At 41.1% G+C, this 288,358-nt stretch overlaps 1 protein-coding gene across 4 annotated transcripts; it reads left to right on the forward strand.

Annotated features, from left to right (window-relative positions):
• The first annotated feature begins 1,079 nt into the window (after positions 1-1,079).
• Positions 1,080-231,323, forward strand: GRIK1 (glutamate ionotropic receptor kainate type subunit 1). Of its 4 annotated transcripts, XM_084617633.1 has the most exons (17): positions 1,081-1,768; positions 111,885-112,052; positions 115,348-115,605; positions 129,540-129,721; positions 146,917-146,970; positions 149,293-149,466; positions 154,166-154,309; positions 176,611-176,718; positions 187,860-187,973; positions 189,166-189,369; positions 190,202-190,425; positions 195,227-195,345; positions 200,737-200,954; positions 212,265-212,490; positions 219,721-219,971; positions 221,851-222,015; positions 230,877-230,982. In XM_084617633.1, exons 1-16 carry the CDS (start codon positions 1,645-1,647, stop codon positions 221,998-222,000), a joined length of 2,718 nt encoding a protein of 905 aa, XP_084473759.1. In that variant the 5' UTR covers positions 1,081-1,644; the 3' UTR covers positions 222,001-222,015; positions 230,877-230,982. The 4 variants fall into 4 exon arrangements, 3 of the variants coding, with proteins under 3 accessions (XP_084473759.1, XP_084473758.1, XP_084473760.1); XM_084617632.1 differs by lacking the exon at positions 221,851-222,015 and having other exon boundaries at positions 1,083-1,768; positions 230,877-231,323; XM_084617634.1 differs by lacking the exon at positions 221,851-222,015 and having other exon boundaries at positions 1,083-1,768; positions 149,380-149,466; positions 230,877-231,323.
• The last annotated feature ends 57,035 nt before the right edge of the window (positions 231,324-288,358 follow it).

The raw sequence follows: 288,358 nt of genomic DNA on the forward strand, positions 1-288,358 counted from the left end.
GTCTAGATGCAGTTTAATATAGAAATACCCCATGTTGGGTGCAGAACTTTTTGAGTTAGAAAATTGTCATCTATCATTTTTAGAAATCCCAGGAACATTTTAGTACTGGCTACATGAGATCTCCAGCATATGCCACTCAATTTGAAGTCCCCCTCATGCTAACACAGTTTTTTCTTCCTCAACATTATAGATAGGTGCTTAAGGAGCTGGTCATCCTGCTCCTAAATGTGATTTGGTGGTTTGTTGCAGACACCAACTAGTACTCCCAATAAAAGGTAGAAGGAGAGGGTTCAGAGCAGAGCTCTGAAGAAGAACCACAGAACCCATGACCTATCTCACCCCACCAGAAGCAGGAGAAGGCACGCTGGGTGACAGCCTATTTCTGCCTCTCTGGGAGCCTGGCACAGACTAGCCAGGCAAGGAAGCAGAAGGTACTCCCTACACAGTTACCCCATTGCCTATCACTCTTGGTGGAGCCAGGTGATCTAGGAGAACAGGAAGGGGGCTTGCCTCTGTATCCTCTGCCAAACTGGGCATGAGATCAGGTGCCAAGAAGGGGGCAGGAGGTGGCCCCCACTCTCTCTAGCTTCTTTGCAGAATTAGCAGCAGACTGGCAGTCAAGTTGAAGGAAAAGCAGCCAGAAGTGGGGACTGGGAGGTGGAGAGAGAACCCCCCATCCCACTCCCAAAAGCTCCTCTGTCAAGCTTGATAGGAGATAGCAGGGGTTGGCACTTAGCTTCAGTTGCTCCCAGAAATGTGTGCACAGCAAGGAGAACTGAAGTCTCATACTCCAAAAGACCCCTGCTGTGTCACACCCACTGATGTGCTGGGTTTGTGGGTCTTTCACACAGTAAGGGGGGGGGGAAGGAAAAACATTTAAAACAGAGCAGGACAAGATGGTCCAAAAAACCAGAGTATTTTGCAAGGCAGAATTCAGGGGCAGGTGGACACCAGAAAAGAGATTTTATTTCACTTTGGTCAAATTGACCAGTTTCAAGTTGACAGTGCTGCTTTAATCATATCCAGGAACAGCATCAGTGCCAGCCAATACGGAGATTAGATTTGCTTGTATCATCAGGATGCAAGCAAAGATTCAATCAGCTCTAGAGCAGCAGCATAAAGTACTTCTGTGTGTGTGAGAGCGAGGGATAGAGGTGGCTGAGATCCCAGTTAATCTGCTGGAGATCAGACTAGTGCTGGAACCTCTGCAACAACTCCCTTCTCCCCCTCTCTCCCTGCCCTTCCTTTCTTTTCTTTTCTACCTTTGTACTTGACTATAGGACGAATGAGCAAGACACACTAGCCATTTCGAGCGGCAACTTTCCACTGCCTGGAGCTCAACACAGAACAGAAGCATCGATTCATAATCTCTGGGAAGACCCTTTTGCAACGTGCAACTAACTGATGGAGGGGGAATGATGGGCTAAGAGAAAGAGACAGAGAGAGAGAAGTGTAACAGGACCCAAAAGAGCAGCAACAGCTATTCATGTCTAAATACCTCATAGGAAACATACACTTCTAACACTTTGCACAACAAACAAGAAACACAGAGAGAATGAGGTGGAAATATAGCCTAACTCGGAGCAGCTTGTGAGCGCAAGGAACTGGCAGAGGCTCAGCATGAATTAAAAAGGAGTGAAGAAGATGGAGAGCACCCTTCGCTGTGAGCCCCAGCTCTCTGCTATGGATACCAGCAGGGGACTCTTATTTCTCCTTCTCTACATTTTAATAGGCATCCCTCAGACTTTCCAGCAAGTGCTAAGGATCGGTAAGTGCCGATGGGGGGGGGGGGGGGAAGAAGAGGGTAAAGAAGGGCTCAGTGTTTCCCTCCCTCTGGTAACTCTTAGGGTGAGGGGTGGTGAGAAATGTGTATGCGGTTTATTGATTGTATCAATATTAACACACACACATTTGGATCGAACACACGGACTGTGTACAGTACATTCAAATGACAATATGGCCCTAACCCCCTTCAAATATTATGTATACAAGAAGCAGATCAATTTATTTTATAAACCCCATAAATCATATTTATTTATTTCTTATACACACTAATTGAAAGGGCTTCGGATTATCATGCTGTAACTTGAACTACTTAACAAGCATCATTCTTAGGTGACAGGGCACATACTGCTCGGAGCTGAAGGCTGGCTGCAGTGCACACACTGTGGCTTGTGCCCTGCCTTGCTGGTGCATTTGTTTGGAGTGCCCCAGGGTGCTTCTCACTCAGTCTCTCTCCTTCTACCTGTCTTTTGCCTTGGATCAGCACTTGCCAGCCTCTCCCTCCTTCCTGCCACAGCTGCCATCATACCAGGAGCTCTCAAATGCCAGTGAGGTGTCCCAGAAAGAGGGAGGGTGGCTGTGCCCAGAGTACTGAGGGTGGGGGGTTGCGATGAGTTTCACCGCTAAAAAGTTCCACTTAGAAAGTCTCAAAGCCAGTCAAGTTTGCTTTCAAATTCAGCTCCTGGTCAGAGGCTTTAATAGGCAGACTAGCATCCCTACACAGTGTTGTCTGTTAACCTTTGAACTGGCTTTTTCATTTATAAACCACTTGGAAGACAGGAACTCTAATGCTGTAGAATTAATTGAAGTCCTAAATGACTTAAACCAAAGTGGCTAAAGTGAGGCCCTGTGGGCTGGAAGTTGCCCCCCTCCCCCCACTGACAGCAAGTGAGATCTCTAGCCATGGGAACAAGAAGACAAAACCTACCAAACAACCGGGTAGAACGAACAGGCATCAGGGTGTTTAAAATGGTAAAATACACAATGACAGAGGATTTAATATGAACAAAAAACCAATCAAACACAACAGTTTTTAAGTCTAGTCATTCATTACAATGCCAAGGAGACAACAAAAAATGATTCAGTGACCTTAAAATGCATGCCAAAAAGTAAAGAGATTTTCTTGCTCAGAATCAAAGAGCTGAAAGCTAAAACATGCAGAATGTAAATGTTATGGGGTGTGTGTATGTGAGAAAGAGTGGGGTGGGGAAGGAGTGGGGGAGAAATCCTTATCTTCCTCTGCCCCCATGTAACCTTTGCTTGGCGTGAATACACCACAAGCACTGTACATACATGTAGCCCCAGAAAACAGGAATTTATTTTTAAATAGAAAACTCTGCACCATGGAAACAAGGCTTAGTTCACAGGAAGCTCCTCTTCCTACAGTGGGTTTCTTGTGTCACTCAAGTCAGACAGTGAATACAAAGTATCAAAAGAGTTAGGGACTGGCAGAAACTGTGGGGAAAAAATAAAGGTGGAATCCCCCACCTCCATTTCCTTGCACTCTCTCTCTTCTATTTGATTTATGTCTAGCATGAAGAGGGGGGAAGGTGTGTGGAACAAGGGACAGACACATTCACAAAGGAATATTCCTGCCATTAGTCAGCTGTCTGAGGGCTTGATCCTGCAAACACTTAACCTGCTTCATACTACTCACATGAGTAGTTACCTTAAAGTCAAGGGGACTATTCATACTCATATAGAGAAAAGGAGTTTAACTTTGATAAACTTGAATAAAACAAAAATGGCAAAATACACACACATGGGGTCCAATCTGGCCACATATGGGGTCCAATCTGGCAAAATACTGAGCAGTTCCTGCAAGGCAAACGGGAGTTGAGTGTAATGTCCAAAGAGTGTAACTCTTTGTATTCCATACGTACTCAGTTATTTTGTGCATAAACTGAAAGTGAAATGGACTATTTTTGCTGTATAAACACTAACCATTGTAATGCAATGAAGCTGTGTAATACTGGCATAACAAACTGCAGTGTGTGCAGAAAATATGTGTGCAGAATTTAGAAGAAATAACAATCATCACACTTACATATGCTGGTAAATTCAAGACATGGTTCTGCAGTTTTCAATGGGAAATGGGCCTGAATAAAGAGAGAAAGATATTTTAATGTGTTAAATTAATATGCTAAACAGCATCATTATGCTTCAGAAGTATATTAACTTTGGCCCTGATCCTGCATATGCTTAATTTACTTACTTTAAAATGAATAGCAATTGAAGTAAATAGGACTACTCACAAGCTTAAAGTTAAGCATATGCTCAAGTGCTTTGCTGGATAGGGCCACAGTGTTCAGCTCCTTGCAAGATCAAGCCATGTTTCCTATGCATTTGTACAACAGCCAGAACAATGGGATCCTAATCCTGACTGGGCCCTTTGAATGCTACCACCATATAAATAAACAACAAGTACTGTATACACTTAGTAAACTTTAAATCCCAGCAACAAGTACACATACAAATACACACAATAGGAGAAAAACTATTCTTATATTGTTTTTAAATGCAGATATTCAATTTTATACAAGTGTAAATTTTGATTAGTATAGTTAGTCTGCCTATACAGAAATGGCATAATAAATATTAATCCTTCACATCCATGTACCATAACAAGTTTCTCTGTAGAATGTATCACTTTTACAGGTGACAAATGGAAATGATGTGGATGACTCCTCAATTCCATTTTGAGATAAAATACTTTCTAACAGTGAAAAACATGCTATTAAGCCATCATACTTTCTGATTCATGTTCTAGTTAATGAAGGAAAGGAAGACAGTGGTATACCATGGTGCAGTATTTTGTATCTGAATGAATACATTGGTGGCTTAATTGCATTTTTCACTGCTGGAGTGCTTTTGGATTATTTGATTTTGTTGGCTTATATAACAAATTAGTGTACTTTACTGCTTACATTTAATTACTAGAGAAAGCAGCTCATGAAGGAACATGTGACATTTAGAAATTCTAGATATTTCTCACTATCTAGGTAATTATTGCTTTTCAAATGTTGCCTAACACTTTTAACAAGAAAAGACAAATAATGGATTTCAATACAACCAATAAAACTAAATAATTACATATAAATAATTTAATAATTAAATTTTGATTTATTCTCTCTCCATAAACAAGAGATTTTGAAATACAGTACTCCACTCAGTTTCAAACAATACAGCATTCAGATTCTAGTGCATTTCTGGGCTATTCCTGTCAGGTACATTTTTAAAAGCTTTTTCTTTTGTGCAAGTTCATACGTCAAAGTCCCAGGCAATAACATCTATATCTACACGCATACACTGAACTGCATTATATAAAGGTACAGTTAAATTTAATGAATCCAATACTTCTGGTTTAAAAGCAAAGGATTTCTACTTTTTCACTGTCAACCTAACCTTTGTACCCCATTCAGTCTATCCTATGCTACTTGTATAAAATAAATGAGCATGCCCAATGTAAAGCTCAAATGAGAAAAGGAAGAAATAACAAAATTAAAAAACAAGCATGCACTAAACTGTGTCGGAACAGCTCCCAAAACAGTGGAATCCAAGAGTGAAACAGAATTATTTGTTCATTACGAGTGGACTCACAGCTTTACCATTTCATAGCAATACTTAATTGATACCATTCATAAATCCAAGTTATAAGAATATCCTTTAATGCTATGTTGAACTCTCACATGACAAATTACAAAAATATATTAATTTAACTCATTTTCCTGATTAAAATTAAACAATGGCTGAGAAACTTCAAAAGTCACTAATATAGCAATGAAGTTTGTTAAAAAGGAAGTATGTCAAATTTTCAAAAAATACTTTTAAAATGTATACTTGTCTGAAACATGGAATTAATCTCTAAAATTAATACCTCTTCAGAAGTAAATGAATAATATTTTAGGTTTCATATGAAACATTTTAGGTGCTGAAACAGACAAATTGCAATTTTCATGTAACTTTTGTATGGACTATTGTAGTGGTATCGTAATTTCTGAAACATAGGGTCAAATCCCACAAATAACTTGTTCCCTAACTGGGCAAAACACCTATTGATTCAATGCATAAGAAGAACAGATTTTGTTCCATTCTATTTAACAGAGACAGACAGACAGACAGACAGAGAGATTTAATCTCGCATATACACACAAATCAACCGAATTTACGAAATACGTTTTAAATAAAAAGTTAAAATTTTCAATGTTGATTTGAAAACATCTTCCTTTTTTATATTTATTTTCTTACTTAGTGCCACAGATAAGGTCTTTCTAATGTGATATTACTGTACTGGCACCATGGAAGGAGTAAAGGAAACTTGGCAAAAGACTACTATCACAAATATGCCTTTTTTGTAATTTGCTTGATTAGAGGCTTTGCTTGTAACATCAATGAGATGAATATAACATTGATTATTCAATAGGACTGTGTCTTCCTGTGTATTTTGAAAGTCCCTATCATATTTTTGGGCACTGCTGCAACATAAATATTAAATCATATCTACCTCTCTGCTTTGAGATGGACTTTAGTAACAAAATTATGAAACTTGATAAAGTAGTATAAATTCGTAGGATTGTATTGTACATCTATACAGAAATCAGACATCAGTTTCTTTTTGGTCCTCAGAATCCAGATGCTCAACAGTTCAGTATTTAACCTTACCATAATTCCCTGTAATCTATTAACACACTTAACAGTAAACTCTTTGTAACAAATAATTTCTTAAAGATTATTGCTTGAAAACACAATGCTGAATTATATGGCAATGAAACCCAGGTCCCCCCCACTGAAATTGGTAGAGTTCCACAACATGTAAGTCAGTGAAACATTTGGTCTACAAGCTTTGAAGGGATACTGTTTGTTAAAAATACATTTAAAAGATAAATGAGAGACCATTAAGGAAATCTAACGTCTGAGGAACACAGTCCTGCAAACCTTTACTCACACAAATAAAAGCAATGAGGTCCCCTGAGGTTAATGCATGTGCTGACCTCAGTGAAAGCACTTGTAACGAGTAAAGGTTTGCATGATTGGGTCCAAATAATTAAAGCAGAAATATGTTAAAGCTCATTGGCCATTCACTTTTTGTTCTTTATTTATGTTGGACAATGAAAACAGACCAGCCAGTTTTACTCTGATTTCTAGACTTTCATTTTCTGGTTCTTATGTCTTAGAAGAATCTTGCAATATTGGGTTGCAGATGCTGCAGGGGAATATTTAAAAACCCTGTACCAGAGCCTTCGCTGATGTAAATCAGCATCTCTGTGTTGAAGTCAATGGAGCTATGCTGATTCAACCAGCTAAAGGTCTGACCCTAAGTATTTAATGTATGAAAACAAGGGAAATCTTTCATAATTCCAGTCATCGGGCACCCTTACTCAGACTGAATAGTACCTGGCAAAAATCAAGCCCTACATTTATTTTTGCCTTAGTTTTACATCAGTTACTTGGAAATACTGTATTTCTGGAATTCATTGCTAGGGTTGAGCAACGATGATCACTCAGCACACTAACTCTATATTTGTGTGAGGACTGATATCTCAATAAATATGCTGAATGACTGCGTACAGTTGCTAGAATTTCATTATGGCTGAAAATGTGTAAACATCAGCTTGACATTTGAAGAAAATGTAAAGAGGGGAAATTTGTGTCTTTGTTGTAGTAAGAATACACTTAGGCTTTAAATGTCTGCTCCAGCATAAAAGAAATTAGCCATAGAGTAAAGACACAGGATAGTTCTCAAATGGTCTATAGCACTGTGGCATTTAGGCATTTCTGAGCTGGTCAGATTATGCAACAGGCAGCCAACCACTTAGGACCCAATTAATAGCATAAGATTGATGATAAATTGCTCTTGTAACTGGAGCAGTTGTCAAAAAAGTCAGTGGAGAACAAGAAAGCGAAGATGCTGAGACTAGAACATGGCAATTAAATTACTAGAGGCTACAAATGAATTTGCCTAAATTACACCAAAACTAGAACTTTTCCAGCAGTGTAGAAATTAAGGGAAATAAAGTATGTAGAAGATATGAGATGAAGATACTGTTAATCAGACAGATATTGTACATAGGAACAGAGTTCTATCTGGAGACTTCTTACTATTACTTTCATTTAGCCTCACGTAGGTATCTTTTCCAACATTCAAAGAAACAATATGGGTAAACAATATGGAAATACCACCAAGGAATTCTATCAGGACCCTGAAAAAAATTTAACCCTTTCCTCTTCATTTCTGGCCACATTTCTAATGTGATTTTGTTCTAAACCATGTGATGATTTCAAACATATGTAGGTCCCAATCCTGCAACAAACTCCATGCAGACAGACCCATGCACTAGCATGGAGCCCCATTCAAGTGAGGTGGGCTTTAAACAGGTTTATGGGTCTACCAATGTGCATCAGCTTACAGACTTTAGAAAAGACCCAGGGTAAACACCCAGTCCCAGTGAAATCAATGGGAGTTTTGCCGGGACGGGGAGGCGTGTCAGGATTTCACCCTATATGCTTTGTTTAAACAAAATAATTATACCGAGTTGTGGCAGAGAGAAGATTTGCATCTCTAGTTCTTGCCAATTATTATCTGGAATGCACAGTGGTAAGGCTATTGCATAAGGAATAACTCATATGAATAAATGTTAAGTTTCTCTGAATAAGCCTTTTATGCTTACAGCCCTATTTATAGCCTTTTAATGTAGCCAATTTTTCCTACTTTCTGCATATATCTCATAACAAACTTACAGTTCCTAATTTCACATACTTAGAGGACATTTGCCTCATCATCAGTCCTTGCTGTTAACTGTAAGCTGCTCCATATGGCCCTGTCTTCAGTTAACGTTTTCTATTCACTCAGCGAGTACAACCCCAATATTTTTTTTTCATTACAAACTATTTTGTACATCCTGGTCAGTAATAAAGCTTAAATCTCCCCCCACCCCTCCAAGTATTTTAAACAACTGCCTCTAATCTTCTTTTCTCAGAAAGGCTTGATTTGACTGACTGGACCATAGATTGTACTGCAGTAAAAAAAAAAAAATCCTATCCAAGAACTGATTAGTTTTACTCCAGAGCTTTGGATCTGTGACCTGCAAGCCCAGTTTGTCCTAGTTTTCTGTTGACTTTAGGTTTTAGATTACAATAATGAGTTTATGATTTTGGGAGAGGTTTAAAATGGGAATGTTGCTATTACCACTCTCTGTGCTGAAGCCAATAAAACTTTACATTCAAAAACTTATTTTCAAAACTATATTATATGCTTTTATTGAATCAAGTCACAATTCAGAGTTAAAATCACACTGTTCCAATTGTGCACATTTGTCATCAGAATCCCAGGTGCCAGAGATTGAAAGGTTTCAGAGTTACAGCCGTGTTAGTCTGTATCCGCAAAAAGAACGGGAGTACTTGTGGCACCTTAGAGACTAACAAATTTATTTCAGCATAAGCTTTCGTGGGCTACAGCCCACGAAAGCTTATTCTCAAATAAATGTGTTAGAGATTGAAAAGCACTATTAGGATGTCTTGACGTCTTACCTGCCAACCAGTGCACAATTGCTCTCTACAGTATCTTTAAGGCACCTCCTACACCTAGATATTGAATTAGTGTGTCAAAACAGTGAGAAAACCTGAATCACTTATGTTCCACTGCAATACAGGCAGGTGAGTTAATAACAGAGTGAGAACCTTAATTCACAAAAGCTTATGCTCAAATAAATTCGTTAGTCTCTAAGGTGCCACAAGTACTCCTAACCTTAATTCTGAGTTTCCTTCCTTGTTTGGTTTACATCAGGATTTTAAAATTATTTGTACAAGTTATATGTTTTATGTCCCTTAGCGTTAAAATTACCCCCAAAATCAAAACAATAAGTATTAAACATTATCTTAACATTGTAACTGTGTCCAAATTCTGCTGTCAGATAGGCACAGGCAAATTCTATTTACTTCAAGGGGAGCAGCTGTGCATATGTCACAGTGCCTGGGTTCTGAAAATGGAAGTCGCAACCAACCTCTCCTTCTCACATTTATAAAAGTTTCAGTTAGATCCTGACTAGAGAGAGTGGCGGTCCCAAAATGGAACAGATTGAAAAACACTGGAGCAGAATTTGGCCCTAGTTGTATAGATGGGTATATGAGAATGTGCATAAAACTCACAATTCCACTGAAGTAAACCTAAATGGAAGCAAAACTCCACACATCCACCATGCTCAAGAAGCTGTTCTGATACAAATATTACTATTTATCTTAGGGGCTCTGTTCCTGCTCCCCTTCAAATCAGTGTCAAAACTCCCACTGACTGCAATGGTGCACTGTCAAGCCCTTAAAATCAGTGTGATTTTGCCAGCCTTCCATATACAATATACTATTTGGTTTTTGAAACCAAAAACATTTTTTTGTCCAGTTTTCCAATTTGTTTTTCTCCCCTTTTCTCCCATAAGACCCCTCCCCCCACCCCCGTGACACATTAGCTCAGCTATATTGGGTTCTTTTTCTGATAGCTTCTGCAGTGCGTGGTTATCTAGCAGTGACTTGGGGCATTTACAGTCTCTTCAGCTGATATTTCCTCACTTCATTAATGCTTACATATCTCATGTCTGAGCTTTGACCCTCACGATCAGGGATCAAGGCACACAGAGGCCAGGAAATAGTCTCATTGGGGACATCAAAGGGACAATCAGTATCACTGGTGTTAAACATTTGTAGACAGAGAAATCAGCCCAAATTCTTTGCCAGTTTACACCCAGTGCAGTTGTGTTGACTTCACACCAACAAAGGCTTCCAATAATGTGGGTTAGGAGAAGGTACTAGTAAGATCTCAGCCACTGCAAAGTGAATCAAAGAATACCAGGGATGGATGAGGGTAATTTGTCACTGCAGAGACAGGTTTGGATTTTTATTCAAAATAGCGACCCAGCATCTCCAATGAAAATATTAACAAAATGTTAACTACAGTGTAATTTGGTGTCACTGCTAAAGGCCTGCATATTGTACAACAGAAACATTAGGCAGTGAACAGCATAATATGAATCATGATAACCTTGGAAGAAGGTAGATTCTTTGAAATCCAGGTTTGGTATAACAGCACAAGGCTTTATAAGTAGATAGCCCTGCATACCTTATGCTCATAACTTGTAAGAAGTAGAAGTCCATGGAATATGGTGATTAAGGAAGAACTGTGATTAATAATAGTAATACCTAGCTCTCATGTAGCACTTTACAACAGTGCATCTCAAAGCATAGGCATCAACTCTGTGGGTGCTCTGTGGAGCTTTCACGGAAAAAAAAGTGGGTGCTCAGCACCCCCTGGCGGCCCCACCAGTCAGCTCTTCCCCCTCCACCCCAGCACCTCCTGCTCACCGGCAAGACCACCAGCTTCTCCCCCTCTCTCCCAGCACCTCCAGCCTGCCACAGATTAGCTGTTCAGCGGTGTGCAGGAGGCCTTGGAGGTAGGGGGCAGAGCAAGGGCAGGGCACAGTCAGGGGAGGGGGTGGAACAGGGTGGGAAGAGGCGAGGCAGGGGTGGGGCCTTGGGGGAAGGGGTTGACTGGGGGTGAGGTCTGGGGCAGAGCAGGGTTCAAGCACCCCTGGGGAAATGAGGAAGGTGGCACTATGTCTCAAAGCACTTTACAAGGGAAGTATCATTATCCCCATTTTAGAGATGGGGATACTGAGGTACAAAGCGGTAAAGTGACTTGCCCAAGGTCATTCAGCAGGCCAGTGACAGCTGGGAATAGAAGTCATGTCTCCAGGGTCTGAATCCAGTGCTCTATCCACTATGTCACAACTTTGACACTTTACTGAACTATTTATAACAGATGAATATTTGTACAGCTCCCTAAAACCTGTGAAAGCGCTAAGTGTTAATTATCATTGCTACAAAAGGTCAGACATATTATTTGTCTAATGAAACAATTTAAAGACAGAAATGTGAGCTTTTGTTTTAGAACCAAAATTACTCCCAGATCCTGGTGCTAAATTGGCTGAAGATCTGGATTACTAACAGTGGGCTCATTCCTCAGCCTCCAATGTTAACAGCACAAAAGCACTGAAAAAAACCCAACGCCTACCTTACAGTGGCAGTTGAGGATTCCCCCTAACACTAGGGAGCCTGGGGAGGTGCTGAGCCAATATACTTTCAAGTAAAAAAAAAACAAAAACAAAAAAACAAAAAAAAAGAACCAAAAGTAATTTTTTTAACGCCAACCACCCTCCACTACACTGAAAAGTCTTAAGGGCTTCAAGCCAAATCGGTCATTTCTATAAAAGTTATGAATGGAAATCTCAGATTTGATGGAACATGGAAAGTAGTTTACATGAAGTAATCACTTTATATTAGTGGAAGTGCAACTTAATCTGTATTTCTCTGAATGATCTCAAGACATTCCTCATTTGAGTATGTCATGCCAAAAAACTTCATAGTAGCAGGCCATAGGGAGCAGGCAAGGATGCTGCAGCAACCGTGTAACCTAGGTATAACTCTATTTGATGTTCATGTCCAATAGGAACGTATTTAAAAGATAGGTCAGCTTTTTTTTTTTTAAAGACTACAATACTATTCTCTAGATTGACAACCATGGTCAGGTTGACCCACGAGTGAAAACACATCATGAACAAATTTAGACATCTTACATGTACAGCAAGTTAGCACTTTCTTAAAAAAAAAAGTTTGAAGCAATAAACCACTGGGGAATTCTTCCCTGTAATCTGGAGGGGGGTGGGAGGCTGGAGGTATATAATTATATTGTATGAATAAAATAATTTTGCTTTTTTGCTGGTGAATACTAGCCTTCATTTTGGAAGACTTCAGATAAGCATAACAAATTATAAATAATAATAATCTTAGATAGCTGATTAGAACTCAGGTATAGAATATCTAACACTTGACACACAAAAGGAACACTAAATGACTAAATCACAACTGCACTATTTTCTCTTGCTATTGTATAGTACTCATAGTGTTTAAAAATCAGTGATCATGCTAAGCAGGCTTACTTTGTTCATACATTTCTATAACACCACATTATTTATTTTAATATTAAATTAAACCCCCAAACACAAGCCTACACTTTATATTACACAGACAAAACTACAGTAAAAGAATGTGCTCACTAAGGCAGAAATGTCCTATGGAGAAAGTAGTATGTGATCATGTCATTAAAGACTGTAACATAACGCATATGCACTAGAGGGCTGAATTAAGGTTGCAGATGCAAACTTAACTCTGGCACTTCCTAACTTTTGAGTGCTTGACTTTCCAAACTTAACATTATTTTAATGTAGGGGGTTTTATATGTAATTTTCTAGGTTTTTAAAAAAGCAAATTGAAAAAACCCAGAAATCCCATCATGGGGCATCATGTTGACACCTAGATGGATCATCAGCAAGGTTGGAATTGTTAGGTACACTGCATAGACCTTTGCCACTTGAGCTGTTAGCAATAGTAGATTGTCATCCCCTGTGTGGGCTAACCTAGGGGAAGGGAGAGATATTTTGCCAGTGGATTTCATAGATATTTGCTGACAGTAGAGGAATAATGAGACTCAGGAAACTTGGGTTCCATTAGAGGTTCTGAAGAGGAGTATCTCTAGTGGTCACAGACCCTTCTGCCTCCCTCCCACAGCTTGATCCCTTCTTCTGTCCTATCCCCTCAAGCCTATCCTTGTCTCAGTCCTGTCCCTTCCACACTCCTGGCTTCTCATCCCAGCTCCTCATCACTGATTTACTGGCCCAGTCTTACCCACCCACCCACTCTGCCAGCTCCTATTCCCAGTCTCCAGCCCAGGTCCAGTTCTTGTCCCTTCTGTATTTAGGCTGTTTCCTCTATCACATTGCCTGGACACCAACTGGGAGACCACTGAAAGCACAGAAGAAATAGTCTCCCTGCTCTCAATGCTACAGCAGGCAGGAGTAGCAGTTTCAGGGAACATCCTGCTCAGCTCCTTCAACACTGAGCTGGAGCATGCTCAGTGCGAATGGAATTGTGAGAGAATTTAGCTGCCAAACACTAACAAGTGAGCATATAGAAACTATGATTTTTGAAGGCTTATAACTTGGCTAAACTTGAGCAGATATTCAGAGAGACAGCAAAAGGAGCATCCTGGACGCAAAGGCCACCACCCTGCCTAAATACAAGCTTCTGCTCCAAAGCATGGAGGTGTTAGAGTTCCTTAACAAAACAGTTGCAAGAACTTCTTTTTCACCCCGAACATGGGAAAAACCTGATTCTTGGTAATGGCTGGACTGTTTTGGGTCAATCTTTAAAAAAAACAAAAACAAAAAAACCAAAACCATGCCCAAGCAGGGAAAATTTCAGTTTGACAAAGTTATGAGGAACTGAAAACAGGGATCTTGGAATGGGAAATGTTGGGCAACCTTACTTATAGGCAGCTCTACCTTTGCTAGTGCAAAGCATTTGCAGATCATATATGATCAGCCAGTATGGACTTTTTTTTGAGTGAGGCTATAAAAATTTGCATTTGTTTTTTTCTTGTACAAGTTCCAGCTGTTTGGCTGCTAATGGCCAAGAAGCAATGGAAGGAAAAGTAGAAGGTTTTTTTGTTTTAACTTATCTTCCATTTGGAAATACTTCAACGCTCATCTCTCTCAGGATGAAATTCACCTGGGGTGTGGAGAGCACATGTAATGCTCTCCAGGGCTGTTTAACCCCCTGCTACAGGAGTGATCAAATAAGCGTGAGAGGTTGTTGTGGGTTCCAGACTAGCCAGCATGGGGCGGGGAGGGGGGGAGGGAGCATTGGATTTATGACTATGCTGGAAGACTTGAAACAGGCTGGAGTAGCAACTGAAGAGGGGCTGAGTTTCAGTCCTCTGACTACCTATGAGTTGGGAAAGGTGGTGCTTAATTCCACCCCTTCCCTCCTCCTCACACATAATGCCCCATGTGAAGCCCAGTGACATTGGCTTTGAGCAGGAATGTGAATTACCCTCTTTGTACTCATCTGACTAAGGCCCTGGGCTGAGATTTTCCTAGGAGCCAAAGGGAGTTAGGAACCCAAATCCCAATATAATTCAATTAGAGTTGCACACCTAAATACCTCAGACTCATTTGCAAATCCCATGCTTGGCTCCTCTGCTCCACTCTCTCTTCTACTCTGAACATGGAGTTGTTCAGCTCAACCTACCTATGCTCACTGGCACCTGACTCAGGCAAGCCCACTTCCCAAAACTTCCCTTTAAAATGATGTCTTTCTTCTCATTATCTCTACTCCAACAACTGGTATACAAAAGCTTTTAATTCTTCCATAGTTGCTTTCTTTTTCCTGTGCCAAACAACCCAAAAAAACACATCAGTGGGGCAATGCAGCTAACATTAAATGTGAGCTGATGCCTTTCCAACCATAGCTATCTTTAAAGTGTCCATATCAAGTCCAAATTGTTTACTTATCTGCTACATACATATGTTAAGGGAAGTTAAGGTTCTGTTGCTCAAGGTGCATTTTAATATACAGAGAAGAACTGCTTCAGCTATTTCATATTACATCTTCTAGCTTTATCTGGTGCTGTGAATTATATAATTGTTCCATTGAACTGACTGAAGATTATATTTTTGAATACTAGCTCCTAAAGAATGCATATTGTTCACTTTGAAATGGACAATCTGTCCTGCACCAGAGTGGCTCATTGCATCCTTTGTTGCCCAAACATTTCTGCCTAATTTAAGGTGCTAGATTACTCATGTGGGGCCATGACTGGCTGCCATTAACCCATGCACTGTCATCAGTGAGAGCTCCAAACACAGAATGAATGTGTGACGTGCCCTAGCATCTATGTGCAGAAACAACTCCAATGAATGAATATCAGCACAGATCTCCTGTATACTGTATATTGAATTATTACTAAATTATGCTGTTCCTATATGCAAACATATATTAAAAATGATTGCCATGCCATTTAACAAGAGAAATGTTTGTGAGTTGCTATGCTGTACAAACATTACGCACACACACACACACACACACACAAATATACACTGGAGATCATTCCAAACACATATTAACAAGTGGCTGGAATTGGTTCTAATTCCCCATGCCTTGTTTACAAAAAGAGGCTCTGAAAAAAGGTGTGACTGAAGTACAAACTCCGTGCAAGAAAATTCTGATGCAAGCTTCACTATGGTCTCGCTTCTGCAAGACCATTATTGAAGCCAAACCTAGCACACTTCAGGTTGTGTGTCAATTAACCTGGCCTCAGGTGCCTTTTTTAGCACTATCTGGGAGGGAAATACCAACTCCTTTGTCTGTGGCCAAATGCTGAAGCCCATTCCCTCCACTTTTGACTCACTCAGGCTCTTTGAGCATGATGTTCAGGTTTGTTCTTTTCAAAGCACCCCCACAGCAAGTACCCCAGTGTATTTGTTTCCATCTCTTGTCCCAGAAGTCTAAATGTGTCATTCACTGCAAATAGCAGCACTGCATTTATCTAAAGGAACGAATTTAGCCTTTCCCCCTGGTTTATGAACTGTCTGCAAAAAGATTATGGATTACTACACGTATTGCTTGTTTGAAATTATAAAATGGATATTTTATGTGGATACATTTTAGCCAGGGCCAGATTTAGGACAATTTGAGATCCAAGGCATGCCACAACACATGCCCCTCCCTTCATGGATACACACTTATGCCATGGCCCCACACCCACACGGAGTGGCAGCAGAACCCCCCTTCTCTCTCGAATAGGCAGGAGAAGTGGCCCTTTCTCACCCCCAGTGGCAGCAGAGCTCCCTTCTCTTAGGAGACGCATGGGGAGCAGCAGGAGTCTCCCCTTTACCCCCAAGAGATAGGAGTGGGTGCCAGCCACCCGCCCACCCCTGCCAGTACACCCTGGTTGCTGGAGGAAGTGTCTGCTCAGATTGGTGGGCTGAGCCCACTGCACTCTTCTACTGCCACACACAGAGTCCTTTGCTGGAGTGGTGTTGGTGGGCCCCTAAAAGCAGGGCATTGTGGCATTGGTACCCGACTGAGATGCATGGGGCATTTCACATCTCTCAGAGCTATTGCTCCAGACGCTACAGACTCAGCCAGGCATCATTGCATCAGTTATACTCAGGTCACATTTTCAATGTTTTCTTCCCCAACATGAGGGCTAGAAACGTACTTAAAAACAACAATTGAGAATCTGCTAGAATCACATGATTCCAGGAGCTGGGGCCGCAACTTTAATCCAACCCTGATTTCCAGCACATGGCCCTCCTCCTCACTAAAAGTCCACACAGGGGCAATGAAAGGAGTCAGCCAGATGAGCAGTTATGCAGGGATGTCCACATCCTCCTTCATGCCATGGCATTGGGCTTACATAGGCCAGCATGGAAGGTCGCAGTGCAGATTGGCGGGGGACAGGCCAGAGGAAGGACCAGGAAGCTGTAATTGCATGGAGCCAGGCAACCTGCCAGAGGGGCAGTGGCTGCTATTCAGACCCAGAGATACCCTGGTCATAAGTCTGGACTGGTGAACTTCACCTACTCAACTTCTCTGCACTCCACCTCCATAAAGTAGGGATATTGAAGGCCTGATTCTCCTTTCACTTACCCCGGTGTAAATCAGAAATAACTCCACTGAAGCCAACAACGTTTCACCTGTGTAAAACTGCTGTAAACAACAGGAGAAGCAGGCCCTCAGGCTTTTATCTAGGAGTTATTAACTCAAGTATTCAAAATTCACCATTTGAAATTCAAGCTGTGCTGACAACACATAGGGAACAGAAGCATAGCAAGTGACCAGGTGAGGTGAGTGCAACTCTTTGAATAATGTTTCTTGTCTGAATACTTGTGATGTGAATTTGAAACTGGCTTTTGAAAATCTGGCCACTTAATTGGGGGTCTAACTGGGAGCTGAGCTCTTTTGAAAATCTGACCCATCGTAACTAAGGCACTCGGAAACAATACAATTGTTTAGGTAGCTCAAAAGCAACATTTCTAAAATTGGTTTCAGAGTAGCAGCCGTGTTAGTCTGTATCCGCAAAAAGAAAAGGAGGGCTTGTGGCACCTTAGAGACTAACAAATTTATTTGAGCATCAGCTTTCGTGAGCTAAAGCTGACTTCATTGGAAGTATTTCATCAAAATACTTTTTGTCACATGTGCTATGTACAGAATACATGATGGAATGGTATGGCATTCAGGTTTTACTGGTGTCTCCTTGGGATGGCCTGCATGGCTCACCCACAATGATAAAACCTTTATACCCCTCCATCAGATTCTCTATCTATACCTGCAGTCACTCACATTCCAAGATATTTGCAAGAATATCCCTTTTAAAAGGGTTGAAATTAGCATGAAATAAGATGAAAAAGGAAACATGAATTTGTTAATAATAAGATCACTGAACCACTGCATGCATTATGCCCTGTAGCTGTGTTCTTTAAATGGGAATGTTCCGTGTATTACTTAATTAAAAAAGATTACCTCTTTAGTACTGTTCAGGGCGTTTCATAGAATTTTTTATATAGGCAGAAATGAATCCAGTTTTTCTTATTTCATTGAGACTCCTTTCACAGGGAGATAAATATGGGGAGAGAACAAAAGGAAAATTGTTCTTTATATTTTAAAGTATTTAATATGACAACCACCTATTTGAGGTCATTTATATGCCTAATTTAGTGCTAAAAGTCAATAATCAAAGTTGTTCTTATGCACTGTAAAACATGCATACCTTATTTTTGAGCAGCTAGATTTTGTGCCCAACCTTTCTCCCATTGTTGTCAATGGTCCCACTGATGCCAATCTTGCTCAGGTTTTTCTGTTGCAGACTCAACAAGAGTAAAATATAACTACAATTAATTAATTATTTAAAACAGCCCATGGAAACACTGATTTTGTGTCATCAATCCTACCCCCACCATGGTTACAAAAACGTGATCTAAACAACGAGTAAGAAAACAATCAGGTAAATATTCTTTCCTTTAAAAATTACATTGGGATATCTAATTTTTAGGGATTTCTATGACAATTGTGAGGAGCTCTTTCTCTCTCCTCTGGTTTTAAATTGCTGTTGTAAAGGTTGGAGTTTTTTAGGTGGAATATTGAGCTGATGCATGGTTCATGTGCTACCATATATTTGCAGAGCAAAAAGGAGGATTTCTTCTAGTCAGAGCAGTGGCATTCTCCAGAGGAATATTTATTTTGGGCTAATGTTTTTACAGAAAATTTCAATCCATTTTGTGGCCAAAGAGGCCCTAGGGTTGCTACAAAGTTGAAGACAGACTCTTCTATAGTACCAGAAGATCATAGTAATGATCCCTAATGACTAGACACACCAAATTCTGTTATCATTAAGGCCTTACTTAATTCATGATATTGTAGAAACTGCGGATCCCACAATGTTAGGCTTCCACCGCAATTTTGACAGTGGGAGCCCTGCCGTGCACGGGGCTGACAGTGGAAGCCCCAACCACCCCTGGCAGCTGTCAGTGCAACCCCCCACTGTCAGCACTGGGCTCCTGCTGTCAGCCTTGGGCAACCACCAGCAGGACCCCATCAGCTTTTCCAAATTACCACAAATAATAAAGGTCCATTATTACTTTTCCATGATTTTCCACATCTTGTCTGCAACTCAGCCACAATTATTTGACAATCATCCCACGATTCAAGTAGGGCTTTAGTTATCATGTATTGGCCAAACCCTGCAGGCCCTATTCATTGACATCACTGGAGATATATATGGGATGAATTTGGCCTCTTGGTTTTGCTAATGCTAGAATTTCTTGCTTTTGTGGTTTTGAGATAGATATTTACAACGAGAGTACTGTTTTTATTGCAATCCATAAAGAATGCACTCATGATGACTGATGACATTTCATGTTGAAATACCATATGTATTTAAAATATTATCTGTTCATTGTAAATTTGACCCATAATTGTAAGAGCACGGAAGAAAGTCTAATGAAAAGTGCTCATGCAAAGTTGCTGCTTTTTTATATCGTGGCATCTCAGTTGAGCTAGGCCATATTGTAAAATTACTGAGCAACAAAATTTCATTTAAAAATATCCAACATGTTTTTAAGATGCCAAACTGTAAAATATCCATAGCCACAACTGTCTATTTCTGTTCTGCACTCTTGGACGTTAAAAAGAGCCAAAATGTAAAAAAGATGACTGTCAGTCTTGCATGCCATGAAGCTCCCTAAAAACAGAGGCTTATATTTGACTCATTGACAGGTTTTAAGTGCAGAAATGCTGGCAAGCACCTCCATACTACATCATATCTAAAATCACTTTTGTCATTTTGGGCATGGGCTAGCTTGGAGAGAAGCAGGCTCACCGCCCTGGAAAGATTTAGAACCCGATTCTGCTCCACTGCAATCAAATGGAAATTTGTCATTGACTTCATTGGAAGCACGTTCAGACCAATAAAGAGCATACAGCTACTTAAAGCACATTACATCCTTTACTACCTACAGCATTCAAAACCAAATCAAACCTCCCCAACTTATAAACAATGCAATAATAAAATAAGGTGCAGTTCTTATGTTCGTTATCAGTAATTTAAGAGAGCACTACCAGTCAGTCACAGTTTGGGCATATCCATCATTAGCAGAGAGTATGGCAAGATATCTTCTGAGCCCTGTTAAAAAAAAGGAAATAGAAACATCACGTACTTTACTCTTGCCCTTTAACCTTTACCATGCATCCCCAGTAAGGTAGTTCTGGCACTAGACTTCACTAGCTATTCACAGCATGTATAACTGCAGGAATCATTCTTTGAAATGAGGTCTTCAATCATTTGTGTAAGGTCTCACAGTAAGGGAGTACAGAACCAGAAGTTTTGATTCTCCATCTTTCTCTTTAACTAATAGACCATGTTCCCTCTGGAAAAGTCATGCCAAAGCTTTTCTAATGCTGTCAAAGTGGGCACGTACATATTGCCTCACATATCAGAACACTTGCAGTGGTGAACACCCATCTCTGAAAATCAGTCCCTTAAGCCTCTCCGTGGCCACATCCTCGATCTATAAATAAGGGGGAATTTTGAATCATCTCACAGCCATGTTGTGAAAATGAATTAACCACTGTAAAGTGCTTTGGCATCTTTGGATAATAAGGGCTATAAGAACAGAAAAGGCCAGATCCTCCGCTGGTGTAAATCTGGCACAGCGCTGTTAACTTTAATGGAACGATACAGATTTACACCAGCGGAGGACCTGGCCAGTGTATTATTCTGACTGAAGACAACAGCCAGTTAATTTAATACCATTCATCCAAATTATTAAAGACCATTAAAATTCTAGATTTGTTAGCTGGAGGAAATTAATGAGGAAAGCCTCCTCCTAGCTCCCGCTTTCTCAGGCTTCTGATTTTCTACAAATAAAATGGGCTTGCTAGGTTTTTTTTTTTTTTAAAAAAAACAAGCTATATGCATAAAACACTGCCATAAATTCCCTGGTTTATAATAAGAACAGATGCTGACAGATTCAAATCACTTCAGCTACTGATGCTGCTGCAAACAGACTTTAATAATAAAAAGGATAGGATTTCTCCCTCCACCCACAAGTTCTAGAAATAGCATTATTGTATACTTATGTACGCATTACTAATGCTATCATTCAAAATAGTGGCACAGGCCGGTAATGATATAGGAAGAATATCCTGTTAGGAAAGATCTTCTTTCCCCCACTTTTGTGGGGCTTAGCACTGACCCTTAGATTCAGCAAGGGAATACCTTAAATTAAGTTAAATATAATACAGTTAAATGTCATTTTAAATTCTTCTTATCCTGTTGTGACTGGCATAAACCTATGACATTTTCAATAGGATGATTCATGAAAGATATAAAAGAATCAATAGGGATAAAAATAGGGAACACAATAACACTATCTTATCATAACTTTGCTTTTATTATATTAAACAACTTGAAAAGGAGATAGTGTTTAAACATATTCTGTCATGATACTTTTAAATTGTAAAATGAAAATCAGACAAAAGGAACCCAAATAAGGTAAGCTTTTGGGATACCATACTACCTTCTACCAGTACACAGAACTCCTGCTGCCATGAATGGATGCAGAGAGCCCATAGTTTGCCAAATATATATGACCCCAGATTTCTGTGGGACTGAACTGCCAGCTTCTGTGCAGGTGTAGGAGAATTGTGTGCCAGCTTTTTATCAGATTTGTGGCATTTATATTGTGTGCCTGCTAAATCCACTGTTCATTGGAGAGATACAGACAGCCTGAAAACTTTCTACTCTTTGAATTGAAAGCCAAAGAGGAGGTCATTCTTTGCAAGGACATGTATATTAAAAGGTTGAAATTATCTACTGTGGCCACAACTAAGATCTCTTGTTGGCTCCCAGTGCTGTGGAGCCTGATTATACAGGACTTAGGATACTGCATGTTTGAACATGTAATGGGATAGGAGTTCAGTCCATCACTGCCCTACCTGATATGGGGAAGGGACTGCAGTGGAGGAAGTATCCTCAGCACCAATTCTGGAGTAAGCACCTCTGGCTGACATACTGGAGTGGCATTGATGGGCTACGGCACGAAGCACTCTCTGCCCTGCTGAAATGGGAGTGTGTGTGAAATATGGGGACTTTGAGAATGGTATATATTGGAGGAGGTGGAGAAAGTATAAGAGAAAAACATTAGAGGGAGCTGTAGAAGAAGAAGAATGGAAGTAAAGCGATGGAGACGTTCAAATATATTTCTCCATCTTAATGATGACTTTTTAAAAACATAAGTGGATTGTTGATCTTTAAATACAGACAGCTACTGTGAGCCAGATCATGAGCTAATGTAAATCAGCACAGCTTCTCTGACTTCAGTAGAACCACTCTGACTTACTCCAGCAGAGATCTGGTCCCTTATGTTTTGTTTTATCCAATATGGAAAACCTACAAAATTAATTGAACTGCTAGATCCCTTTTTCTGGATAAACTGATCCTGAATTTATTCTGAGAGATACTGGAATTTACTGTAAAAAAAAAAATCAAGAGCAAAGGTGCAAAGAGAGAAAAGGTAAATGAAAAAAGGGACTTGAGAATTTTAGTTTATGAAGGTCAATGTGTCTGAAGTGACAATATGTCTGTCGGTCCACAAGCTGGCTTACATCAGAGGTAGACAAAATGCCAGGTTCTCCCCAATGCTCAATGAAGATGTGCAATCAAAATTGAACTGTAGCTGCCCTCACAGTACAGCACTGGCTTTCTGGAGAGATTGGATCTGAAGAGATATATGTTCCTTGTGGGGCAAGAGAGGATTAAGACTTCATGCTAGTTCTCTTCTAGTCATATTGCTAGCGCCATCAATATCTTTCTGCCTGTCTAGCCTAGGAGAGAATACAATCTGGACACAGGCAAATGTCAACGGAAAAAGCTTTGATACCAATTTCTGGAATGTTAGGTCCATTGCTGTAACAGTTTTTGCTCCATTTTACAAGCAAACATTTTAAGATTTCAAGCAGCACAGGAAATTTTGAAGCAAAATGGTATATTATTATAAAAATAGTGTAATCTGTATCTTGCACTCCTATTTCAAAATGTACCATATTGCTGATAATAAGCAAAGCCCAAAAATCAAAGAGGCCCATTTTCACCCCACTAAAAGAGATTCCTTTGAATATTCCACATTTATCTTCATAAACATCTAGCTTTTGAATCTAAAAAAAGAATGGAAGGAAAAACAGAAAGAATTGTAAGGGAGACTCTGTGATCCATTATAAGGCTTGGAAGGATTGATTTTTACCCATAAATGTTGGTAAACATTGATTTCACTGTACACACATGAACTGGTGAAAAATATTTCCATTAATAATACTCAAAATTTACAGATAGGCAAAGTAAAGAAAATGCTGCTTGAGAACTTAAGAGTTTTATTTACGGATATTTACTTTGTGTATTTTGAGACACAGATGTTGACAATTTGTGCTTTAATGGTTACAAAGCTTTCGCTTTTTGAAATCGACATCTACTGTCATTGAATAATTATTGTCTGACTTGCTCTGCTGTCTGCATAATTTTGTGAAACTGTGAAAATTTAACTAGATAAAAATAGAAAAAAATGCTTATAAAGAAACATTATCCATTGAAATTATAAAAAATAAAAATTGAATTTTGCCAAGTCTATCTACTGTTTAAAGCAGGAGACTGGGAGTCAACACGTGTGTGTATTTTTCTCAGCACTGCTCTGACTCTGTGAACTTAAAGTCAGTCATCTAGAAAATGGGTATAGCAATGCTTACCCACCTTACCAGTGTTGTAAGGCTTAATGAAGTAATATTTGCAAAGTGCTTTGATCTTGTTAGATTGATCAGTGCTATACATTATGTAGTTGTTAGCTCTGATGCTGTATAATTGCAAAGCATTATCACTGAAGGTTCCTTATACCTTTTTGTCTTTTTTGAGGGAAAGGGTATAGCGGGGGGCTCCCATCCTCAGAGTCTCAAGAATTCCTGCCCTTGTCCATTTCACATTTACTTGCCTCCCTCTCACTCTTGAAACTCTCCTTGTCACAATGTTCATCCTTTTGGGCTGGATGTTGTACCTGAAGCAAGCAGCCTTGCCCTATAAAGCTGATCACTGTGAGATGATTCAGTGACAAAGGTTCTGCTACAGGAGCTCTTTGCTACACTCTTCCCATCCCCTGTCATTGTGCTCACATGCACTGGTACACAAAGAGGATAAAGAGAGAGAAATGGGATAAAAGAGTAAAAATGTAATGCCCCACCCCCATCTAGATAAGAGTGAAGTGGCAGGTTGATGTTAATCTGTGAACTGTATTTATGCATGTTTTCTGTACAAGCTGAAGTACTTTTCACTACGCGACATGTTTAACTGCTTACAGAATTCATTGTGAAAACTGTAATTTAAGTCAAAAATATATTTCCCACACCTTGGCATATTAATGCATGCCCTAAGCCATGTACAGGTTTTGGACTGTGAACTCAAACTGCAGGTCACGCTAGCATGTTGACAAAGTAATTGAAACAACATTTCATAACAGAGTGTATTAGCAGCTAATAGGGGGTTTATCATTGATCTTTCACTATGGTTTGCTTTTGATTTTAGTTAAGACTGTAAGATGGACAATAGTTCTGACAGGAAAAAAAAAGACCAAGTGAAAGAAAGGCAGCAGGTTTCCTGTTTATAAGTTTAAAATTTCAAATAACTGGCAGTGATATAACAAATGACAGCTCTGACTGCTACTGACAGTCTGTTACTTTTGCAGTCACCTTCTAGAGCTTTATTATTTAGCACCAGATAGCACAGTTGGCCCCAATGGAAAAGACAGGTTGCTTCGGATGACAGGATCTTTACAATGGGCAATCACGATGGCCATTAGTGTTTATCCAGTGCAATAAGTGTATAAATCACAGGAAATGGCTTTCCTTTGGAGTCAGGATCTATTGTTTTATTCCTTCCCAGGAGCAAGTATTTATCCACCAAATCATCAGAGTGCCAGACAAGCTTTATGCCTAGTCCAGTGAGCCGTTACGTCTCACTGCTGAATCTCTGCAGACCACAGATAATATTTGTATTCCACACAGAGAATTGATCATCAAATGAGATACAACAGTTTGTGTGTTTAAAAAATAATTCTTCCGTACTGTCTATGAGCTGGTGGTTAGGATTATGACTGATCATTTATCAATGGGTATGAATTGAAGGCTTTTAACATTTCTTGATCCACCTGTTATGCATCATTTTGGTGGGGGAAAGGGAGAAATTATATCATTAGGATTAGGGGCTATATAGTAGCCTTGATCCTTGCATGAAACTCCCATTGATGTCAGTGGGAATTCAGAAACAAACTAAAAATAATTAGTCTTGTAGAAGTAAATCCACAGAGTCACAGCAGGTATTACCGTGTAACTGGGAGCTTCCCAGAAAATGAAGTAAGGGAGTCACTAAAATCATTTACGCTTCATTGGCACATGGGAATTGCCAATGGATTGGTGTAGTGACCCACTAAGTCCAGTCTCCAATGGCCAGGATCAGAAGCTTCACAGGAAGGTGCAAGAAACACCACAGAAGTTAATTATGGAAAGACTGCTTATATAGGAAGTTACTTCCTAACCTCTTATCAGCTAGTGATTAGCTTATCTCTGAAGGATGAGGGTTTGAAGCCCTTAGAATATATTTATTCTTATTCAATGTAATTGTAGATGTTCTCATTATCTATATAAATGTTTCATCCTCTTTTCAATCCCACAGAGCTCTTATATCATCATGGCAATGAGTTCCACAGGTTAATTATTTCTTGTATTAAACAGTATTTGCTTTCATCAGTTTCAAGTTTGGTTCCTTTCAATTTCACTGAATATCTCCTTTTTCCTGTATGATGAGAAAGGATAAACAGGACTGCACAACCAGCTCTACTCCACTCATTTTCTTTAGCTCCGTTATGTCTTGGTTCAATTCTACCTCTTAGCAATTCCTTCCCCAATGGGAGAGCCTGGGCAGCAAGTCAGCCCTTGTTCCCCTTAGCATTGTCAGATTCAGATTTTGTTGCAGTTAAACAATATGTAATTTTCCTTCAAGGAAGACAGGTGAGAAACAACTCAAAGAAAGTGAATTTATTTCCTTTTGTGTGGACTCAACAGTTGGAAGCTATCGTTCTATCCTGTCTCTCCTTTCTAACCTAGGGACTGCTCCACATAGCAAAGCTCTTTTCGTTGACACCCTGCTGTGGTATTCTGTTATTTGTAGCCAGTGTTCTTTCTAGCACCCTTCTCCATTTCCCTTGGTGAATCTTCTTGTAGAGAATACAGCATAGCATTTCTCATATAATAAGCCTGTAATGTCTTTCTACAGTAGTAAACATCAACTTCCATGAGGATAAAAATATAACATTCAGGTACAGCCATCCATCTTACTTAAAAAACAATCTTATTTGAAATTGGGCTATGTCCCCAGGTACATCAGTTACACTGAAAACTCCAACTCCCCCTTTTATCCAAAACCCTGTTTATCTGAGAAAATTCTATATCCTTTGTTCCATTCAGTAGAAAGCTTTTGGTCATATAATAAGAAATACAAGTTATAAGCCAAAGAAAGATGTTTAACAATTTAAAGCAAGGACTCAATTAAGGATGTTAGAGGATTAAAAAAAAAGATTTAAGAGTGGCCAAGGGTAAAGTGAAGGTGTTGAAACACCATTAGAAAGACAGAAAGAAAGATCAGGTGTAGGATTTTCTCATGGAATCTCTTATTTTGTTTCCCCCTCTCCCCATCTTAAAACTGCCTTACTTTATTAAGTTTAATGGTTTTATAAAATGGCAGTTTTATAAAACCATTCATGTTCCACTGTCTATTCTGCACAAAGTCATAATAGTCACAGTGATGTGCTCTCTGGCCTTGTGTGGAAAAGCTGTTTCCCCGTGGCCATATTTGGGTTTTGAAGTAAAAGATGCAGTGATTTAAACCATCCTATGGGGGTTTAGAGAGAGGCATAAAGAGGGAGAATGTAGAATTACTTAAGTGCTCTTTGAGTTCACGGACTGGTTATGTGCTTAAGTCACAGATACTTGTGTGTAATTACACAGGAGTAGAATCTGGCCCTATGTATGACATGAGGAAGAGGGCTATCTCTGGAATGTAGAGTGGTCAGGTCTGCACTTAAAAATTAGATTGACCCAGCTACGTCGCCCAGGGCTGTGAAAAAATGTTCTGATCTAGAATAGGGACTCTGGGCACTATTGTAAAAAAAAATAATATCCCCAATTTGTAGGACAATCACATAGTCACATATTTAGGGTGGGATTTTCAAAAAAGTCTTCACTGTTGATGTAACTGCTCCTACTGAAGTCAATGGGAAAATCTCCCACTGACTTCAATGGGGACAGAGTTAGGCCCATGTTAAGCACTTCTGAAAACTATAGATCTATTTTAGCATTTGAATCTACATGTTTTGTGCACTCAATATACGGGATAGATACAAAGGTGGAGTCTGCTTTTGAAAATATGTCAAGGTGTGTTTTATTGCAGGGGAACGAAATATTCATAATGACCTGCGCCAACCCACTGATTAAAGTAAGTTGCCACTGGCACTGAAATTGCATCTGTGGGCTTTACAGGTGGCCAAGAGGTTCCATCCCTATCTATGGATCCAGGAACACTGGCAATTGTCCCATGGTTCTTCCTCACCAGTGAAGAGTTCAGGGCAACTGCAGCATTGTTGAGAACACAGTTTGCAGGGAGAGAAGAACAGTTATTTAAAAAACAATATTGAAAGCTGCTTCAGGAAAAGCTAGTTGGATTTGCTTTTTTTGTTCAGCAAGGGGATAGGGGGAATGGTTTATACTGATGAACAACAGTTCTCCTGGGATCTTGACAATGGATTACATGCCTACTCCCAAAGGATTGAGCAGCCTCATCAGAGAGGAAGTGCCTTTTAAAAAGTTATTTATTTTACAGACTCAGTGAACCTGCTAAGTCGCCTTTGTTGTTGTTGTTGTTGTTTTTAAATCATAGTTCAGTACTGGGAGCTGAGCAGCTGATAATTTCCTTTTCTCCCTAGAGCAAGGACTTGCACATCTTACTGAAGAAGCAACCTTGAGGAATATAAACATACTGGAAAAATCCACTACTGCATATCCATTAAAATAAGCCATGCAATTCATTTTTACCTTTTCCACTCAGGGGATGAGGGGGAAGTCATCTTTTAAGAAATCAGGACCAGAAGAAAGTGAACTTGAACAAAAAATAATAATAATTTAATATTTACATTGCTGTAACACCAAGAGGGGGCTTACAAAATCTGGGCCCTGCTGTGCTAGGTGCTATACAAACTGGTGTGTTTCCCTAACAGCTTACAATCAAAACTGACATGTGAAGAGATATAGCATCAACTCTATTCATTTTCATGTTTTGTATTATAAGCAGGTAAAATGTCCACTATCCCCATCTGTTCTTTCCCCTAGCCGTCATTAACTGGCTAATTTCTTATAATTCCATCACCATGAAATTAATTATAATATTTACTGAATAAAAATGGCCTCTGACTAGATAGGACATATTTCATTTTGCATGGAAAATAACCCAATCCTCATGTTATTGCTATACCGAGCATCTTCTCTGTCCTTTTATTAACAAAAACATGTGAAAAAGCTACAGGCTTGACAACACCATTTTTGGTTCTAAGCTGCTTTTCCATTCTGTGGTCATTCAGCAACATTCCAGAATGAGAGACTTTTCACTCCATGGGCAACAGAAATTGTAATGCCCTTGTTGTCAAACAACCCACAATTCAGTAGAGCCCTAGGAAATTCTGGAAGAAGCCCCCATAGGATTGCATGCTTCACCATTCCCTTTCCTTTCCCCACACTGGATTTTTGGCTCTCATTATGTTTGCATACCAAATGCTTCATTTGGCATTTACCCTTCTGTGAAAGCCCAATAAATACCAGCTGTACCAATACCCAAACAAGAAACACTGAATTATGACATTTTACAATATGCAGCCTCATTCATGACTTTCATGTCTTTACACAATGTCCCATAAATGAACATGATGTATATAACGAAAAGGGCAAAACTTTGTTTTCTGTACTTTTAAAAACAGATTTAGTTGTGAATCTATATTTAGATATGAACACATATCCACAGAAGACAGGGCACCATGGGGGGATATTATGAAGGTTTTATTGTCATGAGCATGGAATGATTGCATTACTCACAAATGAGTGAGGTACGTCATCCAAAACAAATGACTGATAAATTAAGTTAGAATCACACATATGCATAGAGAGACACACCTAGGGTGACCAGACAGCAAGTGTGAAAAATCAGGACACGGGGTGGGGCTAATAGGCTTCTATATAAGAAAAAGCCCCAAATGTTGGGACTGTCCCTATGAAATCGGGACATCTGGTCACCCTAGACACACCACACCACAATGGTACCTTCAGCTGGAGTGCTCAGCTCTGAATGTACAGCCTACAAAAACCATTAGTTTAAAGATGTGTGTGAGAAGGAAATAAAATAGTTTAAAATTCTTCAGTGTGCTGGATAAAAGCACTCCAAGAAGTAACATTGAAAGCTTTTAGTTTATAAGATTGCAAAGCAGGGGCCTGTTCTTCTCCCTCTGAAGTTAACAGGAGTTTAGCCATGGATTTCAATGGCAGCAGGATCAAGCCCTAGAGTTGGACACAACTAACTTTCTACAAGGTTGTTTTCAAACTTGTAAAATTAAAAAAAACTCTAGAACTGCTCACATATACCATGCTTCAGGCCGGATGAAATTTTATGGAGATGTTTTCACCTCCTATAAACAAATACTTTCTAATGGAAGTACAGACAAACTTTGGGTAGAAGTACAACCATCAACAATACTATCCCAACAACTGATCCTCTCAAAGATGTTATGTGAATATAAAATGAAACACTGACAAAAGCAGTGGAAAAGGAAGGAGGAAAAAAGAATGAAAAATCGCAAACTGGCTGTGTTAAAGTTAGATAAAAAAAGCTAGCAACTGGAAAAGCAAACATACAGGGAGGAGGGTCACGATGAACAGAGTGAAGAACAGCAGAGAGGAATGAGCAGGAAGTACAGCTGGTATAAAACACTGATGGGCTGAAGTCCCAAGAAAAGGATCCTCCAGAGACTCAAGACTAATTTAGTAGATAAGATTGAGACTTTGTTCAGCTTTGCAAGTTATAATGGGAACTTGTAACAACAGACCACAATTTCTCAGAAGCTTTTGTCCTGAAGGAGGTAAATGAGGGTCAAAGAAAAGAAAGAATGTATTAAAAAAATCTTGGGTTAATTAGAATACTATAAGGTAGAATAACAATGAATTGAAGAGAAATGACTCTAGATCTAAAATAACCCTCTTCCCTTTAAAAAAAAAATACCAGGAGACTTATTGTAAATGTAAGGTGAGGAAGAAATATGTAACAGTCTCAGAACAGATTTGATTTGATTCTTAAAATGGTCACTAAATAATCGGATTTAAAAATTAACTGATATAAGCAATAGTGAGATTAATGGTTAAGAATCGGACAGGAAATGTGAATTTAATTACAGGGTAGAATATATTGTTTACAATACTTTAGTCTTCAAATTTCCAGCATACACCCTTAAGGAAGCCACTAACTATGCCAGGCCCACTCCATACCCTTTACACTATGGGCTAATAGGGGGTGGGGTTGGAAATATTGTAAAGCAGTTGCAGCCACTGCATGCTGCTTGGGGAGTACACCGGGTGCCAGGGTGGTGTGGAGCTTTTGCAATGGTTCTTCATCATCCTCCTGCCCCAGCCCTGGAGTAAAGGGTGTGCCAGGAGTAAGTAACAGGAGAGAAGGAATATGTGGCTGGAGTGAACTGTACGCTAGCTATTATTGGCTGTGATGTTGGTCCCTTAGGGGTGACTGCTGCAGTAGAGCATAAATTAGATCAACCTCTGAGGGTGTAAGGCACAAAGCTGCCTTTGCCTCCCACTCCATTCCTGCAGTGAGCACTGGAATGGACAAACAGAAAATTTGACCCATTGTGGCTTGCCCCATTCAGCCTATAGGAGCCCTCGAGATTTTTACTTGGGCCTTCCATGTGGAGGATGCATCTCATTCCTTCGGTAAAGTGACCCTTTCCCTCTCTGACAGCTGTGGGATGCCGTTTTAGGCATTCTATAGCTCCTTGCCCCAGGTACTTCTAGGTTTGGATTCTGAAATTCACCTCTGTGCAGAGGTGCCACAGAAGACCTAAGTGCAACTTAAGCCCTATTTTGAAGACTTAAGAGGTGCATAGTCTCTTGTGTATGACCTGTGCACAAAGGATGAATTTCACCCATATGTGATGTACCTGGCTGTGCATTGGCATGAACTTCACATTAATTGATTTGAAGAGGATGACTTAAATGAGTTTGGCAACCAGGATTTAATCTCTGAATAAGCATTAAATTCAATAGGATTTGAACCCGTATATGTGAATTAATTGTTTTGATCAAGCATGAGAATTTTGGAATGCCCATAAAATGACATCAGGGGTTTTTTTATTATTATTATTTTAACATCCAGATATTTCTCATATCATGGGCTTGATTCAATACTCATAAAAGGAATCTTTCCATTGACTTCAACTGGCATTGAATCAGACCTTGAAAAGTTTAAACTTCCTTAAGGACTGATTTATTATTGTCATGTTGCATGGCAGCACAGGATGGCCTGTCGACATTTATTTGTTTATTTATTTAAAGGAAAACTCATTGAAATGTTCGGATCACTAAAAGTCAAATACAAAGAGTTAAAATAGATTTTGCATATAAGATATTAAGGGGAGAAAGCCAGGTCATACCAGTCTTGAGCGTGTTTGTTACAACAGTTTTAGAAGCAAATAAAATAATTTGGCAGCTCTGTCCCCATGTGAACAGGGCTATAAAGATTAAGAAAGCGTGCAAAGCAAACTACTCTTGCATTACACTATTTGTTAAATATTTTAACAAAGCTCCATACAGTAGCCATAAATAAGTATTTATGCCTGTTTTAGAGAGTGTGTGTGGGGGGGTGGCAAGTGGTGATTTTTGCTGAAAAATGGCAACCGAGGTGAGTCAATAATTGACACATTGCCAAGCTGCCTAAATGTTAAAGACTGTGTGGTTATAAAAATTCACTTGCTATGTGAATATTTTTCATTTTTATGTGCTTGGGAGTTGATCATAAAACCCATGCCATTCTAACATATTGGACAGTTTTTTCATAAATTCAAAACGCCTGTCTACAGGGGAATTTATCTGATCTTCATACAAGAGCAGGGGGTTTGTTAAATGCTTGATTTACACAAGAATGAATTGTACTTTGAATAGTTATGTTGTCATAACACAAAAACTATCTTCTTCCTCTTGAACCAAACAAACTAAGAAAATAAGTCCTAGTATCTGTGGGAAGCCCTGATCTGAGCAGGTGTTTTCATAGAGACTAAATCAACTTCAGGAGTTGAAGTGATACCAAAGGAAGTCTGTAGGAAAACCCAATTTGACAGGGTTCATTTGTCAAGCTCTATAGTGTGGAACCCTTATGAAGGAGTAGGTACCGCATATCCTCAGTAACTATTTTAGTCATTATTCCCCCTATTCTAATAAAAATATGAAAAATGCCACAAGCACCAAGCTGAGAGCTACTATAAGGGGCAATTACAGGTTAATTCTTTGAAGGCAGGCGTGTTGTTTGCTTGTATTTGTCTTAATGACAGAACAAAATGGGAAATGAACAAAAATTGTGTTACGTATTTAATTCCCCCTTCCTGTCGTTCCCCCCCCCCCCCTTAAACAGACACAGAGCTCAGGCAGCTTGGAACAAAAGTTAGTTTAAAAAAAAAGTCATTCTTCTCCTCTCTGGGTATGAAATTGGAAGCCCACCAATTCTGCTGGGATGAGGAGATAGATATTATTGGCTAGATCCTCAGGGGCTGTAACTTAATGTCACATCACTGAAGACAGTGGAGTTGCACTAGCTAAGGATTTGACCCCATTTCTTCCTGAAACATACCAAGGGAGAAATTTGGGTACAGACAAAGGGGAGCATATAGCATGTGTATCCAGATCCCTTCCCCACAAGAAGCCCAATGGCACCTCAGTCCCCTATGTAAGAGCTTTTCCAGCACTTTTTCAGCTCAGTGACTAGAACAGCAGTTGTGCAGCACTCTTCCTACAGATCACAACCCCTACAAAATCTCCACATACACAAAATCTTTTTATTAGGGGCTCATTATTAGCCCATTCAGTCAGTTTCCCCATCTGTAAAATGGGGATAATGATACTTAACCCCTGTGTAAAGAACTTCAAAAATCTATGCATGCAAAGCTAGATTTTTAAATGCTACGTATTAATTATTACTACTACTACTGGCTTCATGTAACGAGTGGAGGAAGGTGAATGTTATCCATTGAGGGAACCTGCATGTTAAAATTCAGCCTGGATTTATTTTCTAATATTCTCCTTACAAAAAGCAACTGTATGCGATCAGTTTAGATTACCTTTATTTTTCGATAAGGGAAAACAAAAACAAAAATCCAAGAAAGAACAAAAGTAAAGGCTCAGAGAGAACACAGTGTGCTTCTCCTCTGTAACAAACTTCACATGGCCAGAATAGAAAATGGCTGCTATCTCCTGTAGATGGCAGATTCCTAGTTATTAAATAGGTGCAGTGCACAGAAAATAACCACCTATATTGTCACTAATACCATAATTTTGCTTGTTTTTGTCATTTGGTAAAATACTTTATCATGAAAATGCTGAGAATTCTGCAACTGTATTTTTTTTCAGCCTAATTATATCCAAATACCGTAAAACTAAGCTTTCCCTTTCTGCGCCTGGCTATGAGACTAAGTAGCATTATTCGTCACTAAAAGCTCACAGTAATGTATTATTGTGCTTTCCCTCTCTTCCTTACACACAAAACCTGTATCACCATTTCATGAGAGTCTGGAATTTTTCTGAGCAGATGTAACTTCTTTTCAGACACAGAATGAACTAGAGTGATTCATCAAATGAACCTCACAATGGACTCAACCAGGTGAGAAGCTCTCCTGTCATGAGGTCTTCCCTATGCTTTTTGAGTGAGGTGAATTTCCCATAAGAAGGCGTGAGGTGAATTAGCTATTTTCTGAGACTTCTAAAATCAAAAGGGCCAAATCCTGGGCATAGGCATGAATTTGGTCCTGATGGGTCCCATCATCCCCAGCTGACAGCACTGATTCAAAGCTGTCAGCTGGATCACATGCATTTCTGCAGGTTGCTGTGCTCCATCACCCTTTCCAGAGAGGCTACATACCAAGACATCAAAGGAGGAATGATTCCTTTAAAATGATTCTCCAGCAAAAGCACCAGAGTAATCAGCCAGCACACTGCAGTAGCAGTGCAGTGTTATTGGGATATATACATGTATGTGTGCGTGCACAAACACCCACACCCACACAGTGTGTTCCTACAAAACACTTGACAACAGTTTGGCTGCTGGTGCGCACTGCCTATCATGCTGAACAATACCGTCTTATTGTTTAACGTGTACTTCATCTGTGTATAATCATCTTTTGTCTCTTGTTTTATACTTAGTTTGTAAGCCCCAAGGGGGCAGGACTCATCTTTTTGTTCTGTATTTGTACAGCACCTAGTATGGTGGGGCTCTAGGTGCTACAATAATAAACGACAATACACATAAGGCATATAGCAGTTGGTGACAGAGTCATGGATTCTTTCTATGGGGGAAGGGTATGCTGGTGGCTGCATTTGAAGCTGCACAGCGTCTGCTGCTGTGGGATGTGGGGGTTCCCCCAGCCAGGATTTCAATTCACCTGCATCATGATGAAATTTGTGAGAAAACTGGTCTTCAGCTGGGCTAGGACTGGTCTTCTGGATTATGAAAATAGCCTTACTTGTGAAAGCAATTACATAAGACATGTCACACCCAACTGGTTTGAATGTACATAGAATGCGGTCTTATAACCAATAATCTATTTGTTGTTTTCTTGCTCCAAAATATTAATGCATTTTATAAATGAAACATTCCTTAATGCACTTTTAACCAATGACTGTAGATCAGTGTTTCTCAATATTTTGATACCAGGGACCGGCTTGCTGCCTTCCTAAACTGTGTCAGGGAGATCTCAGGAACTGGCGCCGGTCCATGGACCGGTGGTTGAGAAACACTGCTGTAGACCCTGGTGTACTGCTGTTTGTCTCAAAGAACAAGGTACTAAGTTTGGCAATTTTTTCCTTGTCCTGGTTCTTTATCAGTCACAAACTCAGAAAGAAGAAAACTCAGAAAGAGCTCTCAGAAACTGACAGCTTACTCAGCTAGAAACCAGGATAATGGCACAGTTGGCACATCCTATATTTTAGGTGACAACGTGTCCAGTTTTGTTCTAAAGGTACAGCCCATTTTAAGGAATTAATTTTCCTTTGGGACATCCAGCCACTTTTACAACATAATTACACTCATTCACCCATTACCCCCTCATGATATAAGGTTGTCCTTTCATGGCAAGAAGTTTTGTGGAAGAGTTTGAAAGGAAGAGTTTACATCTCTTTCCTTCCTCCTACTTTGTATTCTGCTCTCCTTTCATCCTATTTTTGTTGTCTCTCTCTCCTTTCCCTACCTAAGCATGTTCTTATACTTTATGCAGACTCTCTCTTGCTCTGATATCTATTTGCCCATCTCTCATATTTTGGCCCCATTTCACACACCTGCCTGATATTTGTAGGTTTCAGAGTAACAGCCGTGTTAGTCTGTATTCGCAAAAAGAAAAGGAGTACTTGTGGCACCTTAGAGACTAACCAATTTATTAGAGCATAAGCTTTCGTGAGCTACAGCTCACTTCATCAGATGCATATCGTGGAAACTGCAGCAGACTTTATATATACAGAGAGAATATGAACCAATACCTCCTCCCACCCCACTGTCCTGCTGGTCCTGATATTTGTGTTACTTTCCCCTTCACCATGTTGCTATCCATTCCACTGTGTTCAGTCTGTTGGTATCCAAGTGACATTTAATAAAGTTCTAATCACTGAACTAAGTACTCAAGATATTAATACATTTCCTTTAGCTGACAGAATAGTGCATGAAAAGCAGAGTGATGTGGATGAAACAAAAGACACTGGGACTTGTTCTCCACTGTCTTGCATCTTATATAGTCACCTGGGCAAAATGGGTCCAAACCACTACCACTGCAGTCAGAAGTGCTATTGCAGCAGATGAAGATGTACCCAAGTTACCTTTGGTCTAGCTAGCCAGTAGCAGTGAAGCCATGGCATTGCGGGCTTTGGTGCAGGCTGAACAAGCCTGCGGGTACTTACTTGGGCAGCTAGCCTGCACGGATGCTAATGCTGCCCCAGCTTCACTGCTATTAGTAACTGAGCTAGCTAGATTAAAGCTAGCTTGGGTGTGTCTACATGTGCTGCAATCACTCTTCCAATTGCACTGTGGACATACCCTTACTGATTACACAAGTGCAAGGCAGAGGAGAATCAGGCACAGGAAGTGCTCCACTAACATCTCTTGTCCTATAACAAAAAGCAACGAAGTCCAAGCTTATTGGAGCTGGGATTTCTCTGGATGCTGGAGTGAGCAAAGCAAATAGCAAAGATATTTTGCATCATTCATCAAAATCAGTTTGGAATAAAAAAGGAGTTTGTGAATTAGTGGAAGAAAGTTTGAATTTAGAATATAATTTTGGAAAGAAATATTGCAGGAATTCAAACTGACCCTTTTCAATACGGACATGCATGCAAAAAACCCATGAAAATTAGACACAAGGGCACTTGGATACATAAGAGCATCTTGTATTTTTATTCCTGAAGACAGATGTAATTCTATTCAATCCAGAGAAATTTGGGATGATAAAAATAATCAAGAAACAAAGAAATTAAAGAGTAACTAACATACATCTCATTGTAAAACTCCCTCCTCAGTCCTCTGTATTTCATGGACTTTTCAGAACAGGCTCTTCCTTCTCCCATTCCTGACCCCCTTTAAAGCCCCAATTCAGGAAAGGATCTTTATTTCAGAAAGCACCTAAGCATGTATTTAAATCCTATTGAAGCCAATGAGGCTTAATTGCTGTCCAGAATTGGGGTCTTAGGGTGTAACTCACTTGGCCTGAGTCAGTAATGCAGTTCCACCTTCAGACTTGCTAGAGGAAACAGCTCCCCACTCACCATGCATCTTTCTAGAGTTCAGGTTCTGGGGATACACAGGACCCTTATAGATTCTAGGAATCCATAATCATCTTTAAGCCTTCTTTAAATGCTCTAGTTCATTTTTGCTCTGGGGTTGAAATGATGATTGTGGCCCTGGAGGATACCCTCTTTACACCCATTTGTAAAGGTGCTTTTACACTGCCAGAAAGCAGCTCAGACAGCATGGAGAATCAAGGGCTTAATGTTCAGTATAGTCAGTGTATTACCCCTTCCCATCAAATTCTTTCTTGTACACATACTATAGCGTTTTCTGATTGGTTCAGGTCACTACCATAACTCTTGGTAAATACTGGACTGCAGTGTGGTTGGACATCTCTGCTTTGGATTGTAGTTATCATGGAACCCCTCTCTTTGTTGCATTACAGCAAGAGAGGTTGGTGGGAGCAAAGACAAACGAGGCTGGGTTCAGTACAGTTTGAGCAGGAGTAACTGATGGACCAGAAAAATTTAATAAATCAATTGTAGCATGTAAGTTTAAAGATATACATGTAAATAGAGCTAAGTGGGAACCAAAATTGCTGATTTGTCAGAAATTCTGCAATATTGAAATTTGTTTTGTTCCAGATCAGAAGAAAAGCAAATAATTTTGAAATTTACCACAAAACAAAATTTCAAAATTCTGTTTCAATAGAACTGAAACATTTATTTTTCAAATTTTGACATTTGACATTATAATAATTATAATGTATAACATTACTTTCACAAAGTCATTTCAAAATGAAACATCAAAACATTCCATTCTGAAAATGTCAAAACAGAACATTTCATCCTTATCAAAATGCTCCTTTTAATTTTTTCTTATATGAGAGTTCATCAAAATTGACACATTGCAATGGGAAGTTTACCATTCAAGCTGATCCAAAACCTACTGAAGTCTTTCCATCTTTATAACTCAAAAATGGTTTTGACCACCTTGAAAAAAACCCTACTCCTGTCCAGAGACTAAACATTACAATTGTTAGATGAAAAGTAGCTATTCTGATATAGAAGAGGAACCAAAAAGGGCCTGGGTACGAGTCTAAGTCATTATCATGATTCCATTAAAAATACTCCAGGAATACAATTTAATCTTTCTTTTTCTCATATTTGTTCTCTGTGACAATGAACACTCCTACAGACAGATATACAGAATATTATTAATTCCATCTCAAGAGTCAGTTTGTTTCCTCCCAGCAACAGAATGAATGGGCAAAAGTAAGGCTCACAGAAGAGACGGGATTGCTGTTCAGACTAACGAATGATTTCTCATACAATGATGGATTGGCCTCTTAATAAAGAAACTGCTAGTTTTTCCCTTAGGTAGGAAGAAGATAGCAATGGATGTTTTCCAATCCACGCTTCTTTGTTACATTATCTATATTTTCAGATCAAGCTGCATTTATGTAAAAAACTGGTGATTAATTCTTGCTTAAAATCACATGCAGATGATATGTGTATCTGAGAAACAACTTGGACCCCTTCTTCTGTGAGGATGGGAAGGAGGTTGAGAAATGCACTCGTCTTCAGTCAAAAAATGAGCATGTTATTTTTCAGAAAAGAATAGGTGCTGTAAAATAAAATACTATACTACAGCCTTATAATGTCATTCCTGATATTCAACATTTCTGTTCTGATTTTTACTGCATAGTTGAGGCAATTCTTTATTGCAAGAAGTCTAAAATGATACTCATGAACAGCTCATACAGCTGTCATAGAACACTGTTCTGGAAAGCAGGATATTCAGTATTCATGAAGTGCTTTCTCACTCTTGCTAGACTGTATGCATGTAGATGTTTTGCATCAGGCCCCCAGTACATGCTTTTTGAATTACTCCCTAAACAGGGAATATTTTGATAAAAGCAAAAGGCTTTTTGGAAGACATTTCATGCCCCATTAGGAACTATGGGGCCAACCACTAATAAGGTTATACTGAAAGCATGCTTATTCGTGTTTTTTCTCACTGAGAAAATGTTTCTAGCCTTTCCCCATTATAAATGTTACAGTGTATGATGTGTGAATCAATTCTATCTGTGCAGACACAGCAGAATGAAAGGTATAATGCTGTGGGAGTGAAGCGTCAATGCATAATTCATATCTGACAGTGCACTGTATTGAGTTCTATCAGGCAGCATTCCATGGCAGAGAGGTCCTCAAAGGCTGTTGAAATTCATCTGCATCAGCTCATTGTGTTTCTGCTTGGGTGGCAGAATCGATAATTTAGACAGAGTGAAATGCCGTTCAGTCACGCTGTTGAAGCAGAGAGTGAGAAAGGCACAGCTCTGTTACTTGCTCAAGAAATTACCATCCAAGAAAATCTTTTGGGATATTTTCTTCTGTATCAGGGTTGTTTGTTTTGTTTTGGGTTTTTTTTGGACAAAACATGGCATTGATAGTAGTAAATGAATTATGAGCGTGAAACTGCGAGGTCTTGAGCACTCTGGCCCACTGATCAAAAGCACTACATATGCTTAAGCAATTTGCTGGATCAGGGCCTGAATGTTCAGTACCTTGCAGCAAAACAATAAAATTCTAAATTCACCTGAGTGTGTTTATAAATTGTAGCATGTAAAGCCAGATTATCAGATGATGTAAATCAATGTAGTTCAAGTGAAGTCAATAAAGCTGTTATTGTAGAATTCTGTATTTATTGTGCCTTACCAATTCCATATCAGATTTACTCAGATGAAAATAAAACATTTTTTCTAACGTCCAACCCCACTAATTCATCCCAGGTTCTGATAGTCAACAGGAGAACTTTCTTATTGTTCATGAATCACCAGTAATAATTTGGTAGGCCAGATTATGCCCTACAATTACACCTCTGCAACCCTATTATTTCCAGTGACATATGTATAACCTCATTACCCAAAAGTGGGTCTGCACCCTTATCTGAGGGCATATTCTGAAAACAAACAATGTAGTTGCAGGACATCATGTTTCCAAACTGAATACATGTGATATAGAACCAGAGGCTCAAAATAAATATGGAACCTACAGTGCCATTTTTATGAAGCCTGTTTAAAGTAGAGCCACATTTTAAAGCAATTCAGGTATTTCTGTCAATTGGAGATTCCAGTAAAATGAATCTCTTACTTACTGGCACTTTTAGCTTTCTAGTGATTTCTTTTATGCTTCTGTTCTAAAGAAATGTGATGCATCCTGCAGCAAACCATGCCAAATTATTCAGAGGCTGAATTAAAGAGCTATTCAGTAGTGCTAAGTAAAAGTAAACACCAGAAATTACTTGTCACAGTTGGAGGGAAATTAAGGGTAATTTAGACATCTTACTTTTTAAAATGAGTTATTTTTTCTTACATTATGTTGACATTCCCATAGCAAACTGAATGTCACATCACTTTCAGTGTCCTTTGAAAAAGTGCACTTCTTGCTTTGTCTTTGGAATGTAAATGCTCACTAAATCCTTCAGACTGCTGGAGCTGTAATCATATACCAATGCAGAATTAGGAGAGTCAGTTTTTAAAACGTCTGAATATGCTTCTGTGACATGAGAGACAGCCTAGTCCAATGAATAAGACACTGCTCTGGGACCCAGGACACCTAGGTTCTATTCCAGGCCCTGTTACTGACTGCTCTTTGACTTTAGGAAAAATCTCTTCACCTGGCTGTCCCTCTGCACGCCCTCTCATGCGATCTCTGTCGTCTGTTTAGATTGTAAGCTCTTTACTACAGGACAGTTGCTCACACAGTGTTTATGTAACACCTAAACACAACATTAGCTGGGATCTTTAAACACTATTGTAATACAAATCAATATGATCATACTTTTGTTATTAAAATTAGAGATGAGTCCAAAGCTGGATCTGAACACTGATAAAATTTGAATTCAAAGTTCAGCAATGTATGGACATAGGATTTTGTTAAGACTCATCTCTAACTTCATCTGCTCTAATTTATTGGAATACTGTAAGATCCATTACTAAGAGCTGGTAAGTGATGGGTCTTTATTTCCTGGCCCTACTCACTGTGTAACCTGAGTCAGGTTATACCCTTTCAGTGTGACTGGAGTTAGTACTCACCTACTCCTGTTACAAAAAGTGATACTTATCTGTAAGCACATTGACCTAGTTTTAAGAAAAGGCTCTGTCAATTAAGATATACAATCTTGAATATGAGGGCATGGGGGGGGGGGGAGACTATAGCACATTCACCACTGAAAAATCAACTGGCTTAACTTGAAAAAAAGGAAACATCACTGTTTCCATTCACTAATCATATTCAATTGGTCAGCCTCACCTGAGCTAAAACACATTTGTTCTTATATATAATGAAAGTTCCTTTCATTTTACTGCTTTCCATTTGCAACTATCTTTCTGTTAACAAATGCATGAAAGGGAAACTTCTCATAATGATAAAGATAATTATCCTAATTTGTCAAATGTAAGAAATGTCTCTGAAAAAGTAAGTCCTTTAAGTATGAACATTTTCAGTTCCAAATGGTTTACTGATGGTCCTCCATGCAATCCATGAGATGGAAGGACTTATGCCTTTCTGTCTGCTATGAATACATTCAATTTTCCATTTAATTTTAACAAGTAATCATGCATGTTGCGGGAATAGGTAATCTGCATTATAGAATACATAAATTAAAGGATAAGGATAACTCCAAATTTGACTAACTCAGAAAAAATCAACATTAAAATGACATGTAATGAGAACAATATGAAAACAACAGTGCAGTGCAAAAGTATAATTCCCTTTAGTAGCTGTGGAGACATCAAAAGAACCGGAGTACTAAATGTTTTTTCTTTGTATTCTGCCGTATTAAGATGACCCATTACATACTGTGTCATAAAAGGGACATTTTATGTTGTCTGCTGTTCTGCAGAATCTTTTAGAAACTATACACTATTTGTTAGCAGAAAAGGTAAAGAGTTCACTTGCTGGAACTTGCCAATTCTTATTTCTTCTTTAGCCACTAATTGTGAGAGTAGAATAACTGAATTCACCACAGCTCTACTTGCACAACAGATGCCAGAATATAGACTGAAACCTTCAAAATAATTTCAAATCAGTCACCAATCAGCTGTTGGTAACAACTTTTAGTCACTATTGACTTAGGATGGATTTGAACTGGTGAGTTAGAAGTGAAATATTTAGAGGTTTTTAAGGTCAGGCTTGACAAAGCTCTGGCTGGGATGATTTAGCTGGGGATTGGTCCTGCTTTGAGCAGGGGGTTGGACTAGATGACCTCCTGAGGTCCCTTCCAACACTGATATTCTATGATTCTATGAAAGGCTATATCCCATTCAAATACCCTGTCATCTAGGTCCCCTGTGTAAACCCTACCTTCTTGCCACTTGAAGGTAAACTTGCTCAGACTTTTGAATGAACTTGTGAATAGCTAATTCAATCCACCTTTTATAAATAAATTTAAATTAAAAATCCCAATATGAGATGGGAGGAAATCAGTATCCTGATAGGTCATCATCCTGCCTGCTCATATGAACCAGAATGAGTGACTGACCCAAGTTCCAATGCACAAGCCATAGTCTCTGTCAACCCGAATGACAACTACACTGCGGCTTTGAAAAATAAGGATGTGTTTTCCAGAGGCACTTGACTAAAAAGGATTATAATCATGGGTGTGGCCATATGAAACAAATGGGACATGTGGTTTCATATGATTCTTTGGATAGAAAGACTCTGGGAGAAATTAAAGGCAAAGCCAGGCATCTGTGCATACAGTCTCTGAGTTTTGACGATTATGCCAAAATCAGGCATGAGATTTGGTGTAGAAGATATTTAAACAACTGGATCATTATTAATCACAATCTGTGAGAAAAAGCAATAATTAATACTCTTGTAGGTAACTCTGGAGTGCTCATTGAGCATTCTGAAAAATACTAAATTTTAAAAAACCCACTAAGTCTAGATGGATAGAGGAGATACTAGTGTGTTTTCCATAGAAGACCACTTAAAATCAAGTACTAGAGCTGACTGCCAAATCAGTATCTGGAATGAGGCACTACAATATCTTTGTAAGTATATCTAGGAAGGGATGGCTTTCCTCAGGAGATGGCTAATGGGATATGGAGCCATTCAGTTCTGTCATTGGTTGCATTGAAATGAAACCCAGGCCAGCCATGATTGAAAGCAGTTACCATCTGATAAGTGGTTCAACAGTCTGTGTAAAGCCATTTTGGTGGTGTCCATGAATTTTACCTAAGGGAGAAGAGTCCACATCACAAATTCCCCATGCACAAGAGCTGGCGTTAACTGGCACTCTTGTGACGGCAGTCTCAGACAACATGGATTTGTTCACCTTCAGCTTGCATGCTCCTTTGGGCAGAATAGATATAGTAGTGCAAGTGCAAGCTTCACCCTGCATTAATGTCCCTCAAACTTTACTTGAGGAGACCGCCTATGAACTATACCACCATTGTGGAATAAGCTAAACCAGAAAGAGACACTTATTCTGGAATAAAAATGCCCACCACACAGGATGCCAAGATAGCTCCTATCACAAGCACTGCATATTTTTTATTTTATATATTAAAATGGTTATTGTCTTACCTTACATAGCACAAGAATGATCACTGAAGGCTGAATATTTCAAGAATATTTCAGACATTCTGGTACATATTTTAGGTGTAAACTATTTTAAATAATAGTTTTCTGTATTTAAGTAATGAGGGTCACAGACATATTAACAAAAACAACGAGGAGTCCGGTGGCACCTTAAAGACTAACAGATTTATTTGGGCATAAGTTTTGGTGGGTAAAAACCCCACTTCTTCAGATGCATGGAGAAGAAGTGGGTTTTTTACCCACCAAAGCTTACTCCCGGGGGAATTCTGTGCCACTGCGCATGCACAGAATTCATGTCCCCCCCAGAAAAATGACTTTCTGACAGGGAAGCAAAGGGAAGCCACAAGAGCGGTCATGCACCGCTCCCCAGCAGTGTGGCTGTATTGTTTCAGGCACCCAGAACAGCCAGCAGAGTGGTAAATCACTGGTGGGCAGGGGAGGGGCTGGGGACACCTCAACCAGTGGCTCCTACCCTGTGCCAGGCTCAGCGACTAGTCCTGGCTGGACTGACTTCCTCTTTCCATGCAAGGAGTGGCCAGGGCTGGGTCAGACCCACCCCCAGAGACCTCTCTGGCTGCAGGAAGTGCCTTGCCCTCCCTCCCCTGCTTCCTGCCCCCATCGCTTCTCAACCATGAAGAGGAGGGGTCACTGTACAGGGAGCTGCTCCCCCATCTGCCAACCCTCATTCATCCAGACTCACCTCATACCTAGATTGCCCCGCCAAGCCCCACCCCTACACCCAGAACCCCCCCACTGACTCCCCTGAACCCAAACCCACACCCTGACAAGCCTCACTCTCTGCATGCAGAGCCCCCCTGCACCCAGACCCAGTCGAGCCCCATATCCCTGCACCCAGACCGCCCTTGCACCCAGACCACCACCCCACACTCAAACCCCCACCCCGCTGCACCTGGACCACCCTGACTAGCCCCCGCACCCAGACTCCCACCCCACTGAACCCCACCAAGCCAGCACCTGGACCTCCCCTGCTGAGCCCCAACCACCTTCATACCCAGACCCCCGCTTCTGAGTCCCAACCACCTTCACCTGGACCCCCCTGGAGAGTCCCATTGTATCTGCACCCAAACCCCAACCTCAACGAGCCCTTGTTCATCCAGATCTCCCTCACACCCAGACCCCCCACCAAGCCACCTGCACTCTGATTGCCCCACACAGAACCCTATCACACCACACCTGGATCTCCCTACACTAAGCCCCTCCATACTTGGATCCTGCTGGGCTGAGCCTGCCTGCCTGCCTATATTTAGTGTGCCTGGAACAGAGGGGCAGGACCCCGTGGTGTTTTTGGGACAGTCCTGGTCCTTGCACTTGCAAGGTCAGGGGTAACTTTACCACCGAGTCCATGTCTGGGGCGAGAGGGGGCACAAGGTGATCTCCTACCTCTGTGCCGTCAGTGGCCTGTGCTCCCCACTGTCATGACAAATAAAATTTGCAGAATTTTGCAGAATTTTAAATTTTTTGGTGCAGAATTCTCTCAGGAGTAACAGATGAAGGATTTGGACTGGCTCATTCTCCTTAGAGCAGTATGTCACAGGTAGCTGTCCTTCTGAGTGGGTCAGGGACCCAGCCTACCTGTGACAGCATCCCAATAGCAATTCATATTTAAATTCTATCAAACATACCTATTCTCAGAATTTGAATTTTTTTTAAAACACAGTTATCAACAGAAGACAGAAGAGCTCAGAAATCATTGCCTGTAATTTTCTATTGACTAATGACAATTTATAAATGCAACATACCTTCCTCTGAAGAATACCTAAGGATTTTGCATAAATGTTCATTTTTGTTACGGCTCTCCTCCCACCCCCCACCTTGTCTGTCTCATTCACCCGTTATGTCTTGTCTTTTAGCTTGTATGCATTTGGAGGCAGGGACAGTCACTTTCTACATGTGCATACAGTGCCTAGCAAAATGGTGCACAAATCTGGTTGGCTTCTAGGTGTTACTGCAATATAAATGTTTACATAAATAATAACGTACAGCAAGTAGGACAAAAATTGCTTATGCAGCCACTGCACCTCTTAAGATTACTGACAGCGAGAGGTTGCTTCATATTTCAAGAGGGATGTACCCCCTCAGTAGGGTCTGTGGAAGGTGAATATCTTCTTCCCAGAGGCAAATCAGGCTACTTGTTATCTGAACACTATATGGCAATTGATCGCATACAAACAGAATCAGAGGATCATTTTATCTGAGCTCTTCGGACCAGCACTATAAAAGCTTTTTTAAATTTTATTTTTCCTCCATCATGGAGCCAGTATTAGTAGCCTTTTGAGACTGGAACAATCAGCAAAGACAAGGATACAATTCCTGCTATACCTGGCAAATTGTATTTAAATGCAACTCATATAAGTGAAACTCCTGTGGACATTGTTATGGAATAACACATTTAAAAATACCAACTATAAAAATACATACCTCACATGGGTTTGAATTACAAACGGAAGTCAGATTAATTGTCACAACTTTGGCAGATAAGACTTTGCACACTTGCAAGAAGAGTAGATAAAAATTAAATCAAAATAATTGAATTTTAACTTGAAATACTGCATTGTAAAGCAGTCTCATAACACATTGCAGGGTGAAATGCACATTCAGTATTTACAACTACTACTTTATTTTGGTGCCTTAATTAGCAAGGTTTAATGAATTGTAATATCTACTGGTATTGTCTGTTTTGATCAGTGCAATGGAACATAAATGATCAAATTAAATAGATGTGATTTCACTGGATATTACTATGATAGAAATAGAAGTTACAGTAATTATAGCCAAGAGAAACAAAACAAGAAATGCAATTTCTTTCTTTACAGAGTTACCAAAAAAGATACCCATAAATAACCCAAACTTTACAAAGTACTACTGAATCACTCCTAACCATCATACCTTACATTTATAAGGCACTCTTTATCCCAAAGCATTTCCTAAAAAGAAATGTCTGTGCAATGCTGAGCTACAGCAAAAAGTGTGGTAGAATATGACAGCTCTAACAACACACACCACCACTAAACAGCAGCTTAGGACAGGAAGTGAGCTCGAAGCGGAACTCCGGGGGATTTAGAAATTAGAACAAATTAGAACATGGCCATGATCCTGGGGCTAGCTTTCCTGTGCGTAGGAAAAAGTGACCTGGGGTTTTTAAATTACCTTGAATGGACAGAAGAACCTCTTGTCTCATTGAAAAACTAGCATTATGGGTAAGTGGTTCAGTACTGATTCAGAGGAAAAAGTACCATTTACTGAATCATCACATGCTTGCTTTCCCTGAAAGAACTTCCATCCAAAAGGTGGCCAGAACTTAACCTCTATAGCTTTAGAGATGTGATGAGATCATACCATAAAGCAGCATGACTGCAAGTGACAAAGGCACAGTACCATTGGGTTAGAAGGGACCGCAAGAGTCTAGCCCCTCCCCTGCCAAGATGCAGGATTTATTGTGTCTAAATCATCCAAGACAGATGGCTATCCAACCTCTTTTTTGAAAAGCTCCAGTGAAGGAGCATCCACGACTTCCCTAGTTTGTTCCATTGTCCTACTGTTCTTACAGTTAGGAAGTTTTTCCTGAGATTTAATCTAAATCTGCCTTGCTGTACTTTGAATCCATTGCCTCCTGTCCTACCCTCTGTGGCAAAAGAGAAAAATTTTTCTCCATCTTTCTTACGGCAGCCTTTTAAATATCTGAAGACCATTATCATATCCCCACTTAATATCCTCTTTTCCAAACTAAATATACGCAGTTCTTTCAGCCTTTGTTCATATGGCTTGCATTCCATCCCTTTCAGGGCTGACCTTACCACGAGGCAAACTGAGGGGGCTGCCTCAGGTGCCAGACTGTGGGGGAGCGCCACTAGGACCCAGAGTGTAGAAAATTGTGTCTGCTGCTGGTGCATATGTATTCTCTCTGCTCTAGATGCACAGAGATGGTGGAGTGCTGTGCTGGAGGAAGGAGGGCACAAGAGACATAACAGGCAGGCAGAAGAAAAGGTGAGAGGGAATAACAGAAAGCAGCAGGAGCTGCAGGGAGAGAGAGGAGGAGGAGCCTCTTATATACCTCTCTAGCACCCGCAGGAGCCTAGACTGATTAACACCAGCTTCTCAGGGAGCTTCCTGTTTCCTGCTGCTTCTCTGAACCCACTTGAGGAGAACAGGCAGTCAACTGAAGTATTAGGTGCCAGTTAGGCCTTTAAGATGCTGATATCTTCCCTCACTCAGGCCCTGCTACCAGCCTGCTTATTTGTCCCCTTCAACTGAGTGTTGAGAGCCACTATAGCTGGCACAGAACAGCACTCATAAGTGAAAGAAGAAAACGCCCCTCTGGGGCAGCATTCAGAAAAAGAAAGAAAGCAAAAGAAGCTTTTCTACCTAAGCAGGAAGGAGCTCTCCTGAGATACATAGACACAAATGTTCACAGTGAGCCTTCCGGCCCCAGTGAAGATGTGAATGGTGAGGAGATGCCTGATCTTCCAGTTAGTCAGAGTGCAGGTGACCTGGCAGCTACTGCAGCATCCATATCTCCATCTCAAATGGATGTAACCATGCTCATTCCTGAAGAAAAGTGTAGATCAGAGAAGAGTGTGGCGGAGCTGCAAGAAACAGCTGCTGCTGAGTTTAGTTCCTTAAGTCTAGATGATCCAGGACTGTGGACCCACTTGAGCAGTAGCCTGAGGGACTTTCTTGTACAGCATGGGCCATAGCAAGTGAAAAAGACAATGTTTCCCAAAGACAATGAAAATAGAAGTTTCCATCCAACACATTACTGGCATGAAATCTCTAATGATGACAAGGGAGAGGCCAAGGCTTATGTACTCAGAAAAACAGAATGCTGCATACTGTTTTTGTTGCAAACTCTTCCAGTCTAATGTTCCAGCCACACTGGGTTTTACAGGAACAAAGGGCTGGAAAAACCTGGCTAGAAATCTGGCATGCCATGAGAAGGCAGCAAATCACCAGAGAGCATTCCATAGGTGGAAAGAGCTTGAGATGAGACTAAGGTTAAAGGCCACCATAGATGATCAGCATGAAGGGAAGATTGCATCAGAGTCTCTTTACTGGCAAAATGTTCTGAAAAGGCTCTTTGCCATTGTGAGAATGCTTGCTACCCAAAACCTAGCACTGCGTGGCACTTCAGATCAGCTGTATGCACCAAACAGTGGAAACTTCCTTAAAATTGTGGAGCTGATGGCTGAGTTTGATGCTGTACTCCAGGAACATCTAAGAAGAGTCATCACCCAAGAAATGTACACACACCACTACCTTGGAAAAACAATTCAAAATAAGATCATACAGTTACTGGCAATAAAAGTCAAGCAGAAGATTGTGGCAGATCTGAAGTCAGCAAAATATTACTCTGTTATTCTGGACTGTACACCTGACATCAGCCATACGGAACAAATGACTTTAATGGTGCATTTTGTAACAACAACACAACCTAGTGAAAATGTCCCTGCAATGGTGACTGTCAGAGAGCATTTTCTAGAATTTATTGACATTGATGGTACTACAGGAGCTGGTATGACAAATGTGCTTCCTAAAAAGCTGGAAGATACGGGAATTGCGATAGCTGACATGAGAGGTCAGAGTTATGATAACAGTGCCAACATGAGAGGAAAGAACAGAGGAATGCAGACACGGATCCAAGTTAAACCCTCAAGCTTTTTTTGTTCCATGCAGCTCTTATTCATTGGACTTGGTGGTCAGTGATGCAGCATCAGTTTCTAGTGAGGCTTTGAACAAGGCATTTTAAGTTGTTAGTTCTCCTTTATTGGGGTAGGTAGCAGAGCAGTACCATGAGAGGAGTAGAACAGGAAGAAGGCAGAATTGAGGCCTTTCAAAGTTTTGGCCCAAGCAAGGAGACATGGGGGCATCATTTGAACTCCCCTCCTCAGGTGACAAAATGTTGTGGGCCGGCCCTGATCCCTTTGATCATCTTTGTCGCTCATCTCTGGATCCTTTCCAGTTTCTCTACATCTTTTCTATACAGCAGTGACCAAAACTGGACACAGTACTCCAGCTGAGGCCTAACCAGCACCGAGTAGAGTGGTACTATCATCTCCCATGACCTGCATTCTATGCCACTGTTAATGCAACCTAAAATTGCATTTGCTTTGTTTGCAACGGCATTGCATTGCTGACTCATTTTGAGATTGTGATCTACCACAACTCCCAGATCCTTCTCAGCAGTGCTGCTGTCAAGCCAGTTTTTGCCCATTCTGTTATTCTTCCCTAAGTGTAGCACCTTACATTTATCTTTGTTGAATTTCATTTTTTCAAGAAATCTGATGAGGTGCAACAAGGACAAGTGTAGAGTCCTGCACTTAGGACGGAAGAATCCCATGCACCACGACAGGCTAGGGACCGACCGGCTAAGCAGCAGGTCTGCAGAAAAGGACCTGGGGATTACAGTGGATGAGAAACTGGATATGAGTCAGCAGCATGCCCTTGTTGCCAAGAAGCCTAACAGCATATTGGGCTGCATTAGTAGGAGCATTGCCAGCAGATCGAGGGAAGTGATTATTCCCCTCTATTCGGCACTGGTGAGGCCACATCTGAACTATTGTGTCCAATTTTGTGCCCCCCACTACAGAAAGGATGTGGACAAATTGGAGAGAGTCCCGTGGAGGGCAACGAAAATGATTAGGGTGCTGGAGCACATGACTTATGAGGAGAGGCTGAGGGAACTGGGCTTATTTAGTCTGCAGAAGAGAAGAGTAAGGGGGGATTTGATAGCAGTCTTCAACTACCTGAAGGGGGGTTCCAAAGAGGACGAAGTTCAGCTGTTCTTAGTGGTGGCAGATGACAGAACAACGAGAATGGCCTCAAGTTGCTATTGGGGAGGTCTTCGTTGGATATTAGGCAGGAGTGAAAGTAAGTTAAAGGACCTACTGGTATGCGGGAGTCCTGAGCAGGGGATGTGGCCTCAACCAGAAGAGGCGTGACCTTAAATCCCCAGGCCCTTTAAATCACTGAGGAGCCCTGGGGACTCCCGGCTGCCACCGCTACCCCGGGGCTCTGGGCTCTGGCAGAGCTTTAAAGGGCATTGGGCTCCACTATGGTAGTGGCTGCCAGTGCCCCGAGCCCTTTAAATCCCTGCCTGAGCCCTGCTGCCTGAGCCCTGGGGTAGCGGCTGCCGGTACTGGGGTGTACCGGCTTACTTTCACCTCTGATATTAGGAAACACTATTTCACTAGGAGGGTGGTGAAGAAGCACTGGAATGGGTTATCTAGGGAGGCGGTGGAATCTCCCTCCTTAGAGGTTTTTAAGGCCCAGATTGACAAAGCCCTGGCTGAGATGATTTAGTTGGTGTTGGTCCTGCTTTGAGCAGGGGGTTGGACTAGATGACCTCCTGAGGTCTCTTCCAACCCCAATCTTCTATGACTCTATTATCTATAGCCCAGTTCTCCAGTTTATCAAGATACCTCTGAATTTTAGTTCTATTCTCCAAAGTTCTATCCTCCTCTATCACCCCAAGCTTTGTGTCATCTGCAGACTTGATCAGTATGCTCTCTATTCCTACATTCAGGTCATTAATAAAGATATTAAATAACACAAGGCCCAGTACAGATCCATCTGGAACCCCACTTGAGAACTTCTTCCAATCTGACATCATTCCATTAATAATTACTCTTTGCAGTTGTTTAACTAATTATGTATTCACTTAATGGTAGTTCTGCCGAGCCCGCATTTCTCCAGCTTACTTATCAGAATGGCGTGTGGGACTGTGTTAAAAGCCTTGCTGAAGTCAATGTATATTATGTCCACCACATTCCCCCTATCGATCAAACCAGTTACCCTGTCAAAGAAGGAAATCAAGCTGGTTTGGCATGATTTGTTCTTGGTAAATCCATGCTGGCTGCTAGTCATTACCCCCGATCCTTCAGGTATTCACAAATTGAATGTTTTATACATTGCTGTAGTAGCTTCCCCGGCATATGGCACTTATACTCATATTCAGGCATTATGAAGATCAAAAACTTCCTTTAATTACAAATCTTAGAGAAAACTAAGTATTACTACTGGAGAATGCATTCTTTTCTATACCAGATTACTAGTTTGTTCACTAATGAATGCATAAGGCTTATGGAGAAAAACAGGAAGCAACTGATGGTCAATCATCATAACATTAGGTACACTTATAAATACATTTAGAAATCAGAAGGAGAAATAGGAAGTAATTTTCTTCTAGAACATAAGTCAGGTATTTATATTAAGTCTCAATAGACTGGATTAGTCAAATGTCACACTGCTACTTCTAATGATGTTACCATGCAAATTCCGTTACCTAGCTTTACCTGCCAGGAGAAAAGTTACAGAGATCAATTAAACAAACCAGAAATTATCTTTCCTCTTTATAGTCCATGATTTACAGCATTTGTAATGGTGCCAAGATCCTCTGAAAATTAAACAGGTATTTGCATAAGATTAATAACTCCCTTGTTTTCCACCTAAATCACTCTAGCTTGTTTGGGACCCTGGAATTATCTAATGTCTACTAGAGAGGCTGGAGATGATGAGAGCAAATTAAAAACAGCTTAATATGTCAGAAGGGATCACCATATTTTAACATGATGCTCTCTGTATTAATAAATGAACCTTCAGCGTTCCGGAGATTAATTAATAAGATCTTGGAAGAATTCATTTAAATAGGAAAGTTGCTTACATATATTCACGAGTAAACTTGCCTGCTTTGAAAGAGATGGTAAACTTATACAGATGTATTCCAATTAACTTAGTTTATTACCTGATTCTCCCCTTCATAAGCAGTAACCAACATTGTACACTGAATTTAATCTCAGAGGCCATGTCTAAACTAGGGGAGAATCTAGGGTTAAGCACAACCAGTTGACACATTTTTAAACTCAACTAGCCCTGTCCACACTAGATGCAAGCTCCTGTTTGAAATCATTTTACTTAAAATGTTAGTGTTAGCTAATACATTTTAAAACACAACCTATTTTCCTAGTCCAGACATGACCATATTTTCATATGAATTCTTCCTTTTTTCTTCCCCATAGAAGAAATCATGGGGGTCAGTTCCTAGCATTTTTTCTTGCCTTCCCTCTCCCAGCTGGTCCCAGTGGTTTCTACTGACACCTAGAGAGGATGGCTGGGGATCCAATGACTGGGGATGCTCCCTGAAGCCAGCCACAGTGTTTAGGAGAACGCAGCACAAGTTAATAATCATAGGCTTTACTAATTTGTCCTCTGAAGGTTGGGATGAGGCCAGGGAAGGTGGAAGCCAATCCTTAGGAGCTTAGATGGCTCCCCTGTCTTGCCCAACTTGTATCCCTCCTATCCCATGAATCTTCATGGGTCCCAAACTTTGCACAGTGCCCATCAATGGGCACGCCCACTAACGGGGCGGGGGGCGGAGGGGACAGAAGGGAAGGGGACAATTGCCCATGGGCCCGGGCGATTTAAAAGGGCTGGGGGGGCCCTGGCCTCTGCCACTGCAGCTGCTGCATTGGCGGTGGCCAGGAGCCCCGGGCCATTTTAAATTGCCGAGGAAGGCTACAGGGTTCCTATCAGTAACAGGGCCACCCCTCGGGGGGCAAGAGCCTGGGACATCAGTGCTTAGTTTCTAATCTGCTGGGGGGTGCTCCCCACAGCTCTACCCAGGCTCTGCCCCCACTCCACCCCTTTCCCCAAGGTCCCACCCCCACCCTGCTTCTTCCCATCCCCCGCCCCATCTCTTCCCACGCTCACCCTGCCTCTTCCCTGCCCCATTCTGCCCACTCCCCTGAGTGCACAGTGCCCTTGCTCTCCTCCCCCACCCCCTCCTGACGCCGCAAAATATCTGATCCGCGGCAGGCGCTAGGCCCTGAGTGGGAGGGGGAGGTGCTGGTGGGCAGGAGGCACTGGGGGGACAGGGAGGGGGAGGTTCTAGTGGGGGGGCTCCTCCTCACTACCCCCGCCTGCCTGCCGCTCACCACCCCACTGAGCCCTCACCCTGCTCACCCACCCGCCTCACCTCCCCGCCTGCCTCCTCACGATTTTATCAAAGCGTGGGGCCTCCCAAAGCGCAGGGCCCGGGGCAGTTGCTCCAATTCCCCGTACCCAAGGGATGGTTCTGTGCGCACAGGGTGGTACCAGCAGTGGCGAAGGCAGCCGGGTGGGCAGGGGGAAACCCTGGCTGTGCCAGAAGAGCACGCCCAGCAGCGCAGCAGCAGCGCAGCACCACCCAAATGTCAGGCGGACCGCATCCGCACGGGAGCAGCATGTGCATGCATGCACCAGTCGCCGCACTTGGTCCGGCTCCATGCCCATGTGGCGATGCCACCCTGGGTCAGCAGCAGCGTGGGGTCCGGCTCCAGCCCACCCTGCATGAATCAAACCTCAGCCATCCCTTCCTAGGGAGCCCATTGATAGTTCTTCCCCGGGGCCCGGAATTGCCGTCGGCGGGCCTGTCAATGGGCATCCATGGACTGATGGGACGGGGGAAAACAATGTCACCCAGGAGGAGCTCCCTCCTTTCTTAGGAGCAGGCTCCCTTTTGTGAGTCCCTCAAATGTAAGTAAGTAGTATCAGTTTTCTCTCGGGAAAAATAACCTTCCCTGTACATTGGCTACAGGATCGCAGAGAGATGAAAAAAGTAGCCATTTTCACAGCTTATCTACCTTAGCAAGTGCATGTCCATGCCTCAGATGTGGATGAGGAACCTTACTTGACATAGGTTTCAACAAGAGAAAAAAAAAAGATTCAGTTATTACTACTTCAGCTCCTCAGCAATAGTTTGGGGAAATGAAGTGCTTCTGCCTCTTCTCAGCGGCTGATGCTTAAACAGGATGTTTAGCCAGATGGTATATATAAGATTACTGGGAAATTATTTTGAGATAAACCACAAGCCTGAGCAAACGAATGTAGCTCCAGGTGCATTATCTGGTAATCCACAGGAGAAGATCATTTCAGAGGAAAGCACCACTGAAGGCTAAATAGTTACAAATCTTTATTTGTTTAAAATGTGCTTGCCTAAAAGTAGGGAGAGGTCATGGAGAGGTGAAAGTTCCCTGTAATGGTGTTTCTTAGACAGGGAAAAGATGCACTAGCACTGGCAGTCAGGATGGAGGCTGAAGGGAGGAAGAAGGTGACGTTCCTATTTGACCTGAATGAAGACTGAATTTGGTTTGGGGATGAACCTTTATTGTTGGTTTGTTAAAAGAAAAAAGAAAAAAAAAAGGTAGAATTCACCCATTACTATTTTTGGGACATAAAATTAATGTGGTTTAATAAACACCACAAGATTGGCTGTTAATTCATCCATAATTAAGGGATGCAGGAGTATACGAAGCAATGAACAGCTTTTGTGGGTGATCATATGCTGAACTGAATCAATACATTTGATAGCTGTAGAAGCAGTTTATTTAGAACATTACTCTTACCCTGCATCAATGCAAAAGAGGATCCAGCAAAACAAAATATACAGAATACAAACACACACATACATTCTGGTCTCAAGTCGGATTTGAAGAGGCTTCATTTTTGAGGTTTTATTTGGTTTTAATCTACACTTTTGTCACAGTGGTGTCAGGCTTAACTGAATAATTACTTGATGTGTGTCTCACTGGATAAGTAACTTTTGAAAGTGCATTTAAAAAGTGAATCATTGTTCAGGGAAAAGAATGTATTTTACTGGACACGCTGTATTTGCAAAAGACTTCTGATCTGTGCACATGCAGAACTTGTGCACTCATCCCTTTCTGTGCACCAAAGGGCACTATAAATCAGACGCCCTGTTAAAATGAATCAGGTTGTTCACAAGGATTGCACTGTTAGTTGCAAGACTATAACACACACACACCAGGAATAGAGATGATCCTGAAAAGGGAAATTAAAATGACTGAAAGCCTGGTAGTTGTGGAGTTTCCGTATGAGGAGAGATTAAACAGAGGATGTGCCAAACTCACACCACGCCTTTGGGCACCTGGCAATAGAAAGTCTGCCAGGAGTATGAGCACACTATAGCAAGCTGCCTGCAACCCTTGCTCCACAGACGGCCCCAGAGCCAGCTTGTCACAAACTCAAAAGAGACGAAGAGTTGGTCAGGAGAAGGCAGTATCTCCTGGGAAGCAGGGCTGCAGTGAAGCCCTGGCTGGAATATAAAGCTGCCCTCCCAAGGTGGCACCCCTGGGGAAGAACAGCAGGGGTACTGGTGCCTGCCATCTCCTGAAAGAATAAATCTCAGTCAGGTGGTGCAGCTGCTGCCATGAGAACAGATGGTGCAAACACCACCTCATTACACTGCTGGCGCGAATCTGGCTACGGATTATTTACAGAAGTTTGGTCAGCAGAAAAGTAAGAGTTGATATGAGGAAAATGGATAAAATAATTACTGGCATAGAGGTCACCCGGGGGTTCCTGTTTACCCTTTCACATAAAACCAGGAACAAGAGAGCATTCAGAACTACTGAGGCAACTCATTTAAAATAGATAAAAGGGAAATTCTTTTTCAGCCACCACATTATCAACGTATCCATCAGACTCGCTGCCACAGATTATTATTTGGGCATAGCTCCACTGACTTTGGCGAGTACTACAGTATAGGGCAGGACAGTATACTACTGTACAATTAAGGTCAGAATTAAGTTTTTACAAATTGCATTATAGGAGCTTTATGAACCATTCATCATTGGTCAGTGTTGGAGACAGGTTCCTGGAGAGATTAGCTACTATTTGCTTCTCAAATGGCAATTCATAGATTATTACTAACAAAATCAGACCTCCCACATCAACCTCCAAAAATACTAGGGTTTATATTTACTACTGCATAATACACACAACTTGAAGGCCTTTACCACAACCATTTATTCCACAGTGCAAAATATAAACGGTGCCATGTAAGTGAAAACTCCTCAGCACACTCTGCTGACATTGCCAAACAAGGCTGCCACTCGTGGTGGTAACAGTTTTGTAATATCAACACCTATCCACTCAGAACTTAACTGTCACACCTACCAACTCATTTCACATAGGCCCCTGAACTTGCGATCGGTGACACAGCCTTTTGGTTTAATAACTTGAAATGGATTTGAATGGGTGACCCAGAAGTGAGAGGCTCCATAGCTCATCAATAATGTGTAATTATATTGTACATACGATGCAACACCCACATGTTGTCCTTACCTTAGATTTGGGTCAGACTCATTAATACTACATTAATGTAGTTTATTTTGGTTCCCTTTCCTTGGGCCTTTCATTTTGCTTAGTAGCATTTGGTGTTATATAGAAGAAAACGCTGTTCCTGAGGCATATGTGGACTGACATGACAGGCCAGAATGACAGTTATTTGTGTAAATATATATATGCTACACAGGAATTAACAAAAAAATATTCTTCATCTGGTAGACAGTTGCTATAAATAACATCAATATCTAATTGTGGCCACCTTACTAAGTAAACTGTTGATAAATTAGAAATGGTTCTACACTTTTATATAGCAAGGAGAATACATTAATCTGTTGTATGTTCTCAAAAGACATCAAAGCACATGTTAAACATTTGCTGCCAAGATGACTGGTAAATAGCAATATACATACAGATACTCAAGTGTAAAATTCTACTGGATGGTTACCTACAATAGCAACGGACATTAGGATAACCCTGTTTTTGTACAATTTCCAGAAACTGAGTAGCAAATTTTCCAGTATAGATTGCTATAGGCTAAATCGACTTGAAAACGAGGAACCAGGTTTTTAAGTGACTAATGGATCTGATATTTCACAACAGCACCCTTTTGTCTGCAAATTTTTCAAAATGATAGGTTATATTTCAGACGGAGAGCAGATAGGAACTATGACCTCACATTATCTTTGTAAAATGGAATGAAGGGTAAACTCCTCCACCCCCAAACCTTAAAGTTTAAAAAAGCTTCCTTGGAACTTATTTTGATAAACAATTTGAGTCTTGGACTTTCAAATAAACTTACCTTCTGCATCTCATTCTGTGTCACTTATCATGAGTGTACAGAATACACACTTTAATATATTCCATATTCCCAGAAAAACAACATTAAAATGGAATTAAGGTTGATTGTACTGATCAGTAACCTATGAGTAAACACATTATAGGGATTTTATAATTATCCCCAAACAAGCATTACAAACCCAGGAAATTCAGAGTTAAGGTTAATATCTTTAGATTTCTTTTACATTTAAAGTATGGAAATGTACAGTTAAGGCACCCAAACAATCTTTACTCTGCCCTTAAATTACTGATATGTATTCAAAACCTTAACTCCATCTTAATGTAGCCTTTTGCCATGGAATTTCCTTGGTTTGTTAAGAGTATTACAAATTTCATACACAGCCACTAAGGAAGAGACCCAAAAAGCATGTAACCATAGCCCTAACTTCATTAGTATGACAAGTTAATTTAGAATCCAGTAATTTGTATTGGTAGCTCAAATGATTTCTTCTTGAAATTCTGTGACATGTTTTATGGAGGAAGTCAGACTAGATTATCATGATGGTCCCTTCTGGCCTTAAAATCTAAGAAAAATAAATCTCAATCTATTTTTAGTACACTAGTCAAGCTTATAAAAAACTTGATTTTTAAAAAAATGTTGATTAAAATTCTGTTACATTGCCATTTTACACCAAAGTCAAGTTCCAGCAGGGATCATATTTTCATAGTCTAATATAACCCCCTAGATTTAATTTAAACATAGCATGGGGAATGGCAAAGCTACAGTTACATATAAAAGGATTAATGTATTTACAATAAAAAGAAAACATATTGATTGAAAATAAAATAGAAACCTATACAATCTCTGAATAAGGACATTTCTTGATGTTGGGACTGTATTCCCTTTATAGAACCCTTACATTTGTGTGAAAGTCATAGATAATTGAGAAAAAACAAATGTACAGGGGAGCACTGGAAGAGTTCCCAAATGCTTTCATTTAGTTTCTGATGACCAGCTATGCCAGATCATGTTAGTGCAACATCAGAATAAACAGTGTTACGGGACCAGAGATTTAATTACAGTTGTGTTGGTGCTATACCATCCACTCTACATACTTGCACCTTCAGGTACCTTCTAATTCCCTACTTCTCATGATGTATGCCATTTTTTAGTTAAGCACAAAGATTCCTTTATTAGGTGACATATTTTTAACCTGAGTGTCCAGATCAATGCATGTGCCTCTTCTTCACTCTGAAAATTAAACAACAACCTACGGAGAGTAGAACAACAGTCAATTATTGAAAGATATGTGAAACAAAACTGCAGCTTAACCAACTACTGAAGCTTATCTCATCTGTTAGGCTCTTCTAAATTCTTGGCCACATACACTCCTTTAAATCTCTCGGATGACTTTTGGCTACTACTTCTGTTCTGAATCAGCATTGTCAGAAAAGTACCTGTTTACCAGAAAATTAAGAATTTCCAGCAATGCTTATTCAACATAACAATAGATGGCAAAATTTAAACTATATTTATAGAAGCCACCCAGAGGGAAGGAAGGAAGGAAACTCAGATATTTACATGTATATATCATCTTCCATTCTCAAGCATCCAAAAGTGTTTTACAGACTGCTATAAGGATTCATCCACCATTGAAATACAGCTATCACAGCAGAGGAAAGGAAGTGGGAGCAGAGAGCATGCTCAAGGATTCTGGTGACAAAGGGGAGGAGAGAGTTAGGACAATAAGAGTGGAGATTGAAGGAAGATATTTATCCAGTTAAGGAATACAAGAGTATTCTGATAGGCAGAGGGATAGAGACCACATGAAGGAAAGAGAAGTCAAGAATGAGAAAGAGAGGACAGGAGATGGGGGGGGGGGTGAGAAACAGACAGAAGGAAGACCTGAGTTGGAAACTGGGGTGAAGAATGTGGTTGAATAGGGACAAGACAGATGAGAGTAGGGAGGACCAAAGCTTTCTTGCTGGAGGGTGTCCATTTTATTTTGAAGATAAAAAATGATCCTGGGCAGAAGAAGATGAAAAGGGAAGAAAATTTAATGAGAGTATTACAGTGCTGACAAGCATTTGTGGGGCAAGTGTTGACAGGGGAGAAAAGTGGTTTAGAAAGGAAAAGGATAGAATAGAAGGTACGTTTAAAGTGGAGAAAGGGAACACTGTCACTGGACTTTGTCCCCTGGTGCTCAGCAGCGTGAGACAAGGAGTGGGGATAGGAAACAGAGGAGGAGGAGGAAAGATGTGGATTAGAGGGACAGCGGTGTAGGAGGGAAGTAAAGGAACCGGAAGAGACCATGAAGCTGACAGAACAGAACAACAGCACAGAGAGAAAGTATAAAGAACCTGCAGGACTAGAAAGTAGGAGGCTGTGGGCTGCTGACGCTTTCTTGTTGCCATTGGAAGCCTAGGCTAGGGTTCTACAGAAGGAACCTGTGAAGCTAGGCACTGCAGAAAATACCACCCAGCAGGGCCCGAGTGGCAGCCTACATAGCCATCATTGGCTCATGCTAGTATATAAACCAGGAAGCCAGCACAGGAAATGTCTGAGCAATGGTGCAAACCGCCTGTTTGCTTCTGCTCCAAGCATTGCTTTACTGTGGACTCTAGACTCTGGCTTCTGATGCTGGTTTGTCCCCAACTCTGCTGTTTGCCTGGTGTCTACAACCTGGTGCCTGCCCCTGACTCGGCTTGAACCCAACTCCACTACTCCTCTCTTGACTGCAACTTGGTAACTGACCAGTGCGCAGAGCTTGCCCGAGGCCTGGGAGCAGCAGAGACGTCAGAGAAATTAATGGATTGGAGAGGAGAAAAAAAAGAGGTGGGGAAAAAAGGAGTGAGGAATGCTGAAAGAGAACAAAATGATGGGTCAAAGAAAGAAAACACAGCCTGGAAAACGCCAAGTTCAACAACGTGACTGAAATGGCGAGTGGGGCAAATCTGCCTAAAGCCAGCAATCAAGTAAGGTTCATGAAAGGAATCAGGGGGTAATTGACACTGAAGTTCTTCAGAATAAGGGTAGAGGGCAGTGGGAGAGAAAGAAGAGAGCCATGCATCAAGTTCCGGAAGGGAGTTAATCATAGGAGTAATATATTAGAAAATTACAGTTTCATGGCATTCACTGGCTTCATGGCAATTACTGTACACATTGAAAAAGTGTATTAGGAGTAATGGCCTTTGAATACTGTGGCCTGATATTAAAACATTTTATAGAAAACAATATTGTCATCCCCCAAAATTCTAAAATCATGAGTCAAACCCTAAAAACCGTGATTGGCCCTAAACCATGACATTTAAAAAAAGTCTCAATCATTATTTTTAATCTTTCTTTTGATATTTGAACTCCACCTGCCCACACTCCTCATGCATGTAAAAAAGAGAATTATAGACTTGCCAACTCTCACAGATTTACAGTGAAGCATTTTTGTCCTCTGCTGCAGGAATTCTTGCTCCAGGTCCCCACTAAGATCAGAGCCCCATTGTGCAAATCAAATACAAACACACGGAAGGAGAAAGTCCCTGCTTTGATGAAGAATTTACAACCTACCACAGAGTACAGTGCTGAGTTTGTGAGGTAGGAGCTGGACCAAGGGTGGGCAAACGACGGGCCGGCCACATCCGGCCCTTCAGACATTTTAATCTGGCCCTCGAGCTCCTTCCAGGGAGCATGGTCTGGGGCTTGCCCCACTCCATACATGCCGTGGCTCTGTGCAGCTCTCAGAAGCAGCAGCATGTCCCCCCTCTGGCTCCTACGCATAGGGGCAGCCAGGGGCTCTGAGCACTGCCTCTGCCCCAAGCGCCGGCTCTGCAGCTCCCATTGGCCAGCAACCACAGCCATTGGGAGCTGCAGGGGCGGTGCCTGTGGACGGGAAGCATGCAGAGCTGCCTGGTTGCACCACCGCATAGGAATCAGAGGGGGGACATGCCGCTGCTTCTCAGAGCTGCTTGAGGTAAGCGCCGCTCAAAGCCTGCACTCCCTCCAGCACCCCAACCCCCTGCCCCAGCCCTGATCCCACTCCCACACCCTGAACACCTCATTTCTGGCCCCACCCCAGAGTCTGCACCCCCTCCCAAAGCCCAACCCCAATTTTGTGAGCATTCATGGCCCGCCATACAATTTCCATACCTATAGGTGGCCCTCAGGCCAAAAGGTTTGTCACCCCTGAGCTGGACACTTGCCAAACTCATCTCATATAGAAGCTACCAAACTTCATTGGATGGAAACAACTTTCAAGCCTTGCAGTGCTGGGCAGGATTCAAACTCATGACCTACAGCTGAAATGTTTTATAGCTCATTAGCTATTCTTTGAGGCATTCAGTCCCCATAAATGCTAATATTACACCTTCCAGAACACGGCTTTCTTTCTGGAAAGATAAGGTTATTAAAACAAGTTCTTACCTTTTTAGAGCTTACACAGACAAGTCTTCTATAGCCCCACACATTCTCTCTGCCTCATACACACTGTCTGCCACATACTGTTCTTTAACACAATATTAAATTCACTTCTAATGCAATATTTTGCAATATAAAATCATTCCACCAATCACTCCACGGTCCCTTCACACACACACACACACACACACACAGTAGAATCTCAGAATTACGAACACCAGAGTTATGAACTGACTGATCAACCACACACCTCATTTGGAATCAGAAGTATGCAATTGGGCAGCAGCAGAGACCAAAAAAAGCACATACAGTACAGTGCTATGTTAAACGTAAACTACTAACAAAAGAAAGGAAAAGTTGAAAAAAAAAGATTTGACAAGGTAAGGAAACTGTTTCTGTGCTTGTTTCATTTAAATTAAGATGGTTAAAAGCAGCATTTCTCTTCTCCATTGTAAAGTTTCAAAGCTATATTAAGTCAATGTTCAGTTGTAAACTTTTGAACGAACAACCATACATTTTGTTCAGTTATGAACATTTCAGAGTTACAAACAACCTTCATTCCTGTTCTAGTGTGTGTGTGTGTGTGTGTATGTATGTTTTACACACACACACACAGTTTTTTCACCCCAGAGTGGATCATCAGCTGTTCTTGAACCCACAAACTTTAGATCCAAAGCACAGCCTGCTTCTCCTTCAATTATAGGAGTAAGTGAGGAGGGAAACATACATATCTCATACAGGTGAACACAACACATACACATTTGCAATAATGTTACACAAGTATACATTACACAGCAGTGGAATACTGAGCAACAGTATTCTTGTTTTTAATTCCTGACAGTAGGAGCAGATTGTGGTTTACTGGCTACACACAACATAGCGAAATGTACCAACATTCCAGTTTGGGTCATCTTCAAGGACAGAGTCTGGGCTGTGTGGATTTACAAGTGTGAGCCTTCTACAATTTAAGCCAAGTAATCAGATACCGTAGCATCACAGCAGTAGCAGAGTCATACATTGCTATGTAAGCTAGTTGCTAGAGGGTGACAGAGTCACATTGTGTTAGCATGGGTCACCAAAGCACAGAATTGGCCATGTGCCTTCTGAAAGACTGAGAGAAAGTGAATGAGACACTTATATTGTGCACACGCAACCTTCATGCAAGCGGGGGTGGTCTTTGTCTGGCTACCTGGAAGAAAAGGGGTGTTAGCCTTTTAAGAACTTCTTACAATGGGGAGAAGGGGCAAAGTTCACAGAGATGAACAGGAAGGGCAGGAAGCAGTTGAGGCCAGGTCAGGGGAAGGTCACTGCATTATCCCCACTCTTCTAGTCAGCGGGAAGAGCATTTATACCTCATGCAGCTCTGGAGAGGCCGTCTTTACTGGCATCAGCCTAGCAGCACCCACCTGTGAACTTGGCAAAAAGAGCAGGTTCCCTCTTGACCTGCTGTGGGCATTACACTAGTTGCCCTTTTCCTTAGGAGGCTGGGAAGAATTTTTTCCCCTCACCGCCACATTTGCAGAGGCAGGGTGGGGTTTTTATTTTGCCAACCCCAAAGCTGCTCTGGGACCTGGTGGGGTGGAATGTGTGTTTGGGGAGGGGGGGAGGGCGAGAGAGTTAAGCTATAATGGTGCAAATTATTATGTAAAACTTGTGCCAGACGTCCAGTGCAAGTACTCAGTATGGAAGGGATACAGTTAACAATAAAAGGGCTTTGAAGGAAAGCAACTCTTGAGAGTTGAATAAGAGGAGTTTGGGGCTTCTATATCTCATAGAGTGGAGAGCTAACACCCCTCCTTTTCCTAGCTCTTTTTCAGAGAGCTGAGGAAGAAGGTTTGGAGTTCCTAGCTCTGAAACAGCAGAGAGCTAACCCCCTTCCTCACTGCACTGTACAATTTGTTGCCGAGTATGCACAGATATTTTAAGTGACTAATGTTGTGACCTATTTAAACAATATCCATTGCCTCCTGTCTTTCTTCTGGCATGGCCAGGTAATAGAGACTTGGCTCTATTCCCAACTGCGCCTCAAGTGACTAGGTACAAGCTCCCAGTTACCTTATCTGTAACATGAGTAAACTATAGTTACCTCCCCTGCAGTATGAAATCTTATTTAATAATAAGGCTTGTGACGCGCACACAAATATTAAGAACAGTCAGTCAAAGAGCTGGAACTAGAACTTATGGTCTGTGGGTTCACAGTGCACCTTTCACAAGGCTAAGCACCAGCACCATGAGCATGTGACGGGTTGGGTCACAGAAACGCCTTTGGGAACTGCCACCTGATGTGCTGGGACTACCTCTGAGCCCGTTTTCCCTGCCAGCTTGGGACTTCAGTGCCCTGCCTTGTTTGATCTAAACACGCTTGCCTTCTACAAACACAGATCCAAGTCTGAACCATGTCTCCCACAAACTGCAGGATTAACTGAAAACAGCTTAAGAAGTGCTCCTGTCTCCAGCACTCAGATACCCAGTTCCCAGTGGGGTCCAAACCCCAAATAAATCTGTTTTACCCTGTATGAAGCTTATACAGGGTAAACTCATAAATTGTTTGCCCTCTAGAACACTGATAGAGAGATATGCACAACTGTCCCCCCCCCAGGTATTAATACATACTCTAGGTTAATTAATAAGTAAAAAGTGATTTTATTAAATACAAAAAGTAGGATTTAAGTGGTTCCAAGTAATAACAGACAGAACAAAGTGAATTACCAAACAAAATAAAATAATACACACAAGTCTAAGCCTAATAAAGTAGGCAACTAAATGCAGGCAAGTCTCACCCTCAGAGATGTTCCAATAAGCTTCTTTGACAGACTAGCCTCTTTCTAGTCTGGGCCCAATCCTTTCACCTGGTACAGCTTGTTCCAGCTCAGGTGGTAGCTAGGGGATTTCTCATGACTGCAGCCCCCTTTGTTCTGTTCCACCCTCTTATATAGCTTTGGCACAAGGCAGGAATCTTATTTCTCTTTGGGTCCCCACCCCTCCTTCTAAATGGAAAAGCCAAAGGTTTAAGATAGATTTCAGTACCAGGTGACATGTCCTCACATGGTCCTGTGAGACCCCAAGCCTTCATTCTTCCCAGCCTGATTCATAAGAAGGCTTGTAAGAAAACAGGGCCATCTACAGTCAATTGTCCTAGTTGATGGGAGCCATCAAGATTCCAAATCACCATTAATGGCCCACACTTTGCATAATTATAATAGGACCTGAGAGTTATATTTCATATTTCTAGTTTCAGATACAAGAGTGATACATTTATACAAATAGGATGACCACACTCAGTAGATTATAGGCTTTGTAATGATACTTTACAAGAGACCTTTTGTATGAAGCATAGTCCAGTTGCATTATATTCACACTTATTAGCATATTTTCATAAAATCATATGGAGTGCAACGTCACAGAGCGTCTCTCTGATTTTGCTTTCCTGAAACCACATGTGGGCCATAACTTTTTATGTCAATCCAAGACTGTCCACAGTGGAGATCAAAGGCAGATTACTTGTGATAAAATTGCAAGATCTGGTAACACTGAGAAAGTGTTTACTGTATTGTGCCTTACCAACAAAATTCATATAAATAAAGAATAGATTGCTTTAGACAGAGGAGATAAATGCTTTCATTCAGACTATGGTAATCCAAATTAAAATCCCAGAGTAGGAGGCCACTGGCACCTTTTTAAAGGTGTGCATTTTTCATTGCTGATACATTCCAGTAAAGATAAAATATTCTGCCATATTTTCATGAATAAAAGGTAAAACTTGATTTAAGGATAAGTTTTGTGTTTTATTTACTGCTGTGAAGTTCCATAATAAACAAGTCACACATTAATTAGATTGCAAGTTCTTTGATATAGGAACAGTGTCTCCCCATGTGTTTGGACAGAGACTTCGCAGGCACAACCAGAATATAAATAGTAACATGAAGTTCAATATTACAGGGAATCTCTCCGTGAAAATGGGGCTAAGAACTGTGTTTATGAAAAAATAATCAGCAAAACCATTTAGAGTGGAGAACATTCAACAGTGTGTATGGCAACACCCATTGTTTCATGTTCTTTATGTATATAAAATCCCCCTACTGTATTTTCCACTGCATGCATCCGATCAAGTGAGCTGTAGCTCACGAAAGCTTATGCTCAAATAAATTTGTTAGTCTCTAAGGTGCCACAAGTACTCCTGTTCTTTTTGCAGATACAGACTAACATGGCTGCTACTCTGAAACTATTCAACAGTGAGTCATTACTGCATTATGCTGGGTTAAGACTCTGTAAAACAGCATTACATAGATTTGCTATAATTGTATAATGGAGAGTCAGCACTACGGCTAGAAAAACAAAAACATCCCTTTTCCTTCAACTTTTGTTCTCTAGGATTTTGCTATTTACTAATATTGCACAGTTTTGCTTGATGTGCACTTTCCCCATCACTAGAGTAGCAGATCAGTCATGGAGTACAGATTAAACAGCAGCAGATTAAGTGATGAGTTTTTGGGGGGCTTTTTAAAAAACAAACAATTTATGATATTTCCGTGACCTTTGCAGAGGAAGGCTGAAGTCACAGAAATAACATCAAACTGTTAAGCACCTACCTGTGCCTCACCTCACTGCTCTGCCATTCACTGCACTTAGGACAGTACTGCATCCTGGTTTTGCAAGGATGCCTGCCTACAATGAGGAAGTTACAGGCACATTAAACATAACACAACATACAGAAACAATTGGATGGGGTAAAAATGTGGGTCTTCCAGAACGAGGCAGGTTGTTCCCATATGAGAGAGGGAAACTGAACGAGTTCCAAATTGCTAGTTTCCTTGAAATTCTTCTATCAGGGAGATAGTGTTCCCCTAGAAGAGGTCAGGGCCTCCACCTCATATCCAGCAAATTCCCCAAGCTCCAGGCAAATTTGGGGCATGCCTGGGAAACAATGGCTGCCTATCCAAAGTCTCCTTTGCCTCTACACTACTTTTCCACCCCACCCTCAGTGCCCCCTTGAAGGTATTTCTCCAGCAGGGGTCCTGCTGCCAGGGACTTCTCTAACCACCAGGAATTGGGCTCAGGACAGGGGGATCCATAGCAAAAAAGGGGAAGCCACACAAGTTACTGCAGATTTGGTCTGCAGTAATCTGTGCACTTTGCCCTGTGGGTTAGGGATGGGGACAAATCTGGCAGAGTGCTGCCAACCTCCTGGTCCACCCACTCCGATCCTGCAAAGCCTGTGCAGCCCCTCCAAGGGGCTTTGTGTGGAAGAAGGGAGCATGCAACCCATGCATTCCTCCTACCTCCAGAAACAGGACTTGTAGCTGCAGACTTCCTTTCTTTCACTCATGGAAGTAGAGAGGAGCATAAGTTTGGTCATATATTCCAACACGACATGGCTAACTGTAATTGGTTACAGAATATTCTGTAATCACAAACTTCAATTAGCACTTCACAGGAGCAATGCTCTAACATGCTGATTGCTTGCATACTTCAATGCTATTCTAATTTGCATTTCATTGTTCCTAAGTATGATTTTATCTTTACTTTTAAATTGCCAGATTCAAGAACTGCTAATTATCATACTTCATTTCTGTATAACATTGAGGAACTGGTCTTGGATTATTGGCACACTCAAAACTCCCACTGACTTCAGTGGAAATTTTGGATGCCAAAAGAATGAAGAATTAGCTGCATTAGAAATTTTTTTTAACTTTGAACAAATCATGGAACATGGACCCCTTCTCCTCTTTTTCGGGGGGGAGATAACGGGGAAGGATAGATTTATATTTAATCAGTTTAAAACCATCTCACTGGTTTCAAAACTGTGTACACTCCAGTGTTTTCTCTTCATTGACATAGCACGGAAAAACTTGATGGAAGAGATGGCGAGCAGTATTACCAGAGATCTAAGTCCCTCTTAGGACGTGGGGGACTGCGAGTTAGGATCCATCCACTAAACCAGCCATACTCTAACACGTCATAAGAAATCCTTTATGGTACATTCTCTACTATTTGTCATCTACCAAGAGATTTGTCCTGATGGTAGCTAGAGACCCCTCTGGAAAAATAAAAAACTTGTCTAATTTGAAAGATAAGGAAAGATAGGAGCCAGATTTCATTTGGAATGGAAGTTAGATAGGAAATTAAATCCTTAACATCAGAGGTTAGTCTGTAATGCTGGTTCTCAGTCACTATGTGTAGCATGCAGATAGCAGTGAGCATGAGCCGTCAAAGCTCAAGATAAGTTTGCAGCAGGGAATTTTCCCTCATATGAAATAAATGTTGCATTACTTGTTGAAGGGAATATATGTTTAACTTCAGTGTGTGCCAGAGAACATTCACTTGCTACTTTATCAATGCAGCATTTACATATCCATTCATCTCAATGATGAAGTGATTTTTTTCAACGAAGATCACATTGTGCTTCTCTCTCCAGATAATGAATAACCGCACACGGTTCTCAAGCTACAGTGATTTTGTGGCTGCTGTGGTGCAAGGATGAATAAATTAGCTCCATATTTTAGTTTACTGATTCAGTCACACTTTAGATGGCCTCAATAAGTCCAGCACTCCAAGAAAGCTTCTTTTGCTCACTCCCATGTCACACAGAGGGGTAGAATGAACAGGAAGTGTGAACAACCCTGGACTAATGAATTCTCCTTTTCACATAGCCTAGAACTTGTTTGATATATTTTAAATTATGCAATGCTGTATATAAATTTTATTAAAGCTACTCTCAAACTAGAGTACTACTACTTGTCCAAATGGGAAAATCATAATAGGGGGCCATCTTCAAACTGGATTTGTTTTCCTTTTTAAAAAAATACCCCATTAGTATGGCTGGAAGGGTTACTCATTCCACTATCAGAGGGATTAATATATTCCATGGCTCTCCTACCACCACTGGCAAATTCATGCTTATTATGTGTGACAATCTAACTAGATGGAGCGCTATGTGGAACTAGGATAAACTGACTAATTAAACTTTTCTACACATCTGAAGGAGGAGAGAAAAAACATTCTACAATTGCAAGTAGAAATAACTTTGAGCCATAGTGTGTTGATATAAACCAATGTTTTATTAGCTTATATACCATTTCACAACTTATCTGGGTCCTTCAGTCCTTGCTCAGTTGCTCATACATGTTGTCTCACGGATATAAATGGGACTATCACCATATATCACTATTTCTCAACATGAGGAAAGAATGTAGAACTGGGCCTCCAGTAAATCACAGATAGAATACCAATAATATTTAGATGTAAGCACCACTAAATCCACACTGCACAATGCAAAATAAGGCTAATAAAAATCCCTGACACTTCACATTCTTTTCATAGCAATTTCTTTTCATTTACTGGTAGCTATTTAATCTTTGTGACTGTACACCTCTGTCATTTAACATATCGCGTACTGCATAAATCAAAACATTTGAACAAGATAAATTATTTTTCTATTATCACAAGGAAGATTTTTTTCTCATATACACAGTAGGCACCACTGTGACAATTTTAGAGGATAGCCATAAGTTTCTCAGTGCAGAAGACAAAAGAACATGTATTTGAAGGAGGTTTTTAAACATTTTTTCCTGTAATAGTAGCCGTTTCCTGACATATACAGTAATCATACAATTACTTTTAGCTCCTATTTTTTAAGAGGGCTTCAACTCACTCTCCAATTTTGTGGAAGCAATTTTTCAGATGCAAATTACTCTATTCTAGGCAAATTTTATAGCACATAGACATCATTTGTGCAATTATTTACTATAAATTGCACTCAGTTATTTGTGGAACAGTATTGGAGGCCATTTCTGAAAATCAGGACCATAATAACTTAAAAATAGGGTTGGATAATTTGCAAATGGTGCTATAGAATAAAATCTAAGACATTTTCGATCTGTAATTTGGCAGATTAAACCTTGATACTATGCACCAATTTCAGTTCAGGCATAAAAGAGCTTCAATTCCACTGAGGCCAATAGAACTGTACCTATTTATAATCAGGGCTGAATTAGATCCCCTGGGCTTTTTCTGACACTGGATATCCGTAGTAGTTAAGTGCCATAATAATGGATGAAATGCATGAACATTAAAGGTTAGTTCCTGATTTGTGTCTAAAATGATCCCATTGAGAACAGATCACAGCTTAAGTTCCATCATTGCTCGTCATTCTGCCCTATATGGTGGGATTTCAGATAAAATGGCCCATTAGTAACAGAGAGTAAGTATGCATAAGGTGCAGTGACAGCTACCAGCTAATTTCAACAAGTGTTTAATTATGAGGTTGTATAACTGTCAATATCTATATGCAACTGTGCTCTCTAGAGTGAAAAGGAAAGTGATGTCTATTGATAGGGCTTCTAATATATAGTGCAGAATGAGCAGTGAACCATGTATACCTTTCAGAGTAGCAGCTGTGTTAGTCTGTATCCGCAAAAAGAACAGGAGTACCTGTGGCACCTTAGAGACTAACAAATTTATTAGAGCATAAGCTTTTGTGAGCTCACTATTTTCTTAAGTTAAGTATCCTCACACCTTCTTGTCAACTGTCTAAATGGGCCATCTTGATAATCACTACAAAAGTTTTTTTCTACTGCTGCTAATAGCTCAACTAAGCCTCTCACAGTTTGTATGGTAACTTCCAACCTATCTGTATGTGTGTATATATATATCTTACTATATGTTCCATTCTATGCATCCGATGAAGTGAGCTGTAGCTCACGAAAGCTTATGCTCTAATAAATTTGTTAGTCTCTAAGGTGCCACAAGTACTCCTGTTCTTTTTATGTATACCTCTGAGTAGGATGTGATCAAAGGGCCTTGAAAAGTTACTATAATGTGCTTGATTAATCTAAGGCTGGGGATCTTTATATGCAGTATTTTGAGAGTAGTGCAAGCACTAAAGGGAAAAATAAGAGTTTCCCTGAACAGTTGCACTAGGAGCCCCTTCCTGCTAGTGCACCCACAAAGAAGATAGCCATGTTTGACAGCAAGCAATGAGGAGCACAATGGATGCTAGCAATAGTGACCAGACCAAAGGAGAGCTATCTGTATGGAATGGGGTCCATGCTCCTAGTCTTCTTGCATGCCAGCAGGGACAGTGTTATTCTTAGGAAGGCACAGAATGCTTGTATTTAACAACAGAATTATTTTTATTTCAACATTACATAACACAGTGAGGAGACACACACACACACACACACACACACACACACACTTACTTCCTGGCTCTCTTAACACACCTTCATTTTATCAGAACTAATTATAACTACATTAGAAGGAATTTCTAGTAGTTAATGGAAAAAGCATTATAGGATACACAATGAGCACCTGCAACTACCAACTCAGTGGTTCTAAAGGATTATTTTTCACCCACTATGTGTCTCAACACACTGGGAAGTGATACACCTTTGCCACTTCTGGACTCTTCCTAGGGTCTCTTCTCCCATCTCTTATTTCTTTCCTTGAATTAGGTTAACTTTTTGTTTGTAGAATCACCATTTTCTCTAAGACAGTGATTTCAGAGTACAGTTAACATTACCAATCAACTGCGGCAGTCTGTAATCTGAACACTGAAGAGCACACATTGCCCTCAGCCCACCTACAGAACCCCAGTGGTATCTGTGGGAGCTGAGCATGTGGTGCAAGGGCAGTACATGTCTCAGGCATTTCAGCATTTAAAAAAGAACGACTGTTTTCTTGACAGGCAGAACTCAAGGGAAATACTGTACAAGATGTATGAGTCTGCACACAAAAGTCTTGCAATTAATTATTGCCAAGACTGAACAATGCAAGGGACGTTATTTTCTGGGTTTAAATAAAAAAGGAGACAAAGCTAACAAGCTTTTCTGAAAACTGTATCTTTCACCAAGAAACAATATCAATTTCTCAGACCTAGATCGTAATTTATAAAGTATCCTCAAGACAAGCATTGGCCAAGAAAGCCTCTTTATGAAATGCAGGAACTAACATCAAAATCTATGTCTACTTAAAAGTCAGTTCTTGCTTTGGCATTAAGTGTCCTGGATTTACTGAGGAAAAACCTCAGAAAATGGTCTATAAAAGAAAATAAGAACCACGTTGGAAAGAGGTTATCATGTCAGATCAAGTCTTGAGAATCATGATAGCGTATAAGTGACTGGAGATGAGCATAACAGCACTGGCTATAGTAGAGCGAAATTGTTCCATTCAAGTGAATAAAACTAAAGGCATATGAGAAGGATCAAGAAGAAAAGAGAGAAAGTAGTAAAGGAGGAGAAAAAGTCCTGTGATTATTCGGTCACAAAATACATTGGGAAAGACCTTTTAAGCACAAAGCAGCAAGGCTGAAAAGTTTTCCATGAAGCTGAAATCCAACCCTCACCACCAAGCAATATGAATTAAACAGACTGTTTAGCCAACATGAAGAAGTGCTTTTTTTCTTTTTTAATGTTAGTTTCATGTGTAATATGAAGCATTGTTGGAATGCACGGCCAAATTCTCACCTGATGAAATCAATACATCAGTTTACACCAACAGAGAATTTGTCTCACAGGCATTATTTGCACTGCACAAGCATCTACAAGCCCCAGTCATGAACCAGTGCCCCAATGTGCCAGACTCTCTCTTGTCCCAGAAAGCTTAGAGCGCTCTTAGATCTGAATAAAGAACAATGTAGCTTCTCTGATATTTATATTTTACTAGCACTTTCCATGTTCTGGGCACAGCACAGAGATCTAGACAGACACAGTCTCTATTGTGGAAAGCTTACACACTATGATGAAAAACTGATGAAGAGTAGGGAAAATGGATACAACGTAGCAAACAAGCAAAATGATCCCAGTGGTTATGTTAATTCCATGGGTATTCCATTTTTTTTTAACATGGTCTGAATTATCTCCAATTGCCCTGTTACCTAAACATTCTTAGTGCTTGGCCCCTCCTACAAACCCAAATTATTTTAATAATTCATTTGTATTCTTTTAAAGTTTTTCAAGCACATTTAAATCCTATCAAAAATATCCCCTTATCCATGATCCCCTCCTCGATTTCCTCGACACAGTGACCCCCGGCCTCTGCATGCTCCCCACACTGCTTGTTGAGAATTTTCCCCTCTTCACAAGTCCCCATTCTGTCAACAGCTGAGAAATTTTAAAAATTCACTCCTGATGTTAGAGCAACCTGGGATAGTGGAGGAAGAAACTGTCCTGCTATCTTCTTCACCAACAGTAGACTTCTTTGTGCTCTGAGAGGCTGGCTTCACCTCTGGAATGTACCCACCACATCCACATGGGTGTGTACTCAGGACGGCCAGCCCATATCTCCGCTGCAATTGTGGCTACACTACTCTTTTTAGTATGCTCTCTCAGATGAGATCTAGCATGGATATGTCCACACATGCCGGGAATCACACCTTTAGCTTGTAGTGTAGGCCTAACTTAAAGCTTTTTATAAACACAAATCAGAGACATTCTGGATATGTCTACGCAGCAAAGAAGAACCCACAGCAGGCCTGTGCCAGCTGACTCGAGCTCATGGGGCTGTTTCATTGCTGTGTACATGTCTGGGCTGAGGCTGGAGCCCAGGCTCTAGGACCCTGCAGGGTGGAAAGGTCCCAGCCTGGGCTCCAGATAAAGCCCAGAAGCCTACACAGCAATGAAGCTGCCCTTCAGCCTAAGCCTGAATCAGCTAGTACGGGCCAGCCATGGGTTTTTCTTTGCTGTGTAGACAAACCCTCTGAGACCTAGAGCAGTGGTTCTCAAAGCCAGTCCGCCGCTTGTTCAGGGAAAGCCCCTGGAGCACCGGACCGGTTTGTTTACCTGCCGCGTCCGCAGGTTCAGCCGATCGTGGATCCAACTGGCCGTGGTTCGCTGCTCCAGGCCAATGGGGGCTGCAGGAAGGGTGACCAGTATGGCCCTCGGCCCGCGCCGCTTCCCGCAGCTCCCATTGGCCTGGAGCGGCAAACCATGGCCAGTCGGAGCTGCGATCGGCCGAACCTGTGGACGCAGCAGGTAAACAAACTGGTCCAGCTCACCAGGGACTTTCCCTGAACAAGTGGCGGACTGGCTTTGAGAACCACTGACCTAGAGGATAACTTGCGGCAGAAAAATTAAGTTACCTCTTCTAGTATCTCAAGTGACCTTCCTTTTGTATTCAATAGGAAGTCTAAGCAAAGAATAGGCCATGCTAATTAGAGCTGGTCAAAGCTTGGAATTTCCATTTTGCAGAAAATCAGATCAAATGGGAACTAAAATACATTTTTTTAAACTTTCTGCAAAATAGAAATTCCATTTCAGAAGAATTTCAGATTTTCATTTCAAAATGAAATTTGTTTCAGAATCTATTTTATGTTTTTTCAGTTTTTTAATTAACTGTACATTATTTCATGATGTCAGTAATGGACATGTGTAACAGGACATCATGCGACATATATATCATTATGACATAATATAGTAGTCAAATATGCTCATTTTATTTTAATTAAAAAACATTAAGGGTATGTGCTGTTTAGTACAGATTGAAACATCTTATTTTCTAGATCCAAGTGTCTCCTGTTTGTGTTGTAATTAAACTGACACTTTGACCAAACAGGCCCTTAAGCTCCCTGTGTAGCTCAGTTTTCTAGTTTGTACAGCGGGGATAATATTTACCTACCTCAACCTGTGTCTGCACTATCTTTTTCCCTCAGATTGGACCTTGTCCATTACCAGTGATGCAGTTCCACTGGCAGTAGCAATGGTGGAAGCAGTACTGTAGATGGAGCAGATGTATTTTAATTACCCTGCCATCAGAGCAGGCCTACGTGACACTGTACAAAGCCAGGCCAGTGGCCTCTATCAGTGCTGCCATTGCTGCTATTGCACTGGTGGTGATGAAAAGGTTGGAAATCTAAAGAAAAATCCTTGTTTAAAAAAGGCCATTAGGGTACTTTGAGGCTAAATTAATTGTGTTGAGAACTTGAGATCCTTACACAGAAAGTGCCATATAACCAAGAAAGGCTTTTGCTTGTACCAGTTGAAGCTTTGCTGCAGTTTAACAAAATAAATAGATTTAGATCCCCCTAAATCCCATTCCGGATAGAATCAGGATCAAAAGACAGACTGGGCCAAACTTAGCCATGGTGCAGGCCAGTGGAGCTCCATTCAAGTGAATGGAATTGCACATACATATCAGACAAGAACTGAATTTGACTCCATTTCGCCCGACATGCCTATCACTTTCTTCTTCTGGTGCATTTGCTACCCTTCTCTTGATACTGTACAGTAACTTCAAGCATCTTTTGTCCCTCTTCCACTCTTTTTTTGTGTGGAATGAAATTACTGTTTTCTTCAACTTTATCAATCCTTTCCCTAATCTCAAATCACTAGAAAGTATAATCTCTTCAGTGAGATTTACAGTAAAGTCTAATTTTTTGAACTCTAAATTTTAAAGCCAAGCTGTTATTTCCACTACTCTCCACAGCATTCCCCAGGCACTGACCTGAAGGAGGGATAGGCGTCTTTTTTTCTATCTATAAGACAAAGCTGATTGATATGCACTTTTGTGGTCTACAGGCAAAAACTGGGTATCTACTGGTTTGGAATGTAGCTACCTGGTGCAGGGATTCAAATATTTTCCATTCATCCAACAAAGATTTATACACATGCTTAACTTTAAGTATGTTAATGGTTCCATTACTCTTGTGCGTGCATTTAAACACACAAGTCTTTGTAGGATCAGAGCGTCAGAATACAAACTGCAGAAACTTGGTGAAATTCTTGTTCCACTGAAGTCAATGGCAAAATTGACATTGTTTTCAGTGGGGCCAGGATTTCACTCATAACATGCAACTACAAGAAAGTATTATCCAAGCTTATTTTTATATGCTACATTTTGTCTGTCTTGTCTCCATGTGCATTAATCCAGATAGTGTCAGCAGAGTATCCTTGAATCTTTCAGATAAAATTCACACCTATATTTTTACAAAAAATGAAGCACTGAATTCATTCATGTTTGCACCAATGCTTCCCTTTTCATGAGAAGAGAAGATTTTGCTTTAACAAATGTAAAGCCAAAACAGGTAAAATCCTAGTTACCTTTTCCTAAACTTGTTTAGTTTTACGTATGGGGCATATGGCAAGATTCCTTCCCTGACACAGCAACAGGAAATTAATTTTGACACAATTTTGTAGGACATGTACAGCCTCAATGCTAAAACATTTACAAGCATCACAGGGGGCTTTCAGAAAAGAGATTTATTCCATTTTTGTAGAAAGCACCTTAAAAGGGGGAACTGGCCATTCTGAGGCTATGCACGAATGCACTAAAACTTTAACAGCTGAACCACAGTATTTGCCAGGTTAGGTAATAATAAACTTGTTTTCTCACATCAGCATCCTAGCTAGAGATGAGATGTACCTGTTCAAACCTGTGGGCTCCACAGAGGGCTTTTAGAATGAGTTGTTCACTGTTGGAGGAATAGTAACATGATAATATAACAACAGGAGTAACTCTTGAGCAGAGACACCTCTGTCCCATTTATATCTGAAAGGAAAAAAAGATAAATAATACATTTTTGTCTTCTCTAAATCTCTATATCTGGGGCCATATTCTTGCCCATACTCTGTTCCCTTTGCACCTAGGTCTAGCGGACAACACCTTCAGGGTCATAGCCAGCTGACATAAATTAGAGGCTGGTGTAAAACAGGGCTGAGAATTAGGGAACTGCAACTGGTTCCTTTGTACCCTCACCTTCCTCCAACTGTGCCCAGCAGATACTGGGAATAGCAAAAAATCTGGGCCTTGGTGCTGCCAAATTGTTATGTAACAGTTTGTCTACGTGTAAATGACAACCATTGATATTATCAACAACTGATATTCAGATTATTAAAATATACGTCTGAATTTAGTGGAATCCTTTTAATTGGGGTGCCTCAGTGAACAGCAATAGAAATTCTGAGTTTAAAAAGGCACCATTTTAATGCTCCAGAGTGGCAGCACACCTATCATGTTAACGCAGATATAGACAGGTGTGAGGAGGCATTGTTTGCACTAAAACAGGGAATGAGCCTGAACCTGCCCACTGTCAGCAACAAGGGCAAGTGTGAAACATACTATATATTGGTCCGGTATACGTATCTGATGAAGCAGCAAACTAACAGCAAAGAACAAGCAGTGGGGTGAAACACTTCATATGCCTTCTGCATTTACAGCAGCAAAGGACAAAATCAAAGCTGTCAGAAGTACAAACAGGCAGAACTAGCACCAGACTGAAACATAAAAGACTACTAAACCACCCGAAGCATCTCCATTAAGTGGAATTACTGTCTCCATTAACCAGTAGTCATGAAGTATCACTAGGCTTAAATTGTTTCTCTGAGATACATCATAATTAAGTGGATTTCTTGCTAAGTAGAGTATACTCTACACTAGGGAACTGTTACCTGGGAGCAATTCTCACTGAAGTTAAAAAGAATTGCTCCTAGGTAACTAAGCACAGAATCCAGCCCTAGACGGTAACACTGACCATAGATTCTGGTTTCTTTGTATACTCAAAAGATACCAAATGGGCTTTTAAGTAAGCCCTTGAAATCCTGAAAGCAAACTTGGGTCTTTACATTTTACTTCTGGGAAGAGAGCAGCCACAGCTAAAACTAACGGAGAGAAGTATTTCCCCTCAAAGTCAATTGCACAGAATAGGAATATAGGAATTGCAATGTTGGATAGGAGCAGCAGTCCACTGAGCTCAATATCTTGTCTCTAATAGGGCCAACATCAGATGCTGCAGAGGATGATTCAGTAAATCCAGTTGTAGACAATTGGAGAATAACCTGCCCAAACAGAATGTTCTGTCATCGGCAAATTTTGTTACCTTGCTGCTCATTCCTTTAGCAGGTCACTGATTAATATACAAACACTAGTCTCAGCACAGAGCCCTGAAGCACCCTTCTGTTGGACATTTAGAATTTTGAAAAAACTGACTGTCTATTCCTTTTCTGTTTCCTGCCTCTTTGCTAGTTTCTAATCTTTGACACAACATTACGTTCACAACTGCTTAGCTTCTGTAATAGCCTTTTTGGAGGACCTTTGTCTAAAGCCTTCTGAAGGTCAAATAAATATCATCTGGTTCTCCTTTATCCACTACTGACATACACAAAAATTCTTGCAAACTAGAGAGGCATGATTTTCCTTTGCAGAAGATGTATAACATTTTAATCCAGATGTTATTCAACTCAATAATTTGAATTATCCTATTGATCAATTCTCCTGGCACTCGTCAGGGTTACTGGACTGTACTCTACCCTAGCACCTATATAAAATAAATAGAACATTTGATATCCTGCAGTTGTCTGGAATAGTAAACTATTTTAATGAGACTGCATATTTTGTTAGCTGCTCAGCCACTTCATTCTTAAAATTTCTTCAAAATTCTTGAATGCTTTCCATCTGGACCTCATGTTTACTACTCAGAACGGTACACACCTTTTTACACACCAAACAAAATTAATTTAAAATATATACTTTTTAAGTCCAGCTGTGTTCTTAGAAAGCAAATGGCCAGATCAAAATGGAAAACAATAGAAAAGTATAAAGACAGATGCAAAGGAAATAAGGGTTTCTCCTCCTCTTTCTCATATAGGATTTCAATTTCCTTCCTTCTTGGATGGATTTTCTTCTATTTACCCCCTCCTTTGTTTTTCGTGAATCATCACATTCTTGGATGAAAGTGAAGCTTGGACAGCAGAAATGCAGAGCAGTAGCTTTGAGGTGTTCTCAAATAAAAATAAAAATTTAAATGCTTAATGCTACAATTGTTACCATCTTCTAGAACTTCCACCTTCACTTTTTCTACTTCAGGAACAACATACATGGCTGAATTTCTGTCAAGACAAAATTCTTGCCAGAACACACACACACAAAAACCCATCTGTTTAGAGTTCAGGCAGGACAAATTTAAGAAATGATTTCTTGGGAGGATGAAACTGCATGTTGAAATCCTGTCAAGATCAACCAGTATTATTTCTGGCAAGATTAACCATATGACAGCAGAGATTAGAAAGAAATTAGATCCTATGAACATGAAAAACAAGTGTGTTATTGGAAAGGACAATCAAAGCAGTTAAATTCCTGACACAGCAAATCTATGCCTGTTGCATCCTTTGCATGACAATACATTTGAAATTTTAGAAGGAAAATGAAAAAATGAGAAATTACTTTTAAGGAGAAATGAGTGCAAACCAAATCATGTCAGCCCCCTGATCTCCCAGATTCAGATCTGAGTTTGCAGCTTGAATTTCCATATTGGCCCAAATCAGAAGTGTAAATATAGAGAAGGTCAGATCCAGATATTCAAGCCCCCAAAGTTTCATATCCAGAATTCTGGTTTGGCCTATTCCAAAAATATAAAGTTTGGATCCAGGATTATTGGTTCAAATACATTTCTACCTTTAAATAACCTATTGTGTTCTTATATGAATATGGACTATGTACTCTGCAGAGAGATAATGAGATTTTGTACTTTAACTGAACTTTGATATGTATAGACAATTGGTCCTTCACAGACATCAAATTGCAATATTTATTTCCTTACTAAATATTGCAATTCACTCATTAATCCCAGAACTACACATTATTTCTCTATTTCATAGACTGAATGGAGAAGAATCTGTACAGCAGGGGCAAATGAGCGTTACAACACTGAAGGCTGCACGAGCAGCTTGCTGGGAACCCAAGGTCTACACACAGGGCCTAATCCAAAATCCACTGATGTCAATAGACTCCCATTTACCCCCAGAATCATGAAATCATAGAATCATAGAAGGGACCGTAAGGGTCATCTAGTCTAAACCCCTGTCAAGATGCAGGATTTGTTGGGTCTAAACCATCCAGGACAGATATTTTAGATATAACAAATCCTGCACACCAATGGGCTTTGGATCAGGTCCCTTAACACATATGCATTTTTATAAACTTATTAAAAATAAGCACATATGCTATTTTCACTTGTAGTTCTCTCTTCTTTTATTCATAGATTATAAATCCAGAGGGATCAATTATGATCATCTGGTCTGGCCTCCTATATAATACAGGCCATAGAACTTCCCCAAAATAAGGCCTAAAGCATCTCTTTTAGAAACTATCCAATCTTGATTTAAAAATGGAGGATCCACCATGACCCTAGGTAAACTGCTCCAGTGGTTAATTACTCTCACCGTAAAAAATGTATGCTCATTTCCGGTCTGAATTTGTCTAGCTTTAACTTCTAGGCATTTGATCATATTATACCTTTTGCTGCTAGACTGAAGAGCAAATTATTAAATATTTGTTCCATCTGTAGGTACTTATAGATGGTAATCAAATCACCCCTTAACCTCTTTACAGGACTGTAAAGAACTGAGCACCTTGTGCATTATAAAAACTTGCCTCCCAGGATCCAACAGTGGCACCTAGCACTTCATAGGACCTCACAAGGACTCATTATTTGAGACTATGTTTGAGTTACTCATTTTTATCACTGAGGAATTGACTGGTTTTGCATTTACTCTACAACTGGGGAGAGGGCTTCTGTGGGACACACTTCATGGCATGATAGCTGTCCGTCATACCCAACAATGACATCACAGCATCTCATGTTCTCTCTTGTGGCTGTATAGCCAAATTTGCAAGAAGCAACATCACAAGCAGATGTCACATAGGAAAGTGTAGGCTCCCACTGAAGACTTGAGATATGGCCCTTTTTTCAACCAGTTTATTGCATCTGTCTTTCTCAATGTGTTTACAGCCTTTATTGATAGTTGCTCTCTATTCAGGTCTACTCTTGGCAGCATCTTCAAAATGATCAATATTTATGTCTCATGAGTTGAGTTTCTGCTCAAAGGTGTCTTTGAAGCATTTACATCGTTTGCCCTTCCTGAGTTTCAGCTTGCCACTAACGACTTACTTCAAGAGTCTATCATCACTCATTCTGATAACGTGACCTGTCCATCTAAGCCGAGCATTGATAATCATCGCCTTTATCCTGGTTGTTTTTACTCTCTCAGGGATGATGTTTGACTCTGTCTTGCCAGTGACCCTTCAGACTAGAGTGAACACAGCACATGTGAAATTTTTCAAGTTGCTTGATGTGTCTGTGGTAAACTGTCCATGATTCACACCGGCATAAAAGGGGTGCTATCACTGTTGCATTGTATATCATCAGTTTTATTGACAATTTGATGAGATGCTGGTTCAGTATATGGCAAAGTCTTCTGAAAGCATGGCTTGCCTTTCATATTTTGTTTGATATTTCTCAACCCAGGGACCTGGCACTTGAGGAAGTACTGCCAAGCTATGTAAAACGATTGATGTTCTTTAGTTTTGTTCCATTGGTATTTGGCTTAGTGGTAGTGTTGATGGAGCTGGTTGGAAGAGAACTTCAGTTTTTTCCATGCTGACATTGAGTCCAAACTGTTTAGTTGCCTCTGAGAGCCTGTGAAGGATAAGCTGTAGGTCACTTTCATTATGACTGAAGTAGAGCACAGTCATCTGCAAAAATGGCTTCACATGCCTTTGAGACTGAATTTTTTTCCCCATCAGTTCTGTACCTTTTGAGGGTTGTCAGTTGCATAACTCACATATGTAAAGAATATACCAGAAAAAATTAGTACCAGCACACAGCCTTGTTTCATCCCAGTAGATATGGGGAATGGGTTAGAGAGGCCACCTTCTGAGAGTACTTGAACAGGCATGTTTTTGTGGAATTGACATATGATGTTAATGAATTTGGTGAGGCACCCAAACTTTTCTAGAATTATCCAGAGACCATTTCTGCTCAGTGCTGAATCCTTCTTTTAGATCAGTGAAGACAGCATACAGTGCCATGTTTTGTTCAATGCATTTTTCCTGAATCTGCCTCACAATGCAAATCACGTCGGTGACTCTCCAACCTGATCTAAATCCACATTGAGCCTCTGGTAGAAGCTTGTATTGACAAGCTGACTGAGCAAAATACAAGTAAGGATTTTACCATGTACAGATAGCAGGGTGATACCACAGTCAGATTTGTTGCCTGTGTGTATAACTATGATTGCATCTTTGAAATCCTGAGGAATGTTCTGAGTTTCCCAGATAGCCTAAATAATTTCATATAGAGAGAACTGACAGTTTGGTCACCTTCAAGTTTAAAGATTTCAGCTAGTATGCTACCTTTGCCTGATGATTTATCTGGCTGCACTGGTTTTGATAGCTTTTTGCACTCAACAGTAGTGTGATTTCTTCATGTACGGGGTGCTGGGTTAGTTCCTCTAGCATCTATAGGTTGCCAGCAGAGGGATGATTGAGTAGCTCAGTAAAGTGCTGCATCATCTTTCAGAGATATCTCTCTTGTCCTTGATTAAGCTAGAATCAGCTGAAGTCTTTAGTGGAGCTGGTGCCACTTTGGATGAGCCATAAATGGCCTTCAGGGAGTTATGGAACAGTGTTGCATTCTTAGGATTAGTATAATGATGTATTTCTTCTGCTCTCTCTTCCTGCCAGTTATTCTGTAGAACACAAAGCCATCTTTGCGCCATGGCTTGCTGATACTTTAATCTGTCTTTTATGTTGATTGTGTCTCACTTTGCCAAGACAAAACACACACAATTCTTTTCCTTGAGAAACTTTTTGATTTCATTATCGTCAAACCATTCCTGGTGCCATGTAGAGTTTTTTCGGGGACTTGAAGGTTAAGTGACGCACAGGCCTTGTGGTCAGAGCTGGCTCCAGGCACCAGCAAAGGAAGCAGGTGCCTGGGGCGGCCAATAGAAAGGGGCGGCACTCTGTCCGTCATCGGGGCGGCACGTCCGGGTCTTTGGCAGCAGGCCCTGCAGTCCCTCTCTTCATCTTCGGCGGCACTTCGGCAGCAGCTCAACCAGGCTTGGTGGTTGTTTTTTTTTCCTTCGCCACTTGGGGCGGCAAAAAAGCTGGAGCCAGCCCTGCTTGTGGTGGCCCTCTGCACAGGGGTAAGTTTCACCCTCAATAAGGAACAGGAATAATTACTTTTTGTATGCGTGGCGAATCAGGGAAATATCTATTTTCTATAAATATCATATGCACCTCTGTTTATCGGTGTGATATTATCTTGCCTGGCTGTATAGAATTAAATCAAAGGAGGCCATAAGGAAGAAACCAACAGGGAATGAAACAATGGCAAAGATAGGGTACTATCAGAGAACGCCCAGGGTCCTTGTGGGAAAAAAATGGGGAAGCCATTAAATGGGGAGAAACAACCAGCCTGGTTTCCAATAAGTTGGCAAAGTTTATTCTTCCCAAGCAGAACCTAGGATCAAAGGGGATACTAAAACCATAATGATGCTGTCCTAGGCAGAAAGGGGGAGAGAAAAGGGTGTCAGCAGCAACAGTGAATTTCTAATAGAGTCAGTCAGATCCACCATGTTGAAGCACCTTCATTTACTCCAGATATGAAGGTAACTGGACAGAAAGGAATTTACTAACGCTGACAACAAAAGATTGAGGTTTAGGTAAGAGGAAATATGCATATAGGCCTTTATTGTTTCTACCCTTTGCTCTTTACGTTGGCGTGAATAAATAATGCCTAGCTTTGAGAAGCCATTTTGGAGTCATTTTAATCAGCGCCTGTCACAGGCTCCCAGAGGAAAAGTGTGTACAGGTGCCAAACAGTTCATCAATTCCAAGGCCAGAAGGATCATTGTGATCATCTAGTGTGTGACCTCACCTATAACACTGGCCATAGAACTTTCCCCAAATAATTCCTGGAAAAATCTCTTAGAAAAATAGGCAATCTTGATATTAAAGTTTGTCAGTGATGTAGAATCCACCCCGACCCTTGGTAAGTTCTTCCGAGGTTTAATTACTCTCACTATAAAAAAAATATGCCTTATTTTCAGTCTGAATTTGTCTACCTTCAATTTACAGCCATTGGACTGTGTTACAGCTTTGTCTGTTAGATTGAAAAGTCCATTACCACCACACATAGGTACTTACAGACTAATCAAATCACCCCACTCACCTTCTCTTTGTTAAGCTAAATAGATTGAACTCCTTGAGTCTGTCACTATAAGGCATGTTTTCTAAATCTTTCATCATTCTAGAGGATCTTCTCTGAATTCTCTACAATTTATCAACATCCTTCTTGAATTCTGAGCACCAGAGCTGGACAAAGTATTCCAGCAGTGGTCACACTAGTGCCAATTACAGAGGTAAAATAACCTCTCTACTCCTACTTGAGATTCTCTTGTTTATGCATCCCAGGATGGCATTAGCTCTTTTGGCCATAGTGTCGCACTAGATGCTCCCATTCAGTTGATTATTCACCCCCACCTCCAAATCCTTTTCAGAGTCACTGCTTTCCAAGATTGAGTTCCCCCCATCCTCTAAGTATGGCCTACGTTCTCTATTCTTAGATGTATAGGTTTACATTTAGCCATATTAAAAACACATACTATTTGTTTGCTCCCAGTTTACTAAGCGATCCAAATAGCTTGTAGTAGTGACTTGTCTTCAATATTTACCACTCCTCCAATTTTTGTGTCATCTGCAAATTTGATCAGTGATGATTTTATATTTTCTTCCAGGTCATTGATAAAAATATTAAATAGCTTAGGGACAAGAGCCGATCCCTCTGGGACCCCACTAGAAACACACCCACTCGATGATCAGTCAGGAGCGTTGTGTTTAATATGGTTCATAAAGAAGGGGTGCAGCCCAGAGATCCAGACTAAGATTGGTAGAACTCCACGGTTCCACCCAGTGGGGGTGACGGTAGAGAAACCTGTCGCCAAAAGGAGTGCACTCAAGAGGGACTAAAATTTGTCCAAATTACAGCTGGTCCTGTAACCATGTAAGTATTGTAGCAGTATGCTAATCAGACATTGGCAAACTAGTTTGCCTCTGTGGCGTGCGAATAGTAGGATACAGCTACAGCTGGCACAAACAATGTGTGATTTACAGTCAAGTGTTCTAGGTTTGATGGTCACTATTTGATTATAGTCACATATGGCACTTTGGGGTTTTGATTTTCCTCAGGGCACAGCTAGGCCCTCCACTACCATGCTAAGAGCCCTAGGAAGCTCTTTGGGGATGCGGAGGCAAAGTCCACCTCCTTCAAGCTTTGATTGGCCACAATAAGCCTCCTGACACACCTCTTTCTCCGCTGCACACACAAGCATTATCAGGTTATTGGTGTTCCCCCTGCTCCCTGCCACTTTGCCACAGGATGTTCAAGCAGGGTCCCACAGCATTCATCCCTCACGATCCTTAGAATAAATCTTCCAGGATCAATCAGTTATCTCCTCCCTCACCCCAGCCTTAGGAGGTTCATTCCTATCAAATGAGCCAAAATAGGATAAACATCCAACTGATGAGTCTAAATAGGTTCATCAGCCACCCAATTTTGGAGTAAAATGAAAACAACGCCTCAGCTGCCCTCAATCATTTCTAAGACAGCTGCCGATGTGCTGGGGGAAATGACACATTCATTTTGATTATTTGCTCTAGCTTAGGCTCTGCATTCCCTTCTTTATATTTGAATTTAACTCTCATTACGATTAATAGGAGTCACAAAGACTCAGTAGATTCTCAGGAACAGTGAGTGCATAGAACCTGATCCCAGGTCCCAGGAGTGTGCAGAGCCTGATCCAAAGGCTGCTTAAGTCAATAGGAACCTTTCCATCAATGTCCGTGCATTTTGCATCAGGGCCATACAGTGCACACCCAACTCACTTCAATTAAAACTATGCACAACTCCCATTTGCTTCAACAAGTGACATACACGTGCAGCTGCGAGTAAAACTTTACTTTTGGGGTGTAGATGAAAAATGTTGCTTGGTGTAGTTTATTAAGATGGGGGACAAAGTCACAATACATAGTAAAAGATGAATGGTGGATCCATGCCTAGGACTGGAAGTCATTGGGGAGACAGCTGAACAACAGTAGCTGCCAGATTTCGGTGGTAGACTTATGAGCCTCTCTTCGATCCACAGGTCCATTCTTTACTATCTTCTCCTGGGACCCCTGAATCAATCCTTAATCTGCCATTGATGAGACAGTGGATATAAAGGCTGAGATTTTCAATGGTCCTAAGTGATTTGGATGCCCCGCAATTTGAATTAGAACTGGGCGTCTAGCCCTCTTTGGGGGAAAAGAGGGGGTTGAAAACGTTAGCCAAAGCATACAAATAAAAAAAAATGAATTATGAATCTTATCCACTAATTTTTAAATGGCTTTTAAAGCTAATTTAAAAGTGACAGGTGACTGCATTGTAAATTGGTTACACACCACGTATGGAGGGCTGCATCTGAGTAGAGAAAATCTGGCAAAAGCTCCCAGTTTAGAGCCCTCAAGAGACAAATGGAATGTACACAGGAAAGGATCCCCATTTGAACATAAGCTGCAGGGTGAAATATAAGATTCCATCAACTAATACAAATAATTTGAGGCCAACGCCGTAAATGCCTTAGATTAAATCCTTCTCCACAGGAGCCAATCTAAATCATTAAGTGTATGTCACACAGAGCTATAATCACTAAAAGTGTCTTCTACATGTGCTTTATTTATATAGAAAATGTACTGTGGTCATTAATTTGACCATGTTTCAATAGTCAGTATCACACAAAAAACATACATGAATATGTTTAACTTAGTTGCCAAATGAAAACCACAAGTGTGCATAAATTCTATTACACAATTCATTTTAATATGCATAGTATTGGTATAAAGCTTTATTTTCATCTATTATAATACAACTTCCTGTGTGATATTCTAATACGATTGACTACCTTATTCCCAGATGCAACGAGTTTAAGGCCAGAAGGGACTATCAGATCATCTTATCTGACCTCCTGTATAACACAGACCAAAACATTTCGCCCCGTCACACCTGTATTGAGCCCAATGACTTGTGTCTGATGAAAGCATATCTTCCAGAAAGGCATCCAGTCTGGATATGAATGAGGTTTATGATTTTTAAAACTAAATATTTTTAAAGAATAAAACACCTGGCCACATAGGCCTTGTTTAGATAAACAACCATTGACATATTTGTTTCATGTCTATAGGGGACTTTCATATGAAACTCTGCATTATTACTTGAGCACCTCAAGCCTTCCTTTCCTCACAAGTCTCAGGAGGTTTGTTCATTCCTGACAACCTCCAGCAAGGTCACCAACCACTCAAGAACCCTCACTAGGATTGTGAAGCCCCTGCTTTTAGATAATGGCAGAAATAATCAACTCTCTTTTCTAAGATTTCTGCATTTTCTGTTCCAATATGTGTTGGTTTGTTTTTGCTTAAGAAAACACACAATGAGCCTGAGTCTCCTCCCATTAAAACTGCTATAAATCAGGACTAACTGCTTCTAAGTAGTAAATGGAGTTACAATGTTGGAAAACTGACGAGAGATCAGTATTGGGCCCTATGCCTGTAAAATAACTATCATATGTACAAAGAAAAGCAAGACTTATAAGTAGATAAATCAACAAAATAAACCAAAGCAGCTCATTTGGAATATCTACACTATTAAATCAAATATTTAAACAGCCATTTTTTAACCATGCAGACCTTACCAGTTTGTCCATGTATGCATTTGGTAACTAGGAGTCCAGGCAATGTTAAAATGTTCACTAATTACTTAGAAGACTGCAAGAACTGCTTTAAACTCTTTGCAGTCTTTTCCAACAGTGTGCACTGTGTTTAGAGTAATTAAAAATTCTAAAAAAAATAAATAAATTTCTCTGCATACCCAATAGCCATGATTTAAGCGCATATATACTGCCCCTTTCAAATGTATTCCTCAAATTACCAAAACCAATTGGACTATATTAAAGAATGTGCACATAGGACTCAATCTTAGTTTGATGGAAGTAAATAGCAAAATTTCCATTAACTTCAATAGGATCAGGATGGCACCTTTTGAGCCAAATACTCCCCCAAACCCAAGCATTGAGGGCTCTGGATGCAACTGAATAAACATGGTTCTAACTGTGTGGGGGAAAGCAAGCTACTTACATATTTCCTTTTAGTTCTTCAGTTTCAATACCAGTGAAAGACCGAAAACAGTCTTAATTCTAATTATAATCCTCTCTGAACTTTCCAGAAGACATCTAACACTAACATCTAAGGGCCTGATCATTGATGTCAAGGGAAAGAATTCCACTGACTCCAGTGGACTTTGGATTAGACCGCACGTATCTCCTCCGAAACCACAGAGAAGCCATCTCAAACTTGGAAATGTCAAATTTACACTATAATTTTGCTTACGGGAGGGAGAAGAGAAACACGTAGTGCAAAAACAAAAAATATATATGCTCTATTGGGCTGTCACAAAAATTGCAATTTTATTTGAAACTCATGTGTTGCTCTCCTGGTTGGTTGTATGTCGAAATTACAGCTATGTAATGGATTGTGAGGCATATTTTATGCACTATATTAATTATAAGCTATCACAGTTTCTTCTTTGTAGTAAGATGGTTTTATGGACATTTAAATTAAGTTTCTGACAATGAAGTTACAAGTCAAATAGTGCTACATTATAGCTATATCTGGTAGCTTCACCTTTTACATTTTGAATCACTTTTGAGGGGCAAGTTAATATCTCAGAGACTCAAATTACAGCAGACAAATGTTGCATACAACTTTTCAACTGTAATACTATTTTCATTTTTTAAAAAGCATTTCAATTGGCTTAGCAATTTAGGAGTAAGTGACCAACACAATTGTAAAATACTCACGAATTCAGATACTTTCTCTTATCGCCAAATTTCCACTTTTGAATAAAATATTGCAAGAAATCAGGCCCCAATTAAGCAAGGTATTTAAACATGCTTAGCTTAAAGCACATAAGTAGTCCTGCTGAAGTCACTTGGGCCCAAGGCAGGGGTTCCCATACTGGGGATTGGGACTTCTCAGAGGGTCGCAAGGTTATTACATGGGTGGTCGCAAGCTGTCAGCCTCCACCCCAAACCCTGCTTTGCCTCCAGCATTTATAATGGTGTTAAATACATAAAGTGTTTTTAATGTATAAGGGGGGGGTCGCACTCAGAGGCTTGGTATGTGAAAGGGACCACCAGTACAAGAGTCTGAGAATCCCTGCTCAAAAGGTATTTAGGTGCTTATATACCATTTAAAATCAATGGGAGCTAAGTGCCTAAATACTGTTGAGTATCTGGGTCTTACTCCCTCTGAAGCTACTCACATGCTTAAAACTAGACATGTGGAGACACCCTGCATACTGCAGCCATAGCCTGGAATCACTGTTCTGATGCATTTTGTACCTGATCCAAAGTCCAGTGATGTCAATGAAAAGAATCCACTTTAATTTTACTTAGTCACATTTCCTGGGATGTTTAATATTAAGCTGGAAAAAAAAGTATTGTAGAGAATAGTCCTGCAGGAGCAGCATGATGGATTAGATAGCCAAATAGGTCTTTTCCTTCTACTGAGCTATGATCTAATGATACATTTTGGGGACAGGGTATTGTCTAAATGGGTCGTACCTTTTCAAAAATGGAAATTTCACATATTCTTTACATATTTGCACAAGAATCATTAATATGCCCAATGGATGTTAAAATAAATGATAAAAATGCAAGAATGTTACATCATCTGGATCAGAGATTACTCTTCTGGAGAAGTTTTATAAGTTTTGCTTACAACCATGATTGATTTGTAGCATTAAATAAAAAAAAACAATTAATTTCCAAATGATAGACACAAACCTAACACTAATACCTTCTGGAGGAAAAACTATTTAAAAACTATTATTTCTCTTTTATTAAGCTCATACATTGAATCCAGCATTTTGCTCTTTCAATTAGCCCCCAAACTAGCAAGACCCAATTTGTGACTGGCTGTGCGTGAAAAACGCATTTATTATTTATGTATAGTGCAGAGTTAGGTTGGGACTTACTTCTGAATAGGTGTAGAGAATTTTATAAACTGTAAGATTGAGTCTTTTTCCTACATAGCACCAGAGTTTACCTATCATGTAGTTTTTAAACCTTTTGAGGATGACCTCAATTGAAGCCTATAAAAGGTCACAAAGAAATGTAAAAATGAAATTAAGAAACAAAGTTCTGTTTAAAAGGATCTTTAGGGATATTAAATATTAAAACGTATATTATAATGATATAACATTGATTGTTCCCACTAAAGCAAGACAATTCAGAGTTAAGGCTTCCATATCCCCCTTTATTAGGCCCATTATGCACAGGAATTACAGTATATATGATCTTCTATAGATGGTCTGACACTGCTGAGAAGCCTCTATTTCCTGTGTGAGCTGGTAGTTTTAAATCACAGGGGTGAGAACACAGTCTCTTGAAGATTATCAGAGGTTCTTTAGTAAAGAAACCAACTGTCTCACAAAGTAGTGCTCCCATAACAACTTCAGTTTGGGTTCCCATTGCAGAAGTTTTATTAAACTTGCATAGTATAACACTTTATATGAAGTCGTGATTAGGTGCAGATGCAGTGTGTTTGCCCTTGTTACTTTAGTATTCACTAATGAAGACATGAATAGATATTTCGAGATACAAACGGCCCTCAGTGGATTCTGGAACAGAAATGTTCCAGATTGGTAATTACCAAGAAAGTTACAAATTGCAGGCACCTAAATGTCTTTAACAAGAGCCAGCCACATTATTATAAAGAAATATTGGAATTCAATGTGCATGTGTTGATGAAACCTACTTATTGTAAGCATACATCAGTTGCAAAATCTGCAACCTCCACCATTAAAAGTGAAACCTCAGGTTTGCCTGCTTAAATGATATGCTTTCCAAGGCTGGGAGTCTGTCTCCTTGCTTGCCTGTAAAGCACCTACTGTACTGATGATGTTATATAAATCATAATTAAGAAACAAATTTTCATTTTGTAGCATGTGCTCATTTTGATGTATGAATATTCAAGGATGGAACTCCATTATTGCTAATAGAAAATGCATATATTGATCCATCAACACAAAAGTAAAAATATCTCCATGGATAATAGGTAAACCTGGGCAAAATCTATTTGTTTAAGCTTACAGGTGTTTTACGAACTGAAATTGGAGGCTTTCATTACAGGAACTTAATCCCTAGAGGCTTGTTTGGAGTTCTGGGGTCACATTTGTTTCTGTATTTACCTCTATCCCACTGAAATACCTGTGGGGCCAAAGAAATTTTATAATGGAAAACAGGGTGATTTGTTTATTTTTTGGTTTTGTTCCACTTGTAAGTTTCATTTTCATATCTTCTCAGTTTAAATCCACAAATTTATTTTTGTTCTTCTGGCCTATAAGGTCTGAAACGTGATGTCAATAATGAAAAGTGTCTCGTATTGACCTTTTCAACTTCCTGACTTTGTTATTCACTTGAAATCACAAAGCATTGTTAAAAAAAGCAGAAATTGTTCTGGTTGCTTGTAGCGCTCTCTTGGACTCTGTCACTCTTTTCACAAGTCTTTAGGTCTGCTTGTCACACTGTGGCAGACTCAACCATGCGTAAGTTTGGTCTCTCCATGCAGGAGTAGAGAGGAGCTCTTCTGAGCAGTTCTTGTTAACACAGCAGTAGGAACACATTCTTTGTTCAGACACTAGGCAGTATGTCATCAGAGGACCTCAAGGCACTTTACACAGATTGATTACACTCTTAACAACAGTGGTATTACACAGGGGGTGCTGAAACTCGCTATACTTCAGTAAGCTATGTCCTCCCAGGACTGAATTCTACTTTTATCTAAAAAACCAAAATGTCTCTTCCCCTACAAGAAGAGCCACCACCATTTTAGTCAGATCAGTCCTAAAGTACAGCTTGGCTCAGCTCTCTCAAATGCAGAAATAGCAGTATTTAAAATAATACTGGGTCATTCCCAATCCTCAGCCAAGCACAAGAAAGAGTAGCAATATACAACAAGTTCAGGGCCAAACCTCTGGTGGTGGTGACAGTGGGGGAGGGCGGAAGCAGCTGGCTCCACTACTTGTCCTCCCCGGCCCGATATCCTGAAGAGACCCCTCTCTGGGATTGTGTCTCTGCAGAACCAGTGGGTGGAGTAAAAAGGAAGGTGTCAAGATGCAGCATTGTTCCAACAGAGGATGACAGGATTTCCAAGCAGAAATCCACTGCTCCTCAGATCAAGCAATAATTTCCCCTATGGTCTGCAGAACCACCACCGACAGAAGGATTTTTGATTCAGTTGCCGGGACTGAGGGAATAATACATGACTTCTAAGGAAGGAGAGAGTTATGGGAGCTGTACAGAGACCATGGGCCTCTACACGGATGCTCCTGTGCTTGTGGGTCAACATGTATCTAAGCACTTTTGTAGGTTCAGTGAATCAAACGTCCTGGCAATTCCATGGAATCTAGAGGACACACTGAAAATTATTGGCAAAGTAATTTAAATTTTTAGCCAAATTATTTTATAAAGGTTTTCTCCAGTGTGAGAGTCCCTCGTTGAAACTCACAAAGCAAACAAGTTTAATCTTGTCAGCTGCTATTGATTTTTTTTGCTTTTATGCAATAACATGATCTGATAGTCGTCAGAATGTCACAAGCTAGTGTAATCTGTGTCTCCTTAAAGTTAAAATCCTTGATCCAACCACACTGGGATTTTTTTTTCTCCCTGCATGAAAATAGAAAGAGTGCATACAGTCCCTCGTGATCACAAAGGCTGAAACCTCTGTTGCAACCTGCAAGCAGCTGACTCCTGGAAGTTCACCATCAGAGAAACCTGAGTTGATAATCTCCTTATCAATAAATGTCACTGCAATTAAAGGAATTATTATGGGTGGATTTCAATGAGAAGAACAACAGTTAGGTACAATTGAAAATGTACAGAATTATTTTTCTTCCCTCTTTCTTTCCTTTTGGAAAGGATGTACTATGTGAAAAATCAGTGATCTGGGTTTATCCATGCTTTTACAGGATAAGCTCAGATTTCTGCAGCTTTAATAAAAACCTTATGTTTCTAAGCGCCTTACAGATAACAAATGGGCACTCAAGCAAAAAAAAATGTAATTTTTTAAAGAGGAAACCAAGATATTTATTCTTTAAAAATGTTGGTTGTTGAACAGCAAAGACTTCAAAGAACATTGTAGGGTATGTAAAAACCTACTTTTTGGGGGGATAACAGCATAATGAAAAGGCTGGTCCTGAAGCAGGCTGAAGCTCAGTTATGAGTTATCTGCTTTCTTCATAATTTCCCCTGAATATAGAATTGTACAGCTGCTTTCCAGTCCCAATACAACCTCTTGGCTTTATTCTACCAAAAATTATGTACCTTCATTCTTTCTGTAGATCTAGTGGCTGCACATACTATATTAATTATTTTTGGAATGTACAAGATCTTTAATGGACTATTATCATACATAATAAAGGAACATGGTAATGTACATTCGCATAGTTATAGAATCATAGGTCTGGAAGGGACCTAGAAAGGTCTTCTAGTCCAGTTCCCCGTACTCAAGGCAGGACTAAATATTATCTAGACCATTCCTGACAAGGGTTTGTCTACCCTGCTCTTAAAAGTCTCCAATGACAGAGATTCCTCAGTCTCTCTAGGCAATTTATTCCAGTGCTTAACTACCCTGTGAGTTAGGAATTTTTTCCTAATGTCCAACCTAAAACACCCTTTCTGCAATTTAAACCCATTGCTTCTTGTCCTATCCTCAGAGACTAAAAAGAATAATTTTTCTCCCTCCTCCTTGTAACAACCTTTTATGTACTCGAAAACTGTTACGTCCCCCCTCAGTCTCCTCTTCTCCAGACTAAACACACCCATTTTTTCCCCCAGTCTTCCTTCACAGATCATGTTTTCTAGACCTTTAATCACTTTTGTTGCACTTCACTGGACTATCTCAGTTTGTTCACATCTTTACTGAAATGTGGCACCCAGAACTGGACACAATAATCCAGTTGAGGCCTTAGCAGTGCAGAGTAGAATAGAAGAATCACTTCTCATGTCTTGTTTATAACACTCCTGCTAATACATCCCAGAATGAGGTTTACTTTTTTTGGTAACAGTGTTATACTATTGACTCATTTAGCTTGTGATCTACTATGACCCTCACATCCCTTTCTGCTGTACTCCTTCCTAGCCAGTCATTTCCCATTTTCTATGTGTGCAACTGATTATTCTTTCCTAAGTGGAGTACTTAGGATTCGTCCTTCTTCAATTTCATCCTATTACAGTTTCTCCACTTTGTCAAGATCATTTTGACCATTTCTCCAGTTTGTTAAGATCATTTTGAATTTTAATACTATTCTCCAAAGCACTTGCAACTCCTCCCATCTTGGTATCATATGCAAACTTTAAGTGTACTCTCTATGCCATTATTTAAATCATTAATGAAGATATTGAACAGAACTGAACCCAGAACTGATCCCTGTGGGACCCCACGCGATGTGCAATTCCAGCTTGACTGTGAACCACTGATAACTACTCTCTGGGAATAGTTTTCAAATCAGTTATGCACTCATCTTATAGTAGCTCCATCTAGGTTGTATTTTCCTAGTTTGTTTATGAAAAGGCCATGCAAAAAAGTATCAAAAGCTTTGCTAAAGTCAAGATATACCACACCCACCACTTTCCCCATATCCACAGAGCCAGTTATCTCATCACAGAAGGCAATCAGGTTTGTCAGGAAAGTTTGGGTGCAGGAGTAGGTTCTGACTTGGGGCAGGGAGTGAGGTTGTGACAGATTTCTGTTACCAATATGGCGTCAGGTGATCAGGCGTCAGGTGATCAGGTTGAAGCCGCAGGATTGTTTGTGGGGGGAAGATGACGAAATATACCAAGTGTCTGAATTTTAAAGCTTTATTGATAAAACAAGAGCGGAGAGTGATGGGTGGTCCCCACGTCACTCAGAGGAAGGAAGAAAGTGTTAGCGCCCCAAGCGCTATCCCACTTTCATACTCACACCTGCACGACCCAAAGCTGGCCAGGCCTGGGTGTAACATAAGAAGAAGAGGGGGACGGGTGGACAGGAGTTCTGTCCTGTGCGCACAGGTCGTCCAGGTTCGCTGCCAATCTCTGAATTGCTCCAGCTCTTAGGAGGGTTTTAAGTCCTGGGCTCCTTTGGGGTGTTCCATTCCACGACCTCTGTTCCTGGTGCTCTTTGTGCCAGTCCAAACCGGCTTTCTGTGATCTTCTTTGCTTTCCCAGAACACAACGGCTGCAGGGACGTGAAGCTCTGCTCCCCGCCTCGTCATCTTGCCTGTGTTTTCCATCTCTGCAGCCCTGGTTTTCTCATGGCTTGCTGTGGCTGGGAGAGAGATAAACTTCTTGTCTAGCGCCATGACCGTGGACTGGGGCCAGCATCTTATCATTGGACTGAGCTTGCTAGCTGCAGTGTTGAGCGAACCCATTCTCTGCTCTCTTTCTCCTTCCCCCTTTGGCCTCTTGCATTCTGCAAAAGACTGTTCCACTCCCCACTCACACTTTTGACCCACCCCAAAATGCTTTGCGATCCTTGCAACAGCATTAGCAACATGCAGTACTGATCTGCCTTCTGAGGTTGTGACAAGGTGCGAGGTGCAGGCTCTGGATGGGAGACACTTTCCACAGGAGGCTTCCAGCCAGCAGTGCAACAGGGCTCAGGCAGGCTGCCTGCCATGGCCCCACACCACTCCCGGAAGCGGCTGCTGCTGGCACATCTCTATGTGCCCCTTGAGGGGAGGACAGCAGTGGATCTCCATGTGCTGAGCTGCCTTCCCTCCCTCCCCCCACTCTATGGGCATGCAGAGACATGCCAGCAGCAGCCGGCCACTTCCGGGAGCGGTGTGGGGCCATGGCAGGCAGGCAGCCTGCCTGAGTGCCCCGCTGCATTGTGGGACTTTTAGCAGCCTGGAGATCGCAAGGGGGGCAGCCAAAAAGCCTGGCGGGCTGGAAGGAAATGTTAGACAGGCCGGATCCAGCTCATGAGCCGTATTTTGCCCACCCCTGATCTAGCCCATAATTTTGATAAGGAGTTACTTCCAATGCTGCTGCAAGGTAACAGGGTAACAAAATAGCATTGCCAATGGAGTCATTGTGGTAGTTTGAAAAAAACTAATTAAATTTGTGCTGTTACTCATAGCAACTCCATGGTTCTGGTGGGTGGAGTTAAGTCTGCTACTCCCATTTAAGGGGTGCAGCATATCACTCCTACCCTGCATGGCTGGCGAGTGAGTATGAACGTGCTGGAGAACTGGGCACCATGGCTGCTGTTTAATCTCCCAGTGCTCTTTCAAGGCAAGTTGCTTCTGGGGACAACATCTCAGTAATAATCCCCTTAGCACAGGCACTGCAAATCTGCTCAGTCCTTTCTCTCTTCACATTGCATGAGTACATAATAGCCAGACAAAATCTTGGCCTATCTGTGTAACTTGATAACTGGGCCAAATTCCTCCTTTGCCTTCCTTCCCTCCCCGAATCCAAACAAGTGTGCCTTCAAAATACACACCCAGCTGTGGTGGAGGTAGAATACAAAACCATGTGAATAAGATACACACTACGCCACATTTTCAATTTCTGCTTGCTTGATCTCACCACCAGAAAATAATTGAAAGCGTACGTAGCAAGGCGGTCCCTTTTTAAACTTCCAGTCACTCACAGATTTTGCACTTCTAAAATGATTCAACATGTGGTAGGCACTGCCACTTCAGGGAAAAGTTAAGTAAATCAAGTCAGCCAACCTTTAAAAGAGTTCATTAATTTGGATATTCTGGAACATGAACCATGCCAATTGAGCCTTTGGGAAATATGTCCAAACTTGCAAGCTTAATTCAAAAAGATCCCACTGGAAAAGGTATATCTTCATATCTTAATAAGCATGAACATTTAAAAAAAATACCATTTTCCATTCTTTAGAAGAGCAGAATGAAACCTGCTTGAGTGCAGTCCCTTGTTAGTATGCAGAGATCTATAAAAATCCTGGACTTGATTTACAAACAGAATATTTTGGATGGTGTAGTGTTTTATCACTTTTGTACCAAGATCCTTTTCCTCTTTTGCATACTTCAACTGGACCTTTAAACAGTGATTGTTCACTAGGGGATATATTCAGACCTGGTTTAAGTGAGTACAACTCCAGTGAAGTCAAATGAGACACACCTATTTCCACTAGGTCTGAATTTGAAATGCAGTTTCAACCAGTGTTCCAATACTGTATAAACAAACACTAAATAGGTTGCATGAAAAAAATGAAGGTTGAGTCCCTATGAGAGTTGACTACAAATAAATCAAAGTCTGAATTCAGGATGCCAAAGCACTATGGGTCTGATCCTGTGGCCAGTGAGGTTAACAGCGAAGTTCCCACAGCCCTCAATGGTGCAGGATCAAGGCCTAAATGCACATCCACAAGTGGTCATAAAAAGCACAGGGTACTAAAAATCATTAATCATTGAAACCAACGGAGACACACCCACTTATACCAAGTCTGAATTTGGCTTTGTAAGTGCAACTATGGTTATTACAGGTGTAGAGCAGTTAATGGCTCTTATTATGAGCCAGTTCTTTATATACTGTAGAGTTTCTTCAGGTCATGTCTAAGTGAAATGTGAGCCAATTTCTAGAGTAATCATATGTAAGGCAACGTACCAAAACATTAAAAACACAGGTACAATTAAATTGTCTGTTCAAATAATAAATCTCACTTGATTTTTTCCCATTAAAATATCAGTGCTTCAGAAAATCTTTTTCCTATGAAGGACAGGCATGGGAAACATTTCTGCCCTTTATGGGTTTTCCAGTAAGGGTATGTCTATGTTGCAGTCAGACTGCACATATAGGCATCCCCAGCCAGTTTTGACTGAGATAGCCACTGTGATCACACTGCTATTTTTAGCAAGCTAGCTCCATCAAAGCTAGCTTGGGTGTTGTCATAAATATAAAAGGAAGGGTAAACACCTTTAAATCCGTCCTGGCCAGAAGAAAAACCCTTTCACCTGTAAAGGGTTAAGAAGCTAAGACAACCTCGCTGGCACCTGACCAAAATGACCAATGAGGAGACAAAGCTGGAGCAGGGGGAAACAAAGGGTTCTCTCTATGTGTTTTTTGTCAGGACCAGAGCAGGAATTCAGGTCAGAACTCCTGTAAAAAGTCAGTAAGCAATTTAGTTAGATATGCGTTAGATTCTGTTTTGTTTAAATGGCTCATAAAATAAGTTGTGCTGAATGGAATGTATATTCCTGTTTTTGTGTCTTTTTGTAACTTAAGGTTTAGCCTATAGAGATTCTCTATGTTTTGAATCTGATTACCCTGTAAGGTATTTATCATCCTGATTTTACAGAGGTGATTCTTTTACTTTTCTTTAATTAAAATTCTTCTTCTAAGAACCTGATTGCTTTTTCATTGTTCTTAAGATCCAAGGGTTTGGGTCTGTGTTCACCTATGCAAATTGGTGAGGATTTTTATCAAGCCTTCCTCAGGAAACGGGGTGTAGGCCTTGGGGGCATAAGACGTTTCCAAGCGGGCTTTTTCCCTGTTATATCTATTAGACGCTTGATGGTGGCAGCAAAAAAGTCCAGGGACAAAAGGTAAAATAGTTTGTACCTTGGGGAAGTTTTAACCTAAGCTGGTAAAAATAAGCTTAAGGGGTTTTTCATGCAGGTCCCCACATCTGTACCCTAGAGTTCAGAGGGGGGAAGGAGCCTTGACAGGTGTATCTACACATTCTGCAATCACATCTCCCGATAGCAGAGTAGACATCCCCAACAGAGACTGCAGCTTTCATTCCCAAACAGGATTCTGTGGTAACTACACAAGTGGGAAGTTGTCTGGAAAGAAATCGACTTAGTGGAGTGTCTGCTTGTCCTGTCTGCCCAGCAAGGACCTTTTTGGCACTGTCCCAGTCCCAGACATATTCTCTGCCCCACACATCTTTAAATGAGGCTGCAGCTGTTGTGCACTGTGATTGCCTGTTCCCCCAGTGGAGGTTGTCATCGTCAGGGACTTCTGCCGTGCATTATGTCTGGAAAGCAGAAGATAGAATGATGGCTAACCTGGCTCAGATAGATTCCTGCATTACCTCTATTACAGCAACAGCTCCTGTTATCTGCTGCCAGCTCTTCCAATAGACATTGCCATATCCCTGCAATTATTATGCTTTAAACACCTGTATCTCAATGACCATAGAAACTTGTGGCAACATGTTCAGTGGTGCTGAGCACCCACAAATTATCATTGACTGAAAAAATCAGACCATTAGCACCTATAGATGGGATGCTCAAGAGAGCCTAGACACCAAATTCCTATTTAATTCAATGGGCAATACGTGCCTCAGAACTTTCAAAAACCCCACTGGACACCTATTTGCATTTTATACACGCCTTTAAAAGTCTGGCCCTAAGTGACATCAGGTATGTCTACACTGCAGTAAAACCATGTGCGACTGGTCTCAGCTGATTCGGGCTATGAAACTGCACTGTAGATGTCCTGGCTCAGACTGGAGCCCAAGCCCAAGCATCTAAACTACACTTTTATAGCCCCTCAGCTGGAGTCAGAGGACACAGGTCAGCCATAGGTGTTTTATTGCAGAGTAGCCATACCCTTTGGGGCCTAAGTGATGTAGGAGTGATTCTCATTGGAACATGTTCTCCTAAGTGCTTTTGAAAATGTCAGCCTACATGAAGAATATTAAGCTGAAAAAGGAGAATTTGTGAGTATTGGGACACTTCATTACAGTCTTGATAATAGCTTTAGCTATAAATCTCAGCTGTACTTCTTGTCTACCATTCTGCTTATGCCCTGGTTTTTCATTTTTAGGGGTTTTAAGTACAGCTTGGTGAGCATTTTCAAATACAGGGGTTTTAATATGTGAATCCCAGACTGAGTATGAAACTTTTGAAAATGCAGAGGGTTTAAAAAACACAAATGTATTTGGATTGTCACTTAAATTCTTCCCACTGTTCCAAGTCCCACAGCCTCTAGTGTTCTTTTATAGCCCTGGCTCCTGGAGTCATGTGAATATGAGAATCTCATTATTTCTTTTAAATGAAAGCTAAGTTGCTAGGCCTCATGGTTGTGGAGAAAAGCTTGAAAATGTCACATGAATACACTATATGGGTTCACAAACCAGAAGGCAATTAAAAAGAACTCCTGTGTTATTTTTAAATCATCAAGATTTAAGCCAATCTCATGGGTTTTGTGGTCCTGACTTATGATTTTTTAAACACTTATAGTTGGCAATATTGTTTTCCTTTAGTTCCACAGTAATGCTAAAAGACTTCCCTTTTGCTGGCATGCATCCTGTAAGTACTGTTGACATAGTAGGAGAGAGCAGAGTTTACTAGAGAAAATCTATTAAAAATATTGGAGAGAAATTCAGTGGACCCTATTATAACCCAATCCTTGCTGGACATTTTCTGGAAAGACTAGTGCCGCAAGGAGACCTGCAACTGATCACAAAAGAGAAAGGGCAGTCATGTATATGTTGTAGTACTCTTTGGTTAATTGGAGTGAGTTGTAGTTGGGAAGCATCCAATAGGTTTTGTTGCAAAATCTGGAGTACATGCACTGAAGCCAATGAATGCAGTAGCATGCTAGAGCAGAGCTTGGTGCTGAAAACCATCCCAGTTACTATTTATTTTGTCTGTGTACTGTGCAATAAACACTGTGCTTTCAGGCTGGCTTTCCTGCAGGGTACTCACAAAGGGGCACGGACTATAAAAAGCAAAACAAAAACAGATGCGTTCGTGCGTCAGTCCTGTTTTGAAGAGTCAGAGCGTGGTATAGATTTGTCTTCATGAAGCAGATGCATTTTAACACCTGTGATTTGCAGGTTAGATTACTGGGTGACTGCTTCAGTTTGGCTTGCTTTCTAGGGGGCTATAATGGAGAGTAAGAGATGGTTTAAGAGGGTTTCAGTGACTAGTCAGGTTGTCCCTTACATTTGCTAGCTGGATATAAGATTAGGAAGGAAAGTCCACAGAAATCTCTCTGCAAGTGGGGAAGGGGTATAGCTTTGAAAAAACTTTGTAAGTTAATTTATGGCTTGAAAAATGTCAGATTGATACCACTGAAAACTGACATCCCCCGTTGAGCCACAGGACAGGGTAGAATCTCAGGCAGTAGAAGTCCAAACTTGCCCCTCTGCCCTGCCCAGATGCTTTGGCTCCAACATGCACAGACACCTTTGAGGATCAGTTTCCATCATGCCTATTCAATCTTGGCCATAGTGCTAAGACTGCTACATATGATGATGTTTGTGTGACATTGAGAACTCTCCCTGGGAACTGGGCAGACAATAATACCTTTCATAAAAGAGCAACAACTTTTTGCTGCTACTGATTAGGGTTGAATTTATATCAGGTCAAAGGAGTCAAAAGCTCTGTCCCATTAGCACTCTTGAGCACCTTGGAGTGAAGCATTTTAAGAATAGGTGGGGGAAAAGACGTGATCTAGTAATGACTTCTGAGTCTTAGTCCTTGACAGCATCTTTAAGTGATGACAGATTTATCTGGTTAGAAAGACTTTTATAACATTTTTAGGAGTGCCCACTGAAGTGTGCTTTTATGGTTTTGACATTTCACTTCCTGTCGATTTTTTCTTTCAAAGGATGCAGGAGGTTGATGCCTTGTCATATTAGTCAGTTCAACTTGGATTCCCTTCCTCCTCCTCTTTGAACATCAGTCACTCATCTGGCTAGTGCTCTCGTCACTGTCAGAACTACCCTTGCCAATTAGCCACCATTTCCCTTTTATTCACTGCTGAGGAATATTTTAATACACCTGACTCTAAGGCCTGGTCTACAGTACTCAGTTATTTCAGAATTAGCCGAGTTACCTCGAAATAAAACTGGTTCCATCCACACGACCAAACCAGTTTTTTTGATTTAAAGGGCTCTTTACTCAGATTTCTGTACTCCACCTCGGCAAGTGGAGTAGTGCTAAAAATCGCGATGGCAGTTCCGGGTTACAGGTACTGTGGACACAATTAGACAATATTGGCCTCCAGGAGCTATCCTGGAATGCTCCCTTGTGACCACTCTGGACAACACTCTGAACGCCGATGCACTAGCCAGGTAGGCAGTAAAAGTCCCGGGAACTTTTGAATTTCCTGTTTGGTCACCAACAGCACAGGCGACCATCAGCACAGTCCACCATCACAGGTGACCACGCAGTCCCGGATTCACAGACCGAGCTCCAGCATGGTCCGAACTGGAGGTACTGGATCTCATTGCATGTTGGGGAGATGAATCTGTTATGGCAGAACTACGTTCCAAATAAAGGAACACAAATACGTACACTAAAGTCTCCAGGGCCAAGTCAGAAAAAGGCTACTCCAAGGACACAGAATAGTGTCGTACAAAAATCAAGGAGCTCAGGCAAGCGTACCAAAAAGCTAGGGAGGTGAACGGGCGCTCTGGGTTACAGCCCCATACATGCCGCTTCTACCGTGAGCTGCATGCAATTATGGGGGGGGGTGATGACACCACTACCCCACCACTGTCCGTGGACACCTACAAGGGGGAGTAGCACAGAGCGAGGAGGATGAGTTTTTGGAGGACGAAGAGGAGGACGACAGCGCACAGGCGGCAAGTGTGGAATCTGTTTTCTCCCCTAGCCAGGAACTATTCTTAACACTAGAGCCAATAGCCTCCCCCTACTCCCAAAGCATGCTCCTGGATGATGACTCTGGAGAAGGCACTTCTGGTGAGTGAGAGCTTGATGGGAGCCATGCAGTGGGGGGAAACCTAGCTGCGCTGGGCTGTTCACATTTAGTTTAAAGGGCTCATCCCTGCTCACAGTCTCACTGTAACCCTGCTGTGGGTGTGTGTAACTATCATCCCAGAGAGTCCACAGGCTGCCTGCAAGCTGAATTCTGTTGCCTGGCCACATGTGATCACGTACTCACACCAAAGTGGCAGGCACTTCAGTATAAGAGGCAAAATGAGACCTTGTACAGAAAGAACATGTGCTATGTACTATGAATTGCCTGTTTCACTGAGAAACAGTGTCCCCTTTATTCTCTAAAATTTATCTTTTAAAACACAACCCTCCCTTTTTCTCCTCCTGCAGCAGGTGCAAATGTTTCAATGCGGCCCCCATCTACTCCATCCCAGAGGCTGGTCCAGATTAGAAGGCGGAAAAAATGAACTCGGGATGACATGTTTGCCAAGCTCATGCAGTTCTCCCCTACTGCTAGGGCCCAGCTGAATGCGTGGAGGCAAACAATTGTTGAGTCGCCTAAAGCATTACATGAATACAAAGAGAGGGGTGCACACGATGAGAGCGGGCAGGATGCTATGTCAAGCTCATGGGGGAGCAAACTGACTTGCTCTGCTGTATGGTGGATCTAATGCGGGAAAGGCAACAAGACCACAGACTGCCACTGCAGCCTCTGAATAACTGTCCTCCCTCCTCCCCAATTTCCATAGCCTCCTCACCCAGACACCCAAGAACGCATGGGGGGTGGGGAGGCTATGGGGACCCACGCAGTCAACCCCAGAGGATTGCACAAGCAGCAGAAATCTGGCATATCCTAAATTTTGATTTGGTTTCTGGACTTGTCCTTTCCTCCTCCACCTCTCTAATCCAATACCCCCCTACCCCCATCTAGCTTCTGATTTCTCTCAATGTTTTGTGCAACAAATAATAAAGAACAGTTTTTAAACAATTGTGACTTTATTTCCTTTCACATACACACGGCGGGTAACTTTAAGAGAAACAAACAACTCTCACACCGTACCCTGGCCAGTCATGAAGTTGGCTTTCAAAGCTTCTCTGATGTGGAGTGCGCCCTGCTGCACTTTAATTGCTCTGTTGTCTGGCTATGCGAAACTGGCTGCCCCCTTACTCTCACAGATATTGTGGAGCACACAACAAGCAGCAATTACAATTGGAATAGTCGTTGTGCTGAGATCTAACCGAGTCAGTAAACTGCACCAGCGCGCTTTCAAACATCCAAACGCACATTCTACCACCATTCTGCACTTGCTCAGTCTATTAGTTGAATTGCTCCTTACTACTGTCCAGGGTGCCTGTGTACGGCTTCATGGCATTAAGGGATAGGCTGGGTCCCCAAGGATAACTATAGGCATTTCAACATCCCCAACAGTAATTTTCTGGTCTGGGAAGTAAGTTCCTTCCTGCAGCTGTTCAAACAGACCAGAGTTCCTGAAGATGCAAGCATCATGCACCTTTCCTGGCCATCCCACGTTGATGTCGGTGAAACGTCCCTTGTGATCCACCAGTGCTTGCAGCACCATGGAAAAGTACCCCTTGCAGTTTACGTACTGGCTGCCCTGGTGTTCAGGGGCCAAGATAGGGATATGTGTTCCATCTATAGCCCCACCGCAGTTAGGGAAGCCCAGTGCATTAAAGCCATCCACAATGGTCTGCACATTTCCAAAAATCACTACCCTACGCTTGATACCAGCTGGTCAATGATTGCATTGGCTACTTGCAGCACAGCAGCCCCCGCAGTAGATGTCCCCACTCCAAACTGATTCCCGACTGACTGGTAGCTGTTGGGCGTTGCTAGCTTCCACAAGGCTATGGCCACTCACTTCTCAACTGTGAGGGCTGCTCTCATTTTGGCATCTTTGCACTTCAGCGCAGGGGACAGCAAGTCAAAGTTCCATGAAAGTGGCCCTACACATACGGAAGTTTCTCAGCCACTGGGAATCATCCCATACCTGCAACACTATGCTGTCCCACCAGTCTGTGCTTGTTTCCTGGGCCCAGAATCGGTGTTCCACGGCCTGAACCTGGCCCAACAGCACCATGATCTCCCAATCGCCACATGCCATGCCGTCTGTGTCCATGTCATCAGTACAGTAATCGCACTGTCGTCCCTTCCTTGCCCGGTTTTGCAGGTACTGCACGTATTGCTGATAACGCATGAGGTATTTACAATGGTCAAAACTGCAGTGGAGATCTGATCGGGCTCCATGGCTATGGTGCCTGCATGGGTAATCCTGGAAAAAGGGCGCAAAATGTAGAAGAAGGCAGCAGAAGCTGTGCTGTTTGTTTCACGGTAGCTGAACAAAGGCTGAAAATTGTTGTCTTCTGTGGCTTTCATGGAGGTGGGAGCCCAGGACAGACTACATGGAGAAGCTTGGAAGCGTGGCAATAGCGGGAGAGCAGAGTTGGCGGTGGAAGCTGTGCTGCTCAGTTCACGATGGCTGAGCAAAGTTGAGTTGGAGAGGTGGATTCATAGTAGCAGGAGAGCAGCGGTGCACCATCTGCTGAAAGCAGTATGGCATCTGCACGCCAAAAAGTCACGAAACGATTGTCTGCCATAGCTTTCTGACGATACACACCCAGAAACACCCGCAAGAATGTTTTTGCCCCATCATACACTGGGAGCTTAACCCAGAATTCCTATGGGCAGTGGGGACTGTGGGATAGCTACCCACAGTGCACCGCTCTCACATTCGATGCTAGCCTTGGTACTGTGGCCGCAATCCGCCGAATTCATGTGCTTTAGTGTGGACACAAGACCAAATATATAAAATAGCTTCTGAAAATTCAAATAGAACTTCAAAATAATTTCTTATTGTAGACATACCCTAAATGTCTTTCTTTAGCCCTTTGCCCATAGTCTCTCAGTGAAAATGGTGAAAGGAGATGGTTTCCCACATCCATCCACAAATTGTGTGTGTGTGTGTACACGCGTGCACACAAAAGATGTGGGACCAGATCCTGCACCCATCCATTTCACACTGATCCAGCAGTGCAAAGCAGAGGGACAGCTGTCATCTCAGTGCAGCTGGGATTCCCCAGATATAAAGGGACCAGGTGACATAAGGCTGCTACATCTGTTTCTACATCACCTGTGTCCCTCCATACCAAGCATGACGGGGGCATGAAAGGAAAGAGCAGGATTACAGTGTGTTCCAGTGTTCAGTGGCTCATGAAATAGCTCCCAGGGTACTGTTCTAATCCATGGACTTTAGAGCAGCCCTTACGCTGCTCTAGGTTACAATAGTTCATCCCCTGGTGCGGCTGAGGATTAGAGTAACAGAAAAGGTGTCTTAGATCTAGGTCAAAGGATGGGGGACAATGGGAGATCTTCCAAAGAACTTGAAACAAACATCAGCCCCTTCCGAAAGTCTCCTCCATGGTTGGTGTTCAACTGCGTCATTTCAGGAGCATTGTTTATATCTAGTGTATCACTTTTTTTCTTGTAGAGCCCTCTGGTTAATTCATTTTTAAAATGTTGCACTATCTTCACTTGTATTTAATTGCAACATCTGATAAGTATGATAAAGAACCAGTTTATCACTTAAACTTCTGTTTCTCTTCTAGTTTGGAGCTCACAACAAACTAGGGTGATCAGATAGCAAATGTGAAAAATTGGGACAGGGGGTGGGGGAGGGGTAATAGGAGCTTATATAAGAAAAAGGCCCAAAAAATCAGGACTGTCTATCAGGACTGACTGGACTATAAAAAAAATCTGGACATCTGGTCACCCTACAAACATACATGATAGTGAGGTATTTACTAAATATAGGAAGGTGAATTTAGTGGATTAATTTGTTAAATTTCTTCAGAAATATTAAAAATACAATAGGATAAATTTTATTCACTATCATTTTTAAAGATGCCTGATGAAGGATTTATGGTCTGATATAACCCTTTTCACATTTAGGTCACTGGCTAGAACCAAACCCAGGTCGGTAGGGATCCGAAGTTGTTCGCACAAGAGTAGATTCTACCACTCTTACTCACACTGAGCAGCACCTTACTCTGCGAATAATCCCTTTTATTTGTATGATTAACAGGAATATATTCAAATACAGACATTATTCAGCATGAAGAAGGGTGGTGGCATCTTGTTCTAAACAACTATGAACAATCAGATAGCTGCTTGTTGGCCTCTGAAAATAATCTATTTAGTGGTCTCAGGCCAGTTTCCAATGAAAAAGCATCCAGCATTTGGTGGCTGCACATCTGATTATGAAGCAGGGTGTTTAGTTGAACTAAAGATGCATGTACAGATACATGTACATATCGATTGCATATCCAAAACAAATGCTTGCAGGCATACCCAGAGTACCTCACACACCAATAAATGCACTGGTATGTATATGGTATAAGCCATTTTCAAAAATACTTTAACACCGTTAGTGTAGACAAGACATATCTAGAATATGGACTAGAGGGGCACTTTAGCATATCCCTCTAAAATACAGCAGTATTTAAGCTATAGCCAGCAGGCTTTTAGAAATACTTTCAGAGTACATTTTTAGAGTACAACAATGCATATACAATTCCCATTGAGACTGCTTTGCAATGATATTCTAATGAGGATTCTGTCCTTTTCAGTAACATTTTTAGGGTGTGCATTTTTTCCCCTTAAAAAACAAACAAACAAACAAACAAACAAACAATCGATCAGCTTGCAGCTTTTGTGGACACTTCTTATTTGGAGACCAAAAAAGTTCGATGTAAAATTCTGCTTTAAGTATAAATGACTACTGCGAAATATATTAACTATTAATCTTAATTTCTCTTTTCAATTTTTCTGAGTGTATTTAGAAGGTGACCGATAACATCTGAAAAAGTGTTGTCCTAAATACAGATTAACTTAAATATTTCTCGTTTTCCCCATATGGACCTCAATGTAGTCATGAGAGTAGTATCAGTAGATGCCCTGCTCCTGCATGGAAATCAAGAGGGCTGTGTGCAGGCATAGGGATCTGCCCACATGAATCTCATTGAGGATTAGGGCCTTTTAAATAGGTACGTAGATTGCAAATGATTGGGCCAGAATAATGATGATGTAAATGTTCCAGTGGATCGCTCTTGGGTTCTTCTGCATCGGAGTGGGAAGATGCATGCATTTACAAATGTGCATGTGGTGTGTGAAGCACCCAAAATCAGAGAGATCAAACCATTTAAACTATTTCAGGAAACTAAAGTTATAGAAGCATAAAATATTTAGCAAGCAAGAGAGAGATGTTTTGCTAAGATCATAATAGTTTAAAGAAACCAAACGGCAAGAAAAAGAGGATGGCATACTATATAGACAGACCCTGACTTGCTTTAGCACAGAATTATCTCTGTTTGGGAGTAGGTTTAGTCAATGTTTGTATATGTTGGAAGAGGAGAAATAGTCAGCTGATGAGAGGAAGGAAGGTAAATTGTGGTTAACCAACAGAATGGTAAACTGGTTGGCAATGCTGTTGTTCATTATCAATAAGAACTCTAGGACCTGAAACAATTTTGTGCAGTCAGAGTTAACCCTGCAGTACATAATTTAAGATATCACATCTCAAGCAATTACGCTATTTTATATGGATTAGAGAGGTAATATAAACTACATATTTAAAGGAGTAGCTATCGAAATAGGTAACATTGCCATCTTGTTTTCTTTTGATAGCTTCTAGTGCTTTTACTGTTGAGTTAAAATGCAAAGCAGGTCTTAATTCCACTGTGTATTTCCCTTTCCTGATTGTCAGCTAATGACTATACTAAACCTATATTGGTGACATCAAAACTGCAAGAGATTGCAGTACATTAGCTGAATATAGTCTGATGAATAGAAAATATAAAATTTCACAAGGGGGAAATGGGAAAATATTTAACTGAGAAATCCAGAATATTCTCTAGTGCCTTGCACTAAAAAGGAATAAATTATACTTGCTAAATCAAGTACTGAACCTGGAGACTGCTGTTTAAAGGAGCGCTTTTTTTTTTAAATGGCTGTGTGTTATACATTCATCAAATCAGTGTTCCCAGAAAGCCTGAATGTGTTATTGGCATAAAAAAAGTCTCTAGAGGTTAGTATATATTCCAGTCACCCCAAATCATAAGTCTAAGCACCAGATCAGAAAGACCTGAGAACCCTGATACATACTAGCCTTCCTTCCCCCTAAACTTCCCTGTGAGAACCACCAAGGCATTCCATTATAATGTTCAGTTCCCCTCAAAAAAAACAAACAAAAAACCAAAACAGTCACACCTGTTACTCTTTAAAAGGCTCTTCCTTGGAAATCCCACCTCAAGTTTCCAGAAAGACTTAACTTCAGTTGTCAGCAGTATAATCAGGAGCAGATCACAGATTTTATTTTCTGGCCTCTGAAAATATAACAGAAGCAGAACAGAACCTAGGAACTAATATAGTTGCCCATGTGGAATGGCATGCAGCCATGATCCTATCAGATTTTACAAGTTTAAGAAGGGTTGAGTCAGTATTTGGGTGGGACATTTCCCCAAAACCACCTACCTACATGCTGCAAGAAGTATTGTGGGTGATTATTCAATAGGTAGTGTTCGCCCCTTTGAGAAACTGCTGAACCAATTCTCCAGCACAGTGCTAGTGGGCACTGTGTTGCTGGAGGTGTCATTTTTCTTGAGCACTTTTGGAACTTTTTGTAGGAACAGGGACATTAGTTCTAGTTTTGTCACCAAAGTCCAACTTCAGAAGCTGCATTTTACCTACTTACATTTCTCCCTGCAGTTTCAATATGATAGTGGCATGCTTTATCCTTCATTGTTGTGCAGCATTTGTGTGTGCTGTCAAACAGCTGGAATTTTTCACCCCAGAAGCAGCTTCATTTCACTAGTGGATAAAATGATCCCCGAGTAATGGGCCAGTTTTGCTCCCATTAAGGCCCCATTCCTCCAAGTGGCTTCATGTGGGTGGCCCCACCATGGTGTTAATACAATGTTAATATGAGAGTTAAAATTTTTCAAGTCATGAAGTGTTAAAGTTAAGGCTCCAATAGCAACATTAACTCACATTGCATACATGCAGCATCTTCCCTTCCTACCTTTCTTGCTAAATGGTTACCAGTAACTTAATATATTTCTGTTTATATTAAAGAGGTCACAAAATGTACAGCATACGTGCATGTTGCTGTAAGATCCTTGGTCTGGATCCAGCACGGTGGTGCAGCTGCTTTGTGGTGTAGTGCTGATGCAACGTGACCCTCAAGCTGCTATTGCTGATTGCGGGCGGATCAGCCCAGCAGCACAGTCAAGCCTCCAGTAGCCTAGAATCCACCTTGGCTATACCAGTATCAAGGGCATGGCCAAGGTGTTCCTGTTGATCCTTCGCTGCTATTTGAGACCCTTGGAGTTAAGCATAATAAAGCTATACAAGATCCCTAAAGAGCACAATTTAGAGCAGCTTTCACCTGCTCCCATTTACACAAATGACTTAGTGCACAGCTAGCCTAGAAGCAAGGGCACAAATCCAATCTTTGCAGTCCCTGCTCCTGAGCTGTGCGGGGTGCTTTTTGGTGGCAGCCTAAAATTTGGGCCCTTGATTTTTATACTTCCTGACTCTTATTAATTTTAAGTATCCAGACTTCTAAGTTTGTGGTTTAATATAGTCATGGCCATAATTCCTTCACAAAACCACAGCGTTTGCATTCTAAGTCTCAGTGTTCAGCTGTTTGGGGATTTCTGTGTGAAAGTCCAGCAATAAGCTTTCAAAACAGGAAAAATGTTTATTTGTCCTCTGGGCCTGGGGGAGTTTGCCCAAATTTTAACCAAAAAAATCCAAAAACCTTCCAGGCAGAGATTAAGCTTGGAAACTTTCAGCCCAAGTAGGGTTTTTATTGGAAAATTTGAAGCATCTGAAAACTAGGAATTAAAGAAATCATTCTGCAACTTTATGATAGCACGGTCTAACCAAGCAACCGATACAAGACAACCCAGATTTTACCTTGCTCTATATGGCTGGAGTGGGGACAGTTGTGCTAGGAGCCTTCCCCAAACTTCCTGTGCCAAGGTTGACCTTTACGACAGTCCTTGCACTCCCCTGATTAACAAAATGCCATGAGGTTAGCACAGCTGCTAGCTCAAGCCTCTCCAGAGGAGGTAGAATCATAACCCCACGCTCCTTTCCACTGGTCGGCAGGAGCAACAGGTGGTATAATGCTTGTACAAGGCACAATGCCCCCCAGAGGTCTAACTGAGGTAGCTCATCTCTGCTTAATGCCCTCAATGCCCGGCTGTGCCTGAAATGGGTAAAGTTCTAAGGGCAACGTTTTCAAAGTACTTAAAATCACTTTTGAAAATTGGACATAAGAGCTGCCATACTTGGTCACACCATGATCCACCTTGCCCAGTATCCTGGTTCTGACAGTGGCCCATAACAAAGTTTCTGGAGGAGCATACAGAACAGAGCAATTATGAAGTGATCTGCCCACCTTCCACTCCAGCTTCTGGCAGTCAGAGGTTTAGGGTCACCCCAAGTATGTGACTGTCCTTGACCATCTTGACTAATAGCCATGATGGACCTATCCTCCATGAACTTATCCAGTTCTTTTTGGAAACCACTTATACTTTTGGACATCACCACATCCAGAGCATTGAGTTCCAGAGGTTAGTTGTGCACTGTGTGAAAAAAGTACTGCCTCTTGTTTACATTAAAACTGCTGCCTATTAATTTCATTGAGTAACCCCTGTGTTTTGTATTGTGTGAAAGGGCAAACAACACTTCTCTATTTCCACACTATTCATGATTTAGGCTCTATGTCACTTATATGCCTTGAAATTTTTATCCAAAAGTATGTTACTTTAAAAATATTTACCTAGAACATGTGCAGCATCTTTCACAGATGTCTCTACAGATAGTGTGTAGAATATGGATTTATTCTACAGTAATATCATGGATAAAATGAATGACCCCACATCCATTAGTCTTAAAATCCTAGTTTAACAATGCTGAATACTCAGGCTATTATTGCTCATAATGTGCTTTTATCTTCCATGTATAGTGATGAATGAAGAAGTGAATAATGCTTCTCCTTTATCTCCTTGCTTCTACAGGAGGAATATTTGAAACTGTGGAAAATGAACCTGTTAACGTTGAAGAATTAGCTTTCAAGTTTGCAGTCACCAACATTAACAGAAACAGAACACTGATGCCTAATACCACATTAACCTATGACATCCAGAGAATTAACATCTTTGATAGTTTCGAAGCTTCAAGACGAGGTAATTATCTTAATATTTTAATCTTCTGTAATTTGTATGTTCTGTACAGTGTTATGCTTTTGCGGTAGCTCAGATATTTAGAGACAAAGTATAGCAGGAAAATTCAGTCTACAGCATTATTGGGAGGTAAGAGCTAAAGCTGGAAGACACTTTACTCTTATCTAGTCTTTGATAAGCTAACACCACCAAATGGAAGATGGCAGGGCCAACCCAATTCTCTTTAAAAAAATGGATTTACCATAGAATTCTGAAGAAAATGAAAGTAGGTTAGAAGAGAACAGTGAGATGTCATGTCTCATAATTAAGATACATTGATATACAGAATTCACACCAAAACTAATTCCAAGGTACTAAGAACAGGGTGAATGAAGAGGTTATCCTGAAATGTTAACACTTTGCGAAACAGCAGATGGGTTGCTCTAGTCTAACCATTTATAAAAATTGGGCTTGAAAAAGTAAGAAATATATATTCTCATCCATTTATTTTCCCTGAAAAGATGACAAGTGTCTGACACCTCATCTAACGTGCAGACTAAAAGTCAAAATCTCATCTGGGACTGTTACTTGTTTCCTTGGACACAGCCTAATCATTCATTTCTAAAAGACATCCTTAAGTATGCTAAGAGTCCATAGACAGTAGTTGCGTTCCCTGAATTCAAACACGGTCACAAAAGTTGATTGAAACAAGACTAGAAAAGAGAGCCATAAATCACCAAGGCTTGAGGATGTGCTTTGCAGTTCATTCATTAAAATAATGTGGGTTACTGTAAAAGCAAATGCATAAAATAAGTTTGCTAGAAGGCAAGTTCAGGATTTCTGAACTAGATATGCAGACCCACATCATGAGTCTTGTTAGGAACAATGACTTGCTCCTTGTTATTTATATATTTGCCTCATAGCACTCAGTGTAATTTATTACTCAACTTAAAAACAAAAACAAAACGAAAACCGGGGAGCTGCTTCAGACAAAATTATAAAATTCCCTTATAAGACAGTTCTCTGTAGTTTTTCTTGTTAATTTGCCTTTCAAATATCATTTCTGGACTCATGCATACTACATAGGTCGTGGTAGGTTTTAACAGACAGAATTTCAGATTCCATAAAAAGATCCTACCTTGTGGCTACTGAGAACTACTATTAAACTCATATTCCAAACCACATCAAATAAAAACATTTACTTTTTGTCCTCATAAAACATTGACAGCATCTTTATGATTTTAGGAGTGTTAGGATATAGATATTCAGGCCTGCCTGTAAAGGCCTATACTTTAAGAATGTAGGTGTATGTTTATCATTTAGCTAGTAATAGGAGGTATACAAGAAAGAATCTGTGTAAGGGCCTTCTCTCGCTGTGACAGTCTGAGGCCCTGTTCTTAGGCTAATGCCTTTGGCTGAGCAGCAGAGGCAGTCATATGCTGGGAAGCGCACGGTCACATCCTCACATTCCAAACTAGTCAATATGGGGCTGTTAGGAAGGTGATCAGATATATCACCTCCAGAGAAAGGGAAGAGCCTAGAAGATATAAAAGGAAATTTAGGTTGATAGTTTTCTGTCTAGTAAGAACTCACTTATCAATAGACAGCTGGGAAACCCTTATGTCTTTATAGATGTAGTTGTGAAATCCTCACTTCTGTATTGTTTTGTCATTATAGTTCCCACTTCGCTATTGTTTACTGGCATGGTCTCTGTCTGGTTCTGTGATTGTTTGTCTGCTGTATAATTTATTTTGCTGGGTGTAAACTAATTAAGGTGGTGGGATATAATTGGTTAGGTAATCATGTTACAATATGTTAGGATTGGTTAGGTACATTTAAGTAGAATGATTGGTTAAGGTATACCTAAGAATATTACTATATAAATTAGGGAAAAACAGGAAGTAAGTTGGGATTCGAAAATAAGGAAAAAGGAACTTGGATTTAAGCTTGCTGGAAGATCACCCCAATAAACATCAAATTGTTTGCACCTTCGGACTTTGGGTATTGTTGCTCTCTGTTCATGCGAGAAGGACCAGGGAAGTGGGAGAGTGAAGGAATAAGCTTTAACAGACATCAGTACCCACAATCCTTTAAGAAGGCTTGCAAATTAAACCTTGGAAAGCCATGTTTCATGCGGTGTGCGTACACAGTGCTCATTTGTAAGCTGAGAAAATAAGAAGTGCTTGATTTTCTGTCACATTGGACTAGTATCATAGAGCTAAATATTAGCAGAGAAGAGCTCAAGCTCATTGTCTTTGTTTGGATAATTTTAAGCATTTCAAGTAATTGCAGTTTATTTTGTGTTATTCAACATTTCCAACAAACAAGAATCAGATCACTGCAGGCTACATGGAATGGTTTCACCCCAACCCATAAAGATTAGAAATATTTGCAGCTAGATTTCTATCACATACACAAGAGCTGTGAATTTTGTTGCATTTTAGAATGATTAGCCTGAGGAAAAGAGGAGAGGAACAGAGAGGTGTAGAGCAACATGGGTGTGGGGTTTTTTAGTTTATCGCTAGAAATAGCATACATTATGGTGATTGGAGTAAAGGTATCCTGCTTTGATATGATTTCCAGAACAATCTTATTTTTTTTCTTATGATATCACTGGCTTGGGCCTGCTCTTATTAATTGCAATGGGAATTTTGCTATTGACCCCAGTGGGAGCAAGACTGGATCGAATATGCATTACATCATTTTGCATTTAAATTACTTAATCGCTAGAAGACATTTGCTTGACATTTTAAAAATGAATATACCAATGTGCAGCGAATCTCCATTTCTCTTTTTATTGGAAATAACGTCCCTGACCCTTAATAGTAAAAAGCAAGAAATATACAACACGAATCACAATGCCCTTGCTTCTTTATAACTCTTTGGCTTGAAATTAACAAACTAACTCATTTTGATAGCAGTTGGCCAACCTCTCCATTGTCACTCTGCCATGAAACTTAATTCATATGACATTCATTTGACATATAGGTTTTCAGTGTAGCTCTAGGTTTCTCCAGGATAACACCACATTGAGTGAGGCATTTCAGCTCAGTCTGATGAAAGGTAATGAAGTGAAACAGTCATCTTATTTTTTATTTGCTGCGAGTTGATTCTGTGATATACTGCTCATCAGCTGTGCAATGTAAAGTATCTCTAATGCAGGTGCCTTGGGGGACTGGAGAGCAGCGCGGTCACCCATTCTCAAAAGCACGCCTTTCAATACACAAAATGTACCACAAAACCAAAACTAAAAATGCAGCACGTTACCTGACTTTGCAGATCATTTACAGCTCTTTTCTCCCCTTCCTCTCTTTCACAGCATGTGACCAGCTTGCGCTTGGTGTAGCTGCACTGTTTGGTCCCTCCCACAGTTCCTCGGTCAGTGCAGTGCAGTCTATTTGCAATGCTCTTGAAGTTCCGCATATACAGACCCGATGGAAGCACCCTACAGTGGATAACAAAGATACATTTTATATCAACCTCTACCCAGACTATGCAGCGATCAGTAGGGCAATTTTGGATTTGGTATTATATTACAACTGGAAAATAGTGACAGTAGTATATGAAGACAGTACAGGTACGTAACCGTTGGGGCATGATTATATATAAAGATATTTTGTTTCATAAAAACTGAAGGTAGTAGGATGTAGCACATATGGGAGAATTCTCCTAGGATGTAGTGTAGAAACTTATCACTTGACACCCTTTTACAAGTTTTCACTTTATCAGAATTCAGAGCTGCCCATTCAAGTGCTACCACCCTTGCGGTACCAGCTGGTGCTTTGCATACAGAAAGAATATGGTTTGACCACTGCTATAAAATGACATTGTGCTTTTCATCACTGAGAACAATAATACAAAATCAAATAGCTAATCTCCACAGGCTGTGCTGAGTAATAGTTTGTGTGAGTATGCTCTAGGAATTATTTTGGGGAAGTTCTGTGGCCTGCATTACACAGGAGGTCAGACTAGATGATCACAGTGATCCCTTCTGGCCTTGGAATCTATGAATGTCAGGTTGAGAATTGCACTGATGCATAGCTGACCTGGAAGTAATTGTATGTAGAAGCTTACTGTTGAGTAACTCAAATTGAAGCCATTTTAACATGGATGATATCGGTGTCCCCTGAAATTGTGCCCTGAAATCACCAGCCTGGATAACAAGTGAGTGAGTATCTGAAAGTCAGGCTGTGCGTTCTGCAGTTGCTGCTGATGCTGCTCCCCTGGAAATGAAATTCAGAAGAATGTATTCCTCTTGTGGTGAAGTTCCCTTCCCCATGTGCATAATGTGGTACGTGGATGACACTTTCATTGCTGTACACTGGGATACCATAGAATATCAGGGTTGGAAGGGACCTCAGGAGGTCATCTAGTCCAACCCCCTGCTCGAAGCAGGACCAATCCCCAATTAAATCATCCCAGCCAGGGCTTTGTCAAGCCTGACCTTAAAAACTTCTAAGGAAGGAGATTCTACCACCTCCCTAGGTAATGCATTCCAGTGTTTCACCACCCTCCTAGTGAAAAAGTTTTTCCTAATATCCAACCTAAACCTCCCCCACTGCAACTTGAGACCATTACTCCTTGTCCTGTCCTCTTCTACCACTGAGAATAGTCTAGAACCATCCTCTCTGGAACCACCTCTCAGGTAGTTGAAAGCAGCTATCAAATCCCCCCTGAGTTTCTTCTCTTCTGCAGACTAAACAATCCCAGTTCCCTCAGCCTCTCCTCATAAGTCATGTGTTCAAGACCCCTAATCATTTTTGTTGCCCTTCGCTGGACTCTCTCCAGTTTATCCACATCCTTCTTGTAGTGTGGGGCCCAAAACTGGACACAGTACTCCAGATGAGGCCTCACCAATGTTGAATAGAGGGGAACGATCACGTCCCTCGATCTGCTGGCTATGCCCCTACTTATACATCCCAAAATGCCACTGGCCTTCTTGGCAACAAGGGCCCACTGCTGACTCATATCCAGCTTCTCGTCCACTGTCACCCCTAGGTCCTTTTCCACAGAACTGCTGCCTAGCCATTCGGTCCCTAGTCTGTAGCAGTGCATTGGGTTCTTCTGTCCTAAGTGCAGGACCTTGCATTTATCCTTATTGAACCTCATCAGATTTCTTCTGGCCCAATCCTCCAATTTGTCTAGGTCCCTCTGTATCCTATCCCTGCCCTCTAGCGTAACTACCACTCCTCCCAGTTTAGTATCATCCACAAATTTGCTGAGAGTGCAATCTACACCATCCTCCAGATCATTTATGAAGATATTGAACAAAACCAGCCCCAGGACTGACCCCTGGGGCACTCCACTTGACACTGGCTGCCAACTAGACATGGAGCCATTGATCACTACCCGTTGAGCCCGACAATCTAGCCAACTTTCTACCCACCTTATAGTGCATTCATCCAGCCCATACTTCTTTAACTTGCTGACAAGAATACTGTGGGAGACCATATCAAAAGCTTTGCTAAAGTCAAGAAACAATACATCCACTGCTTTCCCTTCATCCACAGAACCAGTAATCATAGAAGGCGATTAGATTAGTCAGGCATGACCTACCCTTGGTGAATCCATACTGACTGTTCCTGATCACTTTCCTCTCATGTAAGTGCTTCAGGATTGATTCTCTGAGGACCTGCTCCATGATTTTTCTGGGGACTGAGGTGAGGCTGACTGGCCTGTAGTTCCCAGAATCCTCCTTCTTCCCTTTTTTAAAGATGGGCACTACATTAGCCTTTTTCCAGTCATCTGGGACTTCCCCCGTTCGCCACGAGTTTTCAAAGATAATGGCCAATGGCTCTGCAATCACAGCCGCCAATTCCTTTAGCACTCTCTGATGCAACTCGTCTGGCCCCATGGACTTGTGCACGTCCAGCTTTTCTAAGTAGTCCCTAACCACCTCTTTCTCCACAGAGGGCTGGCCATCTACTCCCCATGTTGTGATGCCCAGCGCAGCAGTCTGGGAGCTGTCCTTGTTAGTGAAGACAGAGGCAAAAAAAGCTGTCCTTGTTAGTGAAGACAGAGGCAAAAAAAGCATTGAGCACATTAGCTTTTTCCACATCCTCTGTCACCAGGTTGCCTCCCTCATTCAGTAAGGGGCCCACACTTTCCTTGGCTTTCTTCTTGTTGCCAACATACCTGAAGAAATCCTTCTTGTTACTCTTGACATCTCTTGCTAGCTGCAGCTCCAGGTGCGATTTGGCCCTCCTGATTTCATTCCTACATGCCCGAGCAATATTTTTATACTCTTCCCTGGTCATGTCCAACCTTCCACTTCTTGTAAGCTTCTTTTTTATGTTTAAGATCCGCTAGGATTTCTCCGTTAAGCCAAGCTGGTCGCCTGCCATATTTACTATTCTTTCTTTAGAAGATCAGTACCACTAGCATATATCCTTTTGTTCAGTGAAGGAAGAGATTTGCAGAAACTTTTGCCTTCCTGGGAACATGGTCAAGTGTTTCCAAAGGTGGCGGAAGACTAGGAATTTGCCCTGAATGCTCCTTAAGAATTTCTGAATATTTGAAAGAGACTGGATTTGCAATGGACATGGATTATCAACTCATTCAGACTATGGTAGCAGATGTTAGTGCCCAGGTTGGCAAAGTCTAAAACCATGCTGATATAGCAACAACCATATTTCAACCAGTGCCATTCCCCTCACTAATGTGGAAAAAGATTCAGTTACTGAGAATCGTGTTAACCAAACTGCATCTCCTCAGGTAGCCTACAGAACCATTCTAACCCACATTTCTCAGAAAAGGTCCTGTTAGCACATCAGCCAGTGAAACAATGCCACAATCATCTTTACAAGAAATGTTTGAATATCATCGTCAGCAGTGGCAGATTAGCCACTGGGCCAACAGGGCCTGTGCCTGGGACCATGGCCAATTGGGAGGCCCCTGGAAAAATGGGCACCGCTGTGCACCCACCCACTCTGCCCTGACCCCATTTCCCCAGCAGACACACCAGGGGTGGGGGCAGAGTGGGTGGGTGCAGGCAGAAGTGGTAGGGAGGGGCCCCAACTTGCACTGGCCCAGAGCCCCACAAACGCCTAATCTGCCTCTGACCAGGCATAGTCTAAACCAGTGTAGACAGACTTAAAATTCTGCACCTGTTGCAGGAAAAGTTTATGTGCAACATTCCATTTACAGCTTATAGAAATTTTCAAACTGTCAGATCTCAAAACATAGGAACTCCAAGCAAAAAGGGATACAGATACATTTTTCATAAGGCAGCCCAGAGACTCAGATGAAATTACATTTCAGGGCAACACCTTTAAAATCACAAAGGTGATTCTTTAACATGCTTCCAAACACAACGCAGAGGCCAGTGGAACTGAGCTAACTAAACCACACTTGCATTTTAGACAAATGCAGCGCACACTCATACATGCTCTTCTCAATGCAAGCAAAAATAAAATAAATAAATAAAAATCAAGGCTGAAGTTGCATAGCCTCAGCTTCCAACAGCCAGTTGAAAGTAATGCCATTTTAAAGTCTTTATTCAGTCAAAAACCTCTCAGTTACATTAGTTAAGAGCTTTGGCTAAGAAAATGATTCAGGGCTGAGTCCACTACCAGCACCCAAGGAACACTGGATACATCCAGTATCTCTCTGGAATTCATATGAGCTGCTTCTTATAACACAGCTAGAGGAGGGTAGAGTCTTTAGCAACACAATCCCTGCTACCCCAGGGGTCAAGGTATTAAGCTTACAACTTTAGGGTGGGATTTAAAAAAAAAAAGTGCTCTGTGTTAGCTTAACTCCAACATCAATGGCAGAGTTATGTTAAGGTTTCGTCTTCATGGTCAGAAAGGATTGCTTTTATAGCAGGATAGCTAACCAGCATTGGCTATCACTGTAAAATCCTAGTGGGAGTTGGAGGGAGAAAGAGCACTGTATTTTTATTGTGAGGTAAAACTAGGTGAGATCAGCTATAGGTTGGTGTATAGCATTGACTTCACCTCTATAGTTTACCTCTCAGTAAAACCACACTGCTTTGTTTCCACTAGGATTGTTACAGTGGGATAGTTAATGTACATTTAGTTATCCCAGTTTTAAAAAAAAAAAAATCCTATCTTTTTTGCAGTGAAGACACAGTCTACACTAAGCGCTTTTGAAACTCCTATCATTCATCTGCCACAACTCTCCCCTCCCAAATGTGGTATTGCACTGCTGACCATATAAGACTTAATTTTCTTCTTTTCCTATTGTCTATTGAGTTCACATAGAAAGATAGGGGGGCTTTCACACCCCTATACAGGAATTCAAATGGTGTCTAAATAGATCCTTTGATACTTGTTTATCCACCCCTATTCTGTACAATCCAAGTATCTTACTATTGACCACAAAGCCCTTAAATGGGATGCTCAGAACTGATAATTTATATCATAAAATAGATGTCAAAAAATGTTATGACCACAGAATCCTTGCTAGCCACATCTGGAGTTTTAAGGTTAGGTTAGTCTCTAAGGTGCCACTAGTACTCCTTTTCTTTTAGTAAGGTTATTGTAGCTCAGCAACGTTTTGTTGGATTCACAAGACAAGATGTCAATATATTTATGGATATAGAAATGTAAATTTATGTTTCAGTCTAGCAATATATTACCCAATTAGCATTAAAAACATGAAGTGTTGCTTACTTACATTCCAGAGATGATTAATGTTAAAGAGATTTGATCTGCAGAGATATTTACAATGTAAATGAATAATCAATCATGACATTAAATAGGAGTCGGCAGAGCAAACAAGTCAAGTATGATCAATAAAAGACGCCACCTTTGGATTCTGAGCAGGAACTGCTTGGCTCGGGGTTTTTTTTAAGTTACTACACTATAAAAAGAAAAAAACTTACTAAAACTGTAGGAAAACAGCAAACCTCATTTTTTCTTAGAAATTAAGTGTACATTACCTGCACTTTTAGTCTTACTAATATTACAGTTGCACCTAGTATTGTGCTAGATACTGTACAAACACACAATAAAGTCCCTGCTTTGAAGAGCTTATATTCTTTCAAATGGACAAGACAAAGGGTTGGAGGGGGAACAGAGGCACAGAGTGATTAAGTAATTTACCCAGCAACACAATGCGACTTAATGGCCGACTTGGAAATAGAACCCAGGTCTCCTGACTCCAAATCCATTGCCCTACTACACTGTCACTCCAATTATTTCTTTGTCAGAACTCTTCAAATATTCTTCCATGGAGCTATGCTATTTTACACTAGCTGAGGAACTGGCTCCTAGTCTGAAGCACCAATCATGACATGTTTTAGATAAAACTGGACCTTAAAGATATTAGTTCAGTAAGTAGATCAGAGTACATAATTTGTGTTTGCATTTGTTTGCGTAGGCCCAGGTAACCAAGTAATCCAGATTGAGCAATCGTTCCCCCAATCTTATCATCATTCACAAATTACATCAGCAGCGATTTTATATTTACTTCCGGATTGGGCCTAGTACTGATCCCGGAAGAACCCCACTAGAAACACCACCATTTGATGATGATTCCTCAACCACAACTGCTTGTTGAAATATCAGGTAGCCAGTTCTTTATCCATTCAGCAAATGCTTTATTCATATTGTACAGTGCTAATTTCTTAATCAGTCATGCGATACTAAGTCAAACACTTCACAAAAGTTTAAGTATATTATATCTACACAGTTATCTTTATCAACCAATCTTGTAATTGCCTCAAAGAAAGAAATCTGGTTTGTTTGACAAGACCTATTCTCCATAAAACCAAGTTTACTGGCTTTAATTATAGTCCCATCCTTCAATTCTTTATCAATTGAATCCTGTATCAGCCTTTTCATTATTTTGCCTGGAACTGATGCCAGGCTAACCAGACTATTGTTACCTGGGTCATCCTGCTTGCCTTATTGGAATACATGCACAACATTAGGGCTGCTCTGGGTTGCATTCCTTCCCCTCTTATTAGTATTTATTGTGTTAAGTACCTGGTCACTATTAACCTTTTTAGTGAGCATGGAAGGAAAATAGAAAAATCAGTATTTTTGATGTTATCTGTTATTAGCTCTCCTTCCTTGCTAAGTAGTGGATCTGCACTTTCCTTCATCTTTCTCTTGTTCCTAATATATTTAAAAAAAAACCTCTTTATAATGCTTTTTGTCCCTTATTAGGTATAATTTATTTTGCATCTTCGCCTTTCTGATTTTGTTCCTACATGATTGTGTTATTATTCGGAACTCATCCTTAGCAATTTGTCCATGTTTCCACTTTCTGTATCATTCCTTTTTGATTTTCAGGTAATTAAAGAGCTCCTGATGGACTCATATTGGCGTCTTACTTTTCTTCCTATCTTTCCTTTGCATCGGGATCGTTTGCTGTTCTGCTGGCAATACTGTCTCTCAGAAACTGCTAGCTCTCCTGAACTCTTGTTCTCCTAGATTTTCTTCCCATGGGACCTTACCTACCAGTTCTATAAATTTCTGAAAATCTGTTTTGAAGTCTATTGTCTTTACTCTGTTGTCCACAAGCCTTCCTTTCCATAGAAATGATGAAATTTATCATTTATGATCACTTTCACCCAAATTGCCTTCAGATTTGCAACCAATTCCTCCTCTAAAATGGCTCTCCCCTGGTTACTTCCTCCACCTTCTGAAACAAGAGGCTGTCCCCAATGGATTCCAAAAATTTAGACACTTGTGTTTTGTCAAATTACTTTTCAAATGATGTCTTTGTAGTTGATGTCTAGGTAGTTAAAGTCCCCCATTACTACCAGCTCTTTTGTTCTGGATATTTCTGCTATTTGTTCTAGAAATAGCTCACATTCACCTACTCCTATTGATTTTGTGGTCTATAGTAGACCCCTACATAGCATGCATTTGCCTCATTAGCACCCACATATTTATAAAATAAAATTTCCTAAAGCTTTATTCTTTTCAAAAATATCACAGCACATTTGCTCAATAAAGAATTAGGCTATGGTATGTTTGAAATTTTTAAACAAACTTGATTTTAGAAAAATGTTGAGGTCAAATAACTCAATTTTTTTGGAGGTGGAGGTAAATGAAGGAAGTCCCACACCATAATACATACCATTAAATTGTTAACCATTTACTAATTTATATGCTGCTGGTGGGTTGAGTTTGCCCTCTCCAGCTAATTCTCCAGCTAATTCTCCTGGAGGATCATTGTTATATTGCTCTAAGATTAATTAATTGTCAGGGTGCCTAAAGCTTTTTATATGAGCTTTATCTCCTCTTTTCTCTCTCTTTTTTACTGTTTAAATCTAATTAAATAATTTGCCCATGTTCAAACAACTATAAACCAGGTGGTCGAAGAAGTAGTGTGTGAAATTTCAGCCAAGAGGTGATTTATTCAGAAAATTAGGCACTCTAAGAGTTTATAAAAACAGTGCCTCTTCAGCAGTAACTACAGCTTAGCACTTGCTACTTTCACATTCTAATACAATTTTAATTAAAAAAAATCAGTTAGTCCTTTTAGTCAGTTAGACACATACAAACATAATCTTATGAATGGAATGCCAAACTCCAGAGTTCAATCAACATGTATCAAACTTCAGTGAATTTTAGGTGCAAGATACAGAGCCTTGTTCCTCAACACTCCTGAAGTATTTGTTTTGACTTTTGAATTAAAACCCTATTGTGAGTTAATTCCTCCAGTTTTCAGCAAAGGGTCTACTATATTTCTAATAGCCATGGGGTAAAAAAAATACTATTCAAGTGTTCTGATAAATGGCTATATGAATCCATGAAAGAAATTAAGAATGCAACTGTTCAGGGTATAATTTCCATCCCTAGGAATTACACACAATATCTTTAAGATACAGCCTTTCTCCATCCACACAGCTAAAAATTCTCCTCTGGGTCCTCATTATTTCACATCTTGACACTACAACCTCTTCTTGTCTTGTCTTATCAAGCACCATCTTTCCTACCTAAATCCATTCAAAATGTTGCTGCAAAAATCATTTTTCTGGCTCCTTGCTTTGACTATGATATTACCCCCTCTTTGCATCCTTCCACTGACTCCATGTCAGGCATATACCACATTTCACGTTTTTTTCCCCTTCACTATTCATCACCTACCTGCACCTTACATATCATTTATGTCGTAGAGAACCACAGACCCTGGCTCCATTCCACCAGCCTTGATTGCCAATTTGTTAAAATTTTCCCAATGCAGATTGAGCTTTGAGATATTACCACCCAAAGTAACAGAGCCTGAAATTCTAAGTGCTGCATATGCCCAGCTAATACACTTTCTCCCCCAACCTCAAAACCTAGAACATCAAATTGTGATGGCATTCAAATCTCAGCTTCAAAAATTGAAGTGCAACTTCTCACACACTTTTCTTTCTAAAGGTATTTCTCTTTGCTATTGATTACTTCCAGTCACCGTTTGTGGGGGTTTGGCTGTTCTTAAAATAGCAGCTGCTTTCAGACATAATTCAGGTTTCAGAGTAGCAGCTGTGTTAGTCTGTATTTGCAAAAAGAAAAGGAGTACTTGTGGCATCTTAGAGACTAACAAATTTATTCCACTGAATGCATCTGATGAAGTGAGCTGTAGCTCACAAAAGCTTATGCTCAGATAAATTTGTCTCTAAGGTGCCACAAGTACTCCTTTTCTTTTTTCAGACATAAGTGCTTCTTCAATTTCTTTGTTCCCCCGCAGCTGCACCTTGCCCTTTCATTTGGCCCAGAATACTTAGCTACCGCTCCTAGGAACCTAGGTGGGGGAGGTCAGGGACGAAATACATTAGAAAGACCACACACATCAGTGCAAGCCTACATTTTCCACAGTACATTCTGAGGGAGTTGGGCTTTTTCCTTCACCCCTGCCATGCAGAGTCATTTTCTCCAGCAAATCCCATTCTTGCTCCCACAGTTCACTCACAACTGTAGTGTAATTCCTGTTGCTACAGAACACATTTAAACAAAGCAAGAATGTTCGAGCTCGGATATTATTGTCAGTATGAAGCTCTCAACGCACCAGAAATGTTTTCTGAATCTCCATTTTTCTTTGTTAAAATCATTTTGGTCCCAGTGGCTGAAGCATCACAGTTTGCAACAAAATACTTGAATGTTTGAGACAGCCAAACTACAAGTTTACAGCCAAATTACATAAACTCCCCTGCTTGCTAGTCAGTTTCAGAAGCCTGTGCTCCATTCTTATAACAATGAATTGAGGAGGTTGGCTGGAAGCCAGACTGTGGTCTCTGACCATGTGTACAATGATTTCCATTTGAATACTCATAATGGTTATATTGACTGTTGATGCTTAAACCCCCCCGAAAAGCACAGAACCAGTACAACAGGGGAAAAGACATTTGTTCCAATATAAGTGTGAGTTCTTGAGTGAAAGCCAACACCATACAATGTAGCAATCATCAGTTAACATCAGAGGAAAAAGTGATGCTTTATCTTGTAGTTTGCCTTGTATTAGTACAGCACTTATACTAGAGGATTATTCAGCCAAGTAGGGTCAAACACAAAGTAAATAAAATATGCCCCCTCCCACTGGCCTGCTCAGGGGTTCATTTTCATAATTACTATTTGTTAGTTTTTCTTAGTAGGTATCTCTTGCTTTTATTCCATTTATCCTGTCACTGGGACTTAAGGTTACCACCCATCCCATTTTCACCCAGACAATCCAGGTTTTAGTTTGTGTGTCTGGTTGTCATTTGAGAAGCCCTGATGTCTGGAATGGTTTTATCTGGTGGTGGGTGAAGAGGCAAAGCAGAGACCCCCTCAGGGGTGGGGCCGCTGGGGTCTGGTTACCCACAAGTGGAAAGGTGGCAATCCTAGGTGCACCTGTCACCACTGATCTGGTGCCTTCTCCTGGTCACTCTGAGGATTAGCTCCTGAGGTAGACAGCCCCTGCCATGGTTAGCACACCATTACTCTGTCTCTCCTTCTGTTCTGCGGTTCCATTGTCACTCCCAGACTGTCCGTGTCTCCTTTGTGACTTAGCCCTCCACCTAGATCACTCAGGGCATGTCTACACTGCCCGCTAAATTGGCACGGCTGCAATTGATGTAGCAGTGTTGATTTTGCAGGTCAGGTGAAGACACGCTATGTCAGAGAGTACTCTCCCATTTATTTGTGTACACCACCTCCCCGAGAAGCTAAGGGAAGTCGGCAGGAGAATGTCTCCCATTGACACAGTGCAAACCCCACAGTAAGTGGATCTAGCTACGTCAACTTCAGTTACATTTAGGGTTGCCAGGTGTCTGTTTTTCAACTGGAACGCCTGGTTGAAAAGGGACCCTGGTGGCTCCAGTCAGCATCGCTGACCGGGCCATTAAAAGTCTGGTTGGTGCGGTGTTGGCCGGAGGCTCTGTGCAGCTTCCCAGAAGCAGCGGCATCTCCCTCAGCTCCTAGGTGAAGTGGTAGCTGTGGGGGCTCTGCGTGTTACCCCTTCCCCAAGTGCCCTGTGGCACCTGTGGACAGAGGCAGCATGCAGAGCCACCTGGCTGCGCCTCCCCCTAGGAGGCGGAGAAACATGCCACCACTTTCAGGGATCCACCCAAGGTAAGCACAGCCTGCAGCCCACACCCCTACCCCCAACCCCCTCCCAGAACCCACACACCCACTCCCTCCCAGAGCCTGCACCCGACACCCCTTCCTGTACCCCAACCCTCTGCCCCAGTCCTGAGGCCTCTCCCATACCCAAACTCCCTTCCAGAGCCCAAGCCCCAAACCCTCTCCCATGGCCCAACCCCTAGCCCAGAGTCTCCTCCTGCACCCCAAACCCTTCACCCCAGAGTCTGCACTTGCAGCCGATGCCCTCACCCCCTTCCACACCCCAGCTGCCTACCCCAGCCCAGTGAAAATGAGTCAGTGAGTGAGGGTGGGGCAGAGCGAGCGACAGAGGGAGGGGGGGATGGAGTGAGCAGGGTGAAGCCTCAGAGAAGAGGCTGGGCAGGGGGAGGGGGCAAGGGTATTCCGTTTTGTGCAATTAAAAAATTGGCAACCCTAGTTATGTTATTCATGTAACTGAAGTAGCTTAACTTAGATTGATTTACTGCAGTAGTGTAGATCAGCTGCAGCGTTTCCCCTTCTGGGGTACAGGCCTAGGCAGTCTTCCCATTCACTGCCTCAGCTCTATGCCATGCCCTTGGTGATTGGTAGGGGAGCCCAGACCCACCCTCTTCTCAAGATTCCAGTCCAGGGACACTGAGCTCAGCAGTTCTGGGCTTCCTCTCTCTCTACCCTCACTGCTCCTTCCCTGGACTGCTTCTTGCTACACTGGCTCCCCTTCTCTTTCTGGCTGTACCAGCTCCAAGAATCCTCTTCCCAGGGCATGACTACCCTTTCTCAGCAGCAGACCCCACCTATAAACAAAAAATAGTAGGAGATGAATTGAAAAATACAAATACTCCAGTGCAATCTCTTTATCATTAAAGTGCAACTTACAAATGGAGATTTTTTACATAACTGAACTCAAAAAAACAATGTAAAACTTTACAGCCTACAAGCCCACTCTGTCCAACTGGTTATTCAGCCAATTGTTAAGACAAACAAGTTTGTTTATGTTTACAGGAAATAAAGCTGCTTACTTCTTATTTACAATGTCACCTGAAAAGTGAGAAAAGGTGTTCACATGGCACTTTTGTAGCCAGGTATTTACATGCCAGATATGCTAAAAATTCTTATGCCCTTCATGCTTCAGCCACCATTCCAGAAGACATACTTCCATGCTGATGATGCTCATTAAAAAAAATGTGTTAATTAAATTTGTGACTGAACTCCTTGGGGGGAGAATTGTGTGTCTCCTGCTGTTTTACCTGCATTCTGCCATATATTTCATGTTATAGCAGTCTTGGCTGATCATCCAGCACACGTTGTTCATTTTAAGAACGCTTTCACTACAGATTTAACAAAACGCAAAGAAGGTACCAATGTGAGATTTCTAAAGATAGCTACAGCACTCAACCAGAGGTTTAAGAATCTGAAGTGCCATCCAAAATCTGAGAGGGACGAGGTGTGGAGCATGCTTTCAGAAGTCTTAAAAGAGCAACACTCTGATGCGGAAAATACAGAACCCGAACCACCAAAAAAGAAAAATCAACCTTCTGCTGGTGGCATCTGACTCAGATGATGAAAATGAACATGTGTCGGTCTGCACTGCTTTGGATTGTTATCAAGCAGAACCCATCATCAACATGGATGCATGTTCTCTGGAATGGTGGCTGAAGCATGAAGGGACATATGAATCTTTAGTGCATCTGCCATGTAAATATCTTGCAATGCCAGCTACAACAGTACCATGCGAACGCCTGTTCTCACTTTCAGGTGATGTAAACAAGAAGCAGGCAGCACTATCTCCTGCAGATGTAAACAAACTTATTTGTCTGAGCAACTGGGTGAACTGAGTGGATTTGTAGGCTCTAAAGTTTTGCATGGTTTTGTTTTTGAATGCATTTTTTGTACATAATTCTACATTTGTAAGTTCAACTTTCATGATAAAGAGATTGCACTATAGTACTTTTATTAAATGAACTGAAAAATGTTTACAATGTAAATATTTGTAACACAAAGTGAGCTCTGTACACTTTGTATTTGTGTTGTAATTGAAATCAATATACTTACAATATAGACAATATCCTAAAATATTTAAATAAATGGTATTGTATTATTGTTTAACAGCTTGATTCATCATGATTAATTTTTTTTTAAATTGCTTGACAACCCTATTAGTAAGCAAGCAGTGTACTGCATTTAGATAGTTGGGGGCAGATCCTCAACTGTGGTGAATCAGCATAGCCCTGCTGGCTTCACTTAAACTGTCCAGATTTACACCCAACTGAAGGTCTGGTCCTAAATCAAAAGACCTGAGTTTTTAAGCCCCTGGAAATCAAGCTAGGCATGTCTAATAGTATGAGAAGCAGGATGGCCTTGTGGTTAAGGCACAGAACTGGGTGTCAGGAGATATTCACTGCATCACGCTTCCTGTGCGATGTTATACAGGACACTTAACTTCACTATGCCTCACTTTCTCCAAAAAATATAATGAATGATAATTCCCTACTTCGAAGGTATTGGAAGGTACTCTGGCACTAGAGTGATAAGCACCACAGAAATGCCTATAAATAATAAATATTGGTAAGTGCCACTCATCCTAATCTACTGGATTGTAAGTGAACAATGGTGGATATGCTTATTGCCTGAAATTGCTTTCTTATTTGCCCACTTTTGAAGTTATAAAGGAACATTTAATAGAGGTTTACAATTCCAGGTTTGCTTTGTTTAACATTGATGTTTATGATTAGAGGCTGGGAAGAAAGGTTTGAATTTTTCCTAAGATGTAATTCTATTTGTAGTGTTTACGTTTCCAAGGTAAATATGCCCACAAAGGGAAAACAGCTTCATAAACCACACCAGCAAGAAAGATGACAAATGAGAAGTTAATAGCTTAACCTTTAGATAGGTGGCAGCTTGAAATATATTGGGAATGATAAGAGATTAAGTGTCAATAAATAGTCGTTTCACAGAACAATCAACTATATGATTGGTTGTCATTTTCTAGGTCTAATTCGCCTGCAAGAGCTCATCAAAGCCCCTTCTAGATATAACATTAAAATCAAAATCCGTCAGTTGCCCTCTGGGAATAAAGATGCCAGGCCTTTACTCAAGGAGATGAAGAAAGGCAAGGAGTTCTATGTGATATTTGATTGCTCACATGAAACAGCAGCAGAAATCCTTAAACAGGTAAGAGGGGGGGAAAAAAAACCCCAATAGTGCTCATTTCTCATTCTCAAAGATATAATGCCATTTGGTTTTCATTTGCTGGGAAACAATAAAACTGCATTCATGTAGATTAAGCTGGAGATCTGTTATCAGAGACCGTTGGTACAGGCAACTCATATGAGCTCAGCTGAGTTTTACGCACTTTGGCGGTGTGCAGTGCTATGTTTCTGATGAGAATTTGGGTCGCAACAGCAAAGATGATTTGCAATTGTAATTACAATTTTGTTTCTGCTGGCGTGAAAGGAATGTTTCATTATTTTTAATATGTCCTGTTTCAGTTTTTTTAACCTTATTTTCCAAATGCACAGTGACTTGCTCAAATCAAGTAGTTCTCTCCATAAAACCTATTGGCTCAAATTAAACTGAGTTACACCAGGATGAGTCTGCAGTAATTCCACTGAAGTCAACATAACTCTGGATTTACACCACTGTAAGCAGTCAGAATTTGGCCCAGTAGCTGCAACTTGCCAAATTTCAACTCTGAGCTGGAGACAAGAGGGAAAGAAAATGGCACCATAGAAAAAAAAATTGTTATGTACTATGTATTTCTACAGCACCACAGATACAGACAGGAATAAACACTAAAGATTCCTGTCCCCAAGAGACTGGATTCTCCCTGTCACTGATGTACCTTTCCTCTGTCTACTGGAAGTGGTGCCAGTCCAAGTCTCTCTCCCCTCAGCATCGTACAAACTTTTGGGGAGGCAGCCTGTTGGCAGAAGGAAGCTCATCCTTGCCCTCTGGCTCCCCCTGCTAGGGGAGAGTGGCACCTATGGAGCAGAGCTCTGTTCCACATTGGGAGGAAGGCGTACTGCTTCCTTTGAGATTAACTTCCCTTCCCCAGCCAGCCTGAAAGTAAGAAGAAAAGCATTTGTTCCCCCTACCACCATTGCAGCTATGCTGCAGTGTGGTGACTGTTGACAACGCTGAGTCTCCAGACGGGTGCAAGGTGCTCCTGCACGGTTCTGAGCCCAGGATCAGGAGTCTGACTGTATCACAGGTTGTTTTATGGCTGACACTGCCCTTTTAAAAATACACAAATCAGAAATAAAGCCCTTAAAACAGATAAGTGCAGAAACACATGAATATACAGTACAGGTAGGCCCACTGGATAAGTAAGTACAAACTGAGGCTCTGGGCAGAAAGGGATAGTTTATTTAGCCCACACTCCTTTTTTAAAAACAACAACAAAATTCCCTATCCCAGAGTGGACTAAATACCTTTAGCTTATTTTAAATAAATAAAATATAGTTGAGGCATACTTCTTCCTTGTATAGTTAGCGAGCACACTATAAACAAACAGGTAAATCAATAAACTAATTTAAACAAACTCTGACACCCTTACCTTTCTGAGTAGTCTGTTCCCTAGCACTCATTTTTTTAACATGGTACCTGCTGAGAAGAGCCTTTTTATAGTCCCTCATTAGCCTAACAAGGTCCAGCTGTTCTGACTGACTGGTCAGAATCACAGCTGTCCCTTCTCAGACCCAAAATCTGGGAAGAATGGAAAATAATTGTGACTCTTTAACCCCTGCTAGTGGCCTGTACCTTTTCTGTAGTTGCTTGGAATTTTCTCCGGAGCAAAAGAGGGGTAGAGAGCAGCTGACTAGATATAATTTCCAACTGGAACTCTGCAGGGTCAGTCCCCCTATACCAGGGGTGGCCAACCGGAGCCTGAGAAGGAGCCAGAATTTACCAATCTGCATTGCCAAAGAGCCACAGTAATACATCAGCAACCCACCATCATTCCCTGCCCCCCTCCCCCGGTCCCAGCATCTCCTGCCCACCAGCAGCCCAGCCAATCAGCGCCTCCCTCTCCCTCCCCGCACCTCCTGATCAGCTGTTTCGTGGCTTGCAGGAGGCTCTGGGGTGGGGGTGGGGGTGGGGGTGAGGGCAGGCTCGGAGGAGGGGGTGGGACAGGGTGGGTGGGGGCAGGGCCTGTGGCAGAGCCAGGGGTTGAGCAGTGAGCACCCCCTGGCACAGTGGAAAGTTGGCGCCTGTAGCTCTAGCCCCGGAGTCGGTGCCTGTACAAGGAGCCGCATATTAACCTCTGAAGAGCCGCATGTGGCTCCGGAGCCACAGGTTGGCCACCCCTGCCCTATACAGAGCATTATATTCTCTTCTGATATGAAGATGATACTTTGTTGTAATTCTAGATGTGGAGGAAAGATGATTATATGTTAGTCAATGAACTAAAGGTCAGCATAGTCAACATAGGGGGGAGGGATCGCTCAGTTGTTTGAGCATTGGCCTGCTAAACTCAGGGTTGTGAGTTCAATCCTTAAGGTGGCTATTTAGGGATCTGGGGCAAAAACTGGGGACTGGTCCTGCTTTGAGCAGGGGGTTGGACTAGATGACCTCCTGAGGTCCCTTCCAACCATGATATTCTATTATTCTATCTCTAATACTCCTCTAAAAGAGTTTGTAAACTGGAACAGGTAGAAGCGAAACTCAAACAGCTTAATGGGACTAAATCAGGGGGCCCATATAATCTTCATCCAAGAATATTAAAGGAATTGGCACACAAAATTGCAAGCCCATTAGCAAGAATTTTTAATGAATCTGTAAACTCAGGGGTTGTACCGTATGATTGGAGAATTGCTAACATAGTTCCTATTTTTAAGAAAGGAAAAAAACATGATCCGGGTAACTACAGGCCTGTTAGTTTGACATCTGTAGTATGCAACGTCTTGGAAAAAATTTTGAAGGAGAAAGTAGTTAAGGACATTGAAGTCAATGGTAAATGGGACAAAATACAACATGGTTTTACAAAAGGTAGATCGTGCCAAACCAACCTGATCTCCTTCTTTGAGAAAGTAACAGATTTTTTAGATAAAGGAAACACAGTGGATCTAATTTACCTAGATTTCAGTAAGGCGTTTGATACCATGCCACTTGGGGAATTATTAGTTAAATTGGAAAAGATGGGAATCAATATAAAAATTGAAAGGTGGATAAGGAATTGGTTAACAGGGAGACTATAGCGGGTCCTACTGAAAGGTGAACTGTCAGGCTGGAGGGAGGTTACCGGTGGAGTTCCTCAGGGATCAGTTTTGGGACCAATCTTATTGAATCTTTTTATTACTGACCTCGGCACAAAAAGCGGGAGTGTGCTAATAAAGTTTGCAGATGATACAAAGCTGGGAGGTATTGCCAATTTAGAGAAGAACTGGGATATCATACAGGAAGATTTGGATGACTTTGTAAACTGGAGTAATAGTAATAGGATGAAATTTAATAGTGAGAAGTGTAAGGTTATGCATTTACGGATTAATAACAAGAATTTTAGTTATAAGCTGGGGACGCATCAATTAGAAGTAATGGAGGAGGAGAAGGACCTTGGAGTATTGGTTGATCATAGGATGACTATTAGCCGCCAATGTGATATGGCCGTGAAAAAAGCTAATGCAGTCTTGGGATATATCAGGCGAGGTATTTCCAGTAGCGATAAGGAGGTTTTAGTACCGTTATACAAGGCACTGGTGAGACCTCACCTGGAATACTGTGTGCAGTTCTGGTCTCCCATGTTTAAGAAGGATGAATTCAAACTGGCACAGGTACAGAGAAGGGCTACTAGGATGATCCGAGGAATGGAAAACCTGTCTTATGAAAGGAGACTCAAGGAGCTTGGCTTGTTTAGCCGAACTACAAGAAGGTTGAGGGGAGATATGATTGCTCTCGATAAATATATCAGAGGGATAAATACCGGAGAGGGAGAGGAATTATTTAAGCTCAGTACCAGTGTGGACACAAGAACAAATGGATATAAACTGGTCATTGGGAAGTTTAGACTTGAAATTAGACGAAGGTTTCTAACCATCAGAGGAGTAAAGTTTTGGAATAGCCTTCCAAGGGAAGCAGTGGGGGCAAAAGACCTATCTGGCTTTAAGATTAAACTCAATAAGTTTATGGAGGAGATGGTATGATGGGATAACATGATTTTGGTAATTAATTGATCTTTAAATATTCATGGTAAATAGGCCCAATGGCCTGTGATGGGATGTTAGATGGGGTGGGATCTGAGTTACTACAAAAAATTCTTTCCTGGGTATCTGGCTGGTGAATCTTGCCTATATGCTCAGGGTTAGCTGATCGCCATATTTAGGGTTGGGAAGGCATTTTCCTCCAGGGCAGATTGGAAGAGGCCCTGGGGGTTTTTTGCCTTCCTCTGTAGCATGGGGCATGGGTCACTAGCTGGAGGATTCTCTGCTCCTTGAAGTCTTTAAACCACGATTTGAGGACTTCAGTAGCTCAGACATAGGTGAGAGGTTTTTCGCAGGAGTGGGTGGGTGGGGTTCTGTGGCCTGCGTTGTGCAGGAGGTCAGACTAGATGATCATAATGGTCCCTTCTGACCTTGGTATCTATGAATCTATGAAACAGGAGCAATTTGGCTGATTGAGCTTACAGATTTTACCACCTGTGTCAGCAGATTTTGTGATCATCCTGAACCAAGCAGTTCAGTTGACTGAGTTTACGTGCTCCACAGCTTCATGTTGTCTTAAATTTTGAACTGATAGACCTTACAAACTAAACACACTGCATCTATAGTGTGGCATTTTCAAAGAGACCCAATAGCACCTAATGTCCTTTTGAAAATCTCAGTCTAATTCTCTTTAAACCAGTGATTTGGCTGATGATGTATACAAACATGCAAGGCCTGTGTGACTCTGCTGATAAAGAGTCTATAAATTCTATTAACAGAGTGTGAAATCTTCCTGAACTTGAGCAGAGTTTACTAATTCTTCTGCCATGGCTATGTTCCAATGGTGATTCTAAACTCTATGTGGTTTTGGCAAAGTTCACAAAGACTGACATAATATTGAGGGAGTTGAAATTTTGGCCGGGGACATCCAGGTAAATTCTTTTATTAAAAGAAACATGAAATCTTTAATGTGCATGTAAAATAAATTAAAAGTATACAGTGGGCTTTATGAAAAGAAGACTGTGTTTGGGCGAGAAAAGTTTTGATTTTGTAGATATATAAATACTACAAAGCTCAGTATTCTTTAATAGAACTGGTTGAAATTTTTAAACAAAAAGGTTAAGTAATAAAAAATCATCTTTTTTTGAAACTGTTGACTTTAAAAAAAAAACTAAGACATTTTACTCAAAAAAGTTATTGAAATGGTTAAAAGAACAGGAGTACTTGTGGCACTTTAGAGACTAACAAATTTATCTGAGCATAAATAAAGCTCACGAAAGCTTATGTTCAAATAAATTTGTTAGTCTCTAAGGTGCCACGAGTACTCCTTTTCTTTTTGGGCATACAGACTAACACGGCTGCTACTCTGAAACCTGAAATGGTTAAATTTTCACTTACTAAAATAAAGTCAAAATTTGAGAAAATTTGTTTAAAATATAAAAATAGTGTTTAATTTTGAACCCAGAGAAATGGAAACAACTTTACAAATTTTGAATTTTTTCAGAATTTTATTTTTTGACCAACCTTACTTATTGGCCAACTCTTCTAAAGTTAAATATAGCAGGAATAATTTTAGGGAAGTTCTGTGTCTTGAGACATACAAGAGGTCAGATATATCTGGTATAACAGCCTCTTTTTCTGTGTCATGGCTTACCTGCTAAGGTTAAGTCTTTAACATTAACTTGCAATTTACTCTTTTGACATCAGTATAGCTGATGTAGCTTTTACTGCTAGACAAACTCTGACTGATTTTGTAGCTACTCATTTTAAATTATCTCTTCCACCACACTTTTTTTGTTATTACATTGCTTATGGAATCTGCTTATATTTTTAATAAGATTTAGGACACCTAGAAAATGTTTTATGAAGATTCCTATAGTCACTTCAACTATGTAGTGGTCCTAGCAGCAAAATAACTAATTAAGTTCTTAAAGGAGTGCTAAAACTGTGTGCCACAGTAGTAAGCACTCTAACTACTATGATAAATATGAAAAGACATTTAATTAAAATAAGTAGTGTATGCCATTTTAAAGAACCTTCCGTGGCTAAAGTATCTCTAATTATTAGGGGCCTTAACCAGCTCACAGTTTCTCCAGACTTCATGATTGCACAGGACCCAATAAGCCACATATAGCATGGCAGCTTCACAGCCTATCAGCCAATCCTGAAGCCTGGTTGTTGCATGGTACAAGGACAAAATCCAGCTCTGTGCTTAGCAACATGGGAGATCATATAAAATGAGCTCCACAGCTTCTCCTTAATGCTGCTCACTATCCTAAGACATATCTTCTTGGGGGGTGGGGGGGGAGGAGAACAGCCTGCAGCCGTTGCTTTAAGCCCCCCATATGGCTCTAGTAGGAAGGGAGGTTGAGAGAAAAGAGAAATGAAACTCAGAACTTTTAATTATTTTTAAGATCAAAAACTCTACCATTTCAGTACTCATCCCCCAGTCACTGGTTGGTAGGTGGAAGCCTGGTCCCACTTGTCTAAGACCTGGAATACACTTAAAAATTAGACTGACCTAGCTATGTTGCTCAGGGCTGTGAACAGTTTTGCAACCTGAGCACCGGAATTAGGTTGACCTAAACCCCAACGTAGACTCAAGTAGGTCAGTGAAAGAATGTTTCTGCTGACCTAGTCAGAGCCTCTGTGAGAGGTGGATTAACACCAGTGGCAGAACGAAAGCTCATGCTCAAATAAATTGGTTAGTCTCTAAGGTGCCACAAGTACTCCTTTTCTTTTTGCGAATACAGACTAACACGGCTGTTACTCTGAAACCTGTCTACACTATGGCACTACAGCGGCACAACTGCAGTATAGACATACCCTAAGTAGCTTTGGCCCTACTCCCGCTCCTATTGGAGGAATTCCCATGATTAAGTGGGGCTCTTTTCTTCCAGATCACTATCTGGGCTTGGGAGCAAGGGGAAGAGATGTTCAGATCTGTGATCCCCTTCTCTCTTACTGAACTTAAAGAAACAGTCAACCAGGAAGACGTCCTTTTCTGGTCACATGGCTCCTTTAAAATGTTTTCTCTAGCTAAATTAGATCAGTCAGCTGGGCAAAATCCTATCCCTGGGTTTAAGCCATCAGCCAAAACACTGGGCATGCTCAGTGCATCTCACCCTGTCTTTCACAAGTACCTTAATGCCATATATCATTTGAATGGAGCTGGTTTAGGAAGCAATATAAGCCAGCATCAGATAGCTGTATCTATGTGCACAGTACCCCACTGGAAGAGTGAGCACCTTCTGTGGCTGTGCATGCTGGGTGCATTGAGGAGTCTCTACATCCAGCAGACACAGAGACAGGGAGAGATTGGGCAGATTCCTAGAGGCTAAATTATAATTTGAGATATGAAGCTATACATACTTAATTTGAAAAAAATCCTTTATGTTGTGTTAACTACCATCTTTGTTGACACTCATGAGACTGAAGCGGGGACTTCCAGAACTAAGAGCATTATCCTCCACAGCTTGGGTTAAAGAGCCAGGCACTGTAACTGGTGGCTGTACAACTTTCATCCTCTGTGGATCAAGCACACAGGGAAACAAGTACCACACTCTGGTCAGCAGGTTAGAGTGACACTTAGGCCACTTACTTAAAAGGACAGGTATTTGTTCAAAGTTTTAGCAATGTGTATGACGGCACAGAGTGGAATAATTAGATACTAGAGTTATTTTCTAATTGAAGTATTTTATAAAATATAGCATTTTCTCGAAACTTATATACATTTGGAGCCAAATTCTACACTCAATTATAGCTAAGTGTGTATTCAGGAAAGGGTAAACTCCACGGATTGCAGTCGAGTTACTCAGTTCCGCCAGTGTAAATCTAAAATAGCTTGATTTAAGTCTGTGGAGTTACTGTACTCTGGATTTACATAGTATGGTTCTCTCATTCTATATTATCATAAGAACATTTAGCATTGAGGGGATGTGGGTGAGATGTATTTAATAAGGCTTATTTTTATAACCTGGGGAAATAGAGTGGTGATAATGCATCTAATTATTTGATTAATGAGTAACTTAATGCTCATGAAATTGAATAATAGCACTGACAATGAATAAGCAATATGTAAGCAAGCACTGATAATGCTCTGTCAATGTATTTTATTCCTAACTTACCATACCCCTATCATAAAATCATAGAAATGTAGAGTTGGAAGGGACCTTGAGAAGTCATCATGTCCAGCCCCCTATGCTGACGCAGGACCAAATAAAACTAGACCATCCCTGAAAGGTGTTTGCCCAACCTGTTTTTAAAAACTTCCAGTGACGGGGATTCCACAACCTCCCTTGGAAGCCTTTTCCAGAGCTCAACTACCCTCATAGGTAAAAAAAAATTTCTAATATCTAATTTAAATCTCCCTTGCTGCAGATTAAACCCATTGCTTCTTGTCCTACCTTCAGTGAACAACTGAACATGATTCTTTTTGTAACAGCCCTTAACATATTTGAAAACTGTTATCAGGTCCTCCCTCAGTCTTCTTTTCTCAAGATTAAACACACCACTGACTGGTCTATATGTCTCCAGTCTTCTTTTTTACCCTTTTTTTAAAGATAGGTTTGCCCTTCTCCAGTTTTCCAGGGACCTGACCCATCCTCCAGAAGTTCTCAAAGATAACTGTGGTTCTGAGATAACAGTTCTGAAATTTCTTCAGCTAGTTATTTAAGTACCCTAGGATGAATTTCATCAAGCCCTGCTGACTTGAATATATCTAACTGATCTAAATATTCTTCAACTTGTTCTTTCCTTATTTTGGCTTGCATTCCTTCCCTCTTGGTTTTAATATTAATTGTGTGATATATCTGGTCACCATTAAACTTTTTAATGAAGACTGAAGGAAAATAGGCATTAAGCACCTCAGCCTTCTTGATGCCATCAATTATTAGCTCTCCTTCCCTGCTATATAGAAGATCTACACTTTCCTTCCTCTTTCCTCACTCCTTATATATTTAAAGAACCTCTTCTTATTGCCTTTTATGTCCCTTGCTAGGTGTAACTTGTTTTGTGCCTTAGTCTTTCTGATTTTGTTCCCACGTTTGTTCTATTCTTTTCTACTTCTCCTTAGCAATTTATTCATTTCTCCTTTTTGTAGAATTCCTTTTTGATTTTCAGATCACTAAAGAGCTGCGGATGGAGCCATATTGGCCTCTTTCTATGCTTCCTTCACATCAGGATAGTTTGCAGTTGTGCCTTAAATATTGACTCCTTGAGAAACTGCGAGCTCTCCTGAGCTCCTTTTTCCCTTAGATTTTTTTTCCCATGGGACCTTACATACCAGTTCTCTGAGATTGTTAAAGTCTCCTTTTTTGAATCCATTGTCCTTATTCTGCTGCTCTAATTCCTTCCTTTCCTTAAAATAATGAAATCATCATGATCCCCTTCACCCAAATTGCCTTCCACCTTCAATTTCTCTACCATTTCCTCCCTGGTGATCAGAATCTAATCTAAAATGACTCTCTCCCTTGTTATTTCCTCCACTTTCTGGACGAAAAGTTGTCCCCAATATATTCCGAGAATTCATTGGAAATTTTGTGTTTTGCCATATCAGTTTTTCCAGAAATGTCTGGGTAGTTCAAGTCTCCCCCCACCCCCAATCTTGTGCAGAGGTTGCCGACAGTGCTAAATTATAAGGTGCTTTTGTAAGGTGGTTAAATATCTGTTAGGAGCTGTGGTACAATGAAACCGCCATGTTTGTGCTCAGTAATGAGGCCCAAGGAGGCGTGCAGAGGTGAGAAGTCACTGTGTTGATTCACTCTACAACCAGTTACTAAACATATTTTGTCTATTAAAATTTAACAAGGTTTACAACACGTTTCAAGAGCTATGCTTGCAGTAGTGCAAATTTACACATGGATTGCTTAAAGTCCTTGGGTTATTTCAGTGGGCCCACGTTTTCATCCCTGTGCTTTACATGTCACAGCAATGTAGGGAAATTCTGCTGCTTATTTTTATATCATTCTTTTAGAGAAATATCACAAGAAGTTTTTGAAATTTCCTGACATTTGATTTTGTCCTTTAATAAGTAAAGTACTATATGAAACTGCTAGAAAATAGGGATTTTTTTATGATTAATTTGCTTATTTATTCTAATGAAAGGTTCCTGATTAACAGGTAGTACTTGATTAATGGCCCAGGCTTCCCCATACAACTTGACAGTAAGGTTGATTTGCCATTGCCCTGTGCCTTGTGTAGTTATTTTACAATAGTGCAAAGTGGGCATGAAATGTTGCAGTTCAGATCTGGTAGCAATTTACCCCTCACTTTGCACTGATTTAAATAACTACAAAAGGTGCAAGCTGCTGATGAATCATGCCAAGAGCGCCTATAACCTGACCTGAAAGGACTATCTTTGTGAACGATAGGAGAGTTCAGTCTTCATGCACATTCATGGTCTGAAACAAAGCCTGTGGAATTCAAGGATAATCCTTCCATTGGTTTCAATTGTCTTTGGATTTGGCCCTCAGAGTCATTGGACACTTTGCTGAGATTACAAAACAGGGTACTGATTAGTGCTAGTTGTGGTTGAGATTTTTGGGATGTACACATGTGTCCCGTGGGAACTACACAGAGAAGGCCAAACTAATTTCAGGTGCACTATCAAACAGACACCAAATACGTAACAATTTCATTCACCAGTGATCAGGGCTGGGTGGTGATTTAGAGGTGAAAGGATCTTTATTTCATTACAAATTCTTAAACCATCCAGTCCCTAGCAACAGAAATTAAAAGTAGTTTTTAAAAAAAAAGGCCTCTGGAAAAACTGGTCACCCATGGCACCCACTTAATTATAAAAGTCTTAAGCAGCACCTCAGTGCATTCATAAGAACCTCCGTTGACATTGTCTAAAGAAACTGTGCACTAAATGTAGCCGGGATATAAGAATTCAAGTTAATGGGAATCCATTAAAATTAGTGGATTAATTTGTTGTCATTTTGATTCTGCAACACTCTGTCAATTTAATGTTACTGCCAATTGCAACTATAATTCAGCAAAGCCTCATCTATTCTTCGTGGCCACATTTACCTACATCTCATAACGCTGTTTTCCAGCTGAAGACCATACTAATTTAACATTTTAAGTACTGCCATCAAAGGTCAACAGAATAATCTTGGCAAATTCAACACGTAATCTCTCATATCTGACCAGTGATCCTTCTCTTAAGAAGGATTTTACCTAAATAATAGGTTTATACAGGACTAGATGACTCAGGGGATTAGCAAGGAGGGTGCAGAGTCTTTCATCTGTAATGTATTCATTCAAATTCATCACTCATTGCATAGTTGGTCAGAGATGGACATGAAAGAAATTAGCAATCTGAGTCTAGTTTCTTGTGGGCGGATGTCTAGATATTAACCCCTCACAATAACACTCATGGCTCCCATTAACTCTGTCTTTCCTCTTGTTTGTTATGGTCACTTGCTCTGTCTTTCTCTTTGGGGCAAGGATCATGTCTACCTATCTGTAAATATTAGATCTAGTACAAAGGGATCCAAACGTGACTGGGGCCTTTGGGTGCTACCATATTATTAGCAATAGTAACATATAGGAGTCCCAGTGGGACCAGGACCCATTGTGATAGGTTTTGTACAAACACTGAACAAAAGGATGGTCCCCTGCCCAAAAGACCGTATAGTCTAAATAATTATGAATAGTTGTCCATCTCTGCAGAGAAATTCAGGACTGAACTGACATAAAGGCTACACAGCTCTCTTGCCTCAAAAGTGGTCCCTTCAGCTCAGAGGGGAAGTACATAAGTAACTGCTATGGTATAAGAAAACTTTAGTGACTGCTTTCTGGATTGTATATGTCCTGAAAATAAAGACTGAAATAAATTGGCTCCATTCACGAGGACTACATTCACTTTAATAATAAAACGTAGTAGTTATTACAGAAACCAATTACTTGCAAACAAAGATTACTATACAACTGTTGAAAAAGGGTACCAAAAAGTAATTATAGTACACTCTCCTTTATTGGGAAGTTCACTTGGGAACCAATTTAACCATAAAATGGAGATAATAATGCTTACTCGCTTTGTAAAGTGCTTTGAGATTGTGGATGAAAACCATCTATTTAGCTGTCTATTTCAGGGTGTTTTTTTTTAATAACACATCACTATGGTATGTAAGTGCTATAGAACTGCCGAGTTTTATCATCTTTAATGACTACAAGGGGTGATGATTATTACTGCTTAAGATTTAGATCCTAGTGAGTACCATATGAGCAGAGGGGTCGGACTGCGTAGAGCTCATTGCAGCAATAGGGCCCAAATCTGAATAGAACAAGGGTAAAATCGCATTCATTATTACGAAAGTATAGCATGTTACACTGCAAACTGACATTCTGTAATTCTCACTTCAGCTATTTATGTATATTTACTCTCTCACTTTGAAAAGCAATGCCATTTTTTTTTAAATTCAAAAAGTATTAAATTGATTAAGCTTTATTTTTTTCATTTCTTGACTGCAATTCTTTGTTTGTGGGTAGTCCACCTAATATCCTTTGTTATAGACCTGATTCTAAGCCTGTTGAATTCAATGGGAGTCTTTCCATTCACTTCAGTGGACTTATTTGACTGGGGTGCAGACTTTGGCAGATAAAAATTCCTACTGGATCTCACTCTTTCCATCTCAATACTTATTTACTCTTTGTCATCCAAGGCAGTTTTGTAGACTGACTTTTGAAATCATTATAGTTAGTAGGTATTTGTATATACTGCCAATGGTGTTCATATTAAATTACATGGGATTTAATATTTCTATGAAGTGTATTTCTACTATGAAAAGTGATATCATTAACAGGGCATTCTAGAGTTCCATGTTCCTTCTATCTTAATGACTCAAATGTGAATCAATTTACAAGTAAAATGATGCTTGTTCTAGCTCCAGTGTCAACTTGGGATCTTGAAAGTCAAATCTGTTTCTTTTCTTCTTGTGTATAATCACCAGGGATAAATATCTTTAAGCCAAATTAAGCCATTAGTGACATCTGTGGAAAACTATTGCTGTCAATGGGTTTGCACATGTGTAACTGACTAGAACTTGTGCATCAACAGACAAGGAACAGATTCTACCTCACTCATCTTTGTTGTTTTGATTCTGCAAGGCTAAAAGGACTAAAAAGCAATAAAAACTTATTTTTGTAACGCTAGTCCACAAATATCATTCTGAACACACAAAGGGGGAAGATCTGATGATCCACTTTTCAGAATGGAACTGTACTTTAAGGGTTTGTGTAGTGTAGCATTTTCCTACTCATATCATCTCCTGGTTCACTGTTCGCTAGGTTATTCTCTCCATTCTGCCTCTAACATCTGGATTCACAAAGATATTTACGTGTTGTAAAGCTCAACATCAAACTACCTAACTTTTGGGTGCATAGAAAAATCACTGGAATCCACAAAGCTTGAGTCCAGGCTCCCTATACATTGTATGGAGAGAATTATGTGCCAAAGAATGGCATCCACAAAAGCTAGTATGCTAGATGGCTCCCCACTTAAGCTACCCAATAGCAGATGCCAATCAGAGGTCTCTTCTAAGCCACACCCCTCTCAGGGAGTTTGCTGCATAAGTGCAGGCTGGAGGGAGGTGTCTACTTCTGCTTCAGATCCAGCCATGAGCCCTCTCCTGGAGCTAGGCATCTAAGTTATTTTTTGCAAGAAATGCCAGAGGCAGCAACATCTCTCATCTTATAAGTTTTAGCCCAATAGTTAGAGCACTCACCCCGGATCTGGGAGACATGGATTTATTTCCCCCTTCTGTCTGATGGGAAGAAAGAATGTGAACGGGTGTCTCTCACCTCTCAGGAGAGCGCTCTCTCCACTGAGCAATGGGATATTCAGATGTGGGTACCTGTCAATCTTTCAGATTCAAGCTGTTGCACTTTGTATAAATGCTTAAATAGCAATTGTGCCACGGAGAGAGAGTGATTCCGTAGCCTGGTGATTGGGCACTCAGATGGGAGGCCCAGGGTCCATTCCCCCTGCTCCAATGACTATTTATACAAAGCGGAACAGCTCCAATAAGAGAGTGAGGGAGCCCCACTTCAAAACATCCCAAGAGCACTCTGAAAGGTGGAAATCCTGTTCAGATCCTTTCTCCCCACCAGACAGAGAGGGGAACTGAACCAAGGTCTCCCATATGAGTGCTCCAACCACTGGGCTAAAAGTTATAAAGGAGGCGGTTGCACTATCACCGGCCTGGTGTGCGCCCTGATCCAGGAGGAGTGCTCAGAGCATGCCCACCAAATTGGGCCCCACAGTTCAGATACACAGGGCAGCATCTATCTCACCCAGTTCGAGGATCCTGCTGGGGCTCAGGCATCTGGGCACCTAGAGTGAGGCATTGTGCACACGCCCAGTGGCAGAAACTTAGGTGCCTAGGGGGAAATTTAGGCACCAAAGGATTTTAGGTGTTTACGGAGTTAGGTGGCAACCAAGCCAGGGTTTTGAGGATCTCAACGGCACCTACATTTTGAACTAACTTCTCATTCAAGTGCCTAAGTCCTTTCGTGGATCTGGGCCTAAATGTCTTAGTATCTTATGGACCTCAGTGTCTTATGCAGATTGCATCTCACGCTTCTGCTTTTAGACACTGGAATGGGAATGCTGCGTTCATCGAAGCCTCAGGTTTGCTTTTCTCTCTCAAGGCTAAATTGAAGCCATACATAATAATTAATTTTAATGTAAATATGTAAATTTTGAAAATGTATATGTTCTTGCTTTTATATTGACTTAATAAAATAAACAGATTGTGGACTTTTTGTGGGGGACCAAATGAGTTAGAGGATTTATAAAGGAATACAGCACTAGGGACTGAATGGGCATAGAGAGGAAACTACCTCAGGCCCAGAACTGAGTCAGACTGGGTCACATTGGGAGGATGTCATGGCAAAGTTTGCATTTTTTTGCTCTCATACACAAATATGGTATATAAAGAACATCAGTCTCCAGGACTGTCAATCTGTCTCCTTTCACAAGTAATAAATTAGCATAAGAAATAAAAAAAATTCTCCTGAAATATAAATTCAATGAAGTGATTAAATGAAATACTTAACTTCTGGCTCATTTTTAGCAGTTGGAAGTGGATCAGCCATCTTGGATGCATGCTGACCTCTTTTTATTATTTACCAGCAATTTTAGGAGTACAGATTCTTTTCTATTTGTACCAAGGAATTGCGCAAGCAGACAATTGGTATACAGAGGCCTTGTCCACACAAGAGAATTTGGGCATGTTAAAGAATGTTATTAGCCCTGGTATGCCAAACAGCTATACAAACATTTATTATAAATATTCTAAAGATGATATTTATACCACTTATGTTAGCCTTGCTGAGAGCGGGTCTGAATAATGTTTATTCTGAGCCTGTGCTACCACGTTGATGTAGATGAGAAACTAGCTCTCATGTCACAATTAGTTCTCCCAACACAATCCTAGAGAAGAAAATGCACTTTTGAGCCACTTTACTGTACTGTGTGGGTGGATGTGGACATAAATGCAAAAGAAATAGAACTGAGAGTGTGGAACATCCCATTACACATGGGCCAGTACTAACGTTTTAATTATATATGATCCAATTCTCCAGGTTAGGAGAGGCACTAGTTTGGTATCATAGCTGCAGTAGCAGCCAATTCCTGAAACCTCAAAGGAAGGATAGCCCTACCCCCATTCCTGTAATGCACTAGGGTGAGAACCCCTCCGATATTTTATGGGATGCCCTTTGGCTCTTTTATTTCATTGATTTGCCACATGAGTAAGGAAAGGTTGAATCAAACCTTTGCAGAGCAACACTAAACAATATCACTGTTTGTTAAACCTTGCTTTCGGTGTAGAATTCAGCTTGAAGAAACCTAGTCTTTTTAGCAAAAGCTTAACCACAAAGTGAAAGAAGGAAAGAAAGTTTTCCTTTTATATTGTCCTAAGACTGCACTGATTTTCACACCTGAAATAAAAATCATAGATGTGGCTTCTTGTTTGAGACTTAGCCTGTTAAAACATGATATTAAATGTTCAGAAGGTTCTCCAACCCAGACCTGTGTTTTTGCACTTGAAACACAGGTAAGGAAATACTAGGAAGAATTTATTATATGCATTTGTACCTCAAATGCAGCAGTGGAAAGAATATTTTCCTTTTGCAAACGGATTTGGAGAGATTGTAGAAACCTCCTAAATATTGATTCTGTTAAGGCAGAGCTTCAAATTAAAATGAATTTCACTTGTACATGTTAAGAGTTTTGTCAATTGATTAAAAAAAAACCAAAGATGTATTGAAATGTACTAAAACTAATAAGTACCATTTTAAACATTAAATTGAAGTTTATGATGATTGCATTGTACAGCTGGGGGCAGTAGAAATGTACACTTGAGAGAAAAAACTTGTGATATGTTAAGAGAAATGGTGTTTCCCTAACGAGTCTCTTAAAATAAAGAGTTGTCCCTTATTCTTCATGTTGTTTTCCCTTATTTCCATCTAACAAAGGTGTTCACCCTCTAATGTACCCTAACCAGTTGACCAATTTAATCACATGGGCAGAAAAAGAATTCCTTCCTCAACTCACAAAGATAATTAGCTTGTGTTTAAACAAAGCTTAATTACCACTGAAACACTGTCGCCGTTTGCATAGCTTCAGACTGTATTAGCGCTTGGAGAGTTACTCCAGATCCATTTTTTTTTTTTTTGCACTATTTGCTTTGGTGACCTCCTGCAGAATTGAATGCAAGTTGACTGTGTGTTATTTAAAGAATCATTTCTTCTTGTGTCTGTCAAGTTTACTGCCATACACATTCACTGAGTGTATTTTTCTCCCATTCTAAGGAATGTCAAATCAGTATTTTCTCCCCTTCATTTAGTATGCCTTAATCACATTCCCTCCGAGGCATCTCCATTCCAGACTAAACAGCAGCACACTTCTTTTAACACCACCCCCAAATTCCAAATATCAAGCCTATTTTCCTTTCCCTAAACTTTTTCAATCTTTGTTCTCTTTCTTGAGAAGAGATAATGAAAATCTTTAGTTTTAATCAAAAATCATATATGTTGCTTCTTAAGAAAAGTGCAGTTTTCATTGTAGTCAATGTAAACTGCATTCTATAGTTCCAAGTTCATCCTGTGCTCTTCAAAAGACAGTGAAATAACCTTAATCACTGAAAGCCCCTACTACAAGGTCAACTCAGGCTGTTTCTTATTTAGAACATCAGTTTCACCTTTGACTTTCTTTTTCAACAGATTCTTTCCATGGGAATGATGACCGAATATTATCACTACTTTTTTACAACACTGGTAAGAAATACTGAGAGTTTTGCTGATAACATTGTTTCTCCTATTTCAGTGAAGACAGCTGAAATCTTGCATCTCCCTCTAAGTTTTGAGTGTTGCTACTACAGATGAAAAACATGAGAAAATTACTAAGTATTATTATTACTCCAAGAGCCAGTATTTTGTGGTGGAGATGTCCTGAAGAATCTGTCAAAATTGGCAGCACTGGCCTACACTTTCCCCCACTAATTCTTACTGTGCTCCATAAAAATAATTAAAATGAAATGTCCATTAACAAAATCACATTTGACGAAGTGCTGTGTGAAGAGATGAGTCCAAATAATTAAGTTCAGATTTGGCAGAGGAGGGGAGTGTTAGGATAGGGTTTTGAGTTAGCCCATTACTGATATGGGCCTGAAACCAGAAATTCAAGTTTGGAGCAAATCCAAACTTCCCCATTTGGGGCTGAGTTGCTATGTTCTAGATTTCAGAGTAGCAGCCATGTTAGTCTGTATCCGTAAAAAGAAAAGGAGTACTCGTGGCACCTTAGAGACTAAGAAATTTATTAGAGCATAAGCTTTCGTGAAGTGAGCTGTAGCTCACAAAAGCTTATGCTCTAATAAATTTGTTAGTCTCTAAGGTGCCACAAGTACTCCTTTTCTTTTTATGTTCTAGATGAAGCCCCATCTCTTGTTCTGCACAGTCCGTGTTAAAGCCACAATTCAGCAAAGCCTTTAAGCTCATGCTTAAATCAGTCCTTACTCAGGAAAGAACTTGAGCACCTGCCTGACTTTAAGCATGTGTTTAGGTCCAACTTAATGGGGGGTCAAGCACATGCCAACATACTTTGCTGAATCAGGGCCTATCACATTATTCTGTTTCCACTCCCTCTGCTCCGAGTTTGTCAGCTGTGCTGCAACTAGAAGATAGTCAAGGTCCTTCAGCAGCAGGTCAGCAGCTGTGGTGGATTAGGCTGGTGTGTGCTCTGTGACACCAAGTGTTTGACAAATAAAACCTATGGCTAAAAAAGTTTTATTTAATAAGGAAACAAAAACATGAAACTGCAAGAATGTTTCAGGCTTACAGAAGAAGAGCCATCATATTTCTTTTATTATATGAATATTTGAATGTTCAGTAAATATATCACACATTTATTCTTTGAAATCTAAGATTGAGATCCGTTTTCATTTTAAACCGCAGGCAAAGGAGAGAACGCAGATTAGTGGCACACAGCCTACAGTGTCGGGTGCATGCCACTTCCTATGATAAACTTAGTTATTTCTTTGTATCACGTAAACATTTATGTTGAAATGAAATCCATCCTGACTCTTGAAGTCACTCCATCGGGATGCCAAATACACATCTTGCCTGAAGGTTTAGGACTTCAAACAGGATCTTGAAAAAATTCCCACGCAACTCACTCTAATCTCCCCAAAAATACACACCACATTTTAAGACTGGATGTGGGCTTCCCTCCTTCGTCAAAGATCAGTAAATGCAACTTTAAAAAGTCAACACTTACCAGACAGTTGGCATGCTACAATATCTGAGGCAGTGCTGTATATCCCCTACGCTCAGAGCAAGGAATTGCTGTGATGTTGTAAATGTTGACACTTTAAGGGTGATAACAGTACACAGCCATGACCAGTTCATTTGTTGCTTCGCTGGTCTGCTGATACCGGCAAGATTTTGTTCTGAAATGCAAACCAGCTCTAGCAAGCACATCTCACATTTTCATTGCAGAACATTAGTTTTGAAAAGTATCATGGAATTATGTCACTTACAATACTCATTCTTTCCCTGCCCTGAAAACTTCAAGTGTCTAATGCACATGGAGTTACTCTGCACTGGCCTGACACATACATTAGACATTGACAGCAAGTTACCTGTAGCTGGCAAGGCAGGGGAAAAATGGGGTTCGCAAGTCATAAAATTGTATTACTCTCCACATCGGGAATCTTCATTCCCAGGATTGAGAAGTATACTTAATTTTGGACAACCAATTCTTCATGTTGGTTTGTGATAGCTGTAGCATTATGAGAGGACTGATAAATCAAAACCAGATATTGAAGTGCAGCTTTCTTGTAGAATAGTGCTGTTGTGGGGAACTGATTTTTATGTTCCAACAAACCAGGTATGAAATTTGTAAAAAAAAGTCTATTCACAAATGTTGTCACTATTGTTTGCAGGAGTGCGGAGGGAAGAGATACAATGGAAAAAAATATACGAGCGTTTGATTGAAAATGACAAAAAACTGTATAGACTTCAAGACAATTAGTTTGCTCTAAAAATAATACAGCATCTTGGAAGTGTGTTTTGTTTTTTGTTTTTTGAATGATGATTTAGGATCTATTTGCGTTAGATCTGGAACCCTACAGATACAGTGGAGTAAACATGACGGGGTTTCGTCTGCTCAACATTGACAATCCACAGGTTACATCAGTTATTGAAAAGTGGTCGATGGAACGACTGCAGGCACCGCCCAAACCAGAAACTGGCCTCCTGGATGGCATGATGACAGTAAGTGAATATCCACAGCATGGACTTGTAGCAGATGGCTATGGATGCCTTTCCAATTCTATTCCAATCCAAGGATAAACACAGATTTTTTTTCTTAATTCCCCATATTTATCTGGATCAGTAGAGGGGAAGAAAGCAAGGGACAGCAAAAGAAGACACTTAAGAAACAAAATTGAAGTGTAATTTAGTGTCCAACATCTCCCCAAGAATTATGGGCCAACTACTGCCGCTCTTACTTACATAAATAGTTAATGGGAATAGTCACATGAGTAGGAATATAGGATAGAATTCAGTGTGCACTGTCGAAAGTTTAACCAAGTTTAAGCAGATGTAGAAGTTTCCCATTTGCTTTTCCACCTACTCCATTTTCCAAATGTTGGAAGAGAATCCACAGAGGTAAAGACGCATTTTTAAATTATTTATTTATTTATTTATTGCTTTTCTTGACCATGGTAGTGAATTTGTTCCTTTAACCAATGCTGAAGTTAGCCATGTGACAACCAGTGACACTCACGTGAATAGATGAGTTACAAAGCACTCTGACAAGGTGCTTTGCGCTTATCATTTATCTCTCTCTTGTCAAATGCACTGCAGCAGTCTCATTTCTCTAGGAAAGTTCAGAATTTGATGAATATAAGAAGTGATAAAAACTTCCAGAGAGCTATAGTATTAGTAATCTACAAGGAAAGATACTGTATGTGTAGGCAGGTAATAGCATTTTTAAATTGGAAAAGTGCCTTCTTTCTCCATTCCGATCATCTACAGCAGCACTCTGGCTTTGAAGATGTAATTTAGAGATAAGTGAAAGGTATCATCTTGTTGGAAATGGGGGTGGGGGGAGTGTGCCCCTTCAAAGGATCAAAAGAAAAAATAGAAACAATTGAATTGATTAAGTCTGATGAACACGGTTCTGGATTTTGGCATTGTTTTCCAGCATCTGATAACATTCTTAACATGAATTGAATGATGTGGGACGCGGTATGGAACCAGACTTTATTATAAAATGTTTCCTGGTGTCATTTTGAAACACACTAATCATTACACAGAAGTTCCCAGATCAACTATCTTCAGCAAAAATTTGAAAAAATTCTTTGATAGCGTCCTTACAGCAATATACAAGATGGAGTAGATAGTGTCTCTGCCCCTAGGAATTTACAATGTAAGGCCCCAGTCCTGCAATAGGATACGTGCAGGCAGAGCCATCCACCCACACAGATCTGATTGCAGGATTGGGGTATAAGACAGAGTTTAGATCTCCTCTTTTATTAGGCAGAACCTTCCTTTTCCATATGTACAAATTTGCTCAGATGTCTTGAGACAATATAAACAGACAAGGTTACTAATCAGCTGTGCTTACTTTAAACATTCATAGCAAGTTCATTTATTTAGTTTGGTAGAGACCTACAATACTGCTGTAAGAAAGGAAAGACAACTATCACGCAGCAATGAAGGCCCAACCCTGTCTTCCAGCACCACCTGCAATGTGTGCCCACAAGCCTGTGGCCCAAGGATGGAATTCCTCGGTCACCTCCAAGGACTCATGGAACATATAACCTGTGAAAGAGATCATCCTCAGCCTCAAGGGATTGCCAATTACTGCTGTAATTCATTAGACAGTGAGGAGTTGACAAGTTACACATTATCAGGAGAATGATTAAACTTTCTAATATTAATGCAAGATTTGTCCCTTCTAGTTCACAAAATGGCATTTGCATGGTGTGGGGAAAATGGAAAGATTCTCACAATGAGATACCTGGATTTCTGTGCAATCATCTAAATAAAATATTAAAATCAAAATAATGAGAAATTCAAAGGCTGAATCTCTGCCCCTGATTTACCCTATTTCACCTAACCATTGTAGAAGAGGTAGGACGCTATCATTTTTTTTGTAGAAAAACCCATACTAAGGGCAAACGTTACATGGAAACACTCAAGACAGTTCACTACACAGAATTTCTGATGTGTTCTGCTCTTCAGGCTACTCAAGAAGATCTGGAATGGCTTTAACGACACAGATGCTTTGAGATCTTCTGGGAAATGCATATATCTCAGCCTAGCCAACCAGAAATGTCTGTATATACTCCTGTTTGTTGTTGTGAATGCAGAGTAGACGTTTTTTTTTTAATGTAATGTTTTCTACAAAATATCAGCTCATTCTAGTCCACATCGACTAGCAGCTGGTAAAATGATTTTGTGATGATCACAATCATTTTTGAACTGTGAAACCTGCATAAAACTGTCACTTTTTGATTAGTGTCCATGAGGTCATAGCCATGTCTATAACACCCAAGCAATGCACACCCCGATTTGGTTTTTATGACTTTTCCATGTGGTTGTATTTTTAAGTGAATGGCAGGCAGCTGACAGGCCTACTAAGTTAATTTGTCAAGCCAGAGAACAGGTTTAGCCCGAGCAGCAGTTGAAGCTTGCACTACCCTGGCAGGATAGTGTAACAGTGCTGGCTACTAGTGGTGAGAAAGCAGTTGCAGTCTCCATGCCAACACAATGTTTGGCCTTTTCATTGAAAAAATTAAAAATTGAAGAAGAACAAACCAACTTATTTCACATAGGCCATCAACTACCATCAGAGGGTGATGATTTGCATTGCTGTAACACTGGACCAGATTCTTACTAACAATCCATTGCCATATTTTACCAACCCTCACAGCAGTACGGCCTTTCCCCACTCAAATTGCATTTCCAGGAATGTACCTGGGGTGATTATTGGGATTATGTCACAATCTGCCACTTGGTTGCTCCAGTAGATAAGTAGCAGCTCTATATCTGGCACAGCATACGTCTCCCAGTGCACTTGGGCAGCTAGGCCGGCCAGTGCAGAGCCATTCTCCACTCTCTCCTGACCACGTGCACAATGTGGGAGATGTCGTGATCCCACAGAGGTTTCTGTTCCCCCTGCACAGCTACCTACAGAATGGGTGGCCCATGTAGTGAAGCCAGGTGCCCTCTCATTCCTCAGTGCAGCCACATGATTGAGCATTAAATAGAGAAATGAACAAAGGATCAAGGGGAAGTAGAGTCAGAGAGGTAAAGTGACTGGCTCAATGTCACACAGCAAGATGGATGAATATTAACAATTATAAAAGCAGTGAACTTTGATCAACCATTTCCAGCTCCATACCCAACAGTACCAACACAGACAATGCTGCCATTGACAAACGATATATGCATCTTATTTTGAAGTAATGGTACGGTTTGACCACTATAGTGATGAAAACTGAGATCTGCTGTGAAGCATTTCCACCAGAAATCCTCAAACTCTCTAGGCCCAATTCATCCTGAGTGTAACTCCAGTGAAATAGAGTCAAACCCTAGATGAATTTGCCCTAGTCAGCCTAATTTCAAGCCTGATCCAAAGTCTATTGAAGTTAACGAGAGTCTTTCCCTTGACTTCATGGGGTTTTGGATTAGGATCTTAGTCAACAGGATCTGTTTGGAACTTTTAAAGACACTTGGCCCACAGTACAGCTGCTATTGTCTCCTGAAGTGCATCTCACCATTTATAACATTTTTGATTGTGGGAGCTTTGTTTTGTGCAGAGCCTGACCAGGGGTGTTAGGAGTGATTCCTCGTCTGCAGTATATTAAGATTAGCAAGTACATTCAGATCACATTTGATTGCCAGCAAAAGCCTTCAGTGCTGAGAAGACTGATGCCATTATAATTTACTTAGGTAAATGAAACAGACAAAGAATCAGATCTGTTAATTTCCCAAAGGAACACCAGGGAAAAAGAATAAAAAATGGTTTAGCTATGTAGTTCATATAAATGAGTCCAGTTTCTCATCTGCAAAGTCATTAGCTTTTTCTTAGGCCCAAATTTACTTCTGAATTAGTCAGTATATTTATAATAAATAATGTAGCATATTAATGAATTAATTCTGACAACATCCCCGTGAGGTGAGTAAAAATTATCCCCCTTTTATATAAAGGGATCACTGAGGCCGAGAGTAAGAGTGGGATTGTCAAAAACTCCTCAGTGACACAAGTCCCATTGACTTGCAGTAACACTTCAGGTAAAGTTTTCAAAAATGCCAAAGTCCCATTTTCAAAAGTGACTAAACACTTAAGCTCCTAAATCCTATAGACTTTTAATGAGACTTAGGAGCCTAAAAGCCTAAGTGCCTAAAGTACAGATTTTAAAGGTATTTAGGCACCTGAAAATAGAGAAGTAACTAGTGGGATTGACTGCACTTTTGAAAATCTCACAAGGCAAGTCTCTGCATCTTTAGGCACCCAAATACCTTTAAAAATCAGACTTCAAGGCACTTCTGAAAATGAGACTGAGGCTCCTAAATCACTTAGTCTTTTCAAAATCTTGCCTGATGCACTTGTGAAAATTCCACCCCAAATGACTTCCCCGGTATCACACAGGAAATCTACAGCAGAGACAGGAATAAAATGCAAATCTCTTCATTCCTGTGCCTTAACCACTAGACCACTCTTCCTTTCTCTTCCATCTGATTGTTAAATATTTTGCTCAGCAATACCTGGTAGCACAAATTAACACAAGGCATAAGAAACAAGGCCTGTCTCTTGTTTTAACTTTGGACTCACATGAGAGTCGCAGAAAAGAAGTAGCCTAATCTCTCATGAGTAGAATAGGATGTTCGTTCTGAGATGACAAAAGGGGAGGGGGAAGAAAGATGCAAATTAATGAACCCCCTTCTGTTTTTCATGCAGACTGAAGCAGCTCTGATGTATGATGCTGTTTACATGGTAGCAGTGGCCTCCCAGCGTGCCTCCCAAATGACTGTCAGCTCCCTGCAGTGCCACAGACACAAGCCATGGCGTTTTGGACCCAGATTTATGAATCTGATAAAAGAGGCAAGTGTACACCATCTGCTTACAACCAGTGTAATCCTCTCTTTGTTCTTTATTGCACTGGATGCCACTATGGAACATATTGTATGTTCTGATTTCTATTGTTAGAATATCCATTTCTATCTTGTTTTCCTCCTTTAGGAGCTTTGGTTTACAAACACAAGGCTGCTGCCTGCATTTCAATGGCAACTTTATCCCATCTTAAAAAATTAGCAAGAAACTCCAGGCACGATCAAGTTTCCCATGCGACTTCCCGTGGTTTTTTCTTGATTTATATTTATTATGGAGTTGGGGTACTCATCATTCACTAAACTGCGCTAGGCAGTAATCAAATTATGGAAGAACCATGTGCTACCATTGTAGAAACTGGGGTGAACCTTTGTAAGCAGATTCCATAGCTCTGCACTTGTTTGACCACCGTTGTCAGGCTGATTCCCCACTTGTCAAATGGGTGAAGTGCTTCTACTCTCTCACAAATTTATTTTACATTATTGAATCTGTCATAAATATAAAGGGAAGAGTAACCACCTTTCTGTCCACAGTGCTATAAAATCCCTCCTGGCCAGAGGCAAAACCCTTTCACCTGTAAAAAGGGTGTAAAGGGTTAAGAAGCTAAGATAACCTCGCTGGCACCTGACCAAAATGACCAATGAGGAGACAAGATACTTTCAAAGCTGGAGGTGGGGGGGAACAAAGGGTCTGTCTGTCTGTGTGATGCTTTTGCTGGGACCAGGTCAGGAATGCTCTTCAGAACTTCTGTTAAATTAGTAAGTAATCTAGCGAGAAATGCATTAGATTTCTTTTTGTTTAAATGGCTGGTAAATAAGCTGTGCTGAATGGAATGTATATTTCTATTTTTGTGTCTTTTTGTAACTTAAGGTTTTGCCTAGAGGGATTCTCTGTGTTTTGAATCTGATTACCCTGTAAGGTATTTACCATCCTGATTTTACAGAGGTGATTCTTTTACTTTTTCTTTAATTAAAATTCTTCTTTTAAGATCCTGATTCCTTTTTTCATTGTTCTTAAGATCCAAGGGTTTGGGTCTGTGTTCACCTATGCAAATTGGTGAGGATTTTTATCAAGCCTTCCCCAGGAAAGGGGGCATAGAGCATGGGGAGATAGTTTGGGGGGAAGACGTCTCCAAGTGGGCTCTTTCCCTGTTCTTTGTTTAACACGCTTGGTGGTGGCAGCATAGGGTTCAAGGACGAGGCAAAGTTTGTACCTTGAGGAAGTTTTTATCCTAAGCTGGTAAGAATAAGCTTAGGGGGTCTTTCATGCAAGTCCCTACATCTGTACCCTAGAGTTCAGAGTGGTGAAGGAACATTGACAGAATCTCATTAGTAAAAATCAGAACTCTTCTTCCTGCAAAGGAAAGGTTGCGTGGAGGCAGCAGTCAGAAGTGGTTGTTCGTTCCTTTTCCCCGCATCCCACATTTGGAGCCTAATTCTGCCTTCATTCAGAGAGCTGTAATTCCTATCAAAGCTATACCCATGTTGCACTTGTGTAAGTGGAACAGAACTGGCTGGCTGAGGGATACAATATACAGTAGCTGGCATGATGTGGCATGTTACTGAGATCAAGAATCTCTCTGGAAGCAAGTTGCAGCCAGAACATGAAGGTACATAGACAAGATACAGAAAGCTTCTCAGAATCTTTGAGGGCTCTTTCCTTCAAGGATTGTCATAGGTAGGTCCCTACCTATCATTCGATTATGCAGCTGCACAGGTTCCCAAAGCATTGGTTCTTCTGCTCTTTTGCTGTACTGACAACCATTTTACCTTCCTGCCCTCTTTTTCTTGCCTATTTTTTCCTGTTTTCCCCACAAGGGAAGTTCTGTAGATTTCCTGTACCTCCCTCCAAACTTCTGCCTTTAAAAAGGATAAAGTAAGGACCAGAGCAACCCCTGCCCAGGGACCGTATTTAAAAAATTTGATGGGGAAGGGGTAAGGATACTGCCATGAGCTTTACTCACAGTGCAAGAGGAGAGGAGGCATGCAGCACCTCTTGAACTGCATAGGACTCCCCAAGGGGGGAGCTGTAGCAGAAGGGGTGTACAGTAGCAGAAAGAAGCCCACACTACGTTTAGTGACCCGAAGAGCTTGCAGGAGGCTGTGGATGCCCTGCAGCATTTGGAAGTTCCATTGAGCAAAGTGCCTCACTCCAGTGGGGTTTAAAACTGCTGCATGGCAGGTCCTCTCCTGCGGAGACTGTAAGAGAGGAGAGCAGAAGGTGAGACTGTGAGGCTGTTGTAGGGGGCAGCCTGTGGCAGTAAGGGCCATAATACTTGTGAGATCAGGGGAGTCTTACAGGTGGAGCAGGCAGCCCTGCAGAGCTTTGAAACCCTACAGCAGCTCCCTGCCCATGCTCTACTCTTCCCGCAGCTATTCATGACAGAAAACTAGCTCCAAGAAAAACGTCTGTAGAAAATGTGATCTCCCTCTCCCACATATTCACTTGAAGAAAGCAGGAGCTTCTGTTAAGACACTGTTGATCTCAATCTAGGGCTTGTCTACACAGTAAGGTAATGCATTCTTCTGGGGTGTGATTTCTAAACTGTACGAATGAGTTGCACATTAATTGGTCTGTGTAGACCCTGCTGGTGCACACTAACGGATCCCTAGTATGCTTTAATATAGTACTGTTTCAAATAGCACTATGCTAAAGTGCACCAGCAGGATACATGGACCAATTAATGCATAACACATCTGCATAGTTTAAAAATCACATACCCAAAGAGTGCATCACCCCACCATGTAGACAAGCCCTAAGCGTCTAAGTCAGGCCTAAGAGTTGCTTCAACCATCACTCTTCCCATCCTCACAAACCTCATCTTAGGCTATATCTACACTACTGAGCCTACCTCAACAGAGCCCCCTAATGTAGATGTAGCATATGCCAACAGGAGTTGTTCTGCCAGTGTAACACCACCACTTCTCCAAATGACATTAGCTATGCCAATAAAAACACTCTTCTGTCAGCTGTGTCTACTCTGGGGGTTGCTGGGGGCGGGATTGGCAGCATAGCTGTGCCAAAGTAAGTTTTAAGTGTAAATCAGTTCCTTAGACTCCATAGACCTTCTAATTCATTTGTCTCTGAAGTGTTTCTGGGCTTGTTGTCCCGCACTCTCACTGGGTGGAAGTTTGCATGCAGAGGACATTATACCTTAAATTCAAATAAGGTAGTAGTTATAGTCTGACTTTGCGGTACATTTTTACAATGGAACTGAAAAGTGACTTTGTAATCAATTAATTCCGTTTCATAATTCAATGGTGCTCTGCTGCACACATTGGAGGACTTTTAGCACATAGTATAAATAGCCTGGATCATAAGCTTTGAAAACATCTTTAAACTTTGACCAAAAGCAGTGGAAGTCTCTCAGCAGATCCAGTTCAGGGTTTAATATGTTAAGCAATTCTATGGTCACATTTATCATGGAGAGCTGGCTTCTTGCAGGGAATGAGATATGTGAGTTAATTACTGATAGTTTCATGGATAATTTCTTTCATGGGTCAGTAAAACACTGATTTATGCACTTCAAGACTCTTATCTTCATGTTTTCTGGGCTAGCCAAAAAGTACATTATGAAAATGAATTGATAAGAACTAAGGCAGTAATCAATTTCACAAAGGAGGACACAACAGGTGTTTAAAATTAAATTGTAAATACACTAGGACCTCACTAATTCATGCGAAGAACTAGGAAGCACAGCCAGGATAGGGGAATTGTTCAAATTAGGGAGCAAGCCAAATCACAGTAAAAAAAAGTCAAGTAGCTGCGTAACAGTTGTGCCCATTTTATTTTCCTAAGTGCAGTTTAGTTTTAATTGTTGATTATTTGTATAGTACCAACAGTCTGAACAATTTTATAGACAGGTATGAAGACAAGATACCTGTCCTGCAATTGAAGTAGAGGATGTACAGACAAAGGTGGAAAACAACAAGTTCTATGGTTGGCGAAATTTAGCATACACCTTGGTAACACCATGTCTTTATTTGAATTTTGCTTTTAGACACAGTAAAGATTTTCATTAATTTAATTTGTTCTGACATATCAGTGGAGAGAATAAAGGTGGAAATCCTCTGACCTGTAGAGCACCTGGACTTCTGCTTCTCTCAGCAGCTGGGCAAATTAAAAATTTTTCAGTCTATCAATATTCTGTTGGAAATCAGAGTTCGAGCCACATCTTCTCCTCAGATGTGCATGAATGGGTTTCCTCATGAGCAGCATATCTGAGGACAGAATTTGGCCCCTTATTTATGTTAATCTGAATATATGCCTGTCTAAAAAGCCAAAAGCCGTGAGTGAGTATGAATTACTGTGTTAATATGATAAGGAGTCCGGTGGCACCTTAAAGACTAACAGATTCATTTGGGAATAAGCTTTCGCGGGTAAAAAAACACTTCTTCAGATGCATGGAGTGAAAATTACCGATGCAGGCATTATATACTGATCCATGAAGAGAAGGGAGTTACCTCACAAGTGGAGAACCAGTGTTGACAGGGCCAATTCGATCAGGGTGGATGTAGTCCACTCCCAATAATTGATGAGGAGGTGGTCAATTCCAGGAGAGGCACAGCTGCTTTTGTAATGAGCCAGCCACTCCCAGTGCCTATTCAAGCCCAAATTAATGGTGTTACATTTGCAAATGAATTTTAGTTCTGCAGTTTCTCTTTGAAGCCTGTTTCTGAAGTTTTTTTGTTCAAGTATGGCTACTTCTAGTTCAAGTATAGCTATATCTACCCCATATCTCTTCTAGCGACACCATCAGAGGACCCAACAACATCAGCCACACCATCATGGGCTCATTCACCTACACGTCTACTAATGTTATATATGCCATCATGTGCCAGCAATGCCCCTCTGCCATGTACATTGGCCAAACTGGACACTCCCTACATAAAAGAATAAATGGACACAAATCGGACATTAGGAATGGTAACATACATACCAGGAGAACACTTCAATCTTCCTGGACATTCTATAACAGATTTGAAAGTAGCTATACTTGAACAAAAAAACTTCAGAAACAGACTCCACTTGTTAAGAAACAGCAAATCAGTAAAGTATCCTCTTAAGCTAATAAAATCTAAATAGATAAATACAATAGATTTTTCTACCCCACCCCCCAACACAGTGTGCTCCATTCTTGCTGAAAACTAGTAACAGTAAGAGAAAAACCTCTTTATTCCTATGGATGGGGCAGGTGCTGCAAAATATTTCATTGATCTAAAAATAAAAATAAATAATTCCTTCAGATCCAAAAGGGGAGATTTTCAGAGGCACAAAGTAGGCACCCTAAGACGAGTATTATAATGGCTAGCAACGTTTCTGATGGAAACAGTCACCACGATTTCTATGGAAAAGGTTGCTTAAATTGAAGAGAGAAATTCAGTAATTTTCTAGCATATATAATGTGGCCATTACTTTTGTATCTAGCTCCTAGATATAGTGGTGTGCACATTAGAAAAGGAGAGAAAGAGGAGGAGGAGGAGACATTCCAAAGAAGCAGGGCCAGATAAAGGCTGGGGCTTTAGGGGCTGCAGCCCAGGGCCCTGGCTCAAGGGGGGCCCTGGCATAGGGGGCCCCGCAAAAATAAATAACAGGCAGCGATCTCCAGGCTGCCTGCCTGCCATAGCCCCATGTCACTCCTGGAAGCGGACGGCTGCTAGCACCTCTCCCATGGTTCCCGGCCAATGGGAGAGATGGGGTGGCGCTTGCAGGCTTGGGCAGCGCACACAGACCTGCTGCCCCTTTTCCCCCAGGGCCTGCAGAGACGTGCCACAAAATCTAATAGCCCTGGGTCCACAGGAGAGTTAATCTGACCCTGCAAAGAAGGTTGAGTTAATTTGGTTCCCCTCTTTCTCTGTCTCTACCTGTTTGACCAACACCACCCTACTTTCCAATTCCTCCCACTCCCAGCTACAGAAGACAGACCCCTCCATGCCCATCCTTATCCAAGCAGGAGACCTTCATGCCCCAGCCTGTCCATATCACCAATAGCCTGCTTTTCAGCACAAAGTTGCTTCTTGGTTCCATGCCAGGAAATCTCCTCCCACAGAAGACAATGTCTCTCACAAGCCCGCTACTGTTTTCCAGTGCAAGGTAGTGGGAGGAAGGAAGGCAAGTTTCAAGTTTTAGCTCTGAAGGTCCAGAGATCAATCTCTAGGTGATAACAAAGAAGGAGTGGCTAATATCCTACATGACATGGGAGGTTGTGACAGTCCTAGCTGTTGTTTGTGTTGCATCTTTTTGAGAGGCTTTAGGAAATCCCTCTTCTACAAATCAGAAACCTCCAAATAAAGATTAAAAGAAATTTGAAGCATTTACACCCTGAACTTTCATTTACCCCATTCTATAACAAGATTTTCCTCAAGGACTATTAGCTAGAAGAAATCTGTGTTTAAGAGCTTTAAATACAAACTCTAGATCAAGGAATAATCTAGTCTGATGGCACTAAATTATTTCAAAAATCATTAGAAAAATCTGTTGAGGATTCTTCTGAACTGAACAATCTCCTTATTTAGACTCAGGACCCTAGAAATCAACAATACAGCTACACTGGGTCACTCCAGAGACTACCAACTTTGATATTATATTATTATTATTATTTATTATAGTATAATTGCATTTATTTCAAGCTTCAGGCTCAATAGATCTGTAATAATTCTTCCCCCAAAATATGCCCCAGGACTCCCTTTGAGAAAAGTCTAGACCAAACACAATGAATGCCTGCAAGCACAAGAGCCTTCTTATCTCTGAGATTAGAAGAGGGATTTCTTTGATTTTTGGGCTGATTTATTTAAGACAAGTGGGCTGTAACAGTAATAAAGGGTTTTTTCCTCAGACTCCAAAGAAGTCCCTGGACTTCTTTTTGCAGGTATCTTTCTAACCCACCGACAAAGAAAAAGGTCTGGTAGTATTAAGTCCCATCATACTAGTTTCACTTCAGGAAAACCTAGAAGAATTTATTCTAGGTTCTTTCTGGATCCAAAGAAGACTGGTAGATTCCGACTCATCCTACTGTAGATATATGAATAAGGCGGAATTTCACTAAATTCCTAATGTGCTTACATTGTATAGAATTAAAGGAGGGTAATGTAATTAATGCAAATCATAGGTTTGTGGAAAATAGATCCCGTCAAACTAACTTGATTTTTTTAATGAGATTACAAGTTTGGTCGATAAAAGTAATCATATTGATGTAATAGACTTTCATAAAGTGTTTGACTTGGTACCACACAACATTTTGATAACAAAACTAGAATGATATAAAATTATTATAGCACACATTAAATAGATTAAAAACTGGCTAACTGATAGATCCCAAAATGAAATTGTAAATGGGGAATCATTGTCAAGTGGGTATGTTTCCAGTGGGATCCCTCAGGGATTGGTTCTTGGCCCTACGCTATTTAACATTTTTATCAAGAAGAAAACATAAAATCACTGATCAAGTTTGCAGGTGACATAAAAATTGGAGGAGTGGTAAATAATGAAGAGAACAGATCACTGATTCAGAGAGATCTGGATGCCTTGATGAAGGGCGCAAGCAAACAATATGTAGGCCATTACTTACAGATTGGGGGACTCTAGCCTGGGAAGTAGTGACTCTAAAAAAGACTTGGGGGTTGTGGTGGATAATCAGCTTGGTGCTGTGGCCAAAAGCATTAATGTATCCTGGGATGCCTAAAAAGGGAAATCTCAAGTAGGAGTAGAGATGTTATTTTACCTCTCTATTTGGCATTTGTGCAACTGCTGCTAAAATATTGTGTCCAGTTCTGGTGCCCACAATTCAAGATAAACTGGAGCAGGCTCAGAGAAGAGCTACAAGAATGATGAAAGGATTAGAAAACATGCTTTATAGTGACAGTGATAGACACAAGGAGCTGTCTATTTAGCTTAACAAAGAGAAGATTAAGGGGTGACTTCATTACAGTCTGTAAGTATCTATATGGGAAACATAATATTTAATAATGAGCTCTTCAATCTAGTGAACAAGTTCTAACACAATCCAGTGGTGGGAAGTTGAAACTAGACAAATTCAGACTGGAAATATAAATTTTTGACAGTGAGGGTAATTAGTCATTGGAACCACTTACCAAGGGCTGTGATGGCTTCTCCATGACTGGCAATTTTAAAATCAAGATTGGATGTTTTTCTAAAAGATGTGCTCTAGGAATTATTTTGGGGGACGATCTCTAGCCTGTGTTATAAAGGAAGTTAGACTAGATCATTCTGGTCCCTTCTGGCTTGGGAATCGATGAATTGTAAACTCTTTGGAGCAGGGACTGTCTTTTTGCCTGTGTTCGTAGAGTCCCTAGCAAAATGGGGATCCTGAGTTGGGCTTCCAGATGCTACCACAGTATAAATAATAATGTATCCACCTCTCCATGGACATATGCAAGCCTGAAAATCCCAGGAGGACAGCAATTAGACTCAGTACCAACATGATGAGATTATACAATGCAATGATCTTTATCTTTTGCTTGCATTTGCACTTCAGAAGCATGATTGTGATTCACAGCTTGCTGCTCAGTTGGATAAAATGGATGTTTTTCACATTCTAGAAATGCTGGCTCTGAGTGTACTTGTCTTCTGTTTTCCTACCTTGTCTCTCCTTTACAAAAATAATAAACTGTTTGTGTTAGATAGAGAGGAATATAAGTTCCCCTTAATACAAGGAAGAGAAGCAAATTATTAGTCTTGCTCCATAAATAGCAGCCTATCCTTGGCCTAAGAAGGAAGAAAAAGAACATTTCCCTCCAACTCTAGGGTAGAGGGGGACAACAGTGCCTCCCCCTAACTTCCAGCCCCCTGTGAAGGAGTAACAGGAAGAAGCCACTGGTGAGGTGACTCACCTCAGTATAAAAGTCCAGGAATCTAGCTCTACTGCTTATTGCCTCTGGGTCCTGTCCCGCAGCTGCTGATCAGCTGTTGATGGGGGTACGCAATCAGGCAGCAGCAGAGTGCAAGAAAGATACCATTTCCCTCCCAGCCGCTGCATTGACAGGCAGGAAGGGGAGAGCGGACGTTCCAGGGCCTGGCCTCCTGACAGGCAGGGGAGGAAAGAGATTCTCGTCTCTGCTCCCCACAACCACGGGTGGCTCATCCCCCTTCCCGCCCACATTAGGGGAAATGGTAAAGCTACCAGGGGGAAGAGGTCTTGGAGGAATCTGGGAAAGGTGACGAAGGGCCAGAGAGAATCTGTGGTAAGGGGATCCAGAAATTCAGTGGATGACTGGTTAAGTCCCACTGAAAATCCCAGCCTAGAGAAGCAGCTTGACAATGCCTGCAAATCACAGTCTGAGTATATACTGGGAAATTTGCCATTGGTACAAGCTTTTTTCTTCTACAAAACTGGAATGGAGGCTGACCATCTAGCCTACATTCTAACAATACCAAACTCACTCCCCCACTCCCAAAGGTGGTGGCTAGAGATGGCTGAAAATATTTGGCAACGTTTTTCAAAATGTTAGTGTTTTTTTGCACTTGTGTGGCCAGCTTACAGCACAGCCAATCTTTTTCAAAAATTTGAAATTGATGAAGATTTTTTTCAAGGAAAATATAAAAGCTTTCACAAAAAATGCTCTGCATTTTTCAACCAGCTTTCCTGGTAACTGTCCAAAAATAACCTCTCTCAAACCCTCACCAAATCCAGATAATACAAGCCTCTGAGGCTGGGGAGGATCCAAAGGGATCTCCAGTTCTGCCATGAAAAAAATGTATGCAGTGTTGTTGTAACTGTGTTGGTCCCAGGATATGAGAGAGATGAGGTAATATCTTTTACTGGACCAACTTCTGTGGGTGAAAGAGACAAGCTTTTGAGCTTACCCAGAGCTCTTCCTCAGGGAAAAAATGGTCAAGATCAGAGACTCACCTCAGTATAAATTGCTTGGAGCAGCACCAATGCCATCAAGCTGCTTTTTCAAATGTCTCCCCCTCCGTTTTTCTTGTTGCTAATAGAAAGCAACTGAATGTCTGTCGCTCGTATCAAATGGTGAAGGAGTACAAAGAATTCTCATCTCAGGGAAGAAATGATTAATAGAACAGAAAAACTTCAGCAACAGAACAACTTACTTCCAAGAGGGACTAAGCCCCCCACCCAATGGATTGATTAAGTTGGGGAAACCTGTGTGCACAGGAGTGGGAATTACCAGTCACTTTTTCACTGGATTTCACAGATACAAGGCCCTCCTCAAAATAAGTGACTTTTCCTCCAAAACCAACCCAACCTTCACCCTAAACTTGTATCAAGTTTTTCTGAGAGTCAAAGAACTTCCCTGCCCACAAATCATAGAATATCAGGGTTGGAAGGGACCTCACGAGGTCATCTAGCCCAACCCCCTGCTTAAAGCAGGACCCCAATCCCCAATTTTTGCCCCAGATCCCAAATGGCCCCCTCAAGAATTGAACTCACAACCCTAGATTTAGCAGGCCAATGCTCAAACCACTGAGCTATCACCGCCCCCCAATGTCTTTTGTACACAAAATGTCTTTTGTACATATGGATGTCCTGGCTCTGCTGGGTTCAGAAGAAGGAAGTAATGAAAATCTTGAGAGAAATCAACCTTGCCAAATTTCTAGCCAAGTTTTGCAGCCCCGGGGTGTCAACAAAGTTAAGATAAGCAATTAACATTCGAGTGCTGATCTGAGCCAGACCTCTGCACTGTTTGACATTCACACAATCACTCTGTTCTTCTTTTGGGAAAAGTGATGTGAACACATCTCCAAGCTGGCTGTTGCTTTGGAAGCTGCCCTAAGAGGAACAAAAGGTCAGAACTGGTGATCTGAAGAAGTGCACACTTCCAGATCAAGTTTCTTGCCTACTTCTGCTGGACTGACTAAGCCAAGGAGGGAAGGGCAGGATATCTAGCAGTCTGGTTTAATGGATTCAAATCACAAAAAACTATTTCCAGGAGATTCTTCCCTTGATGGCAACTAGTAGAACACAAACTAAATCTGAAAACTGAAAATATTAACAGACACACAGTGTAGTCACATGTATTGGATAGAGAAGGAAGAGGCGATTTTTCATTATGGAAATGATAAAAGGAGTTTGAAAGAGGCTAAAAATACAAAAGCACTCCATAGGGGGTGATGTGCATATAACTTTCACTTACAGTGAGTGGAACTTCCAGACCATTTAGCTGATGAGCACGTAACATTTTCTAAGAGAACAAAAAAATGTTTTCCTTAGACATGATCTTTCATCACTACAGAGGTCAGCGTCTTCAAGTGCGTCCACTGGACCTGGAAGGTCTGTAGTCATGGACTAAAAGAGAAACTAGTCTAGTACTTTAAAGGCATTACAACCATATGTGGACATGGTGGAAAACATATTAGCCATGTCTCCCGTTGTCGAATTAGAGGACTTAGGTCTGGTCACCTGAACTTTCTGCTAGCCAGAAAGCTAATGAGGCTGTTCTGGAAGATGGGTATAAGAATGCAGTTTTATAACATAAAATAGGGTAGTGTATTATCCCCCTAGAGCTTACAGCCTAACTAGTAGATGAATGGCAAGCTCCACTAATCATTGCATGACTTGGACCAATTGCAACATTTGTCTTTCCTAAGCAGTGAAGAGGAGCAATTGATAAGATTTCACAATACAGAGCCTTTTACTAGGAGTGCAACAAAGCCAGACAAGATCAAGGCAAATAATGTCTATTAACCATATTGTTTTATATACACATCACTTTAATGACATGTTTATCTAAAAAAAAAACCACCTAATACTATAACACAGTTTTGTAATATATTTCAAGGAGTTTAATATTTTGTTTCTCAGCACCACACTAAATTAAAAATCTAAAATTCTTATTCATTATTAGTATTACACTAATGCTTACTGTACCCAGCCAAGATCAGGCTGCATTGTGCTAGGCACTGTACAAATGATTAAATATTTTAAAATACATTGATTCAGTGACAGGGTAAAACCTAGGGGCTACCTACTGGCCCACCGGGGGCTTTAAGGGAAGGGTGTGTCCTCCTTCCAGAGACCAAAAGGCAAGGGGAAAGCCCCTGGGACTTCAGCCCATGCAGGCCAGAAGAAGTGCTTTGTTTTAGTGTTACTTATGAAAAGGACCACAGCATTGTCATGGATTTGAATGAAGTCTGTGAAATCTTGGAAATGGGTATAAAAAGACATTTGGTTAGGCCCCAGACCATGTGGCATTGTAAGCTGGCACATATGATTGCAGCACCACTCAGATTTGGCCTGTCTGCCCCTCGGTTTCGATCTATGAATGGGTGTCTGAGCCAAACCTGGGCGGTGCTGCAATCCTGTGTGTCAGATCAAAACACCAAGAGGGGGGAGCCAGGTCCAGCCATGCAGGACAGGAGCTGCCACTGGAGAGGTGAGTGTGGTGTGTGCTCACCCTGCAGCCCACTCTCCTCTCTCTGCCCTGGGCCTCACCTCTCAGCACCACCATTATACTCTTGTTTATGCTGATGTAGTGAAAACTACATTTGGTGATTTATCATTTTTCCCCTGACCTTTGCCATGAAATTTACTAAAAATATTTGTGCCAAAACTATAGATTCTCTTATGAGTTTTTTGTTCAACCAACAAATTGTGCCCAGGGCCAAGGGTAAGGGACAAGAAACGCTCAGGTGTGATATTTTTTCCTTATGGGACTGGCAAAATAGCCTACATACCCCAATGCAGGAAGACATCCCCATTAAGGAAGTGCTCTTAAACACATGTTTAAATCAACTGCATTTAGGAAAGCACTTAAGTCAAGGATACATAAGTGTATACTTAAATGTAAGCACAGGCTTAAATTAATCTCTAGTCGGGAAAGCACTTAAGCATATCCCTAGTCAGGAATCAGAGTGGTAGCCATGTTAGTCTTTATCCACAAAAACAACGAGGAGTCTGGTGGCACCTTAAGGACTTATTTGGGCATAAGCTTTTGTGGGTAAAAAACCCACTTCTTCAGATGCAACAATTTTAGGAAAGCTCTAAAATAAATGCTTAACTTTAAAAGTCAACAGGACTTAAGCTCTTGATCAAGTGCCTTCTTAAATGTGGTTGAATCTAGCTGAGGAGCATTTTCTACCAGTCCCCAGATTTTGGGGCAGAGGGTTCTTGCTGCAAATCCCTCACCTAGATTACACTCCCAACTACACACGATTGATTTGCCACTGTCAGAGTCTGTTCACCTGGAGTGAAATTCATCCCTTTGAAGGTGGTCAGCACAATACCTTTGCACCATTTAAAATCAGTTTAAACTTTGTTTGAAAGTTATTGTTATTCAGCAGATGAATAAGCCATTTTTAATAAATCAATAGGTCAGAGAGAAAGGATGGGCTTGCAGATAAGGCACTGGACTGGAACTCATGAGGTCTGGGTTCAACTTCTGACTGTGCCACAGACTTCCAGTATGACCTTCGGCAAGTCACTTAATCTGTCTGAGTCCCATCTGTAACATGTGGATAAAGAGTACTTTATTTCTATTTGAATCATAAGCTCTTTGGAGCAGGTACAGTGTACTACTTATACAGTGTATAAGACACAATGGAATCCCAGTCTCAAACCAGTTAATACTAACCAATAGTACTGTACCATAAAATAAATAATGATCGTTTTTATATTTTGTGCTGCACTTTGTCACTTTGGTAATGGTCATTGAAAAACGTACAATACCCTGGTTCCTAGAGGGAAGAATAACTTACAAAATTAAGCTTCTCCCTCAAATCTGAATCCACTTCCCCTTTGTATTTTATTTGAAACTAAATTTAAGCTGTCTGATTTAAGCATTCAAGACGTATCCAAGAATATCTTCAAAGGCCTTTCACCACACAGACTTTGAACCAAGGACACCTGAATTGTCACCCTCAAGTAATTAGGGATCATTTTGTCAAATTTCACACTGAAATGGCACACTCAAAACTTTTCTTCACTACTCTTGCACACCATCTAGCCCAAACTGCTCTGAAAATGAGTGTTCTTGAACAGTTCAAAGAACTTCAGCTTTCATGAGAAATCCACCCCCCTCCTTTTCTTTCACTAGCTCTCCATTTTTTTTTTCAAAACTAGGTGAACATGGTGCTCATGAAAATAAGAGTCTTGTAATTGGGGTCAGAGCCAGTGTATATAGACAAGCTTCACCACATTACTCTCCCTTCCCACTTCAATCCTAATTAGTGATATTCTTCACACCCTCTCAGTCCTGGACCTCTCCCAAGTAAAGATGCTGCCACATGTGGTGGGTTTTGGGTGGGGCAGATAAAAGAGCACCATCAAACGGTTTTTCTCTTATTCCTTGTGCTGGATTTGATCCTATCTAGAGGAAAGGTAATGTATTAACCCACTGTGCTATTTAACCCCCAAGATGTCAACTTTAGTAAAAAGATTAATTGTATGAATCACTCAGTTGATGAGAGACTTTAAGCAGCTTTTCTATTACAATTTCAACTCTAACCAAAAGCAATATCATCAGTTAACTCTGAGGGATCTCTTTACAATTCTAAAAAATCAGGGACTTTGACTTCAGACTAATAAACCAAAGGAAGATCAAACTTTCTCTTATTCATTACTGCTCAAGATGGCTTACAATGGAATTGGCTATATACTGTGTTAGCAAGTTTTGTCTTGGAGAAGTGAGCTATAGTATTTCCTGTCCATGTGTGTAGTACAGTAAACCAAGGTTTGCCTAATCTTTCAGATACCTGAACTGTACACATTTTGTGAAGTTGATAAAAACCTTATGAGAAATGCGAAAGACACGTGATTCAACAGTATATTTGAGAAGCATTTCTAAAACATGGTGTTGTTAAAAAAAAAAACTGGGGCCCATCACATACGTAATACAATACACTCTATATAGCTTTACATATAACTGTTTTACAATCAACCAAAAACAGCAAAATAAAATTGCAAGCATTATCAAATTCCAGACTTTGGTCTTGTCTGAGAAATATAGAGGATCAGATTTCCTAACATCCAATGGAAGCCACTCCAACTGTTTTCACTGGGCTTGCTGAACTACTCAGCACGGTCACTAAATGCTATTTGAAGAGAGTAGTAATATAATTGATAAAGAGCTTATTCTAATATCTGTTCAATAATGTGTTGTGATGACAAATAGTAGCTCTATGGTACTAGTCAAAAAGCAAAAGTTAGGTAAGCAAAAAGCTAAGAGTGAGAAAAGCAGCTCTCATCAACTTCCTAACTATCACTGCCAATCAGATAACATAATTTATATCTTCCCTAAATGTGCATTAATTCTCATAACTTGGAATTTTATTCTGTTTTCCAGTTTAGCATTCCAAGTTTTTCAGAGCAGCAAGCATGTCTACCTCTGTATTTGTACTGCACCTTGCACAATAGGGTCCTGAACAAAGCCAGAGTAAATGGTCATCCTTCCATTTTGTATAGGCAGGAAGTGCTAATAAAAACAAAGACAAATCTGAAATGGAAAAATATTTTCCTGTTTTCTAACTAGCTCTACTTAAACCCTTTATTTAATATAGTCTGGCAATGCAGCAATACTTTGCTGTTAGAACACTTTTCACACAAAGAACTCAAAGCATTTTACGTACAATTAAGAAAGCCTCCTAATACACCTGTGAGGTAGGTATTTTTGTCCCTATCCAGGATGCAGAAAAGGAGGCAAAGAGAAGGTAAAGGTGACCTACAGAGGATTTTAAAAAATTGGCACATGCCTAGGAATGTGGAAAGATACTTTTTAAAAAGTGGATTTTATTTGCTTGCTTTCTTTTACTTTAGAAATCTTAGGAATTATTATTTCCCCCTTGATTTGGTTAGGGTCTCAGAGCCTCTGTATGGTGATCTCTGATGGGAGGAAAGTAGAATCTTTAGCAAAGATGTCCTTTCTTCAAACTCTCCATTAGGCATTAAAGAAAAATGGGGAGTTAACAAACCAAACCAAGCAAAACCACTTCAAACAGTCTCACCAAAAAATACCATCTCCTCTGAATAGCTTGGATTTCAGTCCCTAGACCTTTGATGTCATAATTTAATTAGTCTTCCTATCACCACACAGTCTTACAGGTTGCCAAGACCTAAATTTCAAATGTAATAAACAAACAGGAAAAAAATTGAGCCTTGAAAATGAGAACTTTTCGGGCATATCTGTGCATCATAAAGAAGTAAAAAGAGGGCACAAGGCAATTCTTTTTTCTTTGTAGGTCACATTTAAGTAACTTGCCAAATGCCATAAAAACAAAAATAAAAACCCCCACAACACTGGGGAAACTAGGACTAGAATCCAGGGCTGAAATCTTGGCTCCACTGAAGTTAGTACAAGTTGTACCATTTATTTCAATAGGGCCAGGAATTCATCCCAAGGCGTCGTAACTTTTAGTCTCTGCTCTAACTACTAGACCATGAATGTTCTCTTCATTTTAAGCATATAGTCATACGCAATGGCTAGATCTTCAGTTGTTGCTAATCAGCACCATTCCATTATCTTCAGGGAGGACCTTTTCCAATATTTCTATTACACAGAGAAAACTGTGCACTGTCTACAGGAAAACTGGATTTCAAGCTCCACATTTCTAAGGAGGCCTCAACCGAGTCTCTGAATTTGCATCCGTAATTTTACACAAGGAATATGGAGAGAGCCCAAATAGCCAGTTTAAGGGCCTAATCCAAAACCCACTGAAGTCAATAGAAAGGCTTCAACTAACTTCCATGGCCTTAAGATCCGGCCCTGAATGCTCAAATTCCAGCGGTACGTGCAAGCACAGTAATTGACTATGCAAAATGTAGAGGCTATTGTTTTTTTTAATGTGGCTCATTGTCAGCTTTGTGACTCTCTCAGGTCAGTAACAGTGCTATTTATAGTTATATAAATTTGCAGATGCCTAGTTATATCTGCAAGGCTTTCTGAGGAGAAGGGAGACAAAGTCATTTAGCATTTGTAACGAAAGATATATTTCACATTTCCACACAAGATACAGCTTAACATCCCTTTGGTCTGCTTTAATATTATATAATAATTCAACTGTCCTGTGACAGATGCAAAATGTCAGAAGACCTTGCACACAACTGAGTTTGAGCTTGATGTTGTGCAGCATCTCAATGATGCATGGCAAAGAGAATGAATTTTCTGTAGTGGGTGTAGTTCTAAAGCAGCATTTACACCAAGCAGTTCAGCCAGCGGTCATATTTAGTGATCCTTTGGGCTGGTTATTTTTAAAAGCTATTAATTTAAGGTTGTGGTAACCTGGACCTTAATCATTTTGCAAGTACTTAGTCACAAATATTCATACGTATTCTATATATTTCACACACACATACATTCACTCTTCCTCCTCTCCCATGCTTTTCTCAAACCACCACCACCTATGGATAAATCATGGAGACCTGCGGTGTTTCCTATTGGTGTATTACCCTCAAATATTGGATATAGTTGAGATGAAGCTTGAGATTGAAAAGGCAGTGCTTGATTAGATGCCAAATGGAAAACCAACAGACAGGTCCAGAAAAAAGTCAGGTTACACAGAATATTGGAGAACATGGAAAAATCAATAGAAAAGAGTGAATGTACAGACATCAAGTCTCTCATAAGAACATAAGAATGGTCATACTGGGTCAGACCAAAGATCCATCTAGCCCAGTATCCTGTCTTCCAACAGTGGCCAATGCCAGGTGCCCCAGAGGGAATGAACAGAACAGGTCATCATCAAGTGATCCATCCCCTGTCGCCCATTCCCAGCTTCTGGCAAACAGAGGCTAAGGACACCATCTCTGCCTGTCCTGGCTGATAGCCATTGATGGACCTATCCTCCATGAACTTATCTAGTTCTTTTTTGAACCCTGTTATAGTTTCTCTGTGAAGAACCCACAGTAAATATTCTGGGGATAATTTAAGATCTTAGAAGTAAAGATTGCTTGATTACATTTTTATATTGCTATGGCATTTTGAAGAAGCTGAGATTCTGAAATCTAAAAACCCCCCACTACCGATGACTGTCATTGTAATATTAGTCTCACAGAGAGTACGTCTAGATGGCAATCACTGAGTGTAACTGCAGTTCAAGCCAATGTGCCTGAGCTAGCTTGAATCTAGCTAGCTTAGATCCTAGAACAGTGAAGCCAGAGCAGCTTTAGCACAGGCCAGCCCTGTGAATAGTTACGCACAGTTCTGAGAGGGTTTGTGCAGCTCATGCTGGCTTCACTGCTCTGAGACGCAGGCTAGTTAGATTAACTCACCCCCAGTGATTGAAATCTAGATATAACCAGTGAGCGACAGAGAACGCTGCAAGCAGCTAACTGAAGTACTTTGGATAGACATTTTAAATAAATCAAAATAAATACATCATAAAAATAAAACTAGTGGGGCAGACTTATGGCAGCTTGACTTCCTCCCAGGGCATTCCTCTTTCTGAGGCCTGGTCTACACTACACAGTTAGGTCAATGTAAGCTGCCTTGTGTTGACCTAGCCGTGGAAGTGTCTTCACTTAAATTTGGCTCCTGCCAGCGTAAGTGCCTCTCTACGCCTATATAGTAACACTACCTCCCTGAGCAGCATAGAGTCACGGTCAATGTAATTAGATCAACAAAGTGTCAGTGTAGACACTATTGCTTATTTCAACTGTTACTGGCTTTCAGGAGCCATCCTACAATGCCCCTTCCTCTCCAGAGTGGGGTTTGTACGCCCCCTCACGCTGCCTGAGAAAGGATTCATGTTTTGATGTCAATGGTAGTGGAGCATGGTCTAAACATAAGATTGTCTGGGTAGATTTGTAACACTGATATTTGAATTTAGACAGATTCCTCCTGAAGATAAATATTTATTAATTCCTCATGACACGAAGAGTATTATATGTACTGCATGTTATAATTACTTGCTCTAGTTGTACCTTGCTAACACTCAGGTTTGAAAAAAATGAAGTCTATTGGAAACACAAGAGAACATTAAACCCATCGGTTGTACAAAGATTTGAACTCTAAAGTTGTCAGCTACTGAAAATTGACTGCAACTCAAACTATTGACTTTGTTATTGATCTGTTGATTGGCTTTGGATGGAACTAAGGCTTAATATTGATTCCGGTTGATGAACTGAAAAATATAAAGAAAGTAGAAATGAAAATATTAATCACATGATAAAATATAATTTTAGAGTAGTGCATCTGATTGTGAACCTCTGTTAAACACTGCATGGTCCTACTGCTGCCAACAAGACCCCGAATGAAAAGCGTTGTAGGAGTTCATTTCCTGACCTCTTTTGACCAGGGTACTATTGTCGGATGCAGCCCCTACGTTTGAGATTTAAGAGAAGGACACTGCAAACACAAGTTAATGAACTTAATTATTTTTAATTAAGCTACAGCCATATTCAAAGCAGCCAAAATCAAGTGGAAGATAATATACATCAGCATTTTAAATTGTTCCCTAACTTCTACTGGAGTCAAAAGCAAAGACAAAATGTAAAAAAGCAATTTCTTTTGATGAATTACCTGATTAGGTTCTGATTCACTTTTATTAGACCTTGTAACATTTAACATGGAATGACACTAGAAACATCAAAATTGCTATACATCTTGCATATAAAAGCATGAAATCTTGCTGCACTGTTACACAGTTATGTGAATTCTCACTGTACTGAAAGTTCTGCTTCATTTCTGTTAGTTAATTACATCTGAGAACTGTGTAACTGATTTTCCGTCATTTGCCTGACCAGGTGATATCTACTATGCGCCAACATCCTTGAGTTACCTGATCATTCCCTAGAAGTGATTATGGACTATTCTTTCTTGGAACTGACATAGTTCACTTTAGGGGCCAAATTCTGGTCTTATTCATAGTTTATAATGCCAGAAGGGACCACTGTGATCATCTAGTCTGACCATTTCTAAAAACAACCTCCTGTATAGCATAGGCCATAGGGCTTCCTGAGCATATCTTGAAGCCAGTGGGAGATTTGACTCCAGAAGGACCAGGATTTGAACTTAAGTGGGTAGTCTTTGGCCCATATCCTGCCATCAGTTTTTGAGGAAGGCTTTCTATAATTTCATAGGGCATTCAGGGCATAAAAAAAGGTTATGATATGACTGTCTGCAAATACCCCATTTTTATTCTTCCAGTATCTTTGCAGACACAAATGGACATTCAAAAGCACCTAAATGATTTAGGATCCCACATCCTCCTTTCAAAAGTAATTTAGACACTTAGGAGCACAAGTCACATTGACTTTCAATGAGATTTAGGCTGCTAAGTCACTTTTGAAAATTTTACTGATAATTCTTTTATTCAAGACCATAATACATTTAATGGAGGAGTCAGGCACATGATACAGTGACAACAAATGTGAATTGTTGTGGCAAATCACTGTCTACAAATAAACTGACTAAAAAAAAAAGATCATTTAGACAAGATCCATCATAACAACTAAGTGATGGTGATCATGTTAGAGGAAGAAATTGAACAAACTGGTCTCATAAAACAAAATGCATCAACATGTATCTTCTCATATGCATATTTTAGTATCTTACATCACCGAATCAAAATATGACCTGCATAGTCAGAAAATATGTTTAATTGTTTATGCGTGGGATTTTCATACACTCCTGCGTGATTTAGGAACACAAGCCCTGCTGAATGGACCGCTTGTGCTCCTAAATTCCGTAGTCACTTTCAAAAATCCCACCCTATTTCCATAATATTTAGATACAAGCTCTAACCATAGCAGATTTGTTTGATATACATGGTGATGGCAAACCTGTGTCTGAGATTAATCCCTGAAGATTCAGAACTACGTGCAGATAAAACAAGAAGTGGTTACATTTGCTGATTTTATATTTATATTTATATTTGTTGATTATTATGCATCTTTTTTTAAAAGCCACCTAAAATAAATCAAATGAAGAACAAAAAAGAAAAGTATAGCAGAAAAGCCTGTAATTTAAGAATTATAACTCTGGCACATATGTGGAAGCTATGTCATAATGTATATCTTCCTTGTACTTTTGAAGAAATTAATCTAATGTGGGGGGGTCTCTAAAAATAGATTACAAAAATTGTTTTCAGTTTAAGATCCATCAAATCCTTCTCTCTAGTTGATAATATTCAGCAGTGGGACCAAAATACGCAGGCAACATAGCATATGGTCTAATTTTAAAAGGTGCAAATATTTGGTTTATATTGGGAAAGAACACAAGATGTAGCAATCTTATACTTCATTAGAGGTTGTTTTAGAACAGAGAATTGACAACCACAATTCAGAATAATCCTTGGTTGTATCTACTATACATTGTTATATACAATAACCCTAGCTGAATATACTGTGATATACAACAAATGCCCCCATTTAATTTCTTCCCTGATATTAAAGCTTAAAGGAAATTGTGAAGGTGCATTTTTATTTAATTATGTTAAAATGCACCTTGATTCAGAGAGTCTATGCAAACTCTGATGCACCACCTATGCCCCATTTAAATCTTGTATTAAAGACTTGAGTGTCACTTAAGTAAACCACGGGGCTTTTTGCCAGCCTCCAAGAAAGCCTGCTCCTGCTTCCATTGAAGTCAATGGGAGTTGTGCGATGGACATCTATGGAAGCAGAATTGGGGTCACGATTTGAAGAGCATTATTTTAATTATAAATAAGATTTGTCTCATGTTTTTCAAAAAAAAACAAAACTTCCTCAGTGACCACTGAAGCTGCATGTATATTAGTTATAAACGTAGTCCTCCAGAAAATGAGCTGACCAAAGTTATTTAGGCTGAGATTTTCAGAGGAGTCTAAGGGCATTAGGATCCTAATCCCTTGGCTCTAGGCAAGATTAACCCACAATCTGTTCAACAGTCCAAACAATGAGTGATGAAAGCCCTTCACAAGTTACCAGCGCTAGGTGAAATTTGAGATTTTGTGCATCGGGCTCCTGGAGTGGATTTGGCAGGGGTGATGTGAGTGTCACTTTAAAAGAGGAAAACCAAAATCAGGCTGTTTTTGGGCACTCTGGCAACTTTGGATGGTTAGTTGGTTCAGCTAATGAACCCCACAGATTCTGGCAAGGAAGGGAATGAGGCTTCAGCAACATTTTACAGACGATCACAGCTGACGACCAGATCACAATGTGCCACAGTAAAACCCATGGGGTGGGGGAGGGGAGTGCTCAGGGATAGGAAAACTCCCCTGGTGATGTTCTCCAAATCATTCAGTCTGCTTGGCAGGGTATAGTGGGGAGCAGGTTTGGCCCCACCCCTTTCCATGGGCCCGGCAAGGGGACAGCCATCTGGTAGGCTAATAAGTGTAATATTTTTGATGGCTTTAGAATAATTGTTGGTAAACATTACATGGAAGTGTGTTTTTTCATTTGTCCCTAGGCACGATGGGATGGTTTGACAGGGCGCATTACCTTCAACAAAACAGATGGCTTAAGAAAGGATTTTGATTTGGACATTATTAGTCTCAAGGAGGAAGGAACAGAAAAGGTAACTAACTGTGTTCAAACTATGAGCCATATAGTACAGTCAGTGGGACTGTGCTTATTGAAAGGTGGACCTCATGCACCATGAGGATGAAAACCTAATTTGAAGTAACATCTTGAAGCCCATTCCTCTTGACCTACATTTCCTATAGTTGAAAAAAGCTCAATCTACTTTTTAAATTGTTTGGGTTAAAGTTGAAACACAGATTGGGAGAGAGCAAAGGAGTGAGAGGGGGTGAGGAAGCTGCCCTGCAGAAGATTAAAGCCTGGAGCAGGCTAGCTAAATAAGCCAACCAGAGAAACCTGGTAGCTGATTTCTTATAAGGGAGCTAAGTAGTTCTTAGTGGGAAGAGGAGGAAGACTGACTCTGAGAGGCTGCTAGGGAGTCAGCTTTGGCCAGAGCAGCTACAAACTGGACTTGGAGCGAGTTACCTCATAAGGACTTATAAGAGGGACTTTGTGAGGGAACCACTTTTTTCCTCCTCACCCAGGCTCTGAGGTAAAAGCCATGCCCTGAGGCAGAATTTTGGGACTCTGTCAGTGATTGGGGATTTCCCTTTTAAGTTTATTTGGGACCTCCCCCCCCCCCGAAAGGAGTCCAAATGAGCCACGTGTTGATGAAACCATCTTTCATTAATGTTTCTTGTACTCTTATGAAAGGAAACCACCTCCCAGGTCCTTGTGGGAGGAAAAGTGGTAGGGCTAGAGGAAAGAGACAGCCTGTCCCTCCCTCACCCTCCTATATTTGGTGCCTGAACAGGGACTTGATCTCCGCTCTCCCAAGAGAAGCCAGAAAGGAAATATTGCAATTAGTAATATAGCAGCAAGAACATAGAGAAGGAATGAAATCATCAGTTCTAGCAGGCCTTACTAGCCCTTTCCTCCCCCCCCTCACTCCACCAGTGCATGGAGAAAGCACAGATGGCCAAACAAGGAATGGAATTGGCAGTTCCAAGCCAAGGTGGCCAGACTGTTCATTCAAGGTTCACTGAGCACTCCCATGAGGGTGCTCTCTGCTGAGGCTTTCCCAGGGCCCACCCTAACCAAACTGACTAACTCCACCTCAAAATCTTCCTGCCAACATTTGAGTGGGTGGCTACCACTGGCTATGAGAGGCACTCCTGGGCCATCCAGCTTGCCCCTTATCTAACCAGGTGGGCCCAGACTGCTTACAGGGCCCTATGTGGAGAAAAAGCCCAGTCCTACTCCACCCTGAAGGCTGCCATATTGGATTGGTTTGGATTCTCACCAGTGGTCTACCATAGGAATTTTCAAGAGGAAACATTTCCAAAAGGAGGCAGCCCATGGGCCATTGCCCAACAGCTCTGAGATTTGGCTACTTGCTGGCTGACCCCAGAAACCAAGACCACGGGCAATGTCATAGATAGCATTGTTTTGGAATAGGACTTAAAAATTCTCCCAGTAGCAGTAAAAGCCTGGGTCCCTTGGTTCCGCCCAGCACCATTGCAGGAGCCATGGAGGTGACAGAAAACTTTTTGGAGGCAGAGGCCTCAGGCCTTGGGAGCACCACCCCTTCCTGCTTCCCCATAGTACCTCAAGAGTTATTGGAGCTGCACTGGGTTTCAGCACCCCTGGAACATGGAGGTGCCCACACTATTTGGCCACCCTCAATGGACAGAGCCCCTTCCTTCCTGGGCGCTCTGAGCCTCCAGGCGCCAGAGTGGACTTCATCTACCTTTCAAGAGGGTGTGATCATATGTTATCATGTGGGCAGTTGGGACACATGCAGTGAGAGTACCCTCTCCTGGAGAGTGATTATCTAGGGTGTCACTTTGGCCAACAGGGCAAGACCTCAAACCTGCCAAAGTGGAATGCCAAAAGACCCTTCTTGGTTCCCATCAAGTTAGACTACACCTCATAGATGGGCTGATGGACTCTGGCTTTGGGCAAATGCTCCTGCACCAAGATTTGTTCCTGCCCAAAGCCTTCTAATCCAATCAAACTGTCCAAATCTTCTACATACGTGGAAAAGGTGCACTTATCTGACTGTCCCTATTATCTTACAAGTTGCTGACTACATGGGGTGTCTCCAGGTGGATGTAGCGGAGCACCTTCCCTGGCCTGTAATCCTGGGTCACGATTAGCGTACACCTCTCCATGCTCATGAACAGAAACTCAGTGCTCCTTACCCCAGGCAACTCTCAAGGGCCCAGGAAGACTTGAGCCTGTGCTGGGACTGGGGCCTATAGAGAATCCATTCCGAGAAGAGGACCCCCTGCAACTGACCTCCCAAAAGAACCCCATCACACTCTGCCCATAAGCGAGTCAGAGGCCCTTAGACTAGACGATACTTTTTGACTTCATCACTGCTCAGGATGAAGTTCAGGCCCTCCAAGAATGTTTCAACAAGGTAGCTGTGATCAATGGGGAAGCCACCAAAGAACACTGTTACCCAACAATTTCCCCATTTCAAGTTACATAATGAAATTCTGGACTGGGTGAAGAAACAACCTCACATGGAAGAGCCCAGGGTCCAGCTCCTAGTTCTCAAACCAGCTCATCAAGAACTGTTGAGACTAGCATACTCTGTCCTGATGACTGGACATGAGGGTAAGGCAAAGACATTTGGAAAACTACTGGCCCAATTCTTTTGGCTGAGTATATTTTAGGAAGTAGTGGATTTTTGTTGTCCTGCCCAGATTGACAGAAGGTAGCCCCTAAGGAATGAGGCCGGGCTCCCTTAATATCCATCCTTCTCGTAACAACCCCTTCGTATAGGGTGGAGATTGACATGGTTGGCCCCCTTGAGAAAAGTGCGTGGGGTCACATTTATTTCATACTCATCAACTATGCCATAAGGTAACCAGAGGCTGCTCTCTTGCAGAACACTATCGCTTTCACCCTCATGCAGGAGCTACTGCAGATCTTTTCCGGGTAGGCCTTCCTTCAGAAATTATCCAGGGGTCTTGTTCCTCTTAAAGGTTTGACTCTGGATCTTGGTCCTACCATCCTCAGACCAATGGCCTACTCGAATGGTTTAATCAGACTCTTAAGTTGATGCTAAGACAGTTCGTTGGGACAGAAACCAGAGACTGGGATCAATTGCTGCTGTTCCTTTTATTTATGGCACAAGAAGTTCCACAGGCATCTACTGTCTTTTCCCCTTTTGAAATTCTCAATGTAAGACAACCCTGAGTATCTTAAATCTGGTCGAGGAGTCATGGGAAGCCCAGACTACCCACTTATGTACTCCACTATGGCCTACAAATGAAAGAGAGGCTGGAGTGCCTTGGTCATTTTGCCAGGGCCAACCTATTCCAGGCCCAGTAGAGCCAGGCCTGGCAGTATAATAAGGGAGCTAGGATGAGGGTATTCCAGCCTGGCAACCAAGTCCTCCTATTTCTTCCCAGCTGAGAGAATAAACTCCTAGCCAAATTTCAGGGTCCCTATGAGGTCATCTGTGTTGGGCAGCTGATTACAAGGTTTACTACCCAGACTGACAAAGGCCAAAGAAGATTTACCATGTAAATCTGCTGTGACCTTGGAGGGTGCAGAATATATCTTCATCCATCCAGAAAGAGATGAGGATTTAGGACCCCAGCTCCCAGAACCAGTTGCGGTAGGGGTCAAAGGGACCCCACTTGGCAGTGGGTTGTCCACTGACCAGAGAGGGCAATTAAAGACCTGGTGTGGGCATACTAGGACGTACTTTACCCATTTCCAAGACAAACCTCACTAGGCTCCCACCACATTCAGATAAAACCCAGTTGAAGCCTGGAGCAGGCTTGCTAAATGTACCTATCCTGAAAGGGTTAAAATCCCACTCAATACAGGAGGTCCAGGAGATGTTAAAGCTAAGCATAATTGAAACATTGAAGGCCCTGGTCTAGTCCAATGTGGTCCTTGTACCTAAAGCAGATGGGACCATTCGATTCTGCATAGACTTCCACCGGATAAATGTGATCTCTGACTTCATTAGAAGCTCCCCTCAATGATCTCATTAAGAAATAGCTTCTCAGCAGGTCACTTGGTCCCCCCAGAGTGCCCAGTATTCAGAGAAAGAAAAGAGATTCTCTGTAACAAACCTGTATTGTGTAGCCCTGATTTTTCAAAAGAATTTATTTTACACACGAATGTTCATACTGGGCCCTGGGAGCAGTACTGCCCCAGAAGTTCCATGGCCAGGAACACCCTATTCTGTATATGAGCAGGAAACTCCTGGACTATGAAATGTGGTATTCGATCCTCAAAGGAATGCCTAGCAATACACTGTGTGGAGAAAATCCTGCGCTATCATCTGTTTGGGATCCACCTTCTTCTCATCATTGACCATACGGGACTCCAGTGGCTCCAGACGATGCCCAGGTCACCGTTGGTACCTCACCTTACAGCCCTTTCATTTTCGTATAGACCATCATCCTGACAAGAACCACCAGTACGTGCACTCTCTGTCTGGGATGCACGAAGATGGAAAGCCACACAGTGAGTGCTCCGACAGACCCACTCAAAGGCAGAGAGCCAAGGAGTGAGAGGGAGTGAGAGAGCTGTCCTGCAGGAGACTTGAAGTCTGGATCAGGCTTCCTAATGAGCTAACCGGAGACACCAGTGCAGGGAAGGAATCTCAAGCAGTTGATTCCTTATAAGAGAGCTGAAGCATTTTTTGGGGGGAGGGGGCGGAGAACGGGACAAAGACTCTGAGAAGCTGCAAAGGAGTCAGCTTTGGGTAGCACAGCTAGATGCAGGGTGAGTCACCTCATAAGAAATTATAAGAGATACTCTGCTAAGGAACCCCGTTTTTTTCCTCACCCATCCAGACTTTGAAGTAAGAGCCATGCCTTAGGACACATTTTGGGGCTCTGAGAGTGATTGGAAAAGCTGCCTTTTAAGTTTGTTTGGGACCCACTCCCACTCAGAAAGCCCAAAAGGCTGTGTGTTGATGAGACAAACTTTCATTAAAGTTTCTTGGGCTCTTGTTAAAGAAAACTTGCCTCCCTAGATCCTTCCAGAGGGCAGCAGGTGTTGGGGTCGGGCGGGAAGGAGACAGGTCACCCTTCCCTTATTCTCCTACACAGATACTGAGAAGATTTTTGACTTTTGCAATTCATATTATCTTATATATCAGGGTACTGAATAGGAATCTGGAAATTGCAGTCATTATCTTAAGTGAAAATATATTCTCTTTTGCTCTTCCTGTGAGGTTTTGCTCTTCCCATGTCTCACTGTGTCAATTCACATCCTGTAAATCAAGTTTAAATGTCATCTCAATCTTATAACTCCCCACAAAATTAATGGTCAGCAAGTTGAACGAACTTCTACCATCAGACAATAAGCCGGTGTGCCTTGTAAAGAATAGCATCTGTATTTTAAAGAAAGTGATTTTTTTTAACATCCAGAGGTTTAGCCATGTTATATATCTATTGTGCAATTTTTAATAAGTGTGTATTGAGGAGGTGCGGGGGGGGCAGTAAGGAATTCAAGTAATATTTTCAAAACGAGCTGAAATACTAAAAATTGTTTAATTATTGAATATGAGCCAATCAATTATATTTTCACCCCATCCCTAATTACTCATTGTTTCACTAAAATGGTTATGCTACTGAGGAAAAATGAAATTAGTTGTGGTCTATTCTGTTGAGATTAAACAGTGTGCTTTGGGGTAAGTGTCTGAATTTGGTATTACACTCAAGCAAAGGTCAAGCAAAATCACATTTCATCAGGACATGCTTGAGAGTCCTGTAAATTGCAAAGCTATACTTCAGAAATAATCTGTGTGAAAAGGTCTTGTCTCCCTTATATTGTCATTTACCAGTTGTCCTGAGGATGCAGATTGGACACCTATCTGGGCCTTCTTTTTGTTAAATAAAACAAAAGCAAATAATCCACATTTGTAGGCTAGCAGATTGGGAAGATACTAAAGAACCTACCTCTCTTTCCTTATTTAATACACAAGGGTAAGAAAAAGCACCTTATCCCAGAGGATTCCATTTAGGCTCTGATCTATAATAACAGAGACAAAGCTACTGCTGTTATCTCAAGCATCATATTGTCAGCTAGATCTAATTACTGCTAGCAAAAATGAAGGATACAGAAGTCTCTGAATTTATTGGAACCAGCACAGTTCTGCTGTGCGGTGTAGAGGGTAGGATACCAAACACCACTCAGGGGCTCATGCACCTTGTGCACCAAGGAACTGTGCTCAACAGGGCTCCCTGTGCTCCAGCTAGAGAGGAAAGGGGGGAAATGGGAGGTGTAAATTATGAAAAAGTTAGAGTTCTTGATTTATAGAGATCAGTGCTTAATGTCAACTAAAAACAACTTTGTTTCTCCTCCCACTTAAAATATTTGGCTCAGTGGATTTGCATTTTGATTCTGAATAATTATCTATGAGTTAATTGAGACATAACTACTAGCATCCAGCTCTCTAAACTGGTTTCACTTTTCATTTTTAATGAAGCACTCTGTTTATTTTTCTCTTTACCAAGGCTGCTGGCGAGGTTTCTAAGCATTTATATAAAGTGTGGAAGAAGGTTTGTACACAGACAGGTGATGCAAGAAACCTTCAGGTTGGGTCTTAAAACTCATCCTTTGGGTTTTGACAAATGGATCTCAGATTGCAGTTTAGAGACAATATGCTATCTCAGAGTGTACTTTTCTGTGATAGAATGAATTCCATTCCTATTTAGGATATGCACTCTAGTACTTACAAATTGTAAAGAGACCTCAGATGGATTAAATACTTTTCCCTAATAACATTTTTTTTAAATGCTCAGGGGTTAGCCTTCTTGCTCCTTCGAATGAAGGTTGGAGGCATTAAGAAAAGAAGACACCTTCACAGCTGTTCCCCTACCTTACTCATTAAAATGGGGTTTCAAGTATTAGTCTAGCCTTTAACAGCATTAATGGTGGGTGCTGTGCTAAATGTGTGGCTTATTGACACTCCCACAAAGTGTGTGCCATGAATGACTTTTTTAGTATCGTTGACTTAAGTTTTGACTACTACATTAGCTCCTGGCATACAATTAATGGGCAATTCAGACATTCAATAACACATGTAAACTGGAAGCAGGCTTGTTTATAAACTGTCCAACTTATTCCAGGCATCTCATGCTTCCTTTTAACATATAGGGGATGCTTGGACCAATAGAAAAGGCACTAGACTGGGAATCAGAAGAACCAAGTTTTATTCTCAGAGCTACTGTGAACTCACTGAGTGGCCATAGGCAAGTCACTTACAAGGCCTGATTCTCAGAAGTGCTGAGCACCCATAGCTCCAACTGAAGTCAAAGGACACTACAGGTGCTCAGCACCTCTGATAATAAGGCCTTTAGTCTTCTGTGAGTCTAGTTCTCTACCTCTATACAAGCGGGATAATAATCTCTTACCCACCATTGGTAAAGTGCTTGGGTTATACAGATAAAAAAATGCTATGTAAAATAATAAGTATTATATTTTGCATACATCTTGAAAAAAGGTTAAACTTTTTTCCCCATTTTTTCCCCATTTTTTGGCACTCTACACTAGAGTAGCTTACAGTGTCCTATAGCACTCTTTTTTAAATCTAATAAAACACATACTTAATAACCTTGTTTTAATCTTCAGTGAATCAGGCTAAGGCACAAGAGATTCTGTTTTCCTCATTACTAGTGAATAGATCATCCTACCTGACATACAGAAGCTTATTGAACCAATCTAGCTTTTGACTCTAGGCATTTCATGTTAAGTTGAATTAATTTAAACCAAATTACAATTGGTTCAGAACACTGACTCATTGAGAAGGGCATATTATATGTCTTGAATTTGTCACTAAACTGCAATAAACCCCTTCAGATTCACCATAATTATGTAATACCTTGGCCTCATTCATCCAATGCCCTTCTGACCTTTTTCATTGTTAGTATCAAGACTGACCTACAGTGTCATTCCTTTAATTTTAATGTACAGTGGCCAGCTTGATGTATTCTGTACACACGATGACTGTGCTATTCCATGTTCTGTATGACCGTTCTGCTCTTCCTCATTGCCAGCTATTTCAAGCACACCAGTGTGTCAGGAAGTCAGCAAGGTTGAGCAGAATAGCTTTTGATTAATGTGCATTGCCCCAGAACAAATTAAGAGAAACTAGCCATTTATCATGGCCTCAGATTAACTAAATTGATAATACCCAACACGTCATGTATATAAATAATTTTCAGATCAATAATCCCAAATTGATCTCCTTCTGGAAGCAAAAGAAACCTAAAAGACATGCATGTGTGTGTCTTAAGAGGAGGGGAAAGAATCATGAACAATGTTATCCCAATTAAAAATGTCCTAGGAGGAGAAATGGTTAGCTAAAGAATTTGACAATGGGATCTGTGGGCTTTCAGCCATATATAGTTTGAATGATTTAATTGTTATTGTAATATTTATATAATAGCGATCCCCAAAACCCCAATCAGGAGCAGTGCCCCATTGTGCTGGGTTCTGGACAAGGAAAGATAGTCCCTGCCTCAGTTTATAATCTCAACGAATCCCACCTTGGTCAGTAGTGACTGACCATCTGACAGCTGATGGAGGTGTACAATATGTGAGGCAAGTCAGCAATTTCAGTCTTGGTCTGATCTGGCAGCCTTGTTGGCAATCTCAGCAGGGAGGCACTGAAAGCTGGTCCCTCCAGGATACAGTTGAAACGAACTGGCAGACCAGTGTGATGAAGCATGCTGTTCCGAGGATGGAGTATGCCAGTCCCCAAAGCCATCAATCTGGTACCTTTCACAAACTTTCAATTTAAAATATATATATCAGACCAGACTCTGAGCTGGCCCTGTCTCTTTAAATTCAAGGTAAATTGGTTAACTCGTCTAACCTAAGATGGTAGATGATGTTTCTGATGTCATTCCAGACTGTTTTAACAAATCAATGCGTGTGGATCATTACATGGGTATTGATCATATTTAAATTGGCAATTGAATGCAGATGGCTTATATACCATTTTCGTATTGATTTTGCTCCTCACAGTGGAGGATGCTATTTCATTAGTTCAGCTTAAGAAGAAAATCTTTCCATGCAATTAAAGTAAAACCTGTGGTGAGCTTTGTAAAATGTATTGTTCTTCAGTAACAGATATTTTGATTCTGTATTTCCGGTTGTTTGACAGTTAACTTTGCAAGATTATTTTTCTAACCTTTCAAAAGCCTGGAATGTTGGTACAGGAAATCTGCTCGCTTTTGTGCATTTTTTTGCATTAATTTGGTCTAAGGCATATCATGCTTCATTCATCAAGTTTTCTAATAGCATAGAAAGATACTGAATACTCTCTAAACATCTTCTGCATGTGTCATTTCATCACGAGTGTCTAACAATAGATCGATAATGAAAAGCTCCATTTTCAAATTGCTGTACTCAGATGTCACTTCAGGGCCTAATCCTGGAAATGCTCAGTGCCCTCCATCCCCACTGAAGTCAGTTCCCGTTGAAGTGACAAATTCAATCCAATAAAAATGGAGGGCACATAGGCCCAGATCCACAAAGGTACTTACATGCCTAAACCCCATATTTAAGCACCCAGCTTTAAATCCAGCTTAAATCCCAGCTTTAGGCTCCTCTGCTATACACAAAACTCCTGCTCAACTGCCACCTAACTCTGTAGGCACCTAGACTCATTTAGCACCTACATTTCTGCTGTAAATATCCCCTAGGTGCCTACGTTTCTGCCTCTAGGCATGCACACTGCAGCCCCATTGTAGGCACTGAGGCACCAATCACCCACCTAAGCCCCAATGCAATCCACAGACTGCGGGAAAGATAGGCAGAGGAGTGCGTGTCTTGCTTGGGTGGCCTGATCTGGTGGTAGGGAGAGAATGTTAAAGTGGAGGGAGACCCACACATAGTCTAGTGGCTAAGTCACTCACCAGAGAGGTGGCAGATTTCTGTTCAAATCCCTTCTCCTCATCAAGGAGAGGGGAGAATTGAATGGGGGAGGGGGGGTGCTCCTACATCCTAGGGGGTACCCTAACCACTGGGCTACAGGTTTTGAACTGCTTGGCATTTAGGCCCCTACTCAGTGAGGTACTTGAGCACATGTCTAACTTTAGGCACATGTATAACTCCATTGAAATGAATGGAACTACTCATGTGTTTAGTTAGACATGTGCTTAGATACTTTGCTGAACTGGGGCCTTATGCAAAGTAGGCAAGTAGCATTTTTAATTACGCCTATTTGGAGGCACAATATTTTTTCAGGAGGAAAACTTGCGCATGCAAACTTGTGTGGGGGTCAATTATTATTGCCCAATTTCCAAATCTATACCACTTCATTTTAAAAGATATTAATACCAGAAGGATTTGGAAATAAAATCTTAAGATTTAAATTTGAATATATGTAGAGTTGATATTTATCTGAATAAATTAACTTTACTTTTGTAATTTGCACCACTGTAAAGATACTGATCCAAATCCATTGACATCAGTGAAAGCCTCCCTCTTGCCTATATTGGGCTCTGGATCAAGCCCTAAATGCTGGAGTTATTTATTGTGGGGATTGGAAAGGAATCTAAACCTACATTCTCCTTTAGCCTTTACTGACAAACACTGATCAGAGGTGAAATGGCATCACCTTGATGGTTCTGTCATATCAGTAGTCAAGAAGTGACTGGAATAATCATCTGTGCCTTCAGCAGGTTCAGAGCAGAAGTAAAAGGCCAGTGCATCCATCAATCTGTTTCAGCATATGTATCCAAGCTTTTAATCTGTTGTCTTGGAAAGGAAAGGTCTTGCCATATGTTTCAACTTTACCATTTACAAAAAGAAACAATTTCAGGAAAATAGACATTTGACATTGTTTCCTCCTAAAAAAGTCAACACGTTCCACTTTTGTAGTAAATTGACAAATGCACAGCTATATTGACATACCTTATACTCTTATGGTTAATTCATTTCAACCTGCTTTTGAAAGAGCAGAGTGTTCCTAATGATTTAAATATGACAATCAACCATTTGATGTTGTTCCCTTATTTAGAATTACAACCGGTTTGTTCCTGAAACATTTCATACTGCTGGTGTTTTAGTCTATCACAGTGATGTATAGTATCAATGTTCTTTTTTTGGACTGTGAACTATAATGCACATTTATGGAAAATTATACATAATTTCACTGAATGTGATCCCTGAGGCTTAGCAGCCATTTCTCTACTTTGTTCTGTGCAGATTGGGGTTTGGAACTCAAACAGTGGCCTTAATATGACTGACAGCAATAAAGACAGATCTACCAATATCACCGATTCGCTGGCTAACCGAACACTCATAGTCACTACCATTTTGGTAAGTCCTGCTGCATAGTGTTAATATTATTATCCATGGTGTAGAATAGATCATACATTGCTTCCATTGTTTTACATATTTATATGAAGCCTTCCTTTTCAGCCTAAGCTGCACTTCATCTTTTGTGGTTCCCTGTACCAACGTATGATTTGACAAACCACCCCATGTTTCTAGCCCAGCATACTATTTGCAGATAGACACAATCAAACTGCCTACTATCCATCTATACACCAGAGTAATCACATTTCCAAATTATGTTTAGCTTATCTCTGTAGTTTGAAGAAACAATCTGTATTTCTTTCCACCAAGAAAATTTCACACACCCAAATCCTAACTTTTATAGTCAGCGTGTACGTGTTCTGACTTCTTACTACAAACAAGGTTGGACGAGAAGAGCAGCTTATGGTACAGAGGGGAGAGACAGATACTGGTACATCCTCACCAGTGTCGAATGGAAGTTACGGTGGGGAGGATGTGCTGAATTGTGTACCCTCCAGTCACCCCGATCCCTGTCTTCCTGGCCAGTGCTGCTGCTACTTGGGCTGTGCTGGCTGGTTCTAGGTTCCCTGGAAAAGGGGAAGTTGCAGATTCCTTGTGCCACAACTTCCTCCCTGCTGACTTTCCACTGCCAGGAGCCCTGCACTTTAGGTTAAAACTACAGAAGCCTGCCTTGCCTAGAGCCGAAAAGGAAATACTATGTGCACAAAACCACTCTGTCTATGCTATTTTTTATTCTCTCCCATGAATATATTGTCCAGTCAATGATATGATTTCATTATATGATTTCATACTTTTTAAGGTTTGTTTTATTTAGAAAGTCAATTTTTAGGTTTCTTTTATGATTCTTTATGTAGTATTTATTGTACTACTGCGGTATCCTTACCCATCCCTTAACATGGCACATTATATAGATCTTGGGCCTGATTTTGGAGGGGCTGAGCACCAACTCTAATTAAAGCCAATGGGAGTAACAGGCCCTCAGAGCCCATGAAACTCAGACCCAGTACATTTATAGCTAATTGATTTGGGAAATTTACTAACATATCTAAGATAACTTTTAATGGACATGGTAAATTAGTTGCACCTGTACAACTGTAGTAAATCATCCAACTATTTGTGTAATGTATAAACTGAGATTGTCTGAAATGTACCTCATTTCTATTGTTACATGTTTGGTATGTTTGTTCTATAGGAAGATCCCTATGTTATGTACAAAAAGTCTGATAAGCCCTTGTATGGAAATGACAGATTTGAAGGATATTGCCTGGATTTGTTGAAGGAACTGTCAAATATTTTAGGCTTCATCTATGAGGTCAAACTAGTTTCTGATGGTAAATATGGAGCCCAGAATGACAAAGGAGAGTGGAATGGGATGGTCAAAGAGCTCATAGATCATGTAAGATTGAATTGTTCTGTCTTTATTCTACTTTAACCTAATACAGTTTATCAGAAGCCAAGTCAAATGAAGTGTTTTACATTAGCAGGAGCACTAGCCATTTTCACAGAGCAGAAAAGCCCTTGAACAAAGACAAGTAATTAGGGTCTGCAGTTCTGGGGTGTTCTAGGAGGGAAGAAATATATTCCCCCATGCTGTAGACCTGATCCATGGCTATTATGATATCCCTGAGACTACTGTAGTTCCCCCAGCACCCGGGCCCCTACTCTGCTGCAATGATAGTTACATCTCCATAGCAGTAGACCCAATCTCCCCTGCACAACAGTAGGCAGAGAGCTTCCTCTCTTCACGGCTCTGCAGTTGATGAGCGGTGCTGAGCCCCCATGCAGGATTCCCGAATCATGCCCTGCCCTACCCTATCCATTGGAAAGGTACCCGTATTGTTGCATCAAAGGATCTCAGTGTCTGCAAAGACAAGGGAAAGTTTGACTTTCTTGGGGTGCTCTCTTCCCACGAATGATATTTCAGACATGTCCCTTCTGCTTCCAGTAATGTCCTAATAATGCACTGTTTTGCCACACTTTCTTGATGTAAACTGTTTCGGTCATACTCAAATTACTATAGCTCTTCTGAAGTAGTTTTTCTGCCCACAATGACCTTTAATAAGGAAACCAAGAATTTTTATTTTACACTCAGTTACAGTTCAGCTCCTAGGCAAAACTAGACATGTTTGTTTTAGCTTGTTTAATACCCATGGGAAAAGATGGAAGGAATAAAAATATGCTTGTTGAATGCAAAGAAAATGAGAATATTTTCCAATTTGTGTTCCCAGAAAGCCGATCTGGCGGTTGCTCCTCTCACTATCACCTACGTAAGGGAGAAAGTTATTGACTTCTCAAAACCCTTCATGACGCTGGGGATCAGTATTTTGTACCGGAAACCCAATGGCACAAATCCTGGTGTTTTCTCCTTTCTCAACCCTCTTTCTCCTGATATTTGGATGTATGTCCTCTTAGCCTGCCTTGGAGTCAGTTGTGTACTCTTTGTAATTGCAAGGTAAGTTTAAAGACTGTGTGAGAGACACAACCTCTTTACTTACCTCTTATCATATGTGTGTTGCACTAGTCACACAACATATACTCACTCCACTAATAACAATTTAATGATATTCTAGGAATTTTATCCAGTACCAAAAACATTGCATCCCAGAGGGGTTACCTTGCATTATTTTTATATGAAAATAAATATTCATAGTGTGGTGGGATTGTTCTTTACTTACAAGTTGAAGGGAGAAAAAATAAAATTGATAAAATTTGTCGTAAGTTACTTAATAGAAATGAAAATATTACATACAACTGCTTTTCAGCATATAGTTACTCCTTTATAAGCGCTGCACTTTTCAGCTAACAGTTCATACAGTTAAAAGCCAAGAGAGAATCTGAAAATCTTTGTTGCTGAAGGGTAGAAGTCAGCTCAGATCAATTCACTCTGAAAATTTAGGATAGCATAACAGAAAACCCAAGGGCTTGGCTCTGCAAGATGCTCCCATACCTCTCTCTAAAGTGAATTGTCACAGGAGGTGCAAAGCACAGTGTACTCTCACATCCCAAGTGAGAGCCATATTCAGGAAGGCACTTATGACCCAGTGGAGCATGTGTTTAACTTCAGTAGGACTTAAACTGGGCTTAAAATTAAGCAGATGCTGTCATGAATCAAGGCCTCTGCGAACAATGAACTCCTAACCCACAGAAGAGCGAACTACTAATAGAATACAAGAAGTTTAGAAACTAGGATGGGGGGGAGGGGGAATTGACTGATGAAAAGTTCAACAAATTGTGTTTAAAAACTAAAAAAGAAAAATATGAAAATCTGATGGACAGAGTTTAGCAATACTCCTTTCTTAGCAATTCTGGAGTCTGATGTTCCAATACCTTTCTTACATGAATAGTTCATATATAAGTAAACACATTAACGTCAATGCTACTACTAGTATGAATAAGGGTTAGTCATTTGAATAAAGGTTTGTGGGATCAGGCATCTACATTGCATATGAGACTTTCCAAGGTATCGCTTCCTTAGGAATTTCAATATTTTATATATAAAATATTAATTCAACATCCCTTGGATGCCATATTTGAAACATTAATTTTTTTTTCTGTTGGCATTTGATATCCATACTGTGATAGACCCAGGCCAGTTAGATACAGCAGAATAGCAGAAGGCAGATATAGTGGCCACTGGATTAATGGTTTTCTGTTCCCTGACTGACCAGTAGCAACTCTGGCAGTGAAAGGTTGGCTGCCAACAGCTGCTATCCATTAGGGTCCCTGGGCCAGAACCTGGAGTAGAGGGTGGGCCCGGGTTCCCCCCAACCCACCATTACAGAAACAGCTCCTGGGAGGGAAAAACAGGCCCCTGTCAGGACTGGAGGCTAAACTGTTTTGGCATGAGGCCGTAGGAGCAACAGAGACTGTGGGAATTCTCTCACCAACCTCCATTGCTGGCTTATGATGAAAAGGGCTCAGTAGACTGTATCCCTGGCCCTAGAGAGAGAGAGAGAGAAGGGCTATGTGGAGGGTTGCAGTGAGCCTCTGAAGCAAGCATAAACTGCCTGGAAGCACGGGACCCATAGGGACAAGGTTGGAGCTCTGCCACAATACTAAGACACTCTAAAAAGTCATATTTATTTTTACTTCTTCCACTATTTGGAATTATAATTTTCATCACTATTTTCGAACATTTTCCAATCCTCCCTCCTCCTCCCTAGGAATATACATACAAATATTTGTCTGGGTTATTGGTTTTTCCATTACCAACAATTTGTTTTTCTGCTAACACCTTGTAAAGCTTTTACCCCAGTTCTATTATGTATGAATATAAAATATGACATAATTCACACTAATGAAAGAAAAAGAGCATTTAGAGTAGATACTCCAAGAAAACACATTTCAAATCATGTAACTCTTCATGGTCTAACATTTATATAATAGCGATGGGATAATATATAAAGCTGTATTGTTGAAATTCTAAATATTCCTCATCTCAGAGTAAAGATACAATGTAAACATTTATTACAAAACTCTTGTAAATGTAAAACTCTTGAAACAATTAAAATTGTATCTTTTGATTCCAGAGACCACAATGAAAGACCAAATGTAATGAAATAGCATCATTATAATAGCCCCATGTTATTCATTCTGATGGTGTGTATTCACAGTATCTAATTTCCTATACAGCTCTGAGATGAGTTACGTAGTTCTTGTCATGAGTTCCCCCCATCCTGAATTATGATTTCTTTAAATTGGCGATCTCCCTTATTTACAAGAGCAGTCCCCACAGAGGTCAGTTTTTGATGTGGTTGTGTATTTCTTTACGGCCACAGAACAGCTTTCTTTTCAAGTGGACGCACTGTGCACTTTTTCATATACGTGAAACTTTGTCTGCTTGCTGGTTTCAGCACCCGTGCCCAAGGCAGACTACAGTGACAGAAGGGGGGGCAATTTGTGGGGTTTATTGTTGTGGTGTTTTAAACTGCTTAGAGTGTGCATAGAAGATCATGGGACCACTCATTAGTGTAGGTCCTGGGTACAGAAAGAGTTCATCCATCACTGACGGCTAATCTAATATCAGCCACAAGACTGCGTACAATTAGTCATGATTTCCCACAAGCTCTTGCAGTAGCTCACTGTACCATGAATAATAATTCTAACTGTGCACAAATTGTCATCTCATTCAGGGCTAATATTAAATCTGCCCAAGAGCGACAGATTAACTTCGTTCTGTTGTGTGCCAAGAATAAAAATATTTTTTCTTCTCCACATTAGCTGTGATTACACTAATAATATTCTGCTAAAATTTCTATCTGTTGCCACCTTTGTTTCATCAATGGCGGAAGAGCTAACATAGGCATCCATCAGTGATATAGACACAGCGTCCTCAAACTTTGCTCAGAGAAACCCTGCGTGAGGTACTGCTTAACTGCCAGCAACCTCCAACATTGTGTCTACACTACTGCTCCAACTGGTGGAAATGAATCAGTAGAAACAACAATGGAAATATTAACAGAAATTTCCTAGGTTAGCCAAGTCCTGGAATAGAATAATTGACCTGCCCCTCCTCTGTTCATTGCATTGACATTTCATATGGTACTTTGCACAGAATAAGGTGCATAACAAGTAAATCTGATATTTAATTCTAAAAGAGAATGAGTCACTGATATACTAGCAAAAAAAAATTTTTTTTAAATATGTACTGTAGGTACTTTTGCTCCTTGAATAATCAAAAGGTCATATAATAAAATAAAGCTTTCTGGTCTGGCAGAAGCAGTTCTGGTGACTGAATTTTATTGCTATTTTCTAGCAGTTGCCATTTTATTCCTTCTGTTGTTGATACACTTTTGTCTAAGCCACAGAACAGGTTTATTACTTAAAAGAATGCAAGAGCCCAGCCCTGCTCAATTTGCAGTGCAAGACTCCCAGCAAAAGATCAGGCACAATTACCGTTTTACACTCTTTACACTAACATGTCAACACTGTAATTCAGTGTGTGTGAATGCCCAACAGAAGGCCTTTGCACTTTGATGGCTTATGTGCAAGTTAGCTGGTGCACAGGGATGAGTTTCACCCTTTGTGCACAAATCTAGTTAAGAACAATTTCATTGATTGTAGAAAGGTGGCTTTCACTCTATTAGCACAGTGAAAAACTTGCTGGAATGTAATGGCTTGGGGTTTTTTGTTTTTGTTTTTTTAAATGGCGTATGTAGAAATGTTTTGTCTTTAATCTTTATATTGCCTCTTGCAATTATGTTTAACAACTATTGTACTAGTGGTGATGATATTGTTTAGTTAATGGCATCTTAAGCTACCTACTGTTTCAATTAGTACGTTCCTTACTATCAGTGTTCATTACTTCAGCTTAGTGTAGTGCTCTGGTTGCAAGAGTGCATAAATTCAAAGCTTAGTTATATTGCTGAAACAGTAATTAAAATGTATTAGCATGACATTGTCAATTAAAGCTATATTCATAAACTTCAGCAGGAATGCACCTAATATGCCCTGCAGAGCTGAGAAGCAACAGGCAGGGTACCATGGGGAGGAACAATCTTTAAAGTAACTTTGCCAACTGTTTTGCAGACCATAAGGGGGTATAGATTTTGCATTTTCAGCAAGGTTCACTGGGAATTAAGCACTATTCTTCCACTCATTAAGGGGAAACTGGATGCGTAATTCTCTATACATGATACTGAATATATACCCTTATGGTTTTTAAGGACTGAAACTACTCTCACAAAGTAGTTGTATAAATTAAATAATAATTTAACTTATTATTAAAGTGCTGTAACCTCACTATTGAAGAGAGGGACACAAAAATTAATATCTTAACACCAACAGGTCATGTAATATAGTTTTGGGGGTTTTTTTTGTCATGCCCAATGCCAGTTCTTTCTATAGAGAGTACTCCAAAGGCACTGTTTTTAGATCGCCCTTATTCTTTCATGCTTCACCGGGGAGCAGCTACATGGAATCAGTGCATCCCCCTCTCTGCAGGTCATCAATCGCATGGCTAGGGGAATGACTGGGAACTTTGAAAGAAACAGTACTCTTATATTTGAGGATTACAGTCAAAGAGCATTAGGATTAATGAAGTAGGGCTTATGCTAAAACTAGAGCTCTGAAAGCTCCTCCCTGCACTGCAGTGCTGCTCTGCAGCTTGCATACGGTAGCAGGACACATGTATATCCTTTAGTTTGGGTTATTTTCTTCATTAATCTTTTCATTTTCTGTATTCTTTAGCAGGTTTGCTGGCTAAGTGTGTATTTTATCTGATGTTTACAGACTGTTTCTGTTAACTACCACAGGTTTACACCCTATGAGTGGTATAACCCCCACCCGTGCAACCCTGACTCAGATGTGGTGGAAAACAATTTTACTTTACTAAATAGTTTCTGGTTTGGAGTTGGAGCTCTCATGCAGCAAGGTACACGGGTCACACATCATTATTGCACACATCCCACAGTCTGCTCAAGGGCTTCTGTGCTGGTAAACTCCACCATCTGTAGCTACCACATATATTATAAAACCTGATCTCAGAAATGAAAAAAGCAGATTACACAGTGAAGCGGGGATAGAGGGGGAAGGGAAATGAAACCAACACCTGCTTAAATACAAAATAAGGTAACTGCAGAAATTAGAAGGAAAAACATACAATAAAGTATAAAGTTGGCTGACTCATATGGGAGCTTCTGTGGACAAAACAAAATAATAGTCAGATGACTACAAAGGTATTTTTATCGATGATAAATCTAAAATCCCTACACGGAAAAAATCTCTATTCATGTAGGCTTCATCCCAATAGAGACAATAATAGCCATCGCGATTCTGGAACACATACTATAACAGCCAGTCAAAAGGTATTTCTTCGAAAGATTAAGTTTTGCTGGCAATTGTCAAACTTATTTAAAACCAAAAGAAAACCTATTTTTATTGGCTTTTCTGCAGGTTTGAGTCCCATCCTATTGTAAATGCAGCCAGCCTTAGAATTTAACCAAGTCAAGTCCCAGGTGCTGCTGAATTTTGGAAACTGCACACAGATACTCGCTTGACAATGAAGGGCAGCGAAGTGCACTTGATATGGGAAGTCAAGCAGATACATGTACAAAACACTTATGCTTATGGCATGTGTATACTGAGGCTTCCCATTAAAGGGCTGTATTGTATCAATATGGGGGTCCATTCAACATCTCTGAAAACATTTTTTGGGGGAAAAAAAGAGCAACACATAGAGGAGGTCACAGCAATACACTGGTAATAAATTCCCAAATATTTAAGAAAGGAACACCTACATTCATTCAGGTATAATTTATTTTCATAGGCATTAATACCAATTTGGATTTAGTAAACTAATAATAATACTGAAGGAATTTTTCTTAGGGTAGTGAAGAAATTTCACACTGTAACTAGGATAATACATGCATATAGTTTTATTGGTATATTCATAGGACACCTCCTCACCACAATTATTTTGAAAAAGATTGGAGATAAGGTGCTTTTGTTTTTTTCCAATGTATCTGAAGTACAGACTAAGGTTTTACAGTATCAGGCAGGTGTGTGTATATAATTGTGACTGCCTTGTGTGTGAGAGTGCCCCAAGGTTTTGTGTTTTTAATGTCCTGCCTTTTTGGAGTTTACCATCATCCACAGCAAACTGTGGGATGCAGTGTCTGCTAGTTACCACTACCTTGGGTACATGACAGTCAGCCCCAACCAGACTCTGCTTGTCTTTCAAGAAGCTTTACAAAAACGTTTGTAAGGCAAAGCAAATGTTTCCATGTACAAACTTGTGGTACGTGTGACTGTAAGTGCACCATCAGTAACATGTAGAGTTTGAACAAGAGATGAATGGTTGTTAACCTCTGCATCTATTGTTATGCTCTTTCTTGTTAACAGAAGCTGCTTGTTGTGCTTTATTGGAAGCCACTTGTTTGTTTAAATTTTAAAATGTGATGATCAGACTTTCTCTTTTCTACAGAGCGTGAGCAAAGTCTGGATCAGGATTGGCTGTCATGTCTGCCATTAAAAAAGCACTAGAGAGACTTCAGCAAGTATTGTCTCTGACCCTGAATCTTGCTAGTAACATTTTACTTAGATGTTGTTTCCCCATTCCCTTGAAGTTCTCAACCCAGATATTTCCTCTAGTCTTTGAAGGTATCCAAACATGGCATACTTCTAATTATAGTCAGCAAATTAATTTTTAAAAAAATGTATGGGAAACTATTACTTTTAAAAGCTCAAGTGACCTGCTAAGGCCCGAATTCAACGAAGTGTGTAAGCACAGTCTTACCTCTAAAGGTAGAGCTTAAGTCTCACAAGATTACATCAGTGAAACTAAACCATGTACTTACGCACTTTGTTGACTCAGGTTCCAAGAGATGGTGAATACTGAAAGAAATCACAGGCCTGATCCTGCAATATGCTGAACCCCACTCAACTCCTATTGACTTTTGTGAGAGTGGAGGGTGCTCAGCATCTTATAAGCCAGGGGACTGATCTTGTAATACTCAGTGGCAGGTTAAAATGTATTAGTTTAATTAGATTAAAGATTTTCTGTTTCATTTATACAACTAATTTGCCACTAGAGAAAACCACTGGAGTATTATTATTTTGCCAAAAAGCTACAGTAACCAAGAGTTTCTCCACTTCCATCTATTATCATGGACCTCTAATGATAAGGCTGCACTACCAGCTTTTACGGCAAGCGAAGGTCTCTGAAGTTTAGTTGGCTATTACTATTGCTATACACTAAAACTAAGCATTGTAACAGTGTCTAACTGCATCTTTTATATTCCTATACTAACTAGGCTTTTAGAAATGACATCTCCATGAAGATCTGAATCAGTATACGTAGCAGCCTGCTCTTACATTTGCTAGGTCAACTACAGTTTAAAAATACATCCTTAGGAGTAAATAACCATGTTTCACTACATTTAAAAAAATCTAGCCTGATAAAGCACCAAGAAAAGCACAATTAAACATAAATCTGGATGAATTCGCAGCTCTTGAAATGACACATTAAGATTCCCTAAATTAAATAGAAACCTCTACTTTTAGACTGTTGGCCTAGTTTAAAATCAGGACAACACAAAGGCTATATACAGCAGGAAGTCTGCTTTGCTGTTACCTCTCATAATTTGGTAGCTACATAAATGTACTCAGAGACCTGGGCTATGCTTAGCTCTGACCTTTAAGAGATGTACATATATTTATAAAAAGCTAAATTAAATCTGTTTGCCTGTGGTTTGGAAGATTATTACCCTTTCAGTTTTTGCTCAAATTGTAGAGAGTTTTTACGTTAAAATCTTCCAAGACATTTCAACCTTCAGACATTTCACAGAATGTATTTTAAGTTCCCACATAAATCATTAAGTAGCTCAGAAGACATAACACTTCAACAACAGGGACCTTTCTCTAATAACAATGAATATTAGTTAAATCAAATTCTGTACACACGCAGACCCCCAGTTCAGCCAGCACTTAAGCATTTGCTTAAGTCCATCCTTATTCAGAGTTAAGCATAGTGCATAAGTGTTTTGTTGAAGTGAAACTGAAGTCAGTTGACTATAAGCACACAATCAAGTGCATGTCTGAATCTGGGCCTTAAACCCCAGGCAATCCACTGAAGTCAGTGAGGTTGCTTACTGTGTCAGTCAGGGCAGAATTCGGCTTGTAATGTTTAGGAGTACAGTAACTCCTCACTTAAAGTCATCCCAGTTAACGTTGCTGATCAATTAGGGAACATGCTTGTTTAAAGTTGTACAATGCTCCCTTATAACGTTGTTTGGCTGTTACCTGCTTTGTCCACAGCTTGTAGGAAGAGAAGGTCGTTGCAGCTAGCGGGTGGGGGCTTGGAACCAGGGTGCACCGGCAGCTCCCTTATCAGCTCCCCTAAGTTCCATGTGCAGCAGCAGCCCAGCAAGCTATTAATTGCCGGCAGTTCAGCTGTCCCTCTCCCCACTGCCATGTGCGGCTCCTGCCCTCTGCCTTGGAGCTGCTCCTGGGAGCCTCCTACTTGCTATGCAGGAGACCGAGGGCGGGGGGGGGGGGGGAAAGACAGAGGGATGCTCATGTCAGGGTGTCCCCCTACTCCTGCCCTCCACTTACCCCTTCTCCATATAAAGCAGGGTGGGGACAGGATAGGGCTCAGGATGGAGGGAGCGTGCTGGCCGCAGCTGCTATCTCAACTTCCTGATCTTTTTAAAGGCAATGTGCTTAGAATGGTGTCAGCATACTTAAAGGGGCAATGCGCATCTGTCTGCCATGCTGTCTCCCCTCCCCTCCCCTCCATTCGTGCTGCCTTGTAGAGGGAGGCTACATTAACAACAATGTGTTAACCCTGGAGGGCTCAGCCGAATGCTAGTTCATTTAGCAGTAAGGCATTCCCTGGGAAATATCCCACCTCCTCCACCCTCTAACTTCACCACCTCAACTAAACTTCACAATCATCATTGATGTGTACAGTATTAAATTGTTTGTTTAAAACTTATACTGTGTGTGTATTTAAAAAATATATAGATTTTTGTCTAGTGAAAAAATTTCCCTGGTACCTAACCCCCCTATTTACATTAATTCTTATGGGGAAATTGGATTCGCTTAACATCATTTTGCTTAAAGTCGCATTTTTCAGGAACATAACGACAAAGTTAAGCAAGGAGTTACTGTACTTTGCTTCACAGCTGGGATCAAATTCAACCCTCCTGCGCCAATTACATGACCTTAAAAAGTAAAATGAAACATACAAATTATCCATTTATTTTCCTAGTCTCATGATGTGAGATGTGCAGTCGGATGTGCTAATGCCATTTCAGTCATCATTCTGTCCTTTAAACTGGGATTAATTTATTATTCATAACATTGCACCATCATGTAGAGATCCAGAAGGGACTGTATAATTGCTTTAACTTTAAAACAAAGTATAGGCTTATAAAAAGACATATTTTAGGTCTTGACCCCTGCAGCCCTTATTCACGTGAGTAAGTCCCAGTGACTTTACTGGAACACTATTGACTGCAGTGATACTGTTTGTCTGAGTGAGGGCTGCAGGACCGTACATACCTGGATGTGTAGATAATAGACACAGGGTAAAGCCATCTTTTTAAGCATTTCCTCTAAATAGGAAATAATGGGAATGGGATACAGTAGAACCTCAGAGTTACGAACACCAGAGTTACAAAGTGACTGGTCAACCACACATCTCATTTGGAACCAGAAGTATGCAATCAGGCAGCAGCAAAGAAATTAAATACAGTACAGTACTGTGTTAAATGTAAACTACTAACAAAATAAAGGGAAGGCAGTATTTTTCTTCTGCAAAGTGAAGTTTCAAAGCTGTATTAAGTCAATGCTCAGTTGTAAACTTTTGAAAGACCAACAATAACGTTTTGTTCAGAGTTACAAACATTTCGGAGTTACAAGTAACCTCCATTCCCGAGATGTTAGAAACTCTGAGGTTCTACTGTATTGTTGTTCTTAAGGCTTAAAGCCTCATTACAATACTTGTAACAAGCAGTTAAGATACAGATAAATTATTAGTATAGGCTAGGAGTCTAAAAGGTTAACTCCAAGATGACATTATCTCAAAGACAAATTGGTGTTCAGACCCATGGATAATCATGTGTGTGTTAGGTATCATGGCATACATCCCCTTCAAAGTATGTTATTATAAATGTTAGCTGTACATATGCGAGATTACTGTGTAGATTTTTTTATTATTCTGTGGTTCATAAATGTATTATGCTCCTAAAAATAATCTACTGCCAGAGAAAGACTTCTTTCAACATGTTTTAATATGATTGTTTTGATGATATTATAACAGGATCAGAGCTGATGCCCAAAGCTCTTTCTACCAGAATAGTTGGAGGAATATGGTGGTTTTTCACCTTAATCATAATCTCATCCTACACTGCCAATTTGGCTGCCTTCCTGACAGTTGAGAGAATGGAATCCCCCATCGATTCAGCAGATGATTTGGCAAAGCAAACCAAGATAGAATATGGGGCTGTTAGAGACGGATCAACAATGACCTTCTTCAAGGTAAGATGGTGCCAAGTGGGTTTGCACTGTAAGAATTGTAACCTTTCACTAATAGATTCTGAAACGTGGAACAGAATGAGAATTTCTGAAAACATTAGTTCAGGAAAATTTAGCAGTTATAACAAATCCCTAATCCACAGAACGTCCTCCAGGAATCTACACCTCAGTGATGGGGAAGGTTGTGTTATATGCATGTTTCCTTCTGCCAACCAGCAGGAAACCGCCATAAATAGATTACAGTGTGACACTGTACTACCTTTAGTGAAAGGTCCTCAGTACCGTGGCACCCACTGCTCCCTAAGAATGGAGGGCTCCGGGGCAGCTACAATCTGGAAAGTCCCCGCTAGAACAGGTCCAATACAAGAAGGGAAAAAGGACTCTGGAACAATGTATAGGCACAAAGTCTCTGCTGGAATAGCCCCATGCCTCTAGTGAATCCCCCAAGATCTATACAGTCTGGGGCCCAACTGCCTCCTCTTTTTGAGAAAGGCAAACCCATGCCCTAGCCAAAAGAATTTAGTGAAAACTCTGCGAGGAGGACATCTGCAGTTTTGTCCCATCAGGGCCCACTACCACTAGCTATTCTTCAGTCTTCAAAAGGGGACTGTTAGGCCCAAAGTTTATAACAAGTAATTCGCTAAGATAGCTTTTCAAGATCAAGTAGCCATTAGCAAAATACAACTGTCAATCAAAATAATAGTTCATTTGCTTTTAAAAGATATAAAAAGAATATAGATTTAAAGTTTAATAAATAATAATAGAGAGCATTTTCTAGTGCAATTGCTTCTGCAGATAACTAAATTCCTTTTGATGATCAACATTAATTACATATAAAATGAGTGGATCTCCTAAAATGTCAATGCATATACCAGCAAATTATAAATATGGAAAATGTACAAAAAACATCCCACGGCAGTTAGCAGCTTTGTTGGCACACCCAGCAGGAAATCCAAGGATTGAATGTACCTAGGTAAGTATTAATATCCTACTCCTCAGTATGGCATCTGAGCATCTTTTAACTAGCCTTTAGGAAGAAGTCCTTCCAAAGAGAATGAGTCACAGTGGTGAAGCAACATGTGGAAAAAATACCTTCTGCTACCTGTGTCCTAGATGTTCTGTGAATGAACAATTTCAGTTTCTGCTGTTGTCAGTTTGACATCTTAAGTGACTATTTTAAAAAGGTCTGTGGCAGACCTGGGAATTTAACCCAGATGTCTCAAATCCCAGCACAGTACCTTAACCACAAGACTATCTTCAGATGAAGATAGATTCTTATATACAAATAAAGGAAAGTTAATGGATTGCAGTTCAAATATTTGGATCATGTCTCCAAACTAGTAATTTTCAAAAAAGATTCTGCAGTAGTTTGCTACATCTTACATGGCCACCCTGCTTTTAGCAGTTAAGGGTAAATTCCTCTCTTGTTGCCCCCGCTTACTTCCATCTAGAGTGGAGAGGTGACTGTGTTATTGAATAAGAGAATAAACTATGCTTTTTTCAAAGCCTAATTATTTAATCAGTTTTTGAAATGACAAGTTGAAATCTCTATTAACATATGCTGGGAAACAACTCGAGAACACAAAGTAACTACAGTATCACTTATTTTAATAAGGAACACCTATTAGGCTGGTTAGTAGTTTTTGCTACTACTTAAGACCCCAGTAAAATTCCTTAGCCCAATTTCCTCTCTCTGGCCAAGAAAGGTCACCACAATGCAGGGCCTTAAAAGATGAATCTGCGCAAAGAGGGACTCCACAATTGTAGCTCCTGCTCTATAGCAGAGGAAATCACAGGCATACTCTAAGCATTGTGAAATCAGAACAAGTTTCCCAAAGCAGCTTCCAGTTTTGCACTGGCTTTTTAGACACAAATAAGAGGGTGTAATTTTGCAGGCACAAATAAAGATGGATCAATTTTTTTAATATAATTATTTTTAGCATTTAGACATCTAAATGAGGTTTCAAATCAGGTAATTAGGTATCAATGTTCTACAAAATGCACCCATGCTTGTGTGTGTCTGCAATTATATACAGACACACACATGCAAATAGATGAATGCTAGAAATAATTTCTGCGAGAATGGACCTGAATTAGTTGGAAGAGTAAAGGTAATGTGGTGAAAGGTGCATGGACAAATGCAATTTCACATTTATATCACTGCTACACATGCAATACAACTAATAAATTATATACAGTACCTCTTAGAAGAGCTAAAGAGATCACTGCTTCATTGTGCTAGGTCAGTATAAAAACAAAGCAAGGAGCCAGACCCTGCCCTGAAGAGCTTACAGCCTAAACAGACCAGAGAGACAATGGGTGGGAAGGGAAACAGAAGTACAGACAGAGAAAATGACTTGCCCAAAATAACACACAGTAGGTTAATGCAGTTTTTTAGTGTGTAATTATTTGTAAAGCATCAGAGATGTACATTGTACTTTACAGACAGAGAAGAGACAAATCCATGTCCCCCAGGTGCTTTCAGTCTAAATGTTATATATACAAAGATATATATTATTTATAACCTACTGTGTGTTATGCCACTGAACATTTCTGCAAATCAGACCCTGGACTCTCAACCCAGGCATCCAGAAATGAGGAATACAGCTGCGAGAGGCTGGTTTAAATGACTTGCCTAGCATCACATAGGAACAATGGCCCAGATCCACAAAGATATATAGGTACTTAAACCCCTAAGTTCCACTGCTAACCACAAAACTGTAGCTCTCGCAAAACCTATACTCACTTGGCGCCTACGTTTTCAGGGTAAAAGTTCCCTAGGTGCCTTCATTTCTGCCTCTGGGCATGTGCCTCACAATAGGCATCTGGATGTCTAAGGCCCGGAGTGATCCACAAAATGGGGGAAGATAAGTGCTCCTCCCCCTATCTCCTCCCTACCTGTGCGGCCTGAGCAGAGGCTACCTACAAGATCAGTCCTATACAAAATTTGGGAGGGAAAGGGGTCGTGTCCCCCTTATTACTTTTAGCCTAGTGGTTAGTACACTCCCCTGGTATGTTGTAGACCCATGTTCAATTCCTCCCTCCCTGCCAAATAGGGGAGAAAGGATCTGAACAGAGATTTCCCCCCTCTCTCAGAAGACTACCCTAACCACTGAACTATGAAACATTCTGATGTGGGCTCAATCTCTCCTGTTGAAGCTGTTCAACTGAAACTCCTAAGTCTTTTAGCGTATCCCTGTGTGTATCTGGGCCTTTGGGGCAGAGAAAGGGCTAGAATCCAACTCTCCAGGGCAGCATTCAACTGCCTTAACCATGAGAGCCTCCTCTTGTAATTCCCTGCTCCATTCACCATGCATCTTCCAACTTCTGCACCAAATGGAGCAGGAATCCTATGGACAAACAGTCTCCTTAACTACGCAACCTTGATTCACCCCATTTTGTGCACTCACTGAGGCAATGATGCTGTGGAAAAAAGAGTTACGTGATCATGTAATTAAAGAGTGTGTCATAATGCACATGCACAAGGGGGCTGAATTAAGGTTTCCCAGGCTGTTTTAATTCTGGCATTTCCTAACTTTTGAGTGCTTGACTTTGCAACCTTAATGACGTTTTAATATAGTTGTTAGTGTGTCATTTCCTAGGGTTTTAAAAAAGTTAACTGAAAAATTAGAAGTTCCATCAGGTGGCATCACATTGGCACCCACATGGGTCATCAGCAGGATTGGAACCTTTAGATCCACCATAAAGACCTCTGCCACTTTAGCAAATGCAATAGTGTCCTGAGGCTGACACTGAGCACGAGAAATTTAGGCCAAACAGTCAAATGCTGACAAAGTTTAAAGCACAGGTTCTTATAATGGCAAGTGTCAGTCAACCTGATTAATTGGCAGTTCTACCAGCCCCAGCTGTAATTTTATATATATAAGCTATACATTACCATGTAAAGTCAGGGAAGAGCTGGCTTACTTCTGGGGGAGGAAGAAAGAAATGCTGCGATTTCCCTCCCCCATATTTCTAATAAATCATTTCAGGCCTGACCCTGCAATGTGCTGACAGCTCTCAACTCAAGGGATGTCACTGGGAGTTGAGAGCCCTCAGAGGATTGTGTTTACTATAAATTACGATGGGCGCACAAAAGAGCAGATATTGCAAAATAATTCAGAGCCACAGTAGAAACAAAGGGCAGTTATATTTTTAATTTAAGAGCAAGCCTTCCTATTTTATTTTTTTAAATAAACTTTCATAGGACAGGAGATATCTAAATATCAAAAATATTTCTCCCTAAGATGATACTGCAGTCTACTGGCTTCAAATGGTTTCCCAGCTTGCAATACTATTAGCTGAATGGGGCACAGTGGATATTATGGTAACCAATAGGTTATGAGGTTCAAGTTGCTCAGTTAAAAGAAAGACTTTGTCCCTCAAAATAGGTTCCTAGGAAACTCATAATAGGAAGAAAAACAGATGGAGGGGGGCCAAGCTCCCTGTACTAGATGGCTGCTGTAACAGGTGGGGGACGTCTAAGAGAAATGTATGATGGTGAAGTGGGAAGATAATGGTTTTCAGTTCAAGAGAACGTAAGTGCTGTGAGTTTCCTAGTGATCAGACATGAGCAGCCGTAGAAGATCAATGATTATTAGGCTCACAGTAGAAGTTCCAGGGGGGACATATGAAAAAGTCCTGTCCCTTTGCAGAAAGCGATTGTGGAGGAGATGTGGTCTTGAGTTCACAAGGCCCAGGGTTCTGTTCCAGGCCAGTCTGGCTAGAAGGCAGTGGGTGGGTGGGGGGATGGTATTGGCCTTAGTGGACTCAGGGAGTCCCAAATATCAGTGGAGTAGAGTCCAAGTGGATAAATGTCCTGCCCACGAGCCTGGTATGTTTTCCTGGGGAGTTTCCTGCCCTTCAGAAAATGCCGAGATGATTAGGGAGGTCGCTTGTGGCCACCAAAATAGAAACAAGGCATGCAGCAGCAGTAGTCACCACAGCAGTGAGTCTGGGTCTTGTAGCAGCAGCATAGCTCTTCAGGAGCTTAGCCCTTACTAGGTTGCAAGGACAAAAGAGCATACAGCGGGCATTCTTTAAACGTGTATTCTCTTTTGGAGGAATAGCAGCCGTGTTAGTCTGTATTCGCAAAAAGAAAAGGAGTACTTGTGGCACCTTAGAGACTAACCCACCCCCACCGTTCCTCAGACGTTCTTGTCAACTGCTGGAAATGGCCCACCTTGATTATCACTACAAAAGGTCATCCTCCCCCGCTCTCCTGCTGGTAATAGCTTATCTTAAGTGATCACTCTCATTACAGTGTGTATGGTTTCATGTTCTCTATGTCTATAAATCTCCCCACTGTATTTTCCATTTTCCACTGAATGTATCTGATGAAGTGAACTGTAGCTCACAAAAGCTTATGCTCGAATACATTTGTTAGTCTCTAAGGTGGCACAAGATACTCCTTGTGTTTCAAATGGGAAATACCAGGAGAACCACTCTCTTTCAAACAGTGATGAGCTGCCAAAATCTGAAGAACTGGTTCCTTCAGTTGCTCTGGGTCTTCGGCGGCACTGAAGAACCTGCCGCCGAAGACCCAGAGCGAGTAAAGGGCCCGCTGCCAAAGTGTTGCCAAAGACCGGGACCACCGCCAGGTGAGTGAAAATTAAAAATGGGATTCTCAGCCAGGGGAGCCTCCCCAGCTGGGAGCTCAGGTGGGCCGGACAGGACAGTCCTGAGGGCCGGATGTGGCCACTGGGCTGGAGTTTGCCCACCCCTTTAACAACCGGTTCTAAACCGGCTTCAAAATTTAACAACCAGTTCGAGTGAACTGGTGTGAACCAGCTCCAGCTCACCACTGCTTTCAAACCTGTAGAAAACTTTAGGGCACACCCACTGTTCCAGGCTCTCTTTGTGATGAAAGATAGGTGACAGGGTATCACGTGCCCTACATGAGATGCAGAGTCATTTTCTTGACTCCCCTTAGCAGTCAGTCCAGATTGGGCTGATTAGTTCTAATCTATGGAATGTAAGACCTAGATAACTCCTTAAAAGTAAAAAGAAGTAGGAGGAGGGGTAGAAGTGGAAAGGTCCTGCAGAAAGAAATCCTAGGACCAGCTGGACTTTAGAGAAAGCCCAAGCTTACATTTATAACTCCTTTAAAACAGTAAAAGGAAACCCCAAGAAGGGGGTATTTTTAGAAGCTATCCAGTGTATAGGGAATATAGTAGAAGCAGGTTGGGAAAACATGTTTACATCACTTGTCTAGGAACTCTGTTTGAATTTATTCAGTCCCACGCCCACTCACATTCCAGTTGTTGGTTTATAATACACACAGAATACAAACACACACTTCTGAGCATATTTCCACTCCTGTGTTGAATACCTTATACTAGCTTCAATAGAAACTCCAAGCCGCTACACATTTCTCAAAAAATATATTTTAGAGTAATAGTTGCTTTAAGAAATGCATGCATTTATCCCGGCTAGACCCATGCAAAGACAGGCCATTCCATTTCATGGAAGATCTGTTTCAAAATCTATTTTGTCCCAAGTAGGACCCCCACAAAATTGAAATTCTCCTCAAAGGCACCCTGCCCTGCGGCCATGGACCTTGGAAACCCGGTTCCCCAGCAGCTGGGTAGAAACATGCTTGGGTTCCATCAGAACTGTCTCCACAAAATGCTTCAGTTTTGCTAAGTCAGCAAATTCTGATGAAAACCGATCTCACCCAAAGTTTTGCAACCAGCTCTTCTTGTAATTCTATCAATTTGTTCTGTTTTCTCACTTTTTTTTTGGCTCATCTGTAATAATTGATGTTTAATCTCCCATTCTGAAGCTTGCAAAATCCTGCCTTCTGCTATGCATATACAGCTCCATTGAAATCAGTCAGTCCTGCATCTGCACCCGAAGAGCAGAAATTTGAAGGTCATCCTTAGTGGAGAAATCTGTGTGGGTGAGGGGGCATGGCAGGAGAGAGAAAAGAGGGGGGGTGGGATTTGCATAGCAGGAAGCTACAATATCTTTCGCAAACTCATCTGCATACAGAATACATTATTCCTATAACCTCTGTAGGTCTATATCAGTCTCAAACTACCCTATAAAGTGTATCAGTTTCAAAAATATATTACTAATTAGGGTAAAAAATGGCTTGTACTAACTGAGAAGAAACTGAGCAGATCCATTTAACCTTCAAAGTTTAGCATTGTCCTCTGACTGACCAAACTTAGAGTAGAATTAGAAGAAATATTAAGCCCCAAACTTCAGAGTCAAAGAAATTTTGCTTAAAAGTTTAATACTCAATCAAGTAGAAAGTCAATATCTAATATGAGCTGCCATGCAAAGTAGTGTTTAATAAGAACATACTAACTCTACCCAATGATCCTAAAAATGGTCAGGAGACAGACTGACAATATCCTGCACAAATCTTATGAAATTAAGATAAAATGTATTGAATTAAGTTAAACCTTATTGATTTGGGGTCAATACTTTTGGGGGTCCATTGTATTAAAAAGGCAGTTGTGTATGTGTTTTTTGTGGAATTATATGGCACCTTCTCTAGTGGGGGGGGGGTGCTAATGCACTTCCTATCAACGCTGAAGCCACCCCCCTGGAGAGGTGTGCACTTACTACTGTAGTTCAAACTAGATTCTCTAGGGGCCAACAGACCAAGAAAGGGTTTTTTGGATAAATAGCCTGGTTTTAAACGGCCTTAGGGCTTTCTTCCTGATCCAGCAAACAGACAGGACCCTGGTTCACAGAAAGCCCCAGTCCTCAGGGTAGGAGGGAAGGACTGGGCCTATGGAGGCTCCATTAGGCTGGGTGCTCATTCTGAGTTGAAGATGTGAGAGCTTGTAACCACAAGCCAGTCCCTTAGGTGTGGGTTTGAAGAACTGTTCCTGCCAGAATACATTTTCTACTGTAGTACTTTTTACCTTCAAAATAAAATAGGGTTGCATAGAAAGAACTGTGAGGTACTTTTAACTATAGCAATTACACTTATTAATTATCTCTGAAGACAAAGCCTCTCTCTGCTGCGAGCAATGCAGCAAATGCAGGGAACTGTAATGCCTGGCCATACCCAAGTCAGAAGTGGGAGAGACACAGGTCTCCACTCAAGAGAGGCAACCAGAGGGGAGCTGGAAGCCTGCTGGACCAGTGAGTGGAAATACAGGTTGTTATCCTGACCTGTGACATGGTCAGAAGAGTGTTACATCAAGACTATTCAGATGAAGGAAATGAGATATGTGGTTTTACTACTGTAGCAAGCTGGAGGAAGGGAATAATTTGGAGGAAGCACCAAGGAGCCAATCTGCGTGCCCTTGGCTAAGAATGTTAAATTGCCGTTGGAGCAGCTCACTTAATAAAGAGCCAGCTAAGTTTACTGGGAACAGAGTCCTCATGTTACCTAGCACAAGAAATAAATACAATAACCATTTTCAGTGTAGCCTGAGTCCGCAGATAGAAGTGCCCATGTCCACAGACCGGGCGACAGGGAGTACCATACCCCCATACATTTACTTTTCCTTTCCATTCCCCCAGCCTTTCAAAACCACACCAACCTGGAGCCTAACTACTACTAGGGTGGGGAGACAATACAGTACTCACAAGCACTCAATAACCAACATGGGTAACCAGATTATGTCTTACATCTCTTGCCGTAGCCCCTAGATGCCTCAACCAAGATTGGGACCCACATTATGCTAGACAGAAACTGAGGTAGAGACTCTGAGGTAGATATCTAGGAGCTTGTGACATCTAGATAGACAAAGGGTGGGAAGGGGAAGCAGAGGCACAGAATGGTGAAGCAACTTGCCCAAGGTGACGCAGCAGGTCAGTGCCAGGAAGAGACCAGGAACAAAACCCCAACTCTTCTTGTACCCACAGCTCAGCACCCACTCTACTGCTAGCTTCCTAGTCTTAAAAACTTTGAAAGAGGTACTTCTTGGTTGCTGTAAAAAATAGACTTTAAAACAAAGGCTCTTAGAGCAGGGATTGTGTTTCTTGTTCCAGATTCATTAGAGAGAGAGAGAGAGAGAGAGAGAGAGAGAGAGAGAGAGAGAGAGAGAGTCACTTAGATCCTTTCTGTAAATTTCATTAACAGAAAAGGCACCAGGCTAAAGGAGAATGAGTCCTTTTCCAATAGCACTTGCATTGATATGCCGAGAGGGAGAATGCTACTTGGGAAGCTGTGAAGTGTTTGAAATTGCAAAAAAAAACAAAAAAAAAAAACACCTCTAATTTATTAATTACTCATTCTGTAAATGGAGAACAGACTTTCATTTACATCATTGATGGAGTAGCCTTAGTCAAACGATGCAATACAGCCTGGATGTCTGGCTGAATGAAAAATAGAACAGAAAGATGTCCAATAGCTGGAAACATCCATAACACCAGTGGCTATATAGGAAGTACTATCCTAAACTGCGATGGAACGCTCTAGAGAATTAAGGGGAGAGAGAGCAGAGACACAAACATGGTGGTATATTGATTTTTGGCTAAAACGTGCTATTAATAAACTGATTTCAGCTGCAGCGATGAGTGCAACAACTTTTCTATTCATGTACAAGTGTGTGATTGGACTGTACAGTTGCAGTAGTTTTTCATTTTTGTAAAATGGGTGGAAAGCTGTGAAGCGTTAAGACAAAATACAGGTAATACGAACAATCAATGTATAATGGTGCTCTAACCTGTAGACCAAACCTCAATTTGTAACAACAACAAAAAATGTGTGTTTAATATAGCATGACTGAGTACAAAAAAAGAAGTAGTGTTAACAGAGGGCAAATACTTCAAGTTAGATGGTAGCGACAAGAGAGAGGCGCACATTGAGCATATGGGCAGCATCTCAGTGCCCCTGGGGAGCTCCAGGGGGAGCTGTGCTTAAGGCAGCATAACACCTTTTGTAGCACCTGAGGCGAAGAAGGGCGTGTGCACTGTGCACCATCCTCAATGCACAGTGAGAGGAGAGGCTGAGGGAGCTGGGATTGTTTAGTCTGCAGAAGAGAAGAATGAGGGGGGATTTGATAGCTGCTTTCAACTACCTGAGAGGGGGTTCCAGAGAGAATGGTTCTAGACTGTTCTCAATGGTAGCAGATGACAGAACGAGGAGTAATGGTCTCAAGTTGCAGTGGGGGAGGTTTAGATTGGATATTAGGAAAAACTTTTTCACTAAGAGGGTGGTGAAACACTGGAATGCGTTACCTAGGGAGGTGGTGGAATCTCCTTCCTTAGAGGTTTTTAAGGTCAGGCTTGACAAAGCCCTGGCTGGGATGATTTAACTGGGAATTGGTCCTGCTTCGAGCAGAGGGTTGGACTAGATGACCTCCTGGGGTCCCTTCCAACCCTGATATTCTATGATTCTCAAGAATTGCGAAAGCTGCTCTCCGCTGTGTTCAGTTCCTCCCTTTCCGTTGTCCCACACAAGGGGAGCTAAGAGAGGAACAGTCCTTGAGCTCCCTGGGATTGTGCCTGGCTCTTAGGTGAGGGGCATCAAGGACACTCCTTATGTACTTCCTCTCCCTCCCCCAAGCACCCCAGCAGGGACCGGGCACAATATATTCTTTAGGGTTACTGTTTAGACGGCACTATGCTACATGGCATGATCCGAAGCCCCGGTGTCAGCACATTAAGGCCCATACCTGCTCCCTTTGAACTCAGTGGCAAAATGCTCATTGGTTTCAGTGAGAGCAGGATTAGGCCCTTTGCGTTCATTTTGGTGGGAAGCAGAAGCAGAAGCACAAGTGTATCGGGGCATCTTGGGCTTTTAAGATTTCACTTCCTTCTCGTTCAGTTTCGGGCTTCACTGTAGAGTGCACGACTTACAGACTACTGGCACCCGTGCAAAGAGCCAATACCCTATTGATCAGCTTTCGTTGGATCAGTGTGGTACTACTGCCCAACGAAGAGGAAACAATGTCTCATAATGTAGTAGTCTCAAACACTTAATGACATGTAACCCAGCTAACTAATTCACTGGGACCATTATAACATCTTACATTTATAGAGCACCACTCATCCAAAAGGATCCCACAGCTCCTCCCAGGCTATGTGTGAACACTGAAATGCTGGCACCTGTAGGATAGGAGGCAGTAAGAAACTACTCACAGCACATGATGTATGACACATACATATCTTGTATGACATATGACACATACTATATCATGTATGTGATCAAGTATGATCACAGCACACTGCACAGTGTGAAAAATGTGAGGGGGAGGAGGGAGGAAAGAGACTGAAAGAGTCCTCTCTCTGTCCCTCCCAATTCAAGAGGTGTTATTGACAGCATTCACGCTAAGCATAGGAATGTTTTGCAAGCATAATTTGAAAACTAACATTTCTGCTGAATCCACTTTCTTTCCTTAGAAATCCAAAATATCAACATATGAAAAAATGTGGGCATTCATGAGCAGCAGGCAGCAGACCGCACTGGTGAAGAACAATGATGAGGGAATCCAGCGGGTGCTCACAACGGACTACGCCCTGCTGATGGAATCAACCAACATAGAATACGTGACTCAGAGAAACTGCAATCTCACCCAGATCGGTGGACTCATTGATTCTAAAGGCTATGGCGTGGGAACTCCTATTGGTAAGATGCATTAAAGATAATTAATTAATGATGAGCAGTCCTCAAGAGGTTCTGGGCAGTTAAATCTGGATGCCCTTTAGGAGCTTTCTATAACCTTTGAGCACCCAGGGTCCTTCTTTCATTCAACATCTCCCCTCTTGCCCCAGCTACAGCAATGACTTTACTCAGCAGGGGCAAGAGGGTGGCTCATAAGCAAGCAGGAAAATTAAGGTGTAGTCCGTGCCTTCAAGACGCAATCAGTTGGCCTGCTGCTCTTGTCCTGTTCACAGGTGATGGGGTACCCTCTGCTCATCCCTCCCATGTTATTAAACCATGCTAGCAAGACAGAGTACATATTTCCTCCAGGAGCCCCCTTTTTAGAAGAGAATCAAGGTAAATGTGATCTCCAACAAATGCACCCCTTGGAAAGCTGCATGAAAGGAGACAGGATTGATATCGCAACCTATGCGCCATTGCCCGTGCATCTTAGTAGAATAACCTACAAAGTTTGCAATGATTTTCAGAGCACTATGTAGGGACTATAAGAAGCCATTGCAAGACTGTATTCCTACATCAAGAGACTCAATGCTTTGGGTGCATTCTGAAAACCAGCTGCCTCACTTCCACCAATAAGCAGCTTACCTTTTCGGTGGATTTGCTTGCCTTATCCCTGAATGTTTCAGTACTTTGCCAATTTTACATATTTAAAGAGATCGCATCTTTTCCACAGAAATTGGGTCCTTCTGCAAATGGACATTGTGTAGCCAGTTCTTTTTCTAGTTTAATATATTTGTGCTGCTCAGTCATGCACTCGCCCTACCCATGTCTCATCTCAGTTTACATCAGCCTAATTCCACTGACTTCAATGGAATTAGCTACAGATTTACATTGGTGTAACTGTTCAGACTTTGGCCTTTCAATTTCTTCTATGGCCATCTTTGAGGGAGGTAGAACAACCCGGAGTACACATACCCCTAGGGGTACATAGAGGTCTTCCAAGGGGTACATCAACCCATCTAGATACTTGCCTAGTTTTAAAATAGGCTACGTAAAAAGCACTAGCAAAGTCAGTACAAACTAAAATTTCATACAATGACTTGTTTATACTGCCCTATATACTGAAACGTAAGCACATTTATATTCAGTTGATTTATTTTATAATTATATGGTAAAAATGAAAATAAGCAATTTTTCAGTAATAGTGTTCTGTGACAATTTTGTCTTATGTCTGATTTTGTAAGAAAGTAGTTTTTAAGTGAGGTGTAACTTGGGGATATGCAAGACAAATCAGACTCCTGAAAAGGGTACAGTAGTCTGGAAAGCTTGAGAGCCACTGAGATAGAAAGCCTGCCCCAGTATATTGAACTCTGCCCCATCTTAGCCAGAATTCCATAGAGATGATATTGTAAAAATATTTTTCCATTGCTTATGTGAGAACAAACTTCTCTGGCTGAGAAGAATGAACCAAAAATTTAAACTATCCCAAAATAAAGATAAATACATGGCAAGAATTTCATAGCAGTTATAAAGCTGCCATGCTTTAAACTAAAAACAATGAAGGATAATTGGAACAGATGGTAATCCTCAGAGAATATATCCACTGGAAATGCAGCTGTGAAATATATTGTAAGATGTTTCTTGTATGATAAATATGCTGTTTTAGAAAGATCAGTTAGGATTCAAGGATATATAGAATATATGTTACAAGTCTCCAGGTGTCTTGAAATAAATCATTTTAAAAATTAAAACTTGAAACTTGCCCTAGACAAAGTATGCTGCAAAGATACTCCCATAACACACATGAATCCCCAAAGGAAATGGGCTCAGTTGTCTTCTCCCAGTATCCAAGACCATCCCATCATGTTATTTCTAAGATAAATGTACTTTGGATTCTCATTGTTTTTAGGACCAAATATTTAGCCAAGTCTCCCCTTGTGCAATCCTCAGAATTCAAATGCAAAAACATGCCTACACTTTACAGGTGCAAACTGAGGCCCATGCACTTCAGAAATTCTTATGAATGTGCCAAGTATAATCACAGTGTGACGGGTTGAATCACAGAAACCCCCTTGGGGCTGCCAACTGATGTGCCAAGACTACTTCTGCCCCTGCCTTCCCTGCCAACTTGGGACTCCAGAATCCGGCCTGGTTGTGCCAGACACACTTGCCGGCCACAAACACAGACCCAGGTCTGAACAACATCTCACAAACTGCAAGCATAACTGAAAGCAGCTCAAGAAGTGTTCCTGTTTTTAACACTCAGTTACCCAACTCCCAATGGGGTCCAAACCCCCAAATAAATCTGTTTTACCCTGTATAAAGCTTATATAGGGTAAACGCATAAATTGTTCGCCTTCTATAACACCGATAGAGAGATATGCACAGCTGTTTGCCCTCCCCTGCAGGTATTAATGCATACTCTAGGTTAATTAATAAGTAAAAAGTGATTTTATTAAATACAGAAAGTAGGATTTAAGTGGTTTGAAGTAGTGACAGAACAAAGTAAATTACCAAACAAAACAAAATAAAAATATGCAAGCCTATGCCTAATATAGTAAGAAAACTGAATACAGATAAAACCTCACCCTCGGAGGTGTTCCAGTAAGCTTCCTTTTACAGACCAGTCTCCCTCTAGTCTGGGTCCAGCAATCACTCACACCCCCTGTAGTAACTGTCCTTTGTTCCAGTTTCTTTCAGGTATCCTTTGGGGGTGGAGAGGCTCTCTTGAGCCAACTGAAGACAAAATGGAGGGGTCTCCCAGGGGTTTAAATAGACTTTCTTTTGTGGGTGGACACCCCACCCTCCCCCGGTGTAGAATTCCAGCTACAAGATGGAGTTTTGGAGTCACATGCGCAAGTCACATGTCCATGCATACTCAGAATTTACAGGTAGCAGCCATGGTTCACATGCTACCTTGAACGTTCTCAAGTAGACTTCTTATGTGGATTGGAGCCTTCTGAGATCCATTGTCCATTAAGTGTTTCTTGATTGGGCACTTAACTTGCACATTCCTTTCTAAAGAAGCTGCCCAAATTCTTTACTAAGGTTACTTAAAATTAAACCAGTACATAGCCAATATTCATAACTTCAAATACAAAAATGATACACGCATACAAATAGGATGAATAGATTCAGTAGATCGTAACCTTTACAGAGATGTGTTACATGGCATATGTAGCATAAAACATATTCCAGTTATGTCATATATACATTCATAAGCATATTTCCATAAAGCCTTACAGCGTGCAGCATCACACACTGTGTTGTTCTCAGACAAGTGGAAAAGATAGAAATGTAATTCTTAATAAAAATAATCTGTATATCTAGCTGGGGACATGCAGGGCTTTTAGCACTAGAGATGACTGTGAAATATTTAGCATCTTTGAAAAAAATTTCACTCAGGGATAAAACTTCAAAACTGAAATATTTCATGGGAAAGATTTTCAAGAAAAATTCAATTTCAAAAGAACCAAAGTGAAATTTTCCAGGTTTGTAACTGCCCAGCTGAAAGGTTCTTGTCCAATTATAAGAGCCAGGCCCTCTGACAGCCAAGCTGAATGTCTATACTGCAATTAAAAACCCAGGGGACTTGCGGGATTCAGGCTAAGGGGATGTTTGTTTACAATGTACACATTTCAGCTCAAGGTGCTCTGCCTTGACAACTCAGAAAGTGAAATTGACAAGACCATTACAGGCAGACAGCTGTCATTTTGATTTTCCTGATGGAAACTGATTTGGGGGGAGGTGGGGGGGGGGAAACAGATAAATGTTTCCAGTGAAAGTTTCAGTTTTCCAAAAAAAGGGCATTTTTCATTGGAAAAATCATTCCAACAATTTTTTCCTACCAGCTCTACTGATCACCTTAGCATCTGAGCAATCTCCATAAGTTTAAAAAATGACAATGCTCTTTCTTCCTTCCCTAGCACAATGAGGCAGATATAGGGGACCTTCAGTGTGTTGTTTCTATTAGTGTTTTTTAGTGACTGTGTAAGATACGGGTTTTGCATTTGGCTCTGAACTAAAGCAGCCAACAGTGTTGTTTTTCCTTAGCACTTATCTGCTTACTGCATTCTGAGAGGACTAGTGCATAGGACATAGGTAACATTTAAAAAAATATGCAAAAGGGCATCTTAGAAGGAATATAGTTGAACGAAGAAATGTCATTACATGCATCAAACAAGCACAAATTTCACAATTACTGCTACCATAGGGTTACCATATTTGAACTTTCAAAAAAAGGGGACACTCCACGGGGTGGGGAGGTATTTGTTCGCAGCCCCTAGCCCCGCCCCCATTCCAACTCCTTCCCCACCCCCATTACATCCCCTTCCCCAAAGTCCCCGCCCCAACTCCACCCCCTCTCTGCCCCGGCCCCGTCTCTTCCCCTGAGCATGCTGCATTCCTCCTCCTCCCCACTCCCTCCCAGCCGCCTGAAACAGCTGTTTCGCAGCGCAAGCACTGGGAACTAGGGGGAAAAAGTGGGCACTCTCAAGTGATCAACATTCACTCTCTTTCTTGAATGATCAACTCTTCTTTGGGGAAAAATAATAATGGCAAAATCCCAGACATTTTTAGATATTTAAAAATTTCTCCTGGACAGCGATTTAAGAATCAAAAAGCCGGACATGTCCAGGAAAATACGGACATATGGCAACCCTATGCTGCTAGTGCCCATGTGCTAGTAATTCTCATACTAACTATTACCTGTGATTTGGGAGGTAGCTAAGCAAGTGGGTAGCTGTATTTCAACAACCTGAGAGGTGGCTTCTATTAACAGCACCAAGGCCATAAATTAAATATTGAACAAAGAGGTATCAGAACGGATATATGACTTTATACTACTTTCCAATAATAAGTTTAGAAGTTCCAATCCAATGCCCTAGGCACACTTGGCAAAATTCTAGAAGTATAAGTATAAATACAGCTGTCTCTGTTACTCCCAAGATTGAATCAAATAACCCCGCAGCAACAGAAACAAAGAATAGATATTCCACACAATCCCAACACCAACCAACCTCCTTATGTTGCGGGGGGAACAGAGGGAGAGAAGAGGGGCCTTGCAGTATACCCTGCAGGCTAACAAACTCTAGCTGTTGCAGGAACCAGAACCCCCTCCTAAAGATTAGGCAGTTGCACTCGCTTTCCAGGCGACACTGCTAACTATATTTTAACTTTCTTGTATTTTTTTTTTAAACTAGAATGCATGTTCATTAAAATAAGTTATTCTTATACAAGGTATAATTTTTCCCTTCATTGCTGGCTACCCAAAGCAAAGGCTGCTGATCTTTGATTACCCAAAAAGACTTTGCATAATCTGATATCTCTTGGCATCTGCAGTATCAGCATATCCTGCTGCTGGCAACAGACTGTGCTCTGAAAGCTATCCGAGGCTTGGCACAGCAAATTAATGAACTGGGATTTTTTTTACATTCTTTCTCTAGACAATATAGTAGGCTAAAGGAAATAAAAAGCTCGGGGGGTGTCTTATTGTATTCACAATTATTTTAAAACATTTGTGTACAACACCATATGATTGCATGGCATGTTAGAGAGAATGGAGACATGGGGACAGATTTTCAGGTATTTAGGTATTAAAGATGTAGATAGGCTCCTAGTGGGATTTTCCAAAACATCCAGGCACTTTTGGAAATTCCACTAGATGCCTATCGTTACATCCCTAAACACCTATAAAAAAATCTGACCTGCAGTCCCTGCCTTAAAGAACTCAATGTTGTTTACAATGATCAGGTTGGAAATTGCAGCCATCTTAGTCTGCAGCTAAAATTACAGTTGTGGAATTGTTACTTAGACAGCTGTCTTGCTAATTGCTAAGTTGGTAGGTATGACAGCTAGCCACAGAAAGAAGCGACTGACTACACTGGAGTTCTTCCAATCTCTAACTATAAGGCCATATCTACACTACAAAACTAAGTTGGCCTAGCATATGTTGGCACACAGCCACCACCACCGTAATTATATCACTTGTGCATCTCTACACTTTGCTCCTTCCATCAGTGGTGTCCCCCCTCACCAGGAGCATTTGTATCAGTTATATTGTCAGCTTGGGAAGGCTCCTGAATGCCAGCAAACAGTCAACATAAGCAATGCAGTGTCTGCAATGACACTGCACCAACCTCAACTCTACACCACTCAGGGAGGTGGAGTTATTAAGTCAGCATAGCAGGGCAGTTAGGTCAGCAGGAGTGAAACTTACCTGTAGACACTGCCATAGTTAGGTCAGCATAAGCTGTAGCATAGACCAGCCTAGGAGGCAAAGCTTATTATGGCTGGAAGTCCAGACGTGGTAGGAAGTTAGTCCACATATGCCTCTGGTTTCACACTACCTTCCCATACTTTCTTCCAACTCTCTCTCCCTGCGGCTACTTTGTAATCCTTGCCCTTTGGGGAATTTTGTGCTTGCTGCTAATTAGTCCTGTCCACATTGCTAGCTCCCGCTGGTCTATTAAGCTTAATTGCTCCATTGCTACTTTGTTCTGGCTGGGGTGGGGAAGCAAGGGGGGGGAGAAACGGCAGCATGGTTTTAACCCCTTGCTTGCCAGGCATCGTGCATACTCATCCACTCTGCATCGTTACATGGTTACCAGTCAAATGTCAGTGGAGGAAAAGCAATAAATAAGAGAAAGAAAAGCCTCAAGTACTTTGCTATCTGTACCTATGTGTTGGCAAAACTTTGCAGAATGCAAAGAAAATACAAGGCCAGTTTCAGCTCTCATAACCATCCAGCACAACTGGCATAAATAAGGATGCAAAAGTATAACTGAGGCCCGAACTTATTTAAGTCACAGTGTGTTTTCTTAGATTGTACTCAGTTTTAAATACAGTGGTAAAAAAAATGGAAGTAAATGGAATAGATGTAAAAGTAGAGAGTCTAGGAGAATGTGAAATAGTCAGACACAGAAAGGAATGTAGGGAAAAATCTGCTGCAATGCAGAGGTTTAGCCAAAGTCCATTGTAGGCATCCACAAATCCCAAAGCAGTCCCAAATGAATAGCAAGACTTAAAGATCCCTTTGTCAGTCACCAATGCAAATTTCACTAGCTAATGCTATCCCCCTATTAGAATGAGGGAGCAATCCAAACACGAGCAGTCAGTCAGTCATGTACAGAACTGTTTTGGTTATACTCTATCAGGAATAATTTGTACTGTTAGAAGGGTGCACTTTTGTCTCAAATGCGCATCCTCCACCCCAACCCTGCAACAAATACTAAATGGTTTGTTCTTGCTCCACAGGGTCTCCTTATAGAGACAAAATTACCATTGCCATTCTCCAGCTACAGGAGGAGGGGAAACTGCACATGATGAAAGAAAAGTGGTGGCGGGGCAACGGGTGCCCTGAGGAGGACAGCAAAGAGGCCAGTGCTCTGGGGGTTGAGAATATTGGGGGCATCTTTATAGTGCTTGCTGCTGGACTTGTTCTTTCAGTGTTCGTAGCCATTGGAGAATTTATATATAAATCCAGGAAAAACAGCGATGTTGAACAGGTGAGTTGTCTATTGCCAGCTCATTTCTGGTTTGTTTTTTAGAGCCTGGGGTTGCCAAGGCATAGGAGGCTGTACCATTAAGAGTCTATTCAGGCTCTTGTGTGGTTGAACCTCTGCCACGCATTTTTGGCATTAAAGCCACATACATTTATTAAATGAGAAGAGGGAAGTACCTCACACTCCATCCAATTAGTGTTGTTTAGTATGACTGTGCAGAAATTTCAAGCGTAGTTAATTTCTCAAACAGTTGTTGCTTGGTCTTAATACTTCAAACCAATGGACTTGGAAAGGAATAAAAACAGAAAACTGCAGCTCTCTCTATAGCTTCAGCATCATCCCTTTGGTAACGGCCTCAATCTACTGGTCTGTCTCCACCAACGCAGTTCTCGCTCACTCTAAAGCATTCCTTCAAAGCCAGGTGTCTGCATGTTCCACGGGGAAGGGCAGGCCATAAAGGTGGGGAGCCTTGATAGAAAGAGATGGGAGTCACAGAACGGTAGGCTCTGGTGTAAAAGTGATGCCTGGAGTAACTCCATTGACGGGTAATGAGTAATATAAAAACTCAAGAAAATAATGGATGTAAACCAATGCATGGATGTTGCAATGTTTGAGGAAATGCTATTCTGTTTTCATTATAGAACCTAGCACGCACCAAGTATGTTTAAGAAAAAATGAGATGAGAGTACCACCACTAAGCACACCCCCAGATCCTGCAACAAATACTAAATATTTTGTTCTGCTCTACCAGTTCTCCTTATAGAGACAAAATTACCATTGCCATTCTCCAACTAGAGTATAGTTGCTGTCCTACTTTGTCCCTATGTGTTCCCTTGTCACTTCTCTACTGAGACCCCAATTCTGCCATCTCCTCTTTGTAGGTGAATCCCCAGGGCCTACTCAGCCCCCATTTCACTTCAATGGGACTTGGCTTGGGATCGGATTGGATGCAGGCACCATGGCTTTATTTATCTGTATGGCGCTTAGGTGCATCCAGTGGATCAGTTAGAGCCAATAATATCATCAGTGGCGTTACATTAGTTTGGCCATCATGGTACAGGGATAGGCTTATTACAGGATCGAGGCCTAAAATACTTTAAACTGTTCCATACAGGCAGATCCCTGCACCTGAGCAGATGCACACTAAAGTCAATGGTGCTGCATATGGACACAGAGGTCTACTATGTGCAGCGATTTGTAGGATCAAGGCTTTAGTAAGCCAAACATTTGGTATTTTAGGCATAAATCCAAGAGAACTGATGTACTTTGTATATACTGTTAATTTTCTTATAAGTTTTAAAATCTTAATTACCAGTTTCAAAAACACACAATGAAAAGAGGGTTTCTCCAGCTCTTGACTCAGATAGAAATAGAATAATGGATAAAACCTTTTTTGTATAAAAAAGCAAAGGTAATGCAGTTGATTAAAGTTTGTAGGACAAATGATAATGGGATAAGAGTGTAGGACAGTATTTTTGGAATCATAATTAATAGGCCAAAAATTATATCCCAATTTTAATTTATTAATTCACTTCTTTATAATTTGGGTGAGTACCAGTGTGAATCTGATGTGACAAGTTCAGTTTATGTGAAAATCCTGCTACTATATCACAGCAACATTCAATAGAGGGTAGCCTGTCTCATCATAATGAACATCTTCAACTGCATTAAAGTGGCGATATCACGTATTACTATCACAGAATCTGTGGGAAATGATTGTATAAAAAGAAGAATACAGAGAGTTTCATTATGACTATAAATTGCATATGATCTGTGACTTTTTCTGTTTCCATAATACTATCTTTAATTTAGAGCTCTCATTTTCATATTTTTTGTTATTTCACTTATTTATTTTTTCTCCATTTTTTTTCCTGCATGCAAGGCCTTTTGTTTCTTTTATGGACTACAATGTAAGCAAACCCATCCATCCAACTCCACCTCTGGAACCACCTTATCTACGGAGTTAGACTGTGGCAAATTAATCCGAGAGGAGCGAGGGATTCGAACACAACCCTCAATTCACACTGTATAATAGTAAAGGAAAAAGGTGTGTCCAATGGAAAGCATTCATCTTAAAGAGTGTACATGACAGTAATCAAAATATTGCCTCACATATTAATAGCCTTAAAGCTCAGCTACTGTAGCAGATGGATCTCCAGGGTCCTGAGAATTTGAGCAGTTCCGTGCATATCATAGAATAAAAAATAGATTTTAAAACAGTGTTAGTCTCTATATCTCTCTATAGAGCATAATCCTCTTGTCATTCCTTTGGGTAGTTCAGCATTTTCAGGTAAGAAAAATGTATTTACCTTCTTTCCCATGCAGTGCAATTTGCAGGAACTCAGTCTTTAGTCTCTGCAGAACATTTAGCAAGAAGCCCATGCAGTTATTTAGAAACCTCACAAATCAACAATCTGCAGGATTCCATTAACTCTCTGAAAGGCCCATTCGTGGCAAAGGAGCCAGTGATTTTTAGCTGACAGCACTGTGTTCCCAGTGTCAAATATTTAATTTTAATTCATCCATTTAAAATTCATTATACAACACCTCCAAGCAGCTTGTACTATTGTACCACAAAATCACACTTAGGTTTTAAGCCAGTAATCATTAACATTTAAAAAAATTATTCAGTGAATACATCCTCATAGAACACCTAGTTTTCTTCTTGTATACACAGGTTTTACATCAGTGTAATGGCATAGATTTAATTTTGGTGTTCATCTGTGTAACTGAAAGGAGGATCAGACATACTGTACTTATTATAAGACAGGATTCTTTCATGGTATAAGCACCAATCAGGATATCAAATCATGCTGAAGTGTAAACCCTTGGCATTTGTTTTGCATAATAAATATACAAGTTACTACAAAGTTGTGTGTAGGAAGTTCATCTGAATAGCTATGCTGAAATACTATTGTAACTGTAGTTTTAGCCATATATTTATATAAATCTGGATCAGAATAATGCATGAACCATGATAAACTTCCCTTTATTCTAAATAAGGCCAGTTACTTTTTATCCAGATCTGATTATACCCCAGCTGATCCCGTAATTTCACTGATTTCGTCTCCCACACATCACTCCCCAACTGTCTCTTTGGTACAGTGTCCTGACCATTACAACTCATTGGTATTGATCATCTTTGTCTGCTACGGGTACTTGAGTTTTTTTTATCTATTGGTATGGTTTCTTTGTACACTGCAGTTTACCCTGGCAACACAAGATGTAGCAAGTTAATGATCCCTTTTTTGGGGGGACCATGTCTGAGCTCTATTGCAATTAAACACTTCTTGCTGATTGACTTCTGCCCACTAAGTAGGTGAAGTGCTCCAGATGCTCTAGTCTCCCTTAACACACTCCAGCTCAGCCCTGTTCTGATTTCTTCTATCTGCTTTCTGTCTGACATGAATACTGAGACAAGAAAACATGGTCTTCTATGTACAGTGACAGGAGTTCTGGTCATTTTGTTTCCATTTTGCATTATTGTCTATTGGCCAATTTTATTTACCCTTTTAATAATCTTAGTGGTTTCCCTAGTTCTTCTATTGGATCTTAAAATCCATCTGTTTTTATGACCAAGAAAGTACCCTTTACAATATAAGCAATGTCAGTTTGTGTCCGTCCCACTCAAGACCCTGGAAGAAGTTATCCTGGTTGTGATGGAATTACTCACAATAGTTAACACTTCACCTGGTAACAAAATTTGTTGGCTAAGACCCCCAGAGCTTTGATCCATAACTCTTGGCAAAATTTGTGCCCTTACAAACCAAGATCTAATCACAAGTGAGAGAATTAGGCACTCTAGTCCCAATTCAACAGAGCATTTAAGCATGTGATTTCCCCACTGGGGAAAGAACTTTAAAGCCAATCAAATCCAGCTCCTCTGAGCTCTCAGAGGAGAAGGACAATGACTAATATGCTTATTATCCTAATCATTGTCCCCCTCAGTTTCCCATTCACCAGTTCCTTAATCTCTACTGAACTTTGGATGGACATTCGGTGTGAAGCGCCTTTGTTTTGTTCAGTTTTTAGAGCACCATCACATCTTTGAGAGAGGCCATCGAAAAAAGAGCCAGTCTTAATAACAATGCTCCTTACTTGTCGTCTGACTGTGCCAAACAGCATAGTAGATTTAGCTTGCCTCTGGGGACCATGATGAAACAATTATCTTGTTTTTAAATGGAATTTCAGATCTAGCCATAAAGATGTGTTAAAAAAACCTGCCATTCAAAAATTATACCAGCATCTGTTCATGTGAAAAATGGGACGATTACTTGAGCTCTAAAAGAAAGTACATTTGTAGCGAAGGTACCTGATCCTGCCAGGTGCTGAGTGCCTCCAGAGAGGAGCTGTGCACTCTCAACTCCTAGTGAGGTTAATGGAAGTTAAGGGCATTTAGTAATTTTAGTCATTGCACTTATCAAAGCCAAAGGACTTGATCCTAAATGGTTATATTTATTTGTATTATGTTGGTGACTAGAGTTCAGGGCTCCCTTGTGCCTACACTTAGGCCTGGTCTACACTGGAGCGTGGGGTGGGGGGGAAAATCGATCTAAGTTATGCAACTTCAACTACGTGAATAACGTAGCTGAAGTCGATGTACTTAGAGCTACTACCGCGGTGTCTTCACTGTGGTGGGTCAACTTCTGATGCTCCCCTGTCGACTCCGCCTGCGCTTCTCGCTCTGGTGGAGTATCGGAGTCGACGGGAGAGTGCTCGGCGGTCTATTTATCATGTCTTCACTAGACGCCATAAATCGACCTCTGCTGATCGATCGCTCCGGAGGTAAGTGTAGACATGCCCTTATAGAGAGTCCCTGGCCTAAACAGCTTGCATTCCACATTAAAAAAAAACAGACTAAGGGTGGAGAGACAAAAACATCACCCTCTACAGATGGAAAGCTAAGGCCTAGAGGGATTAAATGGCTCATCCGAGGTCACACAGGAAGTCTGTGGCAGATCAACAAACTGAACCAATTGATGATCAAGTTCTTAAATGTTTTGTCCACACAGATTGTAAGATCTTTGGGGCAGCAACCATCTTTTCTTTCTGTGTTTGCACAATGCCTAGCACAACGGGGTCCTGGTCTATGATTGGGAGTTCTAGGCACTACAACCATATTTTTAAAATGAATGCTGTAATGTATCAAACCGGAAGTGTTCTCTTTATTTAATATGTTTGTGTTAAGAGGACTATGTCCAAAGACTATCCTTACATAACCAGATAATTATGTTTTACATATTATTTGCCATGCCCTTTTGAACATATTCTGCAAAGGTTTCAAAACACGCTGCAATTACACTTTTCTACAACATGGTTAACTTGCTTATTATTATGAGGAACAGGTCGCTTGTTTCAGATTATAAGTTATCTAAAAGGCAACTCGAAAACATGCAGACAGTCTCTAAAATTAGTAGTAAGCATTAGGAGACATTTAGAGTCCTTTCATGCATGACTTGTACTCTACACATGCTTAACGTTTTGTAAGTTGTATAAACAAATCTGTGTACTCAGAGCAAGTGTGGTACAAACCAAAAAGGTGTGGAACTGGTAGAGATAACAGAAATAATTTATAAAAGCTTTCACGTCTCTGAAGTTGAATTTTACTCGGAGAAGTGGCTGCATACAAATAGCATGGGATGAGCGTATCCCATGTTTATCATTTCTCAGTAACATCTATGTCAAATTTTCAAGGAGGATTCTTCCCCAAACTGTTAGATCTGCAACTTCACCCTCTGCTTCAAAAATCAATAGGAGCTCAGTCCTTCTCATGCATTTACACCAGTTTTGAAAGATATGCAGGTCAGATTTTACCCTCAGTTACCCTATTAGCCTTCAATTGGTTTGTGGGGCTGGCAATCAGAGAAACCATCGTTTTTCTTACCAACTGAAAATTGGGAAAAACAAACACAAAATACCCATTTTTATAGTCACTTTCAGTGCAGAACCAGGCTTTCTAAAAATCTGATGCACAGTTTAGAATAGCTTGCCTGCTGGTCTAATTTGTATAATTAGCTCTTAGTGGCGGAGTACTGAAGCAGACTTTGAATTCACTACAGCAGTGATATTTTCACAAGAAATAACTACTTTGAAACATTTTCCTCCAGTATACTAGACACAAGGCAAAGTACTTTTTTTCCAATATTAAGAATTTGCCTCTGTTCCATCTATGTGTAACTATAAAAACATGGCTACTGTGGCCCACAGAAGGGAAATCCGGATTCTGATCTTCTTTCTCTGTTACTGAACTATAAGATGGATTCCTGTTATATATTCTGCCAGGATAAATTTGTCCTATCAGTGAATTTTCATAATTTTCAAGTGTAACACAGCACCTCTAGATTGAGGTATTTCTCCTTATGTATGTATGAAGTTCACTATAAAGTCTTCTGAATAGATTGACACCACAGGCAGACTGGCTTCAAAGGTTCATGTATGGCATATTGAGTCAAGAATTACAGTTCCCAGTTTTCCTCAATCTAGTCTATATTACTTTAAAAAAAATCCCTGCCCAGGTAGGTAGCTACCCCAAAGTCTAACACAATTTTCACTGTTGCGAGATAGGAGTGGAGGAAAGATTTGGGAAACCTGAGCAGGTGATGGATCTGCTGCTATGCCTGTTATACAATGAAGAGACCAATTCCCTGGTCTAATTTGGCCTCAACCAACACATTTTAAAGGAATAACATTCCCACGCAGTGTTTGCAAGCCAAACACTGCAGCATCCCAACAGAACCAGCAAGTGAAGCTGACTATAAGCAAAAGTGAAATTTACGGGGCTGTCTTCAATGTTCACCCTCAACCAACTCCAAGGAGTTAACAGCATTAGAACAATTTTTAAAGCTCTTAAAAAAAATTTCAGTTGAATACCTCAGGAAGAGGTAAAACACAGAAGGCAATTTTAAATGAAATTTTAACTGTACGATGCCCTTTTAAAAGAATGCTATGATATTTCATATACATTACTTTTTCATAAAGATTCTTTAGCAGCTTGATAATCGAATGTGTTTCCTTACCACCATTTTTTCCTCTGTCACATGCATGCTGGCTTGGCTTACAGTTGCTCTGTAGTGCTGACGCAGTTTTGTCTCCTTATCTAAAAAGTTCAGGGCAATTCTGATTTTTGAACATCTGTCCTGCTTCCTCATCTCCACTTTGTGTGACAAACTAGAAAGAGAGCAATTTTAAGTGCTTCATGCGGTTATGGGGCCTAGGTCACTTTAGAAGCAGTGAAGTGTAATCTATGTACATGTTTGAAGATAAACAGTACTTTGGGATAGGTTTCATGGGGCTCATAGGGGATTTTGTATGACGTTCTTCTGATAAATTGTTTATTAGAAAACTGAAAGTTCAAGGAACCTTCTCCAGTTGCACTTCAGAACATCCTAAAGTGCATGGGAATGGGGAGGGAGAAAGGAGAGGCAGTACAGAGCCCCTCATCTCAAGGTCTTTTAAAACCATTTGTAGAGGCCCACCACCTCCTCCACTCTGTTTTCTAAAAGGTGGCAGGACTTTGCAGACAGACACAAATCTGCCATAGATCAAAGTTGGAGTCTACAAACCTTGTCAAGAGTCCCTTTGAATTTTATTGTAAAAGGATCAGTCCAGGTTCCCAGTCTTATTTCTATGTTCACTTCATTATTATAAGACTCTGTAAAACCAAAACAGGTTTTGTAGCTGGTTAATTCTCCCAAGACAGATTTAAATCCAACCCAAGGGCAACAACAACTTTTATGGTTCCAATAGATACAACATTGAGAGCTGTGGTGCGTAGGAGTCAGGAAGTTGCTTTCCTCCTTCCCCTTTCCCAAACTGTGCCTTGTATACAACAGCAGATTCCAGTGTGTGTTTGCTTTTGGCTGATTAACCTCTTTTCTGAATGGGTCAGCCAAAATCTGTATGCTGTACGGCTACGGATATTTTCTGCGGGACAAAGACATTTGGGATTAAGCCAGGGCCTCAATATGTACTTCTTGTAAATATGATAAACTGTTTATAGATAACACCAAATTTAAAACCAAGACCATCAACAGACTTTTAAACCAATAACTCTTGAAACTGGCGATAAAGTAAAAGGTTTAATAATGGACAAGATGGCAGAAATTTACTTCGGAAATACAAGCTCTGAACATACACAGACAGACTTGGATAAACAGCATCGATTGTTACTAAAAATAAAAAGACAAAGTTTACAAATAGAACAGACTGAGGGTCATTTAAACTCAAAGCTTTTTAGGAGCTAGAACAGGTCCATGTAGTTTATTCAACAGGTATCCAAATGTTTAAAACTTCAAGTACCAACCTATCAATGATGTGTCAAACATCTCTGCATAAATATGACATGTTCTTCATGGAATTAAGTTTCTTGATATCACATGATAAACAATGTAATGAGTGCAATATGATCTGGATAATCTGAATCAGTTTGGGAAAAACCTAGATGTAAACATTAACATGCCAATAGAAGATGTTGTTCCGACTATAGGACTTATCCCTATGCACATCTTGCAGAAATCCACATCTATAAACACACACGCACCCCGAACATGGATTAGTATCAGACACTGCATTACAGTTATATAAAAAGTAGATAGTCTAGTGATTGATACATTCCCTTGCTCATTCACCATGGAATTCTTGGCTCATTCCAAAAATTTAGATTTAAAAAAAAAATCCAATTACAATTAATGTCAAGGGAGTAACCACACAATAGAGCCAGTGGGTTGGTGCATATATTTTTATCAGCTGGGGAAATCAGTGGTGACATTCTCTGAAAAGGCTTTGCTCATTCAATTTAAAAGTAACTTCAACAGCAGAATGACACCTGCTTCAGCAACTACTACCAGAGGGCCCAGAGGTCTATCAGATATCACTGGTTCAAACTAATGCTTAGCACCAGAAGTTCCTAAATTGTGTCACCAAAAGCTCTGTTTAAAATGATAATTACACCAGTGAAGTCCTGACTATTACAAAGGGCTGATCTACCAGAAACTAATTTGAAGAAGGATTTTCTTGCCCATGTCAATTACATTTTAAGTCAGTCATGAGTTAATAACCATTTAATTATTATATGCTTAAGGCATTCAGTGTTTCATAAGACAAACAAAAATGAAGCCTCTCAAAGAAAGTGTATATTAAATAATCTAGGGTCATACTAGGTCTGTGTGCAACATATTGCTCAAATAAACTCTCACCAGCTACACCACAATATATACCACATTGTAGAGTCCATACAATATATGTATCTACACTGAAGAAACACTAATAGTAATGCCCCAATCTCTGACTGGAGCTGTGTGCACATCAGCTTGCAGAATCAAGGCCAGGCACTACTCAGAGAAAGGGACAAAACATGGTACTAGAAGTCTATAATTCTGAAGTTCTAATCCCTGCTCTGAAAAGGATTCCCTCCACAGCCTTGAGTAAATCACTTTTCTGCCTGAGTTAACATCTAACATAAATAGGGCTGTCAAACGATTAAAAAAATTAATTGCAGTTTTAATCACACTGTTATCCAATAGAATACCAACTGAAATTAAATATTTTTGTTAAATACTATTTTGTTAATCCTTTTAGTGCAAATATTTGTAATAAAAATATTATAAAGTGACCACTGTGCACTTTGTATTTTGTGTTGTAATTGAAATCAATGTTTGCAAATGTAGAAAAACATCCAAAAATATTAAATAGATTTCAATTAGTATTCTACTGTTTAACAGTGTGATTAAAACTGTGATTAATCGCGTGAGCTAACTGCAATTAATTGACAGCCCTAAACATAATGCCATACTTCACATATTAAAGTCTTTCTTGGGAACTAGAAGCTGGTAGGAAAGCTTGGATTTCTCCCTTTCTCCTAGAATAAATATTTCATATTTATCTCTGCAGGGCTTTGACATATTAGAATGGACTTGTTACTGGTCAAGGACTAATAGAGCCTATCTTCCAGCAGCGTACTTTTAGGGGAAAATCCATGTTTGGGATATAGGAAACATTTCTATGGGCTGTTTAAAAAAGCATCTCTTAAAACTCCTCAGAGGGGTCTGGAATGTTAAAAATAAGGGATGGATTAGCAGGCTGGGTGCTGGGGAGGTGGTAAAAAATAAGTACATTTTAATCACACTTATCACCTGATTTTTTTTAAATCAGTACATTAACTGTACATCACCACTCTTTCCATTTGAAGCTCTATACATTTTTATACCACGTGGAGTTATTTTAGCAGTCAGTTTTATGTTATTTCCCCCTCCCCCCCCCCAAACATATCTTCATGAATCCAGTAGCCAAATGGCATTCCACTTTCTAAACCATCTTGCAATTTTCCAACTATTTCACTCGAATATAATTTCTCCTTTCCTGGACACACAATGTTTTAAAAGTGTTTTTCTCTATTTCTCTGTAGAAAGAGCATTGGAAAATGTTTTATTTAGAGAGTCATTAATTTCATGGCTGGGTGTGGGGGCAGAAATCAAATAATCGTCAAAAGAAGTTGTATTTGTTCTCTTTAGCACTAGCGTGTTTTAAGACTAACAGGAGTACGGTTTTCAGAGGAAAGGTAAGTTTCATAATCTAAAGGCACGGTGGAAGACATAAATGTGTTTGGATAGGATTTTCAAAACCGCACAGCAGTGGCCTAATTCTGCTCCCATTGAAATAAATGTTAAATTAAATTTCAAAGAGAGCAGGATTGGGTCAGTGCCCAGAGCTTTTGAAAATCCCATCCACTGTGCAATATGGCCCTACTCCACAGACTGTTTAATTCAATTAAGAGACTCCCAGAACTCATGAAGTCCATGAATCAGGCCTTAAAGCCTGTGTTTATAGAAACCTAAACGCTAAAGTTTTGCGGAATTTAAGTTTGGAATTTATGTTCATTGAACGTTAAACACTTTTCCCACATTTCTCTAGTGTCTTTCTTTCAATGCTATAATGGAGGAGCTTGGAATTTCACTCAAGCATCAGAAGAAGTTAAAGAAAAGGTCAAGAACTAAAGGGAGATCATTCACAAGTATCCTTACTTGTCATCAGAGGCGGACACTGAGGAAAGAAACCATGGCATAAACAAGAAAAAAAACCTCTTGGAAAACATCAGGAATAAAAAACAAAAAAACTTTGCTGCCTACAAAATTGACTATGGAGGAATTTCTGAAAATAGACATTTAGCTTGTTCTTCAGAAATTGTGTGTGGTTTCTTTTTATCTAGGAAAGGTAATAGCAGTTTAAATGCTCACATAGATGGATATAAGACTAATCGGAAAAGCGTCTCACCATATCTTTTGAAAGGCATTTCTATGCTGACCTGTTTTGCATCTCTGTTCCCTTCCCATACATTGCTGTATGTGCTTTCTAAATAAAGATACAGGGTTTTTTTTTTTTCCAATAATCCAAATGTCCTACATTTTTCTTGTCACTTTCTTACTCATCATAATGTAATCTTATTTTCTTTTTATAAAAATTGCAGTACTGACAATCACAAGCATCTAAAAATCATGAGTCAGGCTCTACAAAACTGAGTGGCTTGAAAATGATTTTATTAAAAAATGATAGGTTCTTTTTATTTGCCTTCCTGTTGTTGACCTATTAAGGATCATATTTTCAAGCTTTTCTCTGCAACCAGGAGGGCTAGGAATTTTTTTTTTTTAAATGAAAGCTGAGATTCTCTGTCTTTTCTTAAGGCCAGGGCTTTAAGAAAAGATACCAAATATTACAAACCTCCTGAAAAAGTTGAGAGAGTTGGCAGCACAGCCATTGGTACACTGCATTATCCCTCTGGCTTGTGGTACCAAAGAAATTCCTAATTTATAATGCTTCCCCCTTAGAAATAACAGCGAACAATAGACTGTTCATATTATAAAATGGACCACAAAAATATCAAAGCTAAACTACATCTGCTAGAAAATAGAACTGTGCTGATTTTCTGGGTTATCGCTACTTGCTATAAGAGTGACGGGGGGCACCACTTAAAAGACCCTATAATTAAGCAAACAATAGTCTGTCATGGAATACTACCTCTTTTTAGCCTCTTAGTTAGGAAGAAGGGCAGTGACATGTTCAATAGCAGAAATTTTTCCTTAGTTCCTTTGAACTTCAGTAGCATGAAGTATATTCATATTTATTCTAGTGCATTGTCCCTGTGATTAATTCACTTGTTCACAGGGTTTTATCCCCAGGAGTTTAATTCCAAGATTCTGTTGAAAGGAAAAAATATTTTCAGTAGGTTGAAAGCACAAGCAGTTATGAGTGTAATAATGGCTGCAGGGAGCTGCAGAGTGCACTATTGTTGGTGGCTCCTGGATGGAGCAATTGTGGAGCCATGACCCTACCTCCTGGCAAAGCAAGGAACAGCTGGGGACAGAGCTTGAGACAGCTGTGCAGGGATGCTTCTCTGTAACCTAACTAGGTTCTTGTGTCATGCCAATCACCAATTCCAAGCACCCCCCCCCGCAGTGCTGATAAAAGTATTAAGTCTTTGAAGCTTCCAAGAAACTTCACTCCCCTCTCCAATTCATCTTAGCCACAAGAGAGCCATGACTGAGAGCCCCACATCTGGAATGCTTTCCTTCATCTCCAGTGTAAATGTGACTCATTTGACAACCACGTATCAGGCCCCAAGTGAAGTCTCTTAACATATATCACAATATCCTGTAAAGCCACAGTTCTTGATGGCCCTGCAGTTTGAAATTTAAGGGACATTCTGCCCTGGCATACATGCATGAAGCTCCTATGGATGCTCAGCAGAGGCGACAACTTGGCTTTCAAATGTGCAAAAAACTCCTGAGTTATGTAACACTCAGCCTTTCAATCAAACAGAGTTTGATTAACTTTGTGTTTCAGTACACACACTTTGCATCTTTCACTTTCCAGTTTTGGTTTCATACAAACCCTGAAACAAAAGCAAAAAATTCAGCCAAATCACCCCAAAATTTCAACTGTTTGGGTGTGTAACACATACAAAACCAGTTTTATTTATTGCCTCCAAAAGCTACCCCTTCTCAGGGAACAGGTCACAGACCAGAAAAACACTTTTTTGATAATTTTCATATGACTGAAAAATAAGCCAATCAATATCAGCTTTAAAGCCTCCCAGGCTGATATTGTACTGATCATAAATAGGTTATAGTTTTACTGTATAATGAGCCACCACCCACCTGGAAAACATTGCATGGGTAAGTTACATAAAGAGAGGTGGCAGTAAAGAGGCCTGTGTGAAGTTCTTTTTCAAAAAGTTTGCCACCGAATGGACATATTTCCCTTCTATGACCTGATTCGTGAGTGGGAATGAGGGGCAATCACAGGGTGTGACGCTAGCAAAATTGCCACAGGTCTGAAATCCATGGATCCCCAGTCAGCTGTGTAGCGATCCCCACCTCCCCTTTGATCCTCTGCTAGCCATATGAGCCCAAAGCAGCAGAGAATCAGGACACAGCCATCTGTCACAGCTCGTGGTCATGTTCTCTACCCTCTCTGAAGGGGGAGTCAGAAAACACGCAGGAGAGCTATGGCTGCTTCAGTGGAGCGCTAAGGTCTATAGCCGTTCTTTGACATTCTCATGGGGAAGCATACCCCCTGCTGCTACTCACCTTGGGCTTCTGGTCATGTCCACTTCCTCTGCAAATTGCTGAGATAGGCGAAATAGATACATAGAGGTGGGCTGGAGAAGTGCCTGTAATCTTCCTCCCCTTCCCCCATGGGATCTTTTACACTAACTTGCATAACTAGGAGCAACATGAAGGAAGCAGAGGAGCCTGAGCCTTGAAATGAATAAGTGCCTCTACTAGAGTTGTGTGAATGCTATTAATTATTATGGTCCAGATTCAAAATAGCGACTACTGATTTTAGATGCTGACCTTGAGATGCCTTATCTTCAGAAAGTTCTAAGCAACCACTCCCTGAAAATCAGATCACTTTTAAAGTGATTCAGATTGGACACCAAGAATTTATTCCTCACTTTTGGAAAAACTTGGTGTGTATCATGTTCCACAGTAGCGACAAAGGGCGCCAATCAAGGCTCAGGTGTTGTATGAAGAAGTGTATTAAAAACAGTCGCCACCCCCAGAATGCTCATGGGGAGTGTTACAAAGAGCCTTCATTCTTCATTCATTCTTTGATTTAATGTTGCAATAGACTATTTTGTATACCATTAGGATTCCGAGGTCCTTGCAGGTTGTGATTTGTGTCTTTGACATGGTCACACTGACAACCATAACCTTCAGATATTTGAAATTAATACGTTCAAAGTGTTGAGACTTGTGATACTGGACCACTTACTTTAAAATGGATATGATTGGTAGCCTAGGCTTACTAGTTACACAGTTGTATGCAACTTTTAAAAAAAGAGAACCTATATTTCTATTAATGTTTTAATAGAAACAAAAACAAAAAGATCAGAGGTTTTAATTTAACCATTCCCTTCTGTGTTTGCAGCAAGATGCCAATGTGTAAGAAGAAAAAAAAACTTTTCAGTGTCCAAATTGAATTATGTATCAAATGAAAGACTGTAAAAGAACAAGGGAAATGCAAATTAGATTTTAAAATTTCTTTAGTTTTCATAAACTGAAGTTGTACTTAAGAACATAAGAATGGCCATGTTAGATCAGACCAATGGTCCATCTAGCCCATTTGCCTGTCTTCCAACAGTGGCCAATGCCAGTTGCTTCAGAGGGAATGAACAGAATAGGGCAATTATTAAATGGTCCATCTCCTGTCATCCAGTCCCAGCTTCTAGCAGTCAGATGTTTAAGAACACCCAGAGCATGGGGTTGCATCCTGACCATCTTGGCTAATAGCCATTGATGGACCTATCCTCCATGAATTATCTAATTCTTTTTTGAACCAAATTATCCTTTTGGCCTTCACGACATCCCCTGGCAACGAGTTCCACAGGTTGACTGTGTGTTGTCTGAAGAAGCACTTCTGGTTTTTGTTTTAAACCTGCTGCCTAGTAATTTCATTGGATGACCCCTTGTTCATGTGTTATGTGAAGGGATAAATTCTACTTCCTTGTTTACTTTTTTCACATCGTCCGTGATTTTATAGACCTCTATCTTAAGGCCTCTTCCTCAGTCTCTTTTCTAAACTGAACAGTCCCAGTCTTTTAAATCTCTCATGTGTTTCATAGCCCTAGTTATTTGTTGCCCTTCTCTGTACTATTTCCAGTTCTAATATATCTTTTTTGACATGGGGCAACCAGAACTGCAGCCAGCATTCAAGATGTGGGCGTACCATGGATTTATATATCACATTATATTTTCTGTCTTACTATCAATCCCTTTCCTAATGGTTCCTAACACTGCTAGCTTTTTTGACTGCTGCTGCAGTAACATGTCAGGAAGTTTTTATGACAAGTTCTGATGGCTGCCTAATGTACTATACTTACTGTATAGTAAGTGTATCAGTATGATTTCATAAAGTTATGGACCATTGTTCTTTCCTTTAGAGTATCTGGAAGGGATGTGTATGTTACAGCACAGAATTCTCTTTCCTGTTCCATCCCTTTATGGATGGTTTCTTAATGCGATGCTTCAAGCACTCAAGCCAATGCCGTTTCAGTCAGATCTCTTAGAAACCAGTGGATTGGAATGATGTATAATATGAAGCCACAAAACCAGTTTTTGCTGTACAGTCTATTCCAGGTGACATACAGAATGATTTTCCCCCCCCCATTTTTGAACTAGTTAGAGGGAGGGTACAAAATGCATTTTTCAGTAGAGAACAAGGAGGGAAATAGAGTGCTCATGGAATACAGAACCTGCACTCTCATGAGCAGGGCCGGATCTACACCTTGCGTGCCCCTAGGCGCCCCCAGTGGATGGGCAGCTGTGGGGGCCCCAGCTCTGAGCTCTCCCTGCCAGCCGCAGCAGACAGGAGCTGCGAGGGAAGTGGGGGGTGGCACCCACAGCAGCTTGGAACTCCAAACTGCCGTGGGTGTCAGGGGTACCCCGCCAATTTTAACTTTTAGGTGCCCCACCACCACCACAACTGCCCAGCGCCCCAAACAAACAAACCTCCCCCCCTCCACTCCCCAGCACCCCCCCCCAGCAAGACCCACTCTCCACGCCCTACCCCCCTGGCCACACTCACTGACCCCGCCTAGAGGTGACTGCGTCCACCAGGCTGAGCGAGCCGGCAGTACGGCAGGGCTGGTCAGCGTCACTCTGGCTCCTCAGGCGTGCCGCCATCAGCCAGGCTGGAGCAGGAACGGGGCCTGCCTAGGAGCAGCTCCCCCAGGACCTCCTTGCCTGGCAGGGCCCCCTGCGTTTGACTGCTGAGCTCTTCCCCTGCCACAGGGGTCTGCTTCGCCTTCCCTGCTGGTAGGAAAGCTCCAGCAGGGCTGCGTGACGCCCTTTCCCTCTCAGCCGGCCTCACCCCCTGCTGGGACCCGGGAACAGCAAATGTTGAATTTTTAGGTGCCCCTAGAATGCTGTGCCCTAGGCACATGCCTGCAGGGCCTAACTGGAAATCCAGCTCTGCTCATGAGACTCCCCTTCCCCACAGAGACTGAACTGACATGGAAACTGAACTACTCTTGTAACTCCAGATTCCCTGAACCCTACAATTTGCCGAGCCTTTTATGGCCACACACTTCTTACCTAGGTCTTCCTTGTCTGTCACTGTTAATTACCTGAAGATGGGTTAGACCTATGAGTCTGGAACATTTACCATCAGGTATGTTCTTCTCCCCAAGTTCAAGCTCAGGGTGGAGTTACTGCTAGTCACAGTCTTTGCCCACTATGACTTTGTTCTCTATCTCATAGTATAATTGCACACAATGGATTATTCATTTGCAGCTGCAGAATTGAAGCTAGAGAGCCCTGGCTCCCCCTTAATCTCACTCCCCATCTGCTTGTGGGTGATCCCATCAGCTAGGCCCCTCTGATCTGGTCATAGTTTCTCTAGTTTCACACAAACTTTCACACTAGTTTCTGGTTTCTCTCTCTGAATGGCTAGGATTCTCTTCACTAGCATTTCACTACCATCCTTCCCTCTGATCCCAAGCCTACATCTCTGCGTCCACTTCTGTAACATGCAGCAGCTTTAGGCATGCCTATGGCCTTGAGCCCAAGCAGAATAAAGGTGTAAGGGTGCCAAGACTTTTCCTTTAGTTCTCTCCAATATTTTGTAGAATTCCAGTTAGTTAAAGCTCTGATTAAGCAACATGCACATTTAAATCCCATTGAGACTTAAGCACATGCCTAAATGCTTTGCTGAATCAGGGCCTTAACTTCTGCCCACTTCAGAAGTTACTAGTTAGGCTGCTTACTTTTCACACACACAAGTGTATTTTAGTTTTTAATATCTGCATATATACTATGCAATGTAGTATACAATGTATCTGTTCATTTACCTTGAGCATTAATATAACACTAGTGTATCTTTATAGACATATGTCAAAAACAACACTGGTTGTTTTACGCCATTGACTATTTTTAACAAAGTCGTAGCAATGGAAGAACCATTTTCATTAACTCCAAAAATGACACCCACAAACCCAAAGAGGGAGAACATGCATTGTCCTGAGAGATAACAATGTGTCTATCTACAAACTCACAACAACAAGTATTATTATGAAAAGGTCAAAACTAACGTCCCAGCAAATAGTGATTTTTTCTTGAATGGCAGAACATTATGCAAATTAAGTTAACTGAAAGATTATCTGTCAGGAAAGCAAATGTTCTTATTAGATGCATATACTCTAATTGTTTATAACAGAGAAATACAGCACTGATGGGTGCTGTTAAACTGCTAAAGTGTTTCATTCCAGCAGCGTCTGTATCTCTATACAATTGCACACCACCGCGGGGGGGGTATTATAAGGTTTAATTAACATATAACAACTGAGATGCCTGGAAGAAAGACTCTGTAGAAAGTACAAAATATCATACTATATATAAAGATCTCTGGTTTTTATTGTGTACAGAGCCTAGCTCAATAGACCTGTAATTGGGGTGTCTGGGTACTACCACAATACAAGCCATATATAAATGAAAACAAGTCTAGCCAATCACTCTTTCCAAAAATCAAACCAAAAGAACAAAGCTATGACTGACACTCTGTTCAGTTGCCCCATGTCTTTTTAGTACAAAGCACTCCCTCTAACAAAGACTCCAATTCACCTTTTCAGTCTTCCCCCTTCATCCCAGCCACCCTCCCCATCAGCATACATCAGTTACATCAGCATACAGTCTAAGGAAGAAACTTTCCAGCACTCACAAGGAAGGAAAATGTATATTTTTCTTTATAGCGGTCTGCTTTATCATTGCTATTTCTTATACTGAACTTTAAGAGTTGTCAACTGAAATAAAAAGCGTCAAAGCGAAGTTCAGGAGTTCCTTTTGGACAGAGGATCAGTTTAACATCTTTTAAGCCCTTTGTCAGGGGACTGCATTTTACAGGAGAGCTATAAATCTGTAATCCCATGTGCCATTTATTGATTGGTATACTTGTCCCTTAATTGTGAGACTGGCAGTAGTCAGGATTCCTCAATGATCAGAATTACTACTATTTAGCTACCGTCACCTGCAGCCCTAAAATGACAGGGAATTTCTGACTAGCTGATCAGTTTGAAAAGATGTACATTTTTTGCTTGCTGATATGTATCAAATAGAATTTCCATTTGAAGCTAAAATTATGCTTCTGTTAGCCTGTCCCCACTTCCATCTGTAACACCACTACCTTTGAAATAGAAGTTATATGATTAATACGATCAGATTCTCAGCTTCCCCCTTGTAGTTCTAAATACCACTGATTAGGAGGAGCAAAGTCAAAATAGTTCAGATTAAAGGGTTGAAGGCAAATGTTTGGAGAACTCACATCCCTCTGCTCTGAGGATGGGCTCATATAGCACAGGACTCTTCTGGGTTGGTGACACAAAGTAAACATCAAATGACTGAATGAAGCTCAGCACAACTGGAGTCTGGAAGGCTAGTATGCTGCTGATTTGGCCACGTTGAAATTTCCAACACAACCAAATTGTCTCATTTGGGACTAGAGTTGCAGAGAGCCTGAAATCCTCTATTGGCTCAGCTAATAATGGGTACTGCTGAACTGGGTACTCTCTACATAACATATATAGGGCAGGATTTACACCCAGCAGTAGTGTTTGGGGGCCAGCTAGCCCATGGAGGTCTTACCAGACAAGTCAGAGACACAAAAAAGTCAAACTCCACTAGCTGCCTCTCCTTCAGTCTCTGGTTGGTCTGAAAAAGAGATCAAAGAAAAGCACCTGAATACAGCAAAGAACAGAGCAGAGAGGAGGGGGAAGTGCCATATCTCTGACCCCACTGAAGGAACCTTCCAAAGGGAAAGTAGATGGCAATTCCTTTCAAGCTGCTTGCTCATCTGCATACATGGTCAGGCCACCTGGACAGAGGAGCAGCTGGTAGGAGTGGGCTGTTAGGCCAAACTCCAGCATATGTTGACCCAGTCACAACAGACTGGGGTGGAGAGGCTGTTAGTGTTTTGAAGGACATTATAGGTGCTTTGAAAGAGGGGGCTGAGCATGACAAAGAGGGCATTTCAAACGAAACACGGAATCTCCCTTTGAATTTTTCTTGGGAGCCCACTTAGCATTGTTCCATTTTTGGTAGCTCTGCTGTTGAAGTGCTACAGGTCTGTAATACTGAATTAACCCATTTGTTTCAAAGGGAATGTTTATAGTGGGAGGCTTAGGGAGGGGAAGGAGAGGGAGAAAACTAGCTAGCCACCTAAAAATGTTGTCCATCAACTGTATGCCTTCCGTAATGTTCACCACCCTCCAGAGTGGCGAGTTCGTCAGGAGCAGCTGGCACCGCCATACAGCCCTTTGTTTAATATCCAAAGCGAAAGTTAACAAAGTGCTGATTTCAGAATCTCTCTAGAATGCTTAAGAATGAGCTATATACAAAACAAACCGATACACAACAGTGCTTTGGGCGCCCAAACTGTGCGGAGCATGTGGACAGTTACCTGTCAGGAGAACGTATAACCTTTTGCACACAGACAGTGCCCCAATTTCACCCTGCTAAAACTAGCGTGTACAATCCCTTTTAATGCTGTGGAGACAAAGGCCACATCGATTCAGCTGAGCCAGTGTAAGATCACAAGTGCCGATGCAGCTGCGCCACTGTAAGATTGCTCGTGTAGCCGCTCTGTGCAGACGGGAAAGAGCTCTCCCATTGACCTAATAAACCGCCTCCATAAGCGACGGTAGCTGTGCACATTATCACTTATGCCAGCGAAACTTCTGTCGCTCACCACCCACACCCGTGAGCAACAAGTTTTGCCAACATAAGTGATAAAGTAGACATGGCCAAAGAAATACAGAGTAAACATGATAAGTAGAGCTGGGCAAAATATTTTTCATAAGCCACACACACACAGAGCAAAAAAAATGCAGATTGGACAACACAGACATTTTGTGAATGTGTGTCAGTTTTGCAAATTGTTCTAGCCCAAAAGCCTTGGAAAAAAAAAAATCCACCTCCTCCCCAAAATAAATCAGGTATTTAATTTCAACATGGTTGAACTGAAATGCTTTTTAAAAAAACTTTATTTTGGTTCAAAACAGCTTTTAGTTTCACGATTTCCTTTAATTTTCAAAATCAAAATGGAGACATTTCAATTGTTAAAACAGCTTTAGTTCAACCCAGAATAATTAAAAACAAATATTTTTTGATTTGCCAAAAATTTCAACAACAAAAATTGTTTTAATTCAGCCTGAAACAAGTTTTTTGTTTTTTCAATTTTTGGAACTTCCGGTGAACTGAACCAGTTATTCACACGGCTATCGCTAAGGAGGTGGGCGGGGAGGGGGAATGGTCAGCTCTTGAGGCAGGCAGCATGCCCACAAGTTTCATACCAAGCCACAGAGCACTCTCAAAAACCCAACCAGAGCACACAGGTGCCAGCCACCACCAAGTGCTATACTATGTATTTTCCTAATGATTCATAATTACAGAAACACCTGGACTAAATTAACTGTGCTGCTCCACTGCAAAAATATTTACCAGCCCTCCGCATTTCTCTGGTGGTTCAGGCTAAAGTGACATTTAAAAAGATATTTTTAATTTTTAGACATTATGTATTACACACCTGTGTTTCTTTACCCAGTAATATAAGGTCTTCAGCCAAGATTTTCAGAAACGGCGAGTCGTTCTGGGAGCTGAGAAACCTTAAATTAACCTGATTTTTCAGAAAGTGCTGAGCAGCTGCCTTCTGAAAATCAGACCCCTTGAAAGGTATCTCAAGCTGAACACCCAAATATTGAGGCACTCCACTCATTAACCATTTCAGGAAATCTGGCTTTTTTGTTTTTCACTTGTCAGTGGGCCAGATTTGCAACTGCATGACTTTACACTGGGTGCAGCTAAAGAAAGTGGTGGTTGAAAGGTGGCTTTAAGTTACCTTTCTGGCTATTCCAATCTTGGGGCAGCTGAGGGCAGGAACAGTACAGGTATTATTTATAGCAGCCTATGGGATGCTGTTAATGAAGCTGGCTACAGCACTTCCAAAAAGGAGTACTGCACTGGCTGGGAATAAGGTAGATGGCTGTGTTGACCAATATATGCTAGGCTAATATATATCACAATAGAAACATGTATTACTCAGTCACACCACATATATTAATATGAATTAAGCATACAGTATCAATGGAACATATTGCATATATCTTTCAAGCAGTTACATGGCCTGAATTGGCCTATGTCTTTCTGTAATCCTGTTCATTTATGCTAAGTATCCCAGAACACTTTGTAAAGCTGAAGTCAGCTTTGGCATTAGAAAAATAGGAAACTTGTTGAAGGTAAAATACATTAATGCTCTGCCCTGGTGCAAGCTGGGGAGGTACCTTCACAGACTAGTACCTAGAACGCTAGCATTCAAAATAAAGATGACAACAAGCTAAGGGTGAACTGGTGGGTTGGATTTTAGTGATGTGTAAAGAGTTTTGTAACTTATAAAATCCTATAAATACTCCTAGCAGAACTGTGTAACTTTGGAAGCACACCTTTTGAGTAAGGTGAATTTAACAACATTGCGCCAGACGGCTCCCCAGAAACCAGTATCATATTGAAACTTTTTGCCTGTACTAGATTATCATTGACTTTTAGCAATCAACTTGACTGATATTGATTACTTAGTCTCAAGTATACTTCATGATGAACCAAAGTGTGGTCAAGCAACTGGTTATACAATTTACCAATAGTGGTGTATTCAGTCCCACCCTCTGCTGGCTCAGCATACCCCTGACTCATCCCTATATGGGAGTGGGAATGAAAGTGGCACAGAAGTAGCTAAACCCAAGGTTTCCCCTCTATTGGGAGAATCCTCATCTGCACCTCGAGTAGCTGTTTTCCTGCTTCTGGCAGAGAATCTGACTAAAACCCTCAAAAGGGGCAACAGCAGGCCATTAAGGGTCTACTGTTGTCCTGCTCACTTACAGTGAGCAGGACATGTCCATCAAGGGACAGAATGTGCTTGTCCTTGTGTGGTGTGCAAAGATGGAGCAGGCCACAACAGGTCTTCCATGCAGAGGGCAAGCACAACTGCAGTCTCTGCAGTGATCCGAGTATAGGGATTGTTGCTTGCTAGCACCTCAAGGTGTACTAGCCACCTTAAAAGAGGCAATGAGGGGTATGGAGGAGGCTGCACTGCAGCGGTGCAACCAAATAAATAAAGCTGGAGAGACGAACTAGAAAGGAGAATAAATGAGCCCTGTGACCACAATGAATAGGCTATCAATGGAACAGCGAGAAGTTTGTGTTGGGTAATTACACATGTTGGATCATGGCTCTGTCCCTGTCCACATCAGCCTATGCAATTGGGTTGCTGGAAAAGGAAGAACATGCTGGGGTGGTGGGTGAGTTCCCACTGCATACCAGGGACTTAGAGGGAAATCTGGGAGAAATATCTCCCCAGAGGTAGGGCAGGGCAGCTGTGCCCCATCCCAATGCAGGCTTGTACCTAAATGATACAATCTGGTCTAATTTTAAAAAAGGGGGTGAGAACCAAGAGAAACAAGACTAGTTCTGAACATGGCCGTTTCCCAAACAAGCACTCTGCCAAAAGCCACAGGTATACAACACTTAAGCAGCCAAACATGTGACTAAAGCCTGCAGCGACAGTTCTGTGTCTCTAATGCCTCCATCCAAAAGTGCATTTGAGCATCTGCTATGTATGCGGGTCTTTTGTTATTAATAGCCCCTAAATATTTAAGCAGGCAGGAATCTTCACCTTGAAGAGCTTACAAAAGGAGAATCACTGAAGACCAGGAACGCACTAAGAACAAGGATCCTGCTGAGCACTGTAAGAGAACAGGTATGGGGCATTTACAAGGTTATCAAGTCTGCCCTCTACTTCCTTTTACTGGCCAATAAGATCCGGCCTGGTGAGTTGCTGTTAAGTGAGGTAAATAATCCAAATTACTTGATTAATTGTTAGCTGACAATTTAGCTTCTCTTTAAGGTTCTGCCCAAACTAGGTAGCAGAGTTTGCTAGCTACAGCTTGTCACGGACTCACAGATTGTGACCACTCTTGGCCCTGTGCAGTCCATTGGGGGATGCCCCTTTCAGTGGGACTGTCCTTTTCCCGGGGGGTCCATTCTCTCTCAGGGGTTAAGCCCCTCCATCTCCTGGAGCCACACCTCTCTGAGCCTTAACACACCTGTCTCTCCCTCAGGGAGTCCACTTGCTCTGGACCACCAGGGCCTCCACTCCCCAAAGGGGATGATGCCACCCTGTTCTCTAGACCAGAGTGACACTCAGCCAGCGTAAAACAGGAGGGTTTATTGAGCGTTGAACACAGCACAGGAAACTCTCAGGGCCTCAGGCCTGGCCTCCCTCAGCACAGCACATTCAAATCTCTCCCGCATCCAGGTGGGCTCTGCCCACTCCCTCTCCAGCCCAGAGCCCTGCTGCTTCCCAGCTTGGCATCTGACATCACCAGCCCCAAGCTCCCTCCTCCTCCCTCCCCTGTCCATTGTCTTCTCTCCACGTAAACAGGGTCATAAACAGGGTCCTCTAGCTGGAACTGGGGGTCCTCGCAGCCCATTGTTTCCCCACCGGCCAGAACTGGCTATGACTCCCGAGTTGGGCCTCCGGGTCACCAGGCCATTGGCTAGGGTCCCACATTCCCTCACCAGTCCTCTGGAACAACGAACTCCCTCTCTCATCACCTTGTTAAACTGGTAACCCCCAGAGAAACAGAGTCCCACTCCCTCTGCATGTAAACCATAGGAAAACCAAGGGGAAAAAACCCATAAGAAACAAGGAAACCAGGAATCTCCCCCACTTCGTCACACACCTATATTCAAAAACTGCTGTAAAGCTTAATACAGCCAGGCCTTTTCTTGATATCAGTTTTTCTACACAGACATAGTTAGCAAACTTGCACCACTGTGTTGTTTATAATTGTTCTAGGTGCTGTGGGCCACCCCTTGCAAGTCTATAGCATGGTTTCAGCTAACTCTGTGCAACTGCAAGCCATGTTGCAAATAAGATGAGTTGTAAAAATATTCGAAAATGCTTCCAAACATTTTTCCAGTGCACCCCAAGAGCCAACATGTGGTCAGAATCTGACTCCAGAAGTGTCCATCAGCATTTCCATTTTCAGAGATATTTAAGCACCTAAAGGTGCAGATAGATGCCTATTAAGATTGTTTAAAGCTTATTTTAATAGAGACCTGCCAACGTGCTTTCAACAATCTCACCAGGGAAAGGCCTACAAAAATGTGACCCTTTGTTTCCTCGCTCCTTTTCCACTTTTTGGCATCATGAGAAAGCAAAATAAATAAATTAAAAAAGACTCAAAACCCTTCTTACCCCAAAACACTTTACTTTAGAAAAGAGGTTCCCTGTGTAACCTCCTGCCTGTTCCTGGCAAAACTAACTCTCCTAAAGCAGGGGAAAAGCAAGAGAAAAAGTAAAATTAAAGGAAGACACTGCACAAGCACAGAATTCAAGAAGTTGTCCACTTCAATTTGCCATCACATTCTGTCAGCCTATTATTTTGATACAGATACATCAGATTTTTCCTGCAAATAAGATCTCTGAATTTAAATTAATTATACTTTATTCTAATCTATTTTCAACTTCTGTAGAGCCTGTCATGTTTAATTCTTCTGACTGTGTCCCTGATACAGATGGTGCCTGTGGACGCTATCCATACACGGCCCTATATTTCCTTTTGATTGTCTTACTGTTGAGCACTCCAAAGGGAACTTGTTGCATACACAAGCACCTCCCAAAACTCTCCATAGCGAGGTCAGGACTCACCAGTGCGGCACCTCCTGCTGGTCATCTAGGAATTCGCTCCTTTCCAGCCTCGGAGCGCCCTCTGCTGGCCAGTGTCTCATCTGCCTCAGGCCCCCGTGTCCCTTTACTTCGGGGTTCTACCCCAGCAGTACCCACACACTCTGAGTCTCCCCTCCCAGGGGAACCCCCAGCCCTTTAAGCCCACCTTGCCTCAGTGGCTACTGCCAGTCATTATCTAGCCCCCTTTCCCTGGGGCAGACTGGAGTGTAATGGCCACTCATCACTGGCAAGGAGGTTGGACCAGCTGCCTCTGCCTATCCCCAGGCTACATCGCTGCAGCCCCAGTACCTCGTTAGGCCTTGCACAAGGCCTCAGCCTGGGGAGTTGCTTATTGCTCCCCAGCTCCTCTTGCCCTTTTCCCCCCTCAAGCACTGCTCTGCTTCAGGTACCTTGCTCCCAGGCAGCTAGCCCTTCCCACTCCAGGGCTAGAGTGAAACTTTTCTGTCTCCTGGCCCCACAGCCCTTTTACCCAGGCCAGATGTGGCCTGATTAAGCCAGCCACACCTAGGGCCAACTACCTCGCTAGCCTCCCTCAGCTGCTCTTAATCCCTTTTACCTTGGAGTGGGGCAGCTGCCCCACTACACATTCATTGCAGGTTTCAGTGAGATATTAATATTTCTCTTTCAGTTCAGAACTACTGTGTCACCAGATGACTCAACCCCCACCTGAAGAAGTTCTTTTCCTTTTTCAAATGGGACACAACCACATTATTTTTTTAAAAAATCATGTATGTTATCTCAGTTTATTTAGATAGAAAGAATTTTAACATTTCATTAATTTTTCATTTGGTCTCCTTATACACTCAACTCAGCCTGGACAAGGATTTGTTTAGAGCACACTCTTTTTAGCCAGTTACATGCCAAGAGATAACATCTTATATTCTTCAAGAAGGCTGTAGCTTTTATTAAACAATTGTTATTCTAATCTAAAGACCATTTCTTAGCACAGCAAGGAGAGACTGCCGTCACTTTCAGCCAGCCACTACCAGCTCTGCCCCAGCCAGTCCAGGACCCTGCACCCAAGATGGAGGATGACCTTTGCAGCCACTTGCTGCTTCCTTACATAATGGCAGCTGTCTCATGCCAAATTTATGATCCATACACTGGATGTTCTAGTGTTCATTGCATCCTCCATTGAAAGAGATCTTTTAAAGATGTGACCCTAAATATCAGAGGTGTGGCAGGAAAATTGGCTACTTTAAAAATTAAACATCAAGTAATATTTTGACAAAATTACCTTTAACATCAATTGCTTTTCAGAAGGCCAGAATGTTTTCAGTTTACTAATTGCTAGAATAATCATTTTCTATAGACTACAACTTTTGTTCTAAATTAAGAGAGAGACTTTACATCCAAAAGAACTATGTTTTTAGTGATTAATCTCCCTAATCACAGTGCTGCAGTACTGTTAATCTAGCATTTTATTAACCTAACAAATCCCTGTAATCTATTTCATTCAATCAGATTACACATTCCTTCAGATTAGTGGTCAGTATAGAACTCAGAGATGGGGCTCTTTCATTGGCGGGGAAGAGGAGGTGGAGCGAGGGGCTGCACCCTAAATGTGTAGCTGTAAAAGCTGTGCCTTCTGTTTATTTTAGGTGTTGAGTAGATTGCTAAATGTTTTCAACAGGAAAGCCATAGTATCGTATAGAATGCATGCATAGTACACTGCATTGCAGGAAAAACATTTTACCGGGAAGCGGCGGGTGGCAGAGGCAAGAGCGGAAAAAGAAAACACCAAGAATCATGTGCATTTGAATTGGGTTCACTTTCTTGTAAGCCACGGCTACAGACGCTACCTGCAGCCTAACCAAGAAAAATATGTGTCTCTGCTGATGAGTTTTCCTCACCTCTGAAAGACAAACACCTTCCAAATAGAAAATGCAGCAAATTTGTCGAAAAGAAAAAGCTCTGGATGATATATCTCACCGAACAATAGTCTAAAGACAAACTCAGCTGTTTTTAACAAGCAGGGTAGTAAGTCTTTTATTGGCTTCCAGTTTTGGTATGCAATTTTGTTTGCTTTGCATGACAGCCAACATATTGTAAATGCTGACAATGGAAGAGTATAAATGAATAACACATTAGCAATTGCTGCTATGACCCCCTGCACCCAATTATAGCACTACGCAGTGCTTTACATCTCAGTTTCACTCGCAATATTTCCTCTAGAAAGGAAAATCCGTATTTTGCAATGTAAACAACTATTTTTCTGTCTATCACATAGAAGTTAAGCGGTTCAAAGCTCACAGAATGAATTTCTTCAGCGCATGCCAAACTCTGAACTCCTGCTTGTATCATAAGTGGAACTGGAGTCCAAGGTACCATGTTCCTGGAGGGCCGAGGGCTGTTATTGACAGGATACCAGAAAAAACAGGGAAGGCAGGGAGTTAGTTTAGAAACAGCTCAGCCACATGGACAGAGCAGTGTGCAGGGTTTTATAAGGTTGCATTTGTTCAATGTAACCTGCACCTCACTCTTTGCTAACGAAGCCAGGGGACAGGGACAGGGCTGTGAGCTCTCTGAACAGCAGCCAACGTGAGCCGTGGAACTCAGTCTGATCAAGCCCCCCGGAGCCTGGAATTTTGCAGAAGCAAACCTAGACAGTGAGGGACCCAGTGGAAGGAAAAGACCAAGATATAGTCACAGACCTGGCTGTGCAGCAGGATGACAAACGGCAAGAAAGTAAAAAACCATTATTTTACCTTATTGGGGAAAAAGGCAGAGAGGTCTGCACCACTGCCTCACAGCACTCTTAGGAGCCCTGGAGACCAAATGCTCTCCAAAGCAGAATAAAACTGGAGTGACACAGGTTTTTCATTAGACTGATCTGAAGAGCTGAGGATGGACCCCTGTGTTACTGTCTCATGTACACTGCTTAGTACATGCAATTTGGGGCACTTTGGCTATCCTGTCCTGAACCAGGGAATCTGTGGCACATGGGGTCATCACCTGCAAGAGTGGCTGCTCCGGGAAGGTGATCTCACATTAGACAGACAGATGCTTAGCCATGGGATGTGCAGTGGAAGCCTAAAGAGAAAGGATGAAAGCCTTAGAAAGCATACCACCGCTAGAAGCACATGCTGTGAGAAAACACAAAAGGAGTGGCCAGGATTTCATACCCATAGCGAGAGGCATTTACTGTGGGAGACAGCACGAGTAGGTAAAGGACAGCATTGCAGGGAGTGTGTGTGTGGGGGGGAGGGAAGTGGTGTGTGTGTGTGTAAGAGCAGAAAAAGCTCTCAAAGATTCAGTCAGCTTGTACAAGAGGGGGAATGGCAGGTCAGATTTAGGTTGGATATTAGGAAAGACTTTTTCACTATAAAGGGTAGTTAAGCTCTGGAATAGGCTTCCAAGGGAGGTTGTGGAATCCTGGTCAATGGACATTTTAAATAACAGATTGAACAAACACCTGTCAGGGATGGTCTAGGTTTACTAGGTCCTACCTCAGTGCAGGGGGCTGGACTTGACTTCTTGAGTCCCTTCCAGCCCTATATTTCTATTGATTATCTGATGATGACTCTCTCCCTTAGTCCAAATGCATATCAGGTTCAGGCTATGAGGACAAGAAAGCAATCAGGGACAATGCCAGCCTCCATGCAATCAACAGTAGGGAAATTCCATGAGCTATTTCAGCAATTCAGCTAGATAGCAGGGCCTCCTGTAATGCGATTCCTCTGAATGAATTGGACTCTAATACACCCATTAAAGAGAGCATATTTTCCTACAGGCTGCATTGGGACAATACTAACTGAAGTTTGTGGTGGTGGATGGGGAGCACCACAGAGATGTTTCTTGGGGAACAGAGGCATCTGATCAGGGTATATCAGAATGTTATAGCTTCAATGCAAGAAAGTTTAAAAAAAAAAGGTGGAGTCTATGGACAATGGAAACAATTTTAAAAGCACATGGGGATGTTTTCAAGGGCAATGGGTACCTCAAAAGAAAGCTGCAACTGGAAATAGATCCTGCAGTGGGACTTGTGTGGCTTACCACAAAGGAAAATTCCACTGGTAAGACATAATCCAGTATGCAAGAAGCTCAAAAGTCTGCAGAGAAGGGGTATCACAGCACCTGTGGAGGCCAGCACAGTCTGGGTAAGCAGTCTAGTGATGTTAGAGAAGCCATCAGAAAAGTTACTCATCTGCATAAACCCAGAGCCACTGAACTGGGCATTAAAAAATGCCATTATCCACTGCCCACAATTGTTAAACTCTGGGGAGTTTGGCAAGATGTCATGGTCTGATGTGAAGAACAGGTTTTGGCCCATGAGCCTGGATAAAGAGTCCAGCAGGCTAACAATCTTTGCAACACCATTTGGTCACTATAGATGGCTGTGCATGCCCAGGGCCTAAACCCAGTCTCAGATGTGTACTAAAGAAGATTCAACAAAGCACTAGAAAGACTTCATGGAGTGAAAATAATTGCAGATCTCATTGTATGTCAAGAGACTAATGATATAGAAGTTGAACAAGACCATGACAGAAAACTACAAGCTTTTCTACAGTAATGCAGGGACAAGAATAAAACTCAGCCCAGAAAAAAAAATGCCTCAAACAGCATGAAGTGACATATATTGGACATCTGCTCACAACAGAGGGATTGAAAGCATATCAAGAAGATTAAGACTGTCACAGACATGCCAGCTCTAATGGATATGAAAGGGTACAGTGCTTCATAGGAATGAAATTCTGTCCAAGTTCTGTCCACGCCTGGCTGCAAAGTGGAACCATATACCAACTAACATCTTGTCTTGTGGAGTTGGACTGGGCAGGTCCCCAATAGCAAGCATTTGACACGCTGAAACAAAAAGGATAACAGATGCCCCTGTCCTGAAGTACTTTTAGCCAGGAAAACCAATGACACTCCCATGTGATGCACTGGAGACAGGACTGGGTGCAGCTCTTTTAGAGAAGCAGCCAATTGCTTTTGCAGCAGAGACTGACGAGGGGTTTCCCCTCATAGAAAAAGAGCTTCTGGCTGTGGTGTTTGGAGTGCATCAATACATCACATCCACCCAGTCATAGCGCAATCAACGACAAATCCCCAGAGACAATCATGGTAAAGCCCCTTCTTAGTATTCCAAAGAGATTGCAGCACATGTTGACGTGATACACACACCCAGCATCAGCAAGTTGGGGGAAGGGAATCAGGACATAGAGCTACACGTTGATGGATTCAATTTCCCAGTTTCAACAGCAAAGTGGATGGAAATCCATGAGGTTACAGAGAAGGACATCCCACTCTAGGCAGTCAAGAGAGTTATAGTAGCAGGGTGGACAGAAGACAAACAAGTACCAGTAGGAGCAGAACCTTATTTTCAAATTAAAGATGAGCTGTTTGTGCAGGATGAAATCTTATTTCGAGGACAAAGAGCTGTTCCAATCTCATTACGCAGGGAGGTCATGCAAAAATACATGCTTCAAACCTGCACATCGACCAGCTCGAGTGTGTTCACTGGTCAGGAATGACTACACAAGTCCACTCCTTGATAGAAAAGTGCAGCACATGCCAGTCACATGATAACCACCAGCGTAAAGAGACTTACCACATGAGCTGCCCACTCGACCCCAGGCAAAGATGGGAGTGGACTTACTTATCTTCAAGGAAAAAACAGTACTTGATTACAGTGGGCTACTATTCAAATTTCTGGGAGGTTGATGCCCTGCCTGATACAAGAAGCAAGTCAGTAATTTGCATACTGAAGGCCCACTTTGCAAGATATGGCATTCCGGATACAGAATTTATCAACAGACCCTAACTTGCCTCAGCAGAATTTAAGGAATTTGCATACAAATGGGAGTTTGACCACCACGCCTCCTTCCCAGCATGCCCACAGAGTAATGGTAAGGTGGAATCAGCTACAAAAACCAGACTATTATACAAGGCTGTTTTTTGTGGTTCAGTCCCCTTGTTAAAATGAATACCCTACCCCAGGGATGCCAAAACAGCTCAGTGCAGGCACTGATGGGACAAAGGACCAAACCCTGCTACTAATGAGGGGAGACCTGTTGCAACCAGAATCCAAGAAAGCACGACAGGTCAGCAAAGGACTTACCAGTCCAGGAGGAGAAAGGCATTTCTGAGAGGAACCAGTTTTCAGAGACACACCAGAAGGAGTGGACTAGTATTGCAAAGGGTGCCATGGCACCTGGGTCACGTGAGGGGACTATGTAAGAGGGATAAATGATCTGAAAGAACAAGAGGCACTTATGACACAGCAGACGTACCTCCCAGATAAATCTTACAGAGACCACCATGGAATGGGGAGACAGAACCAGAGGCCAACCCCTCAGTGAGGGAGGAGACTCTACAGAGACCATTTGCTAGACTCAAACAGCTGATTGGGAGTGATCTTTCCCCCTGTGTGGTTGCGTGTTGAGGAGACCAAACTATCTCAAAGACTGTGTAATCAGCTGAGTCTGTGGTAGATGGAGAGACTCCAAATCAGCTGTGTGCTAGCAACCCCTGGTCAAAGTGACAGGGTGGGGGTCGGGGCATCAATTATGTGTTTTAATGTTATATTAAAATATTTGTAAAATAGAGAAGATGTAGCATGATCAATGGAACAGGAATCACAGGCCCAGGGTTCCCTGGAGGCATTGTTACAGAAGGAACACCAGGAAAACATGGAATGTGGGGAATCAGGCTGCAAGGAGCTCAACCATATGGGCAGAGCAGTGCACAGACAACACTGCAGAAACAAAACCCTATCCTCAACATCACAAAAATGCACATAATACCAGAGACAAGAGCGCCCCAGAAGTTCAGAGCTCAGGATCAACGCAGACCAACATCCTACGGTTCAGTTGCTTAGGCAAACCCGTTTTGGAAAGGTTGAAAGAACTGGGCATGTTTACTTTAGAGGAGACTGAGCAGGGAGGGGAGGAAGAAAAGGTGGACATTTGAAGACTTATATGTAAAAGGTTTTTATAAACAGGACAGTGATTAATTGTTCTCCAAGTCCACCAAGGCTAGGAAAAGAAGTAATCAGTGTAGGTTACAGCTCGGGAAATTTAGGCTGGACATTAGGAAAACGTTCTAACTGTACAGATGATAGTTAAGCACTGGAACAGGTTACCTGGGGAGCTTGTGGAATCCCTGTCATTGGAGGTTTTTAAGAACAGGTTAGACAAACCCCTGTCAGGGATGGCCTAGAGCAGTAGTTCCTAAACTGTTTAGTAATATGACCCACCAATTGCATTCCGTCTGGGGTTTTTTGCAAGCTAGCCATTGTCCAAATTTGTGGGGGAGCCCAAAATCATAGGGTAGCATCTTCTTCCTCCTTACTCTCCCAAGCGGATACTGGCCAACCATAGCAGCACCCTCTGCCCTAGTACCACAACCCATATCCCGGCTGGCGGAGAGGAGAGGCAGGGTTTTGAGAGCAAGCCCACCCTGCACTCACTCCGCAGCAGGGCTCCTGTCCTGTGGGGCTGAGCCCACCTCCCTTCTCTGGACATTGCAACCTGTCACGTGGGGTTGCAGCGCCACTCACATTTGGCCCAGCTGCCCCTCCATCATCCTCATCCACTGTAAATTGGCATCCACACCAAACCTAAGTCCATGTACAAAGTCACAAAGCACAGAGTGGGGAGCAGAATCCCACCCTGTGGGACAGGAGCTGCAACTGTGGGGTGAGCGTGGAGCAGGTTTGCTCTCCAGCTCCTCTCCCAGAGACCTCCCCGGCCCCACAGGACAACCTTCCAGCGACTGTTTTGGAAACACCGATCCAGTATACCTCATCCTGCCTCAGCACTGGGGGGAAATGGAGTAGATGACCTCTTAGGTCCTTCCAGCCTGACATTTCTAGAATTATATTTTTCACTTTATTCTCCATTCCATTGTGCTTACTTTTTCAGACTGCCGCTGCACATTAAGCTGAAGTCCTCACCAAACTGCCCAGGATGATGCCTGGGTCTTTGGCCTGAACTGATACAGTTTACTTAAAACCCAGTAATATGTGTGAGTAATTCAAGTTTTTCTTCTCAATGTGCATTATTTTGCACTTGTCAGCATTGACTCATCTACCATCATGTTATCCATTCACCTCACTTGGTTTTATTCCTCTTAGGTTCCTCACAGTCTTCTCTGGTCTTGAAGAATCTAAATAATGTTGTGTCATCTACATATTTGGCCACCTTCCTCCATTTTCCAAGATCATTAATTACACCACCTTTATTAATACAGAACTTTGTGGCACCCTGTTATTAACCTTCTGATGAAAGTTGACTATTTATTCCCACTCCTTTTTTTCTCTCTCAGTCAATTTCTGATCCACACCATGATTTTGTCTCTCACACCATCACCATTTAAGCTACTTTAGTGTCTTCTTGTGGTGATTTTGTCAAAAGTCTTTTGAAAGTCCAAATAAAGTTATGTTCACCCAGCGCTATGTAATGAGGACATCCCCGTTTTTTCCCTCCCTTGCTTTGCCGGGTCTTTGTTTCTCCTACAACCATAACATCGTATCCTGGGGTTCCATCAACTCAAATAAACTAAGACAAAATGGGTCTGGTGATCAGTGCCTCACTGGAAAGCTATCCAAGGCAAACAAATGGAAGTGATTCATCATTATAGTCAATATTGTAGTATCGGGGTATCTAAAGGAATGAAAGCCAGACCACATGGTAAAAAAAACCAAAACACTAATGTAGCTAGAGCCCTCTCAAACAGCAGCACCTGCCTCAAATCCCATTCCCCAGGCTCTCTCTCAAACTACAGCCCCCTGCAACCCTAGCTAGTGGGGGAGGAAGAGCCCTTTAGATACCCCGATACTACAATTATGGTGTTTATTTTACTGTAATTAGCATCTCAGTTTGATTTTGCAAATGGGGGTGGGGCTAGGTTTTGAGAGAAGCTTAGAAGACCACCACCATGTGTTTCCAAACGGACCCATGGTTTTCCATCTCAGGCAATCAAGTCACCTGGGCTCCAACAGGAGATCCTTACTTTCCAAAGAAATATTACAATGCGAGTTTGTCACCAATGTCATTTAAGATGTACAAGAATGACTACCTATGTATTGGCAAAAGTAGTGATTCATTCGTCAGAGAGTAAGATGTCTGGAGTTTAAACTGGCATAACTTATTTTATTTTTAAAAAAATTCCAAAGTACCAAAATTCAGTGTTATTCCCACCCCCAACTTCCATAACACACTGACATGTGAAACTGCATGTCAAGGTTCCTTCCCTACTCTGAACTCTAGGGTACAGATGTGGGGACCTGTATGAAAAATCCCTTAGCTTATTTTTACCAGCTTAGGTTAAAACTTCCCCAAGGTACAAACTATTTTACCTTTTGCCCCTGGACTTTATTGCTGCCACCACCAAGCATCTAACAAATATTTAACAGGGAAAGAGCCTGCTTGGAAACTTCTTTCCCCCTCCCAAACCCTACACCCCCTTTCCTGTGGAAGGCTTGCTAAAAATCCTCACCAATTTGCATAAGTGAACACAGACCCAAACCCTTGGATCTTAAGAACAATGAAAAAGCAATCAGGTTCTTAAAAGAAGAATTTTAATTGAAGAAAAAGTAAAAGAATCACCTGTGTAATCAGGATTGTAAATACCTTACAGGGTAATCAGATTCAAAACATAGAGAATCCCTCTAGGCAAAACCTTAAGTTACAAAAAGACACAAAAACAGGAATATCCATTCCATTCAGCACAACTTATTTTATCAGCCATTTAAACAAAACAGAATCTAACTCATATCTAACTAGATTGCTTATTAGCGCTTTACAGGAGTTCTGACCTGCATTCCTGCTCTGGTCCCGGCAAAAGCAACACACAGACCAAGAGAGCCTTTGTTTCTCCCCCCACCTCCAGCTTTGAAAGTATCTTGTTTCCTCATTGGTCATTTTGGTCAGGTGCCAGCGCGGTTATCCTCGCTTCTTAACCCTTTACAGGTGAAAGGGTTTTTCCTCTGGCCAGGAGGGATTTAAAGGTGTTTACCCTTCCCTTTATATTTATGACACTGTGTTTTTAGGGGTGCTGTGACACCCATCTTGACACGAGATGGTCAAACACCTTGCAGGACTATTCCCTGTTCCAGGCAACTCAGCCTAGCACCAATGTCTTATTCTAGAGAGCAGCTCTGCCTCACACATTGACTCTAGTAGGATACCATTCTTCCCCCCACCCCCACCATTCCTCTTCACCAAAGTCTTGCATGAAGCTTTAGCTGCAAAAAATTAACAACCCCCCACCACCACAGGTCTTCTCAACCGTCAAAAATTACCTGCACACTAAAAAAAAATAAAAAGGCCTTGGAAGACTAACAGTGCCACCTAATGATGGCTACCATACCAGTAAAATAATAATAAAAAAAACACACATTGAATGTTGCTTTTAGATTACCTGTGCCTGTTTGACAGCTTAGTCATATAAGGACCAGTACAACTCACCATGAATTAGGGTGGCAGAAAATGGCCTGTAATTAGCACAGAATTTTGAGCAGTTGATAAAGAGTCAGAAAATCATGATTTGTGTTGAGAGAATGTGACCATCTGAATAAAGATCTGAGCTTTATTCTCTCCATGCAGTTAATCACCAAAGCATCAACATATTCACTGACTTTTTAAAATTAAAAATAAAAACGTCCACACATCCCACCTCTAGTAATGAAGACTGAAAGGTCTGGAAAAGCTTCTGAGCTAGATACAGAGGTTTTAAACAATTGTGTCTGATTAGGGTAGAGAGCAGTTCTGTTGAATAGGCTTTTTGTTTGTATTAGTAGACTTGATTGGCAAGATCAGAACTATTAGTGACCTGAACCACACTCCATGCCCTATGCTAGGGTTCGATCGAAGTTCAATGACTGTTACCCAAAGCATATCCATATGATTAAAATGCAACAAGTAAGAGGATGAATAGTCTGGTCACTGGTACATAAATTGTTTCCACCTAGTGCAAACTGTCCAGATGGGACATTTTAAGCTTTTCCATAGAATAGCTAGAAGAGGACGAAGCTGATGACAGATTTGAAAGTTAAAATCACTTCATGTAATTATAAGAGACAGATGGTAGACTTGAGTCAAGAAATGGATTTTTAAGTCAGTCAACCGTCATTTAAGCAAGACCACATGCATTACGGGGCCATTAACAAGCATTTCAGGTGCATAACAGACACAGTGTCAAAGAGCCACATGATCTCCATTTATCCTAGGAGAGCAGAACAGGATCAGTGCTGCATCTTCTAGTGTATTTTATCAGATGTTCTCAAAGGAGTATGTGTGCTTATGGTGTCTGATATAAAGTGGCTGCATCACTTATATTCACAAGAAGATGGTTCATTAGTAGGGCACCACTGAATTAGCATAGAAAGCCAAATAGCTTATGGCTGTACACAGTCAGTGTCCATACCCATTTCTGAGAGAATTTAATTCAGATATACATACTGTATAATAGTGCAACACTTAACTTACAGCACTGCAAATATGTACGGTGCTTTAGAATACAAATACAGTATAGACAGATTTCCTGCCCAGAACACCCTACAACCTTAGACCCCAATCCTGCAAGAACTGGTGGCATGCAAGCACAGCAATCTGTGGGATCAGGCCCGAATTTAAACTGAGAACAAACAGGAGGAGTGTGCGGAGTATTGAAAATTGTGTTAAAATTACAAGCTATCGTAACTGTAAGAAGTTTCCTGATACTGCTTGAAGGCTCTGTAGGGAAGCATGTGTTCTGGGTCTTCAGGAAATAGTTTTCTAAAGAGCCAGTCTGGAGCAAGGGGCCAGGCATGAGTTGTGTGTCTCTCTCCCCTCTCCTAGGCTCCTCCTCCCAGCTTCCCCAATTAGTGAGCCAATTGCCTCATTAGCCCAACAATCACTACCCAAGGGTCAGTAATTCTCAATGGAAACCGGTGACCTGATTTCAATTAAGCCTGCAATCGTCCCAGTGCTGCAGCAATCTCAGTGACCCAGAGGCTACAGATAGCACCCTCTCAGTCCCCAGGTCAGCCCCTCCTCAATCAGATCCCTAAATTAGAGTGTGTGGGGGAGAAGTGGTATGGAGGGGATTGGGTAACGAGAAATAAGTGCAATATTTTCCCTCTCTACTCCCCACTTCCTCATCCCCTTCAGTTGCTCAAATATTCTTTTGCACACTCTCCCTAGAGCCCCTCCCCACAAAACAGACCTGTGCTGCCTCCCTCTGAGGGTGTTGCAGTTTTTACACTTTGGAACTGTTGCCATGATGGATACTGGCACAAGGAGTCGTCACTGGAGCCAGAATGAGTTCACTCTCATCAGAAGGCACTACCTGTCCAAGGAATTACTTCAGGGGGAATAGCAGCAAAGAAAGAAAGCTGGGTCAGTGAAGTAGCCAAGGAGCAGGGGCCCTGAAGGGCAAGGAGGAGGAAGACAGGCCCCAAAAGGGTTGGTGGGAAGAAGGAAATAACTGGACATGGAGAAGCCTGGATCCTGAAGGGGGCTGAGCCTGAAGGGGCAAAGGATGGTGGGAGGCAGTTTGAAGAGAAGTGATTTGGACTGTAGGAAAGGGGAGCAGGGAAAGAAGGGAAGTTATATATATCCGGAGGTGAGGGGAATTGATTGCAAAGAGAATTGATTTTGAGAGGAATGAATCAAGAGAAATTGATTAGTTAGAGAATTGAGGAGAAGGGAGCTCAACATATGCTGAGGGGAAGGAGAAAAGGGGTCAGCCAGTACAATTGCTGATCTCAATATGATTTGAAGGGGAGGTTGGCTACAAGATCTCAATAATAGGAGGCAGTCCATGTTATGGGGGGAAAAAAATATTTGAGAACACCTGCTGGGAACATGCCACTTTGCATACAAAGAAAAGTAGAAAAGGCTCCACAGCGAGAAGTTGTGGTCATTACTCTAAAAACAAATGTTAAGGGTCCATCCCAACTGGCTTCCTCACCTCTCCCAGCCCCCTCAAAAAAAAAAATCACAGAACTTGTGGATCTATGGGGGAACTCGGTTAGAGCACTGAAATATTGCTCTTATAAAAGGGATGAAGCCATGTTAGCAATTATAGTCAACGTTAGATTTATCAGAAATGCAGTTTATACTGCTATGGCTTATAGCAAAGAGAAGCCCCGTCTACAGTGAACAAGTAAAGTGTATTAAATGCCTTTCCATGAAGACATTATGAACACAGTTGGGGCTAACTGTTTCCTTGTAGTTTTGCACACGAATTACAGCTGGTGAACTTAATGTTTGTTGAGTAATTTACGCAATGAATGGCCAATAATTTTAAAATATGTCCACATGTAATTAAAGTGTGGACTTTTCACACCAACTTTCATGAAAAGCCATACTGACTATTCACCTTCCTGAAACAGAACTTGCTCCCTAGATAATTTGACAGGAAGTCTCAAAAGAATGAAAACAGTTAAGACCTCTTAAATATTATGTATAAGTAAGGCTATGATTATGTCATGGAGGTCACGGAATCCGTGACTTCCATTGTGCTCGGTGACATTTTCTGCCCTGGAACTGGAGCTCCCAGGCAGCCCCACCCTTGCAGCTCCCAGGCCCTAGCCTGGTGGAGGAACCCTGAAGCTGCCCAGCCATGGTCAGCAGACCCCCTGCATCTGCCCAGCTGCAGCAGGGACTCCACATGACTGCCCAGCCGCAGCTACCAGCTGCCCAGGGTGAGGGGAATCCGCAGCAGCCCAGCCCCAGGGGCAGGGGGACCCCGGAGCTCCCACGCACCACATCAGTAGAGGACCCGGGAGCCCCAGCAGAAGTGGGTGCTGAACCCACCTACCCCTTTTGTCAGGGATATTTTTAGTGAAAGTCAGGAACAGGTAAAAAAAATATATATTTATTTTTATTTCCCGTGACCTGTCCATGATTTACACTAAAAATGTCCATGACAAAAAACTTACATTTATGTAAAAGTAGCGTTAAAATGGTTGCTGTGCTCATTGTCTCACCTGAGAGCTCTGTGGTCTATTGTTTGCTACATTCCTCATCCCTGAGCTCCTCAGAAAGATTTTAGTGGATTTTGCAGGTATGAGTTTTGGCATCACCAGCACTGCTGTGATATTTCAAAATGTTAATTAAAAAAAAGTCATGGGTCCAGATCCAAAGGAACAGCGAGGTGTGTGTCATGTTTAATTATAAGTGACAAACATTTATTCAATTTTTGAAATGATTAAAAAAACCCAAAACACTGGCCTTTCTATAGTTGGTTATGAAATCCACCCCCTGGGTAGGTAATATCAAACTGATATTTGTGACATGTGGTTTGTCTGTGAAACCTAGATATAGGCATTTTGAGTTTATTACTTTAACTTCCCTGGTACTGTTTCCTAACTGAACTACAGGTGACGAGCCACCATCTGAAAAAGCAGATGAGGACTATCCATTCTTGGCAGGATGGTATGGTGACTCACAGCCATACCATTTGGGTAAGTATAGCCATGACAGGCTCCCTTGGCTACAAGCGAGAGGTTATTCTATCCTGGATTTGTATGTGTTTTTGTTGATTCATTTTGACCCATGTCTGTAATCCTTACTTCAGGAGTTCCATTTACTTCCGCATGAGTATTAGCGAGACGAAGCATTCCTCACCAGAGGAAAATTCTGCATGCTCAAACCATGTCTTTTCTATGCAGTGGAGATTTTTGCTATCATTTAGACATCTGTCTAGAGTTTCAGCATTCAGTTACTATATACCTGCCTCATTTTACTGTGTGTTTTTCACAGTGATCTTTAAACTTCTACAGATTTTTTTTTTTAATGTCGATAGCAGCTCAGTAGTTGAAGGCTGCATCAGGATTTTCCTTTCAATGGGACCTTTCATATGCTTGTTAAACAAAGTTTTTTTTAATAGCACAATATTATATGTGGTATTTGAGGTGTCTTAACTGTTTTCATTCCTTTGAGACCTCCTGTAAAATTATCTAGGGAACAAGTTCTCTTTCAGGAAGAAAAAGTCAGTGTGGCTTTTCATGGAAACTTAAACTTTAAAAAAAGAAGATGAATTTGGGGGCTGTTGCCACACCCACTGATGAAATTAATAGCAACCCACTGAGATCAGTGGGAGAAGGCTCAAGCCCCTCAGGACTGAAATCCACTACAGTAAGATTGCTAGGAGCACAGAGCAAGAGGCAAGTAAGCCTCAGAATGCTTTTGTAACAGAGTACAACAGAGATTGAAGTTTTCCAGCTACCTTTCCCCCTAAGAGAAGGAATTTCACCAGAAATATTTGCTGACAACAGGTTTCAGAATAAAACCAAGTATACATGCAGTAGGAAGTGTTTGTACATGACAAAGTAATCTTCACGTTTATATAGTATATATGCGCACGCGTGCAATTGACCTTTGAATACACAGTAGCAAGCAGCTAAAAAAAACCAAACAAGTCAGCAGTACTATCATGTAAAATACTGCTAAGCAAAAACAAATAGGGGGGTTGTAGATGCCACAATTGTGGGGTTTGCAGCAATATTAACACAAACAGACAAGCAAAACTAGGACAAAAAAGAGCATGGTTTTACAAGCCAGCAAATGACTCAGGAAAGTCCAAAGCCTGCTCTTAAAATAACAAATAGAGCATTATAGTGATCAGCAAACCTCAGAGCTTGGTAGCTTAGATGCTTATCCAAACCATCTAAAACATCTTGAAGTTTGCAAAACTGGTCTGCAAATTTCATGAAACAAGCTCCCTTACAAGATGTCTAGTATCAGATCCTGGCCAGATTTAAAAAAAAAAAAAATAACCACCTCAGTAATTTAGCACTTCTGAGTATGGCCTCCACTCCATACAGGAAAAGCAGAACCAAAAAGTAATTCTTTATTTAAATAGTTATCCAAATTTTGGACAAATTCAACACAAAGTTTGGAGCAGAGATAGGTGTCATTTGCTGTTTTATTCAAACTGGTTCACCCAGTCCTAATTTATTATTACTATTTGTACAAGTATTACATTTAAGAACAACCTAAGGCCTCAGCTGAAATTGGGCCCCATTAGGCTAGGCACTTTAAGTGAACATGGTGAGCAAGCAGTCCCTATCCTCTAGACTGAGCTTATAGTCTAATTGGACAAGATAGACAAAGGTAGAGAGAAAGGTTTCATCATCACCAAGAGAACCAGGCAAAGAGGGAGTCAGTTTGCTCAAGGTCATGCAGGATGTCTGCAGCAGGGTCAAGAACTAAAGAGTCTCAAAGGCTCAGTCCAGTTCACATAAATCAAGACAAATCGGTGTGTTAAAAAGGATATGAAATTCTGCATGTAGACATTTCTTCTATTGTATCTGTTAGAGTTTTCATTTAATTTAGCGTGATGATTCTATGAACAACCTGAGAAGCATATGATGGCTGAAAACCAGGTGTCGTCACCCTTATTTACACCCAGTAGCACCCTAGGCTGCGCTAACAGGGCAAAACCAGAACGTTCCCTCCCCCCCCCCCCCCCCACACACACACCTTGCAGCAGCAGCAGCAAGTCTCAGAGCCCATGTCGACTGACTCGGGCTCATACATTTGGGCTGGAGCCTGGGCTCTGACATGCTCCCCCCTCGCTAGGTCTCGTCCAGGCTGGGGCTGAAGCCCAGGCTATCTACACAGCTATTTTTAGCCCTGGAACCTGAGCCCGAGTTAATTGACCCAGGCTCTGAGACTGGTTACAGGGTTGTTGTGGTTTGTTTTTGTTTTTGGTTGGGGGGGGGGCGCTGAGTAGCCCAAGCAGACCCATTCGTTTAAATAGGACGAGGTAAGAAGTAATCTGATCCCTCTTAAAGAACACTCCTAGTTGATGAATGGTAAATATGGATTACAATTGACTTGATATTTTGTCCGACACAGCTATGTTACTGCAATAAAGGACTGGTTTCTTTCTTTGGACTATGTATTTTCCTTCTTACAATAGTAAGATACAAAGAAACTGGTTTCATTCCCTACATAGGCAATATATGAATAATAGCACCCATTGTAATAGTGTTTAATCTGATGCTTTGTGGAACATTTATTTTCTCTGGAAAAAATTGTGCAATATTATGTACTGAATACAGAGGACGTGGTCTTCACATGGGTTAGTCTCTATTTCGTCTATATGACATCTCCCGCTCCCCTTTGTGTTCCTCCCATGAGTCACCTGTGTGTACGGGTTACAAGTTGAGTAAGGAGTTCAGGATTTGGTCTCCAAAGAAATCATTACAATCCTGGCAAAAGATCAGTTTCAACGTGCTCATTAAATTACAGCAGTTGACAAGGAAAACACAGTTATGCCCTCTTGCAAGTTGTGACTAAAAGTTTGCAAATGGGTGCACACAAAAAGCCACAAAAGAAAAGACATCCTTGCAAAGATCAGTTTGGAGTGGCAAAAGTAAGTGCCATACATTGCTATGTGACCTCTGAATTGTTATTTGTGGGAAATGCTAAGGATCGCACTATTCTATTGTCACATGAAGATATACCAGCAGCTATGCGGACAACAAAATCCTTCATGAAAAATCGTAATTTCCAACAACTGGAAATGTTATCAGAAGGAGATCACTGCTCAGAACTTTGAACAGTCTGACAGATTAGATACATGGACTGCAGTCAGGGTGGAATATATCAGAGGAGGAAGTGCCTTTTGCTTTCATTATGACATAAAACACATTCATAAGTGTGCTGTCACCTAGTGGCAGTCTAAGATATTTACATTCTTCATTATGCATCTTGTTCATACTGAAGTTAGAGTCATTGGTCAAAGTTTCCAAACATGACAGCAACACGGAACCCTTCACCCAGGTCAAGGCTATGGGCTTTAGGATGGCTACAAGCCATTACCAAGAACTTAAATGTCTAGAGCTAATCCTTCTTTGTTGGTTTCAAATGGTTTTTTGCCCAAGAAAAATATAATTGAACAACAGCAACAGTCTTCTTTGGGCTGACCTATATCTCGGTGACTATTGTTGTGGTCTAGTGGGTAGACCTGACAGAGTCAGGAGACCTGGGTCCTATTCTCAGCTCTGTAGCTGAGCTGCTGCATGATCTTGGATAAGCAGTGGTGCAAGTAAGCAGGTACGGTCAAGTATGCCATACCATTAAGATGTTTATTGCCGGTATACTGTACTGAAAAGATACATTTCAGAACCGCAGGGCTCTCCCGGGAACTGCAGTGGCAAAAGGAACAGAATATGGGGCCACTGGGCAGCCCCATGCCAGCAGCTCCTCCAGCACAGCTGTCCCGCTCCCCCATCCCATCCCCAGCCCTTCCACACAGCTGCGTCTCCTGTCTGGGGTCTGTACAGGCCTGCCGGAGGACAGGGCTGGGGGTGGTACAATCACCCTGGAGGAACTGCCGGCGTGGGGCCGCTGGGCGGCCTCACGTTCTTCTCCTTTCAGGGAGAAAGAGCCCTGAGGTTCAGAAATCAGCATCCGGCGCAGTGGGAGGACAGAGTCATCCCCCCTCCCCTAGGTAACGGGAGAGGAAGAGGGGATGGGGAGAGCGTGGGGACCCCGGGCTGTGGGCAGGGTGGGGGGGGAGTTACATGAGGGGTCACGTGCCCCCTACTTAGCTGGTGCCCCCCTTTGTGTTCCTCCCATGAGTCACCTGTGCATACGGGTAAGAATTAAAATCTACTTGCAGCACTGTGGAGAAGTCATTTTATCTCTCTGGACCTGTTTTCCCTCCCACCCTTTGTGATGTCTATTTAGCTAGCAAACTCTTTGGAGGAGAGAGAAACTGTGTTTGTACAGTGCTTAGTACAGCTGGAACCTTTGCTACTGTAATACTCCTAGTCTGCAAACATTTAGTTGTATGCTACACTTGGAGCTGGGGAGGCGATTCCTGGCTCGAGAGACAGTCATGCTAGCGGTCATTGAGCTAGCGTGCTAACAAGATCATGTAGCTATAGCAGTGCAAGCTGCAGGACTGGATTTGGGGATATAAGGAACAGAGAGAGACTCCATCTTTATCCTTCATTTTAGGAGGCAAAGAAACCAAGCGATTGATCTCTGTGATTGGTCCTGGCCAGTAAAAGACTGGAAAGGAGACTGTGGGTGAGAAACCATTTTGCTAGATTAAGTTTTCATCTTTTAGATGAGTGTTTTCACTTTTGTTTGCTTGTAACTGTTTTTACCTTTCCTGCTTGTACTTGGCGTCACTTAATACAAGCTCTTTTGTTAATAAACTTGTTTTGCTTTCATTATCAATCATCAGTGCTGGGTAAGTTCAGTGAGGTGTGTGCTTCCAGAAAGCTAACAGGCTGGACTGTTTTACTGTCTCTGTAAAGGCAGCAAACCCAAGGCTCTCTCTGTGAGGGTCCACTGAGAGGGACTGGTTCCTGCAGAAGGACAATTCTGGGGCAAATTTGGGGCTGGAAGGGTCCTAAGCTCGGCCTGCAAGGAGTAACCAAGTTGGAAAAAGTCTGGGTGACGCTTGTAGGCTTCTGGCAGACTGATGGGGTCAGAGCACTGACCAAAGCTGCCCAGCCACAAGGCACCTAGGGTTACAAGGCAAATGGTGACCAAACCCCTTACCATCCTTGGAAAACCCCAAAACATCACACACATCCCGCTCCACTTAGAGACATACACAAAGAACAGCTCAGAGATGACAGCTGTCCTGTCACAGGGTACACTCAGCACTCGGGTGCTGCCTCCTGGCTGCTCTGGGGAATTAGCTCCTTCCAGGGCCAGTGCCCCCTTTTGTCACTCATTCACATGCTCTGCCGCCTCTCTCTGCCATTCAGGGTGCTCTCCCTTCACAACTTGGCTGGGGTATCAAATCCTTCCATGCAAACTGTCTCAGGCAGTCTTCCCATTCACTGAACAGGCTGTGCCACTTCCCCACTAGCTGCCGGGGAACCTGGGCTTACCCCCTACTCTAGGTTCCAGCTCAAGAACCCTCTAATCTTAAACCTCGCTGCTGTTTTCCTAACCCTTTTCACCCTCTCCCCCTAGGCTTGCTTCCTTCCTTCCCTCTCTAATGTCCAGAGAGTGGTTACAGGCTCCCTTACTGCAGCCCTCTTCTGCTCCTGGCCTTATACTAGCCCCACCTGTTCCTTCTGATCTGGGCTCCATCATCATTATCCGGGGTTACTTAGGCCACCTAACTCCCCTCACCTGTGCAGTTAAGTGGCTCCTTCTCAGCCTCATTAACCCTCGTCTACCAGAGTGTGTGGTGAAGACTCCATCATGTGCCTTTAAACTTTTCCAAGGTTAGTTTAAAAATCTTTAAAAATTAGCGTCTTATATTAAAAGATGGCTTGTTTGGTTTCTTTAGCAATGTACATTTTGTATACCAATCCCTATCCCAAAGACATATCCTAGATCCACTAGTGTGAATGTGACCTCATGTTATTTCTCAATTGTTAACAGAACATGAATCTAAGTTGACCTTTAACATGTCCAAAGCCCATGCTACTCAAATTTTGTCAATCACATCTACCTTATATTTCACAACTAACACAAAGAAGGCTGCCTCACAATTCAGAATGCACAGTAAAAAAGTTTATGGGAAGATACTATACCTCTTACAACAGAAAAGATCTCACAAGAAACAACTAGTTCCTCCCAGTTATCAATAGGTAGTATGGGAGAACCAGAACCAGTGTTTCTCAACCTGGGGGCTGTGAACCCCTGAGGGCCACAGGACAGATTATGAGGGGGTTGCAAGTGCAGGGCCAACATTAGGGGATGAAAAGCAAGGCAATTGCCTTGGCACCCACACCACAGAGGCCCTGTGAAGCTAAGTTACACGCTTCAGCCCTGCTATGGGGGCTGAAGCCTGGGCCAATGCTTACAGTGGGGGGAGGGGGGGGGGAAGAGAGGGGGAATCACAGGTTTTTTTTTAGTCCAAATGGGGTCACCAGCACAAAAAGGTTGAGTAACAGTGGCCTGAACGAATTACAATTACCGAAAAAAATAAAGCCAAACGGTCAGCTAATGAATCTGTAAGTTCCAGACCATAAACTCTATTACAAGATAAATCAGCAACACACTGAAGAAGCCAGGACTATAACCTGGGTCCTTCAGGCCTGTGAGATTTGAATCTACCACTTGAGGAGGAAAAACAGATGATAGCTTGGTTAAGGCACTGGAGTGGGATGCAGGAGATCTGACTCATTCCCAGCTCTGCCACTGACTGAGACACCTTGGGCAAATCACATTCTCTGTGTCTCAGTTTCCCAGCTGAAAGGTAGAGGGTATCATCATCATCCCCTTCTCCTACCCTCTCTCATTCCTGTTTACTTAAACTGTAAGTTCTTCAGGGTAGAGGTCTGCCTGGGCCTTATTTTTAAGTTCCACCCAGACCTAAGTAGCCCACAACCTACCCAAACTCATCGGTACACTCTTCAGCACAGTGAGGTGGCAGCAGCCAGCAGGAGCTGGACACACAGTCGCCCCACTGCCCCACAGACAGGAGGAAGTAATCAGAGACTACCCATCCTGACTCAGATATTTGTAAGTTGGGTCCCATCAAGTTCAGGCCGTGCTTCATTTGTGCCGGGGCTCAGTCCCAGCACTTTGGGGCTCGGCAGTTCATAGCCCCTGCACCTCTGGGCTCCTGGAAAGCAGCCACCACTCTGGCCACCTAGCACTCAAGGCAGCGCTTTGAAGTAAGGGTGGCAGTACCACACCACGCCAGGCCATCCCGACTTCTGTGCCGCTGCTGGCAGCGGCTCTGCCTGAGGAGCTGGGCTCCCGGCCAGCAGCCGCCGCTCTCCAGTCACCCAGCTTTAGCCCTAGCACCTGTTTCCTTCCAACTTAAGCGCTGAGTTCTGGTCAGGATGTGAAGCTCCTTTGGTGTAGAGAATCTCTCTTCCTAGGCATATGCAGCACCTAGTACTTGAAATAGATATTTGGGCCCCACATGCCCCAGAAATGGACGTGGTCATGCAAAGAATTAGAGAGTCCAAGTAGGAAGACTGGATCCACAAGATTAGTTTAACGAATCATTTACTGTACCTACGATACATGTTAGTAAAATATACAGCACATCAGTTTAGGAAAACAACGGATTGAATGGAGTATGCTTTAGAGCAGAAACAGGTTTTGATTCAGATATATTATTTTGGTATATATGTTTCTTAGGTCTATGAAACATATTACATTACAGATTCAAGACCTAAGGAGGTACGGTAGTTGCCTTCATTCCTAAATGAAAGGGGATAAATCCTATTTTAAAAAGTGCGGCTCTACTTCAACAACAAGTGACTCCAAGAAAAAAGGCATTGTGGGAGCCCATGTTTGGAATATCAGTGACTTTCAGACAGCATCTTGTTACTTGTAAATTAAGCAAATTGTATTTTCCCTTTTTTCCCTAACTGCCAGCACAGCAAACTCAACCTAAAATCTGACCTATGTTCTCTCCCACTTGAGCTATAGCCATACCAACACTGACCTAGCAGAAGTGTATTGCACTGTGCGTGCAGTTACGGTGCAACTGAAGTGAGAACCTCTGTTCAGCTTGAAGCTACAATTTAGTCAGTCACTCTTTGAATGACATGCATGCCAGAACAGAATCTTGCTCATGCTCCAAAAGCTTTTCAGATTCTTATAGGCTAACAGGAGTGAAAAATATATATTTTAATCAGTGAAATAAGCACATCTACATTTACACAGAGGACAGATTCATTGAATAAGAAAGTGCAAGTTTACGAACATATTTTTCAGGGTAGAACTGCACTTTGAGCCCAATTTACAGCTTGACCTTAAACGGGCTTCTTGGTTTTGGAGGCACAATCTAGGTCATTTAAAATGTCTAGAGAAGGAGGCCAGGACTGCCTGCAAAGAGAAGTCTATTGATCCTCAGAAAGGTAAAACCTTTCAGTTTTCAGAACCATTAAATCCTTTTCTCTAGTTGCTGAGCCTTCCAATAAGGCAGTCAATTGTGATATTGGTTTTGTAACATGGACTTTTCATTGCTAGGAAACTGAACTGAGTCCAAGTCTTAGTTAGAATTTGTGTAATACAAACCCTTTCATCTAGGTCGCAATCAATCCCCTGAACAAGCCAGTCCCTGTGAAAACCATCCACTCTCTTCCCCCATGAAAAAGATATTAGAATGTCTAAACCACATTGGTATCTCAATATGTTCATTTACAATCCAGTGTGTCACATGCCCATAAATGTGAAACCAGGTATTTGTTGCTCAAGCCTACATTAAAACATATCGCATTAAAATGAAGGTTACCATGGGAAAGCGATTTATTAAATATTTATGGTCCAATTTTCAAAGGTGCTGCACTCCCACAGCACTTCAGGAAAAAAAGAAATCAAGCCTCTCTATTTTACAGGTATTAAAGGACTACAGAGGAGTTGAATTCAGGCCCTGGAAGAGAGAGCACTGCATATCCCTATCTATTTTTCCTCTTTTGCTGGTCAAAATATTAGACTTAAGTTTTACTGTAGGCTTAAAAAAGGGAAAAATAAAAAGCTGACAAATGCAAATGTGAGCTGCATTTCCAGGGAGCTAAACCTCTTGGTAAAGTACTAGAGAGAGAGGATTATATGGATTTCTTCTGTCACATATGGTTTCAGTTTGGGATTAATGTTTCACATCCAGTGAAAACTGTATACTTCATTTAGAGGAACAATTAAAAAAAATTAAGAAACTGCCTCTTCCCAACACGTCATCTGAAAAACTGATTTTAAGGCAACTTCTATTTACAGGTTCAGCAGTTGACAAATAGACTATTCCCTATCAAAAGAATTTATGCCACAGCTTATAACTGACATTTGTCTAGCCATAAACAAACATCCACTGAACAGCAGCAGGTGATGGTTAATTAAACAGCAACAGTTAAAAGTGGGATGAAGGAAGGAAATAGTCTAGTCATTTAGTTTAACTGGAAAAAACTCAAAATGCAGTTTCAAACAAACAGTGAATCATAAATGCCTAAAGACTGTAAAGATAAATTACTTCATATTATGAATGGCAAGTTGAAGATGACAGCATCCCATAGGCACCATTTGAGATTGCTGATCAATCAGTGTCACTGGATAGAGATTTACAATGTTAGTTATTTTAAAAAATACAAAATGAAGATTTTAAATCAATATTAAGTTCTCTGTTGAAGGTCTTTCATTTATCTGAAGGTTAAAACCTATTATCGCTTATTATACGACTAATTGACATGCACTCCTGTGCCCTCAGTACATGCAGATCAGATGGGTTCAGTTAAACAATATTTGTAACTGTCATGATTAACACTGCTATAGTCAAAGTAGCAAGAGAGTTTTCATTCTAACTCTGACTTGAGACACTCAGAACTTTCCAAACATGTGCCTTTTGTGCTGAAGTTTTCAACACTTGATCTCTGTCCAAAAGTGATTTTATGGAAGGTTGGAACAGGATTTCTTCCACATTTTCAAGTTGTGTGCATAGATGTGCAGGAAACAAACATCTTTTTTTACAATGGGTAGATTATACATTTTAGCCACTGTAAACAAACATTCATAACCCAACTGTGATTTAGTGCTGATACCTCAATTAACAAAAACTAACCTTTGAGACATTACTGCTCAGGTCTATTTACATGGGAAGTTTATTTACTTGGCTAACTTTGGCAAAAATTGTGAAAGAAATTAGAATTCTTTCTGCAGTCAGAAAACGCAAGGCTGTGCATGCACAGCCGAAAATTCCATTCCTGTTGAAGCTTCACAGTTCAACGTGAATGTGCTTGCTGCTCATGACGGCACAGACAGCAAACTGTATCTAAATGCCTGTCAACTGAGCTGTTCTAAAAGTGATTGGGCTTCTTCTAAAATGTACTCCTCCCCTCCCAAAAAAAAACTGTCTCCATGGACTTGAAAAATTAACATAGAGCCAGGAGGTTCTGAGCTCCGTTATCATCTCTGCCACTGACTAGTTTTTAGAATACATTAAAAAGTTGGATTGTATTGAGAAATATGCTGATTTCAGTCCCTCTCTGGAGTACCAACACTGGACTCTGGACCAATAGTCTGATTCGGTATATCAAACCTGACATTTCTATGATAATTTATTCCAATGATTGTATCAAGGGAAGTGGTGGATTCGCCTGCTCTTGAAGACTTCAAATCAAGGCCGAATGCCTTTATGGAAGATATGCTTTAGCCAAACACAAGTCACTAGGCTCAATACAAGAGTAACCAGATGAAGTCCTATGGCTTGTGTTATATAGGAGGTCATCCTAGATGACCTAACGCTCCCTTGTGGCCTTAAAAATCTATGAAGAACCCATTGACTACACGTGGCATTACCGATATAGGAAGTGGTCTCACCACTAAATAGCACCTGTAGCTGTTCACTCAGGGCTTGATTCTGAAAGATGATAACCTGAGTGAAAGCTGCCTTGCAACACCTCATGACTAAGCCCTGCAACTACAGATATCTTTGGATGATGCCTCCTTTAATGATGATGTGTTGCTCACAACAAACCACATCATTAAGAGGGAGAAATAACCTTTTAACATCATGCCAGAGTCATAACACAATATATGGTACCTTTACAGCCGAAATAATCATGTTATAATGAAAGTAGGGTTTGCTACATCATTGTATACCCATTCTTCATCAAAGGGAGGAATAAAAGCCTCGAAAAACTAGTGAAGCTCAGCAATAACCAGTCCATTTATTGTATTCTATGTCAATTAGCTTCTGCCTGCAGTTTTCTCTTGGATCCCCTGACTATTTGCCTTCTTTTACAGTAATCAGCTGAAATTCTTTGCCACACAAGGACAAGGTATTAGTATAAAACAGTTTTGAGCTATCTGAGCTTCTCTCCATCCCATGCAGAAGAAGCCATAGAAAACTTCCATTTCCTTATATTGACACAGTAAAGGCTTTGTATTGACTTTGAAAGTCATCTCAGGACTGTACGATCACTCCAAAACATGATGGTCTTACTAGGTAATAATGGTTAACCAGATGTAGTCAAAATGAAAGGGGGCCATTCAAGAACTCATCTACCTCTTAATTTCACTCCCAATCATTTGGATTTCATGCACACACACACACACACACACACACGTTGGAAAAAATAGCCAGAACCCTGGATGTTTGTTTGAAGCCTCTTGGGGAACAACCGCTAGGCCAGCAGTCTGTAATGGGTCTTGGGTCCCCTCCCTCAATTCCCCATCACCTGTTATTACTATCATCTTTGGGGTGTAAGATGATGGCAGGAATCTAGGAAGCAGGATACCCTCCTGACCCTCCTGTTTCTTCTGCAATGTGAGACAGTGGGTGAAATTCCAATTTCAGTGAAGTGAGTGGAATTAAAAAGAGAGTGGTGCTTTGTCTCAGAAGATTGGAGAATGGTGTGTGGATCCCATAGACCACTCTACAGGACATGTTACACAACAGCTTAGGGTACCTTGTAAATTTTAAAGTGGTAAAACAGAGATCCAAATGAAGAGTCCTTCGGGTCCACCACTAAGGACTAGGAGGCAACCTGTTGTGGGGGAGGGTGCCAACCTGGGCACTCAAAAATCCCTAATCACTTGAGACTCTTGGTCAATGTCTTCTTAGTGGTCCCAACCCAGCAGTAGCATCAGTGGGAAATTAAGGAAAAGAGTCTAGACTGTACAAGACCCTAGAGCAGAGGTCCCCAATCTGTGGGGTACGTTTCCCTAGGGGGTCACAGAGGAACATTTGGGGGCACAGCTGGGGCCTGCTCCTGCCCCCAGCCTTGGCCCCCTTACCCCATCTGTGTCCACCCCCTCCTGGAGCCATGGGCCCACTCCTGCCCTGGCTCCAGGAGGTAGGGAGGCATGAACAGGGGGTAAGGGGGGCCATTAGGTAAAAAGTTTGGGGACCACTGCCCTAGAGAAGATGATAGTCAATTTGCAGAAGCTACTTTTTGATTCAGGGCCTTGCTTTTCAGCATCATCTTCTTACCATATGTGCCTCAGGCGGCATGTAACCAGGATTCATCACCTAATTTGGTCCACCAGTTGGATCATTAGTTTCCCCAGCTTGATCCAGGTACCGATGCAGAGTGCAAGATGAACGCTGATCCATACCCTCCTTCAGCATCACGATGCTACTATAATCCACCCCATTTTGCTATTAGATGTATAGGCATCTCTGCAGAATTCACCATGATAGCATGATCGCTTATAATCAATTGCTGCTGATAGCCATTCAGGCCTAGGCTTCACTTGACATAAAAATTGTTCAACTCAAGGAGTAGCCTCACCCTTAGCTCCCCATCCTTCAAAACCAGGCCCTGCCTACATCATACACCAGTTTTCTGAGATCATTAGATTTGCTACAAGTTAGCATGTGAAATATTTCTACGCTCACACAATGAAGCTACAGTGTCTTGCTAAAGTAACCATTTGATGAACATCCAATATAAGGGAATTCTATATTAGACCTCAGCTTGACACATAAAGAAGAACTGATTATGGAACTAAAAGTTAATGGTATCTTAGGTGCAAGTGATCATGACGATCAATTTTATAATATGCAAATAGAATAAAGTCCAGACCAGTAATTTATACTATTGGTGCTTTAAAAGGGCCAATTTCACAAAAAGTGAAAAATCTTAATCTGTTGAACGTTAATCTCCTGTTGGATTGTATGTGCTATCATTGTAGGGAAAGTTATGAAGTTTTGCTATGTGTGCGTTACTGAAATATGTAGTGAGATTGGGAACATCCACAACCAGGCTTTCAGGTACAATAACAGAGCAGCCAGAAGCTGCTGATGGCCCATTAAAGGAATCCGCACTTCCAAGGTCTAACCCAGAAACCATATACAATGGAGACTTCTCAGAGATAGCATGTAGACAATGGAGACTGCTTGTCTCACATCATAGTAAAAGGATCTTTCCAGCAAGCTGGAAGAAACTATAAAAGAGAGGAAGTGACATCATTCGGCCTCTCTCCCCCCACATTCAATACCTGGAAACACACCTGGAGAACAAAGACTGAACTGGGGAGGTGGTCCCAGGCTAAAGAAGTGTCCCAGCCTGTGTATGGAGAATATGTAACCTGCTTGTATTATCTGTTAGGGTGAGAATGCTTGATTCAAATCCTGTCTAGTTTATAGAACTCAAATTGTTATTTTACTTTTATTTCTCAGGTAACCAACTTTGATCTGGACACTTCTTACTTATAATCACTTAATATCTTTCTGTAGTTAATAAATGTTTTATATTTTACCTAAAACAAGGCATTTTGGTTGAAGTGCTTGGGAAATTTGCTCAGATTACAAGAGCTGGTGCATATCCACCTTCCTTTGTAGAAGTTGTGGATTGGGTAATAACCTTACACTGGCCAGGCTTTAACAAGGGCAAGATGGTACAGCTCTGGGTTCCTAGGCCAGGGAGCTGCAGGGAATTGGCTGGAGCCTCTCTATTGTTGGTTCATGGGTGACTGGCAAAAGCATTTATGTGACTTAGTGCAGGACCTGGACAGGTTTATAGCTTGTCACATTTCAGTGTGAGAGGAAGCCCAGGTTGGTATGCCAGAGGGCTCAGCAGTACCCGAGTTCCAGGTTGCATACTGGGGAACCAGTCACAGAGGGCGATATAATTAATAGCAATCAACAAGGGTTTATGGAAAATAGATCCTGTCAAGCTAACTATTCTTTAAAAAATTAGATTACAAATTTTGTTGACAAGGGTAATGGTGTTGATGTAATATACCTTGACCTCTGTAAAGCATTGTTGCTGCATGGCATTTTGATTAAAAACAGAATGATATCAAATTAGCATGGCACACATTAAATGGATCAGAGGCTAGCGGACTGATAGGTCTTATTGTAATGGTAAATGGGGAATTATTGAGTGGCTTTTTCCAGTTGGGTCCCACAGGGATCAGTTCTTGGTCCTACCCTATTTGATATTTTTATCAATGATCTGGAAGAAAAAGTCATCCCTGATAAAGTTTGCGGATGACACAAAAATTAGGGGAGTGGTAAATAATGAAGAGGACAGGTCATTGATAAGATTGCTTTGTAAGCTAGGCACAAAGCAAAAAATATATGTTTTAATATGGCTAAATGTAAACATACATCTAGGAACAAAGAATGTAGGCCATACTTACAGGATGGGGGATTCTATCCTGGAAAGCAGTGATTCCTAAAAAGATTTGGGGGTCATAGTGTATGATAAGCTGACCATGAACTTCCAGCATGACACTGGGGTAAGAGTGTCATGGTGGCCTCTCCATGGATTTTTAAACCAAGACTGGATGTTTTTCTGAAAGAGATGCTCTAGGAATTATTTTGGGGAAGTTCTGAACTCCTCTATATCACAGGCCTGCTTCCTGCAGGCCAGTGGGGGCTGCAGGAAGCAGCGCGGGCCAAGGGACCTGCTGGCCGCCCTTCCTGCAGCCCCCATTGGCCTGGAGCGGCGAAACGTGGCCAGTGGGAGCCGCGATCAGCCGAACCTGTGGATGCGGCAGGTAAACAAACCGGTCCAGCCTGCCAGGAGCTTTCCCTGAACAAGTGGTGGGCTGGCTTTGAAAACCACTGGACTAGAGGATCTCAAATAGTTCCTTCTGGCCTAGGAATCTATGACTATTTACAATCTCACATGTTAAGACTATGTGGCTGAATTCACAAGGTGACTCAAATAGGCACAACTTCCATAGATCTATGCCCATTTACCCCAGACATGAATTTGGCCAGATGTCCTTATGATGTGTGCACAAGGGGAGAGAGCTAAGCTAGTGTGAATGCTTTAACTTTTTAATTGTATGGGTATTGTCAGTTTCAAATCTCAACCTTAAGATGGCATTAATGCATTTATCTATATTGAATAAACAAGTTACACAAACACATTCTTCCTGGGAGCCAGTTCACTAGGAGAGATTTCCTTTTCTCTCTGCAACTCAGATATACATAAATGAAGCCATTAACAACAGAACTTCAAGAAGATAGAAGAGTACTAAACTGCCAGTATCAGGATGGCAACAATGTAAATCAATTTTTTACATCTTTAAAATCAAAGAGTAGGTACAACATTCTCTCAGAGAACCTCGTCAATCTGAATTTTTTTTGTTGTTTGAAAAAATCTTGAGTGAATATTGAGCCACTTTGTGGGAAGATCACAAAGAAAAAAATTGACATTTCCTCTGGGACCAGGATCCTAGAAGGAAGCATGATTCCGAAGAATATTTCTTTAGGATACAAAGTAAAGACAACTGTATAGTATCAAAAAGGGAAGTGACTGTGTTAAAATGCTTCACATTAAAGACACTCTCATACAGAGAGAGATCAAGAACCCCTATGAAGAATCATGGAGTAAAGTGGCATTTGACTTGGGAGGCAAGTGAAAATTACAGACCCCCTCCCCCCCGGCCAAGCTGGCTTTAAGTAGCAGCCAAATTGAAAGTGAGGAAAAAGCAAGATTCTAGACACTCTGGGGGAAGGATGCTCCAAGCTCCTATACACAGCCAGGCTGTTGTGCCTCAACTCCCTTCTGGAGAGTTCACATCCAAGGGCAGGAAGGTAGTTCAGTCTCTGAATGTCTGGTCATTGTCCTCTCGGATAGTGCACACACCACACGTTCACTACTCAGACTGAAGACCAAATTATTTCATGTATACTGTTGAAAGTCCACCAGTGGGTAGGATTCAAAGTAACAAGTCTTGGGATATACTAATGCCAATCTCTGGAGCCATCTGGTCTTAGACTTTTTTTAAAAAGGCCTATCAATTCCAAGGGGACAATTCATGCCCACCCCTCTGTGCACACATATGGGTAACAATCTTGAAGCTACAGTAGCCTCATTGAAGCCTCCATGCAACATTCATTCACTTAGGCTTTTTACAGGGGAAAAGGGATGTGATCTTAGTGCATCTTTATGATCATTAATTTTAGCCGCTAAAGTCATTAGAAAGATTAAAGCAAAAAACGAACAAAATAAATTCAATTGAAGTTTTATATCATTTCAGTTTACAGATTTAATGCTCTCTTGTAAAAATGCAAACAATCTTACACGATGAGATTAGGCAAACCCTCTGCAGAAATGCATTTCTGCTAAATCAGTTGGTGCAGGCAACCTAAATTATTATTAATAGTTATTTATAATACAGCAACACCTAGAGACCCAACTGAGATCAGTAACCCATTATGCTAGGTGTTGTACATACATATACTAAGAGATAGAATGTAAGCTGTATGGGGCACAGACTAACTCATCAGGACAGTGTAATCCCATTTTACAGATGCAGGTGAGTCACAGATATTTATCTAGGTATTTTGAGTTTGGTAACCTATGTCCTAGAAGACCAAGAGTATAGGGAGGAGGAGACTGGCCCCTTCCTTGTAGCAGGTCTGGAAAGGTCTGTGTTTCCAGAACCTCTCCCCAGCATGGATGAGAAAGCCAGCGAGAGGAACCAGGGTGTAGGTGGTCAATGACTAGCGGTCAGACCAGGCATCAGAATCCAGGAAATGGAACCAAGGCTCAGAATCAGAAACGGAATACCAGAGATAAGGGTCAGAACGAGAGTCAGAGATCAAATGCCTGAGCCAAAGGTCAAACAAGAACCAGAACTGACAGTCAGAAAAGGCAGGGGCAAGGTTGGGTCAGGGCTGGAACAAAGCAAAGAAACAGGGACCAGGAACAAGGCAAAGATGAAAGAAACAAGAACAAGGCAAGGTCTGTCTTAGCAGCAGGTCAAGGATAGTTATTTAAAGTCCAAGGGAGTGTGCCTGGGCCAATCAGGGACATGGTAGGTTCTAACAGTCAGGGCTTCTGTGGGTGGGACATCCAGTGGTGCCTGGCCCCACAAGGCTGATGCCTGCTCTGCCAGACCTTCGGAGGGGCAGCATAGATGTCCCAGTTGCTCAGAGACCTATAGATCCGGCTTCTAACCCTGTAAATCCTCATAGCCAGCCATGTGTGAAGATAGTCAGCTAAGAACAGCTCTGCTCTTAGATTTCAGCTCCAGCAGTGAAATCCCAGGTTAAAGTTAAGAGTTTTGCCCAATTTAGACGCTGACCCTGCCCAAGATCAAGCAGAAAGAGGAGATGGGCCATGGAGAATAAACCCTTAATATATTTTTGCATTTGATAAAGCACCTGAAAAGTGAATTAACTGCATTATTTCTGAACAGTACATTGGCATGTCTTTGATGTTAACCTGCTATTTGGAGAAAATACATAGAATAATGCCTGATACAATATTACATTTATGTCTTTGAAAAAAAAATTTTAATATTACAAAAATCCAGTCTAAGACTTATGCAGAGGCAATGTGTGTGTTTGGGGGTCATGTGACCCCTCATACTTCTTCCCCCTCCCCCCCCCAAGTAGCTGCTTGGCTTGTACTGAGCATGCTTAGTAACATCTGCTGAAGCCACTGCCCTCACTCCACCATTCTTTCGCCCCACCCCCCACATTTGGCAAGTACAGGTTGTCTCTGGATGAACATTTTTCGATGGCTCATTTAACATCACAGTTCTGTCAGAGGCTGTAACAGCAAATTAAAATATTGATTAGTACAGCATTTAAGTGCTCTTTTGTGGTTGTAATCCAGGAAAGCATAATGTTAATGCTGGTGTAATTGCGACAGCCTAAATACTAGAAGTACCCTGCAATGGACAGACCCAAAATGTTAAAGGAATGAGCAAACCAAGGGGACATTTTCTCAGTGTTTTACAGCATGTGTACTAAACAGTTTGCTGTATTTCGTATAATTTATTATAATAGGAATTTGCATTAGAAGATAACTGGAAAAAAATATGTTGAGCTTTTCATTCATTTAAACTGAGATTTCAGTCACCATGGAGGTCTGTATATCAATTATAGACTTTAATAAAGAAGTGGCAAGTTCATTTTCTTATGCCTGATGACCATATTAACCTCACCTCAGCCAAGCTCCTGTAACATATAGCTTTGGAATAGGCAGCTTAGAATGCAGAAAGGAAGTATTTACAACTGGAACTCATGGGAATATTGTGCATCATTACCAGAATGACTAAGGAGAACTTTTTCTAAAATAGCCAAGTTTACTAAGCTTTAATACATTTTGTGACAATGCATAATACAGAACAGCACATTGTTTCTTGTGTACAAGATGCAGGTCACAAAAAATATGCAGCATTCCTAGATCAATCAGGCCATGGGTGTATATATTAAAAAAAATTCTAGGTGAAATGAGCTTGAATACAAGACAATAGCTGGTTTTGTGCCAAGAGCATATACTCTAGGAAGAGTAACACTGTGGACCAGAGAACATCAAATCAGGGTTCAGGGAAGCTTTGCACTAATCCAGTGTTGTAATGACAGCTTAAAAATTTAGTACGTTGATGAATTCTGAGATTGGATTTAAACCTCTTTAATTTGGCTTGCTGGTATTTAATCTTTTAACTTCGGATTCTTAATCAAAACTCAAAGCAGATCTTTAATCTTGTATATAGAAAATAGAAGATTAGAGGCCCCTGACCTGCCTTTGGTACACAGCTGCTTGCTTCCTTCTTCCCTTCTCATTCACACAGTGCTATCAAGAGGAAGACTCATTTTTAAACTGTGGAAGGGATTATGGAAAAGTGAAAGTGCATGTTAAATGTTCAGATTCTCCCGTAGGAGAATCTCACTGTGTCTGCTCAGTAAGGAATTAAAATCCACAGAGGCAGGGAGTGTATTTTTAAAGAGGATTGATAACTTTATGGGGAAAAAGTTCCATTTTAGAAAGACCTCTCATTAAAGAGAAACAGTTGTGTCCAAATTCCATTGCCCCCAAAATCAAAGACATCCACAGCCTAAGTCTAGATAGACATTAAAAACGTTCATAAAGACTCAGAGCATGCTAGACCTAGGCTAGTTAACAAAATACTTTGTGCATGGCAAAGAAATTTTAATCACTGAAATAAAAAATAAAATACTACAGGAGGGAGGGAATCTGACGAGTGAGCATTTTTTAAAACTCCCTGCTAGGATAGAAATATTTTAGTGATTCTACATGGTCGAGTGAACAGAACAATTAATTAGGAGCCAGGGTTTTATTCCCAGGTGTGCCACAGACTCCCTATGCGACCGTAGACAAGTCACTTAATGTCCCTTCACCACACTTTACAGATGGCAAAGAGGGAATAATACAGAGTGGATAAAATCAATGATTTTTTAAAATTAAAAAATAAACCTATTTAAAATTAAATTTGCAATTATGACAACTTATGTTAAGGTCTAAACTAATATATATAATTTCAAGTACATGTTCACTGCCCATGTTTTGAAGAAAACCAAATCACTAAACTGGTGGGAGGCACTAGGTAAGCACCTGTAACCAGAGTTTGTTGAAGTGCTCAACCAGCTTTTGACAGCAGTAACCTCTTCTCCAGGTGCAGAGAGAATATTTTCTTCATTTCAGTTTATTTAACTAGTGCAGTTCAACGATTAGTTCATTCAAAGTTAGAAAATAGGAAGTTGGACTAGCAGGAAACCTTATTGTCCTCTTACAAACTATGAGCAAAAGTTAGTTGAGAGGATGAGATCTACTGGTTCTAAAATCTTGAAGGACATGGTGACAATAAATAATCAGTTCAATTCACTAAACACAGATCATACTTCCTTTGTTTCATAAAGTTAGTTTTAAATACAATGTGTTTTTGATAAACTTTGATATTTTTGTTTATATATCCTGCACATTTAAGGTAATTTTATTTATTTGATTAAAAAACTTTAAAATGCTATGGGGCTTTGTGCATTTTAATTGCATTTGAATTCCCATCCAAATAGAGCTTGAAATAAAACACAAGTAAAAGATCAATCATCTAGTATACAAACATTTCCAGTTGCGCCTCCTCCCCTTACTGTTAATGGAATCTGTCCGCACCCACCCCCTCCATTACTGCACAGCCAAATCTTCCTCAGCAGCAGAGCTTGGGCTGAAGGTGGAGCTGGGAATGCACATGTTGCCCTCCCCATGGAGACGGGCCTAGGCCTGAAGGCAGAGCGGGACTGGAAGCGTGGCGCTTCCTCTCCATCCTTTGTTGGGACTGGTCCAGGCCCTGCTGTGCACCCTCCCGCATGTGCCTCATAACCCCTCAGGAGGTGCTCTCCACAATTTGGGAGTGCTGATCTAGTATATAAGAAATCAATTATTCCCCATTTTCTAGCCTAATACAAAAAGGTAAAAATTAAGAATCTATGTAATTCCTTAAAAATGCGTAGAGATATAGCGTATCCTCCTGGTTTGCAAAAAGCAGCACCAACATTTAATGTAAAGGTTATTCTTAGTTGCAAAGCAACATGTTTTAATGGTTACTAACCCATGAGAACCAACCTCTCTAATGAAAAAAAACAAAGAAGGCCAAATGCAAAACAGTTAAAATTATTTAAATAAAAAATGTTCCTATTTGCTCATTTAAATCAAGATGAAACCATGCTAGGATAATACTTCCTTTGTCTGTCTTATCTATTTATATTGCAAGTTGTTTTGGGCAGGAACTCTTACTGGCTTAGTGCAATTGGGGCCTGTAGGCAAAACAATAAAAACCATGTTTAAGCTCTCTCATTATCTGAATAAGAGACCATGAAGCATATGATATCTTTCTCAGTCTTTCCATTTTACATACGGGGAACCGAAGCACAGACTAAGGGACTTGCCCATAGTCACCCAAGTCTAGGGTGGAGTAGAGATTTGAACCTGGGTCACCTAAGTCCCAAGCTAGCACCCAAACCACTAGATCATCTTCTCAACTATTATAGTGCTTCATCTTACCCTTCTCCTGCTCCTGTTGGCATGATTCCCCCACCACTTTAAGAGTACTCCAGTAAGTTCCATCTGTGATGTTGTACTATGGGCAAGGCTTATAGGTCTTGAGTATTTAAGTCATCCCCAGATGGGTTGCTCTTTTGAAAGTAGACACTTATTGGGCATTCATTAAGCCAAGGGAGGGTCAGAATAAAGGTGAAGGTTACCACCTTTAGCATGTGACCTTCATTTACTCCATATGAAGAGATGTTCCCTGTCTTGTATTTAAATCTTAAAGTGTTATGTTGCCTTGTACATGACAGACACAAGACTCAAATTTCATATTTTGTAACCGAAACAAAAGGAACTCCAGTATATCAATAGCTAGCAATCAGCAGCCTCACAAAGGCACTCCATTAGACATATCAGGAGAACAGTCTTGATTGCACAATTGATTTTGAATTATCTTTCATAGTTAAGTAAATATTTTACTCTACATCTTTATCATCAGGGCTTATAACTTCCCAAATTGCTTGCTTTTCAAAGATTGTAAAAAAGGGACAAGGATAAATAATATATATTAAAAAGTTCTACAGCAGAGTTCTTAGATGTTATTTCCAAATTTAATTTTAGCTCTACTAATACAGTAGCCAAACATTCTTAAATATCTAGATTGTTTCTTTCAGAAACATAAGCAACTGGATGGTTTAAAACAAGTGGTTTTTAAAGGGCTACAAATTAACCCCGCCACACTCAATATTTAAGGCATTTTAAATATAGCCTGGCAAATAAACAGGAAGGGAAAAATCTTAGCAAATAAAAGGAATTTCTCTTGTATAGTTTCTGCCATTTTGGCATTGTGAGTACATTTGTAAGCTTGAAGGTCATTCACGTAATCCAAGGATTTAGAAGAGATCCTACTCCCTCCCTTGAGGAAGATAGCTCAGGATTAAGAAACTTTCTTTTAACAAACAATCTTGTGCGATATGAGCAAGATCTCCCCAATATAGAATCACACAGTTGCACGTAACTATCTCTAAGCTTAGCCAGAGGCCAGTTGCCTTCACTGAAGATTGTTGTAATTTATTTTTCTATCTATGAAAGGGAGGTCACACATGGTAGAGTAGCAGATGGCTTAGATTTCTCTGCCCCTGGAACAGCTTTATAGCATGTTACTGATTAGCAGACTGGTTTCAAGATAACCCCTTTATTAAGAGCAAACCATGTACTGAAATAAGGTAACAAAACTTCCTACTCTTTGGCTGCAGCCTACAACTGACCTATGCTGAGCACCTTTGTTGCTGCTCCATAGCAGAAACAGTGTTGTAAGAAACTCTGGACTCTATGAGCATGTACAGGAAATGTGGCCTGGAGAATCTACGCTTAGAGTACAAGCTTGGCAGAGGCCATTTTTAAAAAGGAGGAGGAGCTTGTTTGCCAGGCCAGCCCAGCCCAGCCCGACACAGCTCATGCTGTAAGCCAGGTGTTACACTGATCCAGAAAAGGTTAAGCAACTTGAAGGCTAAAGGACCCAAATTCTACCTTTAAAGACAAATTATGATAGTATTTAAATGGTAATTAGAGCTCTTCCTTATAATTAGCTAGCAAAGCCATGTTAGATAGTCCAGAGATTTGAGATGTAGACTTACATCGTTAAAGAATTGGAAAAACAATGATGATTGTAGTAGTCTATGTTATGTATATCTTGTACGAGGTTAACAACGTAACCAGACAGTTCCTGTCACTATATTCTGTTAAGTCAGTGATCAAAAGACGTTAATGTTCAGATAAACTGTGAATGTAGTAATATTATTGACTATTTCTCTTTGAAGTTTGTGGTAAACTACCTGTAAATGGTGGGAGATGGGAAGTTGCCTTTTGTTAATCTATGCAGCTAATCATCAGTGGTCCTTAGGAAAAAGGATGTTACTTCAAAGCCACTATTCTTCACCCAAGGCATGCCTGCTGTCAAGAGACTATTGATGGCCTGCCAGAGAACTATAGAAAGAAGTGTTGGGCTCTGATCCTGTTATTTCAGATCTGCTTAAACTTCATCAGGGGAAGTTTGAGTTTCAAGACTGAGGTCTCCAGTTCCATTCTGGATCACCCCACTATTGAACTATAAGCTGATGAACTAATTATGGAAAGGACTCTTTGCAACTCTAGAGCTCACCATCTCTACTATGAAACTAACTTAAAGACTTTATTCATAGCTGTATGTAGCATGAGCTTTTAACAAATATGCTCTTTTAAAAAAAAACAAAAAACTTAGTTTACTTAATAAGAATTGGCTGTAAGCATGTATTTGGGCAAGATCAGAGATATTTATTGACCTGGGGGGGTAATGTGTTCAATCCTGTGGGATTGGTAGAACTTTTTATATGATGAACAAGATTTTCAGTAATCTTCATCATATTTGATTTGACTGTCTGGTGGGGGAACTCAAGGCTGGGTTGCTTTAAGGGAACTGAATTTCTGGCTTCTGGGTAATGAGTAAGAAGTTATTGTAGAACAGGGGTCTCAAACTCAATTTATTTTAGGGCCAGTGCGAGTCCTCAGATCCTCATGTCACTGAGGATGGTGTTCAGCAAAGAAAACATTTATATTGTATTTTTTATTTCAAATTTCTTAGAAATAATAAAGTCATACAATTGTATACAATTATTCTTCGCCTGCCAGAGCGTTTTTAGTAATTGCCAGACACCTGGCAACGCTCCAGTTGTCAGTTGGTTGAGGTTTGGCCTCAGTGACTGAGCGGTTGAAACAGTCAGGATTGCAGCAAGGTGGGCATCAGATAGTTGTGTTGGGTATTTTGACTTGTTTATATTCATTGTGGGGAAAAAGTGACACTGCCTCCACAGCTGACTCTGCCCGGCAACTAATGATGCTGCCTCCATGGCCGACTGTGCCCAGCAACTAGTGATTGTATCTCTGTCCCTCTCCCCCAGCCAATGGGAGCTGCAGGAGGTGGCACCTACCACAGAAATTGCCTGAACCATGCCTGCGTCTCTTCTCTGTGAGCTGCAGTGGGGAGGTTCTCAGGAGGGACTTTGAGACCCCTATTGTAGAAGCTGTTTTGTTGCTGACTTGGCAAATCTAAATATTAGAATAACCACCTGTTTTGGTGATTGTCCAGTTCTTTGCAGTTTGCCTTAATTGAGCAATCTCAGCACATCCCGGGACCCTTGTCACACCAGGTGACATCAGAAGGGGATAATGAGTTATAAACTTGACATTTCTCCTTTTACTGAGGTGGAGGATCGGGTAATAGGACTCCTGCTATGAACAGTTTCAGTAGCCAATGTCTGACCTGATAGCTGGCTTAAAAAGGTGTTCTGTTGTCTAGATCATTCTAGGAGACATGTAGGAGGAGGATATACAGTGTCAGTCTAGTGAGGAATGGGAAGGCAGCATGTTTGGTTGGCTGAATTGTCCAGTCCTGGTTCAATTATTCTAAGAAAGGCTGTTATTTGCAACCTGGCTTTTCTCATTCTCCAAACCAAGTAGGATCAATGTTCTCTATCTTTTTCGTGTGTATGGAATGAGCTCAAATTTAAAACCCAGTAGTAGTATTCCCCCTCCACCCCGCCCCCACTCTTTCCTTTCAGCACTTCCTTTTTCACTTCTTCCCTTTTTTGTCTCATACTTCACTATTTACATTCATTATTGTCCACTCTCTATCACTCACTGCCTTCATCGTGTATGCTTCACTATTCGTCCCCCTTTCCCCTTCACTTTTATTATGAGGGGGAGAGGAGAAGGAAGAAGGGAAAAGAGTAAAGGAGAAACAGGGACTTTGAGGACTTCTCAAATAGCATGAGAGACAGGATGATCTGGAGGACTAAGCTTGGGGTTATAACGATGGACTTCTGCACCCTAATGCTCAGATAGTAACTCCCTTTGTTGTTTTAGGCAAATTACTTAATCCATTTTATTTCCCCAACTGTAAAACTGGGGAAATGCTAGTTACCCACCATACAGAGGTGATGTGTAAATCCTATTAATATTTGTAAAGTGCATATGAATGCTATAATTCACACTTATTCCAGTACTGCCATTGACACCACAGCTGGGATCACAGCCCTATTGTGAAACATTGTGCAAACAGGTAGTAAGAGACAATCCCTGCCCTGAAGAACCTACCATCTACATCAGGGGTGGGCAAACTTTTTGACCTGTGGCCACATCGGGGTTGCAAAACTGTATGGAAGGCGGGGTAGGGAAGGCTGTGCCTCTCCAGACAGCTTAGCCCCTGCCCCTTATCTGCCCCCTCCCACTTCCCGCCCCCCTCAGAACCCTCAACCCATCTGACCACCACCTTCCGGGACCCCCACCCCTGTACCACATGAGTTACACAGATGTAAAAACCCAGCAGTAGGCAGATGGGTGTAAGTGGGCCCCTCCTCCCATTAGGGCTCATCCTGACCTATAGTTGGAGGTTTAAACCCTGAAGTGACATTTCATATCCCTTCAACAGTGTCATCCAGAGTTAGCATAATTAATGATGCTCTTCATACCCATATAAAATGTCCAGTCCCTTTCTGAATTGTGTTAAATTCTTGGTCTCAGTGAGTTCCACCGTTTAATTACACATTGTGTGAAAAAGTATTTCCTACCTTTCAGTTTCATTAATGTCACCATTACTTTGCAGGCTCCCCGATTCTGCTGTAAAGAATCACTTGGCTTTTTTAAACCGTGAGCTATTTGTTCCATTTTGGCCCTTCTAATTTCCTTCTTACATTCTGCCTGCTGTAAATTTATGCTCCTGTTTATTGGCTTCACTAGGATCAGATTTCAAAAAAGTGAAGTATTTGTTTGGCTCAAATAGCCTCTGGAGCCTTGCAATTTAGCCATATTGGGTTACACATTGTCCCTACTTCCCTTTATGTTCAGCAAGGGAATTATAATTTGGGTTCTTTAAGTCACATCCATACTACCTTTAAGAATTTTACTGTCATTACTTTTTACTTAGGGCCTTTTTGACCAACTTTCTCATGTCACTGAAATCTCCCCTTCTAAAATTTAGTGACACTGAGTCACTTTTTGGTCCCCTACCTACTCCTTAGATATTGAACCTAAATTATACTGTAGTCACTATTACCTAGTGGGGAAGTGGTAGTTCAAGGTTTTAGCAGATTTTACAGCCTTTAAGGCTGACAGGGGGCTGCCACGTGAAGGCTCCTGTTAAGCCCTGCATCAAGATTACATCCGCCTATAAAATGGAAGAAAGTCATCTAGAGCTTATCATTGAGCTCTACAAGAAGTCCAAAACATCCACCTACAACCCACCAGAGATACTTTTTAATTTGATAGACCTGTCTGTACAACAAGATGTGCAATGCATCATGATGGGCAATTTCAACAGAGAACAAGGATGATGGAAACTTGGTTGAGATGTGGGCCTCTGAGCCTGACTCATGACCCAAAGCTACCTTGTTCTTTTAACTGTGGCTGGTGGAAGCGTGGGTATAATCCTGACCTACAGATGTGACCTAGCATAGCGCTGACAAAGGCTAGAACATTTGTGCTAGACCCAGTTCCAAGATTGCAATGCCACCCTTTTAGAATGGAGGTAAATGCTGCCGTCATTGTGTCATTCAGGCATTGCTTCAACTTCAAGAGAACCAATTGATGAGAATTCTCCAAAGATCTTGACCTAGCTGTCAGTCCTATTGACCTGATACCTGAAAACTACAGCCACATTGCAAAGCTGTACGTCTATCTGCTAGGAGAAACACTTCATGGATGTCAAAAACAACATACCCCTGGGCTAACACACCAGTCAGCCATACTGTATGAGGCATGCAGGCAAAAATTCCAAGATGACCTCTTTGGAGATGAGACAGTGGTTGCTGGTGAACATCTGTCAGAAATAGCTTAAGATTGTGTAAAATCTGGCAGAGCGTGACAGAATCCATGGATATGACCCATGACAGTAAAATGTAGATAGACCAACAATGCAAAGATAAGCCATCATTTCAACATTTCTGCTGACCAAATTGCCCATCAAATGCTATTCAATAGGAAGATTAAGCAGACCATTATCAACTGGTCACTTTGGCAAATACGCCCAGAAACATCCAGTAATCTAGATCTTGCAACCAATTCCTCCATGGAGAAGGGAGATACCAGTATCAATGCCCTGAAAACAGGGAAAGCATCTGAACTGAGGACATCTGAACTGAGATTAAAAAATGTCAGCCCACACACATGTAAGTGGCTGCTGATCATGTCAAATACCTGTCTCATCCAGCTCAAGGTGCAAAAATCTGGCAACAAGCCGAGGTAAGGCCCCTTTGAAGCCTGGTAAGGAAACATCTGACTCAAAACACTGTCAACCTCTCATTCCTGTGAGATATTTTAAAATTGTTTGAACAGGTACTGTTATATTGCCTGACACCAGTTATTGAACCACTTATCAGTGAACAGGTTAGCTTTCGCTTGGGTCAGTCATGCACTGGACAGCTTCTGAATTTGACACAAAGATGGATATAAAAAGGGATTGATTATGGGATTGGTGTTTGGCTATAGCATAGGCAGTTGAGAGACCAATAATTATTGTGGGCTCTTTGCCAAGGTACTAATGGTAATGAAGAGACATCAAAGCTAATATGGACCATAAGGGAGAGGAGGAGGAGATTCTTCGTTAACTTTTGTAGCAAATAGAAGAATGGCCTCTCAAAGGTACACCTTCGCAGTTAGGTAATGTAGGTGCTACACAAATAACCAGCCAAGCTGCCCTCAACACAAGATGCTTTATCTACGCAGAAAATCTGTGCATCACCATACAGCACAAGAAGTTTGACATATTAGAGAATACCCTGATGAATGCACTTAATACCTGAGACAAGTACTATGCAGCCAACCAAGTGCATGCAAATCCAAAGACAAGTCAGTGCATTCAGTCTCAAAAACTGAGAGGGCAAATGCGCTCTTAAATCCTGAATACCCCAGTGTTATTCTCAAACAAACACTCTCCTTTAGAGCCTACATTGAGAAAACTAAAGCCAAGATTAGCACACAAAACATTCCTCAGCAAGCTGGTTACATTGAAGTGGGGTGCAGACCCATCCACTCTGATCAACAGAACTGGCATTTTGCTACTCCTCTGCTAAATATGCCTGTGCAGTATGGGCATAATCCCTTCACACAAAGAAGCTAGACCTTGTATTTAACACTGCCTGCCACTATACTACAAATTGCCTTAAGTCTACCCACATCAACCGCCTCTACATCCTTGCAGGTTTTGCTCCTCCTGACATGCCTGGAAATTGCTCAGAGTCAAACGCACAAGGCAGTGCACTGATCCAAGACATCCACTATAACATTGATGCTGAGTCAAGTGAAGTCATGACAAAGTTTTCTTGCCACCATTAAACCCCTAGCATTGAACCCTTGTCTGTATGGGTGACAGTTATGGCAAACAAGGGTACAGAACAACCCTGTAGCTTATGCTTTTAATTTTTGGGGGTGGTCCTGGTTCTGTTTGCAGACATGGGGCTCTATAGAAAGTGTATTATTTAGACCTAGCAGAAGTCATTTGGCA

Source organism: Lepidochelys olivacea, assembly GCF_965140295.1.
Source record: "Lepidochelys olivacea isolate rLepOli2 genome assembly, chromosome: 1".
Classification (NCBI taxonomy): Eukaryota; Metazoa; Chordata; order Testudines; family Cheloniidae; genus Lepidochelys; species Lepidochelys olivacea.

Coding starts and splice junctions, on each gene's coding strand:
- GRIK1 (XM_084617632.1), top strand. CDS start 1,645: ATGGAGAGCACCCTTCGCTGTGAGCCCCAGCTCTCTGCTATGGATACC. Junction 129,722..146,916: donor CAGCAGAAATCCTTAAACAG/GTAAGAGGGGGG, acceptor CTTTTTCAACAG/ATTCTTTCCATGGGAATGAT. Junction 154,310..176,610: donor TTATGAATCTGATAAAAGAG/GCAAGTGTACAC, acceptor ATTTGTCCCTAG/GCACGATGGGATGGTTTGAC.